The 215,847-nt window shown below is 41.0% G+C and overlaps 2 protein-coding genes across 6 annotated transcripts; one reads left to right on the top strand and one right to left on the bottom strand.

The window, feature by feature from the left end:
• Nucleotides 1-23,010: 23,010 nt before the first annotated feature.
• LOC139461092 (LHFPL tetraspan subfamily member 2a protein-like) lies at nt 23,011-70,103 on the top strand. 3 transcript variants are annotated; one of them, XM_071242620.1, is made up of 5 exons: nt 38,816-38,889; nt 39,314-39,413; nt 51,902-53,418; nt 63,722-63,835; nt 65,669-70,103. In XM_071242620.1, exons 3-5 carry the CDS (start codon nt 52,974-52,976, stop codon nt 65,809-65,811), a joined length of 702 nt encoding a protein of 233 aa, XP_071098721.1. In that variant the 5' UTR covers nt 38,816-38,889; nt 39,314-39,413; nt 51,902-52,973; the 3' UTR covers nt 65,812-70,103. The 3 variants fall into 3 exon arrangements, with proteins under 3 accessions (XP_071098722.1, XP_071098721.1, XP_071098720.1); XM_071242621.1 differs by lacking the exons at nt 38,816-38,889; nt 39,314-39,413 and adding an exon at nt 23,011-23,221; XM_071242619.1 differs by lacking the exon at nt 38,816-38,889 and having other exon boundaries at nt 39,072-39,413.
• Nucleotides 70,104-72,247: 2,144 nt separating this feature from the next.
• Nucleotides 72,248-138,643, bottom strand: LOC139461083 (probable nuclear hormone receptor HR3). Of its 3 annotated transcripts, none has more exons than XM_071242609.1 (11): nt 138,505-138,643; nt 126,164-126,286; nt 103,419-103,504; nt 102,327-102,468; nt 100,814-100,982; nt 87,690-87,907; nt 87,395-87,516; nt 86,907-87,039; nt 85,952-86,059; nt 85,178-85,294; nt 72,248-82,217 (listed from the first exon to the last, which is right to left on the bottom strand). In XM_071242609.1, the coding sequence occupies exons 1-11, from the start codon at nt 138,521-138,523 to the stop codon at nt 81,958-81,960; spliced, it is 1,497 nt and encodes a 498-aa protein (XP_071098710.1). In that variant the 5' UTR covers nt 138,524-138,643; the 3' UTR covers nt 72,248-81,957. The 3 variants fall into 3 exon arrangements, with proteins under 3 accessions (XP_071098710.1, XP_071098711.1, XP_071098712.1); XM_071242610.1 differs by having other exon boundaries at nt 100,898-100,982; XM_071242611.1 differs by lacking the exon at nt 126,164-126,286.
• Between the last annotated feature and the right edge of the window lie 77,204 nt (nt 138,644-215,847).

Below are 215,847 nucleotides of genomic sequence, written 5' to 3'. Positions count from 1 at the left end.
GATTCCTCAAAAAGGCTGTTGTCAGTCTTGCTGGGTGTGGTCGGGCGTTGTCTTGTTGGAACCTGAAGTTCGCTTTGAATAATGAGGAGGACGTGTGGCCGAAGAATCTCATCAGTGTAACGTTGTGCCGTTGAATTCCCTTGAACTTGCGCCGTAAATCTTTCTGGCCAGTCTGATATATTAATTTTTCAAATTGGCTGTCTGATATTATAATAGTTACGTGTATGTGACATGTGTGCATAATAAAAAAATCGACGTCATTCGCATGACGTTCAACAAGGCAGAAAAGGGTCGAGGAGCGTGGTGATCACTTTACTAATCTCGCCATAACTCGCAATCTGTAGCACTGTATAAAATAGGAGTTACACGATATAAAAGCTGAGATGATTAGGGTGATAACGGTTATACTTTTGATCGTTCGCACTCAGTGTTTGACATCTCAATTTACAGCTGAAAAGCGGCATATATGATCCCGTGGCGCTAAGAGGGTGTGAAAAGTGAGGGACAATATATGGTCCCGTGTCACCAAGAGGGTTAACCCTCTGGATGCTGAGGTTTTTTTCTGACGCACATTTTCCTAAGATCGGAAAAGTGAAGGTTGTGCGAGAATTGCGCTCACGCGGCACTGGATCTACCTCTGGCTATAAAATTACGCAGAGGTGGAGAATATTAAATTTCCCATTTGATGGTGTAAATTTAACTGTAAATATCAAACCGGTTTTAAAAAAAATCACTCCTAAGTGTTGTCCGAGAATTTATTCTGCGTTGAAAAACAGTACATTTCTCCGCTTTTTATCGTACACCGATAAAAGTACTGTACTGAAGCTTTACGGAAACTGTGAGCGAACAAAATACTGCCTAATATCTGAACGACATAACTACATATAAAATGGAGTTATATGCGTATGTATAACGACATTCATTCAATTCCAAAAATAGCATGCCGTAAATGACGAAAACTGATTTTTCTCTATGACGTCAAAAGGTGACAGAGAGGTTACACGCGTACAAAGAAAAGGGGGCATAACTCCGCTATGCTTAGTTCTAGTTTGTTGTAACTCAGGTCACTTGGTGAGAATTAGCTGTGGGTAAGGACAGTATATTTTCGTTGTGTTTTGTTCAGGAGGAACCAAACTATTCCAACACAAATATCGATATTGAAACTGTACACGTTTAGTTATAAAATATACCCATAAGAAATGATGAAATCGTACTTCCTAAAAAGGAGGTAATAGAGAAATGGATGGCCTTATCTAACCTATAACTTAGTCCTTAGATTCCATCTTTCTCCTGATTGTGTATGAGTAATTTGACTAATGTTGCATCATTATTAATGGAGCACAAGCCTTATCATCAAATATAATGAAATACCCTAAAAATAACACGATTCCTTTTGACTTCATGGCTGGTTTTATGTCTTTGATAACGTCGGAAAAAGACGACACTGGTATTTTGATTAATATATATCTCCCCTAATTTTCGTTCATGGTATGGAAAATTTTGATGTGTGGAACGGAATTTGACGCTTTTTCGACACAACATAAAATGACTGCTCTCACCAAGTGAATAATGTCTTGAATATGTAAACAATTAGATAGTTTATCGGGTATCTTAATTGGACGAGACACGCACCTGTTTGGCATCAATTTACGTAATGAAATTCCCAAAAGAATAGTTCAAAACAACCAAAATTATATTCAATATTAGACATATATTTGTTCATGATTATGTTATTTTTTCTCACACAATAAAAGATGAAAGAAAGCTCTATTGGTATAGAATTATCAGGATAATCGTATACGTTTGAAACAACGGGGTACCTGGCATGGGTTTTATTTTTATACATTTTACAATTCCTGGAGATATAAAGTAAACTGTTTACTATCCTGTGATCAAAATATTGAAAAAATAATGTAACCATTGATTATATAATGCAAAACGAGAGGAATAATTCGTAAATTGTTTGTGACTAACGCGCACCTGGCGAATCGTTGGATATCACTGTTCTCTGTATCCAACGACATAAAAGACAAATCCAAGACCAAGACATTTCAGAAATGTGTGCATATATTTCACCAAAAAATAAAAAAATAAAGTAATATATTCAGTTTTAGATATAAAATAAAATGAAACGGCTATTCATGGACATTGGTTATATGAACTTCTAATATTGACTTATTACACATCCCAAGAAATACGTACAGTAACATTTACACTTCATCTTCTAACACTTGTCCAAAGGAAAGAAATATCGTAGTCGACACTATAAACCTATCACATTGTTATGTAAACAATGTTCAAACAAACAGGAGATTATCAAAGGTTCGTTCATACATGTTGTGGCCTATATGTACGTATGATTTCATTTTGAACATTGACAAATATCCTAAGTGAAATTAATTGTGTGAAAAAATGTATAAAAGACATGCAAAATATACACCATAACTGAAACTGATACAGTGATCGTGTGCACTCTTATTCAAGGACCTTCACCTCAAAGAAATTACCAAATAGGTTCAACAATGTTGACGTAGGACATCACTACCTGTGACCCACTTTTACAAAATGGCGTGTACACTTTCAACAGTACCCGGGATTGTACGATGGGACTTTCGTTGATTCAGGGATCGTATAAACATAAATGTGACATGTAAGTAATCAGAAACATTCTGACAATCTATGTACTGTTATTTGTTGTCATAATTTTCATTGAAACAAACGGAAATAGTCAGAAATTCCGATATATACCGCTGTCGCTGTGCGTGTTTTTGCGTCAGTCATGGCGTCAACCAGAACGGTAACTTTGACAACTTCTGTTGAAAATATCAAATCATTGCAAAGTATCTATTTGAAATTCCCTAATTCTTCCTACGATTCTCTTCCCATGCATATTCTGAAAATGTTGAGCCAATATCTTGAACGAATAGACGAATGTATAGCTCCAAATAGGAGAATATGCTACACTGTGTTAAATCTGAATTTTGCTTTGTTTACATTTCAACCATGTGCAGTTTTTCGAGCACAGCGTTCGTTTTCACACCTAACTTATTTTGCTTGATTTCATCTAGCCACTTTGTATTAGTGACAAAGACCACTTATCATTTGATTCTAAAATGTATGAGAAATTCAAGGATGTAGGTATCGCAGATAAGTTTGAAATATACGTGATGTTACAGGCGTCTCATAACCGGTGTACCTGAAACGTGATTTTGTAAACACTATCCAGTATGGCGGAAAGTTCACTTCGGCGTTCGTGTTTTCGTTTTATCCAAAACATTCTAAACGATTCTAGGGTTATCGGAGACGTTTTGGAATGATCATTGGTGATTTCATAAAAGACAGATACCCGTGATCACTAATATGCTATTTTTGAAATTCATTTCTCCGAGTAAATATCCGAAATTTAGATTTCAAAACATGCTGTAAATAACGCCAGGAGTGGTGATTTAGTAATGTGTAAAAAATGGCGACATTTACGATGTACCTAATTTTCAGAGGTCATGTTCAGTACTTTTGCTTGGCCTAAAATATCAGTGTATGATATCACAGAACAGGGAATTACCCACCTTATTCAAAACTGTAAAGTGTAGTTGTGTGGGTGATGTATTTTGAATTGTATTCGACTTCAAAGTGAGGGTTGTAGAGGAGGGACATATATGTCCCTGTGGCATCCAGGGGGTTTAACAACACATGGCGTTGTATATGCTCAGGCAGTTTGTTTGCACCGTAATACTTCACGCAACATTTTGACAGGCACTGACAGCATATGTTAATATTATAGAATCATGAAAAGTAATATTGAAATTGAGGCCTACTTGAATTTAAAAAAATAGAATTGCACTAGCACGATTTATATTAGATGTTCCTCTCACAACCTGTGTAACGGTTCAGGGGGTGGGTATTGGGGTACAGCTTTGGGTAGGGAATTGTGGATCACTCCTAATACCACCAACCACACAGTTTTAATTAATTAACTTTTCAAGAATAATTTCACAATTAAGAATTGCACAATAACATTTATTAAATTACAAGAATATAATTATTCTTTTCAGTATTTCATTCAGTTAGGAAGATGTACAATAAATATAAAATACTTGAATGTCAACTCACATATCTCGGCTCCAACCGGCTATCACTCTCTTGTCTCTACCACCGATCCAACTGTCAACATAGTGACGTCATACCGGAAGTAGTCTCTCGCGCGAGGATACGGTCGGTGGTACGTGGGGGAATTGCACTCCACCATTGACAGAAGTTATTTTACTTCGTGTCACGGCTATGAAGTAATATACAATGCATTTAGATTGACTAGATGCAATTGTGTAGCCATACAAGGCAGATTTAAGCCATTATGCTACAAGAAGTGGTTTCGTGGAACAGACTCACGAATATAGGTGACGTCACACGAACTATCACGTTGCCAAATCGAAACAGGTGATTTAGAACGTGTTCACATTTTGTTTTTGCACATTAAACAAACAGTCAGTAAGATCAGTGGTGATATACGTTAATTCATGTAGCAATAACGTATATCTTTACGGTGGTGTGCTGTACCACATACAACATGTACAATATGATTCATCTCACTGTCTACTGACCGAAATATACAAAAGGCTTGTACATTACAACCTGTTGTAGAGACTGGTAGATATAATCACACTGACAAAAGAGACAGACAATGCACATTGTGTAACACAAATTCAATTGAAGATGAGTTTCACTTTCTCCTGGTATGTCAAGCTTACAAACATTTATGTGATAAATATTTGCCATCTTTCTACCCTGTACACCCGAATGTCCATAAGTTTGTAGATCTTTTAACTTCATCTAATGATACTATGTTATGTAACATGTCAACATATGTTTATCACACGATGTCACATAGAAACAGAATTGTTAGTTAACACCACGTCACCTACATGTAAATACGCATTGTACTATAGGCCTTTGGCCTCTTAAGTACTGAATAAAACTGATTGACAGCATATTGACCTTTTTCACACTTCGCTACTTCCGGTTTGAAAGCGAGGCTTAGAGAGCAGAAGGTGAAGTTAGGATAGCACATGATACACATGGAGATGTACATGGCACGCAATCGGGACAAACTTTGACAATTTAACCATTCTGGTACTATCACGGCAACGTTATCGTAAGTATTGAACATTATTGTTATTCTTATCATTGGCAAACTATTCTACTGTTATCGATTCAGCAACTGAATCTGGCCGTTCTGTTGTGATTTCAATTTCAAATATCTATGATCACCGGGTTACTCCCAGTGCAGTTTATGGTAACTGAACAGACTTAATACAAATCCTACTGGAATCGTCCAAAGAATAATTCATTGTTTACACACCATTAACCCGAACTATCTATTTTTGTGTTTTAGTTTGTTCAAGGTTTGAGTTTGAATAACTTTGTGAGTTGTATTTGAAGTTGAGAAGAAAATATTGACCTTTTGACCATATCTAGATAGATGTCGGAAACTAACTAGATCTAAATTGGTGTGTTGATATAATTGATGCCATTGTAACCTATTGAGAATTTACAATTATAAACAAATCAGAATAGTGCATCAGTTGTGTATTTGATGATAATTGTAATGGACCCAAATACATTCCAATAAAATATTATACCTCTAGATCTATTGGTGCTACTGTGATTGTGAACAGTAGTTATTTATATTGTCAATGTTGACAGATTAGAAAGCATGAGGTGTAATATTTCAACTGAATTATTACATAAAGGGTGTGTAAATATTTCAAGGGAAGTACAGTTTGATCTGCAATTTTGTAAACAATATTTCTACCAAAAAGATATTTAATTTTCTGTACCAAATTAATCATGTCATGAAATGAACAAAGACCGCAAAAAATGAATGGCGGGTAAATGTTCATTCTTCATGTGATCTCTATGTTATGTACAGAAACAGATAGCTCTTCAACAGTCTGTATTCAAATATGTCAAATTCATAAATTGAGATTGAGATTACTATAAAGTATAAACAGAATTATTTGTATGTGCAATTTTCATGGGCATTGCAATCATAACTCATTTATTCCCTTTGTTTAATCGTTAAATCCATCTGGTTTTATGTACACAAACATGTTTTGAAACTTTTAAAACAAAATAATTTCTTTTGTGCAAGCAAATGCCATAAAATTTATTATTTATTATCAATCATATGTATTTATATATTAGATATTAGTTGTGTTTACGGTATCAGTGTGCAATAATTATATTGTTATGATGTAATATTTTGCTATTGTTAACAATCTTTAGAACTTTATTTTATTTTAATCAAGTCAGGTGGTGTGATAATTTTGATAATTCAATCAAGACGAGAAAAATAAAAAAGTATAAATACATTGAGGAAATTTGTTTACCTTGTCAAATAACAATGATAGCATCTTGTGATCTGAGAAAGTTAATATTTTCATGAGTGGCACAGCCACAGGTCAAAATATCAACTTTAGTAAACCACAAGATGCGATAAACATTTCATTTAACAAACAAAAATACAAGTCTTATAAATATTATATTTTCTTTGTGATCTTTATGGCCTCACTCAGAAAACCATAGTGTCAATGAGGCAGACTGGCTGTAGGTGTGACAAAACGTGACATTTCACCTGATTTTGATAACCTTTTTAATTTCACTCTAGCAAAAGTATGTTTTAAGCATGGCCAGACCAAACACAGTATTTCATGATTAAATACATAATACAAATATCAAAACCTGTTTCATTAAAACGAGAGTGAATGTCTGAGTGACATTGAAATAAAGGACTGCAATACACTCTGTCATTAAATTGATGCATCTGTTGAGTTTATACAGAATATACTATTTGAGTCTTAGACATATCAGATAAATTGATACCTTCAAAATTGATCTAAAGTAGCATGTAATGTTATTCTCTGTGATTAATTTTCCTAAAATTTCTCTATTTCAGAAGAATGTTGATTTCTGAATAAGCAATATTTTGAGAGAAGGTGAATATTCTTTGTTTATTAAAATAAATCATAGAAGTAGAAATATGATTACAATAGCATTGAATTATTTATTTCAGGCTTTGAGTCCAGAGAATCAACACAATGAAGTATCCGGTGATGGATGTCTGGAGGAGCTTTCTGCTGACAGCCACACTGGGTACAATGTGCTTCCTGTCACATTTCACTTAAATATGACGAGGAAGTGAAAAGCCTTATTCACTCACTCAACAACATGGCCAATATGTATCAGACTCATGATGTTTGAACAAAACTATTCTCAAAACCACATCTCTTTCTTCTGGAATTTAATTAGGTGCTTTTGACTGAAAGACACCCGGTCCATGTTAATTTTTTTTAAATCTGAATAACTGAAGTGGACGGTAAACAAGCTTATATTGTGAGAAATAAAGACATGATAATTTTGGTTTGTTTTTCTTTGTTTAATATGAGAAATCCAGATTGTTACATATGAGGAATCCAGATGATTTTAGATAGCTGCATATCGGGCATTCACTAATATCCGACCATAAGATATATCAGAATTTTTTGATGGAACCAACACACATTTTATTTGCCTGTTCTAGATATAAGAATTGATTTTAATTATTTGGTTTCCAGGTTGTCCAAATTAGAATAATAGTGATTCCTTAAATATATTGCCAGGTTTTGGAAACATAGAAAAAATAACAATGTTTGCGGATGATATGTCAGATAGTTTTTTCCCCCGACCACCTTTGACATTTTATTACTGACTTAACAGACTGTGGGAACATAATTAATTCTCCAAGATGAAATTTTACTTCATATTTGGCGTACAATTTGAGGTTGGTATGTTCAAAGGTAACACGAAACACCATTTACATGTTGGCTGGCAGATAATATTATCAGAGTTTGGTAATAACTGGAAAAAAAACTAAACAACATGAACATGTTGGATATATTTTAAGCATGCTGAACTTCTTGTGAGATATCTCAATGATTTAATAATCGGATTCATATTACAATGACATAATTTCAATACTTCATTCAAAACTCAGATTTTTTCATCATGAAAGTTGATAATTTACATGTATGATATAGTGTGTATAATCAGTTCTGGATAATTCATAAACGATGTACTTTTTACATATATCAAGCTTTCAAGATGGATTGTAAACAGACTGTAAATATATTTTTATATATTTATTTTTGAAACGTTATGAAAAGAATACTTTGATATTTTTGTCAGGTCATAGGTATTATCAAATCATACATTTATCTGCATGAACGTCTATATTTAGACCAGACACACTTACTGGTACATTTGAAAACCTGTTGCTCTTATCCTGGAGGTTGCCAAATGTAATTTTCATATTCCACAATATTTGTGTAATTTGGTTTAGTATATTGTCCAGCTATATGACGGCGGTCTGTAAGTAATCAAGTTTGGACCAGACAATCCAGTGATTAATATCATGAGCATCGATCCACGCAATTGGGATTGATGAAATGCATCAACCAAGCATAGTCGCCTTTTACAGCAAGCATGGGTTGCTGAAGACCTATTCTACCCCGGATCTTTACGGGGGTCGGCTCCGGTTCACCAGCTAACCATCCTCAACAAACTAATTTATAGCAATCTCATTAAAGTCAGGTGGTGATGGAGGTGACCCGTGAAGATCCGGGGTAAAATAGGTCTTCAGCAACTCATGCTTGCTGTAAAATGCGACTATGCTTGTCGTAAGAGGCGACTAACGGGATCGGGTGGTCAGGCTCGCGGATTTGGCTGATTCATGTCATCGTATCTCAATTGCGTAGATCGACGCTCATGTCAATCACTGGATTGTCGGGTGGATACTCGATTATTTACAGACCGCCATCATGTAGCTGGACAAAATACTAAATGCTTTCTCACTTCGGAAATTTTAATCTTTGCTAAAAACATCTCACAGAAAGCAAATATAGCCTTGGAAGTTCATCTTTTTGGGTGTAGTTGCCATGGCGCTCAGAAACGACAGGATGTATGAAATAGTATGGCTTTATTTTTATGCAATCAGAACCCCCTGATTATATTCATTCGGCAGGGGTAGAAACTTTTATAGTCAGTTAACTTTATTTATCAATTTCTTTTACGTTGAATCGATTTATTGAAAACATTTAAACTTGAGTTTGTAATCAACTATTTTATCTTCAGCAAAACCCCCCTTTCAAGACAAATTGTTATTTCGGTCTTCTTACGACATACATTTTCCAGGGGTGTAATAATTCATTTTGGCTGTCTTGAGATACAGAATAAGACTATTTATTTGAAAACACAAAAATAACAAAAATATTTTCATGCAGATCTACTGTTTGAGAAACATAACTTCCACCCCTCATCCCCACAAATGGTTGAACCAAAGTGCACTTTTTAAACAATTGTCAAATGTTGAAAAAATACCAAATCATATAAATATTGTGTTTTATTTCAATGCCAACATTGCATTTGATTTAAAAGTTGGCTTTAAAGCTTTGATTGTTAGGTTGTGTCCTCTAATGGATGTGATGTGTTTACACCCCCTGTTCACATTGTTGAACATTGTTTGGAGTTTCCCGTTAATGAGACCTCTGTTGTACTGTTATGTACATTCTCATTTACAGGTTTATCATTGTACATTCAAACTTACTGTATTCCAAGAAAATTTATCATGATCTATTTTCTATATAAAGATCTGGATTATGTCTAAAATTGTTCATGCTTTTTTTTTTTTGTGAATGTGTTCAATTTAATTTACGCCGCTTCTAACAATACTGCCGCCATATGACGAGGATACTGAACCCATGTTAGAAATCGAACCCGGGCCTTTGCGTCAGATCAGATTTTAACTTCGAAGATACCCTACTGATATTGCTTCTTTGGCTTGGCAGTATCCCCCTGCTTCACAGCCATGGGATCCCGGGTAGGAATATAGGTCCTCGGTAACCATGCTTGTAAGAAGCACCGGGTAGTCAGTGTCGGTGACTTGGTTGATGCATGTCATTGTATCCCAATTGCGTTGATAGATGTTCATGACATCAATCGCTGGATTATCTGCTCCAGACCTGATTATTAACAGACCGCCGTCATGTAGCTACAATATTGATGGTGCGGTTAAACAAAAACAAACAACAAACAAACAACCCTACCTTTGCTGTATGGCCTGAACCCAAGACCTGCATCACTGCCGGCTTTCTGACTCGCCCTCAGATAACCAAACTCCCTCGCCACACACTTACCAAGGGTATATATAAGGGTATATGTTAGCCCGATGAGGCGACTTAAACCGCCAACAGAAAATTCAAGGGGCGTAACTCTGTCTGCCCTAATGTACACATTGACGTCACAAACGTAGCACGTTGTTGCTCCAATTAAATGTTGAATAATTCAGACTGTGTTTGTTTGTTGTTTAATGCCGCCCTCAGCAGTATTCCAGCTATTTGGCGGCGGTCTGTAAATAATCGACAATCCAGTGATTGATGACATCATGAGCATCGATCTACGCTATCTACCAAGTCAGCGAATCTGACCACTGGTCCAGACTCGATTATTTACAAACCGTCGTATAGCTGGAATATTGCTGAGTGCGGCGTTAAACAACAAACAAACAAAATATGAACACGGTTACTTCAAACGCCAAAGACCGCTCAATTTGGATTTAATAGAGCACAGGGGAAGCATTTCTGCGATCACTTACTCACATGAAACGGACCGCTTCAGTGGTCTAGTGGAAGAGCGTCCGCCCGTAAAGCAGAAGGTCCGGGCTTCGATCCCCGATCCCCTTGTTGTTACCCTGTCTGGCGCTCGGTATTACGTGTCCATATCCTCCCCATAAGTTGCCAACTAGCACCGTTCTGAAGGGTAAGGAAAATCTAAAGTCACTGAAGTCTTACCGAGAACAATTTTTACCTCTTCTAAGACAAACCTTTGTGATAAAAGTTGTTAAGGACAAGCCTTTCAAAAACAATTCTTAGATATGTGGGTAACATTTGGTGTTTTTGTCTTTTAGTCTAGTGGGTAGAGTGTCTTCCCAGACAGCTGGGGGTCGGTGGATCGCGATCCCCTGTCCGCGTCATACCAAAAGACGTTAAAAGATGGTAATGTTGTTACCCTGCCTGGCGCTCGGCATTAAGTGGAAAGGCAAGGACAATCAGAACTTCAGAAGGCACACAATTTCATTGTTTAAATAAGTTCAGAAGACAAACAGATTGATTGTTCAAATAAAAACATCAGAAAGTATAAAAATTCCGTTTATGTTGTCACAGTTACAGAAACTAACTTTCAATAAGCTCCTAAATTCTATCAAAATGCATTTCCTTGTACTGTAAATATAATCTCATCAACATCTGGACCAATGTCACTGAAACTTCCACCTGCTTATGCCTGCATCCTTCAGATAAAATCGATAAAAATTCGATTATGGCCTATTTGTTGAAGTTCGAACCATTGTGTGTATTCATGATAAAACTCATTGGTTTGCCTGCACCAGGCTGGAGGCAAACCTATTCAAACATGAATTAAAGTAAGGAGTTTTATCGGCTTGAGTTTGTAATCAACTATTTTATCTTCATCAAAACCCTCCTTTAAGGAAATTATAAATTCGGTCATTCTTGTGAAATACATTTGCCAGGGTCGTAATAATTCATTTTGGCTGTCTTGAGATACAGAATAAGACTAATAATTTCAAACACAAAAATAACAAAAATATTTTCATGCAGATCTACTGTTTGAGAAACATATCTTCCACCCCTCATCCCCACAAATGGTTGAACCAAAGTGCACATTTTAAACACTTGTCAAATGTTGAAAAATACCAAATCATATAAACATTGTCTTTTATTTCAATGCCAGCATTGTATTTGATATAAAAGTTGGCTTTTAAGCTCTGATTGTTAGGTGTTGTCTTCTAAAGGATGTGATGAGTTTCATTACATCCCCTGTCCACATTGTTGAACATTGTTTGATGTTTCCCGTTGAAGAGACCCCTGCTGTACTGTTACGTACATTCTCATTTACACGTTTATCGCTGTACATTCAAACTTACTGTTTCCAAGGAAATTTATCATGATCTATTTTCTATATGAAGATCTGGATAATGTCTAAAATGTTCATGCTTTTTTGTGTGAAGGCGTTCATTTTACGCCGCTTCTAACAATACTGCCGCCATATGACGATGGTACTGAACCCATGTGGGAAAGCTAACCCGGCCTTTGCGTCAGATCAGATTTTATTTTCGAAGATACCCTACTGATATTGTTTCTTTGGCTTGGCAGTATCACCTTGCTTCGCAGCCATGGGATCCCGGGTAGGAATATAGGTCCTCGGTAACAGATGCTTGTAAGAAGCACCAAACGGGATCGGGTAGTCAGTGTCGGTGAATTGGTTGATGCATGTCATTGTATCCCAATTGCGTTGATAGATGTTCATGACATCAGTCGCTGGATTATCTGCTCCAGACCTGATTATTGACAGACCGCCGTCATGTATCTACAATATTGATGGTGCCGTTAAACAACAAACAAACAACCCTACCTTTGCTGTGTGTGGCCTGAACCCAAGACCTGCATCACTGCCGGCTTTCTGACTCGCCCTCGGATAACCAAACTCCCTCGCCACACACCTATCAGTCGCTGCTTATGTTTGACATGGATATATAAGGGTATATGTTGGCCCGGTGAGGCGACTTAAACCGCCTCAGAAAATTCAAGGGGCGTAACTCTGTCTGCCCTAATGTACAAATTGACGTTACAAACGTAGCATGTTGTTACGCCAATCAAATGTTGAATAATTCAGACTTTGTTTGTTGTTTAATGCCGCCCTCAGCTGTATTCCAGCTATTTGGCGGCGGTCTGTAAATAATCGACAATCAAGTTATTGATGACATCATGAGCATCGATCTACGCTATCTACCAAGTCAGCGAATCTGACCACTGGTCCAGACTCGATTATTTACAAACCGTCGTATAGCTGGAATATTGCTGAGTGCGGCGTTAAACAACAAACAAACAAAATATTAACCTTGAATATGAAGCGGTTACTTGAAACGCCAAAGACCGCTCAATTTGGATTTAATAGAGCACAGGGGAAGCATTTCTGCGATCACTTACTCACATGAAACGGACCGCTTCAGTGGTCTAGTGGTAGAGCGTCCGTCCGAAGTGCGGAAGGTCCGGGCTTCGATCCCCGGCCTCGTCATACCAAAAGACGTTAAAAGATGGTACTTGTTGTTACCCTGTCTGGCGCTCGGCATAAATATAAGGGGCTAAAACAAGGACTGTTCGGCTCGGAGTCAGTATACTGTGTCTGAGTGGGGTATTCATGTTAAACTGCGGCATGGTGTCTCAGTGAGCTGGCACTATAAATCGGCATCAGTCCGGGCTAGTACAAGCAGCCGCACAAACACACACACACGTACATGCACGTCGCAATATAAGTGCAATAATCTTGGACGCGACGTTAAACCCAATTTCACCTCACCTCACCACATGAAACGTGTCCATATCCTCCCCATAAGTTGCCAACTAGCACCGTTCTGAAGGGTAAGGAAAATCTAAAGTCACTGAAGTCTTACCGAGAACAATTTTTACCTCTTCTAAGACAAACCTTTGTGATAAAAGTTGTTAAGGACAAGCCTTTCGAAAACAATTCTTAAATATGTGGGTAACATTTGGTGTTTTTGTCTTTTAGTCTAGTGGGTAGAGTGTCTGCCTGGACAGCTTGGGGTCGGTGGTTCGCGATCCCCTGTCCGCGTCACACCAAAAGACGTTAAAAGATGGTACTTGTTGTTACCCTGCCTGTCATTCGGCATTAAGCGGATAAGCAAGGACAGTCAGAACTTCAGAAGGCATACAATTTCATTGCTTAAATCAGAATTCCAGCAAGCACAAAATTCTGTTGTTTAAATCACAAATTCAGGAGGCAAACAATTTCATTGTTTAAATAACTTCGGAAGGCAAACAGATTGATTGATCGAATAAAAACTTCGGAAAGTATAAAAATTCCCTTTGTGTTGTCAGGTTAAGTTGCTAACATACTCGGGGATTGTTCGGTGAACATTTCCATCACCTCTCGGACGTTTTGCCCATCCCCGTTGAAATCAGACTCCCAACTAACAGGAGAGTTGTTTGTTTATTTTGGACAGCGATACGATCAATTGACTAGCGGTCATTGTGTTGTCTTAACTGACCGCTTCCTTATCACGCGCTGCACGTGTTTTCATGTCCGTCGGTTGTTGCAATGGTGTCGATTTCACCTTCCCGTGGTTTCGAATTGTTTGGTTAGACACTTCTTCTTGGTGTCGTGTTCATCAACATTTTGGATGAGTCAACGCAAAATGCAAAAATATATTATTTGTATAACCCACATTAAGCATCGTCAGTGGGTAGATGAATATATTTTTACGCCGCTTTTAGCAAGATTTCAGTAATATCGCGACGAGGGACACTAGAAATGGGCTTCGCGAGCGTCGTCAATACTGATACTCCCTCGGTAAAGTATTGTCGATGAACATTCTGAGGTTCTTGGTTCAATTTTCAGATAGAAAATAGCCGTACTCGTCCTACAATCAAACTTCTGATACAGTTGTCATGAAACTAGATTTTTGTTGAGTGTGCTATATAACAACAAATAAATTCCTATTTTGAAATTTAAAGGATTTCCGATGATGTGATTGATTTATTTGCCGCACACATGGCCCGTTCATTTTTCAACAATCTCCAAAAGAGACGTATAAAAGTTTAAACCTCGCCCTTTGACGGTTACGTGATGTTTGTATTGTTTCCTCTGCGTACCGCGATCATTAAGATCGGCAATATCAGACAATAAATTAATATTTTATATCTTTCAAGCTCCGGCGTTTACACGATTTTCACATCCACGGTTCATAATCGGTCATACTCCGTAAACAAACACAACATGAAATCTATGTCTTAAATAAACAAACAAATCTAACTTTCGACAATTATGACGAGTACTATTTGTTGATATAAATCGGAAAATATAACATTTGAAAGACTAACATTTTCTTTCTTTTCTTATGAAATACAAACATCATTTAACAGTTTGATTGGCATTTTAGAAGTTGCATTGGTGAGTAAATAAGATAACACAACTTTATTGATAACAACGTCTGGTTTAGTATATCATAGTTGAGAAAAACATATAAATCTTCATCGAAACGTCGCTAATGCAATAAACCAAACGTTGTCATCCATAAAATGATACGTTTTTTCTCAGTATCACGTGTGTCATACTTCAGTCCAAATTAACCAGTGTGTCGCAGGAAAGAACGCGAACCAGTCTATACCGTCTTGAAAGACATAAATCACGTGGTTACATCACATGACGTCACGGTAATGTACTCGCACATTCGCGATTACGTCACAATCGCTGCCAGTCATCTGTGACATGGTTAGATCATGCAATGAAGGGCGTTATAAGGAGATTAGTGGGGTATATCGGGTACCCTCATTCATCACCCTGTCGCCATCACACCTGCTTTGCCAATGTCCAATGACTGAAGTCTGTGGTTGAAATGTGGACAAGTGATTTTATCTCACCGGACAAAGAGTTTTGAAGTAGATTTTGAGATGTGCATCTCGATTATCCTCGATTATCAAGTGTACAGTAGCTCTATTCTATTACGATAAATACCAATACGATAAGAACTTTGTTCTAATTGTCCCATTATCAAAGGTGAACACTATATATTACACTGTGCCAAACATAGTCATCAAAGATTTCTTCTTTATAAAGTGCGAGACAAAGATTGCAATAATTTTAGACAAATTGACAAAATGATTTATTCTTATACATTTTAGCAAATAATGACGTCCACACAATAAATATTATCTGTCACCATGTTTACAATTGAAGACAATACTTTACCAAAGTATCTATCTAACAAAAGTTACTCACTCTTAAAGTTACATGCATTTATGTCAACTGATTTCAAATAAGGAAACTTGTTTGAAAACAATGCGGTTTTCGAATCAGTGACTGTTAAAAATATCCTGTCTCAAGCTCAAGTCATACCTTGCCCTTTCCTGTGTACGTTAACTTTAAATCTTACTTTCACATTGTCATACCATTGTACCCTTCATTCTGTGACGTCACGGAACACTGGCGGCAATGAGATATGATACACGGGATAATCGTGGGATAACCCATGCGACGTAAACCAACAGAAACGAACTACTCTAGACTATCACTTAATCTATGAAAACATTTCTTTTAATAATTTGTTGTTGTTTTTCAAAAAACATTTCTTTTTAAATAATTGTTTTGTTTTTATTTAAAAAAACCATTTCTTTCAAAATGTGTGTGTGTGTGTGTGTGTGTGTGTGTGTGTGTGTGTGTGTGTGTGTGTGTGTGTGTGTGTGTGTGTGTGTGTGCGACGTTACGCTTCTTTTAGTAAGGTCATAGGACACCAACAGTATGCATGATATAGTATATACCTATGCGGGGAGTCGAACCCCGGTCTAAGGCGTGACTAGCGAACACTTAACCACTCGACTACCTTATGTCCCTAGGAAACTTGGCCGCTATTTTGCACTAGTTGAACAGCTTGATGACATTAATCCCCATGCTGCACAAGACATCATGGCTGTGAGAGAGATTCACTCGAATAATTCGATAAAGCACCGAGACATATTCAAGACGTTATCATATCTGATGAACTTCTTGTGACCTCGAGATTTGGAGGGGTTCTCGCGAGATGTGAAACTGGACAAGACTGGCTGCTGTTTCTGGATGTTATCGGCAGTTGAAGTCGCCTCCCGCAAACAGGCACCTGTGCCGGTCTGTCATGAGCATGATGGACACATGGAGTCAGGCGAACCAGATTCCATCTACACGATACTAGACTAACATTTAGTCTGTGAAAACATTTCTTTAAAATAGCTGTATTTTTTTCTCAGAAGACCCTTTCCCCTTCTGCTGTTTTCATGTAGAATCAAAGAAACGCGACTTGGTTTGGTCTTATCTAAACCTGCCTAGGCTTTTAGTATATATGCCTGTATATATACATATATATATGCCTATATATATATATATGCCTAATGCCTGTACAATGCTATCCCACTGAGATCATGTCGCGTAACATTGATACCCTACTCAGACATAGTGTACTGACCAATCATATCCACCACATTAGAACACCGCAAAGCAGTTACAAGGCTAAGACTCAGTGCCCACGACCTTCAAATTGAGAGAGGAAGATACTGCAACATTCCAACAGAAGAAAGATTATGTGCCTTTTGTGATTTTAATGAAACAGAAGATGAGGAATACTTGTTGCGTTGCCCTCGCTACAAAGATCTGAGAGGGGAATTAAATTCATCACCCGGCTTTGCTATGCACCTACTATCGTGTACCTGCTATTAAATTCACCAGAGCCCTTTGCAAAACTTATATCTAATTTCATTCACAAAATGTTCAGGCAAAGAAAATCTGCATCGCCTCCCTCACAATATAATCATAGCAATATTTGTATTCTGTTTTATATGTCAATGTTTTAATTAGTCATGTTCATGTTTTGTACTCTACCCCTGTGGGTGTTTTGTACAATGAATATTATTCTTCTTCTTCTATCCCCTTAATGCCGAGCGCCAGGCAGGGCAACAACAAGTACCATATTTAAACGACTTTTGGTATGACGCGGCCGGAGATCGAACCACCGATCTTTCGCTCTAAGGGGAGACTTTCTATCCATTCGACCACGGAGACTGTCCATTGCTTATAGAATGGTTTTTAAGAAGGGACCAACTTCTTTTATTTCTGAAAAAACACTCTTTATATCTTGAACTGAAAGAAATACTGTCTAAAGTGCGTGGTTTGGTTTTTTTAAATTCCATAGCCTTGAAGAAAATACGTCCTATTTTTAAAGCGACCAGAATGTACATTTTTTTATTATCCGTCAGTGTAATCTTAGTGGTTCTACAAGAATGCTACTGAAATACATATGTATCTTATTCATCTGTTGTCTCGAATTACAAGACATTAGCTGAGTCTACCCATCTCGCCATGCACAGTAAAGCTTCGTCTTTTCTCGAGTCTCGCGAGAGTTCATCGCGGTGGACCTCACGTCGAGAAAGCTCGTTATTTAATCAATGATAATGATCAGTGGTTCCAAACTGGACGTCAGTCACGCGCGGAATATAATTGACCCCTGTGACCCTTGAAATGACCCCCACACGTGAGGATTCGACCCCCGAGGCTGTGACATGCGCATGAGCAATCACATACTAATCTCATCACCGTGGGAGTATTGTAAAGATGGCACCCACAAGGCACGGTCTGATCTGGTTTGATAGAATGAACTAAAAAATCTATTTAAATCATGGCTTGCATCAAGTGACGGAAAAGTTATTATACAGTTATTAAGGAATGAGGGATATCTGGAAATAGCGTACTGCGGAATATCTTTGTTTAAATTAAATCAAAACCAGTCAACATGATACAATCTGGTAAATATGGCTAGCCATAGAACCTTATCTCAGTCACTGCAGAGACCATATAATATGGTCTCTGGTCACTGTAAAATAAGAAAATATTTCTCAATTATGATTTAGTAACCATAAGCTAAATATGGAACTTGAAAGACATACAAAGCCAACCATCCCAGGACATGAAAGAGTATCCTGGGTAGAATAGGTCTTCAGCAACCAATGCTTGCTGTAAAAGGCGAGTTTGCTTGTCTAGCAATAAGATAAGATAAGATAATATTTATTGCAGAAACGTTCCATTACGGGACAGATGCAATTTTAAAAGACAAGACATTATGATTTATATATACATATATACAGACATACTTAATTTACATTCCTGTAGACACATACAAAAAAAATAAAATCAATTTTACATATTTGATGATATTTTTATACATAAAATGTCAACGGTTGATTATAGAGGGGTATTTATTGTTTGAAATTATAGATGTGGAAACAAATGCAGTTGATATTGACTGTTTCATTATTTGACAGGATGTATTGAAATAATTTATCTTCATGACTGTGGACATTTACATTTACATTTTGTCTGGATAATATTGCCGCCATATGACGGTGTCATTGAACCCATTTGGGGAATCGAACCCGGGTCTTTGCGTCAGATCGAAGATACCCCATTGATAGTGTTGCTTGGCTTGTCAGTATCAACTTCCTTGTACAGGCATGGGATTCCGGTAAGAATATAGGTCCTCAGCAACCGATGCTTGAAAGAGGCACCTAAAGGGATCGGGTGTTCAGGCTCGCTGACTTGGTTGATGCATGTCATCGTATCCCATTGGCGTAGATCGATGCTCATGATGTCATTCACTGGATTGTCTGGTCCAGACTCGATTATTTACAAACCGCCGTCATATAAAAGTGCGGAAGACTTTGAAATATTGGTATCGTAGTTGTCAGATACGTACAGAAATGATAGACATCTGGTTTGTTTTCTTCATAACACTTGCATGCTCTGATGTGTGTGTGGCTGCTTGTACTAGCCCGGACTGATGCCGATTTATAGTGCTAGCCCACTGACATACCATGCCGCAGTTTAACATGAATACCCCACTTAGACACAGTATACTAACTCCGAGCCGACCAGTACTTGCTTTAGCCCCTTAATGCCGAGCGCCAGACAGGGTAACAACAAGTACCATCTTTTAACGTCTTTTGGTATGACGCGGCCGGGATCGAACCCCGGACCTTCCGCTCTCAGGGCGGACGCTCTACCTCTAGACCACGGAGGCTGTCGTGTCACACTATAGATCAAATCGACATCTGAGATCGTGTGTCACACTAGAGAACGCGTCGACATCTGAGATAGTGTGTCACACTAGAGATCGAGTCGACATCTGAGATCGTGTGTCACACTAGAGAACGAGTCGAAATCTGAGATCATGTGTCACACTAGAGAACGAGTCGACATCTGAGATCGTGTGTCACACTTGAGATAGAGTCGACATCTGAGATCGTGTGTCACATTTATCAACGTTGCCAGAGTGCAAGATTCCTAATTTATTCCATCAGACCATTTCCATACTTTTTGAAGTGACCCTTTAACCATTTTCTCCATTTCTTAACTATAGAAACATCTTGAGGCAGCAGAATCAAATTAAACATGTGTTTATATTAAGTGTAGAGGCTGACTCTTGCATTAATGCTTATACAGGCGGCCGCGCATTTCCTGCAGTGAACTAGTCAACTTATGAATCGCTTTCAGGGTCCGGGTGCTGGCACATTGAATTTATGTCGGCAAAAGCACCTAGCAATGTAATTACCCCATACTGTGACTTGTGGATGACTTCCGCTCCTATAGCAATGAAAGGAGTAGGAGACTACATGGTAAATAAATATTTCATAAAACAGTGTTCCGTTCTGGTAAACTCAGAAGAGTGCTGTCAGGCCGGGAGTTTAGGGGGCTACGGGAGTTTTGTTTGTTTGTTTGTTGTTTAACGCCGCACTCAACAATATTCCAGCTATATGACAGCGGTCTGTAAATCGTAGAGTCTGGATCAGACAATCCAGTGATTGACCATGTGAACAACGGTCCACGCCGACGGGGCACTGACGCGGACTCAATCACATCACCGACCCTGACCGGCCTATCCATTTGGCCACCTCTTACGACCAGCTTTTAGATTGGGGGGACCAAATCTGACCCGGAATCGCCAAAATCTGCCTGCCTCCTCGAGACAAAATTCGCAAATATCAATTCGATTATGGCCTATTTGTTAAAGTTCGCACCATTTTGTGTATTCATGATGTAACTCAATGGTTTGCCTGCACCAGGCTGGAGGCAAACCTATTCAAACACGAATGTGAAGTAAAGAGTTTTATCGGCTTCCTGTCAACAGAGAACATATAATAGATTATATTTCTATTATATGGTCTCTGCTGTCAACTGCACAAGCGCCCAAAATTCCGCCTGAGACAGTAGTTGACTGGGCCCCTGGCTACCTAAACCAGTTTTACTTGGCTTACGGCGCGTAGAACCAGTTTAAGACAAGCGGTGTCTCTATGTGTTCTCATGATGGGTGAACGGGACAGCCGGGAATTTCGTCAATTTTCGTCATCATCCGTCATCCCGGAACGGCACGAACGATCCCAACTGCTACGTCCAGCTGCTAACAAAGATGTGTTGTGGTGGAGTGGTGAACAATGGGCCAGTCAGTAGTGACCTCTGGCCGGAAGTGACTGTCCTACCCCCTGACAGCAGATGACGGGTCGTTGTCCATTGATATAATGTAACGTCTTCTTGTAATCGTGGTAGCATCAACGTCATCATCACCATTATCATCATGATCAGTGGCATCATCATGATAGCAGTAGTAGTAGTAGTAGTAGCAGTTGTAGTAGTAGTAGCAGTTGTATAGCATTGGTAGCAGTAGTAGCTGTCGTGGTGATAGTGGTGGTAATAGTAGTAGTAGCAATAGTAGTAGTAGCAGAAGTAGTAGTAGTAGTAGTTGTATGGCATTGGTAGCAGTAGTAGCTATGGTGGTGGTAGTAGTAGTAGTAGCAGCAGCAGCAGCAGCAGCAGTAGTAGCCGGTGTATAGCATTGGTAGCAGTAGTAGCTATCTTGGTGATAGAGGTAGTAGTAGTAGTAGTAGTAGTAGTAGTAGTAGTAGTAAAAGTAAAAGTAGTAGTAGCAGCAGCAGTAGTATTAGCCATTGTTTAGCATTGGTAGCAGTAGTAGCTGTCGTGGTAATAGAGGTAGTAGTAGTAGTTGTAATAGTAGTAGTAGTAGTAGTAGTAGTAGTAGTAGTAGTAGTAGTTGTTGTTGTAGACTTTGTATAGCATTGCTAGCAGTAGAAATTGTGGTGATAGTAGTAGTAGTAGTAGTAGCAGCAGCAGCAGCAGCAGTAGTAGTAGTAGTAGTAGTAGTAGTAGTAGTAGTAATAGTAGTAGTAGGTGTGTCTATATATGTGAGGTTAAGTGAAATGGGGTTTGACGTCGCGTTCAAGATTAGTGCATATCTAAAATGACGCGCATGCACGTTTGTGTGTTCGTTTGCGTGTCTGCTTATTTTATACTACTAGCCTATATAAAATCATACGTGCAGTTTCTTTTGGTGCCAAAGATAATACCCTGGGAAAATATCAGACCCCGTTTTGATTTATGATGGAGCAATCACCAGTTGTAGGTCACGCACGTGCAGGTTATGTTGACCCCGCCCCCTAGCGGCAGGTCACAGAGACAGTGGGTGAGACACGAAAAGGCGAACCTCTATTTGCTCTCACACTAAAGGCACATATTGAACATTCTATACAGCAGTTGTCTCCCGTCTGAATGATTCATCCCTTACACTTTGCCAAAAATATTTTTTTGCAAATGTTCAGTTTTTAACATATGATTCACAACCAAAGTTGAATTCTTTTAATTAAATGCATGATTTAATATAAAGAAAGTTAGAAACACACGAGTATCTGAATTGTAAATATTAACCAACATGCCATACAGCTTATTAATCAGGCTATTTTCGACATCTCCAGACGAACAGGTTATTAATCACTTCGGCTTCCTTTACGATAAATATAGACCCATTCTATCTCTCGTTATTGTACGCAAACAGCGGAATCCTTTCCTTTTTTATATTTTTAAATAATTCTCAGGAAATGTAGAAGCATTGTTTGTACTGTTGTATCCGATATTTTGTATTGTAGATCATTTAAATAATATTTTAAAAACCTTCTTAGTAAACCTATATTTAAGTCTGTAGTTAACGAAGTGGAAATAAAGAATCGCCCGAATTCGCAGTGAGATTGAAGAAAATGTCCGTCTCATTCTAATAATATGGTTGATACAGCCGGACTTCAAATATATATATATCTCCGTGGTATTACATGATTAGCCAATTTTTCAATTCGTCAAAGGCGAACTAAATGTATATATGTATAGTTCATGTCTATCAATAATAGCATAATGTTAAGTTCACCACGGAAACTTCAACTCGATGTGACCGGTTGAACTTCGATACTGGGATGCGCATCACCTACGTTATCCCCGCTCACGACAGACACTCGCAGATTGAGGGGGCGCGTTGTTAGGGGAGTCAGAGCGTTGCCAGCATCCCTAGGGAGGAGAACGTTACACAGTCGGGGGAACAGCTGCCCGGAACACTTACTGAGCGTTAGTGAGAGGGGGATACTTGTTGAGAGGGCTGAGAGAGACTCTATACCTTGTGGTTATGCTGGAATGTACGTGGACGCTCGGAGCTCGCTGTGGATGGATATGACATTGTAGGCAGGTAAGTTGTTAAAGTTTTAAGTGAGTTTCAGTTTTGGTAGTCGTTGAGTGGATATCGTATTTTGTTTAGTTTTTAGAGGTGTTGCAATCGTGGTTCTGTAATTATTTGACTTTACATTTGTGCTTGGGAGTTGTGGAGAGAGAGAGAGAGAGAGAGAGAGAGAGAGAGAGAGAGAGAGAGAGACGGAGGGAGGACAGAGGGAGGGACACAGAGAGAGAGACAGACAGACAGACAGACAGACAGACAGACAGAGAGAATCCAAAATCCTGGACAATAAATTGAAAAAAGGGGTCCAACTCAAGTCTAGAATGATTTGGCAAGTCTAGATTGCCTCAGCTCTGAAATCAAGGATTGTTCTTGGTTCCATTCGGATTTTATTTTGTTTATTTTGTAGATATTTTTTTAAAATAAGACAACTATATTTCTGGGACTAAATGTCAGTGTAGGGCCAGTGTGATGCAGAGATGGAGAGAAAGAGAGACGAGAGAGTCAGGATGGCAAGAGAGAGTGAGAGAAAAGCAAGAGTAATAAGTAGACAGTAAGAGCCAGAAATGGAATGTTGAGTGTGGGAGGGTGAGGGAATGGATGAATACATAAGAAAACTTCCAACTTTGTGGATAACACCTTCTGGTGTATTGTATTGCAACGTTTCCGTGTAGATTCGTCACACTATTGTTGTTTCAGCTGATTCTGAGCCAGGAATTCACCGGCCATCCTGAACGTGCATATTAGACAAGTAAAACTGACACAACTATAGATCATCAGACAAGATTTTAAAGAAATTACATATTGTTATAATATTATTAAGTCGGAGAAATCAAACGAATTTGTTGGTTCATCAGATTCTCACGATTTCTACTTTACGTGACTTTTATTCCCCGCCCAGTCAATGCGGCTATTCTGGTATTCAATACAGCCGTATTCACCATTGGTCAATGTTTGGTTGTTCGCGACTTGGAATGTTACGTCAGCTGTACAATCTGCAGCACAACTTGTAGATTAAGCGTCAAATTGTTTGTTTGTTTGTTTATGAGTAAGGACAAAGACCTCTTTCTGCACAACAAACACTCAAGTCAAAAATTAGAACGTCGGTTATATGAAAAGGCGAAAATATTTTACATCAGTAGTCAGTGTACTCCCCAGGGAACTGAGAATGCAGTTTAAAGGCACGCTGACTCGTTAATCAGAGAAATGACAATATATGAGTGTTGGGAACGCCCTCTACTGTGGAGTCTTTCAAAGTGATCCGTGAATAGCGTTTCAAATAGCGTTTCAAAGACGGAAAACTTGTCTTCTTGGTCAGAATCGGGGGTACAATCGCTGTGGCACTGGACACTGGTCATGGTATACAGTGTCTTCGTCCTAAGACGGATGTACTAAGATTGTGTTGAGGTGAATGTGTTCGATCGTCACGCCGAAAACCCGGGTTCGATTCCACATGTGGGTACATGAAACCCATTCTTCGTGTCAGTTGTCGTTTTGTTAAAATATTCAATAGGTTTGTGTAAGGGGTGCAACCCAACTATAATTTTATTTCCTCCTTTTTTAAGATCGGTCACGTTATTGAGTTTTGGGAGCATTCGGACGACTACATCGCTTCCTACATGGAAGCAGTGGGTGAAGCCACTTCATGGTGTCCCCCGTCGTCATAATGCTATAGGTCGTCTTCAACTATACACTCACACACCCTAAGTACAGTATCTAAGTACTTTGTACACAACTTTAAATTCAAAAGTTTTACCTATTTTTCCAACTTGCTGATCAAGCAGTTTTAAAGGGGAGGGGTCCAAAATAAACCCCACTTTGACGACATTATGAAAAATGAAACATGAGTTTCTCCATATTTGTATTCAATATTTTTATTAATAATTCTTTTGATAGCAGTTCAGTGTTGTTATAAATAGCTTGTTTATGATCCACTCCTGTGCTGTGACTGATCAGTTATGTGATCACATAAACAGGTTTATGTTTGAGATGGAGGGTCTTTCACTAAGAACTGATTATCGATAATCCCTTTGATCCAAACATAGATGGCACAAGTCTCATTTTTCTACATTGTCACAAAATCTGAAAAGATGAAATCTGTATCTGGAAGATTCAAATACACTGTGTGAAGCCCTTTCACGCGCCCCACGCCTTGATATTGCTGGAATGTTGCTAAAAGCGGCGTAAAACCATACTCACCTGCCTATAATTAGGGAAATGGTTCTGTCGCTGTGAATATGTTAGATATTTAAAACATAAAAACCTTTGTACATATCCGTCATAACCGTCATAACAACGTCTTAAATGTCTGTAATAGATTCAGATTGATTTTATTTTTCAACATCATTAACGAAGGTACAAGAGTGAGTGAGTGAGTTGGGTTTAACCTTAGTTTGGCCTTAGACGACTGGGCCACCCGTGCCCCCTAAACCTGTCACTCCCATCGTATGTACCTGTCCACAAAATGGGGTAAAAACAGTAACACACACACACACACACACACACACACACAAACACACACACACACACACAAACACACACACGTGAAGGTCGCGATAGTAGTCCAATAATCACCTCGCCTCACCCAAGATGTTTTCAATTCATCCAATGTTAGAGTTGAGCGTTTATTGCTTCAGTCAATTCACCACCTGCGATGAGGATAAAACAACTAATAAATCTACAAAAAGCCATCTTGGAACCACCCCAGTCAATGTTAATAGTGTTCGGCATAATTCATAATGGAGCCCTCTTTGAACACGTTTCCCAAACTCATAGCACGAAGCACCTGCTGATTTTGACTGGGTTCCGTCTGAATCACGCCTCGTTGTAGTTCTGCACTTAATGGCGTATGTATACATCTGTCAGGAGATTAGGCCGATTATTCCAGCTCGTCTTCCCGGCGTGTGTCCCTCGCGGATTTTGGTCTTATGTAACAGCACAGATAATGCGGATCATGTTCAGTGTGAGAAGCTGGTCCGAGAGTCTGAGACTAGGAATGATAAGTCACCATGACGGCCGGGCTATTTCTCCGCGGGACTGGTTAATGGTGCGTGATTTGGGTACACCAGCTTTATCGCAATTCCGGTTGTCTGGTTTCAGTGCGGTCGAAGGCGGAACACGTTTTGTTTTGTTTGTTTGTTTGTTGTTTAACGCCGCACTCAGCAATATTCCAGCTTTATGACGGCGGTCTGTAAATAATCGAGTCTGGTCCAGACAATCCACTGATTGACATCATGAGCATCGATCCACACAATTTGGATACGATGGCATGCATCAACAAAATCAGCGAGCTAGTGGGGAAGTCTATATCTTTATGGTTTGGGTGAATATGTGCGAGTTAAAATGTTTCAGGGGCGATTGGGTGGCTTAGTGGTTATAGTGTTCGCACGTCGCGCCGAAACCAGGGTTCAATTCCCAACATTAGTACGATTTGTGAATATATTTTGAACACTCACTTATTCGACATAAGAACATATCACGACTGGAGTTAGACATGGGACGGACATGTTTTTTTTTATAACAGGTATATTACATTTTCAGTGTACTTTTTTTAAGATGCTTTCAAAACATGCTCTCTTCAGGCTTTCAAAAGGACCACCTCAGTGGGCTAGTGGTAGAGCTTCTGCCCAGAGAGCGGCAGGTCAGGGGTTCGATCCCCGACCGCGTCTCACCCAAAAAACTAAAAAGATGGCACCCTGCCTTGCGCTCGGCACATTCGGTGTCGCTTGTACAGAGGGATCCCACTTTGACGCTTTTGGGTCACGTGTTGAATTAGGTCTTCCAGCCTTTGGGTATCGCTCGATGACTTCCTCTAAAGTCCACATCTATGGCTCCAACGCCTTGTCTCTCGTCTGTCATTCTGAATGAGGGTTGGAAGGTAGGCGTTAATACGTTTCTTCACACAAGTGACACACAATATCAAGTGGGAATGTCAGTGATCACGGGCCTGTTTCTAAGTGGGGAGTGTCTAGCTCTGCTTCATCTCTTCCGCGGTACTTCCGTGTTGCGACTCCACCTAAACTGGGCTCCTGTCTGTCAATAGGCTAAAGTACAAAAGTAAATAATTTGTTTGTTGTTTAACGCCGCACATTTGGACCAGACAATCCAGTGATTAACATCGTGAGCATCGATATACGCAATTGGGATACGATGACATGCATCAACCAAGTTAGCGAGCCTGGCCAGCCGATCCCGTTGGTCGCCACTCACGACAAGCATAGTCGCCAGTTACGGTAAGCATGGGTTGCTGAAGGCCTATTCTACCCCGGATCTTCACGGTTTAAAATTAAAGGATGTGTACGGATCATACCGCTCTTCGCCGTATGTGTGTGTGTGTGTGTGTGTGTGTGTGTGTGTGTGTGTGTGTGTGTGTGTGTGTGTGTGTGTGTGTGTGTGTGTGTGAGTCTCTGTGTGTGCGCGAGCGCGGATGCGTGTTTGTTATCACTTATTGTGGACATTTCGCTTGTTTGGTCTGATCTTCTACCGAAAGTTGACGTCTGTCATACACACACTGAAACAAAAGTTTCATGTTAATCTGATATAGTTTGACAGGTTTAGGTTTAGAAGCAATCTGAATAAATTAAGAGATTCCCTTCTATTATACTTAATAAATGCAATTCAAGATATTTCAACCAACTCGTGTCATTCCGGGACAGGGTACGGAAAGGGCCGAGTAGTGACGGTTGATGCACAGCACAGGACAATCGAATACATGAGGGCGGTAACTCAAAACAATAATTCGTGAACAACTCGTGTCATTCCGGAACAGAGTACGGAAAGAGCCGTGTAGTGATTGTTGGTGCACATGATAACACAATCGAATACACAAGGGCGATTACTCAATAACGGAATAAGTAAGCATTTATACTGGGTCTTTGGTTGGAATGCGCGGTCGTCTAGGTGCACATTGAGACTGGCGCCAGGTCCGCGGGGATAAATACCCCTACGTGTTACTCGTCCCAGTTAGTGTTGCAAATCAGATAACAGTGTGTGGCGTTTTTATTTACGTATTGTCGTGATCTTAATGAAAACAAAGCTGAGACCAGTCAGGATGGGAGCAGTGTCGGTTTCTCATTCAGTGGGAAGATTATAAGATTGTAGGTCGATCATGAAACCCACGTGTGCCAGTTGGAAACGTTTCAATGGTATTTAACAAATAATCATTTAACTAATGGAATGGTCAGTTTTTTCTTTCGTTGATGACCAATGGCTCGGGATTTGGGGTAGTTATGTTTTAATGCAATTCGGCCTCGTTCCACAAATCAATCTTGTCACTCCCATACTGGACTGTACACTTAGTCAGTGAAAATATGTAATGTTTGCAGAAACAGACAACTCCATTTAAAATAAAAAGGAGCCCCAGTGTGATGGGAGTTTCCTGAACCGCCGGAAAATCTAGACTTGATTCAGGGTTGTGGCTTAAGATAAGGGCTGGTCAGAAAGAAAAATAATATGGCTCAGGGACTGTGAAACAAACTAGCCTATACTTTAACAAAGACTCACAATAGTCTTTTCTAATATATCCAATACAGCCCATGCAAGTCTCTAATAGTTAGCAAGTCTAGATTACTGCAGGTTTAAAAATGAAGGGCGTCTCTGGGCTCATATTTATTTTATTCAGATAATTTAACATCTGTTTTTGTCTGTAAAATATGTTCATACCAGAGACTAGATGTTAGTCTAGTCTAGACCATGAATGTGGGCATTGTGTCTGCCTTAGGCCTGCACCATGACTGTGGAATACATTTATTTTGTGAAAAATCAATCAAGATTGTATGCAAAAGCAAGTCTAGCTAGATCTATAAATCAGCATCGGGGAAAATTATTGGTTTAATTTTAGAGTCGAGAAGGGTATTGTGTAATTTAAGATTTCATAGACTTAATGTTAGTCTATGTGGAAGCTGCCATTTCATTTGGTACAGCAACAGGCAACATTGGCTCCGAGTCATCTCACTTGAACTAAATGGCAGCGAACCCTCTGTATCAACTGCGTTATGTATGGGTCACCTTCGGGGGGTAAACTCCTAATCGCAGCGTACACGTGAAATCAAGTACAGAACAGACTCACTCGGCCCTGTAAGGAGTCCTGTAGTTCAGAATCACGTGACGCGATTTCTCGCCATGTGCATTTGTACTTGCGGGTAACGGGAGCCAGCTCGGAGTCTGTGAATCTATGTTGAACACACACGCACACAAAGATAAACTGATTTACATTCGACTTTGGAAACGTCCCGGCAATTAAACGAGTTTTTGATCTGCGTTGAGCTTAATGTGGCGGAACTCGAAACGACATAGTCAGGTAACAGACATGGTGGTCTTACAAAATCTTCACTTCGTTATTTAATCGTCTTAGTTGATAAAATCTGCTGAGTATGCTAGTTATCTGTTGAATATGTTCTTTTTATGATAAGAAATAACTTTTTTAGGCTATGTCACTTTCACTTTGCTGTGTAATGTTCTTGAAACACTTTTGGTGTGAACATGTTTATTCAAATCCAACAGGACAGCTTCCATGGTCTCTTGCATAGAACCCCTACCCGGAGAAATTAAAATGTCGGGGGTTCGATCCCCGGCTGCGTCAAACCAAAAGATGGTACTTTTTGTTACCCTGTCTGGAGAACGACATTAACAAGGACTGGTCGGCTCAGTCAGTATACTGAATCTGAGAGGGGCATCGGCATGGCCAGAGCTATAAAACCGGTATTAGTCGCTATCCGTGTTATACTGTCAAAAACGGCATAATCCCGGGCTGGTACAAGTCAGAATCTTTTGGTCGAAGGTTCGAATCCCAGATTCACCTGCTCGTTCACTTCTCAGCATACACCAAAGTAAAATACACCACCCGACTTCGTGCCGATAGTGATGAACTTGGTTCCTTCTTAATCATGTATCAAGTAAGCCATTCCCACTGCGTGTTTGCACAGCTCGTCCTTAAAATCCGACAAATACGTCGTGTTTGGTGCGCATGCCGTGCGGAAATCTAGTCAAATGCGCCAGTTCACACCTACAAACCGAATGCATTAGATCGGATTACGAGAGATTTTCCCCGTTTATTTTTGTACAGGTTCGACACAGAAATAAGTTGTCTTTTGCATTCAAACAAACAGATTAGTTTCAACAACGACAAATCCTCTCCGACCTCTGCGTAACTGGGTGCAGTACTGCGAGCGCTGTCAACTATCTCACAACGAATGGTACCCGTGTTTAGGCATAAGGCAGATAAACCGGGGGTCGATGTTGTGAGCACGTATCCATGCCGCCGGGGTATGATACCACACTGACATAGCAACGCAAAACGCTGCTAAACTATACACATAGGGTCATTTGGTGAATGCACCCAAGTGGGTCGATCAGACAGTCTTGGCATTTGTGACCAATCAATTCTAGAATGGTTTTGCAAGTCTAGACTGCCTCAACCCTGGAATTAAGGATTGACCCGGGCTCCATTTTACTTTTACATTTTATTTTGTGGATATACACTCTTCAAAAAAAGAAACGCACAGGTAGATTTTTAGTAAATGTATTGCACCTAATAAAGTCGATATATTTAATTTAATATCAAAGATACAAATATGAAATTTTGGAGGTCGATAGTCACATGTTGTCGTTGTACAAAGGCATTTTTAACGCGATAACTTAATTTCTGGGACAAAAGGTTAGTCTACGGGACAAGACGAATGGCAGATTACGGAAAGGGGCGAGTTTTGACGAATGGCCCCCTTCACGGCACAAAGCGAGTTTGTTAACCTGGCTCACAGCACCAAGAGAGTTGGTTTCCGTCTGTCGGATTCCCAGTCGTCCTTCCAAAGAGCGATCTCATCGCTACTACTGTCGTAATCAATGTCAAAGTACGGGAGTTACGATCGTCTTAGCGCTACAGTCGCTTTGTGAAACCGGTACTTAAATGCACTTCCGGATACTTCGTCCGCATTGGTATGGATCTCTAGAACGTTCATGTGACACACTACATTTAAACGATAAGATAAGATAATCACAGTGACGATTTGTGACGAGATTTTGAACGTGCATTTTAACAAATATGGCCTACCGTACAAAATGGTAGAGAACTTATATGTCAACCATAACATGGTTTAAGTCGGGGATATCACTCAAATCTTTTGATTCCGAAAGGTAAATCAACTCGCTCCTTCGGGGCTGTTGATTCTACTTCCGGAATCAACCGATTCGAGTGATTTCTTCATTACGGGTTCAGCCGACTTCCCGAGACAAGGGAGATAACTGACTATAAAAGTCCAGTTTCCACACTTGACGGACTAGGCTGTAATTTCTAGGCTCGGACGTAGCGCCACCAGTGGCTATTACGAGTTAAGTCCGGTCCATGTCACTCCTATTGACCAATCAGATTCCACCTCATATCACTTGCATTTGCTTCATACAAATCGGCGGCGCACAGTCAAGAAGATCTGATCGATAATCAAAATCTATGATGTTATGAAACGGGTCTTGCTTCGTCAGGTGTATCAGATCTGAGCACATTGATTAAAACCGTGAAAAGATTCAGAAAATATCTGTTGACGCCGAGTTGACGGAACACATGCTTTGAAAACCCTACAATCGACCGGAATTTGTACGTCATTTTACGAACCGGATGTCGAATTTGATTGGACTATACCTAGAGCCAAGATGTAACACCAAAGTTCCAGCCTTGTTCGGAAATGGTGGAAACAGGACTCTTTTTATAGTCAGTTAACTCCCTTGCCTCGGGAAGATGGGATTCAGCATAGTATGGTCAACTACAACCAAATAAACGGGCTTTGAATTCTTGGCTGCCAAATACAAAGACTCTAACATATAATAACAAGTATATACACTCGTCAAATTCTATTGCCAGGGGTCGTAATGCCGCCAAATATACACATGTGATCAAATATCGGATTCGGGGGCACGGATGGTCCAGTCGTCTAAGGCGCCGCGATTCGCTGTGCAGAGTTGCGTCCCTTGGGCACGCCAGAAACCTATGATTGTGGGTTCGAATCCCGGTTCGCCCCGATTATGTTTCTAGGTTTGTCAGCACCATACCCGTGCTCGTGGGTTTCACCGAAATGGTAAACGTCTGAGACCTGCATCACTTGGGGCTTTCGTCCCACATTAAGCTGACACGCCGTGATATAACTGGAATATTGTTAAAAGCGGCGTTAAGCCCAACTCACTCACTCAGATATCGGATTCTACTGCTGTCTTATATACCAGGGGGCACGGATAAGAGTTGCCTCCCTTGGACACGCAAGAAACCTATGATCGTGTTTTTTAAGTGGTTAATGTCATAGATCTGCATCACTTCGGGCTTTTCTCCCACATTAAACTGACACGCCGTGATATGATTGGAATACTGCTCAAAGCGGTGTTAAATCCAACTCACTCACTTACTGAGTGTGAACCCTTGACGTGGAGAGGGAGACAGAGACTGGGATTCACGTTGTAGTCATCACGTTACTAGCGGACGATGAAATACGGTTACAGAACCATGAATTATAACTTTTGCATCTGTTTGACAACATTGCATCAAAACACAGACCTGGTAAGTTAGGTTGAACTAAATGAGAATGTCGGCAATAAATTTTGACAGCTGGTTTATGTACATACCGTCTGTACCGGAAAGTGGCGCTTCGCTCGTAACGTTTATACCAGTTTATGACGTAACATGAGAATAGCTTGTCCAGTCAGAGAATCATAACCAACGCCGGTTTCTTCTTATGGGGACCGTCTCAAAACTTGAAACTATTATTTTGAAAGTGAGTGAGTGAGTGAGTATGGTTTTACGCCGCTTTTAGCAATATTCCAGCAATATCACGGCGGGGGACACAAGAAATGGGCTTCACACATTTATTTTGAAAGTGAACGGCTTTGTTTTAGTACACGATGGCCAGGATGAGAGTGCAAAACAACTTGAATAGGATATAACATGTGAGAATCATGTTTCGAAGAATAAATATTTTCTTGTCACCGAAGCTGTACCTAGTGACACAATATGATACACGCGTGCCTTGACATTGTCGGGCGACCCGAGAAAATCAGGGGTAGAAAAGGTCCTTAGCAACCCATGCGTGCCGCAAAAGGCTATGCTTGTCGTAAAAAGCGACTAATGGGATCGGGTGGTCAGGCTCGCTGACTTGGTTGATGCATGTCATCGTATCCCAATTACGTGGATCAAATGCGCATGAAATCAATCACTGGATTTTCTGGTCCAGGCACAATTACTTGTAGACCGCCGTCTTAAATGTGGAATATGCAGCTAACAAACAAACTAGAGGTAGAACAATTCATCACAACTAATGATGCATCACAGCTGTCAAATGTCTGAAATGACTGGAATTCTCTTCTACATGTTCGGAGTGGTATAAGACCTAATTCCAGAAACGAAATCCTTTGAAGAGTGAGTGAGTGAGTATGGTTTTACGCCACTTTTAGCAATATTCCAGCAATATCACGGTGGAGGACACCAGAAATGGGCTTCACGCATTGTACCCATGTCGGGAATCGAACCCGGGTCTTCGGCGTGACGAGCGAACGGTTTCAGAGCAGAGCAAACGAACTCAGCAGACGCGACAACACGAGTGCGGCGTTAAACAACAAACAAACAAACAAACATGGTCGGGATCCACTAGCCATGCAGACAAAGTGATGTGAGGTGGGGTGGGGTGAGGTGAGGTGAAACGTCGGGTTCAAGATTATTTCACTTAGTGTGTGTGATGCTTCTTGAACTAGTTCGGACGTGCAGGATTTATAGTGCTAGCTCACTGAGATGCCATGCCGCAGTTTAACATGGATACCACACTCAGACACAGTATACTGACTCCGAGCCAACCACTCCTTGTTAAGCCCCTTTATACCGAGCGCCAGACAGGGTAACAACAATAACCATCTTTTAACGTCTTTTTTGGTATGACGCGACCGGGGATCGAACCCCGGACTTTCAGTTTTCCGGACACTAGAGGCCTTGGTACGTCAGGGGTCGTGGGGTAGCCTCGTGGTGTCCCGGGTTCGATTCCCAACATGGTTACAATGTGTGAAGCTCATTCCTCGTGTCCCCCGTCGAAGTATTGCTGGAATATTGCTATAAGCGGCGTAAAAACATACTCACTCACTTACCCTGGACGTATTAGAACACCCGGTAGGGAGTCCGGGTTAGGATTGGTCCCTAGCAACCAATACTGGTCGTAAGAGGCGACCAAACAGATCAGGTGGTCAGGCTTTGTGACTTAATTGATTGCATGTCATCGTTCCCAACGGCACGGGACGTTGTGCATAGCATCAATCACTGGATTGTCTGGTCCAGACTCGATTTAGACAGATCGCGGTCATGTAACTGGAATGTTGCTGAGTATGGCGTTAACAAACAAAATAAATAGTAGACATGTCTAGGTACATATTATGTTGAGGCTGTGAAGAGGTGTTGGAATGTTCCAGGTACGTGACACTTTGTCCTGGTCACGTACTGTCCTCCCGGACTCGTCTCACATGATTCTGACAGCTGCACTTAGACTTGCATGAGTCTCTGAGGCAATAATTAGTAGTTTTAATCATAAGTTCTTGATTATGTAAATAATATGAAGAAGTTGTCCCTATAAGAGACTGGTGTACTGTCCACATATTTAGACTTGTCTTTGAGGGGGGTAGAATTACTACACATCCATGGATTTTTCTTTCAGTAGAGCCTTGGAGCAAGGCTAAGCTGCACCCTTTGACGGGTGAAATATTTGTTCACAATAACTGTTGTGTGTATCCTGATTGAAGTGGAACGGGTGAACTGTCTACCTTTTGTGGAGAGGTATTGAATGCCGTGTCTTTTGTCAGATATACTTTCTTTAATGTCGTGTCGGTTTACGGGGTAGGGGTAGAGAAACAAAACAGGCAATAGTGGAAATTTAGGATTGCACGTATCCTCACTATAGGCATGTTTACTTTTAGACTCAATGTTGAAATGAAACTGTCAGCTCTACACTGACAAGCTAGATATGCTACTCAAAATGAGTTCTTCAATATTATCATATAGTAATTCAGAATAACTGCATAGTTTTGTTTGGTTTGTTTGTTGTTTAACGCCGCACTCAGCAATATTCCTGCTATATGACGGCGGTCTGTAAATAATCGAGTCTGGACCAAACAGTCCAGTGGTTGAAATCATGAGCATCGATCCACGCAATTGGGACCAATGACATGTATCAACCAAGTCAGCGACCCTGACCACCCGATCCCGTTAGTCGCCTTTTGCGACAAGCATAGTCGCCTTTTACAACAAGCTTGGCTTGCTGAAGACCTATTCTACCCCGGATCTTCACGGGTCGATTAACTATATAGGTACGTTTACCCTTGCTATCGGGTGAGATGAAATGGGGTTTAACAGTATGTGACCTAGACTGACATTCAGTCCCAGAAATAAAATTATCATCTTCAACAACATATCTATAAAATGAAAATATTTAAACAAAAATTCAAAATGGAGCTCCGAACAATTTCAGGGAGCTGAGCTAGAGCTGAGGCAATCTAGCCTTGCCAAATCATGCTAGACTTGAGTTGGATTCCTTTTTAATTTATTTCTCTAGGGTCTGGAGGACGCTGTATGTGGCCTGCATGAGTCACTGTGTCCTATTCCCGACGGCATGGTTCGCTGCTCATTCCATCAACCTTTGGTTTAGCCAGACTCGGTTATCTTCGGGCTGTCTTTACTCATTTATAAGCAGCGGAATCTCTGCACTTGTAGACGGCAGAAGTAATTCAAGGTTAACATATCGCTTTCAGTTTCAACAAAATCAGTAAACGCGCTATCGTGTCACTGGATTGTCCAGGCCAAACTCTGTCACTGGATTACCTGGTCAAGACTCGATTATTTACAGGACGCTTTTTATGCAAATAGTCTGAGTGACGGGTGCTACTGGTAGAGCAGGACATGCTGACCCTTTTCGCGAACACCTGTGTCCTTACAGTGATCCCTTCACATAAAGTTCATCGATATTTGCATTTTCCGCCCAATGGTGAATGAGTGAGTTGGGTTTAACGCCGCTTTTAACAGTATTCCAGTTATATCACGGCGTTCAGCCTAATTAGGGAGGAAAGCTCGAAGTGATGCAGGTATTTGACCTTTACCACGAGCCACGAGCACGGGTGCTGACAAACCTGGAAACATAATCGGGGCGAACCGGGATTCGACTCCACAATCATAGGTTTCAGGCGTGCCCAAGGGACACAACTCTGCACAGCGAATGCGGCGCCTTAGACGGCGAGGCAGCCCGTGCCCCCTTCGCCCAATGGATTCTGTCTCGGCAAATAATAGAGATATGTTATTGTCTGGCCTTGACGTTTTATATTTATACAGCCGGACCATCGCAGACTTAGGCTTAAAACAACCCTCACTCACTGGAAACAGGTGCCATGATGCGTGATACCTATATACGATAATGATAATAATGCACAGCTATGGAACATGATTAAAAGGTGAGGTTTAACGTCGCGTCCAAGATAATTGCACTTATATAGCGACGTGCATACACGTGTGTGTGTGTGTGTGTGTGTGGCTGCTTGTACTAGTCCGGACTGATGCCGATTTATAGTGCCAGCTCACTGAGATACCATGCCGCAGTTTAACATGAATACCCTACTCAGACACACTATACTGACTCCGAGCCGACCAGTCCTTGTTTAGGCCCCTTTATGCCGAGCGTCAGACAGGGTAACAACAAGTACCATCTTTTTAACGTCATGGTATGACGCGGCTGGGGATCGAACCGCGGACCTTCCGTTCTCCGGGCGGACGCTCTACCACTAGACCACGGAGGCTGTCTGAACATGATTAAGAAATACAAATATAACAATATAACTTTTTTGACGTGACAAAGGGTTGACCTTTCTCTGACCGCTGGTATGATTTGTTTGACCTTTCCTTCAAACGTGATTAAAGCGTACAGTAAGTCCAATATATTCAATTTCACTTTTATTGTTCCTGGCAACAAAGGGAATCGGTTGTGGTTTAAACAGCTTGACAGGCAGTCCGGTTCTTGGCACTGTGACAAATGCCGGAATAATGCATGTTGGGAAAAGAAAACACATGTCAAAATGTCGACCCATTGTGTGAAAGGTTAGGGTTCGTCTCAAAAGTTACTTTCCCGTTTTAATTTGCCACTTTCATGGAAGCGAAGCCGTGCATTGAATTAATACTCTATGTGTCAATTATCTTGAAAACGTGACCACAGTTGAATGTTTATACAATTGTTTGTGATCTATCGCACGCGAGTGGAATATGTCGGCTTTACCTCGTGCACAGTGTCGTTGTGGGAATCCTTATGACGTTTGAGACGGTCCCGATCAGTTTAAAAAGTCTACTGGCGATTTGCCGCAGTCCAACAAAACGAGGACAAAGGCAAGTTTCAAACTATTTCAAATTTGGCTTTAGATTTTATACATAATTACATATAATTGGCTACTGTTAGAAAAAAAATATAATAATAATAATAATAATAATAATAATAATAATAATAATAATAATAATAATAACACTAATAATGATAACAATAATAATGTCAGAAACATTTTCGGAATAGTTTTTATCTTAAATATTTGGAAAATTGTCCGTATGTGTAAGATTGTAAACACAACAGGCGGTGCGGTTTGAACAAGGAAAAGGAAATATAGCTATATCCGCCTGTAAGATTATTAAATAAATATTTAAGATATAGTTTAGAAGCCAAATATGACTCAACAGATTAACATTTAAAACAAAGAAATATGAAATTAAATCAGTAAACTGATTCTCCATTTTGAATTTAAAATATGGGCCCGAGTGCCTTTGTTGAGTATGTGATAGGGTCTTTTTCATAACCCGTGACACGATATCATTTGATATAAGCGAGTGAGTATAGTTTTACGCCGCTTTTAGCAATATTCCGGCAATATCACGGCGAGGGACACCAGAGATGGGCTTCACACATTGTACCCATGTGGGGAATCGAACCCGGGTTTTCGTCGTGACGAGCGAACTCTTTAAGTAACCACTAGGCTATACGACCACTCCCATTTGATATCATCTTGTATATGCTGCCAGTTGGCTGAATATGGCTGTTAAGTAAGTACAGTCAATGTGTCGAAGTTGAAGGGACCTACGTGAATACTTCGAGTTATCCGAGGTTCGACGCAACCGAACATGGTGAATACAGAAGGAATGCGCAGGGACCAAGTTTTCACTACGAGACAAGCGTGGGTTCTGCACATCAAAGTTCGACGCAACGGTGTTTAACTGTAGTGTAATACCATATGGTAATATACACACATGCAATTAATCACAAGGAGTCATGTGGAAGCTGGCGTACCCATCTCGAATTAGTATGGTCGTTATGTTACCGGGATATTGAGTCATTAAGGGCGTTGTGTCATCCCGTATGCGTGGCGCCTGGCGACAGCAGCCTCGCATAGGATAAACTTCTGAAACACGTGATAATTGTTTGAATTCGCTGAGTTTACACGATCGTATGCCATATTACAGATGCTTTTGCTATTTCATAAATTTCAATTTGTAAAACGCGTGGTAATTCACTCACGTTGTTGATATTAATTATGAAGCATAAAATGTTACATAATTTATGTTTGCCCTGCTGATGTTGGAAATGATTATATTTCGGGGTAATGACTCTTGTTATTCAGTGGACCGAGGCAGTGCTGAATCGAGCCTAAAGGTAAATCACTGCCCTGGAGAGCACACAAAGGTTTACTGCGGGCGAAGTGGGGAATAACAATTATAATCTTTCATCTGAAATATTGATCCATCTGTCCCGTGCACTGCATGGCGCGTGCTGTTATCGTCTGCTCCGGACGCCATTTTAGTTCAAGCGTCTTATTTGGGGCCCGATTTTCAAAATATTTGGATGAATATTGTTTACGTATCTGTTTGGAGTGGATTTCGTCCAAATCCCATTTGTTCCACCGTGTGAGTCACGCGGGGGCCGTTGTTTGGAGTTCGAAGCAGACGAGCGCTGTGGAAATATTATCGTTATGAAGTAACACTAACAGTTCATGGGAGTCGACTCGGTTCGGTGTCAGGAAGGATTTGGGTGTTCACTTTTCATGGATATTGCCCTATTACTGGGCTGTCATTCACAGTGAATCAAGCTCACACATCCAGGATACCTCATATAGAAGAGCGTGTAGGATAGACAGCTGGCAGTGGTTGGTAGCGCAGACGACAGTCGGACTTGTGTGGGTATGTACGTTGTGAGATTTTATTGACTCTAAATCATTGACAAAGGTTTATTCTTGACGAAACCGTTTCTGGTTCTGTCAACAGGTACTTCTACTGTTTACTATAAGCAGAGCAGACGTTGTTTAAAGCAGACGATGTTTAAAGCAGACGAATGAATGATTAAATGCAGAAAGGGTTGTAGTTTCCTGAACATATATCGATTGTCTCTGAAACTGATAGTGCTCCGATAACGGAGTCTGGAGAGAGGAAATCGTTCTCTGTATTGGCATAGGGTTCGAGGATGATTTAATCGTCTCCTGTGAATGGAAATGGCAAAGAGTAAAGCAATGTTTTGTTTCATTTATGTCAAACTAACGATCTAGTTGGAACCTTCATGAACACATATGTGTTCTGGATCTAATTCAGTTCACCTCGAGCCAGAACGTTGTCATTTCGAATTCTGTATGTACGGGTCATTTTGTCGGGAAACAAATATTATTTTGTGATTTGCGAAAACGACAACAGCTTCACCGGATTTTCCTACAGCTGTGAAATACTCATTTCAGTTTAACTTTGATAATATTTCCGGTGTAAAGGAACTCATATAATATTTAGTCTCTGATATGAAAATATTTTAAGATTCTATTTCTTAAAACATCTGTTATCATATAAGGAAAGGGGTGCAGATAACCTCTTTATTATCAGGGACTGACGAAAACTAGCCCTCCAAAGCGTTACATGAAATGGAAGTTTCGAACACTATTCATTTAGGGTCTGTGTGAAAGATAAAAGAAATAGAACTAGGCTGATGGTGTAGTCTTGTAGTCAAGGCGTTCGCTCGTCACGCCGAAGACCCGGGTTCGATTCCCCACATGAGTACAATATTTGATGCAAATTCATGGTATCCATCGCCGTGATATTGCGGGAATATTGCCAAACGCGTCGTAAAACCATACTCACTCACACACTCTCACTAAATCAGCTAGAACTGAGAAGGTTTGAGAATGGAACGGGGAGAATGTTGTATTAAACATGTGTATGCGCTCTGGGGTATGTAAGAGAGACAATCTGGCTCCTCTCGTCTTCACGACTCGTCTTGTGTGGAAACTCTCAACACACGTGTAAATGTTACTGGTACATGACTCACAGAACACATTACATGGATGCAGATACAGTTGTTTGTCTGAATCACTAGACGGTGATGCACGCGTTAGTGTACGTGTTGTACTGTGATGAGATAACGCGGCCCGCGCTGCTTCTTTCGCTGGAAGCGAATACATACCACACTTTTAAGAAGGTTATGTTTCAGCTTTCCATGATACGCAAAAATGATTCTCATTTGTCAAGTGTACGGTTAAGTATGTCTGACATATCTGATTATCCCATATCAAAAGTTGAGTAAAACGCATACGCACGTACACACGGAAGAGTAGTGTAGATGGCCATGGGTTGTTTTCTAGCATATGGTATACAACTCAAAAGACGTTAATTGAAATACCAATAAAATCAATGTAAACTTTAATCACATTTTGTGTCAAGGCATATTGAAGGGTTGATCGATGTGAGGATTCACTGAATTACGTAATCCACTGTTTCAGTCCTTGACCCGCAAAGAACAGTATGACCTTTCCATGTTTACCATAATGAGGCGTTAGTCGTATAATTCTAAAACAAGGCCCGTCGTTTTTACAGGTACTAGGTCAGAGATCTTTGCTCTTTAATTGTCGGGCTTTTGTCCCACATCGTCCACAAGCTTACACGCCGTGATATAGCTGGAATACTGTTCAAAGCAGCGTTAAACCCAACTCACTCACTCTTTTAGTTGGTTGGTTGTTTTACGCCGCACTCAGCAATATTCCAGCTATATGACGGCGGTCTGTACATAATTGTGTCTGGATCCGACAATCCAGTGATTGACATCATGAACATCGATCCACGCAATTGGGATCGATGACATGCATCAACCAAGTCCGCGAGCCTGACCACCCGATCCCGTTAGTCGCCTCTTATAACAAGCATAGTCGCCTTTTACGGCAAGCATGGGTTGCTGAAGACCTGTTCTACCCCGGATCTTCACGGGTCCATTCTTTTAGTGAACAAGTTTGACAGAAATACACATTTCTATCCTTTTGGACACGACCTGGTTTTTGTCAATAGAAGGCAGTTAGAGCATAAAATTAATATGACCATTGCCCTGTTCCACAAAGCGATCGTAGCGCAAAGACGATCGTAACTCCCATACTTTAACACGGACATACGACAGTCGTAGCGCTATCATCACTTCGTGGAACGGGGCCATAACAGTAGCGTTTGTGCTTTTTTTTATCAACTCGGCACAAGTGTTACCCAAACAATCGCATTTCAAGCTACCTGTCGCGACAAAGATGAACAACAGCGCCAAGCTAATTAGAAATCAAACAATGCTAATTGATGACACAGTGGTAATTAGTCCGTCCCGTAGCCAGCGGCTGACCTACTGATCGGCTTAGCTGCACAGACAGGCGAGTTAAGACGACATTGACAATGTTGTCTTTGTAAACAACGCAGCGTTCAGTCATACTTACTGGCAAGGTGTATTTAACATGGGAGGGGTGCTGACTCAGAGCTTAAGAAGATACAGCGGTCTCAGGAGCCGGAGTTGGTCACAGGTGAGCGTATGTACAGAACTGTAACACTCCTCTCTTAATGGTGGATGAATTTACTGGAATATACGCAATTCGAGAAGTAATGTTTTAAAGTAGTTTTGGTATCATGTGTCATATTTGATTGGATCCCGTGTTTTTCAGGTGACATTCTATGTAATTTATTATTTTGACTTTTACCACATGTTACCGTGTTTGTTCAGGTGAACACTTGACTTGCCTTTGCATGTGTTTGTTACTGATGTCACCTTTCCCGAACACCTTGTATCATCATATTTGACAGTCATGCTTATGCTATGGGCGGAATCGTACACTGGAATATTGTTTCTTATGATTAGGGGGCGGTGGGGTAGCATATTTGTTAAAGCATTCACTCGTCACGCGGAAGACCCGGGTTCGATTCTCCACATGGGTACAATGTGTGAAGCCCATTTCACGCGCCCAACGCCGTGATATTGCTGGAATGTTGCTAAAAGCGGCGCAAAACCATACTCAGCCACCCATGATAAGGGAAATGGTTCTATCCCTATGTATATGTTAGATGTTTAAAACATAAAAAAACCTTTGTTTGTACATATCTGTCATAACAACGTCTTTAATGTTTGTAATAGATTCAGATTGATTTTATTTTTCAACACCACTAACGATGGTACAAGAGTGAGTGAGTGAGTGAGTTGGGTTTAACGCCGCTTTTAACAGTATTCCAGTTATATCACGGCGTGTCAGCTTAATGTGGGAGGAAAGCCCGAAGTGATGCAGGTAACAGACGTTTACCACTTCAGTGAAACCCACGAGCACGGGTATGGTGCTGACAAACCTAGAAACATAATTGGGGCGAACCGGGATTCGGTCCCACAATCATAGGTTTCTGGCCTCAGACGACTGGGCAACCCGTGCCACCCGTGGTACAAGTGCAACATATTAAATTCTATACTATAAGCATCATAAATTGTGATAGGTGTTTCCGATTCTTATTTTTTGTTGTTGATAAAAAGCGAAATAAATGTGACAACGAATTGTATTGATAAGGACGTATAAAAGTCGATCTTGGTGAAGAGCTTCACATATGAAAAATCTTCTAAATTTTAATTGCGCAATTTACATAATCAATGTTCCCTTGACATATTCTTCCATCTGTCGGTTTAAATAGGTAAGTTATGATTTCATGTTTTAAAAAAATATTTTAAATGTTGGTAGATGAAGTCTTTGTCGTGTCGTGACGACGTGTCTTGGTACATTCATCCCACTCTGTGTGAACATCACCCGATGAGGCGGCAAGAAAGTTTAACCGGGCACGTTGTTATCCATAAGCCACAAGTCTTCATTGTGTGTCATGTGGCGTGGTGTAATGTGGGTTAGCCTCGCGGTCAAGATTACTGCACTTGTAGAGGTGTGTGTGTGGTCTGTCTGTCCGTCTGTCTGTGTCGGTGTCGGTGTCTGTGTGATTATTACAATGCCGGTGTATAGCGATGTGTGTGTGAGGGTGTGTGTTTGTGTGCGTGCGTGCGTGCGTGCGTGTGTGTGTGTGTGTGTGTGTGTGTGTGTGTGTGTGTGTGTGGATTATTACAATTCCGGTTTCACAGTGCCAGCCCACTGAGATACCATGCCGCAGATTAACATGGATACCCAACTCAGTATACTGACTCAGAGACGACCGGGCAGGGTAACAACAAGTACCATCTTTTAACATCTATTGGTATGACGCGTTCAGGACATCGAACCTTCCATTCCCCGGGCAGACGCTCTGTCCACTAGAGCACGTGTCATGTTACTGCATGTGGTTGTTCTAAGACATACATTCGTGACAGACACGTACGTACGTACAGTGGTCACATTACTATGTCATATATCGTTCACTCGAGAACAGACCCGTGAAGATCCGTGGTAGAATAGGTCTTTAACAACCCATGCCTGCCGTAAAAGGCGACTATGCTTGTCATAAGAGACGCCTAATGGGATCAGGTGGTCAGGCTCACTGACTTGGTTGATACATTTCATCGAATCCCAATTACATGGATCGAGTTCATGATGTCAGTTACTGAATTGTCTGGTCCGGACTCGATTATTTACAGACCGTCGTCATACAGCTGGAATATTGCTGAATGCGGCGTTAAACAACAAACCAATAAACAATAAACACCCGAGAACAAACAACTCATGTTGAAATGAATTGTTTTACGTCCAGTGACAGGTTATATTTAAATTCCGTCTGTACATTCTGAACCTGTCGACCGCCCCATGGTCTCGTGGTGGGGCGTCCGCCCGGAGAGCGGAAGGAAGTCAGGGGTACGATCCCAAAAGACGTTAAAAGAATATACTTCTTGCGACCACGCTCGACATAAAGGGGATAAAACAAGGACTGGTCGGCTGGGTGTCAGTTTGTGTCTGAGTGGGGTATTCATGTCAAACTCTTTTACGTGGCATGGTATCTCGGTGGGCTAGCGCTATAAAATCGGCACTAAAGTGTCAACTTTAGCATCCACTGTCATATGACGGATCACATCCTCATCTACATGTATATCCTTTCAATAATGATCAATTAGTGATGACGTCAGGGGCTCGCGAAAAGGTCAGCGTATCCTGCCCCACCGAAGGCACTCGTGCCCATGCAAATGCAAGTCAATGCTTCAACCATTATGCTACCCTACCGCCCCCTTATCATAATAAATCTCTATTAAAACCATATTCCAGTGTACGATTCCGACTATAGCATAACCATGACTGTCAAATAGCATGATACAAGGTGTTCGCGAAAGGTGGCATCAGTAACAAACACATGCAAAGGCAAGTCAAGTGTTCACCTGAAAAATACACGGGAGCATATGGTAAAAGTCTATAGGGAATTGCATCGGACAACGTTTTGTCACCGATTCGACATTTTTCACTAATTCGTCCCCAAATATCACGAGTCCTTTCTTCATAACATTTAATTGAGTATTCTACTTCCTTTTTGACGACGGGCGGTCGGGTAGCCTAGTGGTTAAAGCGTTCGCTCGTCACGCCGAAGACCCGAGTTCGATTCCCGACATGGGTACAATGTGTGAAGCAAACGCTATTCGATTATCCAGTTGAGATATATGCACTGGATAATCGAAACTAACAAACACGTAATATTTGTCATTTTTACGCTACGACCCGTTTTCTCTTCAATTATTGGGACGGTTGGGTAGTCTAATGACTAAAGAATTCGCCAAAGACCCGGGTTCGAATCCCCTTTCTGGTGCTGCCTGCCATGGTATTGCTTAAATATTACTAAACGCGGCGTAAAAACACACGTCTTCAATTAGCCCCTATTTTATGGTATGATTACGAGATCCCTGAAATTGACCGAGTTGGTTTTGTAAAACTTGATAAATAACAGAAGCAAATTTACTAGGCCTTGTCTTTAAATCCGCTAATGCCAGTGCCATCCTCGATCAGTCAACAACAATACAGCGATCTAGACAAATATCACAAAACAAGCATCATCGTTGATACACCTCAATTGGCTCACGTTACAAGGGATGTAAACAAATTGAGGCAAACATGTGCCCGAATATTCAGAACTCTTTCGGACGGAGGGAGCCCTTTAGAAGATCGTGCCAAGAATTCGAGGCATGTTTGCTCTGCGAATGCATCTACTCCAGGAATGAAGGGACGAATTGTCTGTGTGGAGTTTGACAACTTTGTCTACTTTAGTGGGATTAATACCAGACGAGCACCTGTTCTCGAATGTTAGCGGTCAGACGTGCTAGCACCAAGACAACCAGATAAGTGATGAATCGAGGGCTGGAAAAGGTTGCGTCATCCCTAGCTGCAAAATGTACCAGCGACCAGTTGTTGTGGATATGAGATAGTGAAAACTGAGCAGTAATAATCGTAGAAGTCTGTCTAACAGTCCCTGAACCATATTTTATTTCCTTTCCGCCCGGCCCTACTGTAATGCTATTGCTCGAAATGAAGCAAGTCTAGATTGTCCACAGGTTCATTAGGGCTTCTTTACAATTTAAATGTAGATGCATGCTTCTATCAAAATGATATAATTTTATTCTTATAAAGGGTATTTGTTAGACTGACATTAAGTCCCAGAAATCGAGTTCTCTTATTTAAAAATCTATAATCACTAAATATAAATAAAATCCAAACTGGAGCCCAGAACAAGCCTTAATTTCAGCCTAGAGCTGAGGCAATCTAGACTTGCTAAATCATTCTAGACTTGAGTTGGACTTCATTTTTTTTATCCCTGTTCTGAAAAACGGAGATCAGCATGTCCGTCCGTCCGTCCGTCCGTCCATTATGTTTCTAGGTTCGTCAGCACCATACCAGTGCTCGTGGGTTTCACTGAAGTGGTAAACGTCTGAGACCTGCATCAATTGGGGCTTTCCTCCCACATTAAGCTGACACGCCGTCATATAACTGGAATACTGTTAAAAGCGGCGTTATACCCAACTCACTCACTCAATATTACTGCAGAGAACTGTAACGTGTCTTTCTGAATGACCTTGTATGCCCTGCCCACTATTGTGAGAATACCCACACCCATAGAGATTCTGGGAAAGAATCTAGGTCCCAAACAACCTATGCTAGTCCTAAAAGGCGACGAAATGTATCAGGTGGTCAGACTCGCTAACTTGGTTGATGTACATAAATACTGTAGATCGATGCTCATGATGCCAATCACTGGATTGTTTGGTCCAGACGTGAGTATTTACAGACCACCTTCATATAGCTGAAATATTTCTGAGTGGATGTTAAACAACAAACAAACAAAATGAATTCTGTTGTGACCACCAATCTAGTGTTGTCATGACAACCCATAAACTTCAGGCACTAAATGATCAGGTTTAAGCTCTCGCTCAATATCAATGTTTGAGGACACTGTGGACCAGCAACACGCACCTGCCAGGCATAAAGATGTCTTGTTATGGTCAGTGTTGTGATAATAAAAGTCTGGGTTGTTATTGTGCTTGACAAGGTGAAGAAGCCTTAACAGCTAATTGGTTTGATCATAAAACACTTGTGTAAACAAGGCATGGCGGCAGCTTCAGGATGATGTCGGGTGAGTAGTCCGTCTCCCAGACCTGAGAGAATAAATTACAAAATAAACCCAACTCAAGTCTAGAATGTTTGCCTCAGCTCCAGTGCATTGTTCGGGGCTCCATTTTGATTTGATTTTGATTTTGTAGATACATATTTCTGAATAATGTAACTTTTTTTATCTGGGACTAAATGATAGGAGTTTTTTTCATTATTTTAAAGATATCTATTTTTGAAAAAAAAATCAAAAGAATTCTGGGACTAAATCATAGGATTTGATTTGATTGTGTAGATATATAGTTTTGAATAAGATAAAAAAAAATCTAAGATTAAGTGACAGGATTTTATTTTTTTATTTTTTAGATATACATTGTTATAATGAGTTCTAAATGATAGTGTAGGCAGTGGGTAGCCTAGTGGTTAAAGTGTTCGGTTTGTCAGACTGAAGTCGGGGTTCGATTTCCCACCTGGGTACAATGTGTGAAGCCCCTCTGGTGTCCACCTCCGTGATATTGCTGGAATATTGCTAAAAGTGACGTAAAACAATACTCACCCATGTTTTAAATACCGCTTAATTTTGGTTTTCTTGGCCATACAATGGTTATATTGGATATATGTGTATATCATTGAATATATATGTATGTCATAATGGATATATACGTATGCCATATTGCCATATGTGTATATCATATTTGACATATATGTAAAACGGTTGTCAGGGATATTGGTCAGAAACTGATGGTTATTTGTTGTTTCCATGGTTCAATGACCTTGCCAGCTGACAAGGTCAAAGTTTGTTTTCTTTAATAACAGTGAGTGAATTGGATTTTATGCTTCAGTTAACAAATATGCTGTATTTCATAGTTGACCTGTGATTGGTCCTGACAAGACAAACTGGCAATTGGTCTTTCTGCACTCAGCCTTGTTTAAGATGATGTCCGTCAGATCATGGAAATAACATCATAAATGTAGGGGATTTCTCTGATTGTAATCATTGCTTGTTAAAAGAAACATAGTGATGGATGAAAAAGTATGTTTTGTAATGTGTTTCACGTGTCATTATTAATAAGTGTGTCCTGTAGAATTTGGCAGTACGTGTGGCACAGTAGTCTGTGCAGAGTTGTGTCCCTTTGGCACGCCAGAAACCTATGATCGTGGGTTCGAATCTCGGTTCGCCCCAATCAACGTGGATTTCACCAAAGCGGTAAATGTCTGAGACCTGCATCACTTCAGGCTTCCCCCCCACACCAAGCCGACAGGCCATGATATAACTGGAATAAGCGGCGCCTTACATCATTGTATCCTTCCCAAGTATTGACTGATAACGAATGAAACAATTCACTTGATGAATAATATCATTACGTATATCAAACCCGCATGTTATATTTTAATCCCACCCATCCTCAATTAATGTACACAGTGCCTTGATGTAAAAATATAACATACAAAATAGAATGCCTCATATTTTTAAAACATCTAAATATTAATTTATTGTGGCCTTATTAATATTTCCAATTTAAAATATATTAATGTGAAAGAAGAATCGGGTGTTCTTAACTTCTATTCAGTAGTATATGCTTCAACTTTTGACAGGGATAATGTGATATTTCTTACTGTTACAAAGCTGAACACATTGAATGTTATATAAATTACTTATTATTTGTAATGACCCTGAGAATGAGTCCGTTCCAAGGCATTGTAGGAGCGGTCGGTAGCCTAGTGGTTAAAGCGTTCGCTTGTCACGCTGAAGACCCGGGATCGATTCCTGACATGGGTACAATGTGTGAAGCCCATTTCTGGTGTTCCCCGCCATGATATTGCTGGAATATTGCTAAAAGCGGCGTAAAGCCATATTCACTCACTGACTCCAAGGCATTGTATGTTGTGTTACATCTTCCAGGGAGCAGTCACATCACAGAGCTACATAAGTCCCAGTCAGTGCCTGTTGGACACTCGGGATAACCCTATCAAACGTTGAGTGGTATATCTGCTTTTGTGTCAAGCTGGCCTTGTCGGTCTTGCTTTTGCATGCCTTTCTACAGTCGACTGAAATTTGACATTCCGGGAATATTTTGTAATCCTTTTCAGATATTATTTTTTCATTTTTCGTAATAAGGTAAGATGATATGTTACAAGAATGCTTAAAAATTGAAAAAGGCCAAATATTTGTGTTCCGGGAACTTGCATTGAGACATGGGTCGGAATTTAAGGTCATCACTTTAGTTTTTCATCTCAGAAACTGTTATGACGTCAGAGTTAATTCTCAGTTGATTTCAGAAAAATGCCACTAGTTTTTGGAAAATATCATTCAACCTGACAACTCCTTATCGTGTACAGTCGAAGGGGGTCAAAAGTTCCTGGGGAGTTTTTATGTTGTAATAGCAGCTGGTGTGACGAGATAAGACATAACTGCAAAGATAACAGCTTCAGACTACTCACAGATAACGCAAGGCTAATTCCAGGGCCATACATTCTGGTAATATGGACGCTCATGTCATTTAAAGTATCCTTGTTTTATTTATCAATTAGAATCTGACATTTAGCAAAAGTAGGGTATGTTTAGCAGATGGCATGTCTGTTTTGTGTGTGCGTGCGTGCGTGCGTGCGTGCGTATGTGCGTGTTCACTCCAAATAACTTTGTAGGCTGATTCTGGGTCTGATATACTTTATGTGAAATGTGTGTTTTAGAGTAGAAAGAACTTTTTTAATGTGTCACGCCACCAGGACCAACATACATATTTCAATGCATTATAAAGTGCTCTCAGCCAAAATAATATTCATTATAAATAAATAAATAAATAAATAAATAAATAAATGAATAAATGTTATGGCATAAGACGTCCTTATTAATGATGATTATTATGTGATGATAAAGAAGATGAAGATAATAATGATAATGATATGATTATTATGAAGATGATGGTGATGAAGATGCTGTGTGATGATGATGATATGATGACGATGATGATGACCATGTGATGATGATGATGATAATGAAGATGATGATGAAAATGATGATATGATGATGTGATGATGATGATGTGATGGTAATGTAATGAAGACGATGATGTGATGATGATGATGATGATGATGATGATAATGAAGATGGTGATGTGATGATGATAATGAAGATGATGTGATGATGACAGTGATGTGATGATACTGAAGAAGATGATGATGATGATGGTGATGATTATGACAGTGATGATGATGATGAACATCATCATCATCATCATCATCATCATCATCATTATTCAAAAGATATAAAAAAATTAAATGATTTCTACAAGATAACAAGAGAAATGCTAAATATATAGTCAATTGTAAGGTTGAAAGAGGCGTGTCTTCAGTCCTGACTTGAAAGATGGCCGAGTGGGAGATAATGAGGCTGGGACTTGAAGAGTCTGAGTTCTGTAGGGAAGCAGCTGCAGATTGGGAAGATCAAGAGCCAGAAGACTCGAGTTTGTGAGAGTGGATGATGAGTAGGAGCTGGCCACTTGATCGAAGTGCTCGGACAGGTCAGATCTTGGAAATAAGGGGAGCTGTTCCATGAATACATTGATAAGTCTTGAAGAGCCTGAAGTTGAGCCAGTGAAGAGAACAAAGTGTAGGAGAAATGAGATGTATGGGAGACGCTACACAACAAGCCAAGTCTGACACTGGTGGTCCTGCATCATCACTGTGGATTTATGTATAAATACATTGTACATTGTATATGTTATTGTATACTAAAAGCCTAGGCAAGTCTAGATCAAACTAAACCAAGTCTAGTTTCCTTGATTTCACATATGAAATATATTATATATATATATATATATATATATATATATATATATATATATATATATATATATATATATATATACACACACATATATATACTAAACCAAGTCTAGTTTCCTTGATTTCACATATGAAATATATTATATATATATATATATATATATATATATATATATATATATATATATATATATGTTTATACACTTTGAATGAAAATAATATGCAATATTTGTATATATAATGTACATTATGTATATCTACCTTTCATGTTCATAGTTATATTTATTCCTTATGTAGATAGTTTGTACCCTGCCCTACGAGGGGGTTCTGTACAATAAATATTCTTGATTCTTGATATGAAAACAGCAGAAGAGGAAAGGTTCTTTTGAAGAAAAACAACGATTATTTCAAAGAAATGTTTTCATAGACTAAGTGTTAGTCTAGAACATGGTAATATCGCCGCTTGTTTTAATCTTGAAAGAACATATTAATATAATAACCTCTATATTTACAGAAATAAAAAGTCTGTTATACATTTTATAAACTTTTAGCTGGGAAAGGTGTTCTAAGTATTAGGAAGGGAAGCATTTATGCTACAAGATGTTCGCAATTGTAGTTGAGTCGACACACAAGAAGGCGAGATGAGTTTCTGTGATATTGCTGCTTGTTTTAACCATGAAAACACAGTGTTATCTGATGGGACGGCTATTTTCAGTGTCGTTTCATTTGAACCGGACAACCATATGGTAAATGATTGGGTCTAGGGTATTTGTCATAAAAAATGGAAACACAGTACCCTGGATAATCGAGGAGTATGATGATGTGATGATAATGTGATGATGATGTGATGATGGTGATGGTGGTGGTGATGATGATGATGATGATGTGTTGATGGTGATGTGATGATATGATTATTATGTGATGATCAATGATGATTATGATGTGAAGATGATGATGTGATGACGATGATGATGTGATGACAGTTATGATGATTATGATGTGATGATGAAAAAAAATATTGTCATTTTTCATTTTGTGAATAATACATTTTCTGTTTCTATTTCCCAGATGAAGGACGTTGAAAGCGCCCTCTGCTACAATACACCGACAAGTAGAATATAGGTGAACAAAACTCTCAACGAAACCAGGAAGTGAAACAAGACACACCAGAAACACACAAGCTGGACAAAGTCGAACAGCTGACAGAAGAAGAAGGGATATAGGCTCCGTACAGAGCATTTTAGGAATCTGTGGTGTGAAGAGTTCATTTGGAAATACATTCCAGCAAGTACAGACTTAATTTGTGTGTTAAAGGATCGCAAGTTTGGAAAGTTTAGACAACCGATATCAGTTGTACAAGAGATAGAAGTATTTCAGCTTCATTTTGGTAACTCCACAAGAATCTGAAATGTTTGGCAGATAACGGCTCTGTGATACAAATTTTGGAAAAGAAGGAATTCAAATTGTGCAAGTATTGGCACCAGAAAAGGTTACCGCCAACTCAGTGTATAACTGCTCCAGCTTTTGTACAGTATCAGAGTATATCTCAGCATCTGTTCCAAGACCTGTTATCAGGAATCAGAAAAAATAGCAATCCCTTAATGATCTATCTGATGAACAATCAACAGAAAGAATCAGACCCAAATTAGTCCAATAGAGTGCCTTTTGTAGTGACCTTTCATTGCAGCGTGTGTTAACAAGAGTTCAAGGTCACATCTTCCAATTGGCACCTGTGGCGTGAAGGTGAAGGTCAAGTGTCTGAGATGGAGACTCTAATATAAGTACTTGATGCTTGATAGAAACTACGTTCAATCAATGATCACAGTCTTCCAAGGATCACTTTGATCTGGATGACCTTGAAAGCAAAGGAAACTTGAACCAGAACAACAGACACAATAATATTCACCATCACAAAACTGGAACCATTCCTCATTCCAAAAGTGCTACCTCACTTCAAAGGCCGTTTTTCTGGTTCTTATTCCAATTTTGTGATATGAACATCTGTGCATTGTGCAAAGTGTGCCTTTACTGCAGCAGAATTTATTATTTTTCAAATTCACAAAACCATTCCTCTCAGCACTGACTTCCTTGGAACCGTTTTGGTCAGCATCAGGAATACTTTTAGGATTATCCAATCAAAATGTGTTACGTCATCATCACCTGTTGGTCGTTGCTATGGACACTGTTGTCTATAGCGACCTTCATGTTGGTTGTGACTTCAGTCATGTCGCCCAATTGGCTGATAGGGGCGCCACAAAAAATTGGACTGGAGTCCATCTATGATAATATCACAGGTGTTGATCCCGATCAGATGTTTAAGCCTACAGTTGGGATGTTCAATCGCTGTACCCGATTACATCGTTTTGAGCTGATTGACACAAGAGACACGTGTGCGACGTTTGTGACAGGGTATGGAATGCCTGACAGTGAGTTCCCCAACACGTGGAAGGCAGCACTATTCTTCTTCTGTATTGGCGCCATAATGTTGCTGTTTGCTACAGTTACCTCCGTCATCAGCATCTGTAACAGGTCCCTGTGTGGGAAGAGCATCTTCACTGTGTCAGGGCTTATTCAGAGCATTGCAGGTGAGTTGTCTCCCTTTAGTATGAAGAAATTTCAAATTGGGTTTGCCATATTTTGATTGTAGATATATGATGTTTTAGCAAAATGTAATGTCGAGTTGAAAATATATTTATTTTATTTCATTTGCACACACACACACCACACCACACCACATATACATACACACACATTACACACATTACACACACATACACGCAAACACACACTCACTCTCACATGTACAACCACACACCACACCATACACACTCACATCACACCATATATACACACATTCTCACACACACAACCACACACACACACACCACACCACACATACAACCTTACACACACATCACACTCACACACCACATACAACCACACACACCCCACGTACACACACACACACACACATCGCACTTGCACATACAACCACATACACCATACACACTACACACACATCCACACCACATACTACACACACATACACACTCATATCACACCACACCACACCACACCACACCACACCACACCACACCACACATACACACTCACACCACACCACACCACACCACACCACACCACACACCACACCACACCACACCACACCACACCACACCACACCACACCACACCACACACCACCCCACACCACACACCACACCACACCACACCACACCACACCACACCACACACACACTCACATTGCACCGCACATACATACATTCTCACACACAACACACACACACACACACACACACACACACACACACACACACACACACACACACACACACATCGCACTCACACACACATCGCACTCACACATACAGCCACACACAAACACCACACCAAACTTTAGAACGGCTCCCTAACTTTAATTGAACATTATGATCACAGAACACTGAAGATAATTCCTTGCCTTATTATACAGCTGTGTTCTGCCTGTTATGGTAGACGGCGAGCTGGAGAGTAAATACATAATACTCCCCTCGTTACAACCAAGCCAGGGCTTATTTGCCAATCTATATTCTGCACAGAGAATAATCACAGCAATGACTCAGATCAAGGGAGACAATTGTCTGTATCCTTCGACCAATATCATGTAATGGTTTATGTTAGATTTCAAGTTCTGGCGTTTTTTCATCATAATCATAACATTTTCAGGGGCTCACTCACATTGAGTTGTAATGATTTCAGTTATCGTGAAATAATGCGAAAATATTTTAAAAAGTGTTGTCTTGAATATTCCCCCTGTACAGGGATACACAGCATTAAGGAAACAGTTTGAAAACAAGAACATAACTTGATGTGGCCTCATATCGGTTTTGAATATGAAATTCTCTCATTCAGACTCTGAAACAACTATGTCCTAAAACACCCAAGCAAGTCTACAGTACTTTGGCATGTCTAGATTTATCATCCAAAACAGGCTTCCACAGCAAATGTGCTTGGTTTAGACCAAGCAATATTTCCTAGGAGAGATCTCTGCGATGAAATTTCATTGCAATGTTTTGAAGACACTTCTCTTCTTCTTCTCACAGGGTCTCTTAGACTACTAGTATAACATTTAGTCCCAGAAATAAAGTTATCTTATTTAAAAATATTTATACCGAGGCAATCTAGACTTACCAAATCATTCCAGGCTTGGGTTAAATCATTTTTTAAATTTATTCTCTATGGTCTGGGTGGGTGCAATGTGTGGAGCCCATTTCTGGTGTCCCCTGCTGTGATATTGCTGGAATATTGCTAAAAGCAGCGTTAAACCTCACTCACTCACTCACTCACTCATTCATTCACTCACTCACTCTGGGTTCTGGGAAGGGCCACTAAAAATGAAGAATTCTCTGGGCTCCTTTCTATTATAAAGGCTTTTAAAAATATTTTCATTTCAGAGACTAAATGCTAGTCTGTGAGTTAGCCTAAGTATGGTGGGGGAACACAAGGCCTCTCTTCTCGAGGCTTCTCTTCTCGGTGACATTTAGGAGAAGGAAGTTGGTGGAGAAAAAAATGGGATAGATTTCGACTTCCTTGTTGTTGTACATTTCAAGGCTGTTTGGTCTCAAGGCTTTAGTACAAGGAGCGGGAACATATCTTGAACATTCCATGATAATTTTAAGAAATAAACATTGAACAACAAAAATGTCAAAATCAGGGCTTGATTTAAGGAACTTGATTTAACTTGCACCAGGTGCATGTTGACATGAAACCTAGTTGCACCTGACAAAACCAGGTTGCACCCTGGTCCCATAAATTTATTAAAGTCGATGAGACAGAGATGCAATAACTCGTCTCTGATCTCTGATCTCGAGGGGGTGGTTGGGTAGCCGAGTGGTTAAAGCGTTCACTCATCACACTGAAGACCCGGGTTCGATTCCCGACATAGGTACATTGTGTGAAGCCAATTTCTGGTGTCCCCTGCCATGATATTGCTGGAATATTGCTAAAAGCGGCGTAAAACCTCACTCACTCAAACCCAGGTCTTCGGCGTGATGAGCGAACGCTTTAACCACTAGGCTACCCGACCGCCCCTGAAACCTTCATGAAACTCGAATGTTTTTGATGATAGTCACAAGGCAGTATATACCCTTTCTACACTGATGTGTTTTCTGTAAAAAGATCTGTAATATGCTCAAGAAAATACAAAGTGTCATGAATGTTTTCAGGATAAGTACCGGGCGCTTACAAAGTTTACTTAGATACTGGTCTAGAAGTTGGTCGGGGGTGCTTACTGGAGCTGTCGCTTAATATGGTGAATACGGTAACTTGTATAATTAACAGTTTAGTTTCAATGTAAGCTAAAAGTATCAATTAATTTAAGTCATCATGTTCTTCAACCAAATTAAACACCTTCTTTCCCACTTTTTAAAAAAAATAATGATAATGTATTAATTTATTCATGCAAGCCTACAGATGGTCTTGCTGACTGCTATAACACATTTAGCTGACGAGGCTGAATTCAGCCATGTTGTTTTCGAAGGGTATTACGCGAGCTTGCAGAATTTCACCGCAATATTATTTATGACAGAATAATATATTACTTGTTTCATGGATGAGTGCTCTTAAAATTTGTAAAAGTAAATGAAGTAATAACATTTGAAAGTTTTGAAAATAAAAAAAGGGTTGCTTCAATTTTCTAAATGAAATTATCCTTGATTCTCCCATGACAGCACGAGAATTAAAATGCAGTAGGTTTATGTCAACATTTATTTTATCTAATTTCATTTGTTTGTGTGTTTATTTATTTTATATTTTTGTATTTTCATTTTGTTAAATTTATTTACATTTATATTTATTTAATTATTTTCTCCCTCCTGATTCTTAGAAAATTGACAAAGAGAGTCTGTAAAACAAAAAAAATGTCTTTTATTAAAAAAAATGAACCTTCACAAATATTCAAGAAGAGTCAATTTTAGAATAAATCTACAATTTTTTCTTTGAAAAACACTCCACAAAACCTCTTTGTATGTAAAACAGCTACAATGAAGATTGTGTTATCAGTGTTCTCTGTTTACAACACAGCAGATGTTTCTGCCACTGTAGAACTGTTCTTTGAAAGCATGACATAGTTTGAATAACTGAACTGCTGTAAGATTCTTAGACTTGTGAAAAACAGTCTGGGTCATTTTGACATGACATTTTTTTGGTTAATTATGCCATTGCACTTTTCACGCTTGAGATGTTTATGTCCAAGTCGGCTGCAACATAATTTATTTTACAGAAATGTATTTTGAACCCATAGGAAAATAGGTTGCGTTTTTAGTTTTTAGTTCTAATTTTATGTATGTCTTGGTAACGATGTTCTCGTTTTCCTTGCTGAGGTCACATGACTCTTCTTGAAAACAAAAACAAAAGTGAAAACGCAAACGTTATGTTGACATATAATAGTCAAACTGCCACAAAAATGACATTTAACGAGTCAAAGTATGGCATTTATGATAAGTGTATCCATTCTCTGGTAACTAAAGTTCGTTTCAAGGCATCAATAGCGGTAATCTGACCGTGGTTGCTGTAAATAACGTTGAGTTTTGCGATCTACCGATCACTTCACACACGATTTCTCCGAAATTAATGTTAACAATATTTTGAATGAAATTTTGAATAAACGTAATAAGATATATAACAAACATAAGTCCAGATATACAATGAACATGATTTTATAACCAGATAATATGATAATGAGATTAAATCGCGTACTTCAGTTCGGATTTGTTGACTGGTATTTCTGGTGTTGTGTGCACGCGGTGATCAGCGTATAATGATTTTTGAGGTGGGGCAAAAAGTTGTGTCAGTGTAAAACTTGAGTTTATTAAAAATGTAATTAAATTTTGGGAGCCATGCGTTACTGCTCGCTATAACTGAGTTAGCGCTATATCGAAGGGCACAATAGCGAGGGAACACTGTATCCTTATAATCAGGAGTGAGCTGACAACTGTGTTTCACACAGTCAGCACTATTTCAGTATTTTGTAAATAATAGTCTTGGCAATGCAAACCCGTGATTGACAGTGTTATGAGGTTAGGGGCACAGCTTGCCCAGTTGTCTAAGGCACCACAATTCACTGTGCAGAGTTGCTCCCCTTGGGCAGACAGAAACCTATGATTGTGGTTTGAATTTCTGTTCTATCCATGCTTGGTTTTTTTTAATCAAAGTGGTAAATGTCTGACACCTGTATCACTTTCCGCATTTCTGTAACGCTGTGATGGAACTGGATTATTGTTCAAAGTGTTGTTAAACCCCAACTCTCTCTCTCTCTCTCTCTCTCTCTCTCTCTCTCTCTCTCTCTCTCTCTCTCTCTTTCTCAATCGAGGTGATTTCTTATTTGGAATGCAAAAAAGATAACCCAGAAATCAGTACTTACAGATCTAATTTAATCAGAAATGGCAATACAATGGGACAAATATATAGATTGCTCATTTTAAACATGGTTGCCATAGCTGCCTTATTGAAAATGCAATGCTAGCTCATTGCTGTTTTCCTCTTTCTTTATTTATCTAATGAGTGCAAGAGTGTAGTTTTCTCGCTACCCCTCCTCTGACTCTGCCAGATAGTACCCATGATGCAATGTGGTTTTGTCTCGCCGCAGCTTAACATGAATACCCCACTCAGACCCAGTATACTGACTCCGAGCCGACCAGTCCTTGTTTTAGCCCCTTAATGCCGAGCGCCAGACATCTTTTAACATCCTTTGGTATGACGCGGCCAGGGTTCGAACCCCAAACCTTCCGCTTCCCGGGCGGACGCTCTACCACTAGACCACGGAGGCAGTCTCCCAAATATCTAGACTTGCCTATAAGGAAGATAGAATTACTACACACCATAGACTTAACTTTCAGTAAAGCCTTGGAGCAAGGCTAAAAGGCTAAAGCTGATACAGACATGACAGAAAGTGATGGAGGAAATGATGTGAGATGTGGAGAGATGATGTAGTGCATGTTTTGTCACGTACTACAAATAATGTGACAGGTATAATAGCAGCAGCCCACGCCCCTTGCCCTCAGCCTCCCACAACACACATCCTCCATCACCCCCACCCCTACACACCTCCCCCTCCAGGCAAATGTCAGATGGTGAGGGTTTGCTCACAGGGAAATGTCAGGGAACAGGGGAACTCAGGGTTCCCAGGACAGCTGTAGGGGAGGGGTGGGGGTGGGTTAGACTTGCACAAGTCTGTAAGGCAATATTTATTAGTTTAAATACTATTTTATAAATTATGACAACAAGTTGTCCCTGTAAGAGACTGGAGTCCTCATACTGTCCACATACCTAGACTTGTTTATTAGGAGGATAGATACTGCACATCCATGGACTTATCTTTCAGAGCAGCCTTGGAGCAAGGCTAGGGGTGTATGTGGGGGTTTGGGATCCAAAACAGCTGTGGGATGGAGTGATGTTGAAGTATTGTTTCCAGGACATGTTGGGGGTGGGGGGTAGGCGGGCGTGGTGTTGGAACTGTTCCCAAGTCTTGACATAGTTGGGATGGAGGGGTTGGTGTGGGGTGGGGTGGGGTTGAGTGGGGTTTAGGGTGTTCATGTATCCTAAAGGGTGGGGATGTGGTTGGGTGTGGGTGTGGGGGGATTGAACTGAAGTACCCAGGACAGGTGTTGGGGAGGTATAGTGGGAATTCAGTAATTTCCAGGGATGTGGAAAGGTGGGTCAATGAACCTGAAATAGATGGACTGGGGGGGGGGGGGGGGGGGGAAGTAAGGGAGGTTCTGGTGTAGGGAGAGAACAATGTAAACAGGAGGAGGAGGATGTGATAGTGTGATAGGACAACAGTATCATAATAGTTTTCACAACTGTCACAATATATTATTATTGACACTATTGAATTAAAACCCATGAAGATCCAGGTTAGAATCCCATGCTTGCCATAAAAGCAACTACACTTCTCATAAGAGGCGACTAACAGGATCAGGTGGTCAGATTGGCTGACTTGGTTGATGAATGTCATGGTATCCCAGCTGCGTAGCTCGATGCTCATGATGTCATTGCAGCCGGACCCCTCCTGGCTTCATAACATAGCCTGGTTTCTGGTTCTGAGAGTTTTCAGATTGTACCATGATTTGTTTGGATGTGACTTCTCCCCGAAGTTTCAGTTTCTCTGGCATGTCTTTAACATTCCATCAACCAAAGTATATGACACACCCTTTCCTGACAAAAATACACCATCTTATCCCAGCTATGTTTCTGTAGCCTTGTGGGGGTGCCCCCTTCTCTCCTCCTGAGACAGATGCATCCTCCCTTCACAGCATCGCATCTCATACAAAAACAACTGAAGACGAGGAGAATGAAATAACCACCCTCGAAAAAGTTTTAAAAAGAGTATATCTTAAGAATTTCTCAAATGTTACCCAAAGTGATATGAAAGATTTATTTGAGTGAGTGAGTGAGTGAGTTGGGTTTAAAGCCGCTTTTAACAGTAGTCCAGTCATATCACGGCGTGTCAGCTTTATGTGGGAGGAAAGCCCGAAGTGAGCAGGTCTTAGACGTTTACCACTTCGGTGAAATCCACGAGCATGGGTATGGTGCTGACAAACCTAGAAACATAATTGGGGCGAACCGGGATTCGAACCCACAATCATAGGTTTCTGGCGTGCCCAAGGGACAGCGAATCGCGGCGCCTTAGACGACTGGGCCACCCGTGCTCCCAGAATCCCTGTGGGTGTGGGTATTCTCACAACAGTGAGCAGGGCACACAAGGTCATTCAGAAAGACGGGAGCACGGGTGGCCCAGTCGTCTAAGGCGCCGCGATTCACTGTGCAGAGTTGCGTCCCTTGGGCACGCCAGAAACCTATGATTTAGTTGAGACCTTTTGGGATGAAAGGGCGACATAGACAGTGCCACTGGACAGTTTAGAAATATATATTAATATATAGTTTTTTCTTTGTTTGTTTGTTATGTGTTCTACACCACAGTCAGCAATATTCCAGCTGTATGATGGCAATCTGTACATAATCAAGTCAGACAATCCAGTGATCATCCTCCCCTAATACCTGGTAATATTAAGCTGTAGGCATTTACACAACCGAAATCGACATAATAAGCGCTGAAAAACACTGATGTTCAGAAGGATGCATGATGCCCTTGAATTATTTCCCCTCTTTTTCAAGCCCAATACAGTACTTGTTTAACGCAATAAGTGCCCAGGGTGCTTTCAAAATTAGAAAAAGGGGGCTCTTATTAGAATATTATTTTGGTGAAAAAAACAGAGCTCAAAGATAAATTTCGTGGTTTATCCTGAGAGCCTGAAATGTTTATATACAACAGATATATTTTTCCAGAATTTAATTGCCCATAATTAAGGGTGCATATAACACACGAGTGCGTATTACTCACGAATATATAAGTCTTGTGTACATTGATCAATCGGAAGGGTTGCCAATTGGGATTGTTCACTAGCCAATATATTAGCAAATATTGCCGTGGGCATGTATTAGAGCGGGGCGCTTATTATGTGGAATACGGTATATAGGGGATGAAGTGAAATTGATACAGATTACTAAAGTTCACTCTCCCCATATTTTTTCTGTCTACAAACAATTTTGCTACTATACTAAATGACCTTTTTTGACCTACATTATTTCTACATGTGGTTACGGTGGTAACATTCTGCCAATTATTCTGTTTCCCTTTGTTGGGTCCGGAAGAGGGAGGAAAGTAGAAACACTATTGTGTAGGACAAAAAAATATATATAAATGTTTCTTACTTCAGCTCATCCAAACATAGGATAGGTGGGAAGGGGGATGTTTTTCGGGTTTGGTTTGAGCAAAGACATACATACATCTATCTATATATGTCTTTGGTTTGAATGACTGGTTTGTCTAAAGTGAAGCCTGACCATGAGAGACAATGCTAGTAACACCTATTTATCAATAATCATTTCGACTTTTCCATTTCAAGAGGCCATATCCTGCAAGTCATATGTTTTAGAGAATAGTGAGAAAATGTTAACATTCTTTCCATGGGTTGAATTTGAAATGGGATTCGAAAAAATATCTCAGCTTTTTTTTATGAAGAATAAAAAACTCAGGCCCTACAAATGAAGACAAAATACTCTGTGACTCCCACGCTCATACTAAATAGCAAATGGTCTGCACCCTTGGGGCTTCGGACTAGAGTCAGAACCAGATACATATGGACAGCCTCTGTGGTCTAGTGGTTGAGCGTTCGCCCGGAGAGCAGAAAGTCTGGGGTTTGATCCCCAGCCATGTCATACCAAAAGATGTTAAAAGATGGTACTTGTTGTTACCCTGCCTAGCGCTCAGGACTAAGGGGCTAAAACAAGGACTGGTCGGCTCAGAGTCAGTATACTGTAATATTGTTGAGTGTCTTACTGTCCCGAGACTAAAGCTGAAATATTTTGGTCAAAGAGCTGTGGTGCAGTTGTTTGCAACCATTTCTTACCCAACCTGAGACTACAGTCAATCTTCACTTGTAATTCCATGGATTTGGATAATTGCCGGGTAATCAATGATTTGTTATCTCCTGTTTGTTCATCTGATGCAATACGACATAGTTTTTGACTGGGCATATGAAATAGCAATTATACTCAAGTGCAGATTATGCACACAAAAATAGGAATGGTGTCATCCATGCCATCCAAATATCATGATTGATTGATTGATTGATTGATTTTTTTATTTTTTTATTTTTTTATTTATTTATTAAAAATAGGAATGGTGTTATCCATGCCATCCAAATATGATGATGATGATGATGATGATTTATTGATTGATTGATTGATTGATTTATTTATTTATCAGTCAGTCAGTCAGTCAGTCAGTCAGTCAGTCAGTCAGTCTGTCTGTCTGTCTGTCTGTCTGTCTGTCTGTCTGTCTGTCCATATTTATTTATTTATTTATTTATTTATGTTATACAGAGGAAAGTCAGATTGAACCACAAATCTGAAGGCGTTCGTGATGGTCTACGAAACACTCAATAACTTTATAAATAGCAACAAACACTGGGCCTGGAACCCTGTGAACCACAACACATGTTTATTTGTGTATAGGGACCCCACTGAGAGGGGTTTGGGTGGAAGCCGATCTGAGGGGGGTTTGTGTGGTGTGTGTTTATAATACAGGCATGTTTCAAGTTTATCACAAAGTGTTTATTATGAGGAGTCCTTGCATACTGCTGCTGTAATGCGTGAAGGAAGTGTTTGATTATTTCATCATTGGGGGAGTGAGTGCGTGATGTTTTAGGAGGCAGATATATTTCAGCTATATCATGGTGGTCTGTAGATAATCAAGCCTGGCCGGGCAAGTATCGGCATTATATGTGAGACATTATGCCCAGGTTATGATAAACAAGATGTAACACTTTTTTTGCATCACTCACTCACTCACTCAGCCACTCTGACACAGCCACTCACTCACTCACTCAGCCACTCACTCACTTTGTCAGTCACTCACTCACCCAGGCACTCTCACTCACTCACTCACTCACCCCGCCACTCTGACACAGCCACTCACTTTGTCAGTCACTCACTCACCCAGCCACTCTCACTCACTCACTCACTCACTCTCACTCACTCACTCACTCAGCCACTCTCTGGCACAGCCACTCACTTTGTCAGTCACTCACTCACCCAGCCACTCTCACTCACTCACTCACTCACTCTCACTCACTCACTCACTCACTCACTCACTCAGCCACTCTCTGGCACAGCCACTCACTTTGTCAGTCACTCACTCACCCAGCCACTCTCACTCACTCACTCACTCACTCACTCACTCACTCACTCATAACAAGACAAGCACATGGTTACATTCTCCATCACCAGATACTGAGATGCGTTTCACCTCATCGTGTGTATGTTTCAGGGCTGCTGTGCATCCTGGGACTCATCCTGTACCCGGCAGGATGGGGTAGCGAGGTGGTCACCAAGTACTGCGGCGCCCAGGCCGACCCCTTCTACATGGACAGGTGCAGTCTGGGTAAGTCAGTCAGTGAAGATTGTTTTACCCCCGCTCTTACCAATGTTCATCAATATCACAGCAGGAATGGATTAGAAGCATACCAGTTGTACCTAGGCAAATATTTATTCCAAACACCGCACCCAAAATGAGAAATGTTATTTTTTCAAAACATTTTGTTTTAACAAACTAGATTAAGTTCCTACTTTCTGAAATTTGTATTTTGACATTGCAGTCAATGTAGTAGCAGAAACTTAGCAATAAAACTGCTTCCTTTTTATTTGTCCTGTCACGTTTATTTGTCCTGTCACTTTATTTGTCCTGTCACGTTTATTTGTCCTGTCACGTTTATTTGCCCTGTCACGTTTATTTGCCCTGTCACGTTTATTTGTCCTGTCACCTGTATTTGTCCTGTCACGTTTATTTGTCCTGTCACCTTTATTTGTCCTGTCACATGTATTTGTCCTGTCACGTTTATTTGTCCTGTCACGTTTATTTGTCCTGTCACGTTTATTTGCCCTGTCACTTTATTTGTCCTGTCACGTTTATTTGTCCTGTCACGTTTATTTGCCCTGTCACGTTTATTTGTCCTGTCACGTATATTTGTCCTGTCACGTTTATTTGTCCTGTCACGTTTATTTGCCCTGTCACGTTTATTTGTCCTGTCACGTTTATTTGCCCTGTCACGTTTATTTGTCCTGTCACTTCTACAAATATTACATATCTGAAAATAATCGAGCTGGACCAGAAAATCCAGTGTTTGATATCATGAGCATCAATCCATGCAATTGGGATACAATGACATGCATGAACCAAGTCAGCTAGCCTGACGACCAGATCCCTTTAGTCGCCTCTTATGACAAGCATGGGTTGCTGAAGACTTGCAGTGACTGCATCTAATTTACGTTCCCTGAAAAGTCAATTTCATCGGATGGAAAATCCCGGTCCTATTCCACAATATGATCTTAGCACTACAGCGGTCTATGTTAAAGTATGGGAGTTTCAATCTCCTTACCGCTAAGATTGCTTGGTTTATAGTGGCCCTGACAACTTAACCCTTAAAACTTAAGGAATTACCATATTTAATGTATTAAGCCCTTGCTGAACAACTCCTGGACCAATCTGTAATTAAATTTGACATGACCATCTATATTTCTTTCTGTACATTGTACATATTACATATAGAGAATCTCACCCGAGTGTCTTTTGATATCAAATATATCAACACGAGTTGATAAAAGTGGAAAAATTCCGAGGCTTGCCGAGGATTTTTGCCACTTTTATCAACGAGTGTTGATATATTTGATATCAAAAGACACGAGGGTGAGATTTTATGTATCATCCAACATCATTCTTCCAACTTTTTCAATTTGTAGACAGTAATTAGCAGTGTCTTCAGTGTAAAAAGTACTGCTAACAGCTTCAATAGCAGAGCCATTAGTGATGTCATTTGATTGTGACGTAATGGTAACCAGTGACGTCACAATGGTCTGCAAAGCATTGTGATGTAATTTCATTGCAGCGATATCTACAGTGTAGATATCGCTTGATCTCATCACAGCGATATCTCCTGTGGGAGCCAGTTTTGGATGATGAATTACATATTACAGATGTATATTACATATTACAGAAAACAGTAGCACAGCGCGGGTATACCATTGTCAAAGTTTTAGTTTGTCCACTGTTCAATCTCTGAAAACAAATTGTACATGTGTATGGTTTTAATACAAACTCCCTCCTTTGTCACTTTTCTAAGTACCCAGGGCTCTTTATAGGGTGATTACAGTAAGATTTATTCCAACATCTTTTGTACTGGTCATATACAATTTAATAAAAAAACTTCTTTTTTTGCAGGATGGGCGTTCTACTTGTGCATCACTGGGACTGTTATGTCCTTCTTCTGTGCATTCCTTTCAGTGAAGGCGGATGAGTCCACTTCTTCCTACAAGGTAGAAGAGGAAGTGCTGGAAGGCAAAAACTTGATATGTGTTGTGTGAAACACCCCTTTTTTATAAAAGGACTCTTCCAATGTCAGAGGAAAGAATCTCCCACTGTACAGATAAAGGGGTGAAAGGCTTACAAACATTTGATAGTTTCATGTTTGAAACTGTATCGCCTAAGCTGAAATGGTTTAGTCCATTAATGGATGTGTTTGCCATATTGTATGTTAAACATGTAACGTACAAAATCAGTGCTATTTGATTTTTGCGAAGTTTTGTGCCTGGAAATTCTTTGTTTATGCTTGTGATATGATAAACATCTTATTGTACCCATATTAGGAGCCAGTGATTAATATGCAAATAGTCGGAGTCAGTAATTGATCTGAGTCAGTGAATATGCAAATATGGAGGTCAAACTAATACCCCTAGAAAGAGAAATAAGGAATCTAATTTTAGGTTAAGATGATGAAATTAGTTTTTGAATGTTACATTTCTGTTTAAAAATGCATTTTGGTATTTTTATTGAGATCAGATTCTCAGAATTAGTGTCTGTGTGAGACTGAATATTTGTGTTAAATTGTACAAAAAAATAATGTAATTCCGATTGATTTTGCTTGCAAGAAGACATACCATACTCATTTTATTGTCAAGATAAAATTTGATACAAACAAGTTCTATGTCATGTTAAACTACATCTCCCCAAGACAGATGTGTCCACAAGCCTATATGAATGCCTAGTTGGAAATTAGCCTTTGATGAAGGCGAGAGGACATGCTTGCCTCGGAAGACGGTTAAACTAAGGTATCAATATTATCTGAGTCATGTGGTAAACAGATATAACAACGTCACAGAGTTCCTGTTTGTAGTCATTTGTATATAAAGATCAATATAGTTTTGTAATTTCATTCCCCTATTTTGTAGCATGTTAAACATTTGTATATTGTGATGCTAAAAGATGCGCCAATGAAGTCAGCACTCATGGTCCAAGGGAGACAACTCATCAGGAACTTCAGTCAATCCACAAGTGAAATTTGTATTGAGAGTATCTCATTAAACAGCCTTAGGGACATTCTGGATCACAGGTGGCCATAACCAGGGTTTAAAAGGGACTAGAATGGTTATTGGATGGTCAATTGGTAGACTTTTTTTAGTCTCTGAAATGAAGATATATTTCATGTTAAGTTGTTGATTAGTCTTATTTTAAGGAGCCCTGCGAATCTCTTAATTTTTGGATCTTTCAAATATATAATAGAAAAGTGTATGCTTCAAATAATGCTGGATATTGGAAAAATATGTTTTTATTAGCAATCAAAAACACTGATGTGCAGAAGGATGCATGATGCCCTTGAATTATTTCCTCTTTTTTTCAAGCCTAATACAGTACTGTATTTAATGCAATAAGTGCCCAGGGAGCTCTCAAAATTAGGAATAGGGGGCTCTTATTAGAATATTATTTTGGTGAAAAAAACAGAGTTCAAAGATAAATTTTGTGGTTTATGCCGACAGCCTGAAATGTTTAAATATATGACATATATTTTTCCAGAATTTAATTGCCCATAATTAAGGGTGCATATAACACACGAGTGCGTATTATATGCAAATAAATAAGTCTTGGGTACAACTGGAAGGGTTGCTAATTGGGATTGTTCACTAGCCAATATATTAGCAAATATCGCTGTGGGCACTTATTAGAGCAGGACGCTTATTATGTTGAATACGGTAGGTAGGTAAGATGTATGATGTTTAAAAACAATCTGTATTGATGGTATCAAATTTCATTCATTCCTTCTTTATCTCAGTCTCATAGATCAAATATTTTTTGCATCCATGGCATAATCTCATGTCAAACTAACTGAATCTTAAAACATCCTAACCTTGCAAAAAATACACTCTTCATTTAAATAATAGTGTAAGGGATCAGTCAGCGAAATGAAAATTAAATCAATGTGGATCCATCAGTGACTGTAGGATCAAAAACAATATCAAATTTTTATTTTTTTTAAATATATTATGCAAAAATTGATTTTTTTATTGCAGTATTATGGGAAACAACCACACAAAAGGGTTAACCATCATTGGTTTTAAGAAATGTTTTTTCAAAATCAATTCATCATAGTCAATGTAGTCTTATGCACTGTATTTCATATAGTACATGTGTCAAAGTGCCTATACTTTATCATATTTTGAAATAATTACACATTTAACTCAATGGAATATTTTTTATGTTTAATAAACTATCAAACAAATGAAAGACTTCTTGGTATTTTTCATAAATAATATTCATTATCAGAACATCACTGGTTGGATAGGTTTGTGATAGTTGTAGCGCTAAGATGATTGTAACTCCCATATTTTAACATAGGTTTGTGATAGTCGTAGTGCTAAGATGATCATTACTCCCATACTTTAACATAGGTTTGGAATATTTGTAGCGCTAAGATGATCGTAACTCCCATACTTGAACATAGGTTTGTGATAGTCATAGCACGAACATCTTGTTGAGCCATGTTCATTTTGTTAAATATGCTGGTATTAATTATCTAAACCTGGGCACAGTCATCAAAGCCTCTGGAATTTGCTGTGGAGAGTTGCATCCCTTAGATGTGCCAGGATCGTATAATCATGGGTAGACCCCTATGACTTGCATCACTTCGGGTGGCATTAATGTCAACTCACGCAGTGTCTGAATGTATTGTCAGATGTCTTGAGTCAGTTCTTCGAGATCTCACCACAGAAGTCAGCTGGCATCTTCCACAGACATTCCTGCTACATCAACTCTATTATTGCATATAAATATATTGGACGATGTGCATTTGTCATACCCATTATTTATTGTAATCTTGGCCATGAAAACTGAGAATTTTGAGTGAGGTGATGTTTTTCTTCACTGGTTAAATAACAATTGCACATCACCATGGCCTGTATTTGCAGAGTAATCACAGAAACATTTTCTTGTATTTTCATTGAAACAATTTTTAAATAAAAGTAAACAAACTGTGGAGATGAACATGTATTAGGGCAGACCAAATTAATTACTTGTTTTATGGGAAAATTGTTTTCTAAAAGCCTTGAGGGAAAAAGAGAATTTTTCTTTCCCATGTTGAAGGGCAATACCTAGAATTCTTAAAAAATGCAGTTATGCAAAGAATTGTTGGTTTGTTTGTTGTTTAATGCCGCACCCAACAATATTCCAGCTAGTGGCCTGTAAAAAAAGTCTGGACCAGACAATCCAGTGATGGTGCTCATGCACATTGATCTACGGATCTGGGATACAATGACATGCAACATCAGCGAGGTGGTACTCCAAGTTGGTTGCCTCTAACAACAAACATGAGTTGCTGAAGGCCAGTTCTAACCAGGATCTTCACGGGTCTGCATAGGATAAATGTTTGTCACGTTGTCAAGTGTTTTTTTAGATGCATGAGCTGTTTCCTATTGGAACATTTGTAAAGTTCACACTGCCGAGAGTCATCAGTCAAGACCTTTCACAGTTGTTACAGAGGCAGTGAGGTAGCCTAGTGGTTGAAGCGTTTGCTCCTCACGCCGAAGGTCCGGGTTCGATTCCCCATATGGGTACAATGTGAGAAGCCCATTTCTGGTGTCCCCCGCTGGAATATTGCTAAATGCGGCGTTAAAACCATTCTCACTCACTGAAATTTGTTACATCAAACTTTAATAATGACCAAATACAAGATGAAATGTTAACAAGAACTATCAAAATGTGAAAAAAAACCTTGATTTTATTCTTTTGGTCCATATATTCTACTCATATTCTTTCATATCACTGTAGCTAATCTGTCAGGCCCCGACTGATAAACTATTGTTATATAAAAGAATCGGGCATGGCATGACAGATTAACAATAGTAATATGAAGGAATCAGGTGATCCTTTACTTTTTAAGAGTAGTATATACAGCAGGTGTACCGTGGACTTGTAGATGTACATCTCCACTGTTCGTAGACTTAGCAGTCTCCCACATGGGTACAATGTGTGAAGCCCATTTCTGGTGTCCCAGGACGCGATATTGCTGGAATATTGCGTCGTAAAAGCATTGTAAAACCTTACCCACTCACTCACTCACTCAGCAGTCATTGGAAGTCATCATAAGAGAGTGCCTTCACACCATGTTATTTCTACTGAGATTTCCAGGTTTATTGGGTAGCCTAGTGGTTAAAGCGTTCGCTCGTCACACCGACGACCCGGGTTCCATTCCCGACATGGGTGCAATGTGTGAAGCCCATTTCTGGTGTCCCCACCGTGATATTGCTGGAATATTGCTAAAAGCAGCGTAAAACCATACTCACTCACTCACTCCAGGTTTACATCTCTACTCAAATGTTTGCTTCCATTCTTCCACAATAAATAGTTCTATATGACTTCTTGTTTGTTGTCTTCCAGACCCTGTTTCATGAAGTGATATTGCGATAGAAGTTAGCTCAAGTATATTAACCATAATAGGGCTGGAACGGGTAGCTCGAGCACCCAGGTCTGGTGGGTACTGAGTAGGACCCGGGTACCCACAGGACTACCCGGACCCGTGGTTAGTCACGTGATATATTGTTTAATGACAAAAATTATCTAGAAATCTATGGTTTCACTTCAAGTCACTAATGTTCGCTTTTCTTTCTGACAATGCACCCATTCCTTCTGACTTTTCATATGGTTGAATAAAGATAGAACTTAATTCACCTTCAGTGTATGCATGACCAGATTGTTTAATACATGTATCTCAGTACGTTTTGCCAGGGTTATGGTAAAAAAATTCCTAATCAGACATTTCGTACCGATCTCTTGAGACCTACAATGGGTACCCTGGTAGGGTTGGGTAATAGGGGGTAGGTACCCGGGTAGTAAATTTGGACTCGTCCCAGCCCTAAAATCCAAATCAACAGTTTGTGAGGCAACTAAATCGATCGGATGGTCGGACAAGGGGACTTTGTTGGGTTGGTGTCATCACACCCCAGAAGTACGAGGCATTGCTCATGATGTCAGTCACTAGATTGTCTGGTGCAGATTTGATTATTTATAGGTTTCTGTCATATATACTACCAAAAAATAAGGACCTCCCAATTCTTTCATAATACTCGTACTATAGCATGACAGATTAACTATAGAAATATGAAAGAATTGGGTGGCCTTTTTTCTTTACTTTTAGGGGTAAAGATGGAATATTGCCAAGTGCAGTGTCAAACAAAAAAACAACTAAATCTGACTAAATCAGTCGTTAGGATGTGTCTTGCGTCATCATCACTGAACGTGAACTGACAATCCATCTTCCCATCTAAAAGTCCAGTTTCCCCCCTTGCCGAACTAGACTGAAATTTCTGGGCTCGATCATAGGGCTACCAGTGGTTATTACGAGTTATGTCTCTTCCATACCCCTCCTACTGACCAATCAGATTCCACCTCTCAGATCACTTGCATTAAGTTAAAAGAAAATGGCCGTCCCAGTTCAGCCGATCTGATCGATGATAAAGATCAACAGTGTCATAAAACAGGTTTTACTTCACAAAATGCATCAAATCACATGAGCACCTTGATTGAAAAGATAAAAAGATTTAGAATATCTGTCAACGCCAAGTTGACGGTAGACATCCTTTGCAAATCCTGCCGTCAATTGATGTCTGCATGTAGAAATCCATATTATTTACCAACTGGATCTTGAGTTTTGTTTGGACTATGCATAGACTCGTCAATCCAGCCAAAATGTAACTCCATAATTCCAGCCTAGTTCGGTTAAGGTGGAAACTGGACTTTTACAGTCAGTTAACTCCCTTACCTGGGGAAGATGCAAGCTCCTTCCCAGCGCGTGACACCTTCGTTACACTCTCGGTAACATCGCTGCCACCAGTGTGGGCGCGGCCATTTCAAGAATCTTGAAATTTGCCCTCCAACCCCATATGTAGTAACGTTTATACTTTTGTTTATGTCTCTGGGAATGCCATCATATTTCAATTTGAAAAGGTTTACGACTGACCATGTTTTCCAGATGAATTCACTTTGTTGTTTTGATAATCAGATTGGTTCGAGATTGCAGACTAACGGAAAATCAACCAACTTCTCCCTTACATTCTTACTATATCAATAACACGATAGTTTTAATGAAACAGAAATTCAAATTGACAAACAAAGAAAGTAATTTAGCAGCGATAAGTGTATTCGGCGTCACGACAGTCGTCACTTGTTTGTAAACATAACGGTCATTCGGTTGCGAGTTCAACTCCAAGCATGGTTGTGGCCACCTATTCACAGTGGGGAGTTTTGACTGGTGGCAGCGATAGTATAGAGAGCTCCGGGAACGTACTATCGCTGTGAGGAGCTTGGGGAAGATGCTGACAATCCAGTGATCCACGAGTCGGGATACGATGCCATGCAATCTACCAAGTCACCAAGCCCATCAACCCCATCCATGAAGTCGCCTCTTACGACTGCAGAATACTGTACCCCCATAGTTCACAGTTCTCCAAGAACAACAAAGCTTGAATCTGCATAGACAAAATTTATTGACTCCTAAAACATGAAAGTGGAGCGACAGCAACGGACAAATGCTGTGTCCGTTTCGTCTGTCCGCATCTGTACACAACAAGATATACAGGTATATATCAACCACTGTACACTGTACGTATATATATATTGTATATCTATATATATATTTAGGTGATAAGACATCACGATGAATGAGGCCTTGCTCTTCGTAATGATACTGAACCACCGTCACAGAAATCCGCTAAAATAACCAAAACAACATTTATGGCAGTAAAAGAATTCGGAAACAGAATGGCCATCTGTGTAATGTCCTCAAAATCCAGGAACCATTTCCATGGTAACTACAACCCTTGATACAATACTCACTGTAATCTGTGTTTGGGGAAATACAAGAAATTAAGACAATTAACATTGTGTGAAAAGGTACCCGTTCATTTTATTTAACTTTCAAATCTAAATTTAAATGAATTAGAATTTAACATTAATTGGCCACATTTTGTCCATTTAGCAACATCAGATTTTAAAAAGTTCAAGATTTGGGGGTTAAATATGAGGAAACTTGAATTAGGTAGAAAAATTTACAAAGTAATTAAAGTGCTCATTGTTCCCAAAGTTCTAATGTTAGGTAAATTCATTACAAACTTTATTCATCTATGTCAAAATGTATTTTGAATTTAAACAAAAGTCAAAACAGTGAGTCACCATAAAACAGTACATTGCATCCAGGGTAGCTAGGTTACTGCAAATGAATATTCCCTAGACTGTTGAGGATGATCTGGGTAGGGGATTATACATATGAAATTGAGATCAGGTTTTACAGTTTTTTTATCAAACAAATCAACAAAACTGTAACATAAATGGAACCAGGTAATATTTCTTTCCCGACGGGAACATCTGGACTCGGTCATTGTTGAACTGGCCAGTTGAGAGGGTTAGGGTTATCAAGACAGAATTACGTTGGTGATTAAGTAAGGCTAATTTTGTACAATAATAAGCTCCTGTATGTACAACGCTAACTCTGGTTATGAAGTCTAAGTGTACATGAATGCTGCACCATATTGTCGACGGCCAAACTAATAACAGACCGTGCCATTACGACAATAGGGGTGCAAAATATATACTCCTTGTTGGAAATGCACTGTAGAACAAATATTAAAAAATCTTTTGTAAAGCAGTGCTGTTTAAGAACTAAAATTAATTTGGAACGATTTGTAACAAGCTATCTCTAAATATAATCACAATTTAACTTTTGAGCACTTGGAGTTGAACTTGTCTCACGAGGCGGAAGTGATTCTCTGAACACTGTCACATGACAACAATGAGATAGGCAGGTATGATGATGATGATGTGGATGATGATGATGATGATGATGATGTTCGTCCTCCATGCCAAACACTGCTATTCTACAACTCCTTTACATGGGACACTGTATCACCCTAAGATATACAAGCAAGGGGGAAGTCAAGTGAAACTAAAGCCTTACTTTCAATTTTCTATTGATCACACTTTTTTTGATAACCAAAAAACCTGGTTCAGCAACAGAAATTAACCTAATAAATAATTGTTTCAGATTATTTTGCAAATCAATTACTTCGGATTTTTTGTTAATAAATTATTTTGGATCTGTCTTCATAATAAACTAAATTTCTAGAGTTCAATATCTACTTATTTGATTGTGCATGAAGTTGTTGCATCAGTTGGTTGAGTGGGAGGAGTTAGTTGGGTTTAATTCTGCTTTGAACAATATTCCTGATTATATCACAGTGTGTCAGCTTAATGTTTGTTGTTAATGCTGCACTCAGCAATATTCCAGCTATATGATGGTGGTCTGTAAATAATCGAGTCCGGACCAGACAATTCAGTAACTGACATCATGAGCTCGATCTATGCAATTGGGATTCGATGAAATGTATCAACCAAGTCAGTGAGCCTGACCACCCGATCCCATTAGTCGTCTCTTATGACAAGTAAAACCTTTCATCTTACTGGACAGGATGACAAAGTGTTTCAAATCTTACATGTTTAACACTTTGGTGAAACCCATGAGCATGAATATGGTGTTGACAAACCTAGAAACAATCAGGGCGAACCCAGATATGAACCAATGATCATAGATTTCTGGCGTGCCCAAGGGACATAACTCTGAACAGAATGGGAAGAACAAATGCCAACGTATAAAGAAAGTTAAGAATTTTTATAATTACTCGTATCTGTATTCACTATACACCAACTACATGCAATTCATTTGATGAATTATTACATAAAATGTTAATAGTTTGTTATGTATGTTTCTGTATTTATTTTTTTAACCGTTTAAAAACAAACAGTGGTCAGGCACAAAAAAACACACAAACTATTATTATTTTATATTCTGAATGTTTTTTTTGTCTCCAGGCAGTCACATTCTTAAAAAATCAAACTAAAACCAATTTTCAAATAAGACAAGGGCAGGTAACCTTAAGTCCAACCTAAACCAATTTTTGAATAAGGTAGGGCAGTTAACACTTGCCACTAATGCTGAGTGTATGAAGGTCATGTGAACATCAGCTGCAACATGTTGACAGAAGTTTTCACCAGACTTCCAAACAGCAGCGTTTGCTGGAGGACGAGAAGCTGACGGAATCATCAGCTACATGAGAAAAAAAGTCTGCAATAGTTGCCTAACTATGACCCTTGCACTGACAAGACGTTCGGAAAATAACAAGTATTCTGCAAAGCCCTGAACTCTAATGTATAGATAGTGTGTAGTATATACATAGTACATAGCACATACAAATATACATAGTGTGTAATAGAAACTAGAGGAATTAGTCCACTGTTTCATGGACTACATCATGGACAATCTGCCTTACCATATTCGACGTAATAAGTGCCCCGCTCTAATTAGTGCCAACAGCTATATTTGCTAATATATTGTCTAGTGAACAATCTCAATTGGCACCCCTTACGATTGATCAATGTACACAAGACTTATTTATTCGCGTATGATACGCACTCGTGTGTTTTATGCACCCTTAATTATAGGCATTTAAATTCTGGAAAAATATATCTGTCGTATATAAACATTTCAGGCTATCAGCATAAACCACGAAATGTACAATCTTTTAACTGTTTTTTTTTTCACCCCAAAAATGTTCTAATAAAAGTGACCGAGCAGGTTTATCGCCGCTTTTAGCAATATTCCAGCAATATCACGGCAGGAGACACCAGAAATGGACTTCACACATTGTACCCATGTCGGGAATCAAACCCGGATCTTCGTCGTGACAAGTGAAAACTTTAACCACCAGGCTACCCCACTGCCCCTATTCTAATATTTTGAGAGTGCCCTGGGCGCTTATTACATTGAATAAGGTAATTCTCAGAAGAAACAAATCTGATTGATATGCTAGAAACATGTTTACATAATTCAAGAGAGTTCTTTATTAATTCAAATGACCTGCAAGCTAAGAGTGTGAAAACTGAGCAGGTAAAATGTTTGGGTGTGCATAATACCTCTGCCTTGACTGGAAGCAAAATACACAAGTTCATGTTATCCTGTGGAGCCTTAAATCAAACTGTGCCTGATGTTCCAGTTCTTGAAAGGGCAAGGGTCATTGCTATGGGAATGCTGTTCTTGCTATCCAAAGAACAGGTCCAGACTGATGAAGTTTGCTTTACAACATTCTCAAACTAACCCCAACAAAAATCAGAAAAAAAACCAAACTTGAAATTCATTCAAAAATCACCACAAGGTCTTTACTATTATCAAAAAAAATAAAAAAATAAAGGTAACCATGACAACCAATCTCCATCAAGTCTGTACCATACTCAATACAACATCACTTCCCAAGGCCAAATTTAAAGGGACTCTTTCAGCACAGCCTCATAATGCCATAGCCATGTATTCTCCTGTATTATTTAAAGGAGCTATCAAAGATGAAGTCACTACAAATACCTGCTTGGTCTGACAACAGTTTTGTAACAAATACATTGCAGTGATATCTGGCTATATACCCTACCTTGATTCGGCTGAAAGAGACCCTTTTTGGCTGGTCTCTTATAATACCATGGGGTGGGGCACCCAGCTTGATTTCCCGTAAGTAGAAACAGCTAATGGTGAGGGTAGTGAAAACATGACATCGTGATGCAATCTCATGAAAATCAGACCTTTCACTCAGCAATATTCCTCTCCTCATGAAGACCTACTTTTCTTTGCTTATTTGTTTGTTTGTTTTTACCACACTCAGAAATATTTTCGGTTATATGGTCTGTAAATAATCGAGACTGGGCCAGGCAATCTAGTGATTAACATCATGAGCATCGATCAACGCAGTTGGGACCGATGACATGTTTCAACCAAGTCAGTGAGTCTGACCACCGATCCTGTTGGTCGCCTCTTACGACAACCATAGTCGCCTCTTAGGCAAGCATGGGTTGCTGAAGACCTATCTACCCCGAATCTTCATGGGTCGCCTCTTATGACAAGCATAATAATGGCCTGTTCTAAATGTAAATAAAGTCCACACCATTACCTTGTTGTGGATATTGAACACATTTAAGGTCATGGAATCTACACTCAAAACGGAGTACCATCGAAGGCATATTTGCATTGTGTGTGTTTTCTTTTGTTAAAATGGAATTTACAAATTCAAGTAAGTGAGTGAGTGAGTGAGTGAGTGAGTGAGTGAGTGAGTGAGTGAGTGAGTGAGTGAGTGAGTGAGTGAGTGAGCTAGATGGGTTAAGGCCTCGTTGAGCAGTACTCAAGTTATGTCATGGCGTGTCAGCTCAATGTGGAAGGAAAGCCCGAAGTGATGCAGGTCTTCGACATTCACAACTGGCATACCTACAAATATAAGCGGTGCAAACCAGGATTCAAAACCCATGATCAGGGGTTGCAAATCTGCACAGAGAATTGCTGTGTCTTGGTTGGTTGGTTGTTTTACGCTGCACTCAGCAATATTCCAGCTATGTGACGGCTGTCTGTAAATAATCAAGTCTGGACCAGACAATCCAGTGATTGACATCATGAGCATCGATCCACGCAATTGTCCACCCGATCCCGTTAGTCGCCTTTTATGACAAGCATAGTCGCCTTTTACGGCAAGCATAGTCGCCTATTATGACAAGCATAGTCACCTGGAGGAGTTATCAGATGTTCAGACAGAGAGGAATTCTATCAGAGTCAAAGATGAGATTATTGTGGATGTCCATATCTATGGTTACTTAAATGCAAGAGCCCCACCACTGATAATAAAGGACCAGTCTGATAATATATGGAAAGCTAGTTTGCACCAGCTAAAGACGATGTAGCAACCCTGAGGTCTACATTGTATTCCCTGATATAACTGCTTAATCAAAGGATTATATACAAATTGGATAAGGAGGTGTCACCACTCACACTTCTGGATGGACTCTCCCAAGCTAGCTGCCAGCCAATCAGATCATCTCGAACATGACCGTTTCTTTCTTGCCAGGGCATAGAAATGAAGTACCTGCTTTTACATTTCTTATGATTGACAAATTGTGAAAAAGATTCATTTTCATGACATGACTTGACTTGTGCCTATAAGGCCAGACCAGTCTATTGGGGACTAAAGCTGAGCCACAAAACATTTTAAAAGATATACAAAAGTTTTAAAAATGTATATCAAATTATGATGTGTTTGAAAACATGATTTAAAATAAAGATTTTTAGGTATTTTGGCAATATATTTCACAGTGAGGGCCACCAAAAATATGAAATTTACACCAAATAACATTGTCATTTTATCTGATTCTCTGTATACTGCCACGATAATTAGCAGCAAATTTGTTGATGTTGCATAAAGCAAAATCTGTTTTAAAAAAGAGATAAAACCGATCTGGCCTTACATTGTCATTGTGATGAAAAAGGGAAATTTCAAACCAACAAGTTCTGCGAGTCGTCTGATGACAAAATGACATGTCACCATTGCATGCTGCCATAAAAATGATTCTACGACTTCTCTTCGTCACAAATTCATAACACGTTAACGACCCATGAGACGTCTCCATGGTGACAACAGTGATGCTTATTCCAACCACTTGGCAAACCTTACATTGGATAACAGATTTAAGGTAGACTGTCTGTACAAGGTGAGCTATGTACAGCGAGTTGAACAGCTCTTGTATAGACGAGTACAATGTACAATACAAACTTCAATATATCTGTTTAACTGCCATATTTAGAAACAATAAAAGTGTCTTATAACATAATCAAGCTTGGGTTAGTTTCCATATTCAACAAATGCACAATCGGATGGATTACCACCCTATTTAAGACACCACAAGGTTGATTATTTTATAAGAGTTACCTCCCCTGGTTCGTAAATACACTGTCTGAATATCTGAATACCTAATTTTACGTTTTAGATCATTTCATAGAAGTATACACAAAACCAGTAAATATGAGTGAGGTAAACATCTTGAGGAAAAAATTACAAAAAGTAAAAATTGATAAACAAAGGGAGGTAACTTTCTGAGACACTTGGTGTAACTTGTATGAAACAAGGAGGTCAAAAAGCTTTGACGTTTTACAGTAAACTGTACATATTAAAACTGATAATAAAATACTCTTTTTGTGAAGATCAACTTCGTAGGTCAAAGAAACTGTAAATGCCTATGAAACAGGGTGAGAAACACAAACATATTATACAAGACAATAAAATGGCACGGAAAATGTTACTGTCAGTTCCAGCTATTTTACATCAACACAACAACTTCAACTGTGAATTAATCATGTCTCATCATATAAATTCAAAATTCCATCTCAAACTCACTGTTATCAACGCTATTTGAGATCACGGGCTTGTTAAGTTTATCATAATTCGGGAAGTATTCAAATGTAAATGCATAATGGTCATATCAAGAATTTTTTTATTCCTCAGGATCAAGATTTGGTTTATTATTCCCCTAACGTAAATATGCACTGCATTGTGGGATATCAACCAAACAAATCAACCAATCAAATTGTCGGAAACGTCCTCCTCTATACTGAAATTTAGGGTTTGTGATTTTCGGAAATAGTCATTAACAGAACATTATTATATTCTTATACATATTTATTCCATTGCTCCGAAAATTGGTTATGTATATTCTAATGAAGGAAAAAAACACGACAAAACACAGCAATGTATGTTTTTTCGACTGTAAGGCATTATGGGTTTTTGTGCTCGTTCCTGACAGTTCCGGTAATATAACACTGAGGATTTTGCTGCCTTCAAAATGCCTGCCTTCAAGATTGTGTACTCCAAAACTGCAACACAACTGTATTAAGGACAACACACACTTAAAACTTGACAATAATTGACCCGTCCAGTGTATTTTGCTGGTAGGCCTTATATATTTCTTTAGTTGGTTTATGAGTCATTGTGACATAAAACAACAGAAATTAGAAAAAAAAAGAAAAAGACTTTTGACGCAAAATATTTGTCAGAGTGATTTACAATAATGTGAGATGAAAAAACTATGTGATTTTCTCACCACTGTAAGAATAATGATCTTAAATCGAACACACATAAAAACAACCAAACATTTATCTTTCGTTAACTTGCCATGTTAAAACTTGTTTGTTTTTCATTCATTAGTAGCATTACTATTGAAAATTTTTATTTTCTTTATCCCAACCACCTACATGGAATTTTAGGCCAAATGTTTGGAAAACCAACTAACAAAATATAAAAGGCCTATCTATATTTCTCAGCAAGACCTGGGCAAATAATCAATCAGATACCACAAGCATTAGATACTCTAAAAACATACAGTATAGCCTATGTTTTAAATGTACTACTGTGTTCGACACATTTAGTGCCATATGCCACCTATCAAGAGAACATGCATTTCCTTTAACGTGAGTGAATGTGGTTTTACACCGCTTTTAGCAATATTTCAGCAATATCATGGCGAGGGGGGGCACCAGAAATTGGCTTCACATGCTGCATCCATGTGGTGAATCGAACCTGGGTCACCAGCGTGACGATGAAGCGCCTTTACCACTAGGCTACCTGGGAACCCATGTTGTAAAGGAGTGTCAACAGGCTCAACAAGCCTCCTTAACTAGTCATTACAAAGAGTGAGTGAGTGAGTTGGATTTAACGCCGCTTTTAACAGTATTCTAGTTATATCACGGCGTGTCAACTTAATGTGGGAGGAAAGCCTGAAGTGATGCAGGTCTCAGATGTTTACCACTTCAGTGAAACTACGAGTATGGTGCTGACAAACCTAGAAACATAATCTGGGGGAACCGGGATTTGAACCCACAATCAAAGGTTTCTGGCGTGTTCAAGGAACGTAACTCTGCACAGCTAAACACAGTGCCTTAGACGACTGTGCCACCTGTGCCCCCCATTACAAAGAGAGGTGGGACTTATTTAATAACATCCTAATCACAGAACATTTTATGGCTCTTGGGTGAAAAAAGAAAATATGTGTGTCTGGGCTCCTGACCTATGCTAATCTGAAACCCAAACTTGGCTCTTAGCATAATTTCATGTATATTTTAGTAGACTTTTTTTAACTGAGCTTACTAGACCAAACTCAGTTTCACTAGACTCAGGCTTCGGACTAGCGGCTAAAGTCACACACTGCATAAATGTTTTGCACGTTTCTCTTAAGATGCACACTAGTATTTCCATATTTTCAATTTGTCATCTTTAATATGGGGGCACTTGAATGTCACTGAAAAAAAGTTTACTTCATGTAAATTTTTTTAAAGAAAAAAATGAACTCCCCCCTGAATATAATAACATACCTATTTTGGATGAGCTAAAATAGGACACTCGTTTCTTCAAGGCTTGGGCACTTCATGTCAAATGTTGTAAATCATTAGTAAATTCCGACGAAATCAAATATTTAGCTGAAGAAATATTTAATGTTACTATTTCTAAAGCACATATTTGACAGAAATTTGATTTTTTTTTTGCTGACAAAAATTCTCAATGGCTGAGTTACAACCATGCCAAAACCTACTGACAAATGCTTTTAACAGCGCAAGAAAATAAGATATTACACTGACGTGTGAAAAAAGTTCACAATGAAATGAACATATTTGGTAAACGGATCCATTCATTATATGAGGTAAGGAATAATTCGACATAGCGAATACAAGAAGTCGCAGGTGATTTCTCAACATTTCTCAATCATAACAAGAGATTCTAGAACTTGACCGACATTCAAATGTTCCAGAATCAGCTCATGACACTAACCTACATAATGGTAACTCTCATAGGATGATAATGCATGAATATAGTACTATACAGTATATATAACCCGATTATACAAATTCTATTTCTATAGGACTCCGTGCTGCTCGTATTGTCCAGTCACACGTGAGATACGGTGGCGATATATGTGAAACGTGTGATGGGTACAGCACACTCAGAACATGCATGGAGGAATTATGTAATTTACACTATGATGGTGGTAAAACGCTATCAATTTGAAAAAAAAAAGGAAGAAAAACAACTTTGAATAATCACATTGCAACAACCTCTGACCTCTGTCAAAGCACATGCGGAACATTCTCTTCCATTCCCAGAATTCTGGAACAATCAAATGTATTTCATTATGTTCTATCCAACACCCCTTGAAATCATGGATGAACTCTTCCAGCCTCAGCTTTGGCAGATCCCATTAATGGAAGAGGGAGTGTCAGGTCACACAAATTATCCAATCAGAATCTTTGAAAAATTAACACATCCCTAGAATCTGAAATTCTCTCATGATGATTCTACGGTCTCCACAGAGAAGAGTTCTTTGTGAAGGGCAGGGAACTCTACATCAGCAGCAGTCTCTCGAAACCGATTGAGAGCACGAATATGATGGAGAGAAAATGTCCGCAATATTGGGGTTTGTGTTAACACCTTCGAAAGCAATTCATGATCGTCGTGGTGATTGGCGCCAATTTCTAATTTCAGAGCTGTCAAAATTTTTTCATGTAGTTTTTGGATATCAGTTGTGTCTTTCAAACCTGGTCGATCTGAAAAAAGGAAAAAAAAAATATAGGATAGAAAACGTACAACAAAACACCAGACTGACAACCAATCAGTTTAAATTGACAATAACAAACTAAAAAGAAAACTTCAGAAATGTTTCAAATTTTTCTTTTAAGAAAAAAGTAAGTGAGTATGGTTTTACGCCGCTTTAAGTAATATTCCAGCAATATTCCAGCGGGGGACACCAGAAATGGGCTTCACACATTGTACCCATGTCTGGAATCGAACCCGGGTCTTCGGCATGGCGAGCGAACGCTTTAACCACTAGGCTACCTGACCGCCCCTTTTAAGAAAAGAGCATTAATGGGCAGACGTTGAAAATGTCAGAGAATCAGGGTAATCCATCATTTTCAAAAAAAATAAATAAATAAAACAATTGCCAGATGAAAGGACAGATTCTCAATGCATTATGGACATAACAAATATATTCCTGGTAAAAACAGTGCAAAGAAAAATGAGCGAAGAGTCAACAGGAGATGACATATTCCCCGTTCTGGCGCAACTCAGCAGTTCACTTTGTCTGCTCTATCCACTGTTGGTTCATTGCCACCAGATGCGTGCAGTTCAATGAAGAAAAAATAATGCTGGTTAGTATTTTTCAACATCCCAAATCATGGCCCCACCAGACTAATCCGTATAGCAAGTTTCAACAGAAATTATAGAAATATTTAACACTTTTGGAGTTATGCTCTGAAAATGAGCACTACTCTCATTTTCAGTATAAGTCTACTCGTTGTCATGAAAACATAAAAAAGTATTTTTAAAAATAAATAAACTCCCAAATCATGAAAAGTTCACCACTAGAGTGAGTATGGTTTTACGCCGCTTTTAGCAATTTTCCAGCAATATCAAGGCGGGGGACACCAGGATATTGGTCCACTAGATGGACAGCTGACGGATTGACATGCAAATGGGGGGATAAAAACGACTAAGAATGTACAAAATTGCACCGCAAAGAATGGACTGAGTGTTTTGTTTGTTAATTAACACCGCACTCAGCAATATTCCAGCTATATAGCAGCGGAGTGTAAACAAGTGTTTGTTGTGGAATGCTCAACTCAGCAATCTTGCAGCTATATAACAGTGGTCTGTAAAATAGCTTTTGTATAATCTGGACCAGACAAACCAGTGATTCATAGTATGAACAACGTTCCATCCTGGTGATACATTGAAATGCTATGCACCAAGTTACCGAGCCTGACTACCGATCCATTACGTCACCCCATACGACCACCACAGGTTGCTGGGGACCAATAAGGCTGTTATAAACCACCTGTCTACCTGGTGATAAGGCTGTTACAAACCACCTGTCTACCTGGTGATAAGGCTGTAACAAACCACCTGTCTACCTGGTGATAAGGCTGTTATAAACCACCTGTCTACCTGGTGATAAGGCTGTAACGAACCACCTGTCTACCTGGTGATAAGGCTGTAACAAACCACCTGTCTACCTGGTGATAAGGCTGTTATAAACCACCTGTCTACCTGGTGATAAAGCTGTAACAAACCACCTGTCTACCTGGTGATAAGGCTGTAACAAACCACCTGTCTACCTGGTGATAAGGCAGTAACGAACCACCTGTCTACCTGGTGATAAGGCTGATATATAACAGTGGTCTGTAAAATAGCTTTTGTATAATCTGGACCAGACAAACCAGTGATTCATAGTATGAACAACGTTCCATCCTGGTGATACATTGAAATGCTATGCACCAAGTTACCGAGCCTGACTACCGATCCATTACGTCACCCCATACGACCACCACAGGTTGCTGGGGACCAATAAGGCTGTTATAAACCACCTGTCTACCTGGTGATAAGGCTGTTACAAACCACCTGTCTACCTGGTGATAAGGCTGTAACAAACCACCTGTCTACCTGGTGATAAGGCTGTTATAAACCACCTGTCTACCTGGTGATAAGGCTGTAACGAACCACCTGTCTACCTGGTGATAAGGCTGTAACAAACCACCTGTCTACCTGGTGATAAGGCTGTTATAAACCACCTGTCTACCTGGTGATAAAGCTGTAACAAACCACCTGTCTACCTGGTGATAAGGCTGTAACAAACCACCTGTCTACCTGGTGATAAGGCAGTAACGAACCACCTGTCTACCTGGTGATAAGGCTGATATATAACAGTGGTCTGTAAAATAGCTTTTGTATAATCTGGACCAGACAAACCAGTGATTCATAGTATGAACAACGTTCCATCCTGGTGATACATTGAAATGCTATGCACCAAGTTACCGAGCCTGACTACCGATCCATTACGTCACCCCATACGACCACCACAGGTTGCTGGGGACCAATAAGGCTGTTATAAACCACCTGTCTACCTGGTGATAAGGCTGTTACAAACCACCTGTCTACCTGGTGATAAGGCTGTAACAAACCACCTGTCTACCTGGTGATAAGGCTGTTATAAACCACCTGTCTACCTGGTGATAAGGCTGTAACGAACCACCTGTCTACCTGGTGATAAGGCTGTAACAAACCACCTGTCTACCTGGTGATAAGGCTGTTATAAACCACCTGTCTACCTGGTGATAAAGCTGTAACAAACCACCTGTCTACCTGGTGATAAGGCTGTAACAAACCACCTGTCTACCTGGTGATAAGGCAGTAACGAACCACCTGTCTACCTGGTGATAAGGCTGATATATAACAGTGGTCTGTAAAATAGCTTTTGTATAATCTGGACCAGACAAACCAGTGATTCATAGTATGAACAACGTTCCATCCTGGTGATACATTGAAATTCTATGCACCAAGTTACCGAGCCTGACTACCGATCCATTACGTCACCCCATACGACCAGCACAGGTTGCTGGGGACCAATTCTGACCCAGAATCGCCTTTGTGTATGAGATATGTGTTGGCAATAATGCTCCTGTTCCCCCCCTCCCCCGAACTGAAGCAGAGTGTTCCAGCTGAAGCTCACCTGAACTTATAAGAATCAGAGCACTGAGGAGAGCCAGCTCACTGTCCGTTATTTTCAAGTTTTGAATAATCTTTACAAATTCAAAGATGCTCCTCATCAGAATTGATTCTTCGTCATCTGCAACAAACAAATCATTTAAAAATACCTGACCATTGTTTAGTGGTAGGACTTTACACCAATGCATCGGAGGCAGTGATGGAGGCACTGACGCCGAGTTTGGTTGGTAAATCTCACACAACTAAAGTGAGGTTATATGGTCTAGCTAGACAACTATAAACGTAACTGACAGGGTCATTCAAGTTTTACCCGTCCACTAAAATGAATTGCCATGATACTAAAAGCTGTAGTCCACAAGGGAATGGCAACAGTCCTTGTTGTAACTAGTCTCCTACAAACAGATTTTTAAAAATGTTGAACCGTGGCAGGCAGAGCCAAGGACGTAATCTTTATTTGACTTTATCTTTAATACCAGGTTTCAAACAGAGTTCCAGTCATCAAATTTAAGGCCTTTTTAAGGCCCTTTTCAACCTATTTCCATATTTTCAAGGCCAAAGTAATTGCATAAACAGAACGATAGGACAAATTGAACAATAAAGAAGAAGTGGACACGTTATTCACTGAAAATTTACCAAGATGAAATATGAGTTAAATTCCATTCCATTTTTCTGAATTCTAGGCCTTTTTAAGCCCATAACCAATTAAAGAACTTTTCAAGGCACACCTACGAATTCTGGGCCTTTTGAAGGCCTGTGGTGATCATGAACATGTACTTACTGAGAACTGAAAAGGCATCTAAAGGTACGTAGTTATTGCCGAATATAACACTATCGGATGCACTATCGTACACACGACACACTTGCATCAGAGCCAGCTCAAAACTCCCTGAAAACAAAAACAGAAATTCAGACATGTTCACACATTAACCACATAAAAGCCCTTATATGCACATATCCCAAAACAGTATAGCCTCTATGGAAATAATTTTTATCATTTTTTTATTTTCTAAGCTCTCCATATTACTTTTGAAACTGGAACTAAAACTGGGCATGGTAAACCATTGGTTGACAGCATGAGCAACGACCAACGTTATGTTATTGATGCAGACTCCCCATCCAAAGGTAACAGTAGCAATACATAGAATGTTTTCTATGGCTTCTTTCTCAGATGTAACGTTATGTATTGCTGCAACAAAGTCCAATGATATATATTCAGTCTCAACAGCTTGTTTGTGTCACCTTTAGCATGTCTCTTCAAGGTTCTCCTTCCAAATTAATCATTCAGCGTTGTCATTGAATTAGACTTCACATGATTTATGCAAAGCTGACATGTCATAGAATTTCTTGCTGAGTTAGGGTATGATGACTCACAATCAGTCTGGTACATAAGTCGCCTCTTACGACCAGCATAGGTTGCTAGATACCAATTCTAACCCAGAATCCCCATAAATGGCCAAGCTTACTAGACGAAATAGAAATTGACTAGACACGAACTTCAGCCAATGGTTGGTTGGTTGGTTTGTTGTTAAACGCCGCACTCAGCAATATTCCAGCAATTGGGATCGATGACATGCATCAACCAAGTCAGCGAGCCTGACCACCTGATCCTGTTAGTCGCCTCTTACGACAAGCATAGTCGCCTTTTACGACAAGCATGGGTTGCTGAAGATCTGTTCTACCCCGGATCTTCACGGGTCTTCGGTCAATGGGGCTAAAAGTCAAAGACTACTCACCCGCTTTCAATAGCATGATCTGGTCGTCCTGGGACAGGTCCATGAATCCAGGCACCATCTTGGCAAACTCAATAATCTGTTGTACCGCGAGCGTGATCTTCTCCGCCATCTCGATCCACAGCTGGCGGTGAGTCTAAAACAGTGATGGTTAAAAAACTGACCATAGGTTACAGAGAGATTCCTTCGGCGACATGAACTGATCAGTGTTTTCTGACTGGATATCATTGTGGATCGTCAAGCATATGTTTCTGAAAAGTGAACAGTCTACCCTGACTAGCAACTGATCCTTCTGTTCTACAGACAGGGTTTCGTCTACCCTGACTAGCAACTGATCCTTCTTTCACACCGCTTTTAGCAATATTCCAGCAATATCACGGCAGGGGACACCAGAAATTGGCTTCACACGTCTCACTATAAAGTGCCAATCAAAAAAGTATTTCGGGAATCCCGCAAGGCCGCTGCCTTGGCAGATCACTGCATCTACTCACCATACTCTGGTAGGTGATCACCTGCTCTGCTGTGGCTGGTCTCTGTTTAAGGGTCTCTATTTGGTCATTGTTGTATAAACACGTCCTCATGTGGGCCTCCATCACTGCCTTGCCGAATGATACTGTAACACACGCACATACATACATTACCCACAAGGCCTAGGATATTGATGCTAACAGGGGTAGAATTAACAACAATTTTGTATGTAGCCAGCAGGTCTTTCGCCTTTTAAAAGTTACTGGCCAGGGTCCATGAATTTAAGTCCATGAGTTACAAACAATAACGGGTACTCACCAGGGTCCATGAGGTCGATGGCTCGGAGCAGAGTGACTGGATGTGGGTGTGGTGGCGTGGTGGTAGTGGTGGTGGTAGTGGTTGTGGGAGTAAAGCTGCCGTTGTCTGTTGATGTGGGGAACTCCTGCTGTGCGGGCTGTGCGGGCTGTGCGGGCTGTGTGTTGGATATTGTGTATGTGTAGCCGTTGCTCTGATACCCGTACTGGGGACTGGATAACCTGCAACACAACCAACATGTCAAACTAACCACCTGTCTACCTGGTGATAAGGCTGTAACAAACCACCTGTCTACCTGGTGATAAGGCTGTTATAAACCACCTGTCTACCTGGTGATAAGGCTGTTACAAACCACCTGTCTACCTGGTGATAAGGCTGTAACAAACCACCTGTCTACCTGGTGATAAGGCTGTTATAAACCACCTGTCTACCTGGTGATAAGGCTGTTATAAACCACCTGTCTACCTGGTGATAAGGCTGTTACAAACCACCTGTCTACCTGGTGATAAGGCTGTAACAAACCACCTGTCTACCTGGTGATAAGGCTGTTATAAACCACCTGTCTACCTGGTGATAAGGATGTAACGAACCACCTGTCTACCTGGTGATAAGGCTGTAACAAACCACCTGTCTACCTGGTGATAAGGCTGTAACGAACCACCTGTCTCCGTGATGATAAGGCTGTAACAAACCACCCGTGTACCTGGTGATAAGGATGTAACGACCAACTGTCTCTACCTGGTGATATGGCTGTAAAGAACCACCTGTCTACCTGGTGATAAGGCTGTTATAAACCACCTGTCTACTGGTGATAAAGCTGTAACTAACCACCTGTCTACCTGGTGATAAGGCTGTAATGACGTAACATATCACACTAACCACCTGTCTACCTGGTTATAATGCTGTAACGATGTAACTGTCGCTACCTGGTGATAAGGCTGTAACGATGTAACTGTCTCTACCTGGTGATAAGGCTGTAACGTTGTAAGTGTCTCTACCTGGTGACATAGCTGTAACGATGTAACTGTCTCTACCTGGTTATAATGCTGCAACGATGTAACTGTCTCTGTAACATATCACACTAACCACACCGCCCTCAGCAATATTCCAACTATATGACCGCGGTCTGTAAATAATCGAGTCTGGACCAGACAATCCAGTGATTGATATCATGAGCATCAATCCACGCAATTGGGATACGATGACATGCATCAACCAAGTCAGCGATCCTGACCACCCGATTCAGTTTGTCGCCTCTTACAACAAGCAGAGTCCCCTCTTAAGGCAAGCATGGTCGCCTTTTACAACAAGCAGAGTTGTCTCTTAAGGCAAGCATGGTCGCCTTTTACAACAAGCAGAGTCGCCTCTTAAGGCAAGCATGGTCGCCTTTTACAACAAGCAGAGTCGTCTCTTAAGGCTAGCATGGTCGCCTTTTACAACAAGCAGAGTCGCCTCTTAAGGCAAGCATGGTCGCCTTTTACAACAAGCAGAGTCGCCTCTTAAGGCAAGCATGGTCGCCTTTTACAACAAGCAGGGTCGCCTCTTACAACAAGCAGAGTCGCCTCTTCAGGCAAGCATTGTCCCCTTTTACGCCAACAGTGTAGGTCAACTTTGATGGACAAGACAGTGACATCATGATAAGAAAAGTGAAGAAAAAGTACAAGTATATTCAGCAGAAACATGACATAAGCTCAAATGAATTTCAATTGAACTCAAAATAAATGCTGTGGTTCCACAATCTGGACATGCCAGTTGGCTCTACTTCTCTGTTAAACTGAAAGGAGGAGCACCCACCATTAGTGGGAGTGAATGAATGTCGGTAACGCTGTTCTCAGCAACATTCAAGCTACATCACAGCATCCCATTCAATTCGACGGGTCAGACGATCCAGCGATTGATATCATGAGCAACATCCCACATCATTAGGTACATTGACACAGTATCAATGAGTGAGTGTGAGTGAGTTGGGTTTAACGCCACTTTTAACAGTATTCCAGTTATATCACGGCGTGTCCGCTTAATGTGGGAGGAAAGCCCCAAGTGATGCAGGTTTACTACTTTGGTGAAACCCACAAGCACGGGTATGGTGCTGACAAACCTAGAAACATAATCGGGGCAAACCGGGATTCGAACCCACAATCATAGGTTTCTGGCGTGCCCAAGGGACGCAACTCTGCACAGCGAATCACAGCGCCTTAGACGACTGGGCCACCCGTGCCCCCCACAGAATCAATGAAGTCACCCATCCTGCCACATACACAGAGCATATGCAGGGGGGATCCATTCTTGCCCAGAATCCTAACAGCAGTCTCTTACACCAAGTACTATGTTCTTAACCGCCGTGATATTGCTGGAATATTGCTAAAAGCGGCGTTAAAATAAACTCACTCACTCACTCACTATGTTCTTAGGACCGATGCTAACCGTGGTCCCATGAGGCATATTCATAAGAGAATTCTAAAAATATTTTTGTAACTGTCTTGTTTGTTTGTTGTTTAAAGCTGCACACAGCAATATTCCAGCCATAGGACGGCAGTCTGTAAATAACCGAGTCTGGACTAGACAATCCAGTGATTGACATCATGAGCATCAATCCACGCAATTGGGATACGATGGCAAGCATCAACCTAGTCAGTGAACCTGACCGCCCGATTCTGTTAGTCGCCTCTTACAACAAGCAGAGTCGCCTCTTAAAGCAAGCATGGGTTGCAGAAGACCTATTCCACCCCGGATCTTTAGTGATGATGTGCCTGATCCAAGAAGAAACCATAAATACAAGAGTCAACAACGACATGACCTGCACTCTGATGAAGGATGTTGCAGATGAGGTGTTAATGGTGATGACAAAGCAGGTTACAACCAACCTCCCATGCTACCAGCGATCACATGATATCAAGCCATATAACTAACTACAAAGCTTTGCGTTGTACACTGTTAGTAGCTGCCGTACACACATAGCGTATGATCGAGGCTCAAACAAAACCAACGTCAATACTTCACAGATTCGTATACTATAACCATCCACATGAATATATATACATATATATGGCTGTTACGCAGGTGTTCGAAATGAAAGGGGTCTTGGGATCTTTGGGTCTTCAAGATTTGCGCATTGGTTGGTTTGTTGTTTAACGCCTCACTTTGCAATATTCCAGCTATATGTCGGCAGTCTGTAAATAATCGAGTCTGGACCAGACAATCCAGTGATTGATATCATGAGCATCGATCCACGCAATTGGGATTGATGACATGCATCAACCAAGTCAGCGAGCCTGACAACCGATCCCGTTAATCGCCTTTTACGACAAGCATGGGTTGCTGGGTCTACAGAATTGGGATACGATGACCAAGTTAGTCAGTCTGACAACCCAATGCCGTTAGTCGCCTTTTACGACAAGCATGGGTTGCTGGGTCTACAGAATTGGGATACGATGACCAAGTTAGTCAGTCTGACAACCCAACGCCGTTAGTCGCCTCTTACGACAAGCATGGGTTGCTAAAGGCAGATTCTAACCCAGATCTTCACAGGGTGTTAGGTAATTAACGAAATGATGTTGAGTAAAACTCACACAAGTCCATAGATGCATGGACTTTGTAGAAAACTACCATTGCCTGATATTGAAGCAAAGTGTAGATTGGCTGGCTGCAAGGCGGTGATACATATTGCACAAAAAATATTGTGGATTTAATCTAAGGTGAGGTGAAATAGGGTTAACGTCATGTTCAAGATCATAGCATTTATGTAGCGATGTGGTTGTACCAGGCCGGACTAATGCCGATTTTATAGTGATAGCCCACTGAGATACAATGCCGCAGTTTAACTCAGGCACAGTATACTGACATCGAGCCGACCAGTCCTTGCTTGAGCTCCTTAATGCCACGTACCAGGCAGGGTTACCAGAAGTACCATCTATTAATGTCTTTAATGTCTTCTTGTATGACGCAGGTGGGATCTAACCAGCGACCTTCCACTCTCCGGGCAGACGCTCAACCACTAGACCACGGAGGTGGTTCACATCAAATCTGAGCATTCATTGGTCTGACAACTCACTTGTTAACCTCTTATCTTTGGTAAAAAAAAGGGATTTCACTGTACGTATTCACAGGAGATGGCGGATGGTAGTGTTTACAAATGTGAAAAGTATTGAGACAATGCTCCAAATCCGTGAAGTATTGAGGCGATGCTACAAATCTGTGAAGTATTGAGGCGATGCTACAAATCTGTGAAGTATTGAGGCGATGCTACAAATCTGTGAAGTATTGAGGCGATGCTACAAATCTGTGAAGTATTGAGGCGATGCTACAAATCTGTGAAGTATTGAGGGGATGCTACAAATCTGTGAAGTATTGAGGCGATGCTACAAATCTGTGAAGTATTGGGACGATGCTACAAATCTGTGAAGTATTGAGGCGATGCTACAAATCTGTGAAGTATTCGGACAATGCTACAAATCTGTGAAGTATTGAGGCGATGCTACAAATCTGTGAAGTATTGAGGCAAGGCTACAAATCTGTGAAGTATTGAGGCGATGCTACAAATCTGTGAAGTATTGAGGCGATGCTACAAATCTGTGAAGTATTGAGGCGATGCTACAAATCTGTGAAGTATTGAGGCGATGCTACAAATCTGTGAAGTATTGAGGCGATGCTACAAATCTGTGTAGTATTGAGGCGATGCTACAAATCTTGAACCCCCAAATTTAAGGCCTCTTAAGGGACAAGGCAATGAATATACATTTTACAGTAAAACCCCAGTGTGCTTTCAAACACATTTATAATACATTAGTATCTATTTTACCTCATTCTATTGTCAGGATAATTCCATTTGCACACCCAAATACACTCATAAAATATTCAAGTCTGCACAATTCATCAATCAAAATAGGTATCAGCTCTATGCTACATAATATCCTCTCACATTACCACGTATTTCATTTTGTCAAACTATGTTTGTCAAATTTCATGTCTTCTGGAGCCATTGCAACTTCCCTGCGCCACCACTCTAGTACCAAGTTATTCTAACCGTGATGGCTCTCCAATGCCTGGCACTGAGTTGATTAACAAAACAGCAAGAACATACAACCAAATCATTTGTAATTAAAAAATCGTAAAATTCCCCAAGAGCTGCAAGTTACCGAATATCAAATTAGTACATCACTCACAATTTCAAAAAAAAATTAAAAAAATTCCAGGATGATGGTGTTCGAAGCTTCCCCTTCATGGTAAACCAAACAGAGAAGGGATGTTCGGTTTAGCTGACTCTGATGGTGTTTGTATCTGTGTGCGGAGCTACATACAAGATCAGGTTGGTTGGTTGGATGGTTTGTTGTTTAATGCCGCACTTAGCAATATTCCAGCTATATGATGGCGGTCTGTAAATAATCGAGTCTGGACCAGACAATCCAGTGATTGACATCATGAGCATCGATCCACGCAAATTGGGATCGATGACATGCATCAACCAAGTCAGCGAGCCTGACCACCTGATCCCGTTAGTCGCCTTTTACGACAAGCATAGTCGCCTTTTAGGGCAAGCATGGGTTGCTGAAGACCTATTCTACCCCGGAATCTTCACGGGTCTACAAGATCAGGAGTCATATGCTTAGCACATCCTAAACAGATTGGCTTGCAACATGCTGGTATGTATTTTCAAGAAAGCAACCAATAAGGAATTAAACATTATAACAAATTTACTATGTTTATAATGAACACAATTTGACGGATAAAATGAACTGTTTTCCTGGTCCTGTCCACGTTGTGTGTATATGCTCTAATATATGCCCACTCTAATAAGCGCCCACAGCGATATTTGCTAATATATTGGCTGGTGGAAAATTCCAATTAGCACCCCTTCTGATTGATCAATGTACACGTGACTTATTTATTCACGTATAATACACACTTGTATGTTATATGCACCCTTAATTATGGGCAATTAAATTCTGGAAAAATATATGTGTCTATATAAACATTTCAGGCTGTCAGCATAAACCACAAAATTTATCTTTTTTTTCACCAATATAATATTCTAATCAGAGCCCCCTATTTTTAATTTTGAGAGCGCCCTGGGCGCTTATTACGTGGAATACGGTATATGCTGTATATAATATGCTGTATATATGCTCATAACAAACTTTGGTAACTAAAATTAAATTGAGAGGTCAAACTAAAATTAAAGGTCCCTTTGAGTTCATAATTTACTGTATGTTTTTTGCTGGTTCCTAGTTTTCGTAATGAGTTCCCTATGCTTTATAAACATCTCTCATACGTTTCGGCCAACACAAGAAAAAGCTGCAATTTATAAGGTACATTTTTCCGTGGTTTAATTACCCACACATTCTGTCTTATTTACATATGTAACTTTTGAAGATATTTATCTATAAACATGACTCAATGAATGTGCTCAGAGGAGGAAAAGGGTTCGGCATCTTAAAAGATCATATTCCGTTACGTTTAATCCCGGATTGGTTGTTCTCCCGAAATAACACTGGGGATTTGAAACCGAAACATCATTAATTTTCAATACGTTTTGGCTATGGAAAGGATATTGAATCATACAAACATCAAGATTTACTCGCTAGATAATCAAAACTCCATGAGGGACAACAGATTCAGCAGATTCAGGATACGATGACCTGGATAATCTTTTTTTATTCAGTCAAAACTTCTTGCTTTACTCAAAATCCCCCCTCAAGTAATGGCAAATTAAATATTACTCAGCATGGTCAGTCACCACCATGTTGTAGTCATGGAAACAGGGGAGATAACAACGTGAAAGAAAAATCACTTCCATGTTTCTGCTGTTTTGTTAATCAATTTTAAAGGAAAAATTATTTGTGAATGGATTTCTGTCAAGTCTATAGGTTAAACAATACAAATAATAATGAATTCTGTGCAGTCCTAAATACTATGGCATACCGTGGACCTATTCTGCCCCCAAACCCTTGGTCATTTCTTCAAGTGTCATGTGTATTATAACCATTGGGAATTTAGTGTGGGAATATACACCGTTAATACTTCACGGTTGAGTTATACATGTTCCTCCATCATTCATGAATTAATGTGAGTGGTCAGATGACATCGCACAAATATTTCTATTGCAACATGGTAACAGCCTTTCAGCCCTCAGCTCCACACATTGCCTCAATATCAGGTAGTGGTAGGCTTTGGATACTCACTGTATGGAGTAGGGCTCATTTGACTGCCGAGAGTTATAAATGGCTTCATCTTATTAGATGACTAAGAATAGACACACTTCACGACTACACTGCAAAGCCGCAGCCTGTATCAGGGTTTTACCTTGACTTACAAAAGGGGGGGGTTCAAGGGAGCCCAATGATTAATTTTAAGGGTCTAGCAGGCAGTATGAGGGTCCTGAAAGTAATGAGTGAGTGAGTGAGTATGGTTTTACACCGCTCTTAGCAATATTTCAGCAATATCACGGCGGGGTACACCAGAAATGGGCTTCACACATTGTACCCATGTCGGGATTCGAACCCGGGTCTTCGGCGTGACGAGCGAACGCTTTAACCACTAGGCTACCCGACCGCCCCTCCTGAAAGTAATGAAATGGTGTAGTGTGTTGTACATTTAGGTAATTTCTTTAGAGCCTGGAATGAATCAGTGATCATGTGGACAGTGGTCATGGCTGATGGATGAAATAACAGACACCATAACTTCTCTTGATGTGCTGTAGGTACAGTGGATATTATTGTGCGTACCTCAGGATGCAGTTCAATATTTTTCTGCGTCCGTTCTCTACATTAGTGTGGCGCGTAAAACCCTGATGTATTCTTTTGTTTGTTTGTCTGTTTTTTAACGCCGCACATTGCAATATTCCAGCTATATGACAGCAGTCTGTAAATAATCGAGTCTGGACCAGACAATCCAGTGATTCATATCATGAGCATCGATCGACGCAATTGTCGCGTAAAACCCTGATGTATTCAGTGATGGTGGGATGCAGGGGATACAGAACCAGTGAAGTACTGACGATGGGGAACACAGAACTAGCACCTGCACTGTGACACTTGATCCTAACTTTAGTAGGACAATAATGGCGTACAGAACCAGTGAAGTACTGACGATGGGGAACACAGAACTAAGACCTGCACTGGGACACTTGATCCTAACTTTAGTAGGACAATAATGGCGTACAGAACCAGTGGAGTACTGACGATGGGGAACACAGAACTAGCACCTGCACTGTGACACTTGATCCTAACTTTAGTAGGACAATAATGGCGTACAGAACCAGTGAAGTACTGACGATGGGGAACACAGAACTAGCACCTGCACTGTGACACTTGATCCTAACTTTAGTAGGACAATAATGGCGTACAGAACCAGTGAAGTACTGACGATGGGGAACACAGAACTAGCACCAGTACTGTGACACTTGATTCCAACTTTAGTAGGACAATAATGGCGTACAGAACCAGTGAAGTACTGACGATGGGGAACACAGAACTAGCACCTGCACTGTGACACTTGATCCTAACTTTAGTAGGACAATAATGGCGTACAGAACCAGTGAAGTACTGACGATGGGGAACACAGAACTAGCACCTGCACTGTGACACTTGATCCTAACTTTAGTAGAACAATAATGGCGTACAGAACCAGTGAAGTACTGACGATGGGGAACACAGAACTAGCACCTGCACTGTGACACTTGATCCTAACTTTAGTAGGACAATAATGGCGTACAGAACCAGTGAAGTACTGACGATGGGGAACACAGAACTAGCACCTGCACTGTGACACTTGATCCTAACTTTAGTAGGACAATAATGGCGTACAGAACCAGTGGAGTACTGACGATGGGGAACACAGAACTAGCACCTGCACTGGGACACTTGATCCTAACTTCAGTAGGACAATAATGGCGTACAGAACCAGTGAAGTACTGACGATGGGGAACACTGAACTAGCACCTGCACTGTGACACTTGATCCTAACTTTAGTAGGACAATAATGGCGTACAGAACCAGTGAAGTACTGACGATGGGGAACACAGAACTAGCACCAGTACTGTGACACTTGATCCTAACTTTAGTAGAACAATAATGGCGTACAGAACCAGTGAAGTACTGACGATGGGGAACACAGAACTAGCACCTGCACTGTGACACTTGATCCTAACTTTAGTAGAACAATAATGGCGTACAGAACCAGTGAAGTACTGACGATGGGGAACACAGAACTAGCACCTGCACTGTGACACTTGATCCTAACTTTAGTAGAACAATAATGGCGTACAGAACCAGTGAAGTATTGACGATGGGGAACACTGAACTAGCACCTGCACTGTGACACTTGATCCTAACTTTAGTAGGACAATAATGGCGTACAGAACCAGTGAAGTATTGACGATGGGGAACACAGAACTAGCACCTGCACTGTGACACTTGATCCTAACTTTAGTAGGACAATAATGGCGTACGGAGGACCGATTCTGCCCCAGAATCACCCAGGGAATTGCTCCAAGCAACATGGTTATCTAATCATTGTAATTCAGTTTGGGAACTGTCAGTGCTATTATTGTGACACCTGATCCTCAATTTGGTCAGGATGTATGAAAATCATGGCGTACTAAGGACAGATTTTGCACTGGAATCACAGATGGAGCTTTGTAATTTACTTTGGTGCACACGTCCAGTGCCATTATTGTGACACATGATCCTCATTCTAGATGGGTGTATGATAATCATGGCATACTAAGGACCGATTCTACCCCGGAATCACCAGGGAGTTTCTTGTAGCATCGTGGATATCTAACTATTGTAATCCAGTTTGGGAACTGACCACTGCCATTATTGTGACACATGATCCTCATTCTAGATGGGTGTGTGACAATCATGGCATACTAAGGACCAATTCTACCCTGGAATCACCAGGGAGTTTCATGTAGCATCGTAGATATCTAACTACTGTAATCCAGTTTGGGAACTGACCACTGCCATTATTGTGACACATGATCCTCATTCTAGATGGGTGTATGACAATCATGGCATACTAAGGACCAATTCTACCCCGGAATCACCAGGGAGTTTCTTGTAGCATCGTGGATATCTAACTATTGTAATCCAGTTTGGGAACTGACCACTGCCACTATTGTGACACATGATCCTCATTCTAGATGGGTGTATGACAATCATGGCATACTAAGGACCGATTCTACCCCGGAATCACCAGGGAGTTTCATGTAGCATCGTGGATATCTAACTATTGTAATCCAGTTTGGGAACTGACCACTGCCATTATTGTGACACATGATCCTCATTCTAGATGGGTGTATGACAATCATGGCATACTAAGGACCAATTCTACCCCGGAATCACCAGGGAGTTTCTTGTAGCATCGTGGATATCTAACTATTGTAATCCAGTTTGGGAACTGACCACTGCCATTATTGTGACACATGATCCTCATTCTAGATGGGTGTATGACAATCATGGCATACTAAGGACCAATTCTACCCTGGAATCACCAGGGAGTTTCTTGTAGCATCGTGGATATCTAACTATTGTGAATTCTGTTTTGGACACAGCACCAGTGCCTGGAGAGCTCAGCATCTATATTCTACATGAAACACACATCAAAGAATCAGTGGAACCAGCAACTAAGATATAAGAAGCATGAAGCACACCATAATGCATACCTTTCGTGTCATCCAAATACTACACAATGACTGAGTTGTGTGCTTGAGGCACTGCCCTAACAGTTATATCACAGGAAATATAAACTTCAGACCAGATGACTTCCAACCTGTCGCTCAGCCTAATGTCTGCTGATTTCGTTTAAGGCAATATTCAAGCTATATGACAGCAGCCTGTATATAATCCTATCTGGACCAGACAATCCAGTTACATATATTGAGCAACGATCCCCCGGGTTCACACTAGGAATTTTCAGACATGGGCCCTTTTTGTGAAAATTTTAAATATTCCAGAAGTACGCCCATACAGCACTAAGACAACACTACAAGTCACTAATGTTCGCATTTCTTTCTGACTATGCACCCATTTCTACTGATTTTTCATTTGGTTGAATAAAGATATAACTTAATTCAACTTCAGTGTATGAATGACCAAATTGTTTAATACGTGTATCTAAATATGTTTTGCCAGGTCTATGCTAAAAATGTTCCCAATCAGACATGTTGAGACATCTCCTGAGACCTACAGTGGGTATCCGGGTAGGGTCGGGTAACAGGAGGGTGGGTCCCCAGGTAGGGTCGGGTAATAGGGGCTGGGTCCCTGGGTAGGTTGGGTAATAGGGGGGTGGTTACCCAGGTAGGGTCAGGTAATAGGGGCTGGGTCCCTGGGTAGGTTGGGTAATAGGGGGGTGGGTACCCAGGTGGGGTTGGGTAGTAGGGGGGTGGGTACCCAACTAGGGTCGGGTAATAGGGGGGTGGGTACCTGGGTAGGGTCGGGTAATAGGGATGGGTTCCTGGGTAGGGTCGGCTGATAGGGGGGTGGGTACCTGGGTAGGGTCGGGTAATAGGGGTGGGTACCTGGGTAGGGTCGGGTAATAGGGGGTGGGTACCCAGGTAGGGTCGGGTAATAGGGGGTGGGTCCCTGGGTAGGGTCGGATAATACCTAGGTAGTAAACTTGGACTCGTCCCAGCCCAAATCCTCAGTAAAATGCAACAGATAAACATCAGGCTCAAACATAATAAAATACAACTTCTGACATCCGGTGCTAATTTTTTCGCTTCAAAAGTCCCCTCACACTAGGCTCTCTGGATCATGGCCTCAGAACCAACTATTTTTTCTCAGTCTGTTCAAGGTTTTTTTCCATTACATTAAATATAAAAAAAAGTCAAATAATGACATTTGTCATTTTGGTCCATTTTCCATCTATCTAGAGTATGCAAAAGAATTTCCACAAAAATGAAAGTAAGAAATGTTCCAAACAACATGACATCAAGTCTGACTATACAGGTGCTTTTGGTGATATGCATTATGATCTACCTCACAAGCATCAATGAGATCTGCCACTGATTGTCAGACAAGAGGTCGTAAAAGACACTGTAATCTCTCAATAAGCCCCGACTCACTGTGCTGTGCAAGAGGTTAAAGGCAACCATCCCAATGGTAGCCCTGTCAATGGCCATTCCTTTAGCACATGAGAGATTACAGCCGATTTACTCCTGTCCTGTACAATATCACTGATACTATTAGCAACACAACATGTCTTGTCAACAGTGGCCGACTCATTGGCATTCATAAGAGTTCTGCATTTTCATGTTCAAAATAAAATATATTAATGCTGGGTTTATCAAGATATTAACACCGTATTCAACGTAATAAACGCCCACAGCTAGTGAACAATCCAAATTAGCACCCCTTTCGAGTGATCAGTGTACACAATACTTATATTTTTGTGTATAATACGCATTCATGTTACATGCACCCTTAATTACGGCCAATTAAATTCTGGAAAATATATCTGTCGTGTATGATATGCACATACTTTTCTTTTGTATCATTTCAGGCTGTCAGCATAAACTACAAAATTTACGATCTTTCAACCAAAATTATATTCTAATGAGAGCCCCCTATTTCTAATTTTGAGAGCGCCCCGGGCGCATATTACGTCGAATACGGTACCTTGAGACAATACCAATAATAAACTAGGTATGTTTTTATGTCTGGATTCTCATTTTGTCTTTTTCTAATGTCTTGCCAGGTAAATAGTTTCCTTAGATAAGAGGGAAATTTGTCTCAGAAAGATGAGAAATTTTGTGAAATAAGGAAAAATAGCAACTTTGCACCTGCTACAATGATTTTGCAAATACAAGTCGTCCACTTTAAGCAGCACTAAATGCTCTTTTCACAGTTTAATGTTTCTAACATCCATATATAATTAAATACCCAGCTTATCATAGTCTACTATGAAATAAAGAGGTCTCCTGTGCTGTACTTAACAAGACTAACATGAAGGCCCCGTGCATTCTTTCAACCAAGTGTCTCAGCTAGCGTGATACAGATGTTTATACACTGCTTGCACAAGCATTATTCCCTGCCAAGAGAGCCTCTTTAAATTCACAGCTGACAGAAAATGCAGAATTCTTTTTTTGACCAATTGTTAACTGCGGCAAACGAACTCAAGAAGCTTACGTTACAAACTGATGATTGTTGTTGTTGTTGTTGATGTTGTTAATGTTGTTGTTTGTTGGAAATGGGGTTTGAAGACCATCATACCCGTTGAGGCGCCCTTGTTTCACCATGTTGGCTTCGTCTTCAACTTTCTCTCTTTGTTTCTTGGACATTCGACCAAACTTCACAGCTGGAATTGATATGGTCAGCTTGAATATTGTCGTGATTTATTTAATGTTTGTTTGTTGTTTAATGCTGTACTCAGGAATATTTCACCTAAATGACACATATTTGAGTCTGTACCAGACAATCCAATGATTGACATCATGAGCATCGATCCACGCACTTGGGATAAAATGACATGCTTCAATCAAGACAGAAAGCCTCACCTCTCAATCCATTTAGTGACCTTTAGTGACAGGCTCAAGTTCGTGGGAACCTATAATCTTACCCCAAATCTTCATGGGTTTTTGAATTATTAACATAATTAAAGAAAACATTTATAATTGATCAGTATATTCATTTGAAAATGACATATTAACATAAATATCCTTCAGTAATATTTTATTAAAATAAAGAAATAATAAAATATTACTCTCCTAAATGGCCACATAGTGTTTCTGTTGCAATACAGTGTATCAGCTTAATGTGGGGGGACACCAAAAGTCAGCGATAGAAACTAACATTCTCAGTCCACTGGTCCTTATAATATATACCAAAACCCTTAAACATGGGCAAATTTCTACAAGTCCTTATGACACCTTAACTATTGGACAGTTTGGCAAGGACTAAAGGACTAGTGCCAATTTCTATCGCTGCCAAAGTGATGCAGATCTTAACACTTGGTAAACTCACAAGCATTGGTATGGTGGTGGCAAACCTACGATGATAATTGGGGGTGACTATTGGGGCTATTTTTACCACTGCAATTGTATGGCAATAGTAGCCACACTACTGCAATAGTACTGCAATAGTACTGCAATAGTACTGCAATAGTATTGCAATAGTATTGCAATAGTGGTAAACTTTTAACTGTTAATCAATGTGATGTAATCTCAAAGATGGCCACTTGCCCCCATTGCTACTCAAACCAAAGGGAAGTAACTCTAAATCTCAAGTTGTCCTAATTCTTGGTAACCAACTGTGTGGACAGAGGCAAGTTTGGAATTTGCATAATTTAGGTTTTATTTATAACTAATTGCAGCTATTGAAACTATCTATTGTTATGCACACTATCGACATCACCATTGGCATTTTCAAATTCCTATCAAAATAGTGCGATTGTAGAGCAAACAATTGCAATAGATCGGTAGTTTCATATATATTGTAACACTCCTAATCAAAATCAATGTGACTTGGGATTCGATCACAAGACCTTAGGATCCTGGCACTCCTAAGGGAGACAACTCTTCAGAATTGCAGCATGTTAGTTGTTTGTCTATCGGTGCCCAATAGTATTGGTTATGTATTATTGTACCCAAAGTTGTTGCCAAGTTATTGCCTTTGCAGCATCTTCGTTGCTATAGCAACTCACCATCTCTGGACATGCCAAGTGCTATACACTTTTGTAGTCGACAGTACTGGCACCGATTCCTGTTGACTCTGTCTATTACACAGTTCTTGTTTCGAGGACATTGGTAGTTAACTGGGCCGGACTGACTCCTCCGGAAGAAACCCTGGAAAATATAGTAACGAATATGACAAATACTAATTCATTCATTATAACTTACTTGATATGTTCATGGCAGGATCCCATCTAACACTCAAGATCTAATCTCTCGATGCATTTTTTTAATCAAATCTCTAGATCCACACTCAAGGTCCAAACTCAAGACTCAGGATCCAATCTCTGAATCCAACTTAAGAACATCTTCCCATGGCAAAGGGAGCTAACTAACTCTGAAAGCGCAGTTTCCACCCTTTGCTAAACTAGGCTGCAATTATGGAGTCATATTTTGGCTTGACTAATGAGTCTATGCATAGTCCAATCAAAATCGCGTACCGAAATTGACATCTGGTTCGTAAACAACATGGATTACACTAATCTATTCACGTTTTCAATCAAGGTGCTCACATGATTTGATGCACTTTACAAGGTAAGACCTGTTTTATTACAACATATAGTTTGATCATCGATCAGATCATCTTGACTCGGCGCCGCCATTTTGTTTGAAGCAAATGCAAGTCATATCAGAGGTGGAATCTGATTGGTCAGTAGAAGGGGCATAGAAGGGACATAACTCGTAATAGCCACTGGTGGCGCTACAATCGAGCCCAGAAATTCCAGCCTAGTTCGGCAAGGGTGGAAACTGGACTTTTATAGTCAGTTATCTCCCTTGCCTCGGGAGGAAGGCTTAACAATTAATCTGGATATCAAGAAATGTGTTCACTTACATAGTAATCTTTATCTTCTCAAAAGCGGAAATCAATTTCTGGTTGTCCCAGGTGACCAATCAATACAATTTATCAGATTCTCATGGGTGATGAAACAATTGACATCTTTTACATGATTTCTTCCCAAAGGGGTAAATGATCCATCACTTGTGACAATGAAGGGCTCTGGAGGTCAGTAATATACGGTTGAGGAACACCAGTTTTGGCAATGGGTCTGTTTGGCTGGACTTACCTTGCAGCCTTCACATGTGATAACGCCATAATGAACGCCCGATGACTTGTCCCCGCACACTTTGCACGGGATGACTTCAATCTGGGCTGCAAAATAAAATAAAACAATTAGTTCGGCAAGACTTTGTAATTGTGAAATGGAACTAGAACACAAAGCACAGATATAAAAATCCCCCTTTGTATTTTTTCTGTCTGCCATGTCCGTCTATGTCTGCTGTGTCCATCTATGACTGCTATATCCGTCTACGCCTGCTGTGTCCGTCTACGTCTGCCATGTCGGTCTATGCCTGCTGTGTCCATCTATGTCTGCTATATCCGTCTACGCCTGCTGTGTCCGTCTACGTCTGCCATGTCGGTCTATGCCTGCTGTGTCCACCTACGTCTGCCGTGTCCGTCAATGTCTGCTTTGTCCGTCCACATCTGCCATGTTGGTCTATGCCTGATGTGTCCGTCTACATCTGCTGCAATCTCATAAAGTTCAGATCCTAGTTCTCGCTATCACTAAACAAAGATCTGAGGACAGCCCATTACGGGTAAACAAAGATCTGATGACAGCCCATTACGGGTAAACAAAGATCTGTGGACATCCCATTATGGGTAAACAAAGATCTGAGGACATACCATTACAGGTAAACAAAGATCTGAGGACAGCCCATTACGGGTAAACAAAGATCTGTGGACATCCCATTACGGGTAAACAAAGATCTGAGGACATACCATTACGGGTAAACAAAGATCTGTGGACATCCCATTACGGGTAAACAAAGATCTGAGGACATACCATTACGGGTAAACAGAGATCTGAGGACATACCAATACGGGACATCTTTTGTTCTGGACAAAGGTGTCCCTATGATACCTTTACTATTGGGCAGTTTGGAAGGACTATAGGGCTAGTGCCAATTTCTAACGCTGTATGACAACCCTCCGTGGTCTAGTGGTAGAGCGTCCGCCCGGAGAGCGAAAGGTCTGGGGTTTGATCCCTGGCCATGTCATACCAAAAGACGTTAAAAGATGGTACTTGTTGTTACTCTGTCTGGCCCTCGGGAATTAAGGGCCTAAAACTAGGGCTGGTCGCCTCGGAGTCAGTATACTGTGTCTGAGTGGGGTATTCATGTTAAACTGCAGCATGGTATCTCAGTGGGCTAGCACTATAAATCGGCATCCGTCCGGCCTAGTACACACACACACACACACACACACACACACACACACACACACACACACACACACACAGACACGCTCATTGCTATATAAGTGCAATAATCTTGGACACAACGTTAAACCCCATTTCATCTCACCTCACCTCTAATAACACTGACAATGAAATAAGCACCCAGTGCGCTCTCAAAATTAGAAATAGGGGGCGCTTATTAGAATATTATTTTGAGTTGAAAGATCGTAAATTTCGTGGTTTATGCTAACAGCCTGAAATGTTTACATACGACAGATATATTTTTCCAGAATTTAATTGCCCATTATTAAGGGTGATATAACAAATGAGTGCGTATTATACGCGAATAAATAAGTCTTGTGTACAATAATCAATCGGAAGGGGTGCTGATTGGGATTGTTCACTAGCCAATATATTAGCAAATATCGCTGTAGGCACTTATTAGAGCGCGGTGCTTATTACGTCGAATACGGTAGTACAAATTTGCCATTATTAAATGTTTTGCTTTCTGTTATCTATGTAAGACCTAGTGGACTAAAATTATTATTTCTATTGCTGAACTGGGATATCTAATAAAGAATTTGTTATATAATATATATCAATCTATAACCAAACGCCCAGGAGGACCATCTGTGAGGAATGTATGTCATACCCTGACCCCTATTGTTACAGCCTGCAACCAACAGCTATGTACGGACCCAGGAAATGTACAAACTGTCACAACACCACAGTGTGGTCACATATGGCTGATGACAGACAACCAGCCACATGTGTCAGTCCGGCATTATTTAATTTCCTCGCAAGGTACGAGATCCTGGTTTGTGATAAACACGGGACAGAAAATTAAGGCCATGATAAATTGATAATTTGCTTTACTGAATCCCTTTTTGTCAGTGATGTTACAACTCACTGGTGATTTATTATATGTGAGATTGGCCTCAGGACTGTATCATATTTTGCACACACCACTCATACACATAACATTTCCTAAATTACATGTAACATTTTTCCTTTGTCCAAGGTAATAACTATTGAAGTATGGGAGTCACAATCTTCCACATATTATTTTGTGTCAGAGGGACCTGGTCCAGTTATCGCCAACACACATTTTTCATTCGACATTTTAATTATCCCTAATCAGTCAGTGAGAGAGTTGTGTCCCTTAGTCGTATACATTGGCTGACTGGATAGTGTTACATTTATAGCATGGCGTGTCAGCTTTCTGTGGAGGGATGAAGATGTTAAACATTTACCACTTTGATGACACAACTAAACACAGTTATAGTCAGTGTTAGAACTTGACACTAGTCCTATTGTCCTTGCCAAACTGCCCAATAGTGAGGGTGTCCGAGGACTTATAGAAATTTGCCCTTTGTTAAGGGTTTTGCTATATGTTATCATTATAAGGACTAGTGGTCTAAAACTGTTAAGTTTCTATCACTAATAGTCCTGACAAATCAGCGCAAATCTGTGACTTAGAAACCACAATCATCTGATCCTGCCGCGACTAAGGGATACAACTCTACACAGAGAAATATGTTCCAATTACCCCCCCAAATATTATAGCTGATGTATATTCCCTCCTTTAAAAAGCAATGTTGTGTTTTGAAAAAAAATAATTTCTTGTTGATAATGAATTCCAATTCCATGTCTGAGATGAATATTATTTCACGCTGTGCAGTTGTGTTTGTTTACTAGGTGTGACTGACACTTTTATCGTGGGTTTGAATCTCGATTCACCCCTGATTATGTTTCTAGGTTTGTCAGCAGTTGACTGTGAAGATCCGGGGTAGAATACGTCTTCAGCAACCCATGCTTGCCGTAAAAGGCGAATATGCTTGTCGTGAGAGGCGTTTAACGGGATTGGGTGGTCAGGCTCACTGACTTGGTAGATTCATGTCATCGATCCCAATTGCGTGGATCGATGCTCATGATATTAATCACTGGATTGTCTGTTCCAGACTCGATTATTTCCAGACCGCCGTCATATAGCTGGTATAGTGCTGAGTGCAGTGTTAAACAACAACCAAACCAACTAATTTCATGCTGCACATGCCGTGCCAATCGAGTTCACTGACAAAAACAGCAAATCTGACAAACACAGCATCTCATTCTATGTGTATAGCCTAACCGAAATATAAATCATAATTGCATAGTTCTGATTATTAGATATGAAATTGAATCAATGGAGTAACTGTTATACACGCTAATTAGCAATATTTCATCAATACCATGGCCACCTGTAAACAATCAGCCTAACCCCGCGACCAACAGGTTGAAAACTGTCCGCTGGTCTGAAGATAGTGAGCAGTGGCATTTCCTTGTGGACTTCAGTCTGTGCCCCAAAAGTACTTTGGCATTACTTTCAGATTATTTCAGTTTTAGTTTATGCACTAGTATTGAGATTGTCTTCCTGGACCAGAACAAATCTTACTAGACTCAGGCTTCGGAGTAGTGGCTGAAGCCTAGGTAGATGGCAACTCAGATCACTTTTGTGGACTAGTAGAAGTAGAAATTAATTTATAAATACCTTCCATGAAAGGTGTTGTTTGCAAATTTATATTCATTGACCCAAAGTATCACCACAATATATCAATTGATAATAATTCACTGTCCAAAAAGTATGAGAGAGAGAGAGAGAGAGAGAGAGAGAGAGAGAGAGAGAGAGAGAGAGAGAGAGAGAGAGAGAGAGAGAGAGAGAGAGAGAGAGAGAGAGAGAGAGAAAATTTAGGGGCTGAAAGCACAAGGCCCCACCCTAGAATTATCCCTGCAGCATGTATACAACAAATGGCAAGGACGAAAAATATCTTACATCGGTCAGTTCGTTAAAAGCGTGTTCGTTTTAAACACAGTCCACTGTACTTAGCTTACGTGGAGGTCTCTACTGTGGTCTCTAAGGGACTGCCATCTTCATGCCTGGCACCCCCACAGAGCCAGGTGAGCTGGAGAGGGGCACCATTAATTGAACCCTTATGGGTCATTTCAATAATTATTGTCATGTATTATCCATCTTAACAAAAACAACTGACACATCATCAACCTGATCTGTAGTTGCCACTCGCCACCAAAAAGAATGAACTCAATCTGTCTGGTCAAGAGAAATTTCTACGTATATTTTCCCTTTACATATGCAGCCATTGGCCCGAGGCCGGTCCACTTAAAGTCAGCTTATCCGCATATCATCAGTAACAATCAACTGTAATGATGCAGCGATAGAAACTGGCACTAGTCCTGTAGCCCTTGCCAAACTGCCAAATAGTTAAGGTACCATAAGGCCTAGTATTGTTTGTTTGTTTGTTGTTTAACGCCGCACTCAGCAATATTCCAGCTATGTAAAATAATCGAGTCTGGACCAGACAATCCAGTGATTGACATCATGAGCATCGATCCACGCATTTGGAATCGATGACATGTATCAACCAAGTCAGCGAGCCTGACCACCTGATCCCGTTAGTTAGTCGTTAGTCGCCTTTTACGACAAGCATAGTCGCCTTTTAGGGCAAGCATGGGTTGCTGAAGACCTATTCTACCCCAGAATCTTCACGGGTGCTAGTAGAAATTTGCCATTTTTATGGGTTTTGCTATATATTACCATAGGACTAGTGGACTAAACATGTTAGTTTCTACCACTGTGATGTCAAGTAACAAGCTCAGGCTACCAGACAGGATTTGTTGGCACATGATGTTTGGCACATGACGAGTTCTGGGTCAAAAACAAATTTCCTCTATTGTATCGGTAGCAATTAAGATTTTTAGTCCACTAGTCCTCATAATGATAACATGGCAGTTGGCAACGACTACAGGACTGGTGCCAATTTCGAACGCTGCTAGTCCTTATAATCGTAACATATAACAAAACCCTTAAAAATGGCAGATGTCTACTAGTCCTTATGATACCTTAACTATTGGGCAGTTTGGCAAGGACTACAGGACTAGTGCCAATGTCTAACCCTGTATTGTAGCTATTATGATCATTCTGTACAAAAATGTTGATGACAACTTGTTTCGCCAACTACAATCCGAACTCTGACACAAGTAACCATACATTCAGCCTGTTTTTCAGAACACACTTTGTGTGGCAGTCGTACCACGTGGTGTTTGTAACATGATCTAATTACAGCACATACATCAAGCCTGCTTCGACAGTAACAGCATAGGCTACATCCTTGCCAACATCCCCGACAAACAACCTTCCCTATCAGTCAAGTCCAATCAGTAGTGAAGGCCACGCAGTGACCACCACGAAAATCATCCTCCTGTATACTGTAGGTGTGGTGTGGTGTGGTGTGGTAGTGTGGTGTGGTGTGGTGTGGTGTGGTAGTGTGGTGTGGTGTGGTGTGGTGGTGTGGTGGTGTGGTGGTGTGGTGAAATGGCTAATGCCACTAGTCCGAAAGACTTGTAAAATTATGCTCAGTGTACTAAAATTACAGTCCAGATATAACAACACTCAAATCAAATTTTCATAATGATAGGACACAATTGGTCTCCAGCACCAACATAAGAGCATTATCATGAGGATCAGGTTCAATGTGACCTGGTTAAATTCCGTGTGATTGTATCTGGACAGCATCAATCACTGCTCATACTATCAACCACAAGTTTGCCTGACCCGACTTTATTACCCCCAGGCCGCTGTCATTTAAACAACATTTATTCAATAATGGCATTACATACAGTAGATGCTATTCGACAAAGAATTGCAGCTGTTCTTACTCGCATTCAATAAATCCTGTCACGAACAAGCACACGATGTTGAAACAACAGAAACAATCACGTCCACAGAATATTCCATGTAACTGATGATAATGGTGATTATGGTTATTTCATTATTGAAACCCAGAGAACCATTAAAGCGAAAGAGGAAGCATTCAATACTGGCACTGTTGCGATAACAAATTTATCACGCTGCATGACAGCGTAATATTGAGCCATACTGCCTGGCAGCAAGTGGTCGAGGCAGCTATACAAACTAGCCAATAATAGCAACGATGGGTCATCGTGCGGTCAGCTTTGTCCATTAGTGCTGGGAGGAAGGATAAATGGTCAGCATGAGCAGATATGCATGTGGAGATGCTTTGCCGGTGAATTAGTCTTATAAGAATCAAAATTTTTGTGGATGTTTTCATAGTTACATAACAGGTTTCCTCGGAGATGAACAAACCTTCTTTTAAATAGAGAGTGGGGTTACCAGTAGATTTAAGCATGCTAAATTGAATTTGGAACCTAACTCGTAGTGTCACTAGGGTGAGGTTTCAAATGTTAGATTTAGCGCAGTTAAATCAAAATCATATTCTTTCAAAATTTGTGGTAGGATTTGGTTTGACGCTGCTTTGAACAGTATTTGAGGTAAGTCATAGTGTGTTGGCTTGAAAGTGATGCAGGTCTCAGACATTTATAACTTTGGCAAAACAAATGTTTGTTGTTTAACGCTGCACACAGCAATATTCAGATATCTGTAATTAATCCGAGTCTTAATCGATTGACATCACGAGCATCGATCTATGTAATTGGGATACAATGACATGCATCAAACCAAGTCAGTGAGCATGACAACCCGATCCCTTTAGTTGCCTCTTGTCTGTTACGGCAAGCATGGATTCCTAAAGACCTATTCTACCCCCGATCTTCACAGTAAACTGCTGACAAACCTAGAAACATAATCAGGGGTGAATCGAGATTCAAACCCACCTAGCAAACAAACACAACTGCACAGAAAATTGCAGCAACTTAGAGTAGTGGGCCACCCATGCTTGTTTCAGAGCATAGTTCTCGGATGATGATTACAGTATTTGACGTAAGAAGCACCCGGGGCGCTCTAAAAATTTGAAATAGGAGGCTCTTATTTAAATATAATTTTGGTGAGAAAATAAAAAAAGAGTTAAAAGATTGTAAATTTCGTAGTTTATGCTGACAGCCTGAAATGATACAAAAAGAAAAGTATGTGTGTATCATACACGACAGATATATTTTCCAGAATTTAATTTTTCCATAATAAAGGGTGCATACTACACGAGTGCGTATTATACATGAATGAATAAGTCTTGTGTACATAGATCAATCGGAAGGGGTGCTAATTGGGATTGTTCACAAGCCAATATATTTGCAAATATCGTCGTGGGCGCTTATTAGAGCGGGGCGCTTATTACGTCGAATAAGGTATGTCAAAAACCAAAACCAACCATATTCACAAAACTTGTTCTCTGCAGTGCAGTGAGAAGATTTGTAATGACAAGACACAAGATGGCCTCCTTGTCTACCAATATGTAGTGGATGTTATTCTTAGCAATAATTAACTCTGGCGTAAGTACGCAGCGGTCAGTCCAAGCAGCTGTCACAGATCTGGACAGGAATAACACAGGAATTCCTTTTAACAAATCAGGATAATAGTGGATTATCCTGAAGGATCACATACAAACACCAGTGTTTGAAACATAGGTCTAACAGTGTTTGAAACATAGCCTTGACAGTGTTTTAAACATAGCTCTAAAAGTGTTTAAAGTGCCAAAATTCTTTAAACGAAAAACTACCAAAAAAACCCTGAAAAATCCAAAGGAGTCAGGTTGGTAGGTTGAAAAAAATAAATATACAAAAAATAATATAACATTTTCTATATTTCCTCACATTAAGAACACAGGTGAAACAATCATAATCTGTTGTGTTTTGAAAAAACGGAGAATCTTATATAAAGTTACAAGTTATTTATGAGGGGGCTTGGCATACAGAGACCACCTGGCAAAATTATGGACCAGTCCATTCTAACAAAGGGGTGCAGGCGTCACTGGTACAGTTAAAAGTACAGTTATAGTTATGTCGATCGCATGGAGATACAACTCAGCTGTACACGTTTTGTTTAGCTGCTGTAAAATATGCATAATAAATCACTGTTACACAATTAATTTTGAGTTGCTTGCTATATATATAAACAGGCAAAATAACATTTGTTTGTTTGTTGTTTAACGCCGCACTCAGCAATATTCCAGCTATATAGCGGCGGTCTGTAAATAATGGAGTCTGGACCAGACAATCCAGTGATTGACATCATGAGCATCATTTGACGCAATTTGGATCGATGACATGCATCAACAAAGTCAGCGAGTCTGACCAACCAATCCTGTTAGTCGCCTCTTCACAAGCAATATAAAATTCCCAAATCATAAAAACACTGTCAGTAGTTACGCAGTGTAGCCATTACAACTCATGTACTTTTCTTGCTTTTCTGATCGAATGCAGATATCACAAACATGAACTCTACTGCAGTGAATAATGCACAAAAGTGCATAGTCTCGCTTCATGCAACTAAGTCATGTCAATATGTGGCACGCTTGGTGCAGCACATGAACAGATGGAACACAATACTATTATTAACAAGGGCAAAAGTGAGCGTGGCTCACTAATACCCCCGACCTGCCGAGTGTGTCAGTAGTTTCAAATAATAATGGATAGGGTTAGGGCTTGAAAAATTCATTAAAAAAATGGAAAATTAATAAAAACAATTTTTTGCTTTTATCTGCACTGGTGCACCCCTCCATATGACAAAGATTATATGTACTAAGTTTGAGATGAATCCACTGAATAGTTTAAGAGAAATCGCGCAGATAAAGTTTTCGGACGGACGGACGGACGGACGGAACCTCGGTATAACTATATACCCCTGAAAGGTCTTGGTTAAAAAGTACCAGTAGAATGAGTCCTATGGAGTAAAAATACATTCAATACCCAAAGTGATAGTGGGACCATACACTGATGCATCGGTGGATCGCGATGTTTTACTACTCGATCCAAGTGTTTATCACAATTTCACACCAAGTAAAATGGATCGATTCTTACCTTAAATGTATTCTTTCATAAATGTTACACCAAACCCTTATTACTGGGGAAAATGAGTGGGGAAAACGTAAATATTTTCATCCATTGTGCCATACTTGACACTGCCAACTGTAAATCGTCTGTGCCAGGTATTTAGCCATCCTGTCTATGAAAAAGATGGCTTAAACACCACAGATAAGAGACCCTGCAAGTATCGTGACACGTATCAGATCATGAGCAAGGTATCGTGACATGTATCAGATCATGATACGTATCTGACCATGAGCAAGGTATCGTGACACGTATCTGATCATGATACGTATCGGATCATGAGCAAGGTATCGTGAGACGTATCGGATCATGAGCAAGGTATCGTGACACGTATCTGATCATGATACGTATCGGATCATGAGCAAGGTATCGTGAGACGTATCGGATCATGAGCAAGGTATCGTGATACATATCGGATCATGAGCAAGGTATCGTGATACATATCGGATCATGAGCAAGGTATCGTGATACATATCGGATCATGAGCAAGGTATCGTGATACATATCGGATCATGAGCAAGGTATCGTGATACATATCAGATCATGAGCAAGGTATCGTGAGACGTATCGGATCATGAGCAAGGTATCGTGATACATATCGGATCATGAGCAAGGTATCGTGATACATATCGGATCATGAGCAAGGTATCGTGATACATATCGGATCATGAGCAAGGTATCGTGATACATATCGGATCATGAGCAAGGTATCGTGATACATATCGGATCATGAGCAAGGTATCGTGATACGTATTTGATCGGACAGTTGGTGTATCAACCCAGCCCCGGTGAGTGAGTGTGGTTTTGCACATCTTTCAGCCATATTCCAGCAGTATCATGGCAGGAGACACCAGAAATGGGCTTCACAGACTTCATCAATACCCAATGTGAATGACAACATGTGAGCAGGTACTCTACCCGTGAAGATTCGGAGTAGAATAGGTCTTCAGCAGGCCATGCTTGCCTCTAATGGCGACTAACAGGATCGTGTGGTCAGGCTCACTGACTTGGTTGATGCATGTCATCATATCCCAATGGCTTTCATTGATGCTCCTGAAGTCAGTCACTGGATTGTTTGGTCCAAAATATTCAATGACTCCACACATTATCAGGAGTGAGTGAGTGAGTTTGGTTTAACCCAGCTTTTGACATTATTCCAGTTATATCACAGCATGTCAGCATAATGTGGGAGGAAAGGCAGAAATGATGCAGGTCTCAGACATTTATCACTTCAATTGAAAAATGAGCACGGGTATGGTGCTGACAAACCTAGAAACATAATTGGGGAGAACTGGGATTTGAACCCACAATCATAGGTTTCTGGCGTGCCCAAGGGACACAACTCTGAGCAGTGAATCCCGGTGCCTTAGACGACTGGGCCACCCGTGCCCCCACATTATCAGGAACACTGATACATACTTATAAGTAATGAAACTGACCCATCATTTCTGAAATAATTGTTATCAAGAAAACTTAAAAGCTCATTTAATTTGTTCAACTGCAATATTCCAGCTATAACACAGCATGGCCTGTAAATAATAGAGTTTGGACCAGATAAACCAGTGATTGATGATAAGAGCAACCACCAAAGTGCCCACAGGTAACATGACATGAAAGTTACCAACCTGATTTGTTGGTTTGTTTGTTTGTTTGCTGTTTAACGCCACACTCAGCAATATTCCAGCTATTTGACGGCGGCCTGTAAATAATCAAGTCTGAACCAGACAATCCAGTGATTGACATCATGAGCATCGATCCACGTAATTAGGATACGATGACATGCATCAACCAAGTCAGCGAGCCTGACCACCCGATCTTGTTATGGCAAGCATGGGTTGCTGAAGGCCTTTACTACTCCGTATCTTCGCGGGTCTATTAAACCTGATCATTGAATCCATTTAGCAGTCTTGTAAGACTAGCAATGTTTACAGGCGAAAAATTCTAACCTGGATCAAAACATATGGAAGCAAAGGTTTATTACCCAACTTTTTCTCCAACACTGCAAAAATCCCTGCATATATTTACAGCTGAACCCTTAAACCTTGTAATATGATACAAACACCTGCATCACAAAGTCCAACACCTTTTGTTCATAATGAAACAGATATGAGGGGCTATCCACTGATATTCTGGACAGGCCCTGTTTTTTATTGAAAAAAATAATTGTCCAAGAAAATTCTTAACAAAGAAATGCCTTGGACAGTTGAAAAATACAAGAAGCTGTCTGACATAAAAAAATGACATTGTTGCAATATTTTTCGTAAAAAAATATTCACTCATAGTTTTTATAAAAAAATATATATCTGGTTTTGCAACTGTAGGCAAAAAAATATCTTTTCTCCAAGAAATTGAATAGCGAATTATCAATGCCTTAGTCGTAAGATACCAGTACACTTTTTGAAACTGTAAATATTTGTTCGGATGTTACGCTCAACACCTCTTGTGCACACTCAAAAGCTCATTAAAAAATAGTTGTCAACTATATCTACACCCCTGTTCACTATAGCAAGACACTGTACTTGGTTGCTGGCATGAATAGAGTCAGCCAGGTTTGACAAGAGGGGACCGCCAGTGGCCATGTCCCCACGACTCGCTGGCTGATTGTGTTACTAAGTAAAGAAAACAGGCAGAGTGTCAACATCATCACGCCTGGGTCGTCCCTGGTGCTGACAGGTAGACTTACTACCTGCGGTGGACAGGTAGTGGGTAGTTTGTTAAGTCTTTGGGTACAGTGATACAAATATGTTGTGAGATTGTACATGGCGAGCCAAGTCAATAGGTCCATGTCCTAATGCTCATGTTATCCCACATGATCTAGTGAGTGCATAGATAACTATACCGCAGAAACTCTCAAGGACACCGAAACCCCTTTCAATTTTAAACACTGCAGTAAACATCACATGCATTAAGCAGTGTTTGAAATAAGGGAGGTCCTGCTTTATTGCATATGAACCTGGAGAACTCAAAGTCTTGAACTTTAAACACTGATAGTTCCCTAGGCTTTAATTCATAACGTTGATCACTTTTAAGCATTTGCTCAAAACTTTGCCCATTAAAAATTGTCCTTTGAACAAGTTACTTTTTTCAACCAGAGTGCATATTTTTTAGTGTTTGAAATTCAGTATTAAAGTGAAGGTGTCCTTGTCATAGCCCTAATGTTAAGACCTCAGATTAGAGGGGTCCCTAGATTTAAATCAAATGGGATCAAACCTCAAGGGCCCTAGGATCCCTTAATTATTAACACCAGACTTCAATAAGGCAACTATCCCAAAGCTACTAGATTGAAGAAAGCATGAGACAAATGATGGTAGTCGTCAGTGACTAGTAGCATTTGAGTCCATAATTCATAACTCGTTTTGAACTTCAATTTTGCTGGAAATTGGAACTGAAATAATGACAGAAAATGAACATATAGTATTAGTAAACAGCTTCATCTAGTTACAGTAGGACCAGATACAAATTTGGAGGACTAGTGAAGAAGGGTTTACAAAGCACAAATTTCCGAGGCTGTAACTCTGAAAGGAACATTAGGCACACGTGGAAGCAATATGTCCCACTGAAGCAATATGTCCTACTGAAGCAATGTCCCACTGAAGCAATATGTCCTACTGAGGCAATATGTCCCACTGAAGCAATATGTCCCACTGAAGCAATATGTCCCACTGAAGCAATGTCCCACTGAAGCAATATGTCCCACTGAAGCAATATGTCTCACTGAAGCAATGTCCCACTGAAGCAATATGTCCTACTGAGGCAATATGTCCCACTGAAGCAATATGTCCCACTGAAGCAATGTCCCACTGAAACAATGTCCCACTGAAGCAATATGCCGCATTGAAGCAATGTGTCCCACTGAAGCAATGTCCCACTGAAGCAATATGTCCCACTGAAGCAGTATGTCCTACTGAGGCAATATGTCCTGTTGAAGCAATATGCCCATGATGTAGGTATCCATCGGGCAAATAGAAATGTCCTGCCATATAAAGTCCCCTGTCTTGCAGTGCTCAAAACGAGCCAGCAGACTAAAGGCGTGCTTGTCATAACCCTAATGTTAAAACGTCAGAGATTTAGGGGTCCCACATTAAAATACAAAGTTAGACTAGTCCATTATACCGAGACTAGTCCATTATTCAAGAACTAGTAAAAATCTAGGACCAATTGTTTCGTCCTGAAATCAGTACTTCAGCCACTAGTCGACTGTCAACTAGTTTGACACGACCAATGAAGTCTCATTGAAATATTATAGAAGACGTCAATTACCCCGAGCCGCTCTTTAGTTTCGAGCACTGTCGATATATATTTCAGAACTGACTGTTTACCCACTGACATGACAATAAACAATACACATGCATATTGATGAGAATACCATACATGTTATAAGGACACCATCATGCATTACATACAAGAACTTCCCTCTTACATTGAGGGTTGTTTCAGAAAACCCGGACACAAGATAAGTGACTGTGCAGGCCTGAATCGACTGTATACCATCTTAGTGATATAATGAGGACTTGCGGTAATAACTACACAGCATACCAACGTTTCGAACAATGTAAGCCTGCACAGCTACGATAAATAGTGAAGGTACTCATGTCTTAACTCTAAAGAACATTCATTGTCAACCCTCATATTACCACTCTTGCTTTATAATGAGGTATGTATTCTGGTCTGAATGGGCATACAACTACAGGTTTTTAAATGCCTCGCTGAGCAGGTTGCGTTATAATGAGGACGTCTGTGTAAAAAGGGATGCATGAACAGATTCATCAGTTGTAGTTTGTGAAGGTGTAAAGGGTGAATTGGCACTAACAGGATATATTACCATATTGTAAGTTCAAAAGATCGTCAGGAAATTCTGACACAATGTCCTTTGACAGTTTTTATCGTGTTCAATGATCTTGCTTTTCAATGCATCTAGTGAACTGCAGATAATCATTGGGACTTGCATTAACAATTAAACAGATAGATCAATCAACCAACAAACAATAAGAAGTCTGAATCCTTGATGAAGGACTTTTAAAAGGAAAATTATGTACGGAGTCAGTGAAGTGGGGCTTAATGTCGCTTTGGTTCAACACAATGAACTTGGTCGGCTAGCCTGAACTTGACCAACTAGCCCGAACTTGTCGACTAGCCCGACCTTGACCAACTAGCTCGAACCTGACCGACTAGCCCGAACTTGGTCTACGAACCCAAACCTGACCGACTAGCCCGAACATGGTCTACTAACCCAAACCTGACCGACTAGCCCGAACTTGATCAACTAGCCTGAACTTGGTCGACTAGCCCGAACATGGCCGACTTCATTAAGTTTCGATTCAAACAAGAAAACCCATTCTAATAGAAAAATAAGGCATCACCCAGTTTGTATCATATTTGGTGTGTAACCCTCTATATGGACTCACAAATCCCCACGTACAAAAAAAGGGGTCAGCAGCATCTTTAACGTCAGCTTGATCGCCAAACAAGAGCATCTTACTGCATGTAGTCGTCATTGACTATTCAACAACCTACGAGTAAGGATCATAGGATGCTAGCAGGACAGACACGGCCACTAGTCCATTAGCGCAAGATGAGTTAAAATCGTGAGGGACTAGATCTTTATCTCCAAACATTTAAGTTATTTTACATACACCACTAGTCCGATCTAAGTGGCAGACAAGCTAAATTTGATCAATGATGTAGAACCCTGTATAGTCGGGATGAACTCATTACCAGCAGATCCTAACACTTCCAAGGGACGCAACTCTGCACATCAAATTCCAGCCCCTCCGATCGGTTCATTCTCTAAGGACATTAACGAATTGTCATCTAAAATGAACTTAAGGTATTTCTCAAATTGGGTAATGATATAGAAGAATGTACTATCAAAAGTTAATAAAATCATGAAAAATGTCCTAGAGCCATTTGTCTCCAGATAAGACTCAGGCAACTTTGAAATCAGCGCCTGATGAACACAGGTACTTGTTTTATCATGAGCTGTCGTATTGATCAGTCATTCTACAACATCATGTACCAGTCTGTCCCAATATGAACGACAATAACTCACTACCGGAGAAAAACAACTGATAATGTCCCAGTGTGACAGTATACCACTACAAAAATAACTTCTCATGGCAGTCTGATAATTAGCCAAGGGAGCTACTACTCACCCTCTGATGACGTTAAGACATAATAAGATTATCGTGTTTGAAGGTCACAGAAAAAATATTTGTAAGCAATTCACAAAATGTGTACTTTTTAAAGCCAGAGATCAATGTCCTTTCAAAAACGGAAACTGGACAGAGACATGGACAATAAACATATGGACATACTTTATGGACAGTATTTTCTAAGGCTGGCTATCAAAATAGATCATATATATTGATAATCGCTAAACAAATATCGATCAATTTTTGATAAATATTTCAGAAGAAAATTTAAAGCAAATATGGAAGAAAGTCCCGTAAAAAAATCAACCTATTTCATGCCACTGGTGAGTAGCGACACATTATGCGTAGATGATAGGGCTGGGACGAGTCCAGATTTACTACCCAGGTACCCACCCACCTATTGCCCGACCCTACCCGGGTACCCACCCACCTATTGCCCGACCCTACCCGGGTACCCGTTTTAGGCCTCAGGAGATGTCTCAAAATGTCCGATTGGGAACATTTTTAGAATAGCCCTGGCAAAATATATTCAGATACATGTATTAAACAATCTGGTCATTCATACACTGAAGTTAATTAAGTTTATTCAACCATAAGAAAAATAAGAAGGAATGGGTGCATAGTCAGAAATATATGCGAACATTAGTGACTTGTAGAGTAACCATAGAGTTCTAGATAATATTTGTCATTAAACAATATATCACGTGACTAACCACGGGTCCGGGTAGTCCTGTGGGTACACGGGTCCTACTCAGTACCCACCCGACCCGAGTACCCGAGTTAACCATCCCAGCCCCAGTAGATTACCTTGTGGACATTCGATATACAGCAAAAGCAGCTGCTTTCCGTCTTCAACAATATACATTATGACAATATGAAGTCTATTTCAGTAAATCTTAACTTCATTTCATCACGTTAGTTTATGTAAGTTATTATTGATTACAACTATTTCAGATTGATAATCGTTAATATTTCTTCTCATTGACGATAATTTCATTTATCGATCTTTTTAGCCAGCCCTAGTATTTTCACAAAATAATCCTTAGATTCCAAAACTGAAAACAATATTTTCAAATTTTAATGAGTGAGTATGGTTTTACGCTGCTTTTAGCAATATTCCAACAATATCATGGCAGGGGACACCAGAAATGGGCTTCACACATTGTACCCATATCAGGATTCAAACCTGGGTCTTCGGATGACGGGCGAACGCTTTAACCACTAGGCTACCCGACCGCCCCTTAATTTTAATGAAAGACAGAAAACTAGTTCATGATGGCATGTCCTTCACCAATGTTGAAGATGGATCAAGAGGATGGTTCCTGTGGGTATTTCTATCCCTGTTCAACTTTTGGTCCTGGGACCTGCAGGGGAGATCCAGGTCCAGTGTTGTCTCTTGTGTGACCTGGGTGGCACTGGACCCTGATGGATCATTGCTCATGCTGTCTAGTTTGATCTAGACTGGGTGAGAGAGTTAAAACTTAACGACACATATTTAAACCATATCATGACTAGAGAAAGTGGTACATTAATAACAACAAGTATTTGTCACAAAGTGACGAAATGTCCCCCACCTGTACATACACCATAGCACCAAATATGAAGACAATCCAGCGATCAGTTCTTGAGATATCGCGGCAACACCGTTTTCCAAACCCAAAAGCAGATTTGCCTACTGTGACCTTGAAAATGAGGTCAAGGTCACCAAAACCGACTGGTGTCTGCAGTGTCTGTATATACAACATAGTTCCAAATATGAAGACAATCCAGCGATTATTTCTTGAGATATCACGGCAACACCGTTTTCCAACTCCAAAAGCAGATTTGCCTGCTGTGACCTTGAAAATGGGGTCAAGGTCACCAAATCCGACTGGTGTTTGCGAAGTCTGAATATACACCATAGTTCCAAATATGAAGACAATCCAGTGTTTAGTTCTTGAGACATCGCGGCAACAAACAGGTGGGACGTACGGACGGACGTACGGACGTACAGTCGTACGTACGGACGGTCGTGAATACTATATCCCCCGCTTCGCGCTTTTGTGCGGCGGGGGACAAATATACAGTCAAGTCTCATTAATCTGACAATCGGCTTTCTCCTGTTTCTGCTGTTTAGACCTGTTAATGCGACGGTCTTGCACTCCGACTCTAACACGCCTAATTTGCAACAAATTACCAAAATCACTCATTAATTAGTCTCGTTAATCGACATTGTGATCAGCTTACTCCCTGGTACTCTGCTCACAAGTAAAAGCCCGTGTTTTGATGCGAGATGAGTCGGCTAGTAGCTGCAAATTACAACGGCTGCAGAGTGAGTGAGTGAGTATGGTTTTACGCCGCTTTTAGCAATATTCCAGCAATATCACAGCGGGGGACACCAGAAATGGGCTTCACACATTGTACCCACGTCGGGAATCGAACCCGGGTCTTCGGCGTGATGAACGAACGCTTTAACCACTAGGCTACCCGACCGCCCCCAACGGCTGCAGAGATATACTTGCTTAACAAGAAACAATTAATGCTTTAGATAAAGAAAACAGGATTAATCACATGCTTAGATGACCTCAATCTCATTAAAATCAGATACAAGTTCTTGCTATCGCAGAGGACATCCCATTACAGGTCACGTCAGAACAACCTTTCAAGAACTATGGCCAACCAATGAAATGACTAAAAGGAAGACAACGTTAGCCACTAAGAAAGCAGCTTTCTTAAGCTTTGCGGTACCAGTTTCAAACTGGCTACTTCCATCAAATGTGCATGGACCGTATGAACCCAGGCAGTGGTCAACATGGATCCTATAGGTGATCTAAAGACACTATAACATTGATCCCCATGGACCCAAACAGCTATCCAGAGATCCATGCAGCAGGTCAGGGGGGCCCAACCAGTGGTCCACATGAACACAAGCAGCACTCTGCATGGACCCAAACAACAGTCTACAGGGACCCAAACAACAATCCACAGTGACCCAAACAACAGTCTACAGAGACCCAAACAACAGTCTACAGGTACCCAAACAACAGTCTACAGAGACCCAAACAACAGTCTACAGAGACCAAAACAACAGTCTACAGAGACCCAAACAACAGTCCACAGAGACCCAAACAGTCTACAGAGACCCAAACAACAGTCTACAGTGACCCAAACAACAGTCTACAGAGACCCAAACAACAGTCTACAGAGATCCAAAAAACAGTCTACAGAGACCCAAACAACAGTCTACAGAGACCCAAACAACAGTCCACAGAGACCCAAACAACAGTCTACAGAGACCCAAACAACAGTCTACAGAGATCCAAAAAACAGTCTACAGAGACCCAAACAACAGTCCACAGAGACCCAAACAACAGTCTACAGAGACCCAAACAACAGTCTACAAGGACCCAAACAACAGTCTACAAGGACCCAAACAACAGTCCACAGGGTCCCAAACAACAGTCTACAGAGACCCAAACAACAGTCTACAAGGACCCAAACAACAATCCACAGTGACCCAAACAACAGTCTACAGAGACCCAAACAACAATCCACAGTGACCCAAACAACAGTCTACAGAGACCCAAACAACAGTCTACAAGGACCCAAACAACAGTCTACAGGGACCCAAACAACAGTCTACAGGGACCCAAACAACAGTCTACAGGGTCCCAAACAACAGTCTACAGAGACCCAAACAACAGTCTACAGAGACCCAAACAACAGTCCACAGGGACCCAAACAACAGTCTACAGAGACCCAAACAACAGTCTACAGGGACCCAAACAACAGTCTACAGAGACCCAAACAACAGTCTACAGAGACCCAAACAACAGTCTACAAGGACCCAAACAACAGTCTACAAGGACCCAAACAACAATCTACAGGGACCCAAACAACAGTCTACAGAGACCCAAACAACAGTCTACAAGGAACCAAACAACAGTCTACAGAGACCCAAACAACAGTCTACAAGGACCCAAACAACAGTCTACAGAGGCCCAAACAACAGTCTACAAGGACCCAAACAACAGTCTACAGAGGCCCAAACAACTGTCTACGGGGACCCAAACAACAATCTACAAGGACCCAAACAACAGTCTACAGAGACCCAAACAACAGTCTACAGGGACCCAAACAACAGTCTACAGAGACCCAAACAAGTTCACAGGGAACCAAGCAGGGAACCAAGCAGAGGCCCCGAGACCCCAACAGATGCCCTGACACCCCAACAGCCGCCCTGACAATCCAACGGCGGCCCTGACACCCCAACAGCAGCCCTGTGACCCCAACAGCAGACCCTAGACCCCAACAGCGGCCCTGACACCCCAACAGCGGCTCCGAGACCCCAAAAGCGACCCTGACACCCCAACAGCGGCTCAGAGACCCCAAAAGCGGCCCCGAGAACCCAACGGCGGCCCCGAGACCCCAACAGCTCCTCCCTACAGAGGTCCGAACAGTAGTGCCAGAACGTGAGTGATGAGTACAGTCATAGCGTGCCTCCTGCCTAGCGCCACGCCAGCATGCTTCTCCCCGGGACTGGAATCAATGTAGTAATTTTGTTTGACTGACAACGCTGATGAGTAATCAATGCCAATGGTGAATGGTCACTGTGCAGACCCGAGGAATCGGCAACCATTGTTTTACGGGCCGGCCAGTCCTGTGTACAATGGGAGCTCTGACAATAACACACAGGACAGCAGCCTATTGGACTTCAGTATTCTTAGCCTCCACAATTAACATCCTTTAAAAACAATTATTCACTTTTTTGCTCATGCACCTATTTAAGGACTGTAATTGACTCTTTATCTACAAACAAACACCCCAGAATTTAAAATCCCTTTGCCCCTAGTGTTTTTAACACCAATCGCACAATCCTTGGAGAGATTTGTGGAATAAATTATTTGGACATTTTCCATACTTCTATGAAAAGACAGGGTAAATGTGTCTGACTGAGAAAACATTTCTCACTGGACTTGCTTTGGAGTGTATGCTTGGGAAACATTGAGAGAAATCATACATACCCTCAATAAATAATTATAAATGTTCCACCTAATACCTAAGAATGAAACCTATTCGTTCAGATGTAAGTTTTGCTAAAAGTTTTGCAGAATGCACTTTGAGTTCAAGAGAGGGTGAGTATTGATTTACATTGCTATTAGCAATATTCAAGCTATAGCACAGAGGGGAACACCAGAAATGGGCTTCACATATTGTACCCATGTGGGGAATCGAACCCAGGTCTCTGGCGTGACAAGCAAACACTTTAACCACTGGGCTACCCCACTGCCGACTTTGGGTTCAAGAAACAGGGATGAGAATGTTTTTGTTTGTTTAAAAAAGCACTGAGAGACAGCCATGGTTCAGTTTGACTTTATGATTTATATGTGTACATTGTAATAGCATATACAGTATTCCACGTAATATGCACCTAGGGCGCTTTCAAAATTAGAAATAGGGGGCTCCTATTAGAATATTATTTTGGTGAAAAAAACAGTGTTGAAAGATAAATTTTGTGGTTTATGCTGACAGCCTGAAATGTTTATATACGACAGATATATTTTTCCAGAATTTATTTGCCCATAATTAAGGCTGCATATAACACACGAGTGTGTATTATACGCGAATAAATAAGTCTTCTGTACATTGATCAATAGGAAGGGGTGCTAATTGGGATTGTTCACTAGCCAATATATTAGCAAATATTGCTGTGGGCGCTTATTAGAGCAGGGCGCTTATTACGTCAAATACGGTATCACAAAAGTGATCCTTGACACAACAAAACTTCCAGAAGGAAAACCTTCATCTTTGAAAAAATGAATTTATGGAAGACATTCATAAGGAACAGTAAAAATCAACTCGCAAAAACGAAAATAGATGAAACTGCGAAACAAATAATTCCTATAATCACTTAGGTGCAAACAATTGTCAAAATTTGCGGACTTTTAATGATATCAATGGAGCATTCTGCATGACACCTTTTGTTAGTTGTTTAACGTGGCAATACATCTCGGCCCCAAGTCTGACCACCCTATCAATTAAAAAGGTCATATGCCACAAAGCATAGATTCCTTGGAACTTATTCTAACCCGGAATCCCCAAGGAGGCCTGGAAAACAAGATTAGGAGACTGACTTTTCATATTATCCGCTGGTCAGTAAGACATTTCGATTTGATCCTTGTCCTGATTAGCGCTATTTAGTACTTTACCAACATTTGCCTAGTGGATCCAATCCGTCAAACCATGTGATTTGTTATATGTTATGCCTTCTGAAACAAGAGGTCATCTTTCCAGCATCTTCAACTCAAATTTTCAACACTTCCTCTATATCTCAAGGGTTTGCATTTGCGATCCCAAATTACCTGTCCTTGATTTTCATTGGCCAGTTTGATTTGTTAGGCTACTCAGGACCAATCAGCCTACAGCTACACACCAGCCTCAATGCCTCAATGTTGATTGTGAGAAATTCCACATTAAACAACTGCCTGACTCACCAAATAAAGCCTTCAAAAATCTTTATTTTTCTTGAAAAGGATGTCTTCCTGTCCATTAAACTGGCTGTGGCTTCAGTTTCTAGGCAATACGAGTTACCTCCCTGACCCATTGCCTTTTCCCTATCTCAATGTTCGATTGGTCAGTAAAATGTTAATGCGAGAACCACGGGAATTGATCCAGGGGTTTGTGTAAGTTTACCAAAATGAGGCCTTTGGAGATAAATAGGGAGTTCCTCCCCAAAACAATTCAAGTATCTGTCAAATGCAATGACATTTCAGAGAACAATCAAACGGTTTTGAGTCGATTGGAGACTGAATGTTGTTTTAACCCCGCTTAGCGAGCCAAGCTCTACATCACAACATAAGCAATCCTGTCAGAGCTAGGACAAACCAGTGATAAACAAGACATATGATCTCCAACGTCGGGGGAAATGGGTCACACTCAAGCCAAGTCACAACAATGACTGCCCAATTCTCTTACTCGACCCTCACGACAAGTTTTAGGTATATTCTTCCAAGAAAACCCCACTGGGTACTAGTGAAAGAATGGACATATCTTCCCTAACATTTCCAAAACCATACAATATAAGAATGGAAGACAAGTTGTCCTTTTCAGGATCTCAATGTAAAAAGCTAAAGATTCAGAGGGTCCCTACATTAAAATACTACAGCAACAAACTGTAAGGACCCCTTTTTCCAAAAACAAAGGGACAAGGTCAAGGTCAAGGTGACAGGTATGTCAAGGTCAATGTACCAGGAATCTCAAGGTCAGATCTTCAGTTAAGCGATTGTTGGAACACAAGCTGGCCTTGTCATGATCTAAATGTTAAGACTATATATGAAAGTTACAGACTGATAGGGACCCTACATTAGAATACTACAGCAGCAAACCATAAGGACCCCTTTTTCCACCAACAGAAGGGGCAAGGTCAAAGTGTCAAGGTCAAGGTCAAGGTCAAGGTCAAAGTACCAGGAATCTCAAGGTCAAATGAAAAGTTAAGCCATTGTTGGACTTACAAAAACGGACCTAGAATAAGTAATATGATTTTAATTCTCTTCCCTACAATAAGAGTTGATAAACATCCCTTACCAAATCGGCCTGACGATGATGATTTACTTGGAGTGGGAACCCAGGAACCAAAGTTTTCGACTGACTGTGCTTCAATGGGTAATGGGGTGCCTTCTGGGACTGTAGTCGGTATTGTCTCGATATCTGGGGGCAAAAAAGGAACATTGGAATGGGTAAACACAAGCATTAACCAATGTGAACATTCACAGAAAACGCTTTTAATCTGGGCAATATAAAGTCTTCAAAAGCAGTAATGACACACAGTTTTGTGTATTGCTAATGGAGGTATTTGGCATATCAACACCAAAAGCTTCATGTTTTCATGAAATTGAACTTGGAATAGAGTAACAGTATTGATAGTGTCACTATCGTCTCAATATCAGAGCACAAAAAGGTCACATTTGAATTGTTAAACACTAGTTTTACAATGGGTAATCAATTTTAACGAGCACAGTAAGCTACTTATTAATCTGGGCAATATATAAAGGTCTTAAAAGCAGTTTTATGTCACAGTGACACAGTATCCGTGGATTGCTAATGGAGGTATTTGGCATATCAACACCAAAAGCTTCACATTTTCATGAAATTTCACCTTGGAACCGAGTAATGGTATTTATAATGTCATTATCGTCTCAATATCTGGGGATATCAAAGTCACACTGGACTTGGTCAACAGAAGTCTTATCTAAGCTGCTTTTTAACCTGGGCAACAGAAAAACATTAAAAGCAGTTTTGTGTCAAACTGTATCATGGTACTGATGATGTCGGCATTGTCTTCATACCTGGGGGCAAAAAAAAGGCACACTGGAACTGTTAAACACTCATAGTACAATAGTTAACCAATGTTGACATTCGCAGGAACCTAAATTTTAATCTGGGGAAAATAAGTCTTTGATGGCAGTTTTGTGTCAGACAGGCAGCATTAGAAATTGGCACTAGTCATGTAGTCCTCGCCAAACTGTCAAACAGTTAAGATATCATAAGGAATAGTAAAAATTTCCCATTTTTAAGGGACCTGCTAAATCTGATCGGGTGGTCAGACTTGGAGACTTGGTTGATGCATGTCATCGATCCCAATTGTGTGGATTGATGCTCATGATGTCAATCACTGGATCATCTGGTCCAGGCACGATTATTAACAGACCGCCGTCATATTGCTGGAATATTTCTGAATGTGGTGTAAAACAACAAACGAAACAAAAACAAAAAAGTTGCTACTGCTGATGTATGTAAACAATTGGGCCAGTGTTCAAAGTGAGTGCCTGCTTGAAGCAGGTAGATTTCGTATCGGACACAAGTTTCAAATTTGTATGGGTCCTCACGGCCTTGATTTATCTGTCACAATAAGCTGTGGGACCTCATGGCAGCCTGGAAATTCTTGTATTTCAAACACTGGGAGGGCACCGGTGGCCCAGTCGTCTAAGGCACTGCGATTCGCTGTGTACAGTTGCGTCCCCTTGACACGCCGGAAACCTATGATTGTGGGTTCGAATCCCGGTTCGCCCCGATTATGTTTCTAGGTTTGTCAGCACCATACCCGTGCTCGTGGGTTTCACCGAAGTGGTAAACATCTGAGACCTGCAACACTTCGGGCTTTCCTCTCACATTTAGCTGACACGCCGTGATATAACTGGATATACTGTTAAAAGCAGCATTAAACCCAAGTCACTCACTCACTCAAACACTGATTGGGCCTTGAGGTAAATTTACAACAATGACTGTCCACAGGATATGCTTGATGTTCTGAAAAAAATGTGTTGAGGTGCCTAAAAACATTTAGGCTTCTCCTTTTAGAGACAAAAATTGCATGTAAATAACCAGCGATAACGACATAAAAAAATCCCAGTTCAAAAAGAAGAAGAAAATCCCAATTAAAGTAAAGATTGAGGTGGGTTGGGGGGATGTATCGGAGAAAATGTAGTACAATGAATATATCATATTATACAAAAAACTCATTTCCGATGAGAAAGGTTCCAGGCAAAACAAAATGGGAGAACCCTAATACTAAGTCAGTGTGTGTCCTAATCACTCAGCCCAGGGCACAGTGACTGATATTTCACTGATGACAAGGCCGTGCAGGATGTGTTGGACAACCAACCTGGGATCATTTAGACATCCAAACTAGGTGCCCTTAGTACACAATGGGGAAAAATAGGTGATAGGCTTTTGTGTCCAAAATTAAGATTTGTTATACAGATCCATTTTTTTTGTTAATTTAGTGAGTAACAGTTTGTTTGTTTGTTGTTTAACGCCGCACTCAGCAATATTCCAGCTATATGACGGCGGTCTGTAAAATAATCGAGTCTGGACCAGACAATCCAGTGATTGACATCATGAGCATCGATCCACGCAATTGGGATCGATGACATGTATCAACCAATTCAGCAAGCCCGATCACCCGATTGTCACATTAATCCAGTTATATCACGGCGTGTCAGCTTAATGTTGGAGGAAAGCACAAAAGTGATGCAGGTATCAGACGTTTACCACTTCGATGAAAACCCACGAGCACGGGTATGGTGTTGAAAAACCTAGAAACATAATCAGGGCGAACCGGGATTCGAACCCATACATGTAGGTATCTGGCGTGCTCAAGGGACATAACTCTGCACAGCGAAAACGCGGCGTCTTAGATGACTAGGCCACCCGTGCCCCAAGGTATTAATTTAACAACCACAAGCAGCGACTAAATGCATCGGGTGGAACGAGGTCAAGGCTTGGTAGACTGCTTGTGTCTGTATCCCAATTGAGAGTGTGTGTGTGATATCAATCACTGGATTGTCTGGTCCAGACAGGATCATTTACAGGACAGGACATATAGCTGGAATATTGCTCAGCGTGGTGTTCGAACAACCAAATTCAGTAGAAGCCTCATAAGGTTTTAGCATGGACAGTTGTATCGGTGACTGAATATCAAGATCGGCTAAATTCTAGGTCTGACTGCCATCAAAGACATCCTAAATATTTCTTTCAAAATTTAGTAAAGAGACTAATGAATATCATGTAGACTGCCATGAATTGAATTTTTTAGCATTGCAATGACAACTCAAAAAGTATAATTATTCCTTATCATGTGTATGGTATCAAAAACTTATGTAGCCCTACAGTTAATCAATTCGATTCTAAATTTTAACTCGGCTGATCCATTAAATGTTTCAAATTGAATTTTCTGCCTCCTCGTTGTCCCCGACACACAAGGTAAACTTAATAGATGTGAGTGAGTGAGTGAGTTGGGTTTAACGCCGCTTTTAACAGTATTCCAGTCATATCACGGAGTGTCAGCTTAATGTGGGAGGAAAGCCCGAAGTGATGCAGGTCTAAGACGTTTACCACTTCGGTGAAACCCACGAGCACGGGTATGGTGCTGACAAACCTAGAAACATAATCGGGGCGAACCGGGATTCGAACCCACAATCATAGGTTTCTGGTGTGCCTAAGTGACGCAACTCTGCACAGCAAATCGCGGCGCCTAAGATGACTGGGCCACCCGTGCCCCCCTTAATAGATGTAATTAACTAAACATTTCTGAGGCAGTGAATTTTCAAATTAGAATCAATAGTCATAAATTTGTATCAATACAGCACCCAGAGCTCCAGATAAGCTGCATATCTGCGTAAAATATGCATCAGAAATGCAGAAATATGCAGTAAAAAAAATCCAAGTGTATCAAATACGCAACAAACATTACAGATACGCTACAAAAATCAAACTTGTGCTTATCATCGAAATATTGTGAAGTAACCCTGCATATTCGATTAGCGAATCAGCAACCTATTTTGAAATAATTATAAACGGGCATTCCATCAACCTTGCCATACTCCACAATGAGAGTTACATCATGATCATTTGCCATCACACTTTCTTGTAGGAGTATCGTGGCATTTTTGAGTCCTATAAAGCTCTCCAACCCACATGACACCAGTCTGCAGGGACTAGATGAATAGTGTTGTTAAATATTTAATTTAAATGCACACGTGTGTAAAAACAAGTGGGTTACAGAAATTTGAATACCCAGATAGAATTACTGATACTCAATGATTTTAAAATGCATAGGTAAAATACCCACAACACCAAAATCTTATCTGGAGCTCTGAGCACCAACATTATAAATATACCAATACAATAATATCTCAATTAACAATGACATCCCCAATATGACGCCAAAAATGATAAATCTCGTTAAAATATCCAAAAGACTTTTGTCTCTAGGAGCCATGTCCGTTCTTGTTAATTCCATATCAATACAACCTCGCTATAAGGCAACACACCTTCATTATAAGGTGAGCATTTCTTGTCTGTCTAATTGATCCCATTGAAACTAATTAATTTTTTTTTCGCCGCAGGATTAATTAACCATGATAATAAATCAATACCTTCAACTTAAACTGAGTTCTACAATACCGTGCAACACACTCGATGTAACCAGTGACGCTCGTTTGCACGCAGTGGATAAAACATCCTCACTTTTATTTCATACGGATGAGAATTCAGGAAGTGATTTCTACTACCGCTTGAGGACTATCAGACACACCTAACTTCAATCAATTCTCTGTCGTCCATATTAAGAAATAATAGAACAGGTTTCTTGGTAAAAACATGATAGAAACTAACAGTTTTAGCCCACTGGTCCTTGTAATAATAACATATTGCAAAACCCTTAAAAAGGACAAATTTCTACTAGTCCTTATGATACCTCAACTATTGGGCAGCTTGGCAGGACTATAGGACTAGTGCCAATTTCTAACACTGCCTTAACTATTGGGCAGTTTGGCAGGACTATAGGACTAGTGCCAATTTCTTACGCTGCTGATATTTGTTACCTATTGTTACAGGACTTTGTGACGCGCACCAGAGGAAGTTACTTTTTAGGAGTGTAACGATATATCGAACTAACGAATGTGCTATATCGATAGGAATGTAAAACCGCTAATAGTATTTTTGATAGTATGCATAATAATTGAAATTTTCTATATTCGCAATTAGTTATAAATATAACAAATAATGGTAAGAAAGTTTTTTTACTGTCTAATTTCAAACCTGCAGTTTATTGATCAGCAAGGATGACACCTTAGTTACATTGAGAAACGCCAGGGAGGACAATGGTCAAACTTGACATTGTCGACGATACTTTTTTTCATTTCTATTACATTGATTACTTAATTACTCAAGAATGTAAGCTGGGTTACTGCTATCACAAGACTACCGCGGTAGTTGACAACAATCGCAACACTATTTCAATAGTCAGGGCTACTATTGCCATACAATCGCAATAGTGAAAATAGCCCTACTAGTCCAGTGTGCGAGAAAATCTAAAACCCGAAAAGACAGTTGGGCAGGTGACCCATAAATGTTGCTTGCCCATCTTCAGAGAAAATAAATATTGAAAAATTGCGAAAAATAAGAGACAAATAGCGTCTTGATTCAGTTGAAATAATGCTACTAATTACTTGTGAATCTACAAGGAGTTATAATAAAACTGAATACATCAGTTGGCTTAAAATTATGCAGCCCGACAGAAAAGTTAACAGTCACAGGCAGGTGGGCCGGCAGTTATTTCAGACACTGCACGAATCATCCCTATTATTTTTACTTCTGAAAGATGGCCTCATCATGGTACTTTTGAAGTCTGTTGAGTTTTCAGCATCATTCCAGCAGGGTTTTAGAATAGTTCAACCTTTACGTATTGAAATTAAGAATGGCCTCAAATAATGATATTAGTCACTTTGAGTGACCTAGATGCAAAAGAATATGGACGTTGGAATGATTCTAACAGAAGACAAACGGCATGAGGTCATTGTTATGATTATATCAACTCTGGATAGGACATTCTTAGGTCATATATTTGTCATTACCAAATTTAAATAAAATCTTGGGACATTTTGGATCAATGTCTATGTCCTCAAAAATTAATGATCTGAATCAGGGAAACTACCTAAACTGAAATATGGAGTAAGTGAGTGAGTGTGGTTTTACGCAACTTCACATATTGTACCCATGTGGGAAATCAAATCCGGGCCATCGGCATGACTGATAGTACAACCTTAACAGTTTGTGTGTATTAAGTACATTATTTTTCAAGCTTACAGGATGAAGTTTAACCAAATACACAACCAGGAGAATGCCTACAGGCATCAAGTATCTCCAACTCAAAGGGCTAACTCCAACAGCCAACGATGCAGACATGGTGTCAACTTTAGGGCATGGTGCTCCTTCCTGTTGCTAAGAGTGGACAGAAGAGTTCAAAAGTGGAAGAGAGGGCCTCAAACATATGCCAAAACTAGGAAGTCCTTCAGCTATTGTCACTAAAGACATTTATTTTGGTATAAAATATAGACCCGTGAAGATCCGGGGTAGAATAGGTCTTCAGCAACCCATGCTTGCCGTAAAAGCCGACCATGTTTGACGGATCACTGCCTTGGTTCATGCATGTCATCGATCCCAATTGCCTGGATCAATGCTCATGATATCAATCACTGGATTGTCTGGTGCAGACTCGATTATTTACAGAATGTCTTCATAGAGCTGAAATATTGCTGAGTGCGACGTAAAACAACAAACCAACCAACATGATAAAATACATGTATGTTATAGGGCTGGGACGAATCCAGGAACCCACAACCCTATTACCAGACCCAACCTGGGTACCCGTTGTAGATATTTAGAGATAGGTACAAACTGTTCGATTTGGAAAAGTTTGACCGTAGCCCTGGCGAAATGTAATAAGATACACATGTTTAACGATCTGGTCATGCATACACTGAAGCTTACTGCATGAAGTTTTATCTTAATTCAAACATATAAAAGTCAGAGGGAATGGGTGCATTGTCAGAAAGAAATGGGAACATTAGTGACTTATACTGTAACCATAGAGTTTTAATTGTGTCATTACACAAAGATCACGTGACTAGCCATGGGTCTGAATAGTCCTGTGGGTATGTGAGTCCTACTCAGGCCCCACCATACCCGAGTTACCCATCCCAGCCCGAGTATGTCATAATCTGATAATTATGGATTATTGACGACTCACAAGTCACATAGAGAATACAGAAGACATCTCTTAGAGGGAGCTGAGAACATTCTGAGGAATGAACTGGGCATGACAAAGGTCTAATCACGCTGGGGTCAAAGACTTCGGACTCCTGACCAGAAACGTTCAATGTTCATCGTCTCTCTTCAGTATTAATATTGTCTTGTAACTGATTTTGTTGAGGGATTTGTAACCATGGATAAGTCTTGGGCCAATGGGGTCATCACTATCAGCCAGAGCATAAACAGTGGAAACAGTGGAAACATCTAACGTCTCCTCCAACGAAGAAGGCAAAGTCTGTTCGATCAGCTGGCAAGATGATGGCTTCGGCTTTCACAAAAGGGCAGACCATTGATGGCCATTATTGCATGGGAATATCAAAGCTAAATGTGGAAAACTCACTTAAGTTCCATTAGGACAATGTACTCGTGCCCAAGTCATGGAACATCCAGCGTATTCACCAGAGTTGGCACCATCAGATTTCCAACTCTTCCCAAACTTGAAGAAAGAAGAATCTGGCAATGGCAAGCATTACACAAATGATGACATCATTTACACCACCACGAAGAAGCCTCCTGTACAGTGGATCCAGGCACTCCAGTAGACATCAGAGAGAACTGGTCAGAACTATCTTAGCCACCCTCATATAAATGTTTCCTCCCCATTAATCTGGGGATTCAAAACTTAAAAAGGGTATCATCAATCTCACAGTTAAGTGCGTGATTATGTTTTTACGCCACTTTTAGCAATATTCCAGTAATATCACGATGGGGGACACCAGAAATGGGCTTCACACATTGTACCCATGTCGGGAATCGAACCCAGATCTTTGCCATGACGAGCGACATTTAACCACTAGGCTACCCGACCTCCCCCAATCTCACAGTAAAGGAAGGTGGAACACTGTCTAAATTACACCTTATTATCATGTAGCTCATCAAGTTCAAAGATAGTTCAAAAGATTCTTCTTATAGGCATCTCATTCTTCTCATCATTCATGTTTCTGGCACACATGACTGAAAAACCCTGAAACACTGAACTGAACATTGCACAGCCAGTCGTGAGTTTGGCTTTAGAGCTGCTTGTAACAGTATTCCAGTTTTATCACGACGTGTCAGCTCAATGCGGGAGGCAAACCCCGGGAGTGATGCAGGTCTCAGACGTTTACCACTTCCGTGAAACTCACAGAGCATGGGTATGGTGCTGACAAACCTAGAAACATAATCGGGGCCAACCAGGATTCGAACCCTTAATCACAGGCTGCTGACATACCTATGGGACACAGCTCTTCACAGCAAATTGAGGCACCTTAGACGACTGAGCCAGCCCTCACAGCCAGAGTAGTGATAACATACTAATAAACATGTAACCCATTGTTTCGTATCGACCTTCAATATGATAAAAACTTGATGTACAATATCAGCTGTAATAAGCGCACTGGCGCTTCGAAATATGACAAAGGGGACTCCAATTAAAACCATACAAAACAAGTTAAATTTGTTGTCCGACATCAACAGGAAGAGAACAATCTTCATTCAAAGGTTGATGAAACTGGAATGATTTTGATGATAGATACTAGGCAATCATATACCCCTTCTACACTGCTGTTTTCTGCACACAATCTGAAATATTCTCAAGAAAATATGCACTGTCATAAGGGTGAGGGTGCTTAGGATTACTCACAGATTAGAGTATAAGTTGGTCAGGAGACTTAATACAACAAATACGGTATCATGATTCATCAATATATTAGTGTTTGTTTGTTCATTTGTTTTTTAACGCCGCACTCATCAATATTCCAGCTATATGACCGCGGTCTGTAAATAATCGAGTCTGGACCAGACAATCCAGTGATTGATATCATGAGCATCAATCCACACAAGTGGGATACGATTACATGCATCAAGAAAGTCACCGAGCCTGACCGCCCAATCCTGTTAGTTGCCTTTTTTACGGCAAGCATGGGTTGCTGAAGATCTATTCTTCCCCGCATTTTCATGTTTTTCTGTGAATTTCCCTGATGGAGATTCCAGAATTGGTCCCCAGCTTGTCGCATGAGGATTTTTTAATGGTCAGGTGGGGTGGGCCTGACTATCCAATCAATTTGGTCATCTCTTCAGCGATAGAAACTAACATTTTTAGTCCACTAGTCCTCACAATGATACCATACAGCAAAGTGTGTTTAGTCCGGACTAAAGCTGGTTTCATATTCCTAGCCCACTGAGATACCATGCCACAGTTTAACATGAATTCCCCACTTAGACACACCATACGCTGAGCCGAACAGTCCTTGTTTTAGCCCCTTAATGCCAAGTGCCAGGCAGGGTAACAACAAGTACCATCTTCTAACGTCTTTTGCTATGACGCATCTGTGGACCTTCCGCTCTCCAGGCGGACACTCTACCACTAGACCACGGAGGCGCTATTCAGCGTATGAATGTATATGCTGACGTATCGGGTGAGAGCTTGCTTGTATTTGTCTGAACTAATACCAATTTTATAGGGCTTTCACACAGTGATACCATGCCACAGTTATACATAAATACCCCACTCAGTATACTGACTCCAAGTACCTTGTGTCCCTAAATGTAGAGTGCCAGTCAAGGCAACAACAAGTACCATGACATGAACCACTAACTTTCCGCTCTATGGGCAGACACCCTACCCCTAGACGTCCCGTATATTAGCAGTGGGACGACACAGAGATGGGATGATTCAGAGATGGGACAATAATGTTCACATTTCTTCATGACTCTGAATGCATTCCTTCTGACTTAAATGTCTGAACAAAGATAAAACTTCAGTCAACTTCATATGCATGACCACATTGTTGTATACGTGTATCTAAATGCATTTTGCCAGGGCTACTGTCGAACTATTCCTAAACGGATATTGTGTACCTATCTCTTGACACCAACAGCGGGTAGGGTCGGGTAATATGGGTGTGGGTACCCTGGTACTAAATTTGGACTTGTGGACAGCACTAAAACACTTGTTGGAAACTAACAACTGGTTTTTTTATTTAAGCTGGAATCCTTATTTAACATTTGAACATGATGAAAAAAAGAATATATATTGTCACGTAATCGATTAAGGAAGAGATTGGATTGTACATTTTCAAAATATTTCATGATTTGCAGCCAATCAGCGATGAAGAAGTGTGCTGTAAATCCTACAGCGCACATTGGCCGACTTTTCTATAGCCACCAGTAGTGACAATGTCACTGACATATGTGTACTACACGAGTGAGTTGGGTTTAACGTCGCTTTGAACGTTCATCCAGTTAGATCACGGCGTGTCAGCTTGATGTGGTAGGAAAGCCCGAAGTGTTGCAGGTCTCAGGCATTTACCACTTGCACAGGTATGGTGCTGACAAACCTAGAAACATAACTGGAGCGAACCAGAATTTGAACCCACGATATTCCAATGGGTATTCCGAGGCATAATGGGGATTCCCAGGCCTAACAGGTCTCCAGTATGTATTGCTTGTCTCTTAATGGGGATTCCCAGGCACAACAGGTCTCCAGTATGTATTGCTTGTCTCCCAAGTGGTTCAGCTATTTTATACTAGATGCCCCCCTGTCAATCTGCAGCACTGAGTGGCGTAACAATACTGCATACAGTATAGAGACATAAGACACATTACCTTACGGGTTATATACACGTAAGTGTAAACATGTTAAGAATAACAGGAACTGTTCAACAACCAGCTTACACAGAGTCTCTAGGATTTACTGGTTGGTTATAAATAGTATAACATTCACATTGCCCCCTAGTCTACATGTTTCTGCTCTATAAAATCCCACCTTCAGTGTCTGAAATTTAAAAAGGGTAATGATTCACTTGCGTAAAAAAAGAATATCAACTTGTGAAGTAAAAGTCCTCTATCGGGATATGAATCGTACATCATCCATGGTTTCAGAAACTGCATTCCTACATCTCTTTGTTGCAGTCACAAGTGTTCCAAATATTCCATTACAAGCACACCTAGATTTAGTAAGGGCACATACACTGCACAAGTATGGCAGGTGTGTTTACTATGACAGGCTATTTAAAACCCCATTATCAGAGATCTACACCTTGCAATAAATAAGAGTACAGCTGCAATAAATAAGAGTACAGCTTTAAACCGGACATCACTTTCCCATGTTTTTTTTCTTATAATCATGGCAAGTAATAATCTTTCGAATTACTTTTATCTTTCATACTTATCTTTAAATAAAATACCAGTAGATTTGATATATCATCTTTGATTATAATTCTGAATGATTATGATCCACAATTGTTTAATTCTCCAACAATTTAAATTTTTCGCACATTACATCAAAAAGAGATGTTGATGAAAAACTGCAACCCCAGCGGTCTATTTCAAATGTTGTAATAATATCACAAAATTTAAATACCAGTTACTGTAATGAAATATGAATCAATGAGCCACATGCTTGGATTACATATCCTACTCATTAATAGCAGAAACATACTTCAAATTTTGTCAAAAATATCTGCAGTTAAGCAATATATTTATAGAAGTGACAAGTTTCCAGACCTATAACACAATCCTCATTTGTTGAAACAGACTATAGGGCTTATCTGGTCACGTGACTGCTGCCTCATTGCTTGTGGTATCTCCACTATCTGACGACCACATGTTTAATCTCCACAAACGTAGATAGACAGATCACCTAGTAGAAACCTGTACTCGCAACCAATATATGACTAAATGTACAGCAACCCTTACATGTCATAAGAAATCTGTCTAACCGATATGAACACTATCCATCCTACCCCTTGAATGAATTTGGTATCGCCCAGTGAGGTTGAAATCAAAGTTCAAACCCCTACTTCTATCTATGTAAATAAAGCGAGGTGAGAGATTATGTAGCTGTATAGGGGTGCTGTGGAGAGCTGGAAAGTTACGGACACAACTGCGGTTTATGTTGAAGACTGATTCAATACATAAGCGTCAGAATAAATGTCATATTTGAGCCGTTCATTTTGCCGTTTGTTGCGAATTGGGGGTGTGTCAAAAATACTACAACCACTGCCGAGCTAAAGACACAAGTTCCTCGTTTTGAGGCAAATAAATCCGATTGATTCTCAATATGGACCAGCATGTATGAAATCTGCAAACAGTGGTCATTCTTCGAGATATACGCAATATTGTCATCGTAAAAGCACTGCTCAGTTGTCGTCAAAATGCAATGCAAACTGGCCGGTGGCTCGAAATATCGCATGCATTTTAGCGCCATTTTCCCCAACACGTAGGCAGACTAAACGACAACTTGTTGACTTTCTAAAGTTGCAAATATCTAGGCGATCGCTTAAAGAACTTACCTTTCATATTAGTTGACATTCTTTTAACTCAGCATTCGTAAATTTTTCTTGAATCTCCCCGTACTAAAGGAATATTTAGAGTCAAAACACCAACATCAGGTTGAAGATAAAAATAACTCGCACTACTTGTTAGCTAGGAGACCGCTTCACTCCAACAGCGAAAAGTACATACGCTTATCTTTTGTTTCGGGGATGACAACGCTTAAAAACATGAAACGATATCGGACATAATCAATACGTGGTACATGGGATATTCTTTTCATACACAGTAGCTGATTAAAGTGTTGTCGTGAAGAAAATACCACGCACTATATTAGGTCAAATATGCGTAAGAACACAGGGTTGCCCGACCTACTTTTAAGGTCTTACTCGCTAGGGGGCGCGATCAGCGAGGTTTCCCCTAGCATGGTGAGGCATTTAATTTTTTACGAAGTTGAAAAAAATATGTAAACCCGATCTCCCAACGGCTGCAGTTGCATTCTTGTTTCTTCAGCTAGGACATTGATATTTGAGACATCAGCATGTGCTATGTATTTGGACATATCTTATGCATGTCGCGCTGAGGCCTAACGGTAAACCTTACAAACAGGATTTTCCTTCAGAAGCCATTATAAGATGCATATAAAACGAAAAACGGTGGCAAGCATTGTAAAATTAAATCTAAAGGATGTGATATTGCGACTATTGATATTTCCTGCGCAGTGTCATTTTCAAATATTTGCTCTCTCTCTCTCTCTCTCTCTCTCTCTCTCTCTCTCTCTCTCTCTCTCTCTCTCTCTCTCTCGTCATAAGAAAACACTGAGAATGTAATGTATGGGGTTTTCAAGTGATAATATTTAAAATACTCGTCTTCACATAACCCGAACTTTTCATCGAGTCGTACAATACGCTATCAGATGGGGTTTTTTTCTTCGTTCGAAACGTTGTACCAGCAGTGCACAGGATGTATTCATATCCGCGAAGTATCGGTATTAAAGATAGCCAGCAGGTTTGTTAGAAAGAATAACCAGATAAGATATTCACACATTCTCGAAACTAACCATGTTGCCCAGTTGCACAGTTTGACTAGCTGTGACAGCCGACTGCGTCGTCGCAACTGCTACAAATAAACGCAGCAAAGATCGCGACTGTTTACCTCATATATTTTTTTTAATAATGTGTGTCCTCCTATTTTCATTACAGTCAATGAATTCACAACTGTTTATAACTACTAGTAAACATAATGCAACTAGGTATGATTCATGATAAATGTTTAACTAAATTAAGCGAAATGGGTTTTCAAAACTAGAGAGTGGTAGAAAATGTGTATATGCTTAACACTGCGCCTTTTTAATCTTTTCTATGACCTAGCTTCTTTATTTATGAATATCCTGTGTACAAAAAACGTGTGACTAAAATGATTTTCACATTTGAAAGCTAGTCCCCTTACATATTGTAGTTCACACCTTCAAATATCGCAATATTAATAACGCAATTTATGCCATGCATGATATCACAACTTATGTTATTAATAATATTTATATCACTGAATGATGAATACACGCCACGTGCAACATGTAATGAATCATATTTGTCTACGGAATATCCCTCACCTGTTCTTGACTGGAATTCCCCTGCCTCTGAGAAAATATTGGCAGGCGTGGCGATTTCATTCATCGGTTAACTGGGTTACGTAATGACACAACAGTAAATAAATCCCATGTAGCACGCTGCGCATCTCAGGATGCCTAAACCAGTCAACTCGTCCCGCATCACACATAGGCGTTGATCTCGTAAACAAATCATTTCATGTGACTGAGTATCCCAGGAAACACACAAACTGACCCAAAAATAGTTAGAGAGAGAATTCCCCGTCGATGACCCCAAAATGAGCTAGCTTGTTCCACTGACCCAAAGACACGGCTCAAGCTGACCTCGCGTTTATTGATGTCAATGACAGCCTTTGATGTTTGCCGGCAGTGCGGGGGAGGGGGCGTGGTTACGTCATTGTCTATTGAGTGTTATGGTACATATCTGGACAGAAGGAAGTGTAGATGTTTAAGTCTGAGGACTTGACTCGTCGTCTTGGGGTTGGTGTACCTAGCATCGATTGGACTCGCAGTTAGATGCCGTGTTATCATCTATATCGTGTATTGACACGCTTTCATTGCTTTCGGTTTCTGAGTAGCTACAGTGAGCACCGGTTTATCTGGAAACTCGCCAGCCTGGCGAAGAAAATGACTTTTGGAACATATATGCAAAGGGTTAAAGCTCCATACAAGTTTTGTTAAACGGGACACTTGTTAATCTAGACAGTTTTGCCTGAAGTGATGCTATTCGGATTGACGAGGTTTAACAGTAGCAGTACATTACCCGTCATATGTACAGTGTATCGCAGAGTCTGTAATATCAACTAGTTTGTTTAGTATTTTTTTCTTTTGACCTATACATTCATTCATCAAAATAATCAAATAAAACATTATTGTCCTATAGGGACACCGTGTTAATCAAGAAAGACACGTATTGAGTGAGTGAGATATATTACCACTGGGGACGCCAGAAATTGGCTTGAGACATTTACCTATGGGGAATCAATCCCGATCTTACGGCGTGACGAACGGGCCCTTTAACCACTGCATGGGTAACCTCACCTCGTGAAGTATTAAGTGAGTATTGCTTTTGGCAATATTCCTGCAATATCACGGCGGCGGGACACCACTGGGCTTCACACTTGGGCATCGATCCCGGGCCTTCGACGTGTCGAGCAAACCCTTTAACCACTAGGCTACCCCACGACGAGATGAGACCCGTGAAGATTCCGGGGTAGAATCACAGGTCTTCAGCAACCCAGCCGTAAAAGGCGACTATGCTTGTTGTTAAAGGCGACTAACGGGATCGGGTGGTCAGTCTCGCTGACTTGGTTGATGCATATCATCGATCCCAACTTCGCGGATCGATGCTCATGATGTCAATCACTTGATTGTCTGGTCCAGACTCGATTATTTACAGACCGTCGTAATATAGCTGGAATATTGCTGAGTGCGGCGTTAAACAACAAATAAACAAACATGACGAGATCATATGATCGCATAGAAACGGCTGTGGTCAGCTGACTGAATATAATACCATTACAGTACATTCTCTGGGCAGTTAATATTGAATCCCGCTGCAGCCATCTTCGATCTTGGCGAGAAGTTGGTGTCGTTTTATCTATTACTGCTGCGGAGTCAGCCCAACGCTCCCTGCACATTCACAGCTCAATTAATCTGAGCTCATTAATCATTGATCGTAATTAGTGCATGCGAACACGTACTTAAGTTACGGGATGGCTGAAAAATAAATGATGGATGGTAATATTCGTCTGGAGACTGTGTTAGATTATTTTGTCCCATTTTTTCTATTTCCCTGTATGTTCAAATAAAATGATCGATAATCACACAGCCATTGATGCGTAAACGATGGCGGCCACCGCTTAAAATGACACCAACTCCCACGCTGTTTCATTACTGTTACGGTCGACTCAAACTGGCGGATGTGTCGAACTCACGGTCGTCTCGAACCTTTGATGCGTAAACGATGGCGGCCACCGCTAAAAATGACACCAACTCCCACGCTGTTTCATTACTGTTACGGTCGACTCAAATTTGTGGATGTGTCGAACTCACGGTCGTCTCGAACTAAAAATATTAGTTACAGCTTTCCATGGTAAGTCGAATTCAACTGTTTTCAGTTCGAGACAAGGGATTTCGACTTTACTAGGGTCCAGTTAAGCTCCATTTTTTATATATTTTGCATTCATATATTATATTTATCAAAACGTCATCTTTGTTTATATCTTCATCTATTCGTTGGGTAGCCCAGTGTTGAAATTATTCGATCGTCACGTCGGAAGCCCGGGTTCGATTCTCACACGGGTACAATGTGTGATACCCATTTCTTGTGTCCCCCGTCGTGATGTTGCTGGAATATTGCTAAAAGCGGCGTAAAACCATACTCACTCACTCTTGATCCGTTCGTGCATTCTCTTCCCATATGCATCCGTATATAATTTACGGACTTTAGATTGAAGATGTTTTCTACATCTGCAGGACATTTTTGAATAACAATCAGTGAATGTCCCAGAACATGAACCGATCTGAAAACCCTGATATAATTATCTTCTGTACATGTTTGCATTCAGTCGTGAAATATATGTAAAATGGTTTTCATCAGCTTTCCATCTATTCTTTTATGCAGATATTAATATCAATATTTTCATTCGATATATTAAATGAAACGCTTTTGTAATTTATTTTATCGCCCAATTAGTAAATATATTTATTTTTATCATCACATTCATTTATCAAAATATATTATTTCCAAGTTTCCAAACCTCATGGTTTGAGAAAAAGGGTAAACTGCACGATGTTCCCTTGGCGTGTAAACTGCATCGCACATTGTCTGTCTGTGAACCCATCAGCAATGGCGCTTAAAACTTACATTTTTTCGTTCATACATGTTATTCATAGACCTTTAAATAACATATGTCTGCAAGGTAATTGGTCAAATTCGTTCATATGAGCGTACAGGAGCACTTCCGCAAGCAGCAAAACTTTACCGCGAGCGACCATGTGCAGTTGTCAATTTCTTATGACAACAATGGCGTTGGCATGCTGGTAGGCACTCATGAATGATTGACAGCGACGTCCATCTTGTAATGACAGATCGGGCAACTCCATGCACGTCTAATCGGCCAGCTTTCTAAAATGCGATGTTGGTGGCGATCTATAAATAGATTTCCCATTATTCACGTTTTGTTGGTGACAGAAAATCCGCAGGCTGTGATAATATACAATGCAAAATAAATGTGATAAGCAAACGGAAGCGTGACGCAAAATACATCATTTTCATGAAGCGTGCAACACATTCGAGGGGAGACAACTGCTGTAGGGTTATAGCAGGGAATATATATTATTCATGGTCCGTTTCACTTGAGCGAAGCTGATTGCGCAGCGTACTTATGCGTGGATAGAAAGACCAATACCCGATCCCCTGACGCATTTCATTCGAGAAAAGATTAATTAAGATTTGAATGAATTGTGAGGGCTTTCGATGGGGACATACTACCTTTTATGCTCAGTGTGTAATGGATGTCATTGAAATCAAGTTACCCATTTTTTATTTTGGGGCGGGGTGGGGTGGTTGAGGATTGTGGTGGTAATATGATGCAACCCTTTAGAGTGGGATACGATCCCGAATACAGCATCGGCATATCTGCCATTATTGCGTCTCAAACCATAAAGGATTTAGGGTGAATGTTTTTCTATGGTACACCCCCTATTAAGTATATCCTGAGGTGAAGTGAGGTGAGGTGAGGTGAAATGGGGTTTAACGTCACGTTCAGGATTGTTGCACAGATGTAATAAAGCAATTGTTATAAATATATTTTTGGTTACTATATACAGAGTATGTACTAGTCCGAAATTTTGCCGATATTATAATGCAAGCACACTGAGATACCATGCATGCCGCAGTTTAACACGAATACCCCACTCAGACACAGTATACTGACTCCCAGCTCACCAGTCCTTGTTTTAGCCCACCGAGATACCATGCCGCAGTTTAACACGAATACCCCTCTCAGACACAGTACACTGACTCCTAGCTGACCAGTCACTGTTTTAGCCCACCGAGATACCATGCCGCAGTTTAACACGAATACCCCACTCAGACACAGTATACTGACGCCCAGCTTACCAGTCACTGTTTTAGCCCACCGAGATACCATGCCGCAGTTTAACACAGATACCCCACTCAGACACAGTACACTGACTCCCAGCTTACCAGTCACTGTTTTAGCCCACCGAGATACCATGCCGCAGTTTAACACAGATACCCCTCTCAGACACAGAACACTGACTCCCAGCTTACCAGTCCTTGTTTTAGCCCACCGAGATACAATGCCGCAGTTTAACACAGATACCCCTCTCAGACACAGTATACTGACTCCCAGCTGACCAGTCACTGTTTTAACCATTTAATGCCGACCGCCAGGCAAGGTAACAACAAGTGTCATATTGGAACGTATTTTTGGACGCTATGGCGTGGACAGGGGATTGAACCCGGACCTTCCTCTGTCCAGGCAGACGCGCTATTCACTATAGGCAGCGGAGGCGATCTTTACACATCCTGATAAAAATACTATGTCTTCGGGTTTTATTCATTTCTAAGCACAAACATTCAAATAAGTTACCTGAGAATGATATATAGCAATGTCTTATAAACAAACCGTCTTAAACAAAAAAACATAGCTATGTTCCTTAAATCAATATGCCTTGAAACAGAACGCCTTTCCACTGTTCTGTATATTGATTTTTTGTGACTCCTCTCATTAAAAAATATATGCTGAGATATTAATGTTTTCTGTCTGAAATAGTTGGGAATACTATATAGCATCTTTGGACAAAAAAACATATTATTTCCGATCCTTGGTGGGTCAGCTTCATACCCTGCTGAGTTGAGTTGCGTTCCTTGGGTACGCCAAAACCATAGGATCGAGGGTTCGAATCCCGGTTCGCCCCGATTCTGTTTCTAGGTTTGTCAGCACCATACCCGTGATCCCGTATTTCACCAAAGTGGTAAAGATCTGAGACCCGCATCACTACTTCCAAAGAGTACGTCAATACGAGACCCGTGAAGATCTGGGGTAGATAGGTCTTCAGCAACCAATGCTTGCCGTAAAAGGCGACTGTGTTTGTCGTAAGGCAACTAACGGGTTCGGGTGGTCAGGCTCGCTGACTTGGTTGATGCATGTCATCGTATCCCAATCGCGTGGATCGATGCTCATGGTATCAATCACTGGATTGTCTGGTCCCGACTCGATTATGTACAGACCGCCGTCATATAGCTGGAATATTGCTGAGTGCGGCGTTTAACAAGAAACAAACAAACAAAACGTCAACAGGACGTATTCTTTCAGCCAATGAGTCAAATCGAGCACCCCCTTTGGGATTCAGGGTTAGCTAGAATAGGTCTCCAGAACTCACGCTTGTCGCAAGAGGCGACTGATTTGGACCTGGTGGTCAGGCTCGTAGGATTGCCCGGATTAGACTCAATTATTCACTGACTTCCTCCAAATAGCTGAAATATTGCTGAATGAAGCATAAAAATACACAAAACAAAGAGACAACAACAAGCACACAAACAAATCAATGCCCGCTGTTTAGCCCGAATTCGTCACACAAGTTAAAGAAGGTAGTACCCGCCCTCGATTATCCAGAGTATTATATCTCTCATTGTAATGAGATATAATGACCTGGATAATCGAGGATGGGTTATGCCAAGAATTAAGACTTATCTTCCAACATGAAACAGAATTGGTATAAAAATGCAAATACTACGGAATATGATAAAGAATGGATGGATTTGTTATTGAACGATTTATTTTTTAACCCGCAGTATGACAACTGCCGGGCAAAAGAAAGTATACAGCCATGTTTAGTGGTGGCTAAAAATGAAGCAAACAAGTAATGGTTATTCGATAATGATGTATTTCAAACGGGTATCATAGTTGTGTTTTGGACCTCAAGTATTCAGCCTGATATAACGTTTGTCATTTTTTGGTCAAATCCACTTTTCAAGTGTAAAATTTCAGATTATGTTAAACTGCGCGTTGAAAATTATATAATTATTTTTTATAAATATAAAGAAACAAGCATTTTTTCCCCGCCTGTAATTGAACATAAAATTATGCTTGAAAACACCTTTCCACTCTTGTATCTTTAAAAATGCACGCACGCTAATAATTTAACAACATTAAAAGTACAATGACTTGCACCCCGACAAGGAAACGCTGTATGCAAAGACATGAACGCACAATTTGATGACGTTGTGCGTATGAATGAGACCATGGTGTAATGGGTTTGGCATATGAAGAATAAGCTAAACAGTGCCTACCGATATAAAAACACAACAAGGTAGACTGTCTTTGTTTCGAGATAACGCAAACACGTGTAATGAATTTAAATTCCGAAAAAAACACAAATAGAATCAATAATTATATTTTTAATAATATTAATTATTACCCCCAAACACCGGTTCACATTTTTGTTTCGAGTGCAATGAAATTAATAAATGTACGATTACTGTTTTTCGTCAAATATTACCGCATTCACTCATATTAGTAAATTGAACAAAAATGTGTTCATATCGTGACTACAAAGTACGCAGCTCCAGCTAATATTCATTTATCCGGACAACTGTCTGAACTGGACAGATTTGGCTTTGTATTGTGTGTTGATGACGTCATCACAAGGTAGTCACAGCTTCCGCTAAACTTCATCACACCGTCTTCACTAGGTCGTTACGGCGTCGTCGTCAAAACGTCGTTGCACTGTCGCCACAACGTGAAAATTCGGAAATCCAATATTATGATTGAGACTGAAAACTGCAGGGCAGAATGTTTGTGTGTATTTTCTCTTTATGTACTTGCAAGGAAATTGCTCCTTTTACTCTACGTACATCTTCCCGAGGCAAGAGAGTTAACTGACTTTAAAAGTCCAGTTTCCACCCTTGCCGAACTAGGCTGGAATTATTGGGCTCGATCTTAGCGCCACCAGTGGCTATTACCAGTTATGTCCCTTCTAAGCCTCTCCTATGGACTAATCAGATTCCTCCTCTCGTATCACTTGTGATCAAGATCTATATTGTGATAAAAGGGGTCTTACATCGCGAAATGCATCAAATCACGTGAGCACCTTGATTAAAAACATGAAAAGATTTTGACAATATCTGCTGACAACGAGTTGGCGATGCACATTCATTGCAAATCTTGCAATCGACCGAAATCTGCACGACAGTTTACGAACCGGATTTCGATTTCGGTGCGCGATTTTGATTGGACTATGCATAGACTCGTTAGTCCAGCCAAAATGTAACTCCATAATACCAGCCTAGTTCGGCAAGGGAAGAAACTGGACTTTTATAGCCAGTTAACTCACTTGCCTCGGGAAGATGACTGCAAACAGGCACCAGAGTGAACAGGCAAGTGCGTATATTGCCTCTCATCAAATGTGATATGTATGTTTATGTGGGGTTTTATGTTTCATTGGTATCCTCGGAGGCACTAAGTTTGTGACGCGGTTAATTTGTGACTGTAGTGTGTAGATGGTACCCATGAAGTCAGACCTCTCCAAGGACACAAAGGAAATATGCTGGAGGATGTTTATCGTGGTGTTATATGTTTTCTGTGTTCCTCGGCGAGCATCTCTGTTTTTCATTCCCACGACCGCAAAAGCACATAAATAGACTTCACACATTGCACCCTTAAGGGGAATCAAACCTGGGATTACTGCTTGACGAGCGAACGCTTTAACCAATAGGCTATCTCACTGCCTCCTTGTCGAACCCGTGAAGATCCGGGGTATAAATGGTCTTAAGAAACCCATGCTTGCCGTAAAAAGGTGACTGTGCTTGTCGTTAGAGGCGACTAACGGGATCGGGTGGTCTGGCTCGCGGACTTGATTGATGCTTGTCATTATATCCCAATCGATGGATCGATGCTCATGATGTAAATCACTGGATTGTCTGGACTCGATTATTTACAGACCGCCGTCATATAGCTGGAATATTGCTGAGTGGGGCGTTAAACAACAAACAAAAGGAAAGGCCTTCTTGTCGCGCGTGAAAGAATTATGTTTGCCCAATTGTTACTTCTTTTTACCCATAAGGGTAGAATGACCCTGTGTATATTTGGATATTTCAGCTTTTCTCAATGCTGATTGGTCATTTGAAGCATATGACGTCACAATGCTTCGTAGTCACAGTGGAAAAATGCCACATGTCGTAATCCATAATTCAGGACGTCACAAATGGTTTCACTTAGAATACTAAAAGAGCTCCCATGTAATACCAATTTTGTGAAACGAGTGAATAGTTCTGGTATCTGAAAGCGAGGTTGGTATTTTATTTATTACTTGCCGTTTATCATTTTATTTTTAAATGTCACTGACATCTACACGATCCACAGCATTATCCAATTGAGTTTAAAAGAATACTACTTCAAACATGTCAAAAGTTGACACGTATTTATTTAATACCGTACAACGACCAACCTTTAAAATTCAGGGGTCGGTTCCACAAAGCTATGGTATCGCCAAGGTTTTCCTAAATCCCATACTATTACACATACTAACGATCGCCTTGCCCTGCATCAAAAAATTTACAATCACGTCACATACGTACCTTATAACGTCGTAATTTGTGGAATTTTGATGCAAGATCCGCCGGCAAAAGAATACCATGTGACGTCAGCCTCGTAACAGGATTTCCTCTCAGTGATCTATCATCATCTCTACACGCAATGTCGTTATAAAAAGCCCAGGGATGTTGTGAGTTTCTAATATTTGTTTGTGAAAATTGTTCCCGCAGTGCACAAGCGGCGCTTTGGTATTACACAATGTGTAAGACAGCTGTATGTTTATTAAACGGGTGATCTCTTCACGAGCGAGTAATAAATCACGTTACAATATGCAGCCTTCAGTGAAGATTCTGTTTAAGGTTGACATTTCTTACGTTTTTTCCCCCTCATTTTCTCTCTTAATATGTCAATGAGTTGTATAATAAAATAACCTTCTCAACACTCGGAATTACGAACCGTCTGTCCCTCGTGAATGCATGCGGTAGGTCCCTCGTCAAGGGCTTGAGCTTACACCATCCATTCATTTCGGACAGATAATCCGCATTTCTCCATAACTCAGGGTTATTCTATAATTATCTTTCAAAACCGTGAAGATCCTGGTTAGAATTAGTATTCAGGAGCCCACTCCTTTTGTAAGAGTCGACAAACAGGATCGGGTAGACTTGCTCCAAGTACTGAATCATAAGTCCATGGGTGGATAGTAAATCTATCCTTATAATAGGCAAGTCTAGATAAGCGGACAGTTCAGTCTCTTATAGGGAAAGCTTGTGCTTATTTTATTATACAATAGACAAATTATGGTTTAAACTAATCAGTATTGTCTTAGAGACTTGTGCAAGTCTAAGGATCGGGTGGTTCGCTGATTTGGTTGAGGGATGTCAATCACCGGACTATCTGGTCCAAATTATTTACAGACCGCCGTCATATTGATGGAATATTACTGAGTGCGGTGTCAAACAAATAACAAACAAACATTATCTTTCATAAAAAGGATAATAAGTAATATATAGAATAACATACTGGATATTCGGAACTACGAATTGTTCTTCTCTCTTGAGTGTGTCCGATAATAGGCACGAGTAGTATAGAATTAAGAAGACTACAGGCACGGGGCGTACAGCACTCTTTCACTGGGGACAGATGTTTCCTCCAAGCTCGATGGTTTTCCTTTCTAAATAATTTCAAAATGCCAGATTCAGATCACATTGCCCACTCACTGCTTCAATGGCTGGAGTGTTCCATCACGATTCAGGTGGATTCATATGACCTTGAAATTGCATCTCGTTTGCAAGGTCACATTTGGAACGGAGACAGAATATTTACCTAATCTCGTCCATTAGCAAGACCTCAGGCGTGAAATTACGAGAATTTCACACTCCCGGCGAGACAAGAGAGAGATACGTCTTAAAGACGGCGTCTATATCGAAATAATCTGTGCGTCTTTTTGTATTTTAGCGTGGCGTATTATTTAGCATAATAGAATGGAGATACAATTCGCTGTATATTCGAGGGCCAGTCATTCCCCGTAATTACAATTCGCTGGATAACCGAGGTTCAATCATTCCCCGTAATTACAATTCTCTGTATAACCGAGGTTCAATCATTCCCCGTAATTACAATTCGCTGGATAACCGAGGTTCAATCATTCCCCGTAATTACAATTCACTGGATAATCGAGGTTCAATCATTCCCCGTGATTATAATTCGCTGTATAATCGAGGTTCAATCATTCCCCGTAATTACAATTCGCTGGATAACCGAGGTTCAATCATTCCCCGTAATTATAATTCTCTGTATAATCGAGGTTCAATCATTCCCCGTAATTTTCGGGTTTTAGCAACCATCGTTAAAATTTGTTAGCTATACATTTTGAAAGTGTTTATACAACCTATTTGATCACATGAAAGCCGCTTAAAATTTTAGGTAGCACCGGTGGCCCAGTCGTCTAAGGAGCCGCAAATCGCTGAGAAGAGTTGCGTCCCTTGGGCGCACCAGAAACCTATGATCGTGGTTTCGAATCCGCTCGCCCCGCTTACGTTTCTAGGTTTGTAGGACTACTAATTGTAGTTCGTTATAACCGTAGTTTGTTATAAGCATATATACAGCAATTGGCCGGGACCAAAAAATAAGTTCGGTATATCTGTCAGTTCGTTATGAGGGTGTTCGTTGTTAACGTATTTTTAGGTACATTATTAATTAAATATTGAAGTCAATTCTTAAAAATAACACTTCACAGACGTAATTTAGCAATAATGGAAAAAGAATGTAGACAACCATACGAAATCAGTATAATAACCTTCAGCGCAATAATACAACACAAGCCCCACCCACTCTATTATTAGAAACAGTAGTGGCCGTGGCCTAATGGTTTTTCGGTTTATCGAAACATAAACGCAACGATATTGCTTTATTAGCCAACCAAGTGTACAAACTTGCAATTTATTGAAATTTCTATTGTGTAACCGTTTCTATGTTTATTGGTCAACACCGCAATATTTCAGTGAAACAAGTGATTGATATTATGAACAACTATGTCGGCGTACGATGACACGCCATCAACAAAGTCACGGAGTCTGAACACCCAGTTCATTCCCGTATAGCTCGAACGACCTGCGCCGGTTGCTGGGGATCTATTCTGAACCGGAATACTCGTGGGTAATCGTATACACGGCGATGTCAATAACATTGTTTGCCTGGTCCAATCACTCACTCCCTCACTCACTCACTCACTCACTCACCCACCCACCCACCCAACCACTCACTCACTCACTCACTCACTCACTCACTCACTCACCCACTCACTCACTCACTCACTCACTCACTCACTCACTCACTCATCCTCACACCCACCCACCCACTCACTCACTCACTCATCCCCACACTCACTCACTCACTCACTCACTCACTCACTCACTCACTCATCCTCACACCCACCCACTCACTCACTCACTCATCCCCACACTCACTCACTCACTCACTCACTCACTCACTCATCCTCACATCCACTCACTCACTCATCCCCACACTCACTCACTCACTCACTCACCCACTCACTCACTCATCCTCAGACTCACTCACTCACTCACTCACTCACTCATCCTCACACCCACCCACTCACTCACTCACTCACTCACTCATCCCCACACCCGCTCGCTCACTCACTCACTCACTCACTCACTCACTCACTCACTCACTCACTCACTCACTCACTCACTCACTCACTCACCCACTCACTCACTCACTCACTCACTCACTCTCTCATCCTCACACCCACCCACTCACTCACTCACTCACTCACTCACTCATCCCCACACCCGCTCACTCACTCACTCACTCACCCACCCACTCACTCATCCTCACATCCACTCACTCACTCACTCACTCATCCCCCACACCCACTCACTCACTCACTCACTCACTCATCCTCAGACTCACTCACTCACTCACTCACTCACTCACTCACTCACTCATCCTCACACCCACCCACTCACTCACTCACTCATCCTCAGACTCACTCACTCACTCACTCACTCACTCACTCACTCACTCATCCTCACTCACTCACTCACTCACTCACTCACTCACTCATCCTCACACCCACCCACTCACTCACTCACTCACTCACTCATCCTCACAACCACTCACTCACTCACTCACTCACTCATCCTCACAACCACCCACCCACTCACTCACTCACTCACTCACTCATCCTCACACCCACCCACTCACTCATCCTCACACCCACCCACTCACTCACTCATCCTCACATCCACTCACTCACTCACTCATCCCCCACACCCACTCACTCACTCACTCACTCACTCATCCTCAGACTCACTCACTCACTCACTCACTCACTCATCCTCACACCCACCCACTCACTCACTCACTCATCCTCAGACTCACTCACTCACTCACTCACTCACTCACTCACTCACTCACTCACTCACTCACTCATCCTCACTCACTCACTCACTCACTCACTCATCCTCACACCCACCCACTCACTCACTCACTCACTCATCCTCACAACCACTCACTCACTCACTCACTCACTCATCCTCACACCCACCCACTCACTCACACACTCACTCACCCACCCACTCACTCACTCACTCACTCTATAACAATGTACCATTCTGTATGACGCTATAGACACTGCCACGTCATATATGGAATGCTTCCCTATCTCGATGTCCTGGAGAACCAGCGGAATATCGAGGTACCCGAATCAATGACAGATAATACACGTACCATACCATCCCAGACGGAACAATTCCTGTCAATATGCTGTAAAATCTTCCTACGAAGATCAGCTATGGTAATCCAATCACTCCCAATCACCAGACCGTATATTCTCTTCATCGATTTGCCTATCAGGTCTGGTGTGTCGTAAGGAACATCAGTGTACAACCAGTGTTAGAAACTAGTATACCGTCTACAGGGAGTTTTCAAGCGGCAAATCATGTTTTGTGTTGAAAGTCCGAAGTCATCATCAATGGAGAACACCCAGCAGTGGTTTTCTCGAACTATAAACTGAGAAATCTCTGCACTGTGTTCATTAATGAGTCCACAGATAGCCGACATTGAGTCGACGTTGGTGTCGGCGAAGTGTCAAGAAAATTGCATGTTTAAGCTCAATTTGTCAAAACTCAGATAAAAGAAACCTAGTTATATCCCAGTCAGTCGTCCAATAGTGGTTATTTGTGAGGTATTTATAGATGTGAGTGTGAAAAGATAATTTGAATGAAACGAAGTGATTTTGGTTCCTTGAAATTCGTTGCATTGAGAGTGCAGCATATCTTCTCGAGGCAAGGGAGTTAACTGACTATAACAAGTCCAGTTTCCACTTTTGCCGAACAAGGCTGGAATTTCTGGGCGAAAGAACACCCGATTTGTTATATGACTGTATTTATAATCTATCTCGAAGACAAGAGTGCGTGTGACAACGTTTCCTTTATCGAAATTTGTTTGCTGTTTAACGGAGCTATATTCCAGCTGTATGAATAAATATGAATAAATAATTAAGTTTGGACCACATAGGCCAGTGTTTGATTTTATGAGGAAATGCCCCGCGTAATCAACTAAGAAATGGAGCCTGACCACCCATTCCATTATGTCGCCTCGTACGACCAGGATATAGGTTTTATTACATGGGGACCAAATGATGACGGGGCTTCCGGAATGTGGCGTCAGTTGACGAAGACACCCGATCAGCTGCTGTTAGATGGGAAACTGCTACGCTTCGTTTAAACGGATAAAGTCGAATATAAGTTCGCAAGTACACGAGAACACATCAACAAGTGCTTCACAAATTAACTGTGTGGAACCCTGGTCGTTGTGTGACAAGCAAACGCTTTAACCACCGTGCTATTTACACGTGGACACGGACGACCCAGTCGCCGTGCAAAATCCCTTAAGCATGCCATAAACCTATAATCGTGGGTTCGAACCAACTAATTCCACTAAAGTGCATGGTAAACGTTTAAGACCTGTATCACTTGCCTTTCACAAGCATACACCGTGATATAACTGAAATACTTACAACATATACTTAAGACATACGTAGGGTATACATGGGGCGATCTTCTCTGCCCTTCACATTTCGTGTTGTTGGCGCAACATTGTATTATTCTGGAAGCAACAATGGTGTGTCCATGTGCACGATTTAGTAACCCGTATGCCATCTTTTATGTGAGTAGGACCCCCCAAAAGTATTTTGTTTTGTGATCCGCCTCATTTGTAACCCCATACGCCTGTTTTTTTCAATATTTCGGTTTTTTAACCTTTAACCAAGGGCAGGTAACTCTTACCTGCTTTCCCAAAAATGAAAGTATACAAACTGCTCTTGACACATGATGCATGTGTCCTTGCAGGTTGCGCATGTATGTACGTGCATGCGTGGGTGTGTGCAAGTTGTCGGGGTTGGGAGGTGATAATGCATTTGAGGTTGGTCAACTGCAGTTTCGACATCATTCCACTGATCTTTTATTAATATCTGCGAAAGGGGCATTTTAATCTCGGAAACGGTTTTTTTTTTAATCATGCAAATGAGTTTGTAAAAAGCAACAAAAAATGCTGCGCACTCGTGTTATTTGAGGCTAACCAAAAGACCAGAAACATAATATTTTTAAATATTTTTTTTCCAGTGTAAGTCAGACCCACGTTCAAAGCACGTTGTTGTTCGTCAAGCTATCGTGTCTCGTCTCCCTCGCCAGCGGTCTTATATTATAGGGCAATGACGCGTGACTTGTGAATGGACGGCGGTACATTCCGAGACTTAAATGATTTACATCGACGTATTGTGTCGCCAGTGTGTATAACACGAATGCACTCTACGCGTTGTTTAAATTGCTGATACAGAAATATTTACTTTCTACCGACTTGAGGCGATATATTGTATTGGGATGTAGGGTCAGGGGAGTTTGGAAGGTGGGGTGGAGGGGTGAGGGTGAGGGGGGAATGGGGGGGGGGGGGGGGGGGAGACAACAGGTATTTGAGGTTGTGGACTTACAGCTTGACGCCGTCTGTATGTGGGTGCACCAAAATATGCATTTTTATGTCATGCAACTTTGCATACTAATCGTATGTTTATTCTATGGTGAAGGATCCTTTCAGAAAATATAAAAATGCATTTTTTAAAATTTATTATTGCAAATATTTTCATGAAACTAATATGCAGATGCTTATATTTGTGTAAATGTGCGCACGTGGAAATTGTTTTGGTTTTTAATATATTTCATTTTTACTTTAATAAAACAGAATATGTTGCAGTTTATTTGTAGTTAATAGAGTCGAACCTAAATTAAGTACCCAAGTCTTGACAAATACTTCAAATATTTATAGCGTAAATCATATCTTAGACACGTTGAAACAGGCAGTCGTGCACAAGAAAAACTAATAAACAACGCCAGATATGATTCTCAAGCAGTGGACTCATTTTGTCAAAATCCGCATGCACACACGCACACACGCACACACGCACTACAAATACCTGTACGCGATCCAATGTATGTCTGGTTCATTCGAATGTGTCGAAGTTTTCTAAATGTTCGAATGTTCCAAAAGACTCGAATACATTGTGTTTGTTTGTTTGTTTGTCGTCCAATTCAGCAATATTCCATCTTTATGACGGCTGTCTGTAAATAAACGAGTGTAGGGCTGGGACGGGTAACTCGGGTACTCGGGTCGGGTGGGGCCTGAGTAGGATCCGCGTACCCACAGGACTACCCGGACCCGTGGTTAGTCACGTGATATATGTGTAATGACAAAATTATCAAAGACTCTATGGTTACACTATGAGTCACTAATGATCCCATTTCTTTCTGACAATGCACCCATTCCTTCTGTCTTTTATATGTTTGAATAAAGATAGAACTTCATTCAGTAAACTTCAGTGTATGCATGACCAGATACACGTGTATCTAAATACATTTTGCCAGGGCTACGGCCAAACTTTTCCAAATCGGACAGTTTGTACCTATCTCTAAATATCTACAGCGGGTACCCGGGTAGGGTCGAGCACAGTAAACCACGGTTATAACGAACTCGAAGGAACCACTAATTTTAGTTCGTAATAACCGTAGTTCGTTATAAGCATATATACGACATTTATACAACAAATGGTCGGGACTGAAAATAAGATCGTTATATCAGTCAGTTCGTTATATACGTGTTCGTTATAAACGTAGTTTACTGTAATTAGGTGGTGGGTACCCGGGTAGTGACTTTGGACTCGTCTCAGCCCGGAACGAGAGGCATTACGTTGTTCTCCCTGCCATGTTGTGATGGAACAGACGTGACATGTCGACTGAGGGCAGGGAGTAGCGCGTCTGTGGGACATCTAGAAGTGAGCTACAATTATACCAACTGCGTTTCGACATGTTGTGGGTTATCAGTATTGAATGTTGCAATTATTCCCGACTCCGGTTACTTGATATGGAAATATACTAGCTGACATTTCTCGCAGTGCCAAACCGACTATAAATGGTGTCTATTTTTTATCTTTTCCGGTGTCGTGCGCAGTATATATACATTGTATAAGCAGCGACACAAATACATGCACCATGCTATTTCGGACCTCATCTCTCGGTTTATGGTAGGCATGATGCCAACTGTTGATAGGGATACTGAAATATGGATGTCTTTCTGGACCAAAAAGGGCCCACCAAACAGGGTCCGACTTTTTTTTTAACCTGTGCCTGACATTTCAGTTAGGTCTGGCTCGTTTATATTTCTATGGTTTACGATTTTGTATCCCCAAAATTCAGGACAGAAGGTAGGAAAGCAAAGCTAAAAATTCCAATTTCAAATATTCGTTTTGATTTCTTCTCTCAATACGTCATAATTCGTTGTTTTGAAGTTTTCCAGATACATTTTAACCTGTTTTAATGATGGTATTTTAATGATATATTTATGGCTTCACACATTGTAGCCATTGTACCCGTGAATTGCGCGTGACGAGCGAACACTTTACCAACTAGTCTACACCACCGCCCCTATACACAATGCAACATCGGTCTAATTTTAAATTGGCAGAAAATCTAAAAGAAATATTGCTGTCATATGATCCGCTTAGTATGATATTTAGGTATATTAAAGCTAAATTAATTTGTTAGAACTAGTTTTGATACGTGCAATTCCTTGTATAATCCATACGCGGATCCAGAGGGAGGTGTGTGTGTGTGTGTGTGTGTGTGTGTGTGTGTGTGTGTGTGTGTGTGTGTGTGTGTGTGTGTGTGTGTGTGTGTGTGTGTGGGTGTGGTTTGCAGGGGTGTGCCCCTCCACATATATGTCATCGAGCATACTAAAACTAAACGTTTTACAACACTATGATCAATTAACTTGGTGATATATTTTCACCGAAATTATTAATCGAAAATAGTAAAATCACAAAACGCGGCCCTCAAACAATTTGTATCCGAGCTTGAAATTTATGTGGGAAAGGTAGAGCGGGAAAGTCTTTCAAACTGTTCTTACAAACATAAAACAGGACCACGTTTACCGCTGACTCTGAATACAAAATAAACAACATATATCTTGGGTCTTCTCTTCTAAAGCTTTAATCAAATCCTTAGCCGCCGCGAGTCTCTTCTGTCAGTGGTATCTGGTTTTATTTGAGAGCGTTTCGTCGTAATGGTAACTAGTCCCAAGAAATCTTCCAATCCTGGATTTATTTACTCAAGAATGAAAGATGATCCCTGAGCCTACAGCCCGTGTCACCCACAAGACATGTTGTATTTCTCTTCTGAAAGCGAGTATCTTTCTTGGTCGTAACAATGCAAGGGAGGTAACTGCTATTTGCTATAAATACACTGAAACGTTACTGTTCATACAAAGGGAGGTGACTGCTGTGTGGCTTATCAATCACGTTACATCTCGTAATCTGCCATGTAAACAACACACCTGGCGAGATGAGTGGATCGCGGTAGTGCTATATATAGATTGTCTACATGAGTGTAGAGGACATTGAAGGTCTGATGGGGTAGAGGGGTGGCGTTGAGGGTGGCGTTTGAGTGAGGTAGGGATGCAGACCATCCTGAGGTGGGGTGCGGACGCGAAGAAACCGCTTTTGTTACTGGACTAAGCCAGAAAGATGACGTCCAAGCTACTCGCATATATCTTCATAGCGTTTGATGTGTGCTAATCAATAAAACTACTTTATCGTGTCGCTGGTTTGGAGAGCGGCCATAAACAGTGACAATGACTTGGCCTGTCCCAATATCAGACTTTACCACCGCGCCCATGTGTAATGCAGTAAAATTCCCTAATATACATGCACCCACCCTCGATTATCCAGTAAATAATTCGTCAAATTCTGCTATGAACAGTATCCTGGACCCATCCTTGATTTTCCAGGGGATTATACGTCAATTTTGTTATAATTAATACCCTGGGCCCATGATTATTAAGTGTATCATATCCCCATTCTGTTATGAACACTATATCCTGGACCCATCCTCGATTTTCCAGGGAATTATACGTCCATTCTTTTATAATTAATACCCTGGGCCCATGATTATTAAGTGTTTCATATCTCCATTATGTTATGAACAATATCCTGGACCCATCCTATATTGTTCGCCCATTCTGTTATGATTAATACCAGATGAGGTTCCGGGTTAGTGAGTGAGTGAGTTGGGTTTAACGCCGCTTTTAACAGTATTCCAGTATCGCGGCGTGTCAGCTTAATGTGGGAGGAAAGCCCGAAGTGAAGCAGGTCTCAGACGTTTACCACTTCGGTGAAACCCACGAGCCCGGGTTTGGTGCTGACAAACCTAAAAACATAATCGGGGCGAACCGGGATTCGAACCCACAATAATAGGTTTCTGGATTGCCCAAGGGACGCAACTCTGCACAGTGAATCGCGGCGCCTTAGACGACTGGGCCACCCGTGACCCCGTTCCAGGTTAGAATTGGTCCCCTGCAAGCTGAGATGTCGTAAGAGGCGACTATATGGATCGCGTGGTCAGACTAGGTGACTTGGTCGATGCACGTCATCGTATCCCAATTGCGTCGATCAATGCTCATGATTACTGCATTGTCGGATCCAGATTGTATTACTTACAGGCCGCCCTCATATAGCTGGAATATTGCTGAGTGCGGCGATAAACAACAAACAAAGTTTGAATATCGTACTTACTAAATATTTATTCGACGTCGTTATTTTTCACCAAGCCGAATTTCAGGTTGAGAAACACAAACACAAGAAAAGTGCCGTGAAAAGTCCGAGTTTGCGGCGATAAATAAATCAAACAAATACTATATGCTTTCAGATTTTCAGAATTTATGATTTAATTATATTTTCAAATATACGAAGACTTTTGATTTATATGTTCTACTTTAAGAGCGGGAGAATATTGAACTGCACTTTCTCTTTCAATAGACTCCCCCGAAAAAGAAACGACACCCGTAAAGATCCGGGCTGGAATTAGTCTTCAGTAACCCATTCTTGTCGTAAGATGGGGACTATGCTTGTCAAAAGAGGCGAACAACGGGATCGGGTGGTCAGGCTCGCGGACTTGGATGATGCATATCATGGCGTCAATCGATGCTCATGATGTCAATCACTGGATTGTCTGGTCTAGACTGGATTATTTACAGACCGTCATCATATAGATGGAATATTGGTGAGTGCGGCGTTAACAAACGAACAAACAAACACACAACAAAATGAACACATTACCAGATTCACCAAATGACATAATATTCTTCCTTCCAATATCGTTTAATTGCTGATGTATTTCATATACGTATATCAGTATCACCGGTGCGTTTCTTTATTTGACGAACATATGTCCCATAATGCCTTTCATGACGAAACAGCAAAACCTTAAAAAGTAAGCTTCAAGTGTTTACAAAGTAATAGATTAGATAGGTTTCTATTGGGAGATCAAACTGAAAAAAGGACGGCATTATTCGTGTATAGTTGAATGATATCATCCCCGCAGTGATATTGCAACACAAGTCTGCTTGACCCTGCGTGAAGCCTCGCCGCCGATGAATGTGGCATGGCACGGTACCCGGATGTATTTTACGCTCGATGGCCTGGCTCACGTCGTAACAATACAATGGAGTTAATGTACATTTAAACAAACTAACTGACACAATAAAACCCTTTTCGGGGAAATGTATCCAGTGGTTTTACATAACAAATTATACAGTGGTGTATTAAACTGTATGTTGGCCCGTTTGTTGGGGCTTGTTGGAGCTGAAAGCGCTCGCCTATAAAAGGATTAATATTCTCCAAGTTTTTATTTTTATCTGTTTACTGCCTGAGAGTTGAGTTGAATTTACATATCAGAAACAGGACTGTTTCTTATCCACTGGGGCGGAGGGGCGGTGGGGCGTTGGTGGGACGGTAGGGGCGGCGGGGCGGGGCGGTTGTTTGCTTGTTTCTTGTTTAACACCGCACTCAGCAATATTCCAGCTATATGACGGTGGTCTGTAAATAATCAAGTCTGGACCAGACTATCCAGTGATCGATCAATCCAGTGATTGAGCATCGATCCACGCAATTGGGATCGATGACATGCATCAACCAAGTCAGCGTGCCTGACCACCTGATCCCGTTAGTTGCTTCTTACGACAAGCATAGTCGCCTTTTACGGCAAGCATGGGTTGCTGAAGACATATTCTACCCCGGATCTTCAGGGGTTCGGTAGGGCGGTATGGCGTCGGTGGGGCGATGGGGCGGCGGGGCGGTGGGGCGACGGGGCGGTGGGGCCGTGGGGCGGTGGGGCGGTGGGGCGGCGGGGCGGTGGGGCGGTGGGGCCGTGGGGCCGTGGGGCGGTGGGGCGGTGGGGCCGTGGGCCGGTGGTGCGGTAGGGTCGCCGAGTTCTTAAAGCTTTCACTCGTCACGCTGAATGCCCGGATTCGATTCTCCACATGGATACAAAATATTCATTTATTTTTATGAATAGTTTGTTCAGGAATATACCAAAAATAAATAATGTGTTGACTTGTTTCTATTTATTTTAGTTTTTTAAAGTTTAATGTTTGCTCTATAATTGGACTTGGCCCGGTCTTGAAATACAGATGAACCTACCCATGTATCTCCGCAGCGCAGTCATGTCGCGGGGTTGCTCTGTCTATATAGTTATGTATCGGTCGGACTCCTACAAATATCCAATTCCAACTGAGGCAGCTAAGACGATTGCCCTGGCATGGGTCCGCGTGTTTGCTTGATCCTTGATATATAGTGGTCAAGGGTTTGAAGCAATCAGCGCCAATACTGCCCCGCTATAGCGCTTCCGCGGGAAAGTCCCATTACATCCGAAATCAGATTGTGTCAAGATGTGAATGAAACAGAAATAGCTTCATCGTGGACCCTCAGTATCGTATTAAGCGGCCATGGCTTTATATCGTGACGTAGCCAAGGACACTACTGAAAGGGTTGTATTGCATTGTTGGGCATTCGAGCCTGGCAAATAGTACAATGCAAAGGGGTGTGTGGGTGTGGGTGTGGGTGTGTGGGTGTGTGGGAGGGGGGGGGGGATGCTTGACGATCCGGGGTAGAATAGATCTTCAGCAACCCATGCTTGCCGTAAAAAGGCGACTACATGCTTGTAAGAGGGGACTAGGGTGATTCGGGACTGTCGGTACGATGTATCGGTTTGCGTTGCAAGGGCTTTATCCCGATACATACGATGTATCGATTTGTGTTGCAAGGGCTTTATCCCGACACGGGACTGTCGATACGATGTATCGGTTTGTGTTGCTAGGGCTTTATCCCGATACGGGACTGTCGATACGGAATGTCGGTTTGTGTTGCAAGGGCTTTACGCCGATACGGGACTGTCGATACGATATGTCGGTTTGTGTTGCAAGGGCTTTATCCCGATTCGGGACTGTCGGTACGATGTATCGGTTTGTGTTGCAAGGGCTTTATCCCGATTCGGGACTGTCGGTACGATGTATCGGTTTGTGTTGCAAGGGATTTATCCAGATACGGGACTGTCGGTACGATGTATCGGTTTGTGTTGCAAGGGCTTTATCCCGATACGGGACTGTCGGTACGATGTATCGGTTTGTGTTGCAAGGGCTTTATCCCGATACGGGACTGTCGGTAAGATGTATCGGTTTGTGTTGCAAGGGCTTTATCCCGATACGTGACTGTCGATACGGTATGTCGGGTTGTGTTGCAAGGTTGTTTTCCCGATTCGTTACTGTCCATACAGTATGTCGATTTGTGTTGCAAGGGCTTTGCCTCCATACGGGACTGTCGATACGATACATCGGTTTGTGTTGCAAGGGTGGTAACACGGTGCAGAGCTGTCGATACGATAGGTCGGTTTGTGTCGCAAGGGCGGTAACACGATACACGGTGCTATCGATATGATTTGTCGGTTTGCAATGTATCCCGGTCTCATATTAGGTCTCCAGCAACCCATACCGTATCCCGTTGTCTTAGTGATGTGCTCATAATATCAATCACTCGTTCTGCTGGTCCAGGTTCGTTTATATACACAAGCCACAATCACAACGTCCTCAATTTTACGAAAACAAAAGAACACTCACAATACATTTTTATTATATCTGGAAATGACAACGCAAGTCTAAATTATTTGGCAAGTCTAGATTTTTTCAGTTTCAGGTCCTGGAATAACGAGATTCTCTGGGTTCTTACATATTGAAAGTCCATTAAACGACAAGTAAGCATGAAATACGTTTCGGAGACTAAATGTTCGTGTGTCTATTTGAAAAAACTTAAAAGAATGCTACATAGTCTACTACACAGACTAGATATGTATACTACACCAAAACATATTCTTCATACTACATTATGACGTGACAGATAAATTTATAATATAGTTATACATAAGAATGTCCTTAACTCTAGGTCGACAGGTAATAACTAAACTATCGCTTAGCATTGGATAACGGACTTCCGAAGGCATTTGTAACACTGAGCATGCGCAGATTCACCCGACGTCACGCTGACAGAAGTTGTCTTGTTTGGGAATAATTTGTGTCTCGTTTGTCTCCGTCTGTCTAGATCCAGCTCGGAAACAGATAAAACACACTCTCTAACACGCAGGTATAGGCTCATCTCAACAATGGAAGACAGTCGCTCAGTGACAGGCTTTGTCTGGACGTCATACGTCACTGCTTGCGGGACGGCCGATCATGGCCGCGGGTCACGTGATTTCGTACCCACTGACCACGTGCACAGCGGGAGACGGATTAACTGCCCGGGGGAGAGCGAAAAGGATGAGACAGGAACATTGTGTCTACTTGACAGATTTGACAGAAACAGAAGACACACCCCTCCCAACCCCCAGCCACTCACGTGAGTGATTGTAGTTTTGTGTCTCTTACACAGAAGAATGTCACCGGGGACATGTTATCACGCATTGGAGGATCGAACTTTTGGCCTTCGGCTTAGCTAACGAGCACGTTAACTACTGGGCTAAACTACAGCCATGCACACATGGAGCCAGATTCACGAATGGTTTTACAAAGTTACATACCGTGAGTTGGGGAGTGAAGCCATACAGACCCGGAAGCGGTCCACGTTTGTTTGTTGTTTAGCGCCGCACTCGGTGTGATTCTAGCTGTATCATTTGGTTGGTTTATTGTTAAACGCTGCACTCAGCAATATTCCAGCTATATGACGGCGGTCTGTAAATAATCGAGTCGGGATCAGACAATCCATTGATTAATATCATGAGCATCGATCCACGCAATTGGGATTGATGACACGCATCAAAAACTTCAGCAAGCCTGACCATCCGATGCCGTTAGTCGACTCTTTCGACAAGCATAGTCGCCTTTTACGACAAGCACAGGTTACTGAAGACCTATTCTACCCCGGATCTTCACGGGTCTCTAGCTGTATGAAGGCGGTCTGTGAATTACCCGAGCCTTGTCCAGAAAATATATGTATGGATATGACAAGAGGGAAATTTCGTACAGACATTAGCCGCTAATTATTCTCCATATGTCTTCCATACATTTTTTCAGCACTTAAAACATGTTTGTAGACATTTCAGTAACCCTTAACCCTGCCTTGTCTTAAACATATCCGCTGATTGTCTCCAGTGATCTTTTGACGTAATGTTGTAATTGATAGCTTGTAAATCAAACGTATTTTCTCATCGTGTATAATGTGAACCATAATTCGACGCTAATCGTATAGAGCGTCGTCACAGGGGATTTGTTCAAATACTACTATATGAGCCTCAATCCGAATTTATGGAGTGAAAACTCGCAACCGGCGAGAGTTATCTCCCTTTGCACATTTTTTTAAAAGCCCCTCACAGCTCCTTACAAACCATTCGCGCAACCTTTTAATATCAGGAGGGTATAAGAACAAAGGTGCTACGCTCTTAAAATCCAGACAAACCCGGACGGAATGATCCGGACAGAACCGGTATCAGAGGCTCACGCACTTGACATGTAAACTTATTGAACGGATGGGCGCATCCCTCACACAAGAAACAATCGTCTATCGACATATTATGTGTTATCAAACAATCCATTCTCACCTCTGCTTAATATTTAGGGACGCTGGCTCACTCGATCACCCCTTAATTCTCAGCTCTATTCCTTTTTTTAAAGCCTTATACAACTTTATGTCTGAACTAAATAATCTAATCAAACATATGTCTACAGGAAGATATGAATTGTGCTAATCGTTACGTCATTGTTAAAATTAGTTTCATTATTGTACTACTCACCAGGGCCCACTTGCACAAAGCGATCTTAGCGCTAAGATGATCGTAACTCCCATACTTTAACATAGGCTTACAATAGTCGTAGCGCTAAGATCGCTTTGTGCAAGTGGGCCCAGGGTTATGGCAAAAGCGTTAGTTTGTACTGGTGAAGATAGGGGTTCGATTCCCAAAATGAATACAATGAGTGAAGATGATTCTTTGTTTCTGCCTTCGTTATATATCTGGAATATTGATAATAGAATTTATGTATCTTATCAAACCAAAACTCTCTAGATTATAAAAAGCAAGTCTAGCCAGCTCTCTTCCTCATCTGAAAATATTTTTTTAAAGGAGAGAAATGTGTTGTGTAATAAAAGATTTCCTAAACTATATGTTAATCTTAACTACGGGGCAAAAGAAAGTATACACTTGAAAATTGGAAAAAAATAGAAACTTTATAAAAAAAAATACTAGCTAATTACTTAGCTGAAAACAGTCACCTTAACATTGCAAACTTTGGGTCCAAAACACAACTATGATAGACCCATCAAACACATCACCATCGAATAACCATGTCTTTGTTTATTTTAGCCACCACCAAACATACATGGATATAAACTTTCTTTAGCTCGGCAGTTTACATGACCAAACGCGGCGTAAATCCTGCTCCTTTAGTCATATTACCAGCAAGGTCATTAAACCCTTCCCCAACTGCACACAATTCTACTTGGAGGTGCCTCATTATCCTTTTAAAAATATGGCGTCATTTTATACAGTCTTATGAAATTAACCCGCGATAGATAGGGCAATGGTTTACTTTGTCTGGAAACTGGTCGGCGTTATCTCGCGCCGCGATAAACTTAAATAGTCTTATCTACCGACACGTGACCCAAGCCCTTCACTGCAACTGTCTCCCCGGCTAGGTTCCCAGGAGCATGTAGTTTATAAAACAATCATCTTATTCCATCCCAAGTCATTTTCTCAGCTCTCGCATCCCAATCTCACCCTTTTCAGCTCTAGCATCCCATTCTCACCCTTCTCAGCTCTAGCATCCCATTCTCACCCTTCTCAGTTCCAACATCCCAATCTCACCCTTTTCAGCTCTAGCATCCCATTCTCACCCTTTTCAGATGTAGCATCCCATTCTTACCCTTCTCTGATCCAATATCCCATTCTCACGCTTCTCAGCTCTAGCATCCCATTCTCACCCTTCTCAGCTCTAGCATCCCATTCTCACCCTTCTCAGATGTAGAATCCCATTCTCAGCCTTCTCAGATCCAACATCCCATTCTCACCCTTCTCAGCTCTAGCATCCCATTCTCACCCTTTTCAGCTCTAGCATCCCATTCTCACCCTTCTCAGTTCCAACATCCCAATCTCACCCTTTTCAGCTCTAGCATCCCATTCTCACCCTTTTCAGATGTAGCATCCCATTCTCACCCTTCTCAGATCCAATATCCCATTCTCACCCTTCTCAGCTCTAGCATCCCATTCTCACCCTTCTCAGATGTAGAATCCCATTCTCAGCCTTCTCAGATCCAACATCCCATTCTCACCCTTCTCAGCTCTAGCATCCCATTCTCACCCTTTTCAGCTCTAGCATCCCATTCTCACCCTTCTCAGTTCTAGCATCCCATTCTCACCCTTCTCAGTTCCAACATCCCAATCTCACCCTTTTCAGCTCTAGCATCCCATTCTCACCCTTTTCAGATGTAGCATCCCATTCTCACCCTTCTGAGATCCAATATCCCATTCTCACCCTTCTCAGCTCTAGCATCCCATTCTCACCCTTCTCAGCTCTAGCATCCCATTCTCACCCTTCTCAGATGTAGAATCCCATTCTCACCCTTCTCAGATCCAACATCCCATTCTCACCCTTCTCAGCTCTAGCATCCCATTCTCACCCTTCTCAGATGTAGAATCCCATTCTCACCCTTCTCAAATGTAGCATCCCATTCTCACCCTTCTCTGATCCAATATCCCATTCTCACCCTTCTCAGCTCTAGCATCCCATTCTCACCCTTCTCAGATGTAGAATCCCATTCTCAGCCTTCTCAGATCCAACATCCCATTTTCACCCTTCTCAGCTCTAGCATCCCATTCTCACCCTTCTCAGATGTAGAATCCCATTCTCACCCTTCTCAGATGTAGCATCCCATTCTCACCCTTCTCAGATCCAATATCCCATTCTCACCCTTCTCAGCTCTAGCATCCCATTCTCACCCTTCTCAGCTCCGGCATCCCATTCTCACCCTTCTCAGATGTAGCATCCCATTCTCAGCCTTCTCAGATCCAACATCCCATTCTCACCCTTCTCAGCTCTAGCATCCCATTCTCACCCTTCTCAGATCCAATATCCCATTCTCACCCTTCTCAGTTCCAACATCCCAATCTCACCCTTATCAGCTCTAGCATCCCATTCTCACCCTTCTCAGATGTAGCATCCCATTCTCACCCTTCTCAGTTCCAACATCCCAATCTCACCCTTATCAGCTCTAGCATCCCATTCTCACCCTTCTCAGATGTAGCATCCCATTCTCACCCTTCTCAGATCCAATATCCCATTCTCACCCTTCTCAGCTCTAGCATCCCATTCTCACCCTTCTCAGCTCCGGCATCCCATTCTCACCCTTCTCAGATGTAGCATCCCATTCTCAGCCTTCTCAGATCCAACATCCCATTCTCACCCTTCTCAGATCCAACATCCCATTCTCACCCTTCTCAGATCCAACATCCCATTCTCACCATTCTCTGATCCAACATCCCATTCTCACCATTCTCTGATCCAACATCCCATTCTCACCATTCTCCGATCCAACATCCCATTCTCACCATTCTCCGATCCAACATCCTGTTCTCACCCTTCTCAGCTCTGGCATCCCATTCTGAGCTCTAGCATCCCATTCTGAGCTCTAGCATCCCATTCTCAGCTCTGGCATCCCATTCTCAGCTCTGGCATCCCATTCTTAGCTCTGGCATCTCATTCTCAGCTCTAGCATCCCATTCTCAGCTCTGGCATCCCATTCTCAGCTCTGGGATCCATTCTCAGCTCTAGCATCCCATTCTAAGCTCTAGCATCCCATTCTCAGCTCTGGCATCCCATTCTCAGCTCTAGCATCCCATTCTCAGCTTTGGCATCTCATTCTCAGCTCTGGCATCCCATTCTCAGCTCTAGCATCCCATTCTCAGCTCCGGCATCCCATTCTCAGCTCTGGCATCCCATTCTCAGCTCTGGCATCCCATTCTCAGCTCTGGCATCCCATTCTCAGCTCTAGCATCCAATGCTTTGCTCTAGCATCCCATTCTCAGCTCTGGCATCCCATTCTCAGCTCTGGCATCCCATTCTCAGCTCTGGCATCCCATTCTCAGCTTTAGCATCCCATTCTAAGCTCTAGCATCCCATTCCCAGCTCTAGCATCCCATTCTTAGCTCAAGCACCCCCTTCTCATCTCCTTCTCAGCGTTGAAATAAGAAACTTGAAGGTTCCTTTAAACTCAAGGATTTCTTTATAGAATTCTTTTTTTTATTAAATCGTATACACAACTTTATTTCGGGCACTTGTGTTACCATTTAGGCACAGCCAGGCCTGTGTAACGAAACGCGTTCTGCTATGTTGAAAGCAGGCTGCATTCACAATCGTCGCTTTTTGTGGGTGCATTTACACTGGGTTGAGGTAGTCTGAGGTGTGTTTTGTATCAATGTTTCAACGCTGCACGACGTAGACTTTATCGAGCGTTAGTAGTTTACAAAAGCCGACCAGCCTACCCCCGGTAATTCGGTACAGACATAATGTATACGAAACTGTGGTCTTGTAGCGGCATTGGTACACACCAGTGTAACACAGACATGGGAATTGAAATAGGTTGTTTAAGGTTTTATATTATTCGGCGGCCTTGAGCCTTGAAGCAAGTCTAACGCCGTGAGAATGAATGGACGGAGTCAATGACCGACTTTTAATCTGGTTCTTTGATTATTTGCCGGGAAGAGTTTACGCCCCGACAGTCGATAATGCCATACTGTATAGACGGGAGCCCAGTGTATAGCCTTGGCGGATTGCGTTACATGCGGGAGGCGAGTCTGCTTGACATTCGCTAGCGGAAACTGACAATTCTTTCGGAAACCAAATATGCGGAAGCTGAAATCCTAGACTGGGTTCACATGAAAACAGTTGATAAAAAAGGCAGTTTGGGAAACATATTTTGAAGTCTTTGCAGAAATATTTTCAAATACTTCATATATCCAGGAACCGATTTTTAACCTCCCTCTTAATCCTTGAAGATTTTGTAGTGATAATTCATTTCAAAATCTTCAAGGATTTAGAGGGAAGATCTAATAGAGAACAATATAAAAAGTTTGTTGTTAAAAAATGCTACGTATTTGAAAATATTACAGGTCGATTTTTTTTGTCTCGGTTTTGAAGAAAGTGACCCAAGAAATTTAAACTGTGATTATGCCAGTTTTAATCACAAAAGTGAGAATATAGATCCCCATGCAACAACTTTTTCATGCTTGTCGCAAGAAGCGACTAAATGGATCGGATGGCAAGCTCGTTGATTTGGTTCAGTTCATTTGTATCCAAATTGCTTGTATCGATGCCCATGATGTCAATCACTGGCTAGTCTGGTCCAGATTTGATTATCTACAGACCGTCGTCATTTATAGCTGGAATATTGTTATTAGACTCACATATAGTCTATGATATCTTCAATCACAAAATACACTTCTCTCCTCTAAAATTAAAACAATTTTTTTTTCTGATGCTGATTTCATAGTGCTGGCTAGACTTGCTATTGTATACATACATATCTGAATTGGTTTCGTGTTCATAAAATGATATATGCCACAGTCATGCTGCAGGGCTATATTGCTAGGTACGGCGTTGAATAACCAAAAAAATGTTATGAAAAAATACAAATCCGTAATACTCTTCACCATTTATGTTTATGCAAAAGTATGTAAGTAAGTCTTAATTTCCAAATGTTTATGGGAAATGCATAACAAAAACATAGTGTTCAATTCACTGGTATATATATCAGCAAGACTACGATACTTCCAAGATCTCTAGAAACCAAAGGAGGCAAGCGGCGGGGAATTCAACTAATTAACATTAACGTATATGTGTTTTACTTGTGTACTCTACAGCTTGTGCACAACCGACGCTTCAAGAGCGAGAGTGTTCGGGACAGCATTATACTGGACGTCACTGCACGATAGACAGAGTCGGGACCCAGTTGGTGGGCCTAAACTGGATATCAGCAGTAGGTGATTTATAACGCTGTGGTCAGGCCCTACTTTGTTCGACAGCTGCAGCTTGGATACAGGCGAGAGTCGTGTTGCTGTCTTGTATTTCTGTAGAGAACTGTAGTAAATCACGTTCTGTATACAGCTATAGCCAGGCCTGTCGTCGTCAGAGGCTTCGACCCTTCCCTCTACTGTTTCGTCCCTTCCCTCTAGTGTTTCGTCCCTTCCCTCTATCTAGTGTTTCGTCCCTTCCCTCTATCTAGTGTTTCGTCCCTTCCCTCTATCTAGTGTTTCGTCCATTCCCTCTATCTAGTGTTTCGTCCCTTCCCTCTAGTGTTTCGTCCCTTCCCCCTCTTCCCTCTAGTGTTTCGTCCCTTCCCTCTAGTGTTTCGTCCCGTCCCTCTATCTAGTGTTTCGTCCCTTCCCTCTAGTGTTTCGTCCCTTCCCTCTAGTGTTTCGTCCCTTCCCTCTATCTAGTGTTTCGTCTCGTCCCTCTATCTAGTGTTTCGTCCCTTCCCTCTATCTAGTGTTTCGTCCCTTCCCTCTCTCTACTGTTTCGTCCCTTCCCTCTTGTGTTTCGTCCCTTCCCTCTATCTAGTGTTTCTTCCCTTCCCTCTAGTGTTTCGTCCCGTCCCTCTATCTAGTGTTTCGTCCCTTCCCCCTCTTCCCTCTAGTGTTTCGTCCCTTCCCTCTAGTGTTTCGTCTCTTCCCTCTAGTGTTTCGTCCCTTCCCTCTAGTGTTTCGTCCATTCCCTCTAGTGTTTCGTCCCTTCCCTCTAGTGTTTCGTCCCTTCCCCCTCTTCCCTCTAGTGTTTCGTCCCTTCCCTCTATCTAGTGTTTCGTCCCTTCCCTCTATCTAGTGTTTCGTCCCTTCCCCCTCTTCCCTCTAGTGTTTCGTCTCTTCCCTCTAGTGTTTCGTCCCTTCCCTCTAGTGTTTCGTCCATTCCCTCTAGTGTTTCGTCCCTTCCCTCTATCTAGTGTTTCGTCTCTTCCCTCTAGTGTTTCGTCCCTTCCCTCTCTCTAGTGTTTCGACCCTTCCCTCTACTGTTTCGTCCCTTCCCTCTAGTGTTTCGTCCCTTCCCTCTACTGTTTCGTCCCTTCCCTCTACTGTTTCGTCCCTCCCCTCTAGTGTTTCGTCCCTTCCCTCTAGTGTTTCGTCCCTTCCCTCTAGTGTTTCGTCTCATCCCTCTACTGTTTCGTCCCGTCCCTCTAGTGTTTCGTCCCTTCCCTCTATCTAGTGTTTCGTCCCTTCCCTCTATCTAGTGTTTCGTCCCTTCCCTCTATCTAGTGTTTCGTCCCTTCCCTCTATCTAGTGTTTCGTCCCTTCCCTCTATCTAGTGTTTCGTCCCTTCCCACTATCTAGTGTTTCGTCCCTTCCCTCTAGTGTTTCGTCTCATCCCTCTATCTAGTGTTTCGTCCCTTCCCTCTAGTGTTTCGTCTCATCCCTCTACTGTTTCGTCCCTTCCCTCTACTGTTTCGTCCCTCCCCACTATCTAGTGTTTCGTCCCTCCCCACTATCTAGTGTTTCGTCCCTTCCCTCTATCTAGTGTTTCGTCCCTTCCCTCTATCTAGTGTTTCGTCCCTTCCCTCTATCTAGTGTTTCGTCCCTTCCCACTATCTAGTGTTTCGTCCCTTCCCTCTAGTGTTTCGTCTCATCCCTCTACTGTTTCGTCCCATCCCTCTACTGTTTCGTCCCTCCCCTCTATCTAGTGTTTCGTCCCTCCCCACTATCTAGTGTTTCGTCCCTTCCCTCTATCTAGTGTTTCGTCTCTTCCCCCTCTTCCCTCTAGTGTTTCGTCCCTTCCCTCTATCTAGTGTTTCGTCCCTTCCCTCTATCTAGTGTTTCGTCCCTTCCCCCTCTTCCCTCTAGTGTTTCGTCTCTTCCCTCTAGTGTTTCGTCCCTTCCCTCTAGTGTTTCGTCCATTCCCTCTAGTGTTTCGTCCCTTCCCTCTATCTAGTGTTTCGTCTCTTCCCTCTAGTGTTTCGTCCCTTCCCTCTCTCTAGTGTTTCGACCCTTCCCTCTACTGTTTCGTCCCTTCCCTCTAGTGTTTCGTCCCTTCCCTCTACTGTTTCGTCCCTTCCCTCTACTGTTTCGTCCCTCCCCTCTAGTGTTTCGTCCCTTCCCTCTAGTGTTTCGTCTCTTCCCTCTAGTGTTTCGTCTCATCCCTCTACTGTTTCGTCCCGTCCCTCTAGTGTTTCGTCCCTTCCCTCTAGTGTTTCGTCCCTTCCCTCTATCTAGTGTTTCGTCCCTTCCCTCTATCTAGTGTTTCGTCCCGTCCCTCTCTCTAGTATTTCGTCCCTTCCCTCTCTCTAGTATTTCGTCCCGTCCCTCTATCTTGTGTTTCGTCCCTTCCCTCTAGTGTTTCGTCCCTTCCCTCTAGTGGTTCACCCCGTCCCTCTATCTAGTGTTTCGTCCCGTCCCTTCCCTCTAGTGTTTCGTCCCGTCCCTCTAGTGTTTCGTCCCTTCCCTCTATCTAGTGTTTCGTCCCGTCCCTCTATCTTGTGTTTCGTCCCTTCCCTCTCTCTACTGTTTCGTCCCTTCCCTCTATCTAGTGTTTCGTCCCGTCCCTCTATCTTGTGTTTCGTCCCTTCCCTCTCTCTACTGTTTCGTCCCTTCCCTCTGTCTAGTGTTTCGTCCCTTCCCTCTCTCTACTGTTTCGTCCCTTCCCTCTTGTGTTTCGTCCCTTCCCTCTATCTAGTGTTTCGTCCCTTCCCTCTCTCTACTGTTTCGTCCCTTCCCTCTATCTAGTGTTTCGTCCCGTCCCTCTATCTTGTGTTTCGTCCCTTCCCTCTCTCTACTGTTTCGTCCCTTCCCTCTGTCTAGTGTTTCGTCCCTTCCCTCTCTCTACTGTTTCGTCCCTTCCCTCTTGTGTTTCGTCCCTTCCCTCTATCTAGTGTTTCGTCCCTTCCCTCTCTCTACTGTTTCGTCCCTTCCCTCCAGTGTTTCGTCCCTTCCCACTATCTAGTGTTTCGTCCCTTCCCTCTATCTAGTGTTTCGTCCCGTCCCTTCCCTCTAGTGTTTTGTCCCGTCCCTCTATCTAGTGTTTCGTCCCTTCCCTCTATCTAGTGTTTCGTCCCGTCCCTTCCCTCTAGTGTTTTGTCCCGTCCCTCTATCTAGTGTTTCGTCCCTTCCCTCTATCTAGTGTTTCGTCCGTCCCTCTATCTAGTGTTTCGTCCCTTCCCTCTATCTAGTGTTTCGTCTCTTCCCTCTAGTGTTTCGTCCCTTCCCTCTATGTAGCGTTAGAGATAATTTTGCAATGCTGGTTTATAATTTTCTCAAGCATTTTGTCAGAAAGGGCGTTAAAGAAAGATATATTTTCTAGCTTTCTTGCAAGACAACAATATCAATTCAGAGACCTATTATATGGTCTCTGATCAAATATAAAAGATACGACTATGCTTCTCGTAAGAGGCGAGTAACGGGATTGGTTGATGCATGTCATCGATCCCAATTGCGTGGATCGATGCTCATGATGTCAATCACTGGATTGTCTGGTCCAGACCTGATTATTTACAGATCGCCGCCATACAGCTGAAATATTGCCGAGTGCGGCGTTAAACAACAAGCAAACAAATATAAAAGACAATTCACCCTCTATAATCAAGAATATTATATCTCCTTAATTATAATTACCATATTAGAATGTAAAAAACATACTGTGGATACTCGTGGGTGGAGGAACTTATGAACAAGTCGATTCTCTAGGGAGGTATCCAAAAATATCTCGATCGTTTTGTACCATTATCAAAGCCATCAACTGTACGCGCAATATGATTATGGTCAATTAACGCGTTGATAGAAACAAGGACTTAATTTTTTTAACTTGCAACGAGATGATATATATATAATATACATAATATATGTATTATTAAAATTATCGATATACTCGATTCTATGGGGTTTATTATATCGAGGTGACATCTCTTTTTATGCCATTATCAATCTGATGTCATATTTTATTTCATCGATTTAAGGAAACGTTTCATGTAAGAAATCTCATGTAATGATTTATTTCTTCGATTTCAGGAAATATTTTATTAATGAAAGCTGATTTAATGTTTTATTTGATCAATCTGAGTAAATGTATTAGATACAAATCTGCTGTCATGTTTTATTTTACCGATCTAAGGAAACGTTTTTTTCTAAAATAAAGATGTTATGTTTATTTCATTGATTGAGGAAAACGTTTGATTAAAGGTATCTAATGTATAGAGAATCTCACCCGAGTGTCTTTTGATATCAAATACATCAACACTCGTTGATAAAAGTGGAAAAATTCCGAGGCTTGCCGAGGATTTTTGCCACTTTTATCAACGAGTGTTGATATATTTGATGTCAAAAGACACGAAGGTGAGATTGTATTTATCATCCAACATCATTCTTCCAACATTTTCAATTTGTAGACAGTAATTAGCAGTGTCTTCAGTGTAAAAAGTACTGCTAACAGCTTCAGTAGCAGCGCCATTAGTGATGTCATTTGATTGTGACGTCATGGTAACCAGTGATGTCACAATGGTCTGCAAAGCATTGTGATGTAATTTCATTGAAGCGATATCTACAGTGTAGATATCGCTTGATCTCATCCAAACGTTTTATCTAAGAAATCTGACCCAATGTATTTTTTGTCTGTTTGTTGTTTAACGCCGCAATCAGCAATATTCCAGCTATATGATGGCGGTCTGTAAATAATCGAGTCTGGACCAAACAATCCAGTGATTGATCACATGAGCATCTATCCACGCAATTATGATCATGTTTTATTTTATCGATCTGGAGAAACTGTGAGGGGGTTTTACGCCGCTTTTAGCAATATTCCAACAACACCATGGCTTCACGCATTACAGTAAACTACGGTTATACGGTAAACACACGTTTACAGCGAACTGACGGATATAACGAACTTACTTTTTTGGTCCCGACTACTTGCTGTAGTTATACTGTATATATGATTATAACGAACTACGGTTATAACGAACTAAAATTAGTAGTCCCTTTGAGTTCGTTATAACCGTACTTTACTGTATATCCGAGTGGAGAATTGAACCAGGCCGGAGGGGTGGCCAACGACCTAACAAGGTAAACCACAGCTCTTGGTGGAAGTGAAGCGGGCTGTCAATGGGGCCACGGTTAAGTGCTGCTTGACGCCGCAGTCTCTTTGTTTGTTCTTTAACACCGCACTCAGCCATATTCCAGCTATATGACGGTGTCCGTGAATAATCGAGTCTGGACCAGACATTCCAGTGATTGATATTACGATCAATGTTGTCGGGGTACGACACTACGCAGTCAGTGACGACCTGTGCTGGTATATTTGCTATCAAAAGACGCGAGGGTGAGATTATCTAAAATCATTTTCAGGCAAGCCTCAGTGATTTAAACTTTTATCGACCTGTGCTGGTATATTTGATACCAAAAGATGCGAGGGTGAGATTATCTAAAATCATTTTCAGGCAAGCATCAGTGATTTAAACTTTTATCGACCTGTGCTGGTATATTTGATACCAAAAGACGCGAGGGTGAGATTATCTAAAATCATTTTCAGGCAAGCCTCAGTGATTTAAACTTTTATCGACCTGTGCTGGTATATTTGATACCAAAAGACGCGAGGGTGAGATTATCTAAAATCATTTTCAGGCAAGCATCGGTGCTTTAAACTTTTATCGACCTGTGCTGGTATATTTGATACCAAAAGACGCGAGGGTGAGATTATCTAAAATCATTCTCAGGCAAGCATCGGTACTTTAAACTTTTATCGACCTGTGCTGGTATATTTGATACTAAAAGACGCGAGGGTGAGATCATCTAAAATCATTTTCAGGCAAGCCTCAGTGACTTAAACTTTTATCGACTTGTTCTGGTATATTTGATACCAAAAGACGCGAGGGTGAGATTCTCCATATATTACGTTGATGTGTCAAAAAGCTGCTACATAAAATAAGAGAAGAGATAAGATATATTATTTTATTCATTGCAAAAAAACATTCCATTGCGGAGAGAGGCAATATAGCTGACGTACATACAATCAGTATACATAAACATTTATGTTTCAAAAGGAATAACAGACACAAATGATATATGGGAATTATTATGGGATACATAGACTACCCGTATATTTTACATTCATGTAAATATTGGATATATCGGCAGTCAGTATGAAGCAAATCCTTCACCGCTTAGCACAATCACTGCCTCGGTCAATACACCGCTCCTCGCGCTTCACATTTCGCTGTCGAGAGCATTGTAGTATCACGTGATTGAAAGGTGAAGGACATCCACATGTCTCAAGGTCACACGAGGCTCACCCTGCAAATGGATACCCCAGCGAGCTGACAGAACAACGATTGTTTAGAATGCGATTGTGCAGATGTGAAATTTGAGGTTTTAGGATGAAAAAAGAGGAATAAAATCGATTGCCAGGCAACGAATGATGGCTGTGCAGTCCTAATGGCTTTAGTACTTGTATTACTTCTATGGTTGGGTGAACAGAATATTAATTAATATGATGCACATTCTTCATATTGTCTTGCCACAAAAGCCGCGAACAGATGCACGATTGTTTATAATGTGTAACGGAAGGCACCAGCTGTTCTGTACTCGAGATCGCCACACACAATTCGTGACGTATTTTTGTAATTTTCTTTTTTAGTTTTGTAAGGTTTTTTTTGTGTGGTGTGCCGATTGGTTGTGAGAGAGGTGGCCGGGTGGTGGTGTCGGGTGGATGGGGGTGGGGCATGACATGCGCAGCTACACACGCGCGAGGGGCTGAGTGTGTAAAGAGATGTGGGGTGAGGGTGAGGGTGAGGATGACTGATTGTGATTGGTGTTGAGGGTTGTGCTTGTAGGGTGTTTGGGGACATGGGGGTGTTGAAAGGGGTGGGGTGGGGGTAAGGGTATCGGGCTGGGACGAGTCCAAATTTACTACCCGGGTACCCATCCCCCAATTACCCGACCCTACCCGGGTACCAATATAGGTCTCAGGAGATGTCTCAACATGTCCGATTGGGAACATTTTTAGCATAGCCCTGGCAATACATGTATTAAACAATCTGGTCATTCATACACTGAAGTTGAATTAAGTTATATCTTTATTAAACCATATGAAAAATCAGAAGGAATGGGTTCATAGTCAGAAAGAAATGCGAACACTAGTGACTTGTAGTGTAACCATAGAGTTCTAGATAATTTTGGTCATTAAACAATATACCCGGGTCCTACTCAGTACCCACCCGACCCGGGTACCCAAGTTACCCGTCCCAGCCCTACTGGGTATACTTGTTGTGAAGGAGGTGGGGATGTAGTGAGTGTGTTAGACGTACATGTAGTTTGGAGATTGTGGGGATGGAGGTGCACAGACGGATTCAGCGAGGGTCGTGTGTGTCCAGGAGGGTATACCACTCCCCCCACCCCCTCACACCTCACTAAGAGAGGGTGTTGTTATTGGACCCCTCCCTTTTAAAAATAATGCTGGACCCGCCCTTGCGGTGGTGATGTGGTGGTGTTTTGGGGGTTGGATGGCTATGCCGTAGTGGACGTTAGCATGGAGCTATTGACAGGGTGCGTATATCCACGAGGGTGGGGGTCTATAATGGCAAGGGAGGAATTGACGGGGTTAGGGTGTGCATGCATGGGAGGTGGGGGTGGGGTGGTAATGTAGGAATCATCAGGGCGGGGCTTGGCTCATCTTGACGGGTTGGAGAGGGCGGGGGGGGGGGGGGGGGGGGGGGCGGGGAGGGGGACACAGAGGGGAAAGAAATCGGCTAGTGAATAGCTGTCGTACTGATGCACGGGGGTAACAGTTTTGGAGTACTTTGACGGGGGTTTAGGACAGGGGATTCGGACATGCGTGTTATGTACTGCCTTGGAGTACGCGACGGGGTGGGGATCCGGTGTCAAAGGGGTTGGAATGGCTGACGTGTGCGCAACACTGACATGTGTGCAGAACCTAAAAAGGTGTTGTTGGGAGAGAATAACAATAGTTGTGTGGTTAGTAGACATACGTAACACAGCTGGGGGTCCGGGTGAATGACCTACCTACCACAGAGTGATACAGTACATGCCAAGGCTGACAATTTAAACACGCTGCACACACTTGCACTTGAAAGCATTATTCTTTAATGTGTTTTGTATTGAGACGAGATAGCTTTCAGCTACAGCTACAAAATCAGATATTTTTTGTTTAGAACTTTGAGCCTGACCCTTTTAAAGAACGCCTTGCAACAATGTAATTTATCTGGAAGGCAATTTTTTTTTTTTTTCAACAGTATATCTTCGGGGACAATTGCGACGTGGTGGTTGTTGTGGTTGTGTATGTAGCAGTTATGTATGTGGTAGCTGGCGCGGTTGCGGTTGTTGTGTATGTTGTGGTTGTTGCGGTTGCGGTTGTGGCAATTGTTGTGGTAGAGGTTATGACAGTTGTTGCGGTAGTGGTTGTGAATGTGGTTGTTGTTGCGGTAGTGGTTGTGGCAGTTGTTGCGGTGGTGGTTGTGACAGTTGTTGCGGTAGTGTTTGTGGTTGTGGCAGTTGTTGCGGTAGTGGTTGTGTATGTGGTTGTTGTTGCGGTTGTGTATGTGGTGGTTGTTGTGGTAGTGGTTGTGTATATGGTTGTTGTTGTGGTTGTGTATGTGGTTGTTGTTGCGGTAGTGGTTGTGTATGTGGTTGTTGTAGTGGTTGTGTATATGGTTGTTGTTGTGGTTGTGTATGTGGTTGTTGTTGTGGTAGTGGTTGTGTATATGGTTGTTGTTGTGGTTGTGTATGTGGTTGTTGTTGCGGTTGTGGTTGTGTATATGGTTGTTGTTGTGGTTGTGTATATGGTTGTTGTTGTGGTTGTGGTTGTGTATATGGTTGTTGTTGCGGTTGTGGTTGTGTATGTGGTTGTTGTTGTGGTAGTGGTTGTGTATATGGTTGTTGTTGTGGTTGTGTATGTGGTTGTTGTTGCGGTAGTGGTTGTGTATATGGTTGTTGTTGTGGTTGTGTATGTGGTTGTTGTTGCGGTAGTGGTTGTGTATATGGTTGTTGTTGTGGTTGTGTATGTGGTTGTTGTTGCGGTAGTGGTTGTGTATATGGTTGTTGTTGCGGTTGTGGTTGTGTATGTGGTTGTTGTTGCGGTTGTGGTTGTGTATATGGTTGTTGTTGCGGTTGTGGTTGTGTATGTGGTTGTTGTTGCGGTTGTGGTTGTGTATATGGTTGTTGTTGCGGTAGTGGTTGTGTATGTGGTTGTTGTTGCGGTAGTGGTTGTGTATGTGGTTGTTGTTGCGGTAGTGGTTGTGTATATGGTTGTTGTTGTGGTAGTGGTTGTGTATGTGGTTGTTGTTGCGGTTGTGGTTGTGTATATGGTTGTTGTTGCGGTTGTGGTTGTGTATATGGTTGTTGTTGTGGTTGTGTATGTGGTTGTTGTTGCGGTAGTGGTTGTGTATGTGGTTGTTGTTGTGGTAGTGGTTGTGTATATGGTTGTTGTTGTGGTTGTGTATGTGGTTGTTGTTGTGGTAGTGGTTGTGTATATGGTTGTTGTTGCGGTTGTGGTTGTGTATGTGGTTGTTGTTGCGGTAGTGGTTGTGTATGTGGTGGTTGTTGCGGTAGTGGTTGTGTATATGGTTGTTGTTGTGGTTGTGTATGTGGTTGTTGTTGCGGTAGTGGTTGTGTATGTGGTTGTTGTTGCGGTAGTGGTTGTGTATATGGTTGTTGTTGTGGTTGTGTATGTGGTTGTTGTTGCGGTAGTGGTTGTGTATGTGGTGGTTGTTGCGGTAGTGGTTGTGTATATGGTTGTTGTTGTGGTAGTGGTTGTGTATGTGGTGGTTGTTGCGGTAGTGGTTGTGTATATGGTTGTTGTTGTGGTTGTGTATGTGGTTGTTGTTGTGGTAGTGGTTGTGTATGTGGTTGTTGTTGCGGTAGTGGTTGTGTACGTGGTGGTTGTTGTGGTAGTGGTTGTGTACGTGGTGGTTGTTGTGGTAGTGGTTGTGTATATGGTTGTTGTTGTGGTTGTGTATGTGGTTGTTGTTGCGGTAGTGGTTGTGTATATGGTTGTTGTTGTGGTTGTGTATGTGGTTGTTGTTGCGGTAGTGGTTGTGTATGTGGTTGTTGTTGCGGTAGTGGTTGTGTATATGGTTGTTGTTGCGGTAGTGGTTGTGTATGTGGTTGTTGTTGCGGTTGTGGTTGTGTATATGGTTGTTGTTGTGGTAGTGGTTGTGTATATGGTTGTTGTTGTGGTTGTGTATATGGTTGTTGTTGTGGTAGTGGTTGTGTACGTGGTGGTTGTTGTGGTAGTGGTTGTGTATATGGTGGTTGTTGCGGTTGTGGTTTTGTATGTGGTGGTTGTGGTTGTTGTTGCGGTAGTGGTTGTGTATATGGTTGTTGTTGTGGTTGTGTATATGGTTGTTGTTGCGGTAGTGGTTGTGTATGTGGTGGTTGTTGTGGTAGTGGTTGTGTATGTGGTGGTTGTTGTGGTAGTGGTTGTGTATGTGGTTGTTGTTGCGGTTGTGGTTGTGTATATGGTTGTTGTTGTGGTTGTGTATATGGTTGTTGTTGCGGTTGTGGTTGTGTATATGGTTGTTGTTGTGGTTGTGTATGTGGTTGTTGTTGCGGTTGTGGTTGTGTATATGGTTGTTGTTGTGGTTGTGTATATGGTTGTTGTTGCGGTAGTGGTTGTGTATATGGTTGTTGTTGTGGTTGTGTATGTGGTTGTTGTTGCGGTTGTGGTTGTGTATATGGTTGTTGTTGTGGTTGTGTATATGGTTGTTGTTGCGGTAGTGGTTGTGTATGTGGTTGTTGTTGCGGTTGTGGTTGTGTATATGGTTGTTGTTGTGGTTGTGTATATGGTTGTTGTTGCGGTTGTGGTTGTGTATATGGTTGTTGTTGTGGTTGTGTATGTGGTTGTTGTTGCGGTTGTGGTTGTGTATATGGTTGTTGTTGTGGTTGTGTATATGGTTGTTGTTGCGGTAGTGGTTGTGTATATGGTTGTTGTTGCGGTAGTGGTTGTGTATGTGGTTGTTGTTGCGGTAGTGGTTGTGTATGTGGTGGTTGTTGCGGTAGTGGTTGTGTATATGGTTGTTGTTGCGGTTGTGGTTGTGTATGTGGTTGTTGTTGCGGTAGTGGTTGTGTATATGGTTGTTGTTGCGGTAGTGGTTGTGTATATGGTTGTTGTTGCGGTAGTGGTTGTGTATGTGGTTGTTGTTGCGGTAGTGGTTGTGTATGTGGTTGTTGTTGCGGTTGTGGTTGTGTATGTGGTTGTTGTTGCGGTAGTGGTTGTGTATGTGGTTGTTGTTGCGGTAGTGGTTGTGTATATGGTTGTTGTTGTGGTTGTGTATGTGGTTGTTGTTGTGGTAGTGGTTGTGTATATGGTTGTTGTTGCGGTAGTGGTTGTGTATGTGGTTGTTGTTGCGGTAGTGGTTGTGTATATGGTTGTTGTTGTGGTTGTGTATGTGGTTGTTGTTGTTGTTGTGGTTGTGTATGTGGTTGTTGTTGCGGTAGTGGTTGTGTATGTGGTTGTTGTTGCGGTAGTGGTTGTGTATGTGGTTGTTGTTGCGGTTGTGGTTGTGTATGTGGTTGTTGTTGCGGTAGTGGTTGTGTATATGGTTGTTGTTGCGGTAGTGGTTGTGTATGTGGTTGTTGTTGCGGTAGTGGTTGTGTATGTGGTTGTTGTTGTGGTTGTTGTGGTAGTGGTTGTGTATATGGTTGTTGTTGTGGTTGTGTATATGGTTGTTGTTGCGGTAGTGGTTGTGTATATGGTTGTTGTTGTGGTTGTGGTTGTGTATATGGTTGTTGTTGCGGTTGTGGTTGTGTATGTGGTGGTTGTAGCGGTAGTGGTTGTGTATGTGGTCGGGTTCAGTATGGATGAGACGGTCAGTAGGCATGTTGACTTATTGTTTAATTGTAACCTTGGTGGCTAGTGTATTCCTCCACCACACCGCCCCCTACTCCACCACCCCGCCCCCTACTCCACCACCCCACCCCACCCCACCCCACCCCACCACCTCCAGTATACAGTATATACCCTGTATATATTCAACACTTATCCTTCGGCATTCATCCCGAGTCGAATCACACGCCGTAGAACAGGACGAATAACACAGCTGTCCGAACAAATAATTCTCATAAGTGAGGAGAATATCTGCGCAGTGAGTGGATTTATTGACGTCACTTCCGGAAGGAAGCTATGAATGGGTACAGGTTATTTATCGTAATACGTACGGCAAAGTAATACCCTGGATATCCGAGGGTCCGACAAGAAAAAACATTTTGTATTGTTCGTCATGACATAATGACAATGTGAATCCCTGAAACGAGAAATAACGAGGATACATCGCAAACACGAGTCACGGCCAAAGGGAGAGAACTCCTGCAGGAACCTCGTCCGTGGATTATGAATCTCGCATCGTTTCGCCTTCATTTCTGAACGCCATCAGATGTGAGCGGGTTGGTTTAAGATCAGCATTGAAAATAAAATGAAATTAGAAGATCAATTATTTTTTTATATGTACACATATCTGATTGAACAGACCTCAATTAAGCTATAGTAGACAGGCAATTAAGGTGTTGATTGAGTACGCTTAATTGTAATTACACATAGAGAAACATAACCTGTCACTGAGGGTGTAAAGTTAGATTGTGTGGTTAGGATGAGAGGCACTGTGAACTGTAGATCCGTGAAGACCCGTGAAGAACCCTGTTAACACTAGTTTTCAGCAACCCAAGCCAAGGCCACTAACGGGATTTGGGTCATGGTGTCAATCACCGCGTTGTCTGGTCCAGACTCGATTATATACAGACCGCTCTTATGTAGATGGTATGGTGCTGCGTGCGGCGTTAAACAAAACAACAACAACAACAAAAACAACAACAGAAAACAAAACAACAACAACAAACAAACAAACAAAACAAAACAAAAAACAACAACAAAAACCAAAAACCAAACAACCCCCCCCCACAAAAATAAATACATAAATACATAAAAGCACCCTAAAGAAAACAAACAAAAACAACAAGACCAACAAACAGACCCATCCCCCCCCCAAAAAAAAAATATAAAAAAATAAATAAAAAATAAAATAAAATAAACACACAAAAACAACAACAAAAAACAAAAAATTGAACAAAACCGTAATCTGAAATGTATTCAAAACTATTGTTCACTGTACAAGCTATAACAATCAGGACTTTTCTAGACGCCTTTACAACCTTATATCATCATACTATGTTTCGTATGAATGATAACTGTTTTCTGTGTCTCACTTTTTATATACTTGTATTTAAATAATGTGCCAATTAAACTCAAACTTGCAATGTGTGACAATAATGAAATACATAAATATTTCTTTTTTATTTCTTTTTATAAATGATCGGGGGCAAGGGTGGCCCAGTCGTCTAGGGCGCCGCTGTGCAGAGTTGCGTCCCTTGGGAACGCCAGAAACCTATGATTGGTTCGAATCCCGGTTTGCCCCGATTATGTTTCTAGGTTTGTCAGCACCATACCCGTGGGTTCCACCGAAGTGGGAAACTTCTGAGACCTGCATCACTTCAGGCTTTCCTTCCACATTAAGCTGATACGCCGTGATATAACTTGAATACTGTTAAAAGCGGCGTTAAACCCAACTCACTCACTCTTATAAATGATCAACCTGCGAATGTAAATGTGTGCAAAATATCAAAACTTAAACATATCACAACTTACATATCATAACATTCTCATAGCATACTCCTTCTATGAAGATTTCAAAGAGCGGCATCTTGCTCAAAAGTTGTTTAATCAGTTTAAATCAATGACTCAGTGAAGCTTTCAAAACCTTTTATGGTAGCCATGAGGAGGACATTTCAAAATTTGACGCATCAGTGACAAGAATTGATGCAATTCCCCATTTTGTTGTAACATGTTACCGTCTTTTTTCAGGTGGACGAGACCCGTGAAGATCCCGGGGTAGAATAGGTCTTCAGCAACCCATGCTTGCTGTAAAAGGCGACTATGCTTGTCGTAAAAGGCGACGAACGGGATCGGGTGGTCAGGCTCGCTGACTTGGTTGATGCACGTCATCAGTCCCAATTGCGTGGATTGATGCTCATGATATCAATCACTGGACTCGATTATTTACAGACCGCCGTCATATAGCTGGAATATTGCTGAGTGCGGCGTTAAACAACAAACCAAAACCAAAAATCAGGTGGACGATTGATTTGCCTCTGCATGTGTTTGTGATGGGTGCTACTGGTAGGGCAGGACACGCTCACCTTTTGGCGAACACCTGGCACCGTCACTACTTCATAAACATTCAGTCGGAATCGTACAATTGACTCAGTCTGCTTTTAGCAGATATTCCTTACCATTATGGGAATGCGTGCTGTTACAGCGTAACAGTTTTCCGCAATGTATGCTCCATGGCCGTCGGAACTCTCCTGTGCATGAGTCAAATTTGTCGTTGCGTAATGGTAAGCGAGACAAACCAGACTCGCTATAAGGAAAATTAGGTTCTGACCACTTGTGACACACCACAGTCCTTTTACCCTTTTTGAGAACCTCTCTGAAATGAACATATCGTACAGAAAAAACAGTTGTTCAGTTATCTTAATAAAGATATAATAAAAGGGAGCCCAGTGACTCTCTTCATTTTCAGATTTCCTGATACTGCAGTAATCTAGACTTGCCAAATATTATAGACTTACATGGGCTGTATTTGATATATATTTGTATCAGGGTCTGTAAGACAGACTACTCATAAGGGTGATGCAAGTACAGAATGGTTTTGTCGTCTTATTTAAAATAGAAACATGAAATGGTTTCATTAACAACTATGACGATAAAGGAATATGAACATCCGGTTTAATGACATCACTTCCTGTTTGCAATTACATGTGAAATGCAAGACAACTTCAAAAAGGAAAAAATCCTTGCTGTACAAGTCAAAAGGTAACATGCATTTCTGGTTTAAAGACTTCACTTTCCGTTTGGGAAAACACATGCTGAATTATGAAGTAAGTTTTAGATGCGGTGAGGTAAAATGGGATTAACGTCGCGTTCAAGATTATTTCACTTGTATTGATACGTGCATCCACGTGGTCGGCTGCGATCAGTCTAGTGTTGTGCAGGTTTGGTGCTCACTCAGATGCCATGCTGCACTTGAACACGGACACCCCACTCAGACACACTCCGATTCCATGTCGACCAGTCATTCTTTTGTCCCTTACTGTCGAGTACCAGAGATTGTGCAGCAAACGCCATCTTTTAACAGACAGACAGTGTATTCAGTACGTAAGGACATATGGCCCATTGAACAGTTCAGTGTTAACATATACATGAAAATCCATGTGATCTTGAACTTATCATAATATATATTCACTTCAAGTCTAAATGCATGTTTTAAATAAATTGCTAAAGATTTGATAAAATCTTCACTGTTGGAATTCAACAAATTTATCATTAATTGACTGTCTTTGTTTGTAATATCTAAATTAGATAGAAACTTTTATCTCAATGTTTTATATGTTTTACAAATAAAAAGAGCATGAAATTCGTTTTCAATCTTCTGGAAGGTACAGTTAGTACATATACAATTTACAGAATCAATATCCTTGATACTACGACATTTATTGACATGGAAGTTATGGAGAGATAAATTTACAAGGAGCTCTCAAGAGAGATAATTTTTCATTGCTAGTGTCTTGTGCGATCAATACAAAGGAAAATCCATAAATAAATAACATGCTTCTTACACCAGACACCCAATTCGTTTTCCCTTCATCATCTAATTGCTTTTGCATTTTGTAATTTTGAAATCATTTTTTCATAATTTTATCCAGTATTTAACAATCTTTTACCTTCTTTTGGAATGGCCGCGATATGACTGGAATAATGTTGGGATGCATCATTCCATAATCACATGACGCCGGTGTTTTAACATTTTGAAATCAAATCACTGATTTGTACGGGGGCGGTCGGGTAGCTTAGTGGTTAAAGCGTTCGTTCGTCACGCCGAAGACCCGGGTTCGATTCCTCACATGGTTACAATGTGTGAAGCCTATTTCTGGTGTCCCTCGCCGTGATATTGCTGGAATTTTGCTAAAAGAGGCGTAAAACCATACTCACTCACTCACTCACTCACTGAATTATCCGGTGCAGATTCGAATATTTTCAGGCTGCAATATTGCGGCTTGTGGCATTAAACAACAAACAAATATTCAAAACATCCTCACGTAAAAGTTCCACTTAAAGAATTTCTCCAAACTATATTTGTTCTAATACAAGTTCTTTTTTTCGATATGAAATTCTGACCTTAACTGATAAGCCTCCCACACTGCATGATTTCAGTATGTAAAGGCAATGTGGTCGTTTGGGATAGGTTGTAAAGTTAAGCTGACAAACTTTGATTAAACAAACCTATTATATCTTTTAGTGGCATTAGAAGCTGTAGTGTCAGACAAAGTCCTCGCTATCTTCAATAAAATAAAAGTATTGTTCAGGTTTGGTATGGTTGGAAAGCTGACAATACTGTTCAAAGTGGCGCTGAACCAAACTCAAGTCATATCATTATCAGTATTATCTGACGGCCCACTACCACAGAAGGATATACTATACCTACATCACAGGAAATCTTCAAGAAATTGTCCTTTCGTTGGAACAATATTTATAGGCATGACACATATTGAGTTAACACTCGCCAGTGAATTACAGTAATCGGTGAGTAAGTTTGGATTAACGCCGCTTTTAACAGTATTCCAGTTATATCACGGCGTGTCAGCTTACTGTGGGAGGAAAGCCCGAAGTGATGCAAGCCTCAGACGTTTACCACTTCGGTGAAACCCATGAGCAGACCTAGAAACATAATTGGGGCGAATCGGGATTCGAACCACAATCATAGTTTTCTGGCGTTTCTAAGGGACGCAACTCTGCACAGCGAATCGCGGCGCCATAGACGACTGGCCCACCCGTGCCCCCACCTACATCACAGGAAATCCACAAGAAACTGTCCTTTCTGTGGAACAATAAGTTATAGGCATGACGCATAATGAGTTAACACTCGCCAGTGAATTACAGTGATCAGGTTTGTATGGTTTTTATGTCAGTTCGCAGACAATGCTCACTCGTCTGACAAGGTTTCTGATATTATCGACAACTTACAGTCTGGATGTAACAATATGAGCTGAGCTGTCCATGTACTTCACGCTTGTTTCTGCCTGTTTGTTGTTTAACGCCGCACTCTGCAATATTCCAGCTATATGACGGCGGTCTGTAAATAATCGAGTCTGGTCCAGACAATCCACGACGACAGCGGTAACCACTGTCTCTTCAGTATGATTGCCCACTCTGAGCCAGATTATCCAACTTATACACACAATACCCAATAACGGTGACCTCTGCACACGGCAGAGCACATTTGCGGCAAATATGAGCATAGACTCCGCCCCTGAAACAAATAACCAGATATTTTTTTTAAAATTAACTCTCAACTTTCTGGGATATCACGAGATGATATCAGAGAAAGATTCGGCAATATTCCAGCCATACGACTGCAGTCTGTAAATACTCGAGTCTGGACCAGACAATCCAGTGACTGACACGAGCATCGATCTACACAATTGGGTTACGATGACATGCATCAACTAAGTCAGCAAGCCTGACCACCGATCCCGTTAGTCGCCTCTTAAACGAGCTTGGGTTGCTGAAGACCAATTCCACCAGGAAAGGAAATATTTTCGTCTCATTCCAGTCTTAACTTTTAGGTAATAAAATGTCATTTATGTTTGGTTGAAACTGAGAAACTATTCGTGAGAGTATATTTCAACAGAAGTGAGGTGAAATGGGGTGAATGACGCGCATGTACGTGTGTGTGTGTGTGTGTGTGTGTGTGTGTGTGTGTGTGTGTGTGTGGCTGCTTGTACTAGTCCATCTTCCTGAGGCAAGAGAGTTAACTGACTTTAAAAGTCCAGTTTCCACCCTTGCCGAACTAGGCTGGAATTCCTGGGCTCGATCGTAGCGCCACCAGTGGTTACTACGAGTTATGTCCCTTTTAAACCTCTCCTATGGACCAATCAGATTCCTACTCTCGTATCACTGGCATTTGATTCAAACAAACTGGCGGCGCCCAGTCAAGACGATAATCAAGATCTATATTGTGATAAAATGGGTCCTACATCGCAAAGTGCATCAAATCACGTAAGCACCTTGATTAAAAACATGAAAAGATTTGGAAAATGTCTGTTGACAACGAGATGGCGGTGCACATGCTTTGCAAATCCTGCAATCGACCGAAATCAGCACGACAGTTTACAAACCGGATTTCGATTTCGTTGCGAGATTTTGATTGGACTATGCATAGACTCGTTAGCCCAGCCAAAATGTAACTCCGTAATACCAGCCTAGTTCGGCAAAGGTGGAAACTGGACTTTTATAGTCAGTTAACTCCCTTGCCTCGGGAAGATGGTACTCGTCCGGACAAATGCCAATTTTATAGTGCTAGCCCACTTAGACACCATGCCGCAGTTTAACATGAATACCCTCAGATACAGTATACTGACTCCGAGCCGACCAGTCCTTGTTTCAGCCCTTTAATACTGAGCGCCAGACAGGGTTACAACAAGTACAATCTTGAAGCGTCTTTTGGTATGACGCAGCCGGGGATCGAACCCCAATCTTCCGCTCTCTGGGCAGACGCTCTATCTACTAGCCCACGGAGGCGGTCCCTTTTTTCAACAGATATAAGCTTGTAATGAGCATCGATCCACGCAATTGGGATACGATGACATGCATCAACCGTGTCAGCGAGTCTGACCACCCGTTCCCGTTAGTCTCCTCTTACGACAAGCATAGTCGCCATTTACGGCAAGCATGGGTTGCCGCATCCTATAAGAAAGTGTGGTTTCAAATTCATCTGGTGATTACTCACGCTAATAATTCACATTTCCAATAAAAAGTTGAAGAAAAACATCACTGTTGTAATGAGACGAGTGGTTTGCGAACATGAAATTGATAGCTGCCGTGCCATATCTCAACGAGCGTAATCATCAAACTCCCGTGACATATCACAGACGGGAACCATCATTTCTTTCATTTTCCTTTCGTAATATCCAAATAAATTTTTTTGCGTGCATTAAAAAAAATCCAGCGTCAGAGATAGGAAGGACACCGGAAACGTGTCAGTTGGCTATTGATTTCACTTACCCAGTTGATTTTGAGTTTCGAAATATTTTTTACTTCTCCATCAGCTTGAACACCTGATATTCACCACACTGAGTTGCAGCACTCGGTCGTTGAGAAAAAATACCAACAGCCCAAGGGAGGCTACTCTTACTACTGTTATCAAGTTCAAAGTTGTGACAGGCGACTAACGGGATCGGGTGGTCAGGCTCGCTGACTTGGTTGATGCATGCCATGATCTCAATTGTGTGGATCGATGCTCATGATATCAGTCACTGGACTGTCTGGTCCAGACTCGATTATTTACAGACAGCCGTCATATAGCTGGAATATTGCTGAGTGCGGCGTTAAACTACAAATAAGCAAACAAACAAAACGTAAGCCAGTCAGACATTGTGAGCTCAACCCTGTTGAGCCTATCTTGGTTAACCCTAAAGCGTTCGTGGCAAGACAAAACACAACATTCAAACCCAAACACGTCAAAGGGAGGATCAACGCAGTCTGTCCGAGATATCAGCCTTGTTATCATACCTCTGGGTGATTGTACCGATTCATATACGTCATAAGTGGAGTCAGATACTACCTAAAGAAATCATTTGTCGACCAACAATACTTCTTAATTCCCAAACCGCAACCTTCCATTACTCATCCCGTTTCATAGATTTTTAACTATTTCATCATTTCCCCCAGGCAATTATAATGCAGTACATATCTTAAATTACTACCCCTTAAACGCAAATCTCAATTAAATACAATAACAGCTATATTCTGAGACCACCTCCAACTCATTTTGCAACTGTGAGAATGCACGGGCCGGTGTGAGGTCATCCCGTCGGGTCAGGTGTTTGGTAATTTACCGCAGGTTTCATATATGCATGACAACATTCGAATATTTTCATCATTTTAAGGCTTAGCACAGTATCAGTTAGAAAAGGCTAGATTAGGTCGATTTGCGTTATTTTGCTATTTGCTATTTTCATTGCCTTATGACTTGTATTTATCAAATAAAGTCTGAAATGATTTTTTCTTGCATTTCCGACAACACTTTACCATGATCACTTCAGTGAAATATACTGAGGATTTCAAGATATTTTATGCCCGCTTCTAGAGCCAGTGACCGATGTCTCTTGTTGAACTGACATGTTTGTAAGTAAAGAGCATTTTATTCGCTGTACGTAAAATAAAAAAAACACATTTATTTAATAAAGATGAAAGGAGGTAGCAGCTTTATGTTAAATAGCAACAAATTTTCAACTGTTCAATATCAGTTATAGACCCCGGTGGACACTGTTTATAATGTATTTAGGAATGTGTACACACACAAACTGGAATTGTGTAAGTGTGTTTGATTAACGCCGCACTCAGTAATATTCCAGCTGTATGACAGCGATGCTGTGTTGACGCCACGAGCATCGAGCCACGTAAGTGGGATACCATGACACCCAACAAGTCAGCGCGCCTGACCACCTGATCCCGTTAGTCGCTTCCTACGACCATCACGGGTTGCTGAAGAATAAGAACATTGTAAGAGTAATCCCTTTTTGATCATTGTCTGTAGGTATGTCATAGAAAGAAACCCAGAGTAGCTCTTCATTTTCAACCTAAAACGGAAGAAACCAATACCTGCACAAGAAATGTAGATTTGATTGGAGTTCTCGGATATTTTTGTTTCAAGGATTTTTTTTGTTTCTAATTTCACGGACTGTATGCGAAACGTTGCTATATGTGGTAATCGATACCCAAACCCGAGCAAACAACAGGTTTGTTTGTTTTTAACGCCATAATTCGCAATATTCCGGCGGTCTGTAAATAATCGAGTCTGGACCAGACAATCCAGTGATTGATGTCATGACCATCGATCCACGCAATTGTGATTCGATGACATGCTCAACCAAGTCAGCCAGCCTGAATGTCATCGTATCCCTATTGTGTAGAACAATGCTCATGATGTCAATCACTGGATTGTCTGGCCCACATTCGATTTGTTGCATACCGAGGTTATATAAATGTGATATGTGCTAAACTACAAACAAACAAACGATACAGGCCCTGTTTCCCAAATAAATCTAAAACATTATGAACAATACTTTCCCCTCACCATTAGTTCGTTCAAAATGCTAAAAACAATCATTATTTCATAATTCGATTGTACCTCATAGGTTGAGAACTGAAGTCAGCAAAGGCTGTAGCTACAGAATTTTTCCTCGACATAAGCAGAAAGTTGACAACTGGAAAGTTGAAATCCTCCCATTCATACAGTCCTACATACAGTCTTGTCAAATAGCATAAAACAAGCAAAATATAAATGAAAAAAAAAGTTGAAGAAAAGAAAAAGAAAAACAAGAAACATTGTCCCGGGAACATTAATAGAAAATGCCTCTGTTCCCAGGGGTTTCCATGCATACGGAACACATTAGGGACGAGGAAAAGATGTGTATCTGGGATTCTGAAAATTAAATTAATCTTCTTATTGGGAACAGGGCCTGCTTTCAGTCAAGGCCCCCTCTGACTAACCTGTCCCTCAGCCTATAAACGCCACAGTACAAATCCCCCCAACACCATTGATCTTACTTCTCACAATCGCCTAATTCCACCTTAAACATGCAATGCATCAAGCTATGTGCGTTAATCCCATTGCACGGATCACCGACGGCACTTTTCGCTTCATACACAACAGCAGCTCAGAGCGTGTCACATGTTAAACTCACGTGTCAGGTGCCTTAAGTCAACGGTAGCTGCCAAGAATTAAATACGATGTGTTGATATATTACAGACACAATCATTGTGAGTTTTTTAGCGGACATTTGTTAAAAAATCTGTCTAAGCTCACTAGTTAAATGATAACTTGTCGTAACTGTCCCCAAAGTGTGATTTTTTTAAAACAAATTTAAGTAAAATTTTAAAAATTGAAAATATTTCTTCTTTCATCATTCTAATTTCAAATTATATCGTGTTACATATTCTTTAAAGTCACATCGGTTTCAATGTTTATCATATAATGTATAGTGTTATCGATGCAGTGAACCAATGCGACAAACTTGGTATCAAACCCGTGAAGATCCGGGGTAGAATAGGTCTTTAGCAACCCATGCTTGTCGTAAAAGGCGACTATGCTTGTCGTAAGAAGCGACTGACGTCGATACCAAATGCATGGATCGATACTCATGATGTCAATCACTGGATTATCTGGTCCGCACTTGATTATTTACAGACCGCCATCATATAGCTGGAATATTGCTGAGTGCGGCGTTAAACAACAAACAAACAAACAAACAAACAAACAACCTGGTATCAAGGAAGGATACATATGGTCATCTGACAGGAACCACTTTAAGTAAATCTATATAAAGATGTGATGCCACCATGCACAAAAACCTTTGTGTAACGTTCAACAAAAGTTAATTTAGGCTTCTCGATGTGTGAGTGCTTAAAATGTAAACCAGCATGGCTGCAAGTGATTTGCACTATATTACAAATGGCTCGGTTCACTCAGGCTTTGTATTGCTACGCTATTTCTAGAGTTACTTTAGTTAATAAAAATGTGAATTGAATTTCGATTATTTTAAGCATAAAGAAATTATTTCGCTTGTGTGTTTCCGTTTCGTAAATATCATATACTAGGAATAAATAGCGTGTTACGCTCGCCATAGGCTGGCATATTACAATTTCTATTCCTAAGATATGCTACACATAGAGGACGTTTCTTGTGACTCGTGAAATATCATGTTTCTCTCATCTCACGAGTGTCGTAACATATGAAACTTCCTATTTATTATACAGTAAACTACGGTTATAACGAACACGCTTATAACGAACTGACGGATATAACGAACTTACTTTTTTGGTCCCGACTATTTGCTGTTGTTATACTGTATATAGGCTTATATCGAACTACGGTTATAACGAACTAAAATAAGTAGTCCCTTGGAGTTCGTTATAATCGTACTTTACTGTATACTTCTTGTGTAGTTGTCTACCGGAATGTTGTTTTCATTACAAATGTAAAACCTTGAAACGTAAATTCTCTCTACCTCACACGCATTGACGTTTCACAACCCCTTGTATTTGACTTAAAACGTACTTCCGAATTTTCAGAATCTTAAAAATATAAACAAGAGTAATAAAAAATATTTGAGGTCACTAAAATTCTTTATCATACATTTGGATATGATTATATACAAAATTAGTATCAAATAATATATTCTTGAAAGCTACGAGACCCCTGTTGGAAGCGAAGGTATACACGCTAGTCTCGTAACCAAAATGGCGCTTTCGATTGACGAGTTAAATGAGAAATTTAAGTTTATAACAAAACATTTTCAAGAGAATAACAAACATCAAGAAGTGACATTTACTCCATAAATGACCTTCTGTCATTACTGTGCCTCGTGGATGTGTGACTAACGTAAAACTAGAAACGACATCACAGCTGAAGATTGTTGATGTCAATCGACAAATTGTGGTTCCGCTGCTGTTGCGACTTGCTGTCCTCTTACGTAACACTAAAATTCGTCTCTGTATGTAGACATCTGTTGCGACGTGCTGTCCTCTTAGGTAACACTAACATTCGTCTCTGTATGTAGACATCTGTTGCGACGTGCCGTCCTCTTAGGTAACACTAACATTCGTCTCTGTATGTAGACATCTGTTGCGACTTGCTGTCCTCTTAGGTAACACTAACATTCGTCTCTGTATGTAGACATCTGTTGCGACGTGCTGTCCTCTTAGGTAACACTAACATTCGTCTCTGTATGTAGACATCTGTTGCGACGTGCCGTCCTCTTAGGTAACACTAAAATTCGTCTCTGTATGTAGACATCTGTTGCGACGTGCCGTCCTCATAGGTAACACTAAAATTGTCTCTGTATGTAGACATCTGTTGCGACGTGCCGTCCTCATAGGTAACACTAAAATTCGTCTCTGTATGTAGACATCTGTTGCGACGTGCCGACCTCTTACGTAACACTAAAATTCGTCTCTGTATGTAGACATCTGTTGCGACGTGCCGTCCTCATAGGTAACACTAAAATTGTCTTTGTATGTAGACATCTGTTGCGACGTGCTGTCCTCTTAGGTAACACTAACATTCGTCTCTGTATGTAAAAATCTTTTTCGGTAATAAATAGAAGCTTATATTCATGTTCATGCCATCCTATATTAACGGCACTTGTGCCTAAATTCCGGTATTTCCCTCGCTCTCGCTCGGAAATTTATCGTCTATTTACGATGCGAAAACACAATCACTGCGTATCGCAAGCAAAACGGAAAACCCATACGGAAAGACAGTCTCGAAATAACTGAACATTTTTTAACCTGGGTTTCCAAATCGTCTGCAACACATTTAATTACCTACTTCAGAATGTGACATCTATCATTGAAATGCATAACAAACAAACGTTTTATTTTGTTTTTTGAAACTACTTCCCGGGTTATGCAAGGATAGTGTTAAGCTGACATTGAATGGGCGACATAGAATTGGATGTTGTTGTAGACAGAGTCTGCGGAGCGTTTGCAGACTGAAGTAGGCCAATACCTTAACGCGACTGGCATACTTTCAAAGCGACGGACCCGTGAAGATCCAGGGCAGAATAGGTCTTCAGCAACCCATGCTTGTCGTAAAAGGCGACTCTGCTTGTCGTAAGAGGCGACTAACGGGATCGGGTTGTCAGTGGATTGTCTGGTCGAGACTCGATTATTTACAGACCGCCGCCATACAGCTGGAATATTGCGTGGATCCCAAATGCGTGGATCGATGCTCATGGTGTCAATCACTGAATGGTTTGGTCCAGATTCGATTATTCGGTAACCCATACTTACCGTAAAAGGCGACTATGCTTGTCATAAGAGACGACTAACGGGATCGGGTTGTCAGTCTCGCTGACTTGGTTGATGCATCTCATCGTATCCCAATTGCGTGGATCGATGCTCATAATGTCCATCAATGGGTTGTCTGGTCCAGATCGATTATTGACAGACCGTCACCGTCATTTAGCTGGAATATTGCTTAGTGCGGCGTTAAACAACAAAGAAACAAAATCAAGTGTCGGAAAGAACAAAATCTGAAACAAACGAAACATTCAGCGGACTTATGACTAGATGTGCAGGGAGGGGTTATCTAGTGGACGTTTGTCTCTGATGACACACTCACTGTTCAGATGGGTAAGCTTGTGACAAACTGATGACTCAGCGGCCGCCGGCGCTCAAGTCGCTGCGGAATTACCTGTAGATGACGTCATCTATTATTGGCATGCAGACTTACCTTGCGATGTCAAAACGAAGCTGATTGACAGGTGAGGGCTTCAGGGATGGTCTGTCATAGCCATGTCAGAAAACACATGATGGAGACCCCAGTCATATACTTTCGTTTGTTGGAATATTTCACCCGCAGTCACATGATTTAAAAAAATTAAATCTATGAATAGTAATTTTCAGAAAAAGGAATTTTGTTCCATGGGAATATTCACACTCCAGTAATAATAAATAATAAGGTTATTTGTACCTCGCTTAAATCCATACACCGTATTCTCAAAGCTCAGCAAAGTCTTCAGTCAAAACAAAAAAGAGGTTTCAAGAGTCGCTTTAAAATATGTCACGCGACTTATAGGAGTAGTAATTTTCAGTAACCGGCTTAAGACTCTCAAGGAGGGACTGTTCGACGCCCAGGCCATCTGGGGTGTCCTTTACATTGAAATCATCATTCAAACTCGTCTTAATGAGAATGGTCGCGGAATTTACTTGTATAGTAATGTAACCATGATATGCTTCCTTTGTGTGTGTGTGTGTGTGTGTGTGTGTGTGTGTGTGTGTGTGTGTGTTTGTGACATTTACTCCATAAATGACCTTGTGTCATTACTGTGCCTCGTGAATGTGTGACTAACGTAAAACTAGAAACGACATCACAGCTGAAGATTGTTGATGTCAATCGACAAATTGTGGTTCCGCTGCTGTTGCGACGTGCTGTCCTCTTAGGTAACACTAAAGTTCGTCTCTGTATGTAAAAATCTTTTTCGGTAATAAATAGAAGCTTATATTCGTGTTCATGTCATCCTATATTCACGGCACTGGTGCCTAAATTCCGGCATTTCCCTCGCTCTCGCTCGGAAATGTATCGTATCGATGCGAAAACACAATCACTGCGTATCGCAAGCAAAACGGAAAACCAATACGGAAAGACAGTCTCGAAATAACGGAACATTTTCTAACCTGGGTTTCCAAATCGTATGCAACACATTTAATTACCTAAATACGTGTGTGGCCTGTCTGTTTTACATATAAAAAATATATGCTGCACATTTATCATTGGCAAAGGCAAAAATCCTCCATAACTCACAAATCAAATGTGACATCTATCATTGAAATGCATAACAAACCAACGTTTTTTTTGTTTTTTGAAACTACTGTTCGACGCCCAGGCCATCTGGGGTGTCCTTTACATTGAAATCATCATTCAAACTCGTCTTAATGAGAATGGTCGCGGAATTTACTTGTATAGTAATGTAACCATGATATGCTTCCTTTGTGTGTGTGTGTGTGTGTGTGTGTGTGTGTGTGTGTGTGTGTGTGTGTTTGTGTGTGTGTGTGTGTGTGTGTTTGTGTGTGTGAAATACAAAGAAGTTACATGTCTTCAGCAACCCATGCTTGCCGTAAAAGGCGACAATGCTTGTCGTAAGAGGCGACTAACGGCATCGGGATCACTATTGCTGAGTGCGGCGTTCAACGACCAACCAACCAACCTGCCCCACTGGTAGCACCAGTCACAAACATGCAAAGGCAAGTCAAGTATTCACCTCAAAGAACACGGGAACATGTGGTACGAGTCAAAATAGGCAATACCATCAGACATAATTTTTGTCACTGATGCGTCAAATATGTAACGTCCTCCACATGTCTGCAATGAAACCTTTGGGGATGTTTTCGAGTGTCCGGTATAATCTCTTCAACATGTAAAATCCATTGAGACATGGATCAAAATAAAGCTTTTCTCAGCTCTAATTAAGCATATACTCGTGCTTTCATCCGGGACTTTATATGTATTGTATCGAGAAGGGAGGCAACATTTTTTTACATGTCCTAGGACGACATTATTTTGCAACAGTGGGGGAATATTCCTCACAGGTATCATTCATAGGCTCCCCGACAACACTTGTCCTCCCGGGAAAGGTTTTCCAATAAAATTATTTTATTAAAAACAAGTTCTTTTAACTAATACCTCCATACCTCCTCGAACTAAATCTGAAATGTATGAAGTGTCAAAATGAAAAAAATACAGAAAGGTTTCAATTTTATAACATGTATGCAATCAGTTCTCCTGCACTTGGCGTGAATAATTTAATTATTGTCAAGATGTCTTTTTTTAATATGAAACCTGGAATTGTAGAACTACCTTAACGATCCTTTATTATTAATTTTTCCCACTTCTTCACCTTGCAATCCCTCCAAAGTGCCATTTCGTCATTAAAAGCACCAAGACGCCCATGATTAATCAAGCACTATTGACACCTATCTCACGACGTTTTTGGGAAAAAAGTCATGCAGAAAAAGAGGTTTTTCTGTTTAAATCTCCCAGATTCATCATGATGCATGTCACGAATTCCTTGTAGATATATTTAAATGTTCACAGTTGTCATTCTATGAACTATGGATTAAGCCTGCCAATCACAAGACGAAGACAGACGGTCAATGGGTTTGCACCAGGTATTCGGATGTTTGAGCGATACGTTCCCCGAGTAATATGAGCACGAATGACAGATGATAGTGTCAAGCAAGGTGAGGTGAGGTGAAATGGGGTTTAACGTCGCGTCAAGATTATTGCACTTATTTAGCGACGTGCATGTACGTGTGTGTGTGTGGCTGCTTGTGCTAGTCCTGATGCCGACTGATGCCGATTTATAGTGCTAGCTCACTGAGATACCATGCCGCAGTTTAACATGAATACCCCACTCAGACACAGTATACTGACTCCGAGCCGACCAGTCCTTGTTTTATCCCCTTAATGCCGAGCGCCAGACAGGGTAACAACAAGTACCATCTTTTAACGTCTTTTGGTATGACGCGGCCGGGGATCGAACCCCGGACCTTCCGCTCTCCGGGCGGACGCTCTAGCACTAGACCACGGAGGCGGTCGTGAAGCAAGGAAGCCCTTATGAAATATCACTGTATATCGGCTGATCTAAACCCTACTTTAAGATGAACACATCCATTTACATACATATATAAAAAATAAAATATAAAATCCTTATAGGTCTACAGAAAGGAGTGGTTGCCCCCAAAATCAACTTTGTTCTTTTCGACGCTTGTTTTTCTTCTTTGTTTGTTGTTTAACACCGGACTCAGCAATATTCCAGCAATATCACGGCGGTCTGTAATCGACACTGGTCCAGACAATCAAGTGTTTTATATAATGAGCATCGATCTAAGCAGTTGGTTTAGGGAACCGTGAAGATCCGGGGTAGAATAGATCTTCAGCAACCCATACTTGCCGTAAAAGGCGACTATGCTTCTCGTAAAGGCGACTATCGGATCGGGTGGTCGGGCTTGCTGACTTGGTTGATGCATGTCATCGTATCCTAATCGTGGATCGATGCTCATGATGTCAATCACATCCAGATTCGATTATTTACAGACCGTCGTCATATAGCTGGAATATTGCTGAGTGCGGCGTCACATATACGTCGTTGAAATAAATGAAACAGTCCAATGTGGCTTGGTTTAATAGATCGGTGACATGTTCGACTGGGTGTCGTACTCCACCGGAGTTGGACACCCAGTCGAACATGTCACCGCCGGAGTTGGGCTCGTGAAGATCCGGGGTAGAATAGGTCTTCAGCAACCCATACTTGCCGTAAAAGGCGACTAACGGGATCGGGTGGTCAGGCTCGCTGACATGGTTGATGGTCTCAATCACTGGATTGTCTGGTTATTTACAGACCGCCGTCATATAGCTGAAATATTGCTGAGTGCGGCGTTAAACAACAAACCACACCAAACCACCGGATTTGGCACAAAAGAACACACATATTAACAAAGATATGGTCTCGACGTTTTAAGCATAATCTGTGAGAACCTTGGATTTGAACCCAGGAACATAGGATCCTGGAAGTAACTTAAGGGAAGCACCCTGGTAGTACGCGGCGCCTTATATCACAGCAATTGGTCAATGAGTATAGTTTTACGCCCCTTTCAGCAATATTCCAGCAATATCACGGCGGGGGACGCGTCTATAATGAAGTGTACCTGATTCTTTAACGGGTCGGGCGGTAGGGTAGCCTAGTGGCTAAAGCGACCCGGGTTCGATTCCCCACATGGGTAAATGTGTAAAGCCCATTTCTGTTCTCCCCTACCGTGATATTGCTGGAATATTGCTAAAAGCGGCGTAAAACCGAAGACACTCACTCGCTCACTCATTTTATTTGTTTGTTTGTTTGTTTGTTTATTTGTTGTTTAACGCCGCACTCAGCAATATGACGGCGGTCTGTATATAATCGTGTCTGAACCAGACAATCCAGTTACTAATATCATGAGCATCGATCCATGCAATTGGGATCGATGACATGCATCAACCAAGTCAGCGAGCCTGACCACCTGATCCCGTTAGTCGCCTTTTACGACAAGTATAGTCACCTTTTACGGCAAGCATGGGTTGTTGAAGACCTATTCTACCGCGGAATCTTCACGGGTCCGTTTCTTATGGACGATAGACTGGGTCCTGGCTTATTGTCTGCCTATAAATGAACTGTCAGTTGTAGACACATTGATAATGATTGGAAAGTGAGTGAGTGAGTGAGTGAGTGAACATTTTGACCACCCGATTCACATTTTAGTCGTCTCGTCAAGAAAATACGGTCAACTGTGCAATACCGCCATGTATGTATTCACGTATGTGCGTCAGACTAGGGGTTGTCCCTATTTCCAAAATATAGCATAAAAAATATCGAATAAGAGGCATAGTTTCCAAATATGTTGAAAAACTTTGGAAACAATTTTTAAAACATATTTCATTTCATATCGTTTGTGTGATTGTTATAGATACTGTCAGACATAAATACACTTTATCAAAATAGTGAGTGAGCCTGGTTTAACGCCACTTTAAACAATATTTTTCTTATATCACGGCTTGTTACGCGTGAACGCCAGAAGCGATGCAGTTTTTTTACCAGTTTGGCGAAACCCACGAGCACGGTATGACGTGGTATTTCAGAATTGACTTTCACTTTGTGTGAATTCATTGCAGTATGAACTTCATAGAGGTGAGAACGTCGGAAATAAACTCACAAAAAGTGAATGTCAGTTATGGAAAAGAATATATGGATGTCAACTTCAGGTAATGAAGGTTATCATATACTTCGAAACGTTGTGTTCCTCAGAATAAAGAAGTTGACATCCATATATTCTCTTTCTTATGTGTATCATTTCTAAATGCCTTTCAAAGACCTAATATCAGTTATATTTTTTACCTCCCTTTTCGCACCTGGAAGGGTGTATATTTAGTACATGTGACTTCGTGTTTTATCGACAGCCATACAACAACCAGCTGTATCGCGGAATAAAATAGTTCCTCAAAAGGAGAGATGCCATGAGCGTATGTATGCTCAAATTACTCTACAGTAACATATTTCGTTGTTTGGTTACCAGAAAAAGATCGAACAAATATTATCACTGGGTGAAAAATGTCTGTTCAGACCTCAGTAAGATTAATACATTTACCCAAGTGCCGGACGTCAAAATGGCCGACACGATCAACCTGAAGGGAAGATTTCCGCAGTTGTGAATGTGATTGTGGTGATTAGCTGGCAGTCATCACTGATGAATTGGCTGATCATTCAAAGGTGATTATAGGGATGTGTCTAGTTGATACTGAAGTAAATTAGATTGCTTGAGCATGTGTTAACTGTCACTGGCAGTCTATGCATAGATTTGGTTGCATTTCTTCGTTGTGTTCACTGAGATGGGTTGCAGCGAGGATATTCAAACATTTTAAATGTAGGCAAAGCTCTGAGTTAAAATGTCAAATTAATCTGTATTTAATTCGGACTAGATAACTCCCAGGGGTGCCCCCAGGAATGTGAAAGTAGTCCGCAGTGTTTACGTCATTTCAAGAATACTGTCTCAAAATATGAACGTCAGTTCGCGGTCCTGTGACCGGCCTATCGTCCAATGCAAAAGCGCAAATCATGTAGACTTCACATTAAACAAATGTAATAAAATAGATACTATCCCAGCCCCTATAACTGCCGGGCAAAAGAAAGAATACACGTGAAAATTTGATTTGACCAAAAAACTACAAACGTTATCATAACGTTACAAGTTTGAAAACAGTCCCCGAAACACTAATGGTCCAAAACACATACTCGTATCAATAAATCAATTAATATTCAGTATGAAGGTTATAGGCCCGTATACAAATAACAATTTACAAGTATGGTAGTGGCAATATAGATAATTTTAAACATTGTTTAACAACTATTTTCTCCTTTAATGAGCATGATAAATAAACAGACATAATGATTTAATATGTTCAGTATCATTTGTATCTTTTTTAATGTATGCATGTTTTTGGTAAATATTCAATTGTAACAGCATCAAGAGTGGGACATGCAAGCAAAAAATGATATTCACCCTCTTTTCCTCGATTATATAAAGAACATATAACAATATGTCATTGATCCACGCAATTGTGATCGATGACATGCATCAACAAAGTCAGCGAGTCTGACCACCCGATCCCGTAAGTCGCCTCTTACGACAAGCATAGGTTGCTCAAGACCTATTCTACCCCGGATCTTCACGGGTAATAAACTTTTGTATCAATTTGTATGATTTTCCCTGAAGTATTCTTTAATTTGTGTGATTGTCAGATGAATCCGATTCTTTTGTTCGCATCCTGAAACATGGCGGATCAATATACTCGAGAGTGTAGAGGAAATCCACCACTTCTCACAAATTGAACCACAAACGCCTCATGCTATAGTTTAAGGCGAATGTGGCCGATATCCAATGTATGTCAACTCGTAGTGTGGGATACTGGTGTAAAGATATTTGCAATGCCTTACAGCATGTTACTGTATTTTGACAATGCAGGTTATAAACACAGGGCTTCAAAGAGTAGGAATCGTGCTATTTACTCATGGCTTTGGTCTTCTTTGGCTTACTAGCCGGAACCAGGCCGTCGATTGGTTGGTTAAAAATAGCAACGTCTCCACAAAGCAGCCGTATGTGGTCACGTGTGGTGAAGGAACGTAGTGTTTGCAAACGATGCATTTGGTGTAGCTGTACCATTCGCCAAAACGCAGCAATTAATAAGAATGCCAATCAGAACGTTGGCATGAGGGATAGGTGCAGGTTATGTGAGTAGAGTCACGCTGTGTCAGTGGAGTGATGGAGAAACACTCTGAATTTGATTAATGGGGTGCATGCTGCGCGTATTAATATAATGTGTCTGCGAAGTCTTATTTAAACTGACATTCGTAAGGCCTTCTCATTAAAACCCTATGTATGTCAATTTAACTCTTGGGGATAGGAAGCGTCTCTGAGGGGTTGTGAATTGATCTTCTGAAATAGACTATATACTACTTATGTAATATCACAGTTATTTTTAGTTTTGCTTGTGAGCATTTTTGGGTAAAGGTTGTTTGTTTTTTGCTTAACGCCACACTCAGCAATATTCCAGCTATATGACGGCGGTCTGTAAATAATCGAGTCTGGACCAGACAATCCAGTGAGTGACATCATGTGCATCAATCCACGTAATTGGGATCGATGACATGCATCAACAAAGTCAGCGAGCCTGACCACCCAATCTCTTTAGTCGCCTCTTACGACAAGCATAGCTACCTTTTAAGGCAAGCATGGGTTGCTGAAGATCTATTCTTCCCGGATCTTCACGCGTCTAAGAATTGGTTTAACGTTACTTTGAATGATATTTTAGTTATATCACGGCACGTCAACGTAATTTGGGAGGAAAGCCCGAAGCAAGGCAGGACTCAGATGTTTACCACCTTGGTAAAACCCACGAGCACGGGTATGGTGCTGACAAACCTAAACACATAATATGAGCAAATCTGGGAATCGAACCCAAGGGGAAGTCTACGGGACGCAACTCTTTGGCTACATCTACCATCATTTGTATGGCCCTGTCAGACAAATGCTTGTAATTAGTACGAAATTAGGATTCGAAGCCACGACCCTCGGATCCTGTGATCAAGGGCTGAATAAAAAAAATAAAATAAAATATTGTAATTCTGCACAGCACCTTAGACTACGTTGACACCAGTGCACTCTAATGCATACAAAAGTTGGGCATGGCGTGGCCTGGCGTGGCGTGGCGTGGCGTGGCGTTGTGTTGTGTGGTTTGGTGTGTGGTGTTGTGTTGTGTGGTTTGGTGTGTGGTGTGGTGTGGTGTGGCGTTGTGTTGTGTTGTGTTGTGTGGATTGGTGTATGGTGTGGTGTGGTGTGGTTTGGTGTTGTGATGTCTTGTGTTGTGTTGTGTGGTGTGTGGTTGTGCGTGGCGTGACACTCAACACAATCATTACAGGGTCATGGTAAGCTGTTACGGCCACACCATTCACAGGAAGCCTTGCACTGTCATTCATCAACCAACGAATATGGCCCTATGCCAGTAAAACACCTTGTCGTGATAAATCCATATAACAAAAAATAATTTTGTTTTGATTCATATGACGTTTTCAACAAAATGTTCCGATTTGACATGCATTACATTACATTTATAGGTATTTGATGAATAGATCAACAAATGCCTTTGCAGTTAATCATTATCAAAATTAAAATAGTGTTCTTAATCGCCGAAAATATAAAAGAATAGTCACGTTGTCTTGTGCATATTTTCTATTTCGGAACGTCATTTGTTAAACATTTGACTGCGTTCAACGACTTTAAAGATCTAAAAAGCTGACGTTGATGGGACAAGACGACAAGAAGGTTAGACAATTGAACTGCACTCTCACATCACCGTGTGCGTGATACCCAAGCTGTCAAAATGATACATTTTAGTTGTGATTGGTTAGCGCAACTTCACGACCCTTTTTGATTTGGCGACGTCTTGTATGGCATATGTAGTGTCCGTGACAAAGCTCAATAAAACAGAAAGATTTTATTAATTGCCTTTAGAACCAAATCAGCAGGGCACGGCGAAGGTTTCTTAAGATGAGCTTCACAAGAAGGGGGAACATGTGGAATTTCGTGATTATTGCCTGTTTGATAGATGGTTCGCTTGGCCGTTTCGTCCCTTTCGTTTTTGGACATGGTTCCTCGGACCCGCCCACCGGTCAGCCGGACGGGTTCCCCCCTCCAAACAAGGTATACCCGTCCGAAGGGGTAGTCACTCTTGGAGGAACTGGTTCTGTGAGCACAGCTGATGCTTCACCGAATTCCGTGTGGACTGGAGATCTCACCAGGAACATGGCCAGTATCCAGTTATTAAATCAAGTTTCTGGGGGTGGATCCATATCTGTGCCTTGGACAATTGAGAACAAGGGTCTTGACTTTGAAACACAGAAACAATCGGGTACGGTTTCGGACGATCGTTTGACCAATGATGGCGATGTTCCTATTGTTCTTTCTAATTCCTTCGGAAATCCAGGAAATACTGTAGATATTGCATCAACAGTATCGAAGAACACAACGGAACCGGGTACAACCATTGGAAGCGGAAACCATGTCTCCAGCAGTCAAAGCGGTCAGACAGTTTCGGTGAGTAGGGTTGTTGAATCTGTTTTGGCAGACTTATTATTCTCTGACGTTTCGAACATAGAAGCACCTGCTATGATTTTAACTTGAGGGACATACCCAAGTTCGCGTCCGGAATTTCGTTCAAAATGGCAATCGATTATCATCATTCCCCGATGGTTTGTTTCGTTGCTCATGCTATCAACCACTGGCCCAGATTATGTTATTTACAGGTACCACTGTAATGACGCTAACAGAAGCGTTAAACAATGCCTTACAATTTCACCAAGACTGGTGTCAATACTGATTTTCAGGGATCCGTTCATATTTTCACCACGGTTTTGCCTTTTGCGCCCCCTGGAGTCTGTTTCGGAGGATAATCGCTATTTCCTTATTTTCATTTATTTGTTGTCCCGAAAAGAGTGTGTTGAGAAACAATTAAACGTTTTCGGCCGTGACAGAAATTGATTTTCCTCGCAAACAAAACGATTCCCAATTTGTGGGTCTAAGACGTGGTCAGATTAAAAGCATCAGAAACGTGTATCCTGAAAACAAATCTTTTTTATACATCGTAGTCTTATCTCCAGAGACATTTTTCCTTCCATATGAAGGTTGTCTTTCAAAATGTTTTGAACGTTTGTTCCTATAGAATGTTTGTAGATTAATTAGTGGAAGCAAAGAGGTTTATTAGTTAAGGCAAAGTTATGGTATAAAGCCATATGAGTTGGTGCAAGGTATGGAAGGTGAACACAATAAAGCAAGGTATGGAATGGGAATGAACACATTAAAGCAAGGTATGCAAAATGAGTGAACTCATTAACGCAAGGTATGGACTATGAGTGAATACATTGACGCAAAGTATGGAATATGAGTGAACACATTGACGCAAGGTATGGAATATGAGTGAATACTTTGACGCAAGGTATGGAATAAGAGTAAATACATTAACGCAAGGTATGGACTATGAGTAAATACATTAACGCAAGGTATGGAATATGAGTAAATACATTAACGCAAGGTATGGAATATGAGTAAATACATTAACGCAAGGTATGGAATATGACTGATAACACTAAATCAAGACATGGAATATGAGTAAATACATTGATGCAAGGTATGGAATATGAGTAAATACATTGATGCAAATTATAGAACATGAGTAAATACATTAACGCAAGGTATGGAATATGAGTGATAACACTGAAACAAGACATAGAATATGAGTAAATACATTGATGCAAGGTATGGAATATGAGTAAATACATTAACGCAAGGTATGGAATATGAGTAAATACATTGATGCAAGGTATGGAATTTTTGAGTAAATAGATTGATGCAAGGTATGGAATATGAGTAAATAGAATAACGCAAGGTATGGAATATGAGTAAATACATTGATGCAAGGTATGGTATATGAGTAAATACATTGATGCAAGGTATGGAATTTTTGAGTAAAAACATGGAAGGTATGGAATATGAGTAAATAGAATAACGCAAGGTATGGAATATGAGTAAATACATTGAAGCAAGGTATAGAATATAGGTGATAACACTAAATCAAGACATGGAACATGAGGGAATACATTGATGCAAGGTAAGGTATATGAGTAAATACATTGATGCAAGGTATGGAATTTGATTAAAAACATTGATGCAAGGTATAGAATGTAAGTGATAACACTGAATCAAGACATGGAACATGAGTGAATACATTGATGCAAGGTTTGGACTATGAGTAAATACATTAACGCAAAGTATGGAATATGAGTAAACATATTGACACAAGGTATTGAATATGAGTAAATACATTGATGCAAGGTATGGAATATGAGTAAATACATTGATACAAGGTATGGAATATGAGTAAATAGAATAACGCAAAGTATGGAATATGTGTAAATACATTGATGCAAGGTATAGAATATGAGTGATAACACTGAATCAAGACATGGAACATGAGTGAATACATTGATGCAAGGTATGGAATATGAGTAAATACATTGATGCAAGGTATGGAATATGAGTAAATATATTAACGCAAGGTATGGAATATGAGTGATAACACTGAATCAAGACATAGAATATGAGTAAATACATTGATACAAGGTATGGAATATGAGTAGATATATTGACGCAAGGTATGGAATATGAGTGATAACACTGAATCAAGACATGGAATTTGAGTAAATACATTAACGCAAGATATGGAATATGAGTAAATACATTAACGCAAGGTATGGAATATGAGTGATGACACTGAATCAAGACATGGAATATGAGTAAATACATTGATGCAAGGTGTGGAATATGAGTAAATAAATTGATGCAAGGTATGGAATATGAGTAAATAGATTGATGCAAGGTATGGAATTTGAGTAAATAGAATAACGCAAGGTATGGAATATGAGTGATAACACTGAATCAAGACATGGAATATGAGGAAACACATCGATGAAATGGGATATGAGTGATAACATTGAATCAAGGCATGGGATATGAGAAACCCATTGACAAACGTTTTGTCGTGGGTGGATACTTTGATTCAGGGTATGGATATATAAGCTGTTGGTTCAAAATACAATTAATACGGACTTGAATAGACCCGTGAAGATCCCGGGGTAGAATAGGTCTTCAGCAACCCATGCCTGCCGTAAAAGGCGACTATGCTTGTCGTAAGAGGCAACGAACGGGATCGGGTGGTCAGGCTCGTTGACTTGGTTGATGCATGTCATCGTGTCCCAATCGTGTCCCTTGGATCGATGCTCATGATGTCAGTCACTGGATTATCTGGTTCAGACTCGATTTTTAACAACATATAGCTGGAATATTGCTGAGGGCGTTAAACAACAAACCAACTAAATTCTACTTGAACGCTCTCTGTGGAAGTGTTACCAGAATATACAATTAACCGCTGAATCGAAGGTGTTCTGATAATTATTCCTAAAACTTTATATTGTAATAGCGTGGTATCCGAATGGTACGAATGATTCGCTTTGTTAAAATTTGGTATTGCAATCAAAATAGACTTATCCAGAAAAATAATCATGCGCTGTGAATATGCCGAATCATTGCCGGATCCATTCCCATTTTAAAACGTTTTTTCAACCGACCAGATTGTATCATACACTCCAAATTCATTTTCAATAATCAATAAGTCGAAAAACCATCATTAAAGATCCTTTGATTAAGAAATATAGTTTGCTCTACCCCCATGTGTAAGACCACCCCATGTGTAAGACCGCGTATTTATTTCTCATATGATATATTAGCATTATGTATAGTCTCTTTAAGGATGTTGATAAAATGTGCAAGCTTTTAAAAAAGTTACCTTAATCTTAATAACGATTACTCCCCGCACTCGATTGTCTGTACCGTTTCTCCCAAAATGATTGTCATATCTCGCCCACTGTTGGATGCGATCGTTCGGCCATTAGTTATTAGTGTCATTAGACACTTCCCCCTAAAAAATAACGTTGTTCAATATATGACGTCATCAAGTTGCAAGCGTATATTCGAATCTCCAGAAATGAGAACATGGACAATGTTTTATCGTGAAATAAACCACGTCTTTGTTGTTCATTACACTTTGCGATTTATCGCGTAGCTATATTATATAGTGCAATAAAATATAGCTTTCCCCTTTTATTGTTAAAGCACGAGGACGTTTCCGATAAGTGTGTGATTATCCATAATCCCAGAACTTTTATATTAATTTTCTTTCGTTTAATCACGCGACTCGAAACAATACAGAAGTGCATTGTTGAGCAGAGCTTACACAATTAAATACAGTCGCAGTTCTGTGTGACTGGTTATTGTGAGATGAGGTGGTTTCTACCGTAAAAGTTGCAACTTTGGCACTACTGACGTCATCAGTGCATCAGTGTGTGTGTGTGTGTGTGTGTGTGTGTGTGTGTGTGTGTGTGTGTGTGTGTGTGTGTGTGTGTGTGTGTGTGTTAGGGTGTGTGTGCGTGTTAGTGTGTGTGTGTTTGTGTAATTTTGAACATCATCGCAGCCCACTTACTGGGTGACGGCTGCAGTGTTCACATTCTCCGAAATGTGGGTGGATTTGACGAGGCAGTACTTCATGACTGAAGTCCCATTCGCTGTCTGGGCTGCGTGTAGAGGGGACAAGGGCCCTGAGCTAATGATGAGCCTAACCAGACTGACTGTGCCAGAATCACCCAAACCCTCTTTGTTGCGTTTTATATTTTATTCTGTAAATGATGATGATGATGATGATGATGATGATGATGATGATGATGATGATAATAATAATAATAATAATAATAATAATAATAATAATAATAATAATAACAACAACAACAACAACAACAACAACAATAATAATAAAGATAATTATTATCTGTATGCATCTGTTTGTTTAAATGATATACACCTGAGGAAATTGTCACAATTGGGTACTTGGTGTTGTCTGTTGTGATAAAGGGTATATCAAAAGACTGCTCAATAACTCTTTTTTTCCAAATGTGTCACGGAGTTCACAAAAACAAATAATTTCGTGATGTAACTGTTCCTCCCCTAACGGAGAAGCTGTTCTGTAATGATAAAATGTAACATATTAATCATACCCAAACACACGCATGCTCATAATAACACATAATATTTTACTATAGCTGTAAAAAAATGTCTTTATAGACCAAATGATTTATACATACTAAATGACAATGACATCAAAAGAAGAATACTAGATAATGTGTGGATCTGATCGTCTGAGCTGCACCTTACTAGCCTCAAGGTATGGAGAGGCACCGGTGACATAAAAAAACCCGATACTAATATAGAGAGAAGATCATGATGTTACCCTCGTGGGAGACACCCCCTGTCAAAATGATGTATTTTTGTCGTGATGGGTTACGATCAATGCATGATATGTGAACGTCATACCTAAAGAGTAGGTCAAAGCCTCCTCAATAAAACATTACGAACCCGATTAACACGTTTAGAGCTGACAAAGACGGGCGGTGGAAACGACAGGGGAAGTGGAGAATCACTTGAACAAAAAATATGTGGACGATCGTGATTCTTGCCTGTTTTCTGTACAGTGTGGATGGATATCCTGGCCCAGTTCCACATGTACATGTGCCTTTACCCCTGCCCCACCCAGTACTACCACACCCGGGATATCTGCCACACCCGGGCCATCCGCCACTACCCACGTTCAACCATCCACCCGGAGCAGTTAGCTTTGGCGGTGTCAACCATCTTCTGCCCAACGTTCAGAATCATGTTTCGAATGGACAACTTACCCAAAATATGGCAAGTACTCAAATATTGAATCACATTGAGTACAGGATTGTAAACGGGGTTCGTGTTCCTGTAACAGTTCCTGATGCTTCACAGACAGTCCACCAACTTAATGGACAGAACTCCATTGTGTCTGACGCTGGGTCAAATTCGGATGCTGGTCAGTTGTCCACGGCTCAAAATAAAAATGGTGTTACCAGCGTGGAAGAGAACAACAACTTTCTTATGGCTCAAGCTTTCGTAGATCCGGGAAATCTCGTAGAGAAGATTCCAACGGGTGGTGAAAATAGAACACTGTCTGCGAGCACCACGGATACAGTTTCGTCTTCGAACTCGGTTGTTGCCTCTCCATCAACATCAACAGATTTGGGGGCAAGTGGTACTTCAATAAATGCCGCAACTGATGCATCTGTTGGTTCTGGTGTCGTACCTGATGCCGTAACATTAGCAGCATCGGGTACAGGCTCCACAGGAACATCCGCCACAGGCAGCCCGTCCACAGGCTACATTCAAGGTTCAGGGTATCCACAGACAGGTTTCGGTTCTACTGTCACTGGGAATGGTATTCTTAATAATGTAGGTAGTCTTTATTCCCTTCAATCACAGACAGCGAACAGCGACACACTTGGAGGAACAGTGACTGCTGGAATTGGCACAGTGAACACTGCTTATCCACTGGGTACTCAGACTGGAACAACGACAGCCGGAAGCGGTACGGTGAACGCCGCATATCCAATGGGTACACAGACTGGAACAATGACAGCCGGGAGCGGTACTGTAAATTCTGCATATCCAATGGGTACACAGACTGGAACAATGACAGCCGGAAGCGGTACGGTGAACGCCGCATATCCAATGGGTACACAGACTGGAACAATGACAGCCGGGAGCGGTACTGTAAATTCTGCATATCCAATGGGTACACAGACTGGAACAATGACAGCCGGAAGCGGTACTGTAAATTCTGCATATCCAATGGGTACACAGACTGGAACAATGACAGCAGGAAGTGATACAGTGAATTCTGCATATCCAATGGGTACACAGACTGGAACAATGACAGCCAGAAGCGGTACTGTAAATTCTGCATATCCAATGGGTACACAGATTGGAACAATGACTGCCGGAAGCGGTACTGTAAATTCTGCATATCCAATTGGGACACAGTCGGGAACAATGACAGCCGGAAGCGGTACTGTAAATTCTGCATATCCAATGGGTACACAAACTGGAACAATGGCAGCCGGAAGCGGTACAGTGAATTCTCCATATCCAATGGGTACACAGACTGGAACAATGACTGCCGGAAGCGGTACTGTAAATTCTGCATATCCAATGGGTACACAGACTGGAACAATGACAGCCGGAAGCGGTACTGTAAATTCTGCATATCCAATGGGTACACAAGCTGGAACAATGACAACCGAAAGCGGTACTGTAAATTCTGCATATCCAATTGGTACACAGGACGGAACAATGGCAGCCAGAAGCGGTACTGTAAATTCTGCATATCCAATGGGTACACAGACTGGAACAATGACAGCAGGAAGTGATACAGTGAATTCTGCATATCCAATGGGTACACAGACTGGAACAATGACAGCCAGAAGCGGTACTGTAAATTCTGCATATCCAATGGGTACACAGATTGGAACAATGACTGCCGGAAGCGGTACTGTAAATTCTGCATATCCAATTGGGACACAGTCGGGAACAATGACAGCCGGAAGCGGTACTGTAAATTCTGCATATCCAATGGGTACACAAACTGGAACAATGACAACCGAAAGCGGTACTGTAAATTCTGCATATCCAATGGGTACACAGATTGGAACAATGACTGCCGGAAGCGGTACTGTAAATTCTGCATATCCAATTGGTACACAGGACGGAACAATGGCAGCCGGAAGCGGTACTGTAAATACTGCATATCCAATGGGTACACAGACTGGAACAATGGCAGCCGGAAGCGGTACAGTGAATTCTCCATATCCAATGGGTACACAGACTGGAACAATGGCAGCCGGAAGCGGTACTGTAAATACTGCATATCCAATGGGTACACAGACTGGAACAATGGCAGCCGGAAGCGGTACAGTGAATGCTGCATATCCAATGGGTACACAGACTGGAACAATGACAGCGGGAAGCGGTACAGTGAATGCTGCATATCCAATGGGTACACAAGCTGGAACAATGGCTCCCGGAAGCGGTACTGTAAATTCTGCATATCCAATGGGTACACAGACTGGAACAATGACAACCGGAAGCGGTACAGTGAATTCTGCATATCCAATGGGTACACAGACTGGAACAATGCCAGCCGGAAGCGGTACTGTAAATTCTGCATATCCAATGGGTACACAGACTGGAACATTGACAGCCGGAAGCGGCACAGTGAATTCTGCATATCCAATGGGTACACAAGCGGGAACAATGACTGCCGGAAGCGGTACTGTAAATTCTGCATATCCAATGGGTACACAGACTGGAACAATGACTGCCGGAAGCGGTACTGTAAATTCTGCATATCCAATGGATACACAGACAGGAACAATGACAGCCGGAAGCGGTACTGTAAATTCTGCATATCCAATGGGTACACAGACTGGAACAATGACAGCCGGAAGTGGTACAGTGAATTCTCCATATCCAATGGGTACACAGACTGGAACGATGGCAGCCGGAAGCGGTACTGTAAATTCTGCATATCCAATGGGTACACAAGCGGGAACAATGACTGCCGGAAGCGGTACTGTAAATTCTGCATATCCAATGGGTACACAGACTGGAACAATGACTGCCGGAAGCGGTACTGTAAATTCTGCATATCCAATGGATACACAGACTGGAACAATGACAGCCGGAAGCGGTACTGTAAATTCTGCATATCCAATGGGTACACAGACTGGAACAATGACAACCGGAAGCGGTACTGTAAATTCTCCATATCCAATGGGTACACAGACTGGAACAATGACTGCCGGAAGCGGTACTGTGAATTCTCCATATCCAATGGGTACACAGACTGGAACGATGGCAGCCGGAAGCGGTACTGTAAATTCTGCATATCCAATGGGTACACAAACTGGAACAATGACAGCCGGAAGCGGCACAGTGAATTCTGCATTTCCAATGGGTACACAAGCGGAAACAATGACAGCCGAAAGCGGTACTGTAAATTCTGCATATCCAATGGGTACACAGACTGGAACAATGACAACCGGAAGCGGTACTGTAAATTCTGCATATCCAATCGGTACACAGACTGGAACAATACCAGCCGGAAGCGGTACTGTAAATTCTGCATATCCAATGGGTACACAGACTGGAACAATGCCAGCCGGAAGCGGTACAGTAAATTCTGCATATCCAATGGGTACACAGACTGGATTAATGGCAGCCGGAAGCGGTACAGTGAATTCTGCATATCCAGTTGGTACCCAAACAGGAACAATGACAGCGGGAAGCGGTACTGTAAATTCTGCATATCCAAAGGGTACACAAACTGGAACAATGACAGCCGGAAGCGGTACTGTAAATACTGCATATCCAATGGGTACACAGACTGGAACAATGCCAGCCGGAAGCGGTACAGTAAATTCTGCATATCCAATTGGTACACAAACTGGAACAATGCCAGCCGGAAGCGGTACTGTAAATTCTGCATATCCAATGGGTACACAGACTGTAACAATGCCAGCCGGAAGCGGTACAGTAAATTCTGCATATCCAATGGGTACACAAACTGGAACAATGACAGCCGGAAGCGGTACTGTAAATTCTGCATATCCAATGGGTACACAGACTGGAACAATGACAGCCGGAAGCGGTACATATCCAATGGGTACACAGACTGGAACAATGACAACCGGAAGTGGTACTGTGAATTCTGCATATCCAATGGGTACACAGACTGGAACAATGACAACAGGAAGCGGTACTGTAAATACTGCATATCCAATGGGTACACAGACTGGAACAATGCCAGCCGGAAGCGGTACTGTAAATTCTGCATATCCAATGGGTACACAGACTGGAACAATGACAACCGGAAGCGGTATTGTAAATACTGCAAATCCAATGGGTACACAGACTGGAACAATGACAGCTGGAAGTGGTACAGTGAATTCTGCATATCCAATGGGTACACAAGCTGGAACAATGACTGCCGGAAGCGGTATAGTTAATTCAGTATATCCAATAGGAACCCAAACAGGAACAATGACAGCCGGAAGCGGTTCAGTGAATTCTGCATATCCAATGGGTACACAGATTGGAACAATGACAGCTGGAAGCGGTACGGTAAATTCTGCATATCCAATGGGTACACAGACTGGAACAATGGCAGCCGGAAGCGGTACTGTAAATACTGCATATCCAATGGGTACACAGACTGGAACAATGACAGCCGGAAGTGGTACAGTGAATTCTGCATATCCGATGGGTACACAGACTGGAACAATGACAGCCGGAAGCGGTACAGTGAATGCTGCATATCCAGTGGGTACCCAAGCTGGAACAATGACAGCCGGAAGCGGAATCATGGATGCTAAGGGCAACATCTCTACTGGTCAGGCAATTTCGGTAAGGTTTTAGTTGAAGTTTTAACTAAATATTACGACACCCAGCAGTTAAATATTCTCACGAAAGAGAAAAACACGAAAACAAAACAACGCAATATCTCGTGTCTTTCCGAGACTTCAACTTTTGATTCTCCTCTAAGGATGTTGTCACGTCCGATTGCGCTTATCGTCCGATAAGAAATCTAATTAATCACACGTGGCCGCTGCAGAGGTGAAATGCGACTAACACCTACATAAAGTCACCTTCCTACTTGAAAATCGTGTCGCATATTCCATTCATACAATTTTCACCACTATTTTGCCTTTTACAACCAATGGAATCTAATTCAGCGGATGATCGGATAAATTTATATCATGATTGTTGATATGGCATGGCGTTGGATGGATAACAGTGTAACAACAATATATCATCCATGTTGTGAAACTCAGTTTATATTCTTATTCTTATTCTTCTTATTATTATTCCTCATCAACATAATCTAAATGAAAGGGGGGCACGGGTGGCCCAGTCGTCTAAGGCGCTGCGATTCGCTGTGCAGAGTTGCGTCCCCTGGACACGCCAGAAACCTATAATTGTGGGTTCGAATCCCGGTTCGCCCCGATTATGTTTCTAGGTTTGTCAGCACCCTACCCGTGCTCGTGGGTTTCACCGAAGTGGTAAAAGTCTAAGACCTGCATCACTTCTGGCTTTCCTCCCACATTAAGCTGACACGCCGCGATATAACTGGAATAATGTTAAAAGCGGCGTTAAACCCAACTCACTCACTCACTCTAAATGAAAGCCCCCCACCGTGTCCTGTGACGTATACACAATTCTAGTTTAACAGATACATGGTTGACCGAGAAACAATTCCTTTTGATTCTACCCGTTGGGAATTCCGGATCAAAATTTGTCCACAGCAACCTGTGTCGGTCGTATTAGGCGACAGAATGGATCCACTGGCCAGACTCAGATACACGATTTGATTGCTTATCTTCGTATCCCGACTGCCTGGATCGTTGCTCCCAATCAGATTGACTTGATTATTTGCAGGTTACTATCATAAATGAATATTACCGAGTTTGGCGTCAAATAACAAACCAATTAAAAACTGTTTTTTGCCCGAGTACATTTCACCAGCCTCTAAATTTCCGGCTTTTATT

This window comes from Haliotis cracherodii, unplaced genomic scaffold (genome assembly GCF_022045235.1).
Source record: "Haliotis cracherodii isolate W230 unplaced genomic scaffold, xgHalCrac1.p SCAF_14, whole genome shotgun sequence".
In the NCBI taxonomy this organism is placed as follows: Eukaryota; Metazoa; Mollusca; class Gastropoda; order Lepetellida; family Haliotidae; genus Haliotis; species Haliotis cracherodii.
The sequence above is the reverse complement of the archived record's forward strand: the minus strand, read 5'-3'. Positions and strand labels throughout refer to the sequence as shown.

What these genes read in the sequence shown, in the direction of transcription:
- LOC139461092 (XM_071242621.1), top strand. Translation starts at nt 52,974, where the DNA reads ATGTGTTACGTCATCATCACCTGTTGGTCGTTGCTATGGACACTGTTG. An exon ending in GCTTATTCAGAGCATTGCAG is followed by an intron (nt 53,419 to 63,721) that starts GTGAGTTGTCTC and finishes TGTATGTTTCAG; the next exon opens with GGCTGCTGTGCATCCTGGGA. An exon ending in CATGGACAGGTGCAGTCTGG is followed by an intron (nt 63,836 to 65,668) that starts GTAAGTCAGTCA and finishes CTTTTTTTGCAG; the next exon opens with GATGGGCGTTCTACTTGTGC.
- LOC139461083 (XM_071242609.1), bottom strand. An exon ending in TCACATGTGAAGGCTGCAAG is followed by an intron (nt 102,469 to 103,418) that starts GTAAGTCCAGCC and finishes TATATTTTCCAG; the next exon opens with GGTTTCTTCCGGAGGAGTCA. An exon ending in AACAATCATCAGTTTGTAAC is followed by an intron (nt 87,908 to 100,813) that starts GTAAGCTTCTTG and finishes GTTGTGTTGCAG; the next exon opens with GTTATCCAGTCCCCAGTACG.